The sequence below is a fragment of the Xyrauchen texanus genome, chromosome 43, assembly GCF_025860055.1.
Source record: "Xyrauchen texanus isolate HMW12.3.18 chromosome 43, RBS_HiC_50CHRs, whole genome shotgun sequence".
NCBI lineage: Eukaryota > Metazoa > Chordata > Actinopteri > Cypriniformes > Catostomidae > Xyrauchen > Xyrauchen texanus.
Window position 1 is genome coordinate 7,908,717 of NC_068318.1, and position 242,914 is coordinate 8,151,630.

General features: G+C 38.7%; 4 protein-coding genes and 2 pseudogenes across 10 annotated transcripts; 3 read left to right on the plus strand and 3 right to left on the minus strand.

Annotated features, from left to right (window-relative positions):
* The first annotated feature begins 359 nt into the window (after window positions 1-359).
* On the plus strand, window positions 360-65,393 carry LOC127635535 (very low-density lipoprotein receptor-like). 2 transcript variants are annotated; one of them, XM_052115627.1, is made up of 18 exons: window positions 360-768; window positions 19,917-20,036; window positions 29,592-29,714; window positions 34,145-34,267; window positions 38,478-38,849; window positions 38,974-39,096; window positions 40,194-40,316; window positions 44,578-44,697; window positions 45,218-45,343; window positions 47,093-47,264; window positions 47,455-47,679; window positions 48,341-48,459; window positions 54,207-54,346; window positions 54,551-54,692; window positions 56,362-56,511; window positions 60,552-60,632; window positions 61,389-61,558; window positions 63,554-65,393. In XM_052115627.1, the coding sequence occupies exons 1-18, from the start codon at window positions 681-683 to the stop codon at window positions 63,587-63,589; spliced, it is 2,553 nt and encodes an 850-aa protein (XP_051971587.1). In that variant the 5' UTR covers window positions 360-680; the 3' UTR covers window positions 63,590-65,393. The 2 variants fall into 2 exon arrangements, with proteins under 2 accessions (XP_051971587.1, XP_051971588.1); XM_052115628.1 differs by having other exon boundaries at window positions 360-664.
* Window positions 65,394-66,357: 964 nt separating this feature from the next.
* LOC127635502 (uncharacterized) lies at window positions 66,358-68,456 on the minus strand. The gene is made up of 3 exons (XM_052115591.1): window positions 68,138-68,456; window positions 67,496-68,001; window positions 66,358-66,915 (listed from the first exon to the last, which is right to left on the minus strand). The coding sequence occupies exons 1-3, from the start codon at window positions 68,454-68,456 to the stop codon at window positions 66,358-66,360; spliced, it is 1,383 nt and encodes a 460-aa protein (XP_051971551.1).
* A 21,228-nt stretch (window positions 68,457-89,684) lies between these two features.
* Window positions 89,685-171,766, plus strand: LOC127635515 (phosphatidylinositol 4-phosphate 5-kinase type-1 beta-like). 5 transcript variants are annotated; one of them, XM_052115605.1, is made up of 17 exons: window positions 89,685-89,828; window positions 89,906-90,040; window positions 115,911-115,995; window positions 150,865-150,935; window positions 151,812-151,880; window positions 159,324-159,454; window positions 159,605-159,722; window positions 164,436-164,588; window positions 164,996-165,292; window positions 166,001-166,197; window positions 166,831-166,911; window positions 167,002-167,050; window positions 167,891-167,975; window positions 168,124-168,264; window positions 169,211-169,346; window positions 170,009-170,114; window positions 170,375-171,764. In XM_052115605.1, the coding sequence occupies exons 4-17, from the start codon at window positions 150,912-150,914 to the stop codon at window positions 170,375-170,377; spliced, it is 1,590 nt and encodes a 529-aa protein (XP_051971565.1). In that variant the 5' UTR covers window positions 89,685-89,828; window positions 89,906-90,040; window positions 115,911-115,995; window positions 150,865-150,911; the 3' UTR covers window positions 170,378-171,764. The 5 variants fall into 5 exon arrangements, with proteins under 5 accessions (XP_051971565.1, XP_051971567.1, XP_051971563.1 ...); XM_052115607.1 differs by lacking the exon at window positions 115,911-115,995 and having other exon boundaries at window positions 169,307-169,346; window positions 170,375-171,766; XM_052115603.1 differs by lacking the exon at window positions 115,911-115,995.
* On the minus strand, window positions 146,477-149,892 carry LOC127635503 (NAD(P)H dehydrogenase [quinone] 1-like; annotated as a pseudogene).
* Window positions 171,767-171,870: 104 nt separating the features above from the next.
* Window positions 171,871-227,273, plus strand: LOC127635513 (tight junction protein ZO-2-like). 2 transcript variants are annotated; one of them, XM_052115597.1, is made up of 24 exons: window positions 171,871-172,199; window positions 194,601-194,730; window positions 205,653-205,706; window positions 207,539-207,663; window positions 207,786-207,888; window positions 208,364-209,066; window positions 209,175-209,278; window positions 209,735-209,888; window positions 213,343-213,454; window positions 213,764-213,882; window positions 214,041-214,143; window positions 214,326-214,476; window positions 215,160-215,268; window positions 215,387-215,606; window positions 215,697-215,881; window positions 216,344-216,439; window positions 216,532-216,611; window positions 216,695-216,905; window positions 217,851-217,951; window positions 218,356-218,577; window positions 221,140-221,241; window positions 225,579-225,851; window positions 226,134-226,216; window positions 226,315-227,273. In XM_052115597.1, the coding sequence occupies exons 3-24, from the start codon at window positions 205,662-205,664 to the stop codon at window positions 226,472-226,474; spliced, it is 3,561 nt and encodes a 1,186-aa protein (XP_051971557.1). In that variant the 5' UTR covers window positions 171,871-172,199; window positions 194,601-194,730; window positions 205,653-205,661; the 3' UTR covers window positions 226,475-227,273. The 2 variants fall into 2 exon arrangements, with proteins under 2 accessions (XP_051971557.1, XP_051971559.1); XM_052115599.1 differs by lacking the exon at window positions 194,601-194,730.
* A 1,246-nt stretch (window positions 227,274-228,519) lies between these two features.
* LOC127635504 (amyloid-beta A4 precursor protein-binding family A member 1-like) lies at window positions 228,520-233,221 on the minus strand (annotated as a pseudogene).
* Between the last annotated feature and the right edge of the window lie 9,693 nt (window positions 233,222-242,914).

The window sequence follows — 242,914 nt, forward strand, 5'->3', positions numbered from 1 at the left end:
GAGACATCACCATCCTCTTGCATTTTAAGGACCTACTGAGCTAAGACATTTTACTATTTTTCTTCAAATGTGTTCTGGTGAAATAAGAAAGTCATACTGTACCTGGGATATCATGAGGGTGAGTAAATAATGAGAGAATACAATTTTTTGGGTGAACTATACCTTAAGCTTTGATTTAAATTAACTTAATATTGTGTTTATGTTAAAACAATAAACATAATTAAAAGAAAATTATCAGGTTACGATTAATGATTTCTGTAGCCTATAAGCAAAGAGAGTGCGCCAATGAGATAGCTTTAGTGGTGGCTGTGGTAAAGAAAGGGTTAACAATGTGTAAATGACATGTTGAAGAAGAAAAGAAAACGCCTGTGTTCGGTAGTTGCGCGGTTATTTGCTGCAGGTTCACGTTATCGTTAAACTAGAACATGGATTGCGCTTCTGCGATCGGTTTGCTTGCGTGGAGAGACTGACCGGGGGAACTGCCTAAATGAGATAAATCCAGTTGATCACGCCGCTTTCTGTTTGTCCCACGAAGACATATCGGCTGTGCTACAATATCAGGGACGAGGCCACAGACACGTACAGCTCTAGCGCGAAATGGTCACGTCTATGCTGGGACTTCTCATTCTGCCAGTATGTCTTCAGTTGTGTGGATTTTCCCGCGGTGAGTGTTTAGAAGGATGGTGGTTGCCATGGGAAGATCCTATGGAACAATGCCGCGTTCGTACAGCGTTTGTGGTTACAATGTTGCAATCTTATTCCCAGAAGGTATTTAAATTCTTTGCAATAAATTGAGCTGCTTAGTTCATTAAATAATTTTTGCTTGGACCAAATATTAATTTAAATGTGGGCTACATTTGTGTACATTTTCTTTAAGTAGAAATAGGATTTGATTGGATGGCTCACTGGTCGCTCATTTAAAATGCGTCTAAATGTATATAGGCCTGTGCAAATTGAATTGCAATACACTCTACATCAAAATGTAAGTATTTTTTCTGACCGGTTGAAAAAAAAAGAAAGTATGATTTCTGCTTATTTTTAGCCTACCTATTATCAAATGCGTTTTAAAAACGTATATGAACATATGCACGATCTATTCATATAGGCCGAATAACTTAAGACATGGCCTTGCCGTTATTCTTTCGGAATGCTTAGGTCCTAATGTCTCAATCAGTGGAATACACGCTGCTTCACTTCGATACGAAACCAGGCGTGTTTGGTTGCGTTGCAGTAACTGACAATAAACAGGTGAATCCGGTTAAAGCGCGTTTGAAACTCTTGTTTAAGCTTCTATACTGATGCTTTGGGCCAATTGTTAGCTCAACTTTATACGCTTAGAGGTAGATCCTGCTTTTTATAAGTTGCTTTTATCATTAGGTTTTATTTTCTGAGGCGAACAACACTGTAACGTACAAATAATGCATTTTAGAACGCGTTACAACGCGCAGAAACAGCTGGACGGAGCTTAACGGAACAGAATGTTTCAGCCTCGAAACAACTTTTTGAGGTTGACCTGAAAACCCGGCACAACACGCGTTTTGCGTCCGTCTGCGCTGTTTTTCAGTTGGTTTCCTTTATAAACGCGCAATACTTTGTATGTGTGTTTTATATATAGGCTAATAAGGGCTCCAGACTAAAAACATGACTTTGGAGCCGGCTCCTAAACTGAAACATTAAAGAGCCAAATGGCAGTTTTATTCGCCAAATCACAGAATTGCTCGATTTAGATAGAAAGTCGAAGAAAAGGAAGGGCTGATGATAACCTATTAATTTGAGGATTAACAAACAGAATATATTGTTGAGAAGATACATTTGCTTTCCCTTTTGCCTGAAATGTTCAAACCCCTTTCATAATTTGTACAAATATTAGAGTTAAAATATTTTTTTTATTTAGTAGCCTACTGCCCGTCAGAATCTACATTACAGATATTTACATGTAGTATGCATATAGTAATGTGTTGACTTCTTGAGCATCCATGAATGTTTGTATTTTGTGTAATAGTTGTGTACAAGTCCCTCAATTGTCCCAAGTGTCAAAAGCTTGATCTGAGATATATATATATATATATATATATATATATATATATATATATATATATATATATATATATATTGCCTTGCCCTTTCTTTAAGGATACCAGATGGCCCAGTCACAGAGACTACAAGAGTGCAAATTGAAAGAAATTCCAGATGAAGTTTATTGTGCTACTCCAATCCCAATCAATAATTACCAGAAGGAAAAAAAAAGTGGTACACAATACGAGACTTTTAATTATAAAGATGGGAATGCACTTGGGACTCTTATTTTGAAATGTCTACACTCCCAGATGTGAATCTGACTCAAATTGATAATCTGAGCTCCTGAGATCAAACCCTCAGCTCTTTTTGGGGGATTCATGAGAAAGACCCAGTACAAAAGAGTCATTTGTTCACAATACACTCGCGCTGGGTTTGTTGTTACATGCAGTGTAACGACTAGTGAGCTCATCACAACAGAACAGGTGATAAGCGGTGCGAGACACACTGGTGGTGCACGCTCTAAAGATGTATTGAATAACTCACAAGATAATATCTGAATAAACCACATATGAACGCATACAACCCGACTGTCGCCAATAGTGACTAGATGTTAAACTATTGTCACAATAAATTTTGGACCATTTTAGTCACAGTCTGAAGCCATGCTAATATAGGCTCTGTGTGTGTGTGTGTGTGTGTATACCGATCAGCCACAACATTAAAACCACCTGCCTAATATTGTGTAGGTCCCCCTTGTGCCACCAAAACAGTGCCAATCTCAGAATAGCATTCTGTGATGCTATTCTTCTCACCACAATTGTATAGAGCAGTTATCCGAGTTATTGTAGACTTTGTTAGTTCAAACCAGTCTGGTTATTCTCTGTTGACCTCTCTCATCAACAAGGTATTTCTGTCCACAAAACTGCCACTCACTGGATGTTTTTATATTTTATATCCAGAATATGCTACATGAGCATATTCTGGAGACCATTGTGTGTGAAAATCCCAGGAGATCAGCAATTACTGAAATACTCAAACCAGCCCATCTGGCACCAACAATAATGTGACAGTCCAAATAACTGAGATCACAGTTTTTTCCCCATTCTGATGGTTGATGTGAACATTAACGCAAGCTCCTGACCCATATATGCATGATTGTATGCACTACACTGCTGCCACATGATTGGCTGATTAGACAATCGCATAGTTTGTTGGTGCCAGATAGCCTGGTTGGTGTATAAACACCATGGGACCATGCAGCTATCATACCGCTCAGGAAGGAGACACATTTTGTATGTTTGGAGGAAAAAGGGTGATACTTGCAAGCTGAAGAACACCATCCCAACTGTGAATCATGGGGTTGGCAGCATCATGTTGTAGGAGTGCTTTGCTGCTGGAGGGACTGGTGCACTTGAGGATGAAAAATTGTGTGAATATATTGAAGCAACATCTCAAGACGTCAGCCAGGATGTTAAAGCTCGGACACAAATGGGTCTTCCAAATGCACAATGACATCAAACATACCTCCTAAGTTGTGGCAAAATGGCTTTAGGACAATAAAGTCAAAGTATTGGAGTGGCCATCACAAAGCCCTGACTTCAATCTGAATCGTGGGCAGAACAGAAAAAGCACGTGCGAGCAAGGAGGCCTAACAAACCAAATGCTATCGGTGTATGTAAACTTCTGACCCATTGGGGATGTGATGACCCTCAGCTTCTTTAGCAAGGTGTGTTTGGGGTCATTAACATGCTGGAATACTGCCCTGTGGCCCTGTCTCCGAAGGGAGGGGATCATGCTCCGCTTCAGTATGTCACAGTAAATGTTGGCATTCATGATTCCCTCAATGAACTGTAGATCCCCAGTGCCAGCAGCACTCATGTAGCCCCAGACCATGCCACTCCCACCACCATGCTTGACTGTAGGCAAGACATACTTGTCTTTGTACTCCTCACCTGGTTGCTGCCACACACGCTTGACACCATCTGAACCAAATAAGTTTATCTTGGTCTCATGAGACCACATGGTTCCAGTAATCCATGTCCTTAGACTGCTTGCCTTCAGCAAACTGTTTGCGGGCTTTCTTGTGCATCATCTTTAGAAGAGCCTTCCTTCTGGGATGACAGCCATGCAGACCAATTTGATGCAGTGTGCAGCATATGGTCTGAGCATACACCACCACCACTGTGTAGTGGTCTAAGCACATAACTGGTAATCAGAAGGACGCTGGTTCGAGCCCCACGGCCACCACCATTGTGTCCTTGAGCAAGGCACTTAACTCCAGGTTGCTCCAGGGGGATTGCCTCTGTAATAAGGGCTCTGTAAGTCGCTTTGGAGAAAAGCGTCTGCCAAATGCATAAATGTAAATGTAAATACACTGACAGGCTGACCTCCCCCAACCCTTCAACCTCTGCAGCAATGCTGGCAGCACTCATACATCTATTTCCCAGAGACAACCTTTGGATATGACGCTGAGCACGTGCACTCAACTTCTTTGGTCGACCATGGTGAGGCCTGTTCTGAGTGGAACCTGTCCCGTTAAACCGCTGTATGTTCTTGGCCACCGTGCTGCAGCTCAGTGTCAGGGTCTTGGCAATCTTCTTATAGCCTAGGCCATCTTTATGTAGAGCAACAATTCTTTTTTCAGATCCTCAGAGTTCTTTGCCATGAGGTGCCATGTTGAACTTCCAGTGACCAGTATGAGGGAGTGTGAGAGTGATGAAACCAAATTTAACACACCTGCTCCCCATTCACACCTGTGACCTTGTAACACTAACGAGTCACATGACACCGGGGAGGGAAAATGGCTAACTGGGCCCAATTTAGACATTTTCACTTGGGAGTGTACTCACTTTTGTTGCCAGCGGTTTAGACATTAAGGGCTGTGTGTGTTGCGTTATTTTGAGGGTATAGCAAATTTACACTTATACAAGCTGTACACTCACTACTTTACATTGTAGCAAAGTGTCATTTCTTCAGTGTTGTCACATGAAAAGATATAATCAAATATTTACAAAAATGTGAGGGGTGTACTCACTTTTGTGAGATACTGTGTGTGTGTGTGTGTGTGTGTATACAGGTGCTGGTCATATAATTAGAATATCATCAAAAAGTTGATTTATTTCAGTAATTCCATTCAAAAAGTGAAACTTGGATATTATATTCATTTATTACACACAGACTGATATATTTCAAATGTTTATTTCATTTAATTGTGATGATTAAAACAGACAACTAATGAAAATCCCAAATTCAGTATCTCTAAAAATTTGAATATTACTTAAGAACAATACAAAAAAAGGATTTTTAGAAATGTTGTCCAACTGAAAAGTATGAACATGAAAAGTATGAGCATGTACAGCACTCAGTACTTAGTTGGGGCTCCTTTTGCCTGAATTACTGCAGCAATGCGGCATGGCATGAGTCGATCAGTCTGTGGCACTGCATTGTTGGGTCTGGCGTATCGCATCTTCCTCTTCACAATACCCCCATAGATTTTCTATAGGGTTAAGGTCAGGCGAGTTTGCTGGCCAATTAAGAACAGGGATACCATGGTCCTTAAACCAGGTACTGGTAGCTTTGGCACTGTGTGCAGGTGCCAAGTCCTGTTGGAAAATGAAATTTCCATCTCCATAAAGTTGGTCAGCAGCAGGAAGCATGAAGTGCTCTAAAACTTCCTGGTTGACGGCTGCGTTGACCTTGGACCTCAGAAAACACAGTGGACCAACACCAGCAGATTACATGGCACCCCAAACCATCACTGACTGTGGAAACTTTACACTGGACTTCAAGCGACGTGGATTCTGTGCCTCTCCTCTCTTCCTCCAGACTCTGGGACCTTGAATTCCAAAGGAAATGCAAAATTTACTTTCATCAGAGAACATAACTTTGGACCACTCAGCAGCAGTCCAGTCCTTTTTGTCTTTAGCCCAGGCGAGACGCTTCTGACGCTGTGTCTTGTTCAAGAGTGGCTTGACACAAGGAATAAGACAGCTGAAGCCCATGTCTTGCATACGTCTGAGCGTGGTGGTTCTTGAAGCACTGACTCCAGCTGCAGTCCACTCTTTGTGACTCTCCCCCACATTTTTGAATGGGTTTTGTTTCACAATCCTCTCCAGGGTGCAGTTATCCCTATTGCTTGTACACTTTTTTTTTTTTTTTCTACCACATCTTTTCCTTCCCTTCGTCTCTCTATTAATGTGCTTGGACACAGAGCTCTGTGAACAGCCAGCCTCTTTAGCAATGACCTTTTGTGTCTTGCCCTCCTTGTGCAAGGTGTCAGTGGTCTTCCCCATGATTGTGTAGCCTACAGAACTAGACTGAGAGACCATTTAAAGGCCTTTGCAGGTGTTTTGAGTTAATTAGCTGATTACAGTGTGGCACCCAGTGTCTTCAATATTGAACCTTTTCACAATATTCAAATTTTCTGAGATACTGATTTTGGGGTTTTTCATTAGTTGTCAGTTATAATCATCAAAATTAAAAGGAATGAACACTTGAAATATATCAGTCTGTGTGGAATGAATGTATACATTATCCAAGTTTCACTTTTTGAATGGAATTACTGAAATAAATCAACCTTTTGATGATATTCGAATTATATGACCAGCACCTTTGTTTGTGTGTGTGTGTGTGTGTGTGTGTGTGTGTGTGTGTGTATTTTTATATATATATATATAAAACCTTGTTTATATGAGGACTGTTTTTGTGATCTGGGACTTAGCCAGCTACCAGGTTGAGCTATTTGGAGAGGGGGTAAAATCTTTCCGTGGCAGGGAGATATCCCACTCGACCTGTCACCGCTACAGGCAGCCCTCGCTTGACCTGCCACCAGCTATCACTCATGCGGTCACAGTCATAAGCGTCTCTTAAATGATCCGTCACCATTAATATATTTTCACCTAAACATTTAGATATGCACTGATCAGCTACAAAATTAAAACCACTGACATGTGAAGTGAATAACAATGATATATATATATATATATATATATATATATAAGATGTGGGTATCACTTTCCCCTATGTCTAGCTCACTGTAAAATGCCCCTAATTGTAAATGTTCTGTATTTATTGATTATATACAGTATATTGTTTTTCTGTGAAGAGTTCTATTGTTATTTGTACTAATACATGGGTCTACTGGTCATGTGTGTTATCTGTGCCAAGTGTTGTCATGTGTTTGAACTTTTGGTTCTGGAGACATTTTACATTTACATTTATGCATTTGGCTGACACTTTTATCCAAAGCGACTTACAGTGCACTTATTACAGGGACAATCCCCCCGGAGCAACCTGGAGTAAAGTGCCTTGCTCAAGGACACAATGGTGGTGGCAGTGGGGATCGAACCAGCGACCTTCTGATTACAAGATTACTGGTTATGTGCTTTAGACCACTACACCACCACCACTGTGTAGCATTTCATCCATTGTCATACAGGAGAGAAATAACCAGTCCCTTTTGCGGTCACAAGAATTCTTGCAAACTCAACCAGTCTCCGCATTAATAGCGGTAGCTTTTAATTTTTTATAATTTCTGAAAATTTTCAGCAAAATTTGTTTTTATCTGAGGCAATCCCATCTCTTTTCTTCATGTTTGACAGTGGCAAAGCAAATGCTTGAAATGCCTGAAGCAGTCGCAATATCTAAATGCACAAGCTGCCATTTTTATCATCTCCATAGTGACAGTGTTAACATCTCCACCTCGTATCTACATTTTGCATGCACTAAAAAAATCCTTGTCTAAACTTTTGTGGGACCGCAGACAGCACACATAGCTAGCGTTTAATCTTTACCACGAGTGCTGTGAATAAGACACAAACCCTGCGTTTATACACAAACTCAAAAATGTTCTTAAAATCCCCACTAAGTTGTGTAGTAAAATTGTATTAGAATTTGAAGTGCTTCATACAGTAGTCTATGAATTTGAAAATCGCAATATATGCTGTACACATACATGATGAATACAAATTTTGATTAATGATTTTTACTGATACAAAAAGTTCACATATTGGAATAATGTACAGATTTTGCTCTTATGGAAAGAAATTGGTACTTTTATTCACCAAAGTGGCATTCAACTGATCACAATGTATAGTTAGGTCATTAATAACATGAAAAATTACTATTACAACTTGAATTTTTGAATTTGCCCACTCTAACATTTTCTATTTCATATCCATTTCAAAAGTGAATTTCTTTGCAATTCTTCCCATAAGGCCTGCACCCCTGAGTCTTCTCTTTACTGTTGCACATGAAACTGGTGTTTTGTGGATATAGTTAAATGAAAATGTCAGCTGAGGACACGTGAGGTGTCTTTCTCAAACTAGAGACTCTGATATACTTATCCTCTTGTTTAGTTGTACATCTGGCCATCCACATCTCTTTCTGTTCTTGTTAGAGCCAGTTGTCCTTTGTTTATGAAGATTGTAGTGTACACTTTTGTATGAAATCTTAATTATTTATTTTGTGGTAATTTCAAGCATTGAATGAACCAAATAGATTTCAACTGTGTTTGATATAATGGCAAGTGATTTTCTAGTACCAAATTATCAATCTACCATTATTACTCAAGGATAAGGTGTTGGAGTGATGGCTGCTGTAAATGGGGCCAGGCGCGCTGGAAGCTGTTTCATGCGAGGGGGGGCTGAGGGCTGGTTTGGAAAATATGTGACGTCATCATGGGCGGCGCTAAGGAGGGGGCGGGGCTAGCAGGTGCTTCAGCACCCCCAATAAAGACCAAAGCACCCCGATAGCACCCCCCATAATCATTTCTGGAAGCAACTTATCTCGTTATTTCGACATATCTCGTTATTTCGACATATGATGGGACATTCTAATCTGTATTAAACCAAGTGTTCTTATAATGGTTTTCTATGGGAGGCAAATGCTTAATGTGTAGGCTAATTAAACGTGTTGCGTTTATATTCTGGGCTCATCTGATTTTTTGTAGTATAACCTACTTTATGATTTTAGTATCATAATGATTAATAAATGCACGCACAATTATTCGTGAACTTGATACATTTTTCAAACGAAAAGAAATAGGCTACTCTCTGATTATGTTGCACACACACATGTCGAAATAACGAGATATTATGTTGAAATAACATAAATAATAGGCCTACATCTTTAAATATATTTCATTGAATGTTGTACTTATTCAATTTAGTAAAATTAAAAATTTAGTTGTGATAATTAAAATGATTGAATATTAAATATTGTAGTTTTGCTCATTTTATAATAGTATTTATATGCGCAGCTCCCTGTCAATGATCTAGCACCCCCTCAGCACCTGCGTTAAAAATTATCTGGCGCCGCCCCTGGACGTCATTATGTTGTGGCTGACTGACGACAAGACTTAAATTTCTCTGTACAGTATACTTGTTGTTGTAGCCATTAAAGTAAACATATTTATGTTTAAATGTTATAAGCGAATGTTATTTTTTAATTTAATCAATGTTGATTATGAAAATGAACATGCAGCATGAGAAAGATATGATACATCATGAGATGCGCAATATGTCTGGACTGGAGACATGATTTTGACCAATTCATTGAGTTTTGTTATGTAGAAAGACTCTTTTTAAAAGATTTTCGTTTTATATAAATTGTATCTTAATTTTGATCAATGTTTTATCAACCAATTGAATTGCCTGTATTTAATAAATAAGCAGCAAATATAGCAGACAATGTAATAAGGCGCCGGCACAATCACTTGCATCGCACGTGAACTTGGAGGCGCCGAAACTCAGCTTGTGCCTAACGCTGTCCATTGATACCCACTTCATCAATCACGTAAAATGAGAGGCCAAGTCACAAGTCAAATAAAATGTTTTATTAACAATAGTGATTGTCGGACGAGATAGGGGATGCCTGGCTTCCCTTGGCTTCCGGTAGAAAACGCTGAGAACTGGGATGATAATTTCTGAAAAATAAAAAATAAACTAATGTCATATTTAATCACTATAATACATGCATATTATTTAGTAGTGATGTGCTGCCCAATGCTAGCTTAGGCTTCTTCAGCCACAGGATACAGAAATAAATAACGCTAAAATGCTTGGCGGCAGTATAAGGGATTTAAAACAATTTCTTACCTCGATTTAAAGTGCACCAAACATGGCCTTGCGTTCAGGTGTGTTGCTGATAAATCTCCGAACAAGAGATAGTATATCCAGCCTGTCCAGAATGTCACTATGTATGTGCATTAACGCCAGATGTGTCAACCTCTTCTGGCTTGTGGTACTTTGGGTCCAGGTTTTCAGTCGTCTGAGTGCTGAGAATGATCTTTCTGATGGAGCAGCTGACACAGGTAGACATAAACAAAGCTCAACGAATGCCTCAACTTCTTTAAATAGCTCTCTAGTTTGGGGATGCAATGATGAAATGAATTCAGCTATCTCTTTCACTGCAGTGAATCGTCTCTCCTTAGTTAGGCCACCCAGTAGAGTTAGTTGCATTTGTAGGCGTGATCGATCAAACCGTTCCGGGAGTTGCATTTCTTCATTTAGTCCAGACAGGTTTTGGTTTGCAGCTTCGATAAGAGTCGTTTCTCTTTGTGCAGCCACTTTCATTCCATTTTGATCAAATCTTCTTTTAAGCTCAGTTTGGATTAAGTCTACTGCTTCAAAGAACTGACGTCGCCACTGTGCTTCTCCAGATTTGCACGCCAGAGCCTCTGGTTCTGAAGTGTTGCGGATGCGAGCTGGGGTTTTGATCAATCTGGAGAGATTTGGCATTTTCAAATTGTTGCATCTTGCAGCGGTGTTAACCTTCTCCATCAGCTCTTTGAAAGAGTCATCCCCCCGAAGTCTCTGCATTTGTTGCTGGAGGACTGTGACACACTCGAGGGCTGCGCGTGCAGTTCATTTTTCACTCTGCAGACTTCGGGCCACTGCCTCAGAAGGCTCAAAAATTGCCTGGCTGCACACTAATCCAAAATATGTCCTTGTTTGTTTAGCTTGAGTGCACAATCTGGATATCTTAGACCGAATCTCAGCCCTAACTTACTTGTCTTGCTCCAGAGTCTTTAGGGTCTCCAGTAGTGTAGCATATGCAGAGGTGACTCTTGAAATCGCAGTGCTGCGGATGCACAATCGAGTTGGGCAAAGCCCCAGAAGATTGCACACCACATCTTCACAGCCAAAAAGAGACCTGAACAACTGCTTACGTTTGGCTGATTCTGAAATGACCACAGACACTCCCTGAACAAAATTCAACGTGTCTGCAATGAGTCTCACTTCCCTTGCTACCTCTTGCAGAACGAGGTCCAAAGCATGGTTACTGCAATGCACATATAGGGAGCCTGGACACTCTGCTTTTAGCTTTGCCTGAACACCATTTATACGGCCAGACATGTTGGACGCACCATCAAAACAATATCCTGCCAAACGTTCCAGAGGTACGTTTAAACGGATAAATATGTCTTTGATGCATGAAAACAATGTTTCTGCCGATGAGTCACTAGCGTTATAAAATCCAAGAAAGACGTTTTGTGCCCTTAAATCATCTGAATCCACAAACCGCAAACAACATGAAAATTGCTTGCTCGCGCTGATATCGGTTGTTCCGTCTGCTGTGAGTCCAAAGAAAGAACAATGGCTAGTTTGAGACATGATTTCACGTTGTATGTCATGAGCAAACATCCCGAGAATTTCGTTTTGAATTGTATCGGACATACAATTGTCTCTCCGTAACATTCATTCTCTTTCTTTCGGGAGAGCGTGTGTCCTCTCCAGCATTAACTGCCAGAGTACTCCATCTCGGTGAGCGTGCCCTCTGAGTGGCAACCCTTCGCGGCCCAGGAGCTTGATTGAGCGGAAAAAAAGCTCCAGCACAGCCCTACCCGTAGCCTGGTCTCGAGCGGCAATATCCGAGATCACAGCGTTGATTGGTGTTAATTTTAAGGATTCCAAAGCACGCACTGAATCCGAGTGCAATTCGGATAACTCATGTTGAGCAAATTTATCACGAGCTTTCTTCCAGTTACTATATCCAACACCAGCCTTTACAAAGGAGCTTTGATTGTCGTTGTGGAGGCGCAGTAATCCTTTATCCATGGCTTTAGCACATATAAAACAAATCACAGAGTCAGATTCTCTAATGTAATGCAGCCATCTCCATTTGTCAAACCATCCACATTGAAATGAACGCTCGAACGTTTCCCCACCAAATCTCCTGCCTGGAAATTTCATCCTGGGTTGGTAGGGCTTGTCATCTTCCCTGGCAGCCATCCGATCATGTGTCCCGACCTCAGCAGAGTCCATAACGTCCAGCTCACAAACCTCGCTGCTCGCGGATGCTGATATAGGCCTAACGAGGCTTTGAACCGAGTTCGTGTCAGTGTCAGCCTTTGGCGCGGGTTCAGTCGTCGTTTCATCGTCGTTGTTGTTGACATCCTTTGTTTGAGAATTTTTCCCATGACTACTATTTATTTTACTTTCTTAACCGTGGTGTTACTCGAAAAAAAAGTCAGAAATACGTTTCTGCTGCTTATTGCTAGCCATGACCAAATTAGTATGACGTGACGGAAGCACTTGCTGTCTGAGGAGTAGGCGTATATCAACGATTCACGAAATATTAAAATAATAAATCATTAGTTTATATGTTACTGCCCATAATTTTTATCCCATACACAGTATGTTATGTATATTTTAAATTTTTTCCTCACGTTTTTAAGTTTAATATTATAGTCCACCGCAGCCCCCCACCAGGGGGGGCTGATGCTATGACAAGGGGGGCTGCAGCTACTGAATGGGGCCTGTCTAGATTTTATGAAAAATTACTTTTGAAATGGTAATGGTGCTATTATTTGCATCAGTAATGTCCTGACTATACTTTGTGATCAGTTGAATCAACTTTGGTGATTTAAGTACCAATTTCAAGTAGCAAAATCTGTACATTTATTCCAAACCTTTTGCCGCTAGAGTACATACAGTATATGCAACATTTCAAAATATGCCAAAAATTGCCACTTTCATATATGTAAAAAAAAAAATTTAAACACTTGTGGAATTTCAATTGGTACAAGTGTGAACTCTAATTGTATTTGTTTGTATATGGCCATATATCAGATTTCAATTTCAGACAATGTAATAATTGCAACAGGGCTATTGAATCCTCATTTGTGTTTTTTGTTTACAGATTTATTGCATCTATTTTAAACTTTGAGAAGTTGCATTGTCTGAGGCAGAAAAGTTTAATACAAAAATAATTAAGGGTCTTCAAATACCCACAAGTTTCACCTAAATGTTTTGTAGCCTATTTTTGTAATATCTTTTTTTCTTGCCAACTGCATATTCAGTTATTGTGCAATAAAATATGTATATGTAATTGCATTTACAATGAAAATTCTACTTCTAATAATTGATACTTTAATTCACCAAAGTGACATTCAACTGATCACAAAGTAGATTCAGGACATTACTGATATAAAAAACAGCACCATCACTATTTGAAAAAAGTCATTTTTTATCAAATCTAGACAGGCCCCATTTCCAGCAGCTATAACTCCAACACCTTCTCCTTGAGTAATCATGCAAATGGCTAATTTGGTACTAGAAACTCACTTGTCATTATATCAAAGACTTTTTAAAGCTATTTGGTTCATTAAGTGAAGCTTAACCTTGTTTGTGTTGTTGAGTTGCCACAGTGTAATAGACTGGCATTTGTTAAGATCAGTATTCGGTCAAAAATGGCAAAAAAGAAACTGCTTTCTCTAGAAACTCAGTCAATCATTGTTTTGAGGAATGAAGGCTTGAATTTGGCAAAAAAAGAAATTTATACAATGATGTACATTACAGTCTTCAAAGACAAAGGACAACTTTCTCTAACAAGGACTGAAAGAGATGTGGATGACCAGATGTACTACTAAACAAGAGGATATGTACATCAGAGTCTCTAGTTTGAGAAATGGATGCCTCACATGTCCTCAGCTGACAGCTTCATTGAATTCTACCTGCTCAACACCAGTTTCATGTACAGCAGTAAAGAGAAGACTCAGGGGTGCAGGCCTTATAGGAAGAAGTGAAAAGAAAAAGCCACTTTTGAAACAAAATCAAAAAGAACATATTAGAGTGGGCACATAGGCGGAAATCGCTGGGGGGGTCGGGGGGTCAGGACCCCCCCATCTGAGGGTTGTCCCCCCCTAAAATATCATTAAAATAAGTGTATTGTAAATAATATAATGATATATTCTTAAAAATAAAATATATTCTTACTCCGCCAAACTCGACTGTCCTTTGTGTTATTATTGTCATCAGCAGCCATATCACCCTGTAGCTCAAGACCGGTTTCCCACTGAAGCTAAGCAGGGTTAAGCAGGGTTGAGACTGGGTTGAGTTGAGTTGGGAGACTTCCTGAGGAAAAGTAAGGTTGCTGCTGGAAGAGGTATTAGGGAGGCCAGCAGGGGGTGCTCACACTGCAGTCTGTGTAGGTGCTAATGCCCTAATTTAGTGATGGGGACACTGCTGTAAAAAAAGCATGTCCTTTAAATGAAATGTTAAACCTTGGTCCTGACTCTCTGTGGTCATTATAAATCCCAGGGCACTTCTTGAAAAGAGTAGGGGTGTAACCCTGGTGTCCTGTCCAAATTCCCTCCCATTGGTCCTTCTCAATCATGGCCTCCTTATAATCCCCATCCACTATTTGGCTCTATAATTCTCCTCTCCACCAATAGCTGTGTGTGGTGAGCATATTGGTGCACTATGGCTGCCGTCGCATCATCCGGGTAGATTCTGCACAATGGTGGTGATTGTGGAGAGTCCCCGGTTCACTGTGTAAAGCACTTTGAGTGTGGTAAGAAAAAGTGCTATATAAATGTAACATTCATTCATGCATTCATATTGTTTACTCCCATAACATTTATCCTTTTCAGGTAATGGTGTTAGGCAAGATATTCAAAAAGTACTTTTATAAAATTGTAATTGGATTATTTTACTTTTACAGAAGAGTTTCTCTCTTTCTGTATTTCCTTGTCATACACTCAGCACCACATGTTTTTCCCCTTACAATGACTGAGGAGCCTTATGCCCTTCAGCACTTGCAGAAACATAAAGTGTTAATTTCAACAATTCATGTTTTAAATTCTACAAAAATACTCATTTAAAAATGTTTCATTCTGTGTATTTTTGCAACTTCCGGCAAGATCATCCCCAGGTCTCCCAGTTCCATTTGTAAACTATCTGTCATTTTGGCAAATGATGTGAGTACTCTCACTAAGCCTTGAAATGAGAATATCATCTGAGATCGATGCCAGACTGTTTTGCCACAGCATGTCCTTCTCAAACATCGTCATCACTGATTCGATCATTCGCAACTGACTGTTCCATCTGGTTGCTTATGCTGTTGTGGGATGAACACCTAATTTGTCGATTTCCTCGATGTTCTGTGTGCTTTTTCTGACTGTTTTGACTAGCTTTCCAACCTTGTTGATTATTGAATTGACTGCACTGTTTCACGCTCGCATCTTTAATAGACAGTTGGAGTAAGTGGATCGGACATCTCAGGTGAAGATTTGATTCTGTGACGTAGTGCTCTACATCATGTTTAACTGGATGGCCAGCTGGTCTGCATGGAGCTGCAGGAGTGTAGCAGTATCTGGAGCATCACCCTCAACATCTGTCTCCCCGATATCTTGATCCAGCTGATCCTCAAATTCGCTGAAACCAGGCAGATTGAATGCTTTCACCATATTGCTGGCGCTATCAGTAACCACTCTGATCACACCATGCTGGACATTATAGCGTCTCGGGACCTCCTCATGTTTTCATAAATGTGATTTGCTGTGGGGTGTCCCTGGATGTGTTCCCAGCTCAGCAGGACTGTGTGGCCTTGAAAGTTACATCAATAAAACTGCCCATGATACCCAGAAAACTGTGACCCTGTCGGCTTGTCCAAATATCATTGGCCAATGAGAGTCCATTACAGTGCTGTAGCAGAATGTGCAGCTTATTCTCCAACTCTAGTAAAGCATGTGGCATGAGTGTACTGTAGCAAGGTGGAATGTAGCCAGGCTGTGCAATATTGCCAAAATAACACATCCCTTCTCTTTCTCCTTTGGTGAGTGCCTCATAATCGATGTAGACAATTTTAAAGAAGTCCAAGTTCATTCTTCCTGTCCTGCGATATATTTATTTTTGTCATTCTTTGTCGAAAGCAGCTTTTAAATCTACTGCTGTCTGCCTCTTCACATGTTTGCTGTGCTTCTTCCTCTGCAAATAAATGTAAATTGCACATATTATGACGCTAAAATGAATTTTAAACAGTAATCAGTAAAAGCCATGACTTATTAACAAATTGATTCTTTCTGTTGGTGTTGGTGGTTTAGGTCATTCAAGTTTAATTACATTTTATTCGGGACATTATACAGTTGAGATGGCGATTAGATTAGAATGTTGCAATTTCTACCTATAATAGAGAGACAAAAAGTGGTGTATTACCGACCTTTTAGATTTTATTTCCAAGTGTGAGTAGAACACTGTGTTTCCTTGACACATGCCTTTTTAAGATTCCACAATGAACCTTTTGTCATTGTAATCACCTCCCAGCACTCATGTTCTTTGTTGTCATTACCTTTTAAAATACACTTGTATTTTTGTTCACCACCTTTAAAGGTAGTATTTCAGAAAATCCATCAATACTGACAAGCATTATAAATTAGATAAATGACAGATAACTAGATTACTTGTCTGAATAAAATTCTCCACCACTAAAATCGTAATACAATGTCTTGTATCCGCTTACAATTTCTACTGCCTTAAGAACCATTTAACCTTATTTGAGTCTACATCGGATTACCCAAAGTATTTAACTAATACACCAGCACTTTGAGCACAATACTGGAGATGTACTTGCATGTCGTGGCGTTTCCTTGTGTTCTTTGTGTTGCTTGGTTCTTGGCTCTTGGTTGAAAGTTGTTTTGGACCTCTGTAAGATCAGATAGTTATTGTCTGTATGAATGATGAGGTTGGCTTTGAAGCGAGGCCTTCTCATGGAGGCTGAGAGGCTTCCTCGGGACTTCGAGTCCTGAGCTTCCTTGGACTTCACATGGCATAGATCTGGTTCCGAATAGATCCAGATAAGTCCACGAAGGAAGAGTCAGAGTAAAATCTGCAGAAGGGAAGAGACGACGAGAGAGACAGAAGAGAGTGTGTTCTTCCTGTTTGGCATCCCCAAAGGTGTCCTGAGCCAATCAGAAGTGACTTTTCAGATTCACATGGTCAACTTTGCTGTCCTTTCCGACTCTTGATTTTATGGTCCTTTGTTTCGGAGTCTTACAAATTTCCCACTCAAAAATAGTGCATATTTAATCATGAACTTTTATATCTTGAGGATGGTACAAGAGACATGATATTCGTTGTCATCAGTTTTCCCTATGTAACCAAGCAAACCGTTGCATACCAAGCATGACATTCTTTCATGGATTTTATATGTGTAGGTAACAAAACATGAAAATCCCTGGTTACAAATCATACTGGTTAATTAATTGGTTATACAACATGGATAAAACATTACACACATTTTAAAGATGTACATCAGACTATAATCATTAATTTGTCAGTTATACATGTTACCACAGTTCAAAGCAATTTTCAGAATTACCTAGCCAAACTAGGTATTTTATAAATCATGGATTTAAATGCATTCTGTACATTTTAGAAGGTTAAATCGGTAAAGTACTGTGACTTTGTATAAAATGTTCCTGGATTAAGATGAAATGCGTTAGTATAAGAATCGTGCAAATCTGATGGTCTTTTGGAAACCTTTCAAGGAAAAGTCTGCTTTAACTCTGTGTGGAAGTTCAGAAGGTCATGCTGAGAGGCCTTTCTCACCAATGACCCTTTTTGCTTTAAATTAGGTTGTTTAGAGTGTCTTGACCATTTTATTGTCTAAAGACAGGCCTTCAGTAGGAAGTTGATGCTTGGTTCATTCATTTATGATGTTGAGGAATTCCAGGATTTAAAAGGTTGGGTTTTTCCTAGATATAAATCATGTTGTTTCAGTTCTTCTGCATGTATAATACTACAGTAGATTACAGTTACAAATTAAACTTTTTAATCAGATTACACCCAACACTGGTTATAACAAGTGTAATTTGTCAACATTTAAGAGATGCAGCTTCAATTATAAGTAACTGCAAATTCCTAGTTGAAAATTCAATATATGCCCATCTAAGTTTTGGAAAAACATGTTTCTGTCAGTATGACAGCATAAATGATCTGTAGCTAGTGAGTTTGTCTAACTTTAAAATTGTTTTTATTTTCTTAGTTCCATTCTGTCAGTCACTGTATGATTGGTATTTTGTCAGTTCCAAAGTACCAAAGAGAACGTTATTTCTTTGTAAATGGTGCTTTGATTAATCTCTGATAGAGATTATGTACTTTCTAGCTGGATTTTTTTAAAATCCAGAGGAAAAAGGCTGGTAAAATCACTCTGGACCCCACTCACCCAGCCCACTACCTTTTTGAACTGTTGCCTTCTGGCCGGCGCTTCAGAGCTCTGAACACCAGAACCGTCAGACACAGGAACAGTTTTTTCCCTCAGGCCATCCATCTAATGAACAATTAAATTGCCCCATTGAGCAATAATTATGTGCAATACACAGTTTAATTTTAATTTTAATTTATATTATCCAACATATCCACTTCTGCCATTACTTACATTGCTCTGTACATAATATACAGGTTTTTGTTCTTTATATAACAGATTGTATTAGATTTGCACTACGGTGTGTATGTGGGTATGTATGAAGGTGAGTGTATGTACGTATATGTATAATTATTTATTTTGTGTTCTTTTTGTTTTTAATTACCTATGTCTCATGCTGCTGTTTTTGGTATTGTTTGTATTGTTGTTGACTGGTAGCTCCTGTCACCTAGACAAATTCCTTGTATGTGTAAGCATACTTGGCAATAAAGCTGATTCTGATTCTGATTATTTACTCACACTCATGCCATCCCAGATGTGTATGACATTCTTCTGCAGAACACAGATTTTTTGAAGAATATCTCAGCTCTGTTAGTCCATACAATGCAAGTAAATAGGTGCCAAATATTTGAAGCTCCAAAAAGCACATAAAAGCAGCATAAAAATAATCCATAGGACTCCAGTAGTTAAATCCATATCTTCAGAAGCGAAATTGATAGGTGTGGGTTAGAAACAGTTAAATATTGAAGTAATTTTTTTACTGTCACTCACCACATTTCCTTGTATATTCTTCTTTTGTTTTTGGTGATTTGCATTCTATTTGCAAATAGCCACCTACTGGGCAGGGAGAAGAATATATGGAAAATATGGTTTCTCACCCACACCTGTCAGATCACTTTAGAAGATATGGATTTAACCACTAGAGTCTTATGGATTACTTTTATGCTGTATTTGTGCGTTTTGGACCATGACAAATTATTATAAAATCTTCATTTGTGATCTGTAGAAAAAAGTCATACACATCTGGGATGGCATGAGGAGGGGAGTAAATGATGAGAATTTTCATTTTTGGGTGAACTATTCCTTTAAGCATATTACCAGAGACCTTGAAATATTGTATCGGAGGGCTGATACAATATTTAAAAGTGTCTAATTTCTGTGCCACTAATAACACCAAATAGAATAATGACCATTTTTAAACAACAACAAAATACCTTTTTTTTTTTTTTTTATAAACCCAGAACACTCCTATCAGCCATTATTTGATGCTGTGTCAAGCTGTTCAAGATTTTCCAACAAACAGTGGTTTGAATCTGGGGTTGAACCATCTCTTTGGACAACTAATGGAGACAAGTGGATTTGAAATTCGAAAACCTAAAAAAAAAAAAAATTCCACTATTAAAGGACCAAAAATAAATATTGTGACACTGAATGATTGGGAGACTGATTGTTACTCTATTTGTACCTCACAGGTGCCTGGATAGAATGTGAGGTGTCTCAGTTCCAGTGTGGGAACGGTCGATGTATTCCATCTGTGTGGCAGTGTGACGGAGACCAGGACTGCTCGGACGGGAGCGATGAAACTTCCTGCGGTGAGATTGCTTTCAGGAATTTTGTGTGCAATGGTGTGTATGGGCTCAATCTGGTAGTTTAAAGACAGTTCACCCCAAAATGAAAATGAATTGTCCTTCCGTGTCCTTTTAGAACCCATTTTTTTTTCCAGTAAAACATAATTTTCCAAAATATTCTGGATGTGCTTTGTCATAAAATAGTGAATAGCGACCGGGTGTATGAAGCTCAACATGACAAAAACAAAAAGCACACTAAATGTAGTTCAAACAACTTGTGTGCTATATCCAAAGCCTTCTGAAGATATAATATAGATTTGAACAGGCACATTAAACATATTCACTGAGTGTATTTACATTTACACCAAAAATGCTGATATCTATTAGAAAACCAAGTTCAAATAACATCATTGAACTTTTTAATCAGAGCAAGTAACCAAGGTGGATTTGGAGCGTGTCTAGAAGTTGGAGGAGAAATTCTTAGATGGGCTCTTTAGAGTCTGCTCGATATAGCAGGCCATAAGCTGGAAATCGAGCGAGCTCACAGGGTTCTGGCTCGAAGATCTGCAGAGACAGTCAGTCAATTCTGGACAAATTTCTGAGATCATCTGATAAAGATCTTGCGTTACGAGAGGCGAGGAGTAAAGGAGGGCTTTCTTTGAAGAATAACAGCATTTTCTTTTTCCCAGACTTCGCAAACTCGACATGAGAGAAATGTGATCAATTTAAGAATTGCAAGAAACTTTTACATCAATGGAAGATCGCTTTTGCTCTGATATTCCCGGCCAAATTGAGAATAGACACTAGGGATGGCCATAAATCATTCACATGCCCACAGCAAGTGATGTCCTTCTTAAGTCAATGCAGTGAGTGAGTCACCTTGTGGTACTCATATTGCAGCCAAGTGGATAGGCTCACTGAACATTCACTTGACTGTTTGAAGATTCTGCACGCTCTCTTTGTGCTGGTTCTGCCTAGCGGCTGGAATTTATTTTGTAAAGCAACACAGATTCAGGACAGTTTCATGGATGAAGCTATATGCTCTTTGTGTTTGTTCTGCCAATTGGCTGTTTTTTGTTTTATAGATTATCTTTTACAGTGTAATTTTGTGTCATATAATTTGTATAGAAACATCAGACTTGAGCAGTCCGATGGCAAGGCTGTTGTGGTGGTTCTCGTAGGCGTGCATGGACCGTTTGAGTTTGGAGGGATGGATGCCAGTTCATGCTGTCGTGTGTGGGGTTAAATGCGCACATTTTTGTTTTTTTCTGTTTCCGTTTTTGGGGATGTTAAGGGTTTGACTGTTGCATTAATGTTGAAATGTGGTCATTATAATCCTGTTTTTGATACATTTTTCATACAATACATACATTTGATACAATACATTTTTCTTACATGTCTAAATGTTAATGAGTGGATTGTCTCTCCACTTGGAATGTGAATGGGTTGGGGCACCCCATAAAAAGGAAGGTAATTTCTCTTAAGTGTAAGAAATATGATATAGTGTTTGTTCAAAAAACGCACCTTTCCCCGCAGGAAGCTGAAAAATATGGGTGGGCATTTTTTTATAGTGCTGGCTTGAGTAAGAGAAGTGGAGTCATTACACTGATAAGTAAACATCTATAATTCAAATGTCTCAAACAGAGTAAAGATAAATTAGGAAGCGTAATTATTGTTTTAGCTCAAATTCATGGACAAAGTCTTATTTTGGTGAATATTTATGCACCTAACCTTGATGATCAGGGCTTTTTTATAGATCTCGAAAGGATGTTGAAAGCTGCAACCCTTATGATATAATACTGGGAAGAGACTTTAATCTTTTGATGGACTCCTTTATCATAGTGAAGCAAAAGTGTGCAAGCCCCCTAGTGCAACATTGATGCTTCATAGGATGTATACAAATCTAGGTCTTCGAGATATTGAGACCTTTGAACCCATCTTGGTAGAGACTATACATTTTTTTTCATCAGTCCACTAGATTCACCTATGGCCTCCGAGAATTGACCTGATTGAAATGCAGATAAAATACTATTTAGTACCGGAAGGTGGAGTTTTGGCTATTCAGGGAAGGACAGTCATACTTTGAGTCGAGGGACAAAGCGAGGAAGCTTCTGGCTAGATATAAAACAGAGTGAGTCTTTTTCTAATATTCCCTCAGTGAAATCTACTATTGGTGAAATATTTATCTTGGCCACTGATAGAATTCTTTTAACCCTTGTATTGTCTTCACTTTTGGGACCCTCTGGTATCCCTCGGGTCAAATTGACCCAGAACATATTTTAGGTTTGAAAAACAATTCTGAAATAAAAATGTACTTCATAAACCATTAACATATATTGTCTTTATCTCAATTTCAAACAATTGAGATAACATACAGTATATGTTTAAGGATTGCAATCAGTCTATACTAGAACACAATTAATAATGGAAGTGTGATTCATTTTTTTGTCATAAGGTTATAATTGATCATAAATCATGCTTATCTTGGAAAAACTGAAGTGAGACAATGTTTTCATTAACATTTCTTATTTTTAATGCAAACTTTCAATACATCAACTGGAACTTCAACAATCAATCACTTTTATCTTATGTAATGCAGATGAACAACTGAGGCATAGTCCTTGCAACAGGGGTGGTGCTTGGGAAAAAAGACAGGCATGCCTGTTTACAAAACACATGCATCACAAAATTGAGGCCTTGTGACATATCTAGCACCATTCGTGTCCCCTGGTTTCTTTCAGCAGCTGCTCCTCCTGGCTTCCCTGTATAAATTTGCATGTTCCATGCATAAGATGAAACAGCATCACAGGCAGCCCGGATTTTGATGCCATACCTTGCTGGTTTTTAGGGCATATACTGCCTGAAAGGGCAACGGCCTCTAAACCCCACAAGCCATTCATCCACAGTTACATTGGGCCTAGGGTTGTAAAGATGGGGAAGCCGGTTCACCCACACAGTACGGATTGCTTCCAACTTGTCCCCCCGCTGTCTAACAGGTCTTGATTCCCGGTCATCAAATCTGATGATCCTTGAGAATACATGGAAGCTCTTCAGAGACATTGTGGCTCTAAGAATTGCTCTCACTGTCTCAGCATCCCACAGACTTTCAGTCGACTCCCCTCTTGACCTGTAGACACCAGCAAGAATGAGGATGCCAAAGTAGGCATGCAGATGCATGATGTCCATCTCTTTCCACTGGTTACCGAAAACATGTCTCCCCTCAAGATTGGTCAGATCCAGAATAATTTTCTGAAATGAGTCAGGAATCAGCAGCTCATGGATGACTTGAGTCACTGCAAATCGTGCGGCCCTGGTACCATCCGTATTATGCTAGCAGCTGAGCGGGGGGGGGCTCTCTCACTGGGGATGAAGACCATTCAATCTGTACATTCTTAGACAAATATTGCCACGGTTTTTAAATCCTATGTCTCTTCCTTGTCTCGTGCTTTGTTTATTACTTGTGTGTGTGCGTGGATGTGTGGGCGTGACGACTCGTTACCGTGATCAGCGCTCAGCCGCAATCACTCCTCTTCACCAGCTGTTACTCATTTCAATTCCCTTTAAATACTCACCACTTTCTCATCTCCTTGTCAGATCGTTTGTTTGTGATGTCCGGTTGTGTTGATCCCTCTGAGTTCCAGTCCAGTTCCCTCGTTGTCCCTGTTTCGTGTTCAGTTGGCTGTTACCCGGATTCGTCGTGTTTGTTCAGCACTCCTCATCACTCTTCTCACCCCATTCATCTGACCATTGGAGCCCCTGCGTTACTAAACCTTCACCCCGGACTTTTCCCCAATCTTCACATTTTGACTGTCAATAAACTTATTGTCACTTGCAACTTGCTTCCTAGATTCATTCGTGACAAATATGGCTGTGGGGCTCTTCCAGTGGCTGGCTGGTTGTGGTGCATATTTCGAGTGAAGGCTATCTTGAAATTCACTTTCAGAATCAGAATACTCTGAATTTGTATCTAAATCATATTTGGAGACATCTTCCACATTGCTGAGTGCCTGAATCGCTTCAAAAATGAGCTCTAAAGCCCTCTAACAGCTACATTTTCTGGTCATACTGACGGTGGAAGATTCTGTACTGTGATGTAGAGGTATTTATCCCTTTTGTCCCACCCCCTTGATGTGCAGGTTTGAGGCGCATAGTGAAAGAAAATGGGGTTTGCTGGTGGACACATGAAAGAGGGTAAAGAGTGAGAGCAAACAGCTTATCTGTGCTTGGATTATAATAATATATGTGTGTCTGTGTTTGTGTATGTGTGTGGGCATGTTTCTGTGTGTCTGTGTATGCAGGTCAAACCCGAAGACTATATGAATGATGTAAATGTGTGGGGTATAGTATCATGTGTGCTCAATTTATTTAATTTTTTTTTGTACATGTTTATGTTTAAAAAATAAGCTAAGGCCATTTGAGTTTCAGGTAGAAAAAAGTTATACTTGTACCATTTTTCATCTTGTAAAAATTTGAAACGGGTCAATTTGACCCGAATGCCATACAAGGGTTAAAGCATTATTAATCAGTTTATCTTGAACTATATAGTTCCACATCTTCATCTACTGAAGAGGATATTTGAAACTTTGTGGAACCATTATAACTTACTAAACTGTCGGCTGAGCAAAACAATTCTCTTGATTCTGAGATAATCTTGGAGGAGCTTGGCAAGGTAATTAAGGCCTTGCCAATTGGCAAGGCTTCAGGGCCAGATGGCTTTGCTGCTGAATGTTTTAAATCTTATGCTACAGAACTGGCTACACTTTTACTAGATATTTATACAGAATCATTAAAGAATGGAAAGATTCTGCCAACCATGACATAAGCCAGATTAGTACAATACTTAAAAAGGACAAAGATCCAAGTGAGTGTAAGAGTTACCATCCAATTTCCCTGATCCAGCTAGACGTTAAAATATTGTCAAATTTTGGCTTACCGATATAAGTTATGACATCTCTTTTACATATAGATCTGGTTGGGTTCATTCTGGGCTGTAGCTCTTTTGATAACATTAGGCCTTCCTCAATATCATGTGGTCAGTGGCGAATGATCAGTCACTGCCATCTCACTTGATGCCGAAAAGGCATTTGATGTAGTAGAATGGGATTACTTTAAGATTTTGTAAATGTTTGGGTTCGGGAATACTTTTATTGGATGAATTAGATTACTTTATAGGCACCCGGTAGAGGCAGTTCAAACGAATGGATTAATTTCAGATTATTTTACTCTGGATAGGGGCACCCGGCTGGGTTGCCCTCTTTCCCCATTATTGTTCTGTCTTGCCCTGGAACCATTAGCCGCCATGATAAGAAAGGAGGATGATTTTCCAGGGGTGAATGCAGGAGGTGTGGTGCATAAGCTTTTGCTTTACACAGATGATATTTTATTATTTGTCTCCGACCCTACTAGATCTATGCCTTGCCTCTGCAGAGTTATTAATTCCTTTAAATTCTCAGGTAAATTTGTCTAAATCCGAAGCTCTGGCAATGACAGCGCCCTTTTCAGCCAGGCACCTTCCAGTGGCCAGGTATTTGGGTATTTTATTCCCAGCAAATTTGCGTTATTTAGTTGGTTTATTTTGACCCTCCTAATACATTTACATTTATGCATTTGGCAGACACTTTTATCCAAAGCCTAATCAAAATAACCGGAGAAGTTATGTTACACCCCGTTATCTCGCATTTGCTTGCGGTATGGACAAAAGTGTCCAGAATGTTTAATTCAGACATTTATTTTATGTTGCCTCGAGCATTGGTTGAACCCAAAACTGTGCATTAAAGCTCATCTACCATTGACTTGACTTGCCCAAGTCTTGAATGCGGAGTTCAAGTCTCGGTATGTCAAACTTTCTTCCAATTTCCTACACCTGTTCTCCACTTCTGTCTGAGAAAAACTGTCGCTCAACCTTCTTAGCACAGTCTTCTAGTCCTGTTTCCAGTGTTGTGATTTGCTCTGTTATCTGCTCCACAAACTCCATAACAGAAGAATATGGGTTGAGTTCTGGTCTTTCATCAGGTTCAGGTGGTGGTGGAAAAGTAATTGTAATAACAATTTTCAGCCTAACCTTCAGTCGCCTCAACTCTTTCAATTTCCTCTTCAAAATCAATATACAGTGCATCCGGAAAGTATTCACAGCGCTTCACTTTTTCCACATTTTGTTATGTTACAGCCTTATTCCAAAATGGATTAAAAAAAAAGACGTTGAGTGAAAAGAAGTTTGTTTGAAATCTTTGCAAATGTATTAATAATAAAAAACAAAACAAAATCACATGTACATAAGTATTCACAGCCTTTGATCAATACTTTGTTGAAGCACCTTTGGCACCAATTACAGCCTCAACTCTTTTTGTGTATGATGCTACAAAGAGATCAATCTTTGTTTCATCAGACCAGAGAATTTTGTTTCTCATTGTCTGAGAGTCCTTCAGGTGCCTTTTAGCAAACTCCAGAAGGGCTGTCATGTGCCTTTTACTGAGGAGTGCCTTCCGTCTGGCCACTCTACCATACAGGCCTGATTGGTAGAGTGCTGCAGAGATAGTTCTCCTCTCTCCACAGAGAAACACAGAGAAAACGCTGGAGCTCTGTCAGAGTGAACATCAGATTCTTGGTCACTGAGCGATCGGTCTCCCCGATCGCTCAGTTTGGGCAGGCGGCCAGCTCTAGGGAGAGTCCTGGTGGTTCCAAACTTCTTCCATTTACGGATGATGGAGGCCTCCAAGTGAACAAGTGAAGCACTGTGAATACTTTCCGGAGGCACTGTATAGTTTGCTTAATGTGTTGAGTTCTCAAATGGTTTCTTTTTTCTGGTTGCAAAAGGTTCAATGGTAAAGTCAAGAATGGGTTTGCACTGTTTGGGCTTCAATATAAAACTGTCTCAGGTCTTTTTAAACTCAAAATCAGCTATATGATAAAGAAGTGAGGATCTAAAACATTTAATGTTGCATAATAAAAAGTGCAGGGTATTACATACTATATATAATTTAGAGATGTGGACGGGGTAAGTTAAAATGCCCGCATTCTCACACCATAATATGTAGGGTAAATTGCTCGTTTCTACACCATTATATGTAGGGTATTACATATAATTTTAGAGATGTGGACGGGATCAGTTATGTAGGGTATTTTGCAGGCATTCTACCACCATTATATTTAGGGTAATTTGCACGCATTCTACCACCATTATATGTAATGATATTTGGTATGTTAATTTAGAAGGGAATTTAGGGTCTTGGAATATGTGATCTATGAACTAAATTAAACTGTCCTTATTGTACATTATTAGGTAATGAAATGTATAACGGAATTAGTCGCGTTCGACAATCATTATAAATAAGATAAATGACAAATAACTAGATTATTTGTCTTAATAGATTCTCCACCATTGAAAATTGTAATACAATGTTTCATTGTATCAGCTCACAATTTCTACTGTAAGGAAGTAGCTTTAATAAGTGAATTATGATTCAGTTATTGGAGTGATATTGTTCTCATGGTTTATTGAAAATAATATAAAGTATATTTGGGTACAGCTTTGAAGCTAAATCTTTTAGAAACAGGGATGAGATTATTTATCAAAATATACCAGTCACATCGTCTTTGAACACAGACAAACTTTATTACTATTCTAACATAAATCTAATCTAACACATATATACATAAGACAGGTTGGTGAAAAGAGTGATCAGTACAGTGAAAATGAACTTTATGGAGTCTGTTGACAATACTTTAACCATTTATCCTCCTTTGAGTCTACATCGATTTGCTATCGGATAACCCAAATTATTTAATTAATACACCAGCACTTTGAGCACAATATTGGAGATGTACTTGCTTGTCTTTGTGTTGCTTGGTTCTTGGCACTTTGTCGAAAGTCTGTTCCATTGATGTTTTTAACTTCTGTATGATTGAAATTATTGTCTGTATGAATGATGATTTCAGCTTCTAAGCGAGGCCTTCTCACTACTTCTCGGGACATCAACACACAAAACAAACATTTCTTGAACAATGAAAGATAAAACAATTCCTTACTTTCAGTTGAGCTTAAAACAGGGGTTTCTCAACAAGGACACAGGATTGTATGAACACAGCTAGCAAGCCATGCTTCCATAGCCACATGCTGTACTACCTTCTTCTTCTTACTGTTTTATGGTGGTTTGCAAACCCATTGGTGCATTACTACCACCTATCTCCCATTTGGACTAAATAAAATACCTACACCACCCTATCTACCTTAACATCTAATTTCCTAACCCCGTCGGGGGTTCAGCTCCTCTAGCTTCCACATGCAGCCCCTTAAAAAATAAATCTTTCACCTTATTTTCGATTAACTTGCCCAGAACTTTCCAGATATTTCATCACTATAGATCTTTGGCTGTGTCTCATTTCGAAGTCTGCATACTAGGTAGGATGTGTCCTTTGAAGGCTGCAGTATACAGAGCATCCTTCTTTAAACAAGTCTAGTTTAAACGAGATGGTCTTTGTAAGACAAACGGAAATGGAACAGAACATGGTTGCTATGACAGCACACCACTCTTTAACAAGCGCTTCGAGTGAGAAGGGAACAAAGTCCCTTTAGAAGGGAATGTATGAGGTAAATTGAGTTATAATGATGTAAAGAGAAAAGAAAATAGATTTCACAGGTGTAATTTAAGTCCAATAGTTTATTTTAATTATATATTAATATAATTATACATATTATATACTCTGCACCGTCTACTGAGGTACTTCAGCTTGGGAATTACCATTACCTGTGTTTGAACAAACTTCTTTGGGAAAATTGCCGTTATTTTTTTTTTTGACATTTCCGTTGAAGCAAAGAATTGTGGGTCGTGAGTGCCCATGAAGGATATACCAAACATACTAAACGTTGAAGAAAATGTTGAAGCAATGGGAGTTTTCACGATTAGATAATCATTGCTGTCATAATTGAAATCTTTATTATTTATTAGTTTTAATTGTGCAGCCTTACTGTATTCTCTTTTTGACTCTGCTTACCTCTTTTACTGTATCCCAGCAGTGCTTGTAAACAATTTTGAGAATGCAGACTGTGCTACTCTGTCTCTGATTGCCATTCGACCATGATCTGTCCAAGCCCCTGTTTCTGCCATAAAATATCGAAGCTTGAGAAATGGAGTTTGAGCTTTCTAATGATAATGTAAAGATTGAATAAGAATTTGAAATATGATAAAAGTACATCCCTTGTTTTTGCTTGACCATTTCACTTTGCTGGCACATTTTCTCCTTTTTTCAAGTCTGATGTGCGCATCTCATTTTATATTTTGCCTGTAGTCCTGACCTGTCTCTAATTGAGAATATTTGGCGCATTATGATGTGCAAATGCAAAATATGGCAAAGAAGGCCCGTACCATTGCATAGTTGCAGACCTGCATAATGGATGAATGGGGGAAAATCTGCTTGATAAACTCAACAAACTTGTGTCTTCAATGCCCAAACGCTTACATTTTATTAGAAGAAATGATGTTACACAGTTATAAACAAATAACAGTGTTTTGATTTCCTGGGGTCTGTAAGATCTATTTGAAGGTCAGCTGACTCTCTGGTTATGCTATGGTTATGTTTCAGTGAGGAAGACCTGTGCAGAAGTGGATTTTGTCTGTCGCAGTGGCCAGTGCATCCCCAAAAGATGGCAATGCGATGGGGAACCAGACTGTGAGGATGGCTCAGATGAAAGCATCGAAATGTGCCGTAAGTCATATTAATATAGTGATATGAATTCTCAAGTAGTAATATTTATTCAGCCATACCTTTTTTTTTTTTTTTATGCCATTTTGGCTTTGTGTATGGGCTGTGGACTTTGGCTATTCAGTCAAACTGGATCATAAATCTCTAGTTATAGTCAAGGCTAGTACAAAATTCTGTTTATTTTAAACTTGAGTGCTAGAAGCATTAGTTAATGTAGAGTCTTTATATTCCCTGTGTGTTATACGTATTTAGGTACTTGGATATCTTTCATTCTTTGCATTAAAACCACCTGCCTAATATTGTGTAGGTCCTCCTCATGCCACCAAAACAGCACATACACGCATCTCAAAATAGCATTCTGGGATGCTATAATTCTCATCACAATTGGACAGAGTGATTATCTGATTTATCGTTGACTTTGTCAGTTCAAACCCATCTGGCCACTCTCTGTTGACCTCTATCTCTACCTTTAAGGCATTTCCATCCACAGAACTGCTGCTCACTGGATGTTTTTTTGTTTTTGGCACCATTCGGAGTAAATTCTAGAGAAATTCTGTTATGTGTGAAATTCTGTTGTGTGTGAAAATCCCAGGAGATCTACAGTTACAGAAATACTCAAACTAGCCCATATGGCACCAAAAAGCATGCCACGGTCCAAATCATTGAGATCAATTTCTTTCCCATTCTGATGGTTGATGTGAACTTTAACTGAAGCTCCTAACCTGTATCTGCTTGATTTTATGCAGATAATCACATGTATGATTGTTGGTCCCTGACGGGCTGGTTTGACTATAACTCCGCTACTAAACGACTCAGGGCCGGCGCTACCTATAGGTGAACTAGGCAGTTGCCTAGGGCCTCGGCCTTGGAGGCAGGGCCTCCAAAACATACACATGCTTATCCACCAATCAAGAGCAGCAAAATACTATGCTGTTTGTCCATTGGATATAACAATTGTCATTCACCTGTAGTTAAACCAATTAATATCACCGTTTACATGCGAGTCACTCCCAACCTCTGAATTTATGAATGAAGAGATTGTAGATGAATAAAATCCAACTTTTCTGCACATTTATCTGATGGCACCGAGGCGAACTCATCCTTCAGGGGCTGCTAAGCGTAAGGCTAAGCAGGCATGCAAAGAAAGTGCAGCTCGTGATTCAGGTATCTTCTATTTTTGAGTGATTGTAATGTATTGTAAAAAATAAACTGATTCTAACGATCAGCGTCATTTTGAGATAGATCATTTGACGGTTATTTCCAGTTCAAAAGAGCGCGAGCACCGATGATGGACTGAATTCGCTTCTGACACTTTGAATCTGAGCGTATGTAGCTACAATCGATTTCCAGCCCTAGTCAGTAGCTGACTCGCAAAATACTACAGAAAAAGTAAAGTTTGTCAGTCAAAGAGCAAACGCACTATACTAAAGCATTGTTTATTATGTTTTAAAACAGTCTGTATATCTTCTAAAACGCAGATGTTTAGCCTACATTAACTGCTCTAGTCTATCATAATAGACTATAGACCTTAATAGACTTCATTTTTTTCATTTTCCAATCATAAATACTGTTGCAACATTTATTGAAAATAAGTATGCAATCTTAAGCATATGAATAAGCACACAATTACAGTTGACGAAATTAACTTGTCTTTTCACTTCCACTAGAAGCTGATTTGTGTATCATAAGGTATTTCTCTACAATACATACCTAATATGACTATATTTAGTCTATCAAAAACAAAACTGTTCATTATCCCAAATAGTGGGTTAGTGTGTTACCATAAATAAATTACTGAACAAATTACTGCAAAAAACTTCCTGACTGCTAAAAAAAAAAAAAAAGATGACTTTTCAGATGATTTTTTTTTGTTTACCTTAATTAAAGTTACATTAATATGCACATTTAAGTAAAAATATAAAAATACTGTTAACAGGTTTTGTATAAATAAAATGGTTAGGAATCATATTTGTTTTCAAGTCTTTTTTATTAAATGATGTTTTATTAACAAAGTTTGGGAGGAGCACATTCAGATAATCAACGAGATAAGAGGTATATATACTGCAGACTTACCTCTGTTCATTGACAGTTTATCAGCATCCCTCCACCACCCCCATCTCCTCACTTTGATTTTTAATAATCTCTTATTGGATGTAAACATCACAATCCAAAATACAATGCAATCCAATATTATACTGTGTAAATCTGGCCAAAATTCAGAGCCTGGAGCCCTCCCCTGGACAGCATGCCAAATACGCATAATCTTTACTCTATTTAATTTGATGTAAGTGTGAACTTGTGAATTCTGAAAGGTGGAGGGGAGGAGGGCATGGCGGGGGGCCTCTAACATACATTTTGCCTAGGGCCTCCAAATGTCTAGAACCGGCCCTGAAATGACTGTAACTCAAATAACCGCTCTGTACAATTTTGGTGTGAAGAACAGCATCTCAGAATGCTACACTGAGATGCAGGTGGTTTTAATGTTGTGGCTGATTAGTTTATATAAATTACAGTAGCTGCACATTCTAAACAGTTCAGTGCAGAAGAGTTGGTGCAGGTGTAAGTGCAGTTATGCATGGCAAGACTCCATATCAAGTCTTGTTTGAGCAGCTGTTGGAAAGTTAGTTGGCAGAAAATGGAAACGGACCAACATTGTGTTTTTGTGAGCGTATGCATATGATTGGCTTTATAGGTGTTTGTGATCTTTCAAGGTCCATAATTACATATATGTTCAGTATTTTTGTCTAGGCATTAATTGAGATGGTAATATGAACAACTATATTTTATTTTTTGGCCTGTGAAACTTAAGGCTCAGTGCAAAATATCAAGGTTTCATGGATTACACATTAGAACTACAGCACCATTCCTCCTTTGACATTAAGTTTCCCTGTTGCGTTTATGTGCTGTCAATGGCATCTAGTCATTGCAGGTCTTGGAGCATTGCCAACAGGATAAAGGTTTTAGCTTTATTGTTCTCTTGAGTCTAAAGGTTGTTTCGTTTCGACATAGTGGTTTTACACCCATGATACATGCTGCAGAACAGTGTTTGTCTAACACTAAGACTAGCAAGTACTTAGAATGGATTAGCTGGCATTACTTGAATGATTCCTCACTGTTTTGCAAAATATTGAGTGTGAATACTTATTCTGTGGAATCCAATTACGTGCTGATGCTGAGCTAGTTAATGTTTGTTACAATTAAGACTTAAATTCAACATCTCAGTATGATTGGCCAAAGCAATGCCTTAGTCTCAGACGGAGCACTAACGGACTGCCCTACCATCTAGTGCATATTGCACACAATATTGGATAACACTTGTGGAAATCACAAGCCCAAATTAATGTAACTTTCAGTAGTCTAATTTGACTTTACAAGGTACTGTAAGTGCTTTGAAGTAGGAATAAATCACTGGGTTTACCAAAGTTCTCCAGGTTAGTGGCATCAAATCTTTGAAAGTTACTGCATTCAGAGTTTTATTTGAGGTACCTAGTTGCAAGTAATGATAGGTGTGGGTGAGAAATAGATCAATATTTATGCCCTTTTTTAACATTAATCTCCACTTTCACTTACTTCTACTGTTTTTTGGCAATTTGCATTCTTCGTGCATATCACCACCTACTCTTTGGGGCTGGTCAAAGGTGGAGATTAAAAGGGGAAATAAGGACTTAAATATTAATGTTTCTTACCCAAACATATTAGAGTGCTTTAAAAGCATTTAAGTCTTTATTCCAAAATAAGTTTAAATGCTCCATAGAGTGTACTTGTAAATATTTCTGTACATGTGTTTATGGAGGAACTAAATTCTGCATCTAATTTGATGTCCTCTACATTGTTAAAATATGTGCACACAAAATCAGCCTTGTGTATCTTAAGACTTTCCGATAGACTTACGGAACTTTCACCCATTGGTTTATTGATATATGCTTGTACTGTTGTCTACTCTCTATAGAATGCATTCTTGACATTTTCACAATTGCTTGACATTTCTTGCCTCAAGAATACATTGTTCTACATGCACACTGCACAGATATAAATGAATGTTCTGTTTCAGTGAATATTAATTTCAGATATACGTGGGTCAGATGTCCTGATATCTGATTTAGAATAAAATTTTAGACATTACTCAAATCCAAAATACCAAATCTTGTAAGTGTTTTTGCGGTTTACATTCATTTAGCAAGATCCAATCTGTGTAGATATTAGTGAAAAAACTGGAATTGTTTGACTGTGTAAATGCAGACTAAATGAACTGTCTGTTGGCTTTACATGTTCTTCAGAAGGCCCTCTACCTTGTCCAGAATAAGCTGCAAAGTGGTTCAGACTTTGTGCAGATACACTCTTCAATACATATTTTTGTTAATTTTTTATAAAATGTGTCTAGAGTTTTTAAGTTAAACAGTTGAGTCACATGATCCTGACTGCTTTTTCCCTAGATACGAGAACCTGTCGAGTAAATGAATTCAGTTGTGGCGTTGGCTCCACTCAGTGCATTCCGGTCTTCTGGAAGTGTGATGGGGAGAATGACTGCGACAATGGCGAGGACGAAATTAATTGTGGTGAGTCACCAGATATACAGTTGTAGTCAGAAGTTTACATACACCAAATACATTTAAACAAATTTTTTCACAATTCCTGACATTTAATCGTAGAAAAAATTCCCTGTCTTAGGATCACTACTTTCATTTAAAATGTGAAATGTCAGAATCATAGTAGAGAGAATGATTCATTTAATCTTTTATTTCTTTCATCACATTCCCAGTGCATCAGAAGTTTACATAAACTTTGTTAGTATTTGTTAGCACTGCCTTTAATTTGTTTAACATTCCTCAAGACAGAAGTGGTGTAACTGAGTCAAGTTTGTAGGCCTCCTTGCTTACACATGCTTTTTTCAGTTCTGCCCACAAATGTTCTATCAGATTGAGGTCAGGGCTTTGTGATGGCCACTCCAGTACGTTGACTTTGTTGTCCTTATTATTATTTATTTAATTTTTTTTCTCCCCAATTTGGCATGCCCAGTTCCCACTGCTTATTAGGTCCTTATGGTGGCGCGGTTACTCACCTCAATCCGGATGGTGGAGGTCAAGTCTCAGTTGCCTCCACTTCTGAGATAGTCAGCCCACGCATCTTGTCATGTGGCTCACTGTGCATGACAATGCGGAGACTCATAGCATGTGGAGAATCATGCTAATTTCTGCGATCCATGCACAAATTACCATGCACCCCATTGAGTGGTCACTAATCGCGACCACAAATAGGTTACCCCGTGTGACTCTACCTTCTCTAGCTAGTTTGCACACCCTGGATTCAAACTCACGATTCCAGGGGTGGTAGTCAGCGTCATACTCGCTGAGCTACCCAGGCCCCGGGTTGACTTTGTTGTCCTTAATTCATTTTGCAACAACTTCTGAGGTATGCTTGGGGTCATTGTCCATTTGGAAGACCGATTTGCGATGATGTCTTGAGATGTTTCTTCAATATATCCACATAATTGTCCTTCCTTGTGATGCCATCTATTTTGTGAAGTGCACCAGTCCCTCGTGCAGTAAAGCACCCCCACAACATGATGCTGCCACCCCTATGCTTTATGGTTGGGATGCTTTATGATTTCAGCTTTCAAGCCTCACCCTTTTTTCCTTAAAACATAGCCATGGTCATTATGGACAAACATTTCAAATGTTGTTTCATTAGACCAGAGGAAATTTCTACAGAAAGTAAGATCTTTGTCCCCATGTTCAATTGCAAACTGTAGTCTGGCTTTTTTATTGCAGATTTGGAGCAGTGGCTTCTTCCTTGCTGAGCAGCCTTTCAGGTTATGTCAATATAGGACTCGTTTTACTGTGGGTATAGATACTTGTCCACCTGTTTCCTCCAGCATCTTCACAAGGTCCTTTGCTGTTGTTCTGGGATTGATTCACACATTCCGCACCAAATTACGTTCATCTCTAGGAGACAGAATGCGTCTCCTTTCTGAGCGATATGATGGCTGCATGGTCCCACGGTGTTTATACTTGCATGCTATTGTTTGTATAGATGAACATTGTACCTTCAGGCATTTGTAAGTTATTCCCAAGGATGAACTAGACTTGTTAAGGTCCACAATTTTTTTTTTCTGTGGTCTTAGCTGATTTCTTTTGATTCTCCCATGATGTTAAGCATTTGAAAATATGCCTTAAAATACATCCACTGGTGCACTTCCAATTTAGTACACCTCCTATCAGAAGCTAATTGTCTAAAGGCTTGACATAATTTTCTGGAATTTTCCAAGAGCACAGTTAAATTAGTATATGTAAACCTCTGACCCACTGGAATTGTGATCTAGTCAATTATAAGTGAAACAATCTGTCTGTATATTATTTTTGGGGAAAATTAGATGGAAAAAGTAGATGTCCTAAACGTCTTGCCAAAACTGTGGAGTGGTTAAAAAAATTGTTTTAATGACTTTAACCTTAGTGTATCTAAACTTCTAACTTCAACTGTAACACCATTATACCAATTCCAGTTAAAATGTTGCATGCCTCACCATCTGCTTCTTGCATGTGAGGCAATAATTAGAAATGAGTCATCCAGAGTCAAAGCGCAACTAACCATTCATAGGTTGATTCCCTTGAAAAGTGAGAATTTTTGTTAAATCTTTGGCACTTTCAAAACATTGCACTGTTAGTTTGATCATCTGACCCACTTGAGCAACATTGACTCAGCCAATACTGTGAGTTTGCTGGATCAATGAAAGGGGTGTGTTAAGGAAACACTAGGGGTGTATTATGGAAAGCTGTTTGAGAACAGTCATTCAGCGTGATTATATGCACCATCTTATACACCGATTATGCTCAAGCTGACAATGTGTAAGATCATGTAAACACCTTAAACATTTATGACCTTTTCCCAATAAAAACACAGATTAAGAAAAAACTATGCTGATTACCTTGATTTTAAGTTGCATGTAAATAGCTTCACTGGCGTTCTTACCGGCTTATCCTGTGTGTGCGCAATGCTTTGTGCATAGCTGTTTGCGTTTTCACTTCAATAGCAGAGACTAATAAGATTTCTAGACTTGTGGCTTGTTTTTTCTTTGTAAAACCTGATTTTTGATAGTGAGGAGCATATTGCTGAATGTGAATGTAAACACTTAATGTTTCTGTTTCATTTAGTGTCACTAGTTTGCAGAAATTACACACTTCACCTATAATCTGTAATAAACATATAATCACAAATGTTTCTGTTACACAGCAATTCATTTATAAATGTAGATCAATTGGGCACTTTTGCATAGCTTTCCTGTTAAGCTTATCTTTTGAGCAAAAGATCACAGTAGTCTCTTGTGTAAGCACTAGAGTTTCTGAAGAGATCTGATCTGAAATCTCTGATCTGTCCGCATGTTATTTTAACAGTCATTGTAAATAATTGGTGTAAAGGTATTCAATGGAAAGGAGGAGGCGAGAACCGGCTTTTCAATATAAATAATAGTTTTAATGATAAACTTAAAAGAAGACATAAACACACACATGACGGACATGTCCGCTAACTATCTCTCTCTCCCGCACGATACTCTGCAGTCGACCTTTAAACCTCAGCGGCTTGATTAGCCCAATACGGGACCGGATGTGTATGATCACGACCCGGCCCTGCCCTCCGCCCTGCCACAATTGGTTTTGAGAAAAATATCAGTGTGTCGAGGAGTAGGGAGTGGCTGGGTTGTGAGGAGGCAAGTCCAGAGCTGAGTTGTCCAATCAGTGGGAGAGAGATAAGGGAGGAGTTGGGGACACCAGAGAGAGAGAGAGAGAGAGAGAGAGAGATGCACGTGGCTGCTGTGTGTGTGCGCGCATCAGTGTTTATCTTGAATTGAAAGTCTTTGTGTTGAATTCATGTCTGAAATTAATTATTGTCTTCATGAATGTTATTCCGGTCCCGCCTCCCATTTCCCTTGAGTAAGAGATGTTGTCTGCTACACTGGTGCTGAAACCCGGTACTGGAGGAGAACCACGCTGTCCTGGAGACCTTGCTGCTGGATCAGGAACGTGATGCCGAGGATACATGATCAGGTGGTACTGGAGCGGTTCATCAGCGGGCTAATGATGTGTTCTGCCAGGAGGCAGAGGAGCCGCTGCTGTCCTCTAGGATGAGGCAGTAACCGGCTGAGCAGTCATCGTAAATTTAATGATACAAAGGAACTTAAACATAACATAAAACACAAAGACACGCACACATACAGCAGCCACGTGCGTCTCTCTCTCTCTCTCTCGCTGGCGTCCCGGTCCTCCCTTATCTCTCTTGCCACGACTCAGTGCCGGGCGTGCCTCTTTACTACCCAACAACGTATACCTGGAATATACTGTAAGGCACGTCTTTGTTGGGTGAGATTGCTCAGAGACCCGCCAAACTATTAGTCGGTAGAACCAGTTTTAAGAACATATTAGATAGAAAAGTGTGAACAATTAAAAAAATTATTAATGTGTATATCCAATATGTATACTTAAGTTTAACATAACATAATCTCCAAGTCTCTTGAACTGTAAGAAAGGGCAAGCAATAAAAAGTGTTCCTCTCAAAACCTACAGTTTTTGGAACAGTATGGAAAGTAGGCATTTAAAGTAACACAAAGTCACTCTAGTTCTTGAAAGCAATTTTTTCTTGGAGAAATTCAACTTATGGAGTGTGAGGAGATCTCAGTTAAATCAATTACTTGCCTATATCCACAATACCATATAGGAAGGTTTTTTAACCCATTTCTCCAGTCTCATTACACATGCTCCCATGGTATTTCATTAGGAAACATTACATGTGCCCCTCTGGAGTTCACCTGTGCCAGTGACCGCTGTGTGTCTCGTAATTTTGTCTGCAATGGAGAGGATGACTGCGGGGATGGCAGTGACGAGCAGAACTGCACCCCATCCTCCTGCGGTCCAAGTGAAGTCCCGTGTGGGAATGTTACATGCATTCCTAGAAGCTGGTTATGTGATGACGATGTGGACTGCCAGGACCAATCAGACGAGTCACCAGAGCGGTGTGGCCGCAACCCGACACCACCGGCAAAGTGTTCGTCCAGTGAGATGCAGTGTGGATCTGGAGAATGCATCCACAGGAAGTGGCGCTGTGACGGGGACCAAGACTGCAAGGATGGTAGCGATGAGAAAAACTGCTGTGAGTAATCCCTGTTTTTTTATTTGTTAGCCAGTTGTGTCAACTGGTAGAAATTTTGCTATTTATTTTAAAAAGTTTTGGTCTCTAGTTTTACCAAAGGTCTGTTTGTTCATGCCACATCCAGCTGTCCGTACCTGCAGGCCTGACCAGTTTAAGTGTGATGATGGCAGCTGTATCCATGGCAGCCGGCAGTGCAATGGCTTCCGAGATTGTGAGGACGGCACGGATGAATTAAACTGCAAAAACAGTGAGTCCGTTGAACCGGAAACCAAATTTCTTATAATGTTCAACCTGGAGGTTTTATAACAGTTTGTTTTGGAAGTCTGGTTCATGTTTGACCTCATTGGAGAAGTTGTAGCAAAGAATCAGGCCAAATACAGACCCACTGCACATTTGTCAATGTAAGTTATTGCAGAAATAACTTGTATAAACTCAAAGAAAATCAGGTTTTATTGATCTGAGGATAATTTGTTACTTACTTCTGCAGTGCTACCAACTGCTTTTGGTTCAGAACTCATCAAGTGGCGACAAAGCACGGTGCCACAACTGTTTGTTGTACAAAAGTAACCAAAATTGCTCTTAAATTCAAACAGTTATTAAAGGGATAGTTCACCCAAAAATTTTAATTCTTTCTTCATTTGCTTATGCCATCTCAGATGTGTATGACTTTATTTCTTCACCCCATTTGAAGAAAAATAGAAAAATATCTCCGCTCAGTAGGACCTTAAAATGCAAGTGGACAGTGATCAGAAGTTTGAAGCTCAAAAAAGAACCGACAATCAGCATAAATGTCATCCATACGACTCCAGCGGTTAAATTAATGTCTTCTAAAGTGACACGATCACTTTTGGTGCAAAAAATATCAATATTTTAGTATTTTTTAACTATGAAGCATCGCTTCCGGTATGCGTGTGTGATGTAATTGCGTTGGCATGTTCATGGTAGAACTGACGCATGTGAAACACATTGAAGAGTAGCGTTGTTTACAACTGAGTAGGAGGAACGCTGCACAGAAGCTTCTTTGATTTTGGTTTAGATCTGTCTTCGTATCTGTTTCTTTACCCGCAATGTTGCATTTGTGTGCTTCTCCTGGATGTCTCAACATAGAGAAGAATGTGAGATTACATCCATAACATGCCAACATAAATTCATCACACGAGAGTTAAATAGTAATTAAATATTGACCTTTCTCACACCAAAAGTGATCGTATCACTTTAGAAGAGTGGGTCCCAGCCCACTGTTTGAGAACCCCCTTCTCTACAGTGTCATTGTTTCTATACTTCATTTTTGCACGTTTGATCTAATTCATGTAAATGAACAGTTGTCATCGTCTCTTTCCACAGTGACTCTGTGTAACAGTCCTGACATGTTCAAGTGTCGCAGTGGCGAGTGTATTGAGATACATAAAGTGTGTAATACGGTGGGTGACTGTCCTGATTGGAGCGATGAACCCATTAAAGAGTGCAGTGAGTAGAATGTTCTACTACCGTTATGAGGTTTCTGAAATTGTTTTTATTCACGAGATGCCAAACGATGATACTGTGTCAACACTATATGGCCAAAAATATGTGGACACCCCCTTCTAATTAAAGAGTTTGGTTACTTTGTTAGTATTGGTGAAAATAAATCATCATTCTACTCCAAACAAGGGCATTCGGGGCGTCCAACTTTATGGCAACAGTTTGGGGAAAGCCCTTTTCTATTTCAGCATGAAAATGCCCCTATGCACAAAGCAAAGTCCATAAAGAAATGGTTTACTGTGTCTGATGTGGCAGAAGTTGACTGGCCTGCACAAAGCCCAGAACTGAACACCTTTGGGGTGAATTGGAATGCCAACTGAAAGCCAGGCCCCATCGCCCAGCATCAGTGCTGGACCTCAGTGATGCTCTTGCGTCTGAATGGGAGCAAATCCCTGCAGCCATGTCACTATATACAGTATAGTGGAAAACCTTCCCAGAAGAGTGGAAGTTGTTATTGCACCAAAGGGCAAAATTGATGCCTATGGCTTTGAAATTGAAGTTCCATCAAGCACATATGGTGTCCACAAACTTTTGCCATATAGTGATTGGTTGAAAATTCTTAAAATACAAAGTGTTTGTATTTTTGTATTCAACAAATTAATGTTGGTAAATTAAATAGAAGTATACAGAGTTTCTTTTATATACTATTTGCTAAAATTTTCAATGCCGTTCATATATTTTGGAACCAATACACTTCTGTAAATCTGCTTTGTGTGTGCAGTCATTGCTGATCCCAGTAATCACAAAATTGCCAATTATTGGTTGATTAATTGACCTGGCTGATTATATCAAACTGTCTTTAGTGCACAAAACTTCAATACGTCTTGTATGTGTTTTTGGGGTAATTTTGTGGTTTATTTTAGAAGGTGAACTGGGTAATTCTGAACACTCCCATCATCTGGCATTGGTCGAATAGATACTCACACCCCAAACTCACACCAATTGTTGAGTCCAAGGACTTAAAAATAAAATGATTATCATTGCGGATGTTCTGAACAGAAATTAAATGTTTTCATTCTGGGTCCGGCATTCTGCAGCCTTCTTACCAAATGGTAACCGGTTAGAAAGAAATAAAAGAATGTTTAATAACATGTATAATATAGTGAGATTAAGGGCGGGTGATATATCAGTTACATTGCTGCCAGAGTTTGCAAGAGAAACAAGTGTCCTGGTTTGGAAAAACAAGCCAAAAAATAAGGGACTTTCTTCACCTAATATAAGCAAGTTATTGATTAAATTTTTCCACATGTGTGGGAAATAACAGCATAGAAATCATAACAAGCATAGTATACAGTAGTGTATATAAAATAACATCTTTTCAAAAAATGTATTCTTAAAGGGGTCATGACATGCCTTTTTATTAGTTTAATATGTTCCTTGAGGTTTACTAAAATTCACAAAAAATATTATTAGTAATTTATTTGTAAAACATGATAATTTTTCACCCTCAATTTGCACCTCTGTCAGTAATGCTCGGTTATGGTGCTGCTTCTCCTTTAAGACTTGACAGTAAACGCCCACTTTTGTGATTGTCTCTCTGCTCTTGACTGACCTGCTTTCTCATTGCAATCTCATTGGTCACCGCTACTGAGCGGGTTACGGGGGTGATAAGGTAAAGTAGGTGTTGATGTGTTGTTGAGACACTCCGATGCAAATGTCTACCACAGTGTGACAAGTAGAGAATGAGTCGTTTTGTCAGCTTGGTTTCAACAAATGCTCTTTTTGCAGTGAGGAGGAAGTTTTATAGTACAATGACCTCTAATGTTAAAAGATCAAGGATACTTTGATTCCTCATAACATGACCCCTTTAATATAAAATACATCCCCAAAAATATTTTTTTATATTTTAATTATACATGACACGGCCACCTAAAATCAATTAATTGCCTAAACCACTCTCTCTCTCCTGCATGCGCACAGACGCTGCACCTTATGTGGGCCAAATTATTATTATATTTAAACCTTGGTGTACCCAGAGAGAGTGCATGCATAAACTTCAAAACAGATGAAAAATGTACTTTTACCTCAAATAAATGATTTTATTTAACCATGTATGTGTAAATAGAAATTATAGTTGTTAAAGTCTTCAGCATGTCATGGAAGGCTACATCCACAACGTGCAATAAGAAATGTGCAATTTTTTTAGGGGAATCTAAAATGGGGTAGGAGAAAGTATTTAAGTAAAAAAAAATCTGTCACTTTGAAGTATAAAATGTATAAAAAACACAAATATAAAATTAAGGCTGAAAACAAATTTAGAATGGAGTTGTCAAACAGTTCCAGCTGAAGTAAAAAAAAAAAAAAACAATATATAAGATCAATGCAATGCTACAACTAGGGCTGGGGCGGTTACCGCATTACACGCAATACAGCGGTCGCGTGACTCCAACCGCGGGTCTGAGCTTGTCACCGTCGTCACCGCAAAAAAACAAAAACAAAAAAACATTGGCCTGCACATGTGTGCATGCGTTGTGTCTAATGACATGGATTCATTGATTCTAATGATATGGATTATGTCTAATGATATTAGCCTACATGGATTCAAGGTTTTCTAAACAAAACTTATCAAAATATGGAGCAAATCCGACCTTTCAGCGAGTTGGGGGCGCTAATGTTCCATGACACATAATAACATTCCATTTGTATTAGAGATCTTGCGGATGGGCTATTATTATTTAATCCATAACCGCATCACAAAACTCATCTGTCCGCACCAGCGTTTTTGATAAATTTTCAAAACCGCATCCATGCGCTGACTGTTTTAAGGTCTGAAGCGATGCAAGGCTGCTGCGCTGAGGCTAGAAAGCTCTTGGCTGTTCTAGAAAGGAGACTGATCCAATGCAGCAAAGATATTTTAAAGGCTAAAGTCCTAGTAGGCTATAGCCTATTGGCTATGTTGTATCCCCAGAATATCAGCAGTGAAGTCCGTTTCGATTGGCACAGGGATAAAAATAAATAAATAAATAATAGCTTACATCGGCAAACCTGACTACTAGGCTACTGTAGCCTAAAATTTTATCATTTTGTTTTGAATTTTGTTTAAAATGCATTTTAAGATTTCTATTTATTTCTCATGTCTGTGAGGCAGTAGGCCTAGCCGCTGAGTTTCGGTTCATTTATGAGAGAGCTCACAGCGCAAGAGATCGCATCGGCGCTTCCACGTCCTGCTGCTGATTATATGTCTGCTATATTTGCTTCTTATTTATTAATTCCAGGCAATTAGTTAATGAAACAGTGATTAAAATTAAGATACAATTTATACAAAACGAAATTTTAAGTTAAAGAAAGGCTTTCTACAAAACAAAACTTAATAAAGTGGTCAAAATCATGTCTGACCCATCTTCAATCGCGAATGTATCTGAGAATAATCTTAAATAAGGAAATCTATACAGTGATTAGTTCATGCCAAATTACTGCTTGATGAAAATTTGACTATTTAAAATTGTGCTCGTTTTTTTTCTTCGGATGTAGGTGACAATATTTAAAGTCTGTCTATCAAAAGCGACTTCTGATGTATGCGCCAAAGTCTGTCGGGGGACTTCTCTGATCCAATGTAATGTATTTAATGCGGTTTACCGCTATACCGCGGGAATATCTTGCTTTTCAACCGCGGTTAGAAAAAATCCATACCGCCCCAGCCCTAGCTACAACTTGGATAAGTACACAAGCATCTTTTCTGGACTAACAGATCCTGGTGTGGAAATGGATAGTGCAGGTTTGAGCCTTTAAGCAGTAGTGTGCTGAGGATTAAGCTGGTGTGGTTAACTGCAGTCTCAGCCATCATAGGTTGCATCTGTACAGTTTACAGAGCAATGGTCTTTAGAGTTGTTGAGCGGTCTGACATTTTGCATGAATTATTGTTTTCAAGCTGGCACAGTACAAGTAGCTGGTTCTTGACCAGAATAAGCTGCAGAGTAAGAGGCATGTAAAGAGTCAAATTTGATTCTCAACTTTTTTTGCCCCTATTTATCTAGTCTTCTATAAGGCCACACAAGCTATATAGAGTGATACAATGTTATGTATTACGTATTTTCCCAGCATGAAATCAAAACAGAGTTACATGTGTAACATGTTTTTAAATTTGCTTTATTTTTGCGTTGTAGAAGCTCTGGAATATTGATCACTGTAAATCACAGCATGCCATATCCTGCGAGTGTGCTGCATTGGTATTCCAATTGTGTAATGCAGCTGTCTATTTGTTTTATAGACCTGAATGAATGCCTGCTCAACAACGGAGGCTGCTCGCACATCTGCAATGACCTTACGATCGGCCATGAGTGCGCCTGCACGCCAGGACTCCAGCTCATCGATCGCAAGACCTGCGGTGGTATGAGTAGTTACACATGCTTTTCAAATGCATTTATTTTCAGTGGATGCTGAAAATAAATCTTTATAGTGCTATTCGGTCATGACGTCAGTTTCTAGGCCAACCCAGAAGGCCATTTCACCATGGGTTTCCTCTTGAATTTCCATTGGGTTTTCAGAATAGTTGTATTTGATGTTTTAAGTAAAATGTTATCTGTGGTTAATATTACTTGAGATGTAAATGCACATCCTTGTGGTAGTTGTGATACTTATGTAGCAACTTGCATTTCAAAAAATCACATTTGGGTATGACTGTAATTTATGTTGTAGAAAATCAACACAGACAATATTTCACATAATTCGAAAACCCCATTAGAAATTCTATGCTAAATGCTAATTCTCTCCTAGGTTTTAGGACTTCAAACTGAACAGCTCTATTGTGCTTTATTTTAAAAATGTACAAATGGTATTCTTTAAAGAAAATGAAAGAATACATTTAAGTGCAATACAATGTGATTTGTGATGAAATGTTCTCCTCACAGACATCAATGAATGCCTCAACCCTGGTATCTGTAGTCAAATCTGTATCAATCTTAAAGGAGGCTACAAGTGTGAATGTCACAATGGCTATCAGATGGACCCCACCACTGGAGTGTGCAAGGCTGTTGGTAAGTGAACATGATGCTCCAAATTTATAGGAATTTTAACTTTAATTCCAAATTTGAGTTCTGAAACTTAACTCATGAGATGACACATTTGGAAGTAAACATTAGGTTTTCTGTCTAAAAAGTAAGGAATAATTGACAACAGACTGTTGAATTGTTAATTGAATACATAGCCAGGATGGTAAAGCAATTTATTTTCAATAATTCACAGTCCAAAGTCAATTATTCTCACGTATAAAACGATTTCATTATGCCACAGATTAAGTATCATGTCTAGAAACCGCCCAAGCCACCATTTCTTGTTTGAAAGTGTGTGTAACTAGACCGAAATAATGTGTGGAAATGAGTTACTGTAATGCGGTCGACAAATCTGGAGTTACTTAATCACTAACCATCAGAATCAAGAAGTAAAGAATGTTGTTGTTCAAGGCTTTTTATTTGGTAGCACTGGGGTTTTCTGTAGTAGTTGATGCTGAAAGCATAGGCGTCATGTACGGGTGGGACACGTTCCTACCATTTCTTTCCTTTGCCAATTTTGTCCCGACCACTTTTAAAAATGGCTTTCATGGAGAAGAAACATCTCCAGTTCTTGAGCAGGAGTTTTCATGTTGATCTTGTGTTATAATAAGCGGCGATCCAGCAACAAAGTTTGTTATTTATAATGTTATAATGAGTGCTTGTTGTACACAAATGCTTGCTCTACTGTTGTGCAACTCGTGCTCCTTTCCAGTTAAATTGCAAAGCAAAATGAAAACCGAAGTGTCCTCACTCATGATATACATCCTCTGACGTGCAGATGGACTCTTCGTTTATTAAATAAAAGGTAACCGTACTTTTACAGCATTAATTAATCTTGGATAATGTTAATTTCAACATATACAAATTTATTTGATTGAAATTAAATGTTAAATTAAAAATTACAATTAAAATGATTTCATGCACTAAGAACTAACTTGAACTTACATTGGAAAATTGCATTTTTAGTAACTAACATCAACAATGATTAATAAATGCTGTAAAATATATATATATATATATATATATTGTTAATTGTTAGTGCATGCATGATACCTAATGCATTAACTAATGATAACATGTCTAACCTTATTGTAAAGTGTTACCAAATAAAAAGTTATATTAGGGCAGTTTAGAACCCAAAACTCCTTGTACTGGAGGTGAAAAATGTGCCATGAGACCATGCAGTCATTCTGGACTAAAATTTCACTGATCTTTGTTTTGACTCAATACTGACATTGTTAGATATTCGAGTAAAGTTATAAAATTAACTATGTGAACTATTTATTGGAGCACTGAAATTGGTCCTCAAGAATGAATCTTTATCAAAACAATAAAAGATTATTTGATATTATCTGCACATAACCTAATTAATATTTATGACTTCAGCCACAAACGTGATGTCAACCTCACCCAAACTGTCCCTGCCACTTTTTAAAACAAAGTGAAAGAGTTTGATTAACAGGAATTAAGGGGGCCATTCACACAGTAAGCGTTCTTGATTTCATCTGCGTTGTTAATTGTATGTGAACAAAACAATGTCTTTGGCGATTGTGTTGGGTCTTGCTGCGATTAGAAGACATGAATTTCAAAACGGTTAAACTTTTAAAAAACACCTCATGAGACACCTGCATTTTGTTTGATTCTGTTGCTTTCTGGATGGCTTGTTTTGTGAAATCTAGCATGCATCCTTGGCCTTTTATCAGCCTTTATGGTTCCCTCTTTTTGCTTTCCCAGGTAAAGAGCCCTGTCTTATCTTTACAAATCGTAGAGACATCCGTAAACTAGGGCTGGAGCGGCGTGAATATACTCAGATTGTGGAGCAGCTGCGAAACACTGTGGCTCTGGATGCTGACTTCACTCAACAGAGGATATTCTGGGCTGACCTGGGACAGAAGGCCATTTTCAGGTAACCACCAACACACAACTGCCTCTGCTTTCGTTTTAAGTGATGCAATGCATTCAGACAAAGTTGTGTGGGAAGAAATGTAAATGCATACAGTATATGCAGAAATGTCAGCAATGTCCTATTCTTTCCCAACCATTTGGATAACCTACAAACCCATATTTGCCTGGTGACTTGCTGTCTTTATCCACAGCACAGTACTAGATAAGCAGGAAGATGTGGTGAGTCATACCAGGGTGATTGACAATGTTCAGATGCCTGTTGGGATTGCAGTGGACTGGATTTACAAAAACATCTACTGGTCGGACCTGGGCAGTAAGAGTATAGCGGTGGCCAACTTCAATGGGACCAAGAGGAAGGTGCTTTTTGATAATGGTCTGAAGGAACCAGCCTCCATTGCTGTAGATCCTCTCTCAGGGTAATTTGATTAAAATGCAATATTTTGTCCCCCCATGAAATCCTGTCGCCCTTGAACTCAGAAACGATCACATAAGCTGAAAGAAGTTTTGGGGGTATTTTTTTCAGTGCCTGATAGGAAATCCTACAATAACGCTTGAAGACCTTAATCATAAAAATACATGAATTAATGTTGTGTAAGCTGCCATATGACATATCACATGATATACCAAAGCAACAAATGGTCAGATTAAAAAAAAAAAAATTTCAGTTGGCATGCTAACCAGTTAGCTTGGAAAGCTAATATCCATCCATCATGCAAACCCTATAGCTAACAAGCTAATAAATGATCATACTAGCTAATATATTCAGTGCAAAATACTTCAAGTAATTATATCAAAACATTGAATTTTGTGCAATACGGTAAATCGATATGGTCATACTGTATTATACTGACTGTATTTACCTGATCAGCGGAAATTAGTAACTAACATTTTTGATCAGGTATTACAGACAACAACCCAAGGAGGATAGGATTTTATTTGGGGACAGAATATTGAATAACACCTGCCCTATTTACAACTTTTTAGATTTGATCAGTTTTGGTCATTTTAAATATTCTGGAGATTTGATATTCTGGGTAATAGTTTTAGCAAATGGCATTCTCGTCCTTTCCATGATAGGTTCCTGTATTGGTCAGACTGGGGTGAACCAGCTAAAATCGAGAAGTCTGGGATGAACGGGGTTGACAGACAGGTCCTGGTTGAGACGGACATTCAGTGGCCCAATGGAATCACTCTTGGTGTGTAAAGCTTTAACAACCAAAACACTTGATCACTTTAAAAATTGCTTGTCAGACTGTACAATATGAAACCATTGATATCGACATGGCACACTGTGTATCATTATGTCAGACTGTACAATACACATCGTAGCTGACTGTGGTCCCTATTGTCTCAATCAGTGAATGTGACTCAGTGAACGTGACTCACATTACTGGAGCGTTGTGGAATAGAAGGGAAACTGCGAGATTTGCCTGTCCCGGAGGAGCTTCTTTAGTTTTTTTTTCTCTCTCTGAAAGTCAGGACATCAGCATTTCCATTGCTCCAATACCACTCCATCAAGAGCATAGGCTAACATATAAAAAGAAAGATGGATTTTGTCAAATAGGTCTTTAATAAGACAGCCCGATCACAAAAAACAAAAAATTAAAGGTGAAGAGAATGAACACGAGTGCTGGAGGAAAACAAAAAAGGTGGGTTATAGTACGTCATTCTCCTCTTAGTAACTTAATGTTTACAATTCATAGACTGATAATATATCGCGCTTGCAAATTCCCTATGGAAAATGCACAAACATGACATAGATTTCTATAATTGTATTCATCTTTATCTGCTAATTTGGATTAAAACATCCAATAAAATGTGAAAGTGGTGTAAATCTAAACTAAAGAAGTTTACAGACTTTTAATGTAAATGTATTAAAAGTAAAATAGTAATTAAAACAAAGTTGTAAAGAAATACATAATAAATGTAAAGAAAAAAACATGTTAAGAAAATGCAATCATATATTTATTTTCATTTTGTAAGCTCTGTATTTATTTAATGCTTTCATATTGCTGAAATGTAACACTTTACCCCAAGCATTTTCTGCTTATTTATTAAAACTTATTATATAAAATGAAAAAAAAAAAAAACATTGAAAGAGCATGAGTAGAGTAATAACAAATGTTGCTGTGGTGGTCAAACGTGAGCAGGTTTCTTTTCAAGTGAATTGGGGTGTGAGAGAGGAGTGGAATATCTTGTTTGGCTGCTGTAATAGCAGTCACACTATATGGCTGCGATGCTAAATTTCGGACACTGCCAGAACTTTTTCGGAGGCTAAAGATCATTGCAAAGTCTATTAATCAGCTGTCGGTGATCATGTCACACTGAACATTGTAAGATTGCAGATTTTGCCTTACGATGACAGAAATCCTTTAGGATTACTGAAACCCCGGGCAGCAGCTTTTTTTTTTTGTATGCCTGTATGCTTCCAAATTAATTGTTTTCTTCATACATATATATTTATATATATATATACAGTGAGGAAAATAAGTATTTGAACACCCTGCTATTTTGCAAGTTCTCCCACTTGGAAATCATGGAGGGGTCTGAAATTGTCATCGTAGGTGCATGTCCACTGTGAGAGACATAATCTAAAAAAAAAAATCCAGAAATCACAATGTATGATTTTTTTAACTATTTATTTGTATGATACAGCTGCAAATAAGTATTTGAACACCTGTATATCAGCTAGAATTCTGACCCTCAAAGACCTGTTAGTCTGCCTTTAAAATGTCCACCTCCACTCCATTATCCTAAATTAGATGCACCTGTTTGAGGTCGTTAGCTGCATAAAGACACCTGTCCACCCCATACAATCAGTAAGAATCCAACTACTAACATGGCCAAGACCAAAGAGCTGTCCAAAGACACTAGAGACAAAATTGTACACCTCCACAAGGCTGGAAAGGGCTACGGGAAATTGCCAAGCAGCTTGGTGAAAAAAGGTCCACTGTTGGAGCAATCATTAGAAAATGGAAGAAGCTAAACATGACTGTCAATCTCCCTCGGACTGGGGCTCCATGCAAGATCTCACCTCGTGGGGTCTCAATGATCCTAAGAAAGGTGAGAAATCAGCCCAGAACTACACGGGAGGAGCTGGTCAATGACCTGAAAAGAGCTGGGACCACCGCTTCCAAGGTTACTGTTGGTAATACACTAAGACGCCATGGTTTGAAATCATGCATGGCACGGAAGGTTCCCCTGCTTAAACCAGCACATGTCAAGGCCCGTCTTAAGTTTGCCAATGACCATTTGGATGATCCAGAGGAGTCATGGGAGAAAGTCATGTGGTCAGATGAGACCAAAATATAACTTTTTGGTCATAATTCCACTAACCGTGTTTGGAGGAAGAAGAATGATGAGTACCTTCCCAAGAACACCATCCCTACTGTGAAGCATGTGGGTGGTAGCATCATGCTTTGGGGGTGTTTTTCTGCACATGGGACAGGGCTGACTGCACTGTATTAAGGAGAGGATGACCGGGGCCATGTATTGCGAGATTTTGGGGAACAACCTCCTTCCCTCAGTTAGAGCATTGAAGATGGGTCGAGGCTGGGTCTTCTAACATGACAATGACCCGAAACACACAGCCAGGATAACCAAGGAGTGGCTCTGTAAGAAGCATATCAAGGTTCTGGCGTGGCCTAGCCAGTCTCCAGACCTAAACCCAATAGAGAATCTTTGGAGGGAGCTCAAATTCCGTGTTTCTCAGCGACAGCCCAGAAACCTGACTGATCTAGAGAAGATCTGTGTGGAGGAGTGGGCCAAAATCCCTCCTGCAGTGTGTGCAAACGTTTGACCTCTGTAATTGCAAACAAAGGCTACTGTACCAAATATTAACATTGATCTTCTCAGGTGTTCAAATACTTATTTGCAGCTGTATCATACAAATAAATAGTTAAAAAATCATACATTGTGATTTCTGGATTTTTTTTTTTAGATTATGTCTCTCACAGTGGACATGCACCTACGATGACAATTTCAGACCCCTCCATGATTTCGAAGTGGGAGAACTTGCAAAATAGCAGGGTGTTCAAATACTTATTTTCCTCACTGTATATATATGGAGTTCAGTTAATGTTCACATCAAACATCAGAATGGGAAACAAAAATGTGATCTCCGTGACTTCGACCATGGCATGATTCTTGGTGCCACATCGGGTTCCACTTCTGTCAGCCAAGAACAGAAAACTGAGGCTGCAGTGGGCCTACCATCTGTATACCTCCCTATTCATCACACCAGGCTGTTTTTCAAGTCTTTTAACTGTGCAGTACTGGTGAGCCTGTGCCCACTGCAGCCTCAGCTTTCTGTTCTTGGCTGACAGAAGTGGAACCCGACATGATCTTCTGTTGTTGTAGCCCCTCCGCCTCAATGTTTGACATGTTGTTCATTCTTAGATGCTATTCTGCTCACTACAATTGTACAGAGGGGTTATCTGAGTTACCGTATTCTTTCTGTCAACTCAAATCAGTCTGGCCATTCTCTGTTTACCTCTCTCATCAACAAGGATTTTCCGTCCGCAGAACTGATGCTCACTGGATGTTTTTGGCACCGTTCTGAGTAAACGCGAGTCTGTTGTGCATGAAAATCCCAGGAGATCAGCAGTTACAGAAATATTTAAACTAACCCGTCTGGCACCAAAAATCATGCCACTGAAAACACTGAGATCACATTTCTCCCCATTCTGATGGTTGATGTGAACATTAACTGAAGGTCCTGACTCATATCTGCATGATTTTATGCATTGCACTGCTGCCACATAATTGGCTGATTAGATAATTGCATGAATAAGTAGGTGTTCAGGTGTACTTAATAAAATGGTCACTGTGTGTCTGAATATATATATATATATATATATATATATATATATATATATATATACAGTGGGTACGGAAAATATTCAGACCCCCTTAAATTTTTCACTCTTTGTTATATTGCAGCCATTTGCTAAAATCATTTAAGTTCATTTTTTTCCCTCATTATTGTACACACAGCACCCCATATTGACAGAAAAACACAGACTTGTTGACATTTTTGCACATTTATTAAAAAAGAAAAACTGAAAAATCACATGGTCCTAAGTATTCAGACCCTTTGCTGTGACACTCATATATTTAACTCAGGTGCTGTCCATTTCTTCTGATCATCCTTGAGATGGTTCTACACCTTCAATTGAGTCCAGCTGTGTTTGATTATACTGATTGGACTTGATTAGGAAAGCCACACTCCTGTCTATATAAGACCTTACAGCTCACAGTGCATGTCAGAGCAAATGAGAATCATGAGGTCAAAGGAACTACCTGAAGAGCTCAGAGACAGAATTGTGGCAAGGCACAGATCTGGCCAAGGTTACAAAAAAATGCATGCTGCCCTTAAGGTTCATAAGAGCACAGTGGCCTCCATAATCCTTAAATGGAAGACGTTTGGGACGACCAGAACCCTTCCTAGAGCTGGCCGTCTGGCCAAACTGAGCTATCGGGGGAGAAGAGCCTTGGTGAGAGAGGTAAAGAAGAACCCAAAATCACTGTGGCTGAGCTCCAGAGATGCAGTCGGGAGATGGGAGAAAGTTGTAGTAAGTCAACCATCACTGCAGCCATCCACCAGTCGGGGCTTTATGGCAGAGTGGCCCGACGGAAGCCTCTCCTCAGTGCAAGACACATGAAAGCCTGCATGGAGTTTGCTAAAAAACACCTGAAGGACTTCAGGATGGTGATAAATAAGATTCTCTGGTCTGATGAGTCCAAGACAGAACTTTTTGGCCTTAATTCTAAGCGGTATGTGTGGAGAAAACCAGGCACTGCTCATCACCTGTCCAATACAGTCTCAACAGTGAAGCATGGTGGTGGCAGCATCATGCTGTGGGGGTGTTTTTCAGCTGCAGGGACCGGACGACTGGTTGCAATTGAGGGAAAGATGATTGCGGCCAAGTACAGGGATATCCTGGACGAAAACCTTCTCCAGAGTGCTCTGGGCCGAAGGTTCACCTTCCAACAAGACAATGACCCCAAGCACACCGCTAAAATAACGAAGGAGTGGCTTCACAACAACTCCGTGACTGTTCTTGAATGGCCCAGCCAGAGCCCTGACTTAAACCCAATTGAGCATCTCTGGAGAGACCTGAAAATGGCTGTCCACCAATGTTTACCATCCAACCTGACAGAACTGGAGAGGATCTGCAAGGAGGAATGGCAGAGGATACCCAAATCCAGATGTGAAAAACTTGTTGCATCTTTCCAAAAAGACTCATGGCTGTATTAGATCAAAAGGGTGCTTCTACTAAATACTGAACAAAGGGTCTGAATACTTAGGACCATGTGATATTTCAGTTTTTCTTTTTTAATAAATGTGCAAAAATGTCAACAATTCTGTGTTTTTCTGTCAATATGGGGTCCTGTGTGTACAATAATGAGGAAAAAAAATGAACTTAAATGATTTTAGCAAATGGCTGCAATATAACAAAGAGTGAAAGATTTAAGGGGGTCTGAATACTTTCCGTACCCACTGTATATATATATATATATATATATATATACAAGTATTGTGTGCCAAACACTATAGTTCCAATATATTGTACTTTGGCATTTCTAACCTTTTGCTTTTTTGACTTTTTTATTATTTTTGGAACTTTTAAGACTGGTCAGTCGTTCCTCTTTGCTTTGAGGCTCTTGAAATGTGAAATATATTGCTTATTCCTTGATTGCACTATATATTATTTGAGGCTCTAAAAAGGGTACCTAGAAGTTCTCCAGAGGGTTTCTAAGGTATGGCACCTTAGGAACCCTAATATTTTTAAATTTGTACTGTCTGGTTGACAGTAGTATTTGCATACATAGTTATTTTCTGACAAAATTTGAATCAAAATTCTTCTTGTCCTGCAAATTCAATTGTGAAAGCAAACAAACCCAATTTGACCTATTTTTACCCTAATCTTGACTCTTGTAGATCTGATCAAAGGGAGGCTCTACTGGGTGGACTCCAAGCTGCACATGCTCTGTAGTGTAGATCTGAATGGGGACAACCGCAGAAAAGTGTTGCAGTCTCCAGATTACCTGGCCCACCCTTTCGCCCTGACTGTTTTTGAGGTACACAAACCAAAAATAGATCAGTTACAGCTGATTCTGATTAACTAAAATGGATCGGTCACATCCTGACCATAATGTAGATTTATTTGATAAACCTTTATTTAATGTTCTAAGGTACCTCGAAGATATTGTTATCGTGTCTTCACCCACTTTCACCATTGCTTGTTCAATACTTCTCTAGTTCATAATATTTTTACCCCATAGGATCGAGTGTTCTGGACAGATGGTGAGAATGAGGCCATCTACGGTGCAAACAAGTTCACAGGATCTGATGTTACTATGCTGGCCAGCAACCTCAATGAACCCCAGGACATTATTGTCTACCATGAGCTCATTCAGCTGTCTGGTGTGTACCTGCATCTATACAGAACAACAACAAACTACACATAACCGAGACAGTGATTGTCAACTTTTCTTCATGGTTTCAGTGTTTAAATTAGTTTTGACATCATTAGCAACTCATTTATTGACCCAAATTACTCCCTTGTTTAAACTGATCAACCACCTTGAAGTCTGTCAGCTCTGCTTTGATGTTGAAGAGTTACAGTTGAAGTCAGAAGTTCACATACACATTAGCCAAATACATTTAAATTCAAGCCTGTCTTAGGTCAGTTAGGATCACTATTTTATTTTAAAATGTGAAAGAAGTTAACATATGCTTTGTTTGTGTTTGGTAGCATTGCCTTTAAATTGTTTAACTTGGGTCAAAGTTTCTATGTAGCCTTCCACAACAAGCTTCCCTCAATATGTGTCAGGATGGTAGGCCTCCTTGTTCGCACATGCTTTTTCACTTCTGCCGACAAATTTTCTATTGGATTGAGTTCAGGGCTTTGTGATGGCCACTCCAATACTTTGACCTTGTTGCCATTTTTCCACAACTTTGGAGGTATGCTTGGGGTCATTGCCCATTTGGAAGTCCCATTTGCGACCAAGCTTTAACTTCCTGACTGATGGTTTGAGACGTTGCTTCAGTATATCCTCATAATTTTCCTTCCTCACGATGCCATCTATTTTTTTTAAGTGCACCAGTCCCTCCTGCAGTAAAGGACCCCCACAACATGATGCTGCCACCCCCATGCTTCACAGTTGGGATGGTGTTCTTCAGCTTGTAAGCCTCACCCTTTTTCTTCCAAACATAACGATGGTCATTATGGCAATTTTGTTTCATCAGACCAGAGGACATTTCTCCAAAAATTAAGATCTTTGTCCCCATGTGCACTTGAAAACTGTAGTCTGGCTTTTTTATGGCAGATTGGAGCAGTGGCTTCATCCTTGCTGAGCAGCCTTTCAGGTTATGTCAATATAGGACTTATTTTACTGTGGATATAGATACTTATCTACCTGTTCACAAGGTACTTTACTGTTGTTATGGGATTGATTTGCACTTTTCGCACCAAACTACGTTCATCTCTAGTAGACTGAATGAGTCTCCTTCCTGAGCGGTATGATGGCTGTGTGGTCCCAAGGTGTTTATACTTGCATATTATTGTTTGTGCAGATGAAAGTGGTACCTTCAGGCATTTGGAAATTGCTCCCAAGAATGACTTTTTTTCTGATGTCTTGGTTGATTTCTTTTGATTTTCCCATGATGTCAAGCAGAAAGACATTGAGTTTGAAGGTAGGCCTTAAAATACTTCCACAGGTACACCTCCAATTCAGCACATCTCCTATCACAAGATATATGGCTAATTGTCTAAAGGCTTGACATCATTTTCTGGAATGCTCCAAACTGCTTAAAGGCACTATTAACTTAGTGTATTTAAACTTCTGGCCCACTGGAATTGTGATATAGTCAATTAATAGTGAAGCAATCTGTCTGTAAACAATTGTGTGAAAAATTACTTGTGTCATACACAAAGTAGATGTCCTAAACGACTTGTCAAAACTGTAGTTTGCTAATATTAAATCTGTGGGGTGGTAAAAAAATTTGTCTTAATGTGTATGTAAACTTGGGACTTCAACTGTACATAGGGAAGTTGGCAGTAACCAAAGTGTTTGTTGCATTCTCAATGCAGGGACAAATTGGTGTGATGAGAAGTCAGAAAATGGAGGCTGCTCCTTCATGTGTCTGCCAGCTCCACAAATCAACAAACACTCCACCAAATACACTTGCATTTGTCCACAAGGCAAAACACTTGCCTCGGATGGCTTGTGCTGTAGACCAGGCAAGTAACTGGCACTGCTTAACACAAACAACTGATGTATTGTTGTCCCAAGCTTTTTTTTTTCTTCCAAAATGCACATTTTATTTCCATTCAGTTACTCTTTTTTTCTTGTGATTACTGGCTTCACCTTAAATTTTTTTGTTAGTCTGAAATCTCAGATTTCATAGAAGAGGAGGGAGATTTCTACTTTTTCTTTAGAAGTTGACCACAGGTTGAAACACCAAGTAAAATCAAATAAAGTTTGCTTCAACGTAGCGTATCAAATAACAATTTTAATGAAAACTTTGACAGTACTCTGCTCAACTTATATTAAATACTGAACGTTTAAAAAAATCTCACACTTCTAGAATGTAAAGCACTGAAAATTATAGTTATTTAAGACCTGCTACAATTATAAATGAATGAAGATTTACAACTTTTATAATGTGAGAACGAGGATCCTCTGTGTCAGTTCCATTCTGTAAACACCTCAAAACTGCAAGCAAAACACTTGGTGGTTTCGAAATATTTGATAAAATAAAAAAATAACTTTTTAGATCGCTAATAAAAGGTAGATTAAGAGGAATAAAATCACATCATGTCAGGGCGATAATTCGACAGTTGTTTTTTTTTTTTTAATTCAGTGAAACAGAACAAGACTTCACCAACCTCATCCAAATACCCTTTTTGCTATGGGGGTTTTTGTCCCCCACCTTTTTGAAATTGGAAACAGTATCTCCTTTATGATGCATACTTCAAAATTATCCATGGATTGGAGTAGATCCCTGTTGATGCTATTTAGCATTTTACTCTGATTAAGTAGAAATCAGCAAATATATTTGATCAAAGTGGTCATTATAACAGCGTATTCAACTGTAATAATTGGCATCTCACAATCCCAACATGGACGACTTGTTGTTCTGCTGTTTTTTTGGTACCGTTCTGACAGCAGCCATTAGAAATGCTAGACAAAAATGATTTCTAGTGAATAGCATGTGCCATACAGTAGTCCAAAGCTTTAAGAAAAGAATTTCTGGAAATGGGACAATTTTGTTCTCTTTTATGACAGAAGCACCTATTGCTACCCCTCAAGATGGAGGGAGGGTGACCCTTCACCCCAGTTACCCTTAAGGTAAAGCAGTCACTAGGATGCTAAGTGCATGTGCATTGAGATCCATGCATTTGATTTGCTTACTGCCACAATGATAGTTTGCTTCATAATTGAAGTTTGTTGAAATGGCATGTTTACAAATTCAGCATTAGACGTAGGCTTTTGGGTGTGTGATAACTAATTTAACATGACTACTGTCAAATTGGGGAAGTTTGCCTTCCTAATATTCTGCCAGCTAGTCTATGGGCACTAATTATGGCATATATGATTTTATGTAGTGGCTTGATAACTAGGGGTCGCACTTGGGAGCCCCAAAACACCTCAGATCTTTGAGAAAAGGCCAAAGAGAATTGCCGATTGGAATTTGCATGCCACTCCCCAGGACATACGGGTATAAAAGGAGCTGGAATGCCTCCATTCATTCAGATTTGTTCTTTAGAGATGAGCGGTTGTGTGTCAGCGAGCTGAATACCACTGCCGGTCCATTCACCTCTTTAGAAGCGTATGCTGTTGGATATACAGCACATTCCATCGGCTTTCTCTCCATCTCCATGTCTAGCATGGTGAATTGGGGGCTCCAATGAGTTCAGATACACCGTAAAGTAGAGCTTTCCAACCTGTCGCGCTGGTTGGCCAGGACCATCCGACTTGGCTACATCATTTAGTTCAGCAGGCGACCAGACCCTTCCTACGATTTGCTTTCGACGGCCGGGCATATCAGTACAAGGTCCCTGTCCTCTCGCGTCTTCACGAAGGTCACAGAGGCAGCTCTTACCCTGTTAAGGGAAGTGGGCGTCCGCATACTCAAATACATCGATGACTGGCTGATTCTAGCGGACTCTCGAGAGTTGGTTGTGGAACAATCTACATGGTCTACAAATTGGTGTTCTTCCCAAAGCGACGACCCTCAGAGATGCACAGTCGGATCAGTGCTTTCTTTCCTGCAGGAAAAGTTGGAGGGGTGGCTATCCCTCTCCACCTTGAAGGTGTATGTTGCCACTATATCGGCACACCACGATGCAGTAGATGGTAAGTATTTTTAGATGGAAAGCACGACTTGATCCTCAGGTTCCTGAGAGGCGCAAGGAGGTTGAATCATCCTCTGAATCCAACTCTTTCCCTCATGGGACCTCTCCGTGGTCCTTCGGGGCCTACAGAGAGCTCCATTTGAGCCACTAGAGTCAGTCGAATTGAAGGCCGCCCTTCTGACCGCACTCACTTCCATCAAGAGGGTCAGGGACCTGCAAGTGTTCTCTGATAGCGAAACATGCCTGGAGTTCGGTCTGGAGGACTCTCACGTGACCCTCCGCGCAAGCTTGGAGGAGGAAGATACATCGCATTGGCATACAAGGTCCAGGCCGTGCCCACCCCTTTGGGAATACAAGCACACTCTACAAGAATTGTGGGCACGGGCCAATGGCACCTTTCTAGCAGACTGTGGCAGGGCTTCGTCATGCCGGGGGCTCCCCTTCCTGAGAGAACGAGGAAGGAATGTGGCTGGGCTGGGTCGTGATTATACACACCCTGTCCCTTATCAGGCTAATCAAGCCTCCGAGAGGGATAAAGGTCGACTGCGGAGGATTGTGCGAGAGAGAGAGAGAGATAGTTTACGGATGTGTTTGTGTCTAAGTTTTATATTAAAATATTATTTATGTTGAAAAGCCGGTTCTCGCCTCCTCCTTTCCATTGATCGCTTTACACCGACATCATTAGCAACACCTAATACCTTCACAAGATTTTACAATCTCCGGGTTGAGCCGGTCTCGTCCCAGGTTTTGTATGCTCTCATACTAGATACGTCTTCCCCCAGGGATGTGGGAAACTATACAATGTTTTTTGGGGCGTTGGGGAAGGCTACATGCAGTCCGAGTGCATCTGCTTTTACGCACGCAGTAGCCTGCTTGTACCTGCATCGGCAGTTCAAGTTGCACAGTTCAGCTGTTGTGGCGTTTTGTATAAGGATTCCTAGTGTCACCCTGTTGTAACCTCCGTTCCCTGATGGAGGGAACGAGATGTTGTGTCCCTCTTGCAACAATGCTGTACTACCCGCTGAAATGTCCTGGACCTTGGCCTCTGCAAAAAACCTGAATGAATGGATGCATTACAGCTCCTTTTAAACCCGTATGTCCGGGGGAGTGGCATGCAAATTCCACTCGCCAATTCTCATTGGCCTTTTCTCAAAGATCTGAGATGTTCTGGGGCTTCCAAGATCGACCCCTAGTGTCACTACATCGACACAATATCTCGTTCCCTCCATCAGGGAACGGTGGTTACGATAGTAAACTAGACGTTTAAACTTAAAAAAGCAGCAGACCATAATTACGTTCAGAATTATTTCTAGACATTTTGCTAAATTGTATGAAAGTTTCTGTCAACTGGAGTTTGTTTGTTTGCATTTTGATCATTTATAGTTATGGGGAAAATTAAAATGGGAAATGGAAAAGGAACCTTTATGCTATGTTATTTATACTAAGAATAATTTAGTTTGAAAGTGTCTGGGGCAGCGAAGGTTGCCTCTGTACCGGTTCATTCTGGTAAGGCCAGTTGCTGCCTCCTGCTAACCAGGTAACATCGATAATTTAACATGGGAGTAAAATTTCTACTGTAGTCTTTACCTCTGCATTGAGAACATTATTCTGAACTAACAAGAATCCTAAACAGCATCGACAGTATTGCTAATGGCTATGTCAGAACCAAGAATGTGATTTGTTTCCATTTGATCGTTTTGATGCTTTTGTCTGCTCCGATATTCATAAGATTGTACAATTTATTTACCATTATAGTCACCATTTACAGCAACCTTTTGATGGCAAGTGTCTCAGAGCTATTTAGTATCATAGAAATATTCTTCTGCTTAGTTGATTTTCTTTGACATAATACTTTAGTTCATGTTTGGAGTGGTTGCATTAGGTACAGTAACTGTACTGTATTTGTTTTTAAAAACCCGTAGAAGGAAACATCAGTACCTCCATACATGAAGTGAATTCATCAGCCAAAGGATCAGCAGCGGCCTGGGCAACTTTACCTATGTGTAAGTATATAATTTCTTCTACTGATATTGAAAGACTGATGTACTACCCCTCATATATTGATAGGCTATGACTAGGGGCAGATCTTCCCTTTTCAGAGAGAAAAAAAACTTGCTTGCCAGTTCCCAGTTACACTGTCGCCTGGTCCTCGATCAATCCTCCACCCTCTGGCGGATGACGGCCACTCCTGCCAGGGCAGACCGGAGACAGTCCTCTGACCCCTGGTGGATGGAACGCCCCTCCACATTTTGGCGGCCGGTAGGGAACTCCTCTACCCCTGGCAGCGGCTCCACCACTCCAGGCGGCCAGCAGCGAGCCCCTCCTCCCCTCGCGGATGGCGGCTGTTCCTCTGCATCAAGGCGGCCGGCAGCAACTCCTCCGTCCCCTGGCAGATGGCTGCGGCTGCTCCTTTGGATGGATGGCAGTGGCGAGGACTCCGTGACAGTGCATCCCTCCTCCTTCCCGGCTTCAACACCAATGTAACAGGGTTTAAATGAGAAAGGAGGAGGCAGGAATCGGCTGAACAATCAAAATAATATTATAATAGGAACTTAAACAAAAAGACACAAAAATATAAATTCACACATGGTAGCTGCATGTGGCTCTCTCTCTCTCCTGAACTGCTGCATTCTGCTGCACTTATCCCTCTCTTCGGCTGATCAGCCTGATTGGGGGCCGGGCATGCGTAGTCACAGCCCAGCCCCTCTCTCCTCCTCGTCACATAGAGTTACTGAAATGATCCCTTTATTTACTTGCAGTGTTGTTGGCCATGGCTGCTGCAGGTGGTTATTTGATGTGGCGGAACTGGCAAATCAAAAACAAGAAGAGCATGAACTTTGATAATCCAGTGTACCTGAAGACCAGTGAGGATGACCTCAATATCGATATCAGTAGACATTCTGCCTCTGTTGGCCACACGTACCCTGCTGTGAGTAATGCAGAATCACTATCTGTGGTTAATAACTATATAGGCTGTCATCTACCTCATTGCAACAAAATATTTGCAATATCTACTTATTTTGAGCTGTCCCCTCTGAATCAATGCAGGATGGGAAAGAGTGGCAATGACTTATTCCAGAAATTATTGTCTGGCTGTGGAAAATGGCTCTTTAAACTACACTATATCATTCAAAAAAATTAAAAATCAAAAAGACATTGTTTTTGAAAGAAGCTGACTGTTTTGGAATAGTAGGCTATGTCTTTTCTACACCGCAGATAATCAAAAATCTCATAGACTTACATTGACAGAATGTTCAAATGGGCCTACTCAAATGAGAAATGCTCGCCATTTAAAAAAATAACTGTAAAAATTCAAATGTAAACAAACACACAAAAGGCCTTTAATCTGCTTTAATTTACTCTCAATCAATCCCTTTACAATGCATTTTATCAGTTATTTAAGTAATGAGTGCATTTGCTTTCCTACAGTTCAATTGTAATTTAAAAAAAGGCCAATAATAAACTTTTCTCTAGAAACAAGTCTGACCATTTAACACGTTAATTATGTGTGATTAATTATATTCAAAATAAAGCCTTAAAAAACGAACACAATAAATCATGCCCCTCGTATGTAACTTCCGTAATAAAAGTACGGACAAGCGTGGCGTTCTGCTCCTATTGAAATTAATTGAATATGGCCACACAGCTTTGCTCACCACGTGCCAGTGGATACATCCAGAAATGGAGGATGCACAACAGGTGGGTGAAGCTCAACAGAAAACGGGACACTTGAGATGTGGTTTTCAAAGTTTCCTCTACTTTCAAAGTGACACAGTGTCCTTACAATGCAGCGTTTATGATATTGAATACTAGTGAGATGCTCCAAACTGTCCGTCTGGGGCACGCATATGTACATAGAGCAACAATTAAAAATAGTGCAGACAGAACGCAAGAATGTGTATTGTGAGGACTGGACACATAGTTGAATTCAATGCAAAACAAATTGCTGTCACCTCTAAGCTTGTTCAATGATATGAGAATAAAACACTATATTGAATTCTTAAAGTCACTTTTTTTATAAAGTTGTTTTCATCTGTCACAGTAATGCAATTTATTTCAAACTGAATTTCAAAACGTATTATAGGTCCTACATATTATATTTATAAAGATTTTAATTATTATGCATTATCATTTTATGGATTATATTTATTTGGGGGCCTTTCTCAGCAAATAAATATGCATGTGATTATTTGCGATTAATTTCAATTAATTAATCTGCATTCTATGTCATTAATTTTATAAAAAAATTTAATCAATTGATAGCCCTACTAGAAACCCATCAGTATATTCATCTTTTGAGAGTTGAAGGTTATTTGATGCATGAAAGTACACTACTTTGATGAACAAAGACTGCAAATTGAATCTGCAGGACAGACAGAGAAGTGGATGCACAAAATATGCACAAAAATAAGAGGACAAAAGTCTCTAGTTTGAGAGGGACTCCACATCATTGAACAGTAGGCCTACATGCCAACACCAGTTTCACCTGCAGCAGTAGAGAGAAGACTGGAATGCTGTTCTTTCTGGCAAAAAGAAAAAGGAGATTTACACTCTCATAAATGAAAAGGGTAGAGTTTAAAGTTTGGACAGTAAATGGTTCGATAAGAGTTTTGTGGATGGATAAAAGTAAAATTGTAATGTTGAGCCGTTGTGAGAACAGTTGATCTTAAGGTCTGTAAGAACTACAAGCCAGTCACATCTATAGGAGGTGCTACAGAAAACATGATGAAAGTTCAGCTGAATACCTTAATAGTTAAACTGTTATATTGCAACTTTATACATTTCTTTACTATAGTTCTCAATACCTTTAATGCATCCTTGGTGAATAAATTATTGCATGAATGTCACTTTTTAAATGTAGGACTTTTAACAGGCTATGGAAACTACCATCCCTTAATGTTGCTGTCCTTTTCTTTTCTTGCAGATTTCAGTGGTAAACACAGAAGATGACTTCTCATAACCAGAGCCCTTTTCAGTGCTCCAGTATATATACCAGACACTTGGTAACACAATGGCAACTGCTGCCTTTTCTCACAACCAGATGCCTTCTGAAGTGCATTTCTAAGTTGTTGGGGTTTTCTTTTTTCTCATAAAGAGGATCTCATTCGTGGTACGAGAAGGGTGTTGCATCCTGCTCGAACTTGAGTGTGCATAGAGCGTCAAATAATTCTGAGGGCATGGTTTTTACCTCCACTTACACATAATGGTCCCAAAATGATTCAGCAGCCTTACTTCCTACTTACCAGGATGTTAATGGCAAAACTGGAAACCCACAATCCAGATATAAAGGTAACTTGTGTGTGTGGATGTCTGAAATAATTAAATTAAATTCATATTTTAGGCCGTCACATCTGTAAAATGCAAGTTTTTGTTTTGTTTTCCTTATGAACATTATTTCCCAGAAACTCCTTATGATGGCATATTGTGTCTTTCTGGGTTAAAAGGCTCTGTTACAAAATTAGTATAACACTGTATATACAGTATCTCACAAAAGTGAGTGCACCCCTCACATTGTTGTAAATATTTGATTATATCTTTTCATGTGACAACACTGAAGAAAAGACACTTTGCTACAATGTAAATAGTGAGTGTACATCTTGTATAACAGTGTAAATTTGCCGTCCCCTCAAAATAACTCAACACACAGCCCTTAATGTCTAAACCACTGGCAACAAAAGTGAGTACACCCCTAAGTGAAAATGTCCAGATTGGGCCCAATTAGCCATTTTCCCTACCCGGTGTCATGTGACTCGTTAGTGTTACAAGGTCTCAGGTGTGAATGGGGAGCAGGTGTGTTAAATTTGGTGTCATCACCCTCACACTCCCTCATACTGGTCACTGGAAGTTCAACATGGCACCTCATGGCAAAGAACTCTGAGGATCTGAAAAAAAGATTTGTTGCTCTACATAAAGATGGCCTAGGCTATAAGAAGATTGCCAAGAGTCCCTGACACTGAGCTGCAGCACGGTGGCCAAGACCATAAAGCGGTTTAACAGGACAGGTTTCACTCAGAACATGCCTCGCCTTGGTCGACCAAAGAAGTTGAGTGCACGTGCTCAGCGTCATATCCAGAGGTTGTCTTTGGGAAATAGACGTATGAGTGCTGCCAGCATTGCTGCAGAGGTTGAATGGGTGGGGGGTCAGCCTGTCAGTGCTCAGACCATACGCCGCACACTGCATCAAATTGGTCTGCATGGCTGTCGTCCCAGAAGGAAGCCTCTTCTAAAGATGATGCACAAGAAAGCCTGCAAACAAAGGACATGGATTACTGGAACCCAGTGGCGGATCTAGAGATTTTTTCCTGGGGTGGCAAAGGGGTGGCATGAGGTTTCAGGAGGGGGGCCATGGAAATTATTCATAATTTAAAATGCTACGGTTTTCATTGAATGTGTTTTGTTCTCTACACTACATTACACAGAGTGGGAGTCAAATCAGAGATGTAGATGGGTTTTTGGATGGTGTGGGTCTTAATTTGTGAATTGTGGACCCTTTCTCTGTGTAATCACTATCAACAGTCTGTGTAGTCTATACTTAAATTGTACTTTGTGAAAAAGCAATTATTGGGGGGTTTGGGGGTATGCTCCCCAGGAGATCAAAAATATGTCTTCTAGTGAGTTTTGAGGGAATATGGACAGATTTAATCATTCACCATAAGCCATCAATAGATTTAGGTTATCTGGATTGAAACAAGATTATAATGCAGGATTGTTGCATTGATAACCATGACTGTCAAAACATTTCCCTCTGATTCAATAAAGACTCAGTGAAGTACCTTTTAGTCAAAATTATTTTTGGATTTATTACAATATAACATACAACAATTGACATTCTTATGTACATTTAATTAATCTCTCTCTCACACACACACACACACACACACACACACATCTCTCTCTCTCTCTCTTTCTCTGCTAAACTGCTAATCACTTGAGGGCAAACATCAAAAACACAATTTCCTGAGGCAAGACCTCAAAATCCAGAGGAACTATGGAATTCATATTAACTAGGCCTATAGTTTAGGCATTTCATCTCAAGATAAACATTTATAGATTCCAGGCATTTGTGAGGCTCCATACTGTATGCAGCAAACATACGAAAAAGAACATCTTGAAATGAAAAACACTAACTTGATAAAATTATAACCTAATGCAATTTTCTTATTTGCAAGATGCTGTTATTTTATTGCACATGACTATTAAACTGTACAGGTTAAATCAATTGCAGACGGCGGTTTCCATGAATGCTAGAAAAGCGTTGAACAAACTCGTTTAAGTCCACTGCTTTTGCACGGTCACTCTCAATGCTGAGCACAGCTAAATGGGACAATCTCTCAGTTAGCATAGTTGAGCGCAGGTGATTTTTTACGAGTTTTAGAGTGGAAAAACTGCGCTCACATCCAGCTGTGGTAACTGGTAAAACAGCTGCAATCTTGCATAAACGATGCATCTCATAAAACACCTCTTTAAAAGGGTCCAAATAACCTAGCAGTTCAATCAAAGATGAAGGGCAATTTTTTCCATCTCTTTTACTCCTTGCAAAAAGCCTCTCAACCTGAGCGACTTCATTTTTCAGATCCTCAATATTTGAGCCATATGCTTCAGCAAGCAGCAAGACAATATCCTCTTTTAAGAAGTGATTGCTAACTGGGTTTAGCCCCTGTAAGCCTTTCATTATATTGCAACTGGGCGCTGAAAAACGCTTCTGCATTTCCCCAATAATGGAGTCCATTATGGGCAGGAATATGTTTGTTCTAAAGGCATCCTTGCCATTAACTTGGCTTCTGTGACCAAGTGTGGATGTGACATACAGTAACTGTCATTTAGTGCTCTGGGTGTCTGTTTGGCTCTTTTTAGCCTAACAGTGATGGGGATGTTGCAGGTTTCACATGTGTGGATTACTGTGTTCCACAGCTCATTAAAGTACTCATCCTCATTGCGATGCTCTTCAAAGGTCTCCCTGAGGGTCTCAATTAAGTCTACAGCTCTGAGGAGATCCAAGTTTGGGGACTGTAGCAGCTCAGACAAAAACTTTGCATCACCCAGCACCTGTCTAAATATGGCAAGTAGCCCAATGAAGTTCAGGTCAATTTGAGACATTAACCCTCGGGCCTTCGTAGATCTTTCAGGATCAACCTCATATGATATGTCATCCAACACTTTGAGTACTGCAGGCAATCTATCAAAAAGGTTCCTACAGGCAATGCCGCGACAGGCCCATCTGGTGTCGCTGAGGCTTTGAAGTTCTCTAGGGGGGCCACTAAACATCTCCGCTTGTACTTCCATCCACTTTTGATGGAAAGAAGAGCCGGAAAGAAACACATACAATTGCTGGAGCAAAGTAAAAAAACTCCCCAGCCTCAGGGACCTTCTTGACGCAATCGACAATGACCAAATTTAAGCAATGAGCATTGCAGTGGACATAAAAAGCATATTTGGCTACTTGTCTAACTCTTGTCTGCACCCCTGAGCACCGGCCACTCATAACTGCAGCGCCGTCGTACCCTTGGCCCACTAAATTCTCCTTGTATTCAAGGCCATACTGCTCCAAAGAAGAGATGATTTTGGTAGCTAAGGAGCTGGCATCCAAATGTTCGGCTTCCCAAAAGCCTAAGAAGCCCTCCCGTACAGCTCCCTCATAATAGTACCTTAAGACTATGGACAACTGCTCCCTTTTGCTGAGATCTTTTGTTTCAGTCAGATGTAACAGAGAAGTACTGACTCGATTTGACTTCTTTTAGTATGTCCTCCTGGACCATCCCTGCCAGGATTTGTAATATTTCGTTTTGGATATTTTTGGAAGTATACATCGCATTAGTGGGGCCTTCTGATAGTCTTTTTGAATAAAAGAATCATGATCTCCTACTACGTGCAAAATCTCAAGGAAATTGCCTCTGTTCCTAGACTCATCATTTTCATTATGTCCACGCTGAGCTATATTCTGTATTGCAGTAAGACGCAATACCTGACCTATAGTCTTTATGTATTGTTGATTCTCTTTTATCTGTTTGCGATTCTCATCATTCATCATGCCTAATACTGATATGTTGCGTTTCATCATCTTTTGATGATCTCGCCATGTGGTCATTGCATTCAAATGCGCCTCAGATTTGGAATGTACACTAAAGCCACCATCTTTGAAAGTGGCCTTGCGCCAGTTTTTGTATCCCGCAGAAGAGGTATAAACAGTTTTGCTAGACGAAAAATGCCGGCATGCAAAGCAATACGCAGCGTCCATGGCCACTGAATATTCCAACCAAGGATATTCCTCATACCACTGTCCATGGAAGCTCCTCCTTGCCCCTCCCTGCATGGTTTTGGGAAATACCTTTAACACAGGTTGTGTCGGATCATCTGCCTTCAGCTTTGATATATCTGAGAAGAGAAAACAAAACAAAATCACAGTACTGACAACATATTAAAATTTTTGTTGCATTTATCTAAACAAGATCAGTTTTAATTTTGCGCCTAGAGTTGGACATGTCTTTATTACAGCAGTGATTCAACATACCATGAGGGCCAGCTTGACATTCGCTGCTCCTAGCCATCTCTCCAGTTTCACTTTCACACTCTTCACTGATTTGCCCTCTCTCTCGTCCTACATTTCCCTCTTCTTCAGTGGGCTGCTCCAGCCCCGCATGCTGCTCATGACCCTCATATTGACCCTGCCCCTCGTCCTGCTCATGACCCTCGGTCTGCTCTAGTCTCTCATGCTGCTCCTGCCCCTCACACTGCTTCTGGCCCTCAGTCCGCCTTAGTGTCTCCTGCTGCTCCTGAACCTTGGTCTGCTTCTGGCCCCTCGGTCTGCTCCAGTCTCTTGTGCTGCTCATCTTTGTCTAACTTCTCTCCAGTCTCCCTTCTTCTCTCCCTGTCTTCTCCACCTGTGTCTAGTTCCCCCTTTTTTTCTTGGGTTGAAAGAACTTGGCTATGCCAAACCTTTTCATTTTGCATCCTAATCTGACCTGCAGTTTGTCAAACGTAAAAATAGCATGTTGGTTAAAACCATGTTGTACAATTCCAATTCATCTATCCATGTTAATTGAATCTTAATCCTTAGTAAAATGTAAATACTTTAACTAGATTCATACTATTGTGTATTCCCATCATGAGAAGTTTTTAACTAACAATGCTGCAGAGCCATGAACAGCTGTTAACAATGTTACGGTTTATTTCCTCTAGTTGATCATGATTTTTGCAAGTTTGGTCATGGCACTGATACATTGTATGAAATACCAGTATCATGTGGAATGTAGTGGAATTTTTGTTTTTAATAAAAATGCACTCACTTCAGTAAGTTGAAGTAATTGTACAGAAATACATTTCAAATTGCATAAGCTACTAAGACAAATGTGGTTAATCATGCATCAGATGCTGTGCTGGCCTCAGCTTTATGTTGGTTCATCTACCAGCAAACCCAATGAAATATTTAACTGGAATCTAAGCAATTACATCTCATGCACTAAGCATGTGATGTGCTGACATCAGCTTCAAATGTCTAGACTAGTAGCCTACTCTTGAGTACGTGAGTCACACGTGCAGTGCTTGTGCATCACCAGCTTATGACACCGCTTAGATATCTCAGTTTAATTTGGCATTTTGACCATTTTTCAAAATTGGATAGTCATAGATGCTGGGAAAGTGGATGCATGACAGCAGTAACATTAGTTTAAACACACACAAAGAGCTAGACTAACGCTAGACCCTTATTCTGACTGACGATCATGGACAAATTCGATGAGACAACAAAGTATTGCGGATGTAAATAACGTAACAATGTGGTTGTTGCAGGGTTAACTGTCTGCTATGGACTTTTTCGACTTTGTGTCAAAAACTTACCTCAAAACTCACTGCTGCTTATCAGCCTCTCTTCTCCGACTCCGATGCACTATCCAAGCTGCTCTGCTGGCGTGACTGACTGGTGAAATTTGCAGGGGTCGCTGCCGTGCTGGTGATGGGTGAAACCATTGTGAGGGGAGGGATTCTAAATCGGCGATTTCTGTTTGAGAGGAGTTTGGTGCGGGTCTCATTGGCCTTCAACGTGTAGGCTATGAACATAAAATATACTTAAAAAAATATTATCTGATTTATAAATGGGGTGGCAACAGGGGTGGCAAGACTGTATCCCAGGGGTGGCAGCTGCCACCCTTTGCCACCCCGTAGATCCGCCCCTGCTGGAACCATGAAATAACATACAATTATTTGGTTCAGATGGTGTCAAGCGTGTGTGGCGGCAACCAGGTGAGCAGTACAAGTGTGTCTTACCTACAGTCAAGCATGGTGGTGGGAGTGTCATGGTCTGGGGCTACATGAGTGCTGCCGGCACTGGGGAGCTACAGTTCATTGAGGGAACCATGAATGCCAACATGTACTGTGACATACTGAAGTAGAGCATGATCCCCTCCCTTCAGAGACTGGGCCGCAGGGCAGTATTCCAGCATGATAACGACCCCAAACACACCTCCGCTGCCGACCACTGCCTTGCTAAATAAGTTGAGGGTGAAGGTGATGGACTGGCCGAGCATGTCTCCAGACCTAAACCCTATTGAGCATCTGTGGGGTATCCTCAATTGGAAGGTGGAGGAGCACATGGTCTCTAACATCCACCAGCTCTGTGATGTCATCATGGAGGAGTAGAAGAGGACTCCAGTGGCAACCTGTGAAGCTCGGGTGAACTCCATGCCCAAGAGGGTTAAAGCAGTGCTGGAAAATAATGGTGGCCACACAAAATATTGACACTTTAGGCCCAATTTGGACATTTTCACTTAGGGGTGTACTCACTTTTGTTGCCAGTGGTTTAGACATTAATGGCTGTGTGTTGAGTTATTTTGAGGGGACAGCAAATTTACACTGTTATACAAGCTGTACACTCTCTACTTTACATTGTAGCAAAGTGTCATTTCTTCAGTGTTGTCACATGAAAAGATATAATCAAATATTTACAAAAATGTGAGGGGTGTACTCACTTTTGTGAGATACTGTATCCCTCATGAAAACATAATCAGGACTCTTCAAGCACTTTGATAATGTTGCTCTGTAAATAAGATTGTATACATTTGACTGAGACAATTTTGCTATTGTTGGGCACTGTACCAGGGTAGAAGAAAATGTATTTAAAAAAAAATAAGTTAAAACTATTTTGTATGTTTGTGTGTTGTTCCCGTGACCTTTTATAGCAGTGTACAGGCAAACAAAATGCTCTGTATTGTGAAATGGAAACATTTGCAATCAAGTCAAATAAAATGAAAGTTTAAATTAAGTTTCTTTATTCCTCGATGAAATGAAGCATTGAACCACAAGTTCATTTGAATGTCATTAGCATCGTCATTAGCTCTAGTGCAAAAAAAAATATCTTCCTTTCTTTGAAGGAAAGTGATAAAAAAAAACAATCTATAATTTGGTTTATTTATAAAATGTTATTCCAACCAAAATTATTTCCCACCATCACATGGTAATTATGATTTCCAAATTCTTTAGTAGTTATTTCCCAGGAGGATTTCCAAGGCAGGATGTGCTACAGCCAATGAAGCATGCAATTAAAGATTTTACATAGATTCTATTGGACCGCTTCTAGGTTGTATAGGATTGTCTTAAAGACACACAAACCTGCTGGTGATGCCAATCAGAAGATGGAGACACAACCCATGTTTTTTGGGGGTGTGCAAACATCCATGAATTTTGGTTGAAGGTTCAGAGTTTTATATGTGACGTTTTGGGCACTCAAATTTCATTCTGCCCCAGACTCTGTATTTTGGGCAATGGGGCGGTTATACATTTGGGGGATAAACACATAAAAAATAGGGTTCTGACAAGCATTATGATTGGCAGGCTAATTATTTTAAGGGGATGGAAGGCAGATGGAGCACCTTCAATTCCGGAGTGTTATGCGGAGATAGGGAGGGTGGCTGCTTTCTAGGAGATGTCAAGTAGAAGGCTGGGGATTTGGAATTTGTTTGATAGGAAGTGGAGCAATTACTTAGTGTTTTTGGGGGAGTCTCAGGATAGAGATGTTTAGTTTTAATTATATATGATTATTATATTTCTTTTTCTTTACTTTTTTGTGTATTCTATTTGGTAGCACAGGGGTGTTTGTTGGGGGTCAGGGTGGGATTGGTGATTGGGGAGGGGGAAATGTTGATTCTATGTATGTGTTTTGTTTTTTAATTTGCTATATGTTTATGAATAAATACAAAATGTATTACTCTAAGGGTACACACAAAATTCTTATGAATATTTTTAGCCCAAAACTGTGAGCTCTGTACTTGCCCTCTCTCTCTGCCTCCATCTTGGCATCTTGTTCAATCAGCCATTTCAACACCAGATGCCCAGCAGGGTGTTCTGCCATATGCAGCTATGATACAGAAAACATAATCAAACAATTAAAAATCTCCTAACAAATTCTGAAATGTTTTAAAAGGCGAGATTTTAAAGGTAACGTGTATAATGTTTTCAATGTTAAAATACTACCTTGAGCATTCATAACAAATACTATTTGCCACTATCTTTCCTTGTTATGATCATGCCATCCCGATGTGTATGTATTTCATTTGCAGAACACAAACAAAAAATGTTTTGAAGAATATCTCAGCTCTGTAGATCCATGCAATGCAAGTCAATGGTGACCAGAACTTGGTTCTCCAAAAAGCACAAAGGCAGCATGAAAGTAATCCATACGACTCTAGTGGTTTAATCCATGTCTTCTGAAGAAATGTGATAGGTGTGGGTGTTAAGTCCTTTTTACATTAAATCTACACTTTCATTTCTACATTCTTCTTTTGTTTTTTGCCGATTCACATTCTTTGTGCATATCGCCACCTACTGGTCAAAGGCGAAGATACTTAGTAATAACTTATCAGTGTTACAAATGACTTGCTCTTATCATCTGATCGCAGCTGCATTTCTCTTCTAGTGCTTTTAGATCTTAGTGCTATATATATATATATATATATATATATATATATATATATATATATAAAATAGGCAATTAAGTGTTTTACTGTGCAGTAAAATTAGAATTAATAAAAAAATTAACCATAATTCAATGATCATGATACAGATAATCTTTTCACAACTGTTCATTTGTTATGCGTATTACATTAATAATAGTGAAAATACTTACATTTGTCATGTTTATATTTTATTTTTCATAAAAAGATAATATAATGGTTTGCTCTATATGTCATTAAAGATAAAAAATAGAATGAAAACGCTACTATATATATTATTATTATTATTATTATTATTATTATTATTATGAAAACAAATTGTAGAAAAGTAACCTACCAACAAAAACTAACAAAAGTGCACAAGCACAATTTTTTGCGGGGTTCTTCTTATCGGTGCCCTCCACCCGAGTACGGAGGCTAACTTGACGCAAAATGTACTCTGTCTTGTTGGTTTTGTTTCTGGTGAATTACATTTTCTTGAGAAGAAAAAATCATATTATACAAAGATCAACAACTTTGAGGCGTGCGTTGTTGGCTCGTCGACGCCACCCATCGGTTAGAAGTTATTAAGACAATATTAATTTAGCTGTTACCTAAATAAATGAAAAATAGATCCATTGAACTCCTGGAAAATGTATTACAGGATATTTAAAAATGTAGCCTTCAGTTTTTAGTTTACAGTTTAATTTATTTTGTCTACATAAGGTAAACTAATAAAATATAGTTTTCAAAGTTGATGTTAAAAATACACTGATGGCAGTAGATCATTTGTGTATCTTGTGTTTATATATAAAAAAATAATGTCCAGAAGAATGGTTTACACATTTATGACATTTTACCATCACACACAATATATATATATATATATATATATTTAAGCAATATCACACGAGCAAGAGTGCGATATGGCCCTACATCAGCACTGCTGTGATTCGGCAGCAGGTACAAGGCCGCATCTCATTGAGCACGTCTGGTCTTGTTGGATCAGAGGGTGAGGGCTAGGGCCATTCCCCTAGAAATGTCTGGAAACTTGCAAGTGCCTTGGTGGAAGAGTGGGGTAACATCTCACAGCAAGAACTGGCAAATCTGGTGCACTCCATGGAGGCTGGGTGGCGTCCTTGGCTCCTAAACATGATTAAGAAGAGAATGATATATCTTACAGAGATACATGACATTTTCATATAAAAAGGCTCTGACAGCATAAAGTCATTCAGTATGGTTTTAAAGGAATAGCTCATCCAATAATTATAATTTACTCCTTTTTTTACTATAAATCTTGACATAAGCAGTCTCCAAGCCCTAGATTTCAGGTTTGATTACACTTCCTGGCACCATCTAGCATTCTGGCATGCATTAAGCACTATGAAGTGTAATTGAGCTTGAAATCATGATTGGCTAGGAGACTAATGATGTCAAGATAGATAGCGAAAAAGGAGTTACAGTTTGGTCTATTCTCACACAAAACTGATTGGATCGCTTCAGAAGACTTAATGCCTTAATGTTGCCTTTATGTCCTTTTTGGAGCTAAAAGATTTGGTCACCATTCACTTGCATTGTGTGAACAAACAGACATCATATTTCCATTAAAATATCCTTGTTTTAATTCTGTGGGAGAAAGTCATAGGCGTTTGAGAGGAAGGGTGAGGAAATTATGAGAGAATTACTGAAGATTAGAATTTTTCAGTGAACTATTTCTGAACATCAGTGCATGATAGTGAGAATACTAATATATTCTAAAATGTATATTTCCATTTAAAACTCAAAGCAGAATAAAATAACTTGTCTTAAGGCAAATGTTTTAGTGAAGCACCTAATGTGCCTAAGACTTTTGAACAGCATTGAATAAAAATACTGTATAGCTGTGCCCTTGTATGTTTTTCTTTAAATTTGCAAAAACTAAAATGTTTTTTGCACTCTGCCGCCTCCTTGTTGGATTATAGGAAATAGGGGTCGGAGAGAGTACATCGTATGTACCCTCGAAATCAGACTGCATTGTGGGTAAGAATGAGTGAGCAAATGTAGGGAATGAGATGTAGGGAATTAATCCAGACACCACTACAAAATGGCCGACACCAGAAATAGTGCACTATTTAGTGGATGGGGGTGGTTTCGGACACAGCTACATTTTAGAGAATTTTCTAATACAAATGATCTGTCACTCTGATGGATATGAGTTTTAAAGTTTCCATCATGGTTATTTTTATTCGTCATCGTTGCTTTTGCATTATTTCTCCATTAAAACGTTCCTGGTCACATACAAACTGCAGAGTAAAGCCATGTAAAAATATTTTTTATTTGTCAAAAAATTGATAACGCCATCCTGCCCATGTTCTGCCACTATCCAAATGAGAAAAACAATCGTACTAAATTATAAAGCAGCTCCAATTTTAAATGTGTATATATGTAAATATCTAATACAGTTGCCAAAAGGCTATATCCACGTGTTGATGATGAATTACAGAGAAGTGCTGATCTACAGATGTCTTCTCCAAAGTTACCTCAGTTATTTTCATGGTTTTTATAGGGATATTGTTTGGTTTCTTGGTCCGTTGGGTTGGTTTGCATTCTCACCACAAGCGAACCGCTCCAGAGTTCATTTGCAATCAGTCCGAGACCACCTCGTTTATGTTTACAATATACAAGCATGCGTTGAATGTCCCTTTCAGGATGCGTCTTTTTAAGGATGCTGTCGATATCTCTCCAAGACCGACGGTCACATACGGTCACATACACTGCCTCATGTGCCTGGGCAGCGATCACACTGAGGTGGCGTTTGTGGATGGTTCATGTACTCATTGCAAGAACATGATCATGGCAGTGTTGCGGTCGCGGCTCTCCTTTCTTAAGGTAAACGCTACTTCAGCCGCCCCCCGTGTTGCTCCTTATTCCCACGGTATTGAGGACGACCCGGCTGGCGATGAAGGCGACTTGGGGATGACAACCGGCTCGGTTTCGCCGGGTATGCTCGCTTGCTTCCGTCCGGGCTAAGGATGAGTGCGGCTCACCACAAGGCCAGCCGGCATTCTCCCATGAGCCCCCGGAATTGGATGAGGTCATTGCCGCTGCATCGGAGAGCTTCCAGGCGTCTGACGCATAGGACTCCTCCACGTGTAAAAGAGCAATTTCCTCACTCCCTGGGTCATCCAGATGGTGCGTGCTATTCTCACGGCACCCCGGCTCCAAAATCCTTCAGTCCCGGTTCCCTGGACACCCCCGGCAGGCCAGCACTGACGAGTTCCGAAGATGCCTTTCCAGGACCTCTTCTTCAGCCTCTAACCCACCCCCTGCCAGGTGCACGGAGCAAGGTAAGTGCTTTCAGTCTTTTCTCAGCACCCAAGCCTCGGGACAGGATTTTGCCTCACTAAGATGCTATTACCTGCTCCCCCTGCTGCAAAGCCCCACCCGGTACGTCGAAAACGATCGTCCCTCTAGTGCCCCTCGCGCAGAGTCTGGACACATGGCTTTCGCTGTCCAACCCGTCGTGTTGGTTGACCAGGACCATCCGACTCGGCTACGTGATTCAATTCGCCCGGCTCCCGCCTCATTTCAGCGGTATTCGCTCCACCTCCGTATGCGAACGTTACTCTAAAGGGTCTACACACTTGTGCATCACTTTGATCGAGGACCGGATCCATTAAAAGAGTCTCCACCCAAAACCATATTATGGAGGATCCCAACTACTTGTAACTTTCTCTCAAGATCTGTAAAAAGGTCTGATCATCATCATTGGGATCATCATAAGATTTTGACCCATATTTCAGCCAAAACAACAATGACTCTTCCTAAATTATATTTAATCTGTTTGAGACAGTTAAATTGTAAATGCTTACTTATCAATGTGATGACTCCCCTGCTCTTACTCGAAATAGCACTGCAAATTACTTGCCTACCCCATGGTCGGACGAACAGCTACCGACCACGAAGGGTCGTCAGGACCGCATGGTGCAGTCAGGGCTGCTGCTAGGGGCAGGGGAGACCCCTTCTGTTTACCAAGAACGTGGCAGTTCCTTATTAAAATATTATTTATATTGTCAAGCCGGTTCTTGTCTCCTTCCTTTCCATTAATACATTTACATCAGGTGTTTCTTTTTTCTTGTTTTTTTTATGTAAACTATGCCATTAAATAACACAATGTATTCAATAAAATAGGCCCCAGTAAATAATAACATCTAACCCACAAAATGAACAAATTAATTCAACAATAGGGCAATTAAGGAAGAGAAAAAAATTTGAGTCAGTGGGCAACCAATAGAATAACAAACCCTCTCAGACTGCATCAGCAAAATGTACGATGTGTATTCTATATTACTGATTAAGTGCAGGCAAATTTACCCACTCACACCATTGATTTCATGAAAGCCATAGCTTGTCGTGGGCATGTAAAAGTCTTGCATCCATCCTTGGCATCAATTTTTAGCTTTGCAGGATAAAGCAACACAAAGCTTACCGTCTGTTCATGCAGAAATTTCGTACACTCTTTGAATCTGTCCCGCTTCGCTTGCATAGCTTTGGCAAAGTCCGGAAAAATCATAATTCTGTAATCCTCCCTGAACAACTTGCCTTTATTCCTCACCGCTCGTAGTTCCTCAAAACGTCTCTGTCTCCCGACCGCAAGAATCTTGCCAGGATGGATCAGGGTCCGTCACCTGTTTTGGGAAGCTGACCGAGACTGTGTCGATCAAATTCGGTATGAGCCCCTCCAAAAACTTTACCATATCTTGACCTTCCTTTCCCTTGGAGTTACAACTAAACAAACATTATTACGTCTGCTCTGATTTTCCATATCTTTTAGTTTTTCCCACACCCATTCCATGTCAGCCTTGGCAGCAGGCAGGTTAGCTTGTAGCTCTCTTTTGGTTGCTTCAGAAACTTGACTCGCTTTTCAATATCGTCTCTTCTTGTAATCAGCGTGGAAAGATTTGCCTCCACAGATGTGGTTGATCAATGTATTTCTGCAAGGCCCTCAATGTTGGTCGAAATTTTCGTTAGTGCTTCATAAATGTTCACAATATCTTGACCTATGTCATGAAGCTCGCTGGCATTAGGGATGTGCATCTCCATAACTAAGGCCGATGCGATACGTATCTCGACGCATAACCAACGATACAATACATTAAAGATACATATGAAGCAGCTAGCGATGCGATACGTTTCACCACTATTATGATGCAGTACGATCCGATTTCGATTCGATTCAACACAATGCGATTCAATGCAATACGATGCTATGGGAAAAAATATGATGCTATGCAATTCAATAAGGTACGCTACAGATAGTTCGCTTTTATTTCTTTGGTTCAGATAGACAGCAAATCATAAATTAACTTAAGTGCATTCTGACTTCTAACGCATGGACCTTTCACAAAAAAGACCTTTGTTGTGCAAAAAAAAAAAGATTAAATACAACCAGATGTTCTTTTCCTCCAGTTACACTTTTAACAGTTAAAAAATTTAAGGATGCTCAGGGATAAACAATGAAGAAATGTTCCGTAACTTGCCAGCAGACGAATGTGCTTTCATGTCGGCGCTTCAAGTGTCTTGTTAAATTAGTCGTACTACCTGTATATTTTATAGCGGCATGACATATTTTACAAACTGCATGGTTTATCAAAATCTCCAACTCTCTTATAAAACCCAAAGTGTTTCCAAACATTGGATTTGTAATTATTTGATGGAAGATGCAGCTCTGCCTCTGCCATGTTAATCTATATTCTATGTCAGGGGTTTTTTGTGTGATGATCTACTTTTAAATGACCAACTCAATAAGATCTACCAACTAAAAAAAACACAGTTTCATTAAAAAAATAAAAAATACTTGTTGGGACTACTGTATGTATCCCTACATGGAATTCATCTTTTAATTAGTTAAAAAAATATAATAATGTTCAATGTTGATATCATTCAGTTTTAACACTAAACCAAAAACACCTACAGCACAATAGATTACAATAGCCATGGCATTTAACTTATTCTGATGACTTGCACTGAATGGAATCAGACAGTTTTGCATAATCGTCGCAGATGCTGGTAGCTAGTCTCAAACACTGCTAGTTTCGCGAATCGGTGAATCTTACCATCCCTAGCTGTCATCAACTGGACCCCTGCCATCTTGATCCTGTTGTAATAGAAGTGCTTTTTAATGTCCCCACCAGCCGATAATTTAACATTTCGACATCCTACACTCTCAGCACAGTTTAACAATAGAAACTATTTCAGTTCTCACTGGTTAATATTAATTAAAAGGATAATTGTAGCAAAGTGAAGCAGAGCTCGCCATTAAGCAGTCAACAATTGCGTACAATTGTGGCGCACGTGACTCCTCTGTAACTTACAGATGTAAAACTGAAAGTTAAAGTGGGGATTTAGGGTAAAAAGGACTTGGAGTCTTATGGATTAACTTTTTGTTTCTTTTGTGATTTTTAGAGCTACAAAGGTCTGATCACCATTCACTTGCATTGTAAGGACCTACAGAGCTGAGATATTCTTCTTAATCTTAATTTTTGTTCTGCAGAAGATAGTCATATGCTCCTGGGATGGCATGAGTGTGAGTAAACAATGAGAGAATTAACATTTTTGGGTGAACTATCCTTTAATTATGTGTACTTAGAATACATAAATAATAGCTATGAAATTTGCCTTAGCAAGACAAAAGAGTCTTCCATTTTATTCCAAATCTATGATTAAAATATAATTTCTACAACAGAATGAATGACAAATGAAATATGGTGGAAATGGTATTTGTTCATGATGTTTCAGGGGGAAAATTACAAAACCATTACAGAATTCTTCTGTAATGCACCTTTTGCGCTGAGGTTTGAAAGGTCATTTGCTGGATGGTTTTCCTCCAGTTTTGCCTGATGAAGGTAATTAGAGTTCTGTTTCATTCCTACTGACCGCCAGAGGCAGTGTAAACACTAAGAGATTATCGTGGCGCCAGCCAGATAGGTCGAGAGAATATACCAACAAAGTCACGTAGTGACATATGCTGAGCCCTGGGGGTTATAAACCACAGTCGCTCAGCATACTGCCTCTTTCGCTTTCTCGCCTGGTTGAGATAGGTTGTTTTGGTTAAGTGATATATTGTGCTGTCAAGTGCTGCTTACAGGAGCAGCGAGATATCATCCTTACAAGCTATGTCAATGCACATCTACACCACTTCAACGGAATGTTTTGAAGTGTTTTAGCCGCGTTTTGGTGAGTTTCATTCCTTTTCGTCTGTAACACTCTGTGCCACTCGGTGCCATCCGGTGGCTGGTGTTTTCCGCGCTATAAGTTAACGGTCTCCCGTTGACATTATCATCATCCATTCAGTTGTTCTGAACTTTTTTCCTCGAACTTATGTGATACTCTGCGCCCCTCGGTTCAATCATTCGGCCATTTTAGATATTTATTATTTTCCTTGTCTGTCTTGTGCTTCATTACCATCATTCTGCTTGACTTAAACCTTACGGTTCTATCCGAAGGTGTTATTAGCGAGTAACTATGGCTCACATCTCGATTGCCACTGGTTTCCCACTGACTTGTAAGCTGTGCCCTAATAATCTCCTCCCGTACGACGGTCATGACATCTGCCCATCGTTTTTAGGTGTTCAACCTCTGAGAGAGGCTCTCACGGACCCGTCTTTTTGTCTACGCAGTCTTTTACCTATGTCGGAATGGCGGCTCCGTCTTTTTGAGTTAGACCCTTAGCCCCTTCTTGCTCATCTAGGACTTGATGAGTGTAAAGGGATCAATTGAAAGGAGGAGGCGAGAACCGGCTTGACAATATAAATAACAGTTTAATATAAAACTTAAACAAAAGACAAACACACACATATGACGGACATGTCTGTAAACGATCTCTCGACCTTTATCCCTCACGGAGGCTTGACTTGATTAGCCTAATACGGGACCGGGTGTGTAGGATCACGCCCCGGACCTGCCCTCTGCCCTGCCACAATGAGTCACATGTCCAATCTGCCCAAACCAATGTCTTTTTCAGGCAGGCCACAGCTGTGACTTCTTTTGCCATGCCACCATGTAAAGATTTTGTGGCTGAATTTTCAATTGCCCTCACAGGTTCTGGTCCGCCTAATCAGCGCTCAAAGATTGCTCGGACGTTAGCATCTATGGCTGAAGCAGATTCCATTGGGGTGAGTTGTGCTCCAGAAATAGGCTCTACGAGGGAATATGCATTGCCCAGTGTGCAATGTGGTCGCACAGATTCGTTACTAAAAAAGGCATACGAGTCTGTTGCCTACATAACTCGTGCAGAAAACATAATCTGTCAGTTACTTCTTGCTGCTACCAGTACGCTAGAACCAGCAAATGTTGATCCCTCAATTTCACAGTTTCTGCAAACGACTCTTTTGGCAATGGGCCATGTAACCCACGAGCTGGGCAGTGTTACAGCCACGCTTCTGGTAGCCTGCCGCCAAGCACGGCTACCTGAGGACTGTAAGAAAACCTTGAGAGATCTTACATTCATTCACAGACATCTTTTTGGTCCTAATGTTCCGGAACTGTTGGAAAAGAGGGTAAAGCTGTCTGAGGCCACTCGTCTGACGCAGGTACAGCACAACCGTACCGCCAGCAATATTTCCTCCAGCATGCTACACCTCAGTCACAGCCCCCTCAAAGGCCTTGTGTTACTGAGAATGCGGCCACCTCATTGACATTTGCCAGGAGGACCCCGTCAGCGACCACTAAAAGTTGCACACATAAAGCCTGAGACACTCATGTCGGCGGTCGATCATTTTGGGTTTTGACAACTCTGAGCAGGGGATATACTCTACAGTTTCGACACTGGCCTCCCAGATTTTCAAGAATCGTTCCTCCAATATGTGGCAGCACAGATAGAGTCACATTCTCATTCTCTAAAGTGTTATAACAAACTCTATGACAAACAGTTTAATTTGCATTTTTTTGTCTGTCTAAGCTGCCCTGTGGATATCTATTTCTAAATGTTTTTGTATAAATAGCAATGTAAAGAAGATCATTTTAGAATGATACTATGAATCATTCTAAAAGAATTGTAAGTAAATCCCTCAGAGCGTGTCTGGAAGTGCTGGATCTCCTTAAAGTTCTTGTTATTAAGTTTATCTAGCTGCTCTGGTGTTGCCAACAATCTTCTAGATTTTACTTCTTTTTTTGTGTGCAAGTAGCTCAGCTTTATAGTGAGTGTTCAGCAGGTTCCAGACTGACCACACTGTGAATTCAGTGACAGGAGGTAGACAGTTCTGCTCCTTGAATCAGTTTGTGCTTACCTCATGCGGTTCTTTCAGCGCCTTGGCTTGGTGGACTTGCAGGAGAGCCATCACGTGCAGGGCGGAGGCGGCTTGTCCGGCGGCGCCACAGGCTCTAGCTGTCAGGGAAGACATGAGCCTCCAGGCCTTGGACGGGAGCTTTGTGCACCCATGCCAGGTGGCGGCGCTTGGCAGGCACAGGTGCACCACGAGCGCCTTATCCACTGGGGACATCGCCATCGAGGGTAGTGGGTACAACTTTGTTCAACTGTGGAATAGGGTGTGCTTTCTGTGCATTTGGTTTTGTCTCTAAGGGGAAAATACTCTTATGAAGATGTTGATGTAATGAAGTTTTAAAATAAGTTTTAAATAGAACTGTTAAGAATGCAGATGCTTGGTCCATACTCCATAAAGTATACCAACTTAAGTATGCAATATATACATTCATCTTTATAGTACACCGTGTTTGCAGCTAGTATAGAGGTTTTTCTGAAGATGTAAAACTTAATTTTGTCTGATATTAATTGGGTAATTTTCCTGTGTAAACACACAAAAGACTCAAAACTTGATGAGACACAGCTAGAGTTACTTTTTAAGTTATCAACCTCAAAAAGAGTATTAATTTCCTATAGTGTACATGCCAGCTCTATCACAGTTCTTTATCTGCGCTTTCTTACTAGGGCAACTCCCCCACAATCCCAGAGTTTATGAGTGGACTTTGTTTCAGGGGAATTAAATTGTCACCATTTTTGCATTTGGTTGTTTGAAAACAAAGTGTTTTTAAATATTGTGTTTTATATAAGAATAGAGATCATATATTTGCCAAACAGTGCCTTTTCAACTAAATAACATCTGTAAAATGGCTTGGCAGATGAAATGGCTTCAAATTTTGTCAAGAGTAGCTTTTTTTCACCTGAGGTATATTGCTAAAATAAAAACATTTCTTTCCCATGAAGACACTAACTTATTACATCAAGGTTAGACTATTGTAACTATTGTACATTGGTCTGCCCCAAACGGCATTATCCCGCCTACAGCAAGTTAAAAATGCAGCAGCTTGGCTTTTAACAGGGTCAAGAAAGAGGGATAACATATCCCAGGTTTTAGCATCTCTACACTGGCTTCCTGAGAATTTCAGGGTCGATTTTAAAATTCCGATTTTTGTCTACAAGGCACTATCTGGTCTCGCACCCCAATATATCAGTGACCTTCTCCCTTACTCCCCCACCAGTGCGTTCAGGTCTTCTGATCAACTTTTATTGAGGGCTCCTCATTGCCGCTATATATCTATAAATATATGCAATAATTTTAGCATTGAACTCAAGCCATATAGAGACCTAAATATCATAAAGACTTGGGGTGGGCACTTTTGACTACCATCCCATCAGACATTTTTGTATAAACTTAAATGTGAACACATTTCCCTCTACTCCTACTGATAGCTCATAGTGAGAGCAACCTCCATAACACAGTTAGGTTTAGGGTTAGAGTTTGGGTTAAGAGTCAGAGTTAATGAAATATGCATTCCTGTTGACTTACATAATATACACCTAAAACAAAACATGCTTTGTAACCTGCTTTTGGTGCCACTCTGTGGACATTTCATGCGGAAACTGAAAACTCATATGTGCCCATGCATTCAACAACACTTCCAGCCTCAGCCACTGGGGGCAGTGATTCATATTTCAGTTAGCAATGACAATTTTGTGTGATTTCAGCAGCAAAACATTGGACCTGGTGCCAAATTTAAAGTGTAAATATTTGCAATCACATAATAATTCTTCTAAATGAAGAGGTAGACAGATAATGATGCTAGAAGGAGCTTGAACACTGGAGAAGAGGAAGCTTAAGTGTTCAAGACATTTGAAAAATTTAAGGTCCCTGAAGGTAAATGCAAAGTATGAAAAGTAAAAAGTTACCTCAGCAAATGTTAAATATAGCCTGCTGTGTAAATTGGAGTTGTGTTCTTGCATACTTACCCGGTAAGCACAAACTACAGTAGATGCAAATTATCTGAAGAAAAATCACAGGTCTCTTACATTCTATCTATGTTTGTCTCAGTCCAAGTTAATTGAAAATATCCCTTGCAGTTGTTGTTTTCCCCATTTCAACATATATAGGCAAAGAATACAAAACATGAAAAAAAGTTTTATTAATGTTAATAAAAAGAGAATGTAAATTTTATTGACACACAATTGGACTATTTGTGTATGTTTTAATAAAGCCACCATCCAGCACAATGGTGATTGTTCATGGATAATTTCTTACAAGGTTTCAAACTGCAAATTTGTGTTACCAATCCAGCAGCCCAGAAAATCCCAGGCCACAGATGTATCACAATTCAGTGAGCCAGAACCTGTGCACCAACTTCCAGGCCACTGCCATAACACCAATTTCAATCTTTAACCACTAAGCTACACCTTAAGTTCCTTAAATTCTTCATTTAGCCTTATTAATCCGTCCACAGACTGCCATGAATTGTTCCTAGGATCCCTACCCTCTCATAATATGTCTAGCAACAGATCTGGGTTGGTAACCCAAAAGATCTCATGTTTAAAATCTGCAAATGACAATCCATGAACATTCTTCAAGTATAGTGTCTTATTCGCTATGTGCACAAGTGACGCGACGAACGTTCGAAATCTGCGTGGTGGGCGGGGGGACTTCCGGTTTAGGTTACTACCGGTATTTCCGATGTAGATGTTGTGGAAGAGTGAGTGGCAAGCTATCAGTGAGTACCGTATGTAAAATGTTAACAGTAAATAAGAAACGTCTTACATATCAGTATCAAATTGGCAACTCTAAATTACATTGTAGTGTTCCTCGATGTATAATTCTGAAGTTTTCATCGTTTTCCGCATCAGCCTGAGATACGAGCTCAGTGGCTAGTCAAGATAAGACGCGAGAACTTCACTCCTACCGATAACACCCGGGTATGCAGTCGACATTTTAAGCTAGAAGATTTCATCATAACCACAGGACGCCGAAAACTTGTTCAAGGAGCTGTGCCATGTCTTTTGAGTGGAACAATTTTTGTTTACCAGCCAAGGACTGTATTTTTCTCTATGAGCTTCCATATACTGCTTATATATTTTGTAATTTACTATGCTGTTTGTTTTTTTGTATCTTGTGATATACCTTTCAGAAAATTGTCTGAAATATTGACAATGTTTACATGTCATTTATTGTCTTTACACTGCCAGGAGGAACACAAATACATGAGTTAATTCAGACATTTATTATACAAAGACACAAGCTGTCATACTACACTCAACAATAACATGGCTCCTATAATTGTAACATTGTGATGCAACGTTTGACATTTTGTATGAGTTATGAGTTTGTAGATAACTAGTCCACATAACTGCACATAATACAGTACTCAACAGTACTTTAATGCTTCTTTGCACTTCTGGTTGGATGTCAACTGCATTTCATTGGCTCTGTACCTGTACTCTGCTAAATGACAATACAATTTAATGTAATCTAATAACTACTAACACTGAATTCATAATAACAAAAGGTACCTTGTATAGGTTTGTTGTTTATGTACATACATGTGCATTTCTTAAAGAGAACTATTTACATTGATTTTCACACAAACACATGTTTTGTACAGTCTGATACAGTAATGCAACATTATGATTAAGGCTCTGCCAGCCACACAGGAGCACTCAACCTCATAGAGCTGAAAAGGAGTGGAGTCTTCTAGGACAATCTTTTAAAAAACAAAAAAGTGTGTTATAATCAGCAGAGATCACAAACTGATCAGATATCTCAAAGTCAAAAGTGCATTTTGCATTATTTTTCATGTTAGCTACTATGAGTTAGAGAATGAGGTTACTTTAGGGTTAGTAAGTAAGTTAAACACAACACAATATAAACAGCAAAGCAACGCAAAGCAACTGGTCTCAACAACCAGCTTCTGGGGTTTCATATAGGAATGGTAGGTCTACTAGAACACTAATAGGGCAGGCAAGTGTCATCATAGTGTTACCTACTTCAAACGTTTGGCTAGCTAGATAGTTGTCTAAGATGTTCAACTTGTTTAGGTAATTATACATTTGTTTGCCAGTTTAACCCATCATTGCCAAATTGAAGCCGCAGAACAGAACTGGTTGGATCAGACGAACAACTGAACTGTCTTTCATCCTACTCTGATGGTGTGAGGTTTCTCATGATTCCTCAAAGATCTATGACAGGTAGCACGGATGCTGACTCTCCCTGTCTGTCTTTACTTGATACTGGGGATAACCAAATACTGTCAATACATGTAACTGAACAACACAAGTCATTAGTATATGGGTGATTCTTAGACTATGGGCACTTTTATGTTCTTTGTAACCAAAAATGTCATTTTTAAAAATATGACCAAAGTACAATTGATATGGATTGCAAGAGTAGATTTGTGTAATACTTTTATATTATAATATTATAATACATTACAATACTTTTTATATTTAGATTATAATATTATTTTTATTTCTAAATTATACTTTTATATTAATTGATTTCATTTAGATGAATGCAAATTCAATTTTGTTGCATCATTTATTGCTTATATTTTTGCCTTGCCATAAGTTGTGTCAGTTATTTACACGCACTGTAACCGTTCACCTGTGAGACAAATCAGTTGTATACATCAAACTCAGCACTACACTAAAAACAGTTGTGGTTATGTTTAATGGCTTTGTGAATTGAGTTTACTGAGTGTGATGAGTTTAATTGTTTTTCTAATAAACATCTCCACTGTTTCTCTACATTCACGTTAATTCATTGTAATTTCCATCACCACCCACATTTTTCAAAAATATTTAAAAAGTTCTCATCACACATTAAAAGTGATCATCAATTTACGAGATCATGCTCTACTTAATATAAAAATGCAAGTCATTTATTTTCTAATAAGCTCTTGCCCAAACCAGTATTACATTTCAGAGTGTGACAGGTGTACTGTTCACCGTTTGGTCCTTAGGGCAGTTAATTTATCTCATTGACAAATGTATAATTATTGTACATTGTGGAAAAACTGATAAAACTAGTTACAAAAATGATCCTAGACAATTCTTGACTGACATAAGTAATTCTTTTTTTAAATAACAGCATTGAGATGTGGTGGAAATGACTGATTTCACTGCTGTTATCTAAAAACAGAATAACTCATAACTTCTTAGTTATGAGACTAACACAGTCTCATAACTTCTCTTGAAATCTAAGTTTGTCCTCTTACAGACCTTAAAACTAGACAAATAATTTAAACTTATGAGACGGTGTTACGTGACTTTTGAACAAGTTTTTTTATTCAACTTCACAAGCCTAAAAGTGCCCCTTGTTGAAGAAACGCCCATACATTTATTCAATGTCAGATAGTAAAATGAACATATAATAAACCACATGTGACCAACAACTAAAATGAATCGTTTAATAAGTATTTTGTAAAGGTTACTTTCTAGCCTAACGTCACCTAGCATCATCGCTAACGTTAGGGCTACAGCTAGCTAAAGACATAGCATAACTTACCTTCATAATTGTCAATGAATGAAGAGACGTATATCTTGAAACCCTTTTCCCTCTTGCTCTTGGGAGCCGATGATGACGCTTGAATTATTCGGTGTACGTCATTTATCGTTATCCTTGGTAGATGTTGAAGGGATCTGGTGTAGAAAGCCATGTTTATCTGGTCCTAGTCTTACCTGACAGTTACCGGCGTCGTCGATGAACCTAACGTAGCGTTAGACCGGAAATACCATCGCCCACCAGTGACGTCTGACAATCATGGAACGTTCGTAAAATCAACTAGCCAATTAGAGTTGGTTTGTTTTTATTCATATACTAACATTCTACTTCTTAAAACCAATCAGATCAAAGTCTCTTCAAGTTTATGCTTTTTTATTTTTTTATTTTACATTGCATAAAAAATAATAACTACAATAAAACTGTAACAAGAATGTTTAGTGTATCTTTTTTTGCTACTAATGATTGTTTGGCTATAATTCTTATTAGTGGCCTTCTTTTTGTACCAGGAGGCAACAAATAATTGAATGCAATAGCTTCAAATTAGTTGATTTTAAGCTCTGTCAAATAGCTCTTAATCACACATTAAAATAATTGAGGAAAACCGATACGCCCCCTCCAACGTCACAATTTGGCAACTCAGGTACCTAGTTTCCTACTGGTAAATACTAGGGCTGTATCGCTTGTGCATAGCGCCTTTCCCCTCCAAGGTAGGTGAAGCCATGCGCTCTTTCTCCCATGCGTGTTCCCGACTTGTGAACCCTGGATGCTCTTCCTCCTAGCCCTCTGACTCACAAATTCAGTGGAGGAATACGTAGTCAGACCCAGTATGTGTGCTAACAGGCCCTGTACTAGGGTAAATGCTCCACAGGTCTCGGTGACCCTAGTGGCCTCCTGTGTGTATTTTCCATGATACGGTCTCCCTTCCCTGTTTCGGTAGACCCGCGTCTCCCTTTGCAGAGTCTCCTCTGCCTGGCTGCTGTGCTTGTAGAGAACTCCTCCCCCACGAAGGATTGGACCTACCACCGCACCTCTCCCATGTGTGGCCCAGTGGGCCCATATGACATATCTGCCATTTTCATACCCTTCCCCCCAAAGAAGGGCAGGTTGTGGCTTCCGCAGGGTCTTTTCCCCCTGAAAGAATAGAAACGGAATAGAACGGTGCATTTTATGAGCATTTAGGGCCCCAGCCGATTCTAATATCTAAGTGGAGAGAAAGACTTAGAGAGAAAAGGCTGCTGCTGGCACGGCCTGCTTCCATACTGGACACGTCTCCTTCCCCCACCTTAGGGCTATGGGGAAGCACCCAACATTTTGGGGTGTCTGGGGAGGCTCCGTGCAGCCCTAATGCATCTGTTCTTATGCTCGTAGTAGCTTGCCTACACCTGCATCAGCAGTTCATGTGACCGTTCAGCCTTTGTGGCGTTTCATATAGTGACCCCTAGTGTCACTATTCGACACAACATCAAAGTGAGTGACAGAAGGGGAACATCTCAGTTACTGTCGTAACCTCCGTTCCCTGATGGAGGGAACGAGACATTGTGTCCCTCTTGCCCCAGGCTGAACTGCACCGCTGTAATGTCAGGGACCTTGTCTCAGCTCTTCAGTGCAAACCTGACTGAATCCGCATTCCAATCTCCCTTTTATACCCGTATGTCGGGGGGAGTGGCATGCAAATTCAACTCACCAATTTATCATTGGCCTTTTCTCAAAGATCTGAAGGTAGATCAGGCTCCCAAGAGCGACCCCTAGTGTCACTATTCGACACAACGTCTCGTTCCCTCCATCAGGAAATGGAGGTTACGACAGTAACGGAGATGTTTTTGAGCCAGAATATTTCTAACTATAGTAAGGGTACGAAACTATTTAAAAGCAGATAGAAGAAAGGGCCAATAAGAGTCATTTGTTTTTTTGGCAACAGAATTACCTATTTTGCTATTCTTATCTTTATGGAACTTAATGTGTTTTAAATGTCACAAAATGATGTTATATAGTTTACTATAAACATGTGTGATGGTACATATCATATCATGGCCTCTGTGTTGTGCTGCATATCATATTGTTGTCAGTGATAGCCAGCTCTAGTAAATACAACTTAGCTGGGTAATTTATGTGCTTGTAACTCGTAATTACGATATATGCGACTTCACTTGAAGGCCAGGTTACTCCCCAACACTGCAGCATAGATATATCTGAGTATGACTGAGTAATCAGCTAATCACAGCATTGTAGTTACCAGTTACCCCCTCTAGACCGAACACACTGTGAATTCAAACCATTGCCCTCAGTGGCTAAAGCACACTTTTCTGTGTTTATCAGTATTCACCTGATATAAAAGTTAATATGTAACTGCGGTACAAAGGTGTTGCTGTGTTGGAATCAGTGCACACCACGCCTTATCTGTTTAACTAGTTTTCAATGGATCATTTCCCTGTCTAAGGTTTTGCAGTAGAAGTGGGGCAAACAATTAGAGAACATACATACATATTATGCCTCCTGTTCAGATGTAGCTTTTTCTCAGGTAAGAAACAAATATCTTTTCATGTTCTCTACAAATAGGTTTTTGAGTTATACATTTATTTTCATGATTTTCAACAGAAAGCAAGTAAAGAGAACAGAGAGCAAGAGAGTGAAAGATGGCGAGCAGAAAGAAACATTTACAAAACCCCAGATCACAGGAGAAGAATAAACTTACACTGAGCAGACATGAAAGCATTGTTAAAAGACTAAATTGTGAGTATAATAATTATTATTTATACTGTGCTGTTTATGATGTGATTTGTGACAAGGAACGTTTTTTTTTTTTTCAGTGACCAGTATGTACTGTATGTCACATGGTAGTTAAAACTGATGTGTGTAATTTTTTATGATTTAAATTACTTTTTTATTCCATTTAAATATGCAGAAAAAACTTTTAAGTAAACCCTTTGTATAGGCTGATTTCCGCCTGACACAGAAACATTGACTTAACCAATGCAGTGAATTTTGTATGAAATAGTTATTTGTTTAACCAATCAAAGACATTCACTACGTGTAGCTTGTGGCGCAAAAATGATGCACTTTGGGTCCTTTATCAAGACTACCTCTACAGCGCGGTGCTATGCAAAATGTGCCCAAGTCAGTGGGCATGACCTTGAAGTTTTGTAATTTTCATGCAAGAATGCACCAAGTCTTGGAATAAGTGGGTTAGCAAAATTGTGTGTGTAAAGCAAATCAAGCAATATGAATCAAGACAGCTGTACCAACCATACAGTAAGACGTTGGTAGCTAGTGAAGGTTAGAAATATAGAACAATTGTGGCTTGCGTTATTTTGCATAGTAACTGGGTCCTTCTTGAATGTCAGTTATACCATATGTGTGGGAAAGGTGGTGTTTATCAGGATTAATTGAATTGAATTATAGAGAAGTATAATTATTCATATTGATCTACTGACTTACAACACAATGGCTAGTATTAACTGTAGTTGTCAGGGACTGTAATTCTAGAGTTTGAACATTCACTTTGATAGCACCGTCAACTGCAAATACACAGACTGAGTTTAGACTTTGTGCTGAGAATAGACGTGGTTCTCAGATGTGTAATGTGTAAAGTGTAATTAATGTACGGTGACTCAAGGGTGTACAACACAACAAAATTCAGAGTTTGTTTTAATTGAAACAAACCTGCCAAGTGTGAATACACCCTAAAAGGCACCACATGTGACTGACGTAAAAGTGAAAGTTGAGATTTAGAGTAAAAAAGGACCTACATTTTTATGTTTCTCACCCACACCTATTACATTGCTTTTGAAGATATGGATTAAAACACTGGAGTCTTATGAATTCTATATTTTTCTTCTGGTGATTTTCGGAGCTACAAAGGTCTGATCACCATTTACTTGCATTGCATGGGCTGAAATATTCTTCTAAAAATCGTTGTTTGTGTTCTGCTGAAGAAAGAAAGTCAAACACATCTGGGATGGCAAGAGGGCGAGTAAATGATTTCGAGAATTCAAATGTTTTGGTGAACTATCCCTTTAAATTTTACAGTCTGGTTTTAGGGTTTGTTGACATTACATTGTCATGGCAATGAAGTTGTAAAACTGTCTATAGCTTTACACAGAAAAGGTTAAATTTTTTTGGTTTACTTTTCTGCTGTGGCTTTTTGGTTATGTTGTGGCTTTTCTTTTGTGTTAGGGCTTTATATCATTGTGTTGTGATTTATTTGAGTGTTTTTAGCTTTTATTTGCTTTGTTATTTTGTTGTGCTGTGCACCCCTGGGCCACTAGCATTAACTTTATCTCACAAAAATAGCAAATCAGAATTTGTGCCGCTTCTTTTACATAGACCTCCCGTAAATACACCCACAGTTTGTAAGGCCTGTTGATCCAGTGGAACTGTTTTGATTAGTGATCAAGAGGAACCGAGTTCAAATCCTGAAACTCAAAAAAAAAACTTTTTTATAGTTCTAAATTTAAAACCAAGCAAAGTTGCCTGCACCTCTGAGATCAAATATATTGAATTTGAACAAAAACAAGCAGTAAATATTATAAACTTTAATAAAATATTTCAGTATTCCTTTTTTTATATTTTCTCTCTTTTATTAGGAAAACACTTCTTACCTTGCTTATATAGTCAACACATCCATGCTATATTTACAACATAGCACAGCCTTGAGTACCTTATTGCCTTAAGAAAATTACAACATAAAACAAACTGTACATTGTATACACTCGTGTCATCTTGGACTTACAGTGACACCTAGAGGTGTGGATGCAGCATCATTCAAAATCAATAGTTTTCAGTTACAGATTGTAGTCATTGTAGAAATTCACTATTCACAATCAGCCATGATTAATTTAATCCAAGAGTGAAAGTGTCCAATAACAAGACGTTTACTGAGATTATGCGAGTAGTATTCAGCTGGTCATGTGATTCTAAAATGGCAGCCCTCATGAGGGTGTCCCTGCCCCATGTAGAATAAAACAGCTTTTATAAGGTTTCTGATATGACTAGAGTCCTCCTCATCTCATGTGAGTGGTCATGATTTTATATACATGTTTTAAAATGAATATTCATTTCTTTAGGAATTAAATTGTTTTAATGGGGACAAAATGTAGTGCACTTTTAAGTGCTGTCCTTCTGTGGGAAGATATAATCCCTGACAAACACAACATTGCCATGCAAACAAATGTAATAATTATCTATGAGTGCTGTTCAGTGATATGGTGAACAGTTGAGAAAGTTACACCTTAGCATTCCCATTCATCTCAAAATGACAGTTATTAAGTGGCACCCCGGAAGTACACCTTTCAATGAATATTCCAGGTTCAGTACCAGTTAAGACCAATCGACAGCTTTTGTGGTATAATATTGATTACAACAAAAATTTATTTTAAATTGTCCCTCGATCTCTTTAAATAAGAACACAAATCTGGATTATGGTGGGGAACTTACAATGTGGCCAATTTTGGAGGGTTTAAAAGGAGAAATGGTAAATTAAGCCATATTAACATATTGTTTTTACATCTCGTTATACTTTTGAAACACTGAGTATTTTAATATTTACGGATAGGATGCATTACTTCCATTAATGTGTGCCTCACTGAATGTAACCAAAGTTTGTGCTATTTTTTTAATGAAAAATATGGACAAATTGTAATAGATCTTGTAATAGAAACATTAAGACACAAAATTCCTCCTTTGGATGAAGAAGAAAATGTCCTCCAAAGAAAATGTATGTGTTCTTTCCATTTCGTCGAAAATAAAACTACAAAACTGTACTCTGATCTGGAGGCTGGATAAAGATTACCCTTAGACCAAGCAGTAAAAGCAAAACATGTATTGTGTATGCAGGTGTTCACTTGGAATCTAAAACACTTAGCAGTCATATATTAACTTATTTAACAGCAGGAATTGTTCACCTGGAGTGAAAACACTTTGTGAACTAAAATGCAAAGGAATGGAAGCTTTGATACGTTTAAAGGTGCTGTCAGCGATTGTTTTCATGAAAGGGTATGTAAAAAATTGTCCTACTCCCTGAAAGATATTAGCAAAATAAGTGTTGTAAAATGTCTCACCGATCTCTTTGACAGCTCTAGACTCTTTAAACAACAAACAAAAATGTGTACGTGGGCTGCGTTCACTCATGCTTTCTGCCAGTCAATCATTTTCTCGTTCATTTAGTATTGTAGTTACACCAAATTATTGAGGCTTTATGCCATTTTTATGTCATGTTGTTCATAACAGTTGTCAGCTGAGGGCGGTATTTTGCTGCTGTTGTTTTTAACAACTGTTTTGGCTCTCAGTAAAGCTCATTTTGGTATCTTTGGGGTGCAGGACTTTGAAAGAGGGAGTGCCGCTATTTTAATAGCTCAGTCTCGTGGAAGTAGAATGCCTAAAATCGCTTACAGCAACTTTAATGTTTATTCATCTTTAAAGACACATTTAAACATTCTATTCAAGCATTGTTGAGTGATACCAGAGACAATTTAGCAGAGATGGGCCACTTCTATTTAAATTAATGGGAGAAATTGGAACACCCAACCAAGAACCTCTTAATAGAGCCAATCAACTTTTAGATACAGACATCGCCTGCCAATCTTCTCACTAATACTCATGCACATTAGCTGTACAAGCTGATTTTAAATATGTTCTTTGATCGTGATCTTGACCAACCGTTTTTGAGATTTCGGTGTTTACCCATTCAAGTAGATAGGAGCTACACTGGCATGACTGGAAATAGTCTACCGAGAGCATTCCAAAGATGGCTGACAGTGGACTGACTTGCTATAAAGTCTCTGGTGATGCAAATAGTGAAACGTTCCATTTGATAATATACAAAACATCAACACATTTGGAACGCCACTTGCCCAGTCAAATTAGTGGACAGTTGTGTAAATGAAAATAATGATATGTAAATTTTTTAATTTCAGTCTTGTATGATCATGGCAAACCAGTAAAGTGTCATTCTGGGATACCTAAGGCAGTCCAAGATGAGGTGAGAAATCGAGTTCTGGTTCTTTATTCTTGTTCAAAGAATAAACGTGTGAAGCTAAAATAAAGATACCGCTGAAATATGGATAAGGATTATCGTGTGATAATCCTGATGTTTTTATGTAGATCTATGTCTTTTTATATCTTTGTCTTTATTTTTCTATATGTTTCTGTTGAGTTGTGCATTTTATTAATGAATTAATACAGTACACAACTCAAAATATTTTTGGCTGGAACCGATATACTGATCACATCATATTAATAATACAATTTGTAGTATTCAACATTATTTGTTTATGAATGTTTATATTTATCAGACTCTGTATTCTCCATAGAAAACTCCAGCACATTAAAGAACCAGAATGTAACACCATGACTCCACCTCAAAGTGGATGAATGTAGAACTGCATGTTCTTGCTGGTGCTGGTTTCTTGTTAGTGCTTATGAAATCTCAGTATAAAGCTGAGAGGATGATGGTGCCCTTTGACTGCAGTCGATGAAGCTGCGAAGACAACACAGCTAGAGACAGGCCGTTTTATTATTCCCAGTCCTTTCCTATTAACCGTTATGCTTATGTATGTGTCAGTTGTAAGACTGGTTTAACTACTGGAAATAAAAACAGTATTTTTGTTATAATTTAAGTGAACATATGCTGATTTTGGTCTCATAAGGGCCTGGAATTCATTCATTTATTAATGAATTCCCCACTTGAATTCTGCATATGGAATTATTTTGAATGTATTAAGACTACATTGTGCAAACGTTATATATTTTTTCCCAGTGAGGTGTGATGCACACATGTGCTGACTTGCATTATTATTGTTGTATAGATTATTAGTCCATCAATATGGGTTATTCAGTAGCTGATTCAGTAGCTGATCAAATGTGCATCATAGATGTGGAGACGTTAGGAACCTTACAGGTGTTATATGAATGATGAAGGTGCATTGAAGCCGCACCCTGCAGCTGAGCAGCTCTAATGGCATTTTCACTGCTGTTGCCTTAATTGTCAATGGGACTGTAAAGTCTGTGGAAATTTTACTAAATGTATTTTAACAGTTAGACATTATTTTAACAATTAAACACTGGTTGTATGGCACTATTTTCTGTAAAGCTGCTCTTGAAGAGTGTTCATTTTGAAATGCTCTATACAAATAAATCTGAATGGAAAATATTTCTTGAATATTCTAATACAGGTTTTTTTTTTAATTATTATTATTTTAAACTGTATGAGGTCTGGAGATGTCCAAGGGGATGCTAGAGGACCCAAGAAAAATTTGAGAGAGAAAAACAAAGATTTTACTAAATGTATTTTTAGGGCTGCTTGTCAAAGATACTGTATTAATTAAATATCTGTTTAATTCTGATTTTAACATTTTAATTTTATTCACAGCCCCAGAATTTAACAGTAAGAAATAAAGACCACATCTGCATTTTTGTGCTTGTCTCTCCTTCCTTGTGACATACATTATGCACAGCAAAGAACTGCATATGCAATATATCTGTTACAGTATATCTCCATGTCTATTTTCTATTCTCTGTAAAACTGCTTTAGAATATGATTTATTTTGAAAAGCATATCTTCTGGTTTACACATCTAACTACTTTAATAGTGGGAGAGAAAAAAACATGCTGCCAACTTAATACACAGTATAATTTTCTATTATATTTTGATAATTGTTTTGGCTTTATTGTACAATGACAACATAAAAGCAAATTATTTAATTTGTGAAACAACATGTCTTTGCACTCTTAATATTTTATAAATGTATCAAATATTATACATAGCTGCCTTTACATTTTTAAAATGGAATGGAATGGGCCTAGCCAATGCCATTCTTTCTAACAGGGTTCTAAAATAGGATAAAATGTGACTTACATTATAGTTGAGTCCGGGGCAAGTTGTCACACAGGGAAGTTGGCACGAGCTATATAATGCAGCTCGTAGTTTTGAGTCAAATGTCCAATTAAACTATTGCAGGTTTCTCTAGCAGTGATTATGTATGTTGGTTTCAAAGAAATATTTCAAATCTGTCTTAAATTATGATAACTTCCAATATCAAAATCCAATATCATCATATTTCTGTTGGGTAAACAAGTAAACACAATAAATCTACACTGCCATATATTCAGCCAAAGGTCAACAACAAAATGAAAGTAGATTTAAACTGAAAGTTTGTGTTCTCAGAATGTCAGGTTGTGGCAAGTTGTCACATTTTTATTGGGTCAGGTAGGTCACATACATTGTATACGTTTGTATAATTTATTCATTGCTATATTTTTTTTTAATATATAATAAAACAAGTTTAATATTACCTTTCACAAGTTTCATAATCTTTTTACTCTTTAAAATGTGCTGGAAAGCCTACAATAGGCTGTTTAATGGCAATTTTGATTGTGACAACTTACCCCATATATTGTGACATTAAACAGGGTCAGCATATGTTCAGTGAACTGTATCTCTTTTTTGCCCCATACATTAATGATGGGAATGTTCAATAACTTTGTCATCAAAACATTATGCTATGTGCTTTCCTGCTGCTCCGTAACTGACTTCAGAAAAGAAACCTTTACTGAGAAATATTCAATGGAATAAATGTGTGAAAACAATCCCCACCTACATACAAAAATCGTACATAATTTAGATACAAATATAGAATATAATAATAATAAAGTAAACATAAAAACTTTTAAGCTTTTCTTTCTGTACACTTTCTGCCATTTAGTCATGCACTGGCAACTCATTTGTTCCTTCTTTTTTCATGTCTTTATTCTGATGAATAATCTGTCACTCTTTTTTACTTTTAAAGTTTTACTTTTAGTTTAGTAACCTTTATTTAGCCAGGATAACGCATTAAGATAAAATCTCTTTTTCAAGACTGACCTGTCCTAGAAGGCAGCAAAAAACACAATGACAATCTGATAAAACCTCAGTGGAAAGCCCAAGACTGCAGTCTGGAGAAATGTGTCGCTCCCTCTTCATCCTCCACTCCAAACTGCTCTATCTTCCTGAGTCTTCACTAATTGATGCCAGTTCTTGATTATTTGTGCCCCAGTAGTCTGGTGGAAAAAAAAAAATTGATGACAAACTGCAGTTTAAGTGTCACTGCAGTGGCATGGAGCATAATACCATGTGTATCTGACTTTTTGTGCTGGTGACCCAGGTTCGATTCCACCTTTGTCCCACTCTTTTTCCCATTCTGCTTCTTGTCTACACTCCTAATATTTCCTTTAATGCTACTAAAGTAACAATGTAGTAATCATGTTTTTGGCGGAAACTCATGCATGGGTTTTTAAAAACATGATTAGGTATGACTAACTAATAACTATATATTAATTACTTTTTCTAACTATTTCAACCACTAGATGGTGGCAAGATCTTAGATCAAATCTCGTTCAGTTTCAGCAAACCTATTTCTATAAACTTGTTTTGGTTCATTAGTATGCTGGAATATTGAGGACCAAATTACTCAAAATTAAATCATTAAATAAATATATAAATAATTAAATAATTAATTAAATACACAGTGAATTAATTAAATGCATCATTAAATAAAATAAATAAAATATTTTTCTAATTTAATAAATGATGTTATAAATATAATGAATACATATTTTAATATGGGGGACCAAATTAATAAAAATTAAATTATTATTTAAATATTTAATAAATCATTAAAAATGTAGTAAATGAATTAAATGCATCATACATAAATCTATACATAAACTCTCCCATTTATTTCATTTCAGCTCTAGCTTTTTGTTTTTTTTTTCAATAAAAAAAACAAACAAATTATTTAAACAATAGCTCTATTTTCATTTAAGAGCTTGCTTTGGGATCTTTTTCATTGAAGCAAAATAATTACCAGCACGCCAATCAAAGCAGGTGGGTGTCATCTCTACTTTGAGATTTTCCCATTGGCTGAGAACATAGACTGTAAAAAAAGATGGACGACGCACCTTCGCTCTTTTCCATTGGTGAGTGTCCCGATATGGCGCTGACATCTTGGGACTTGAGTCTGCGCAGTTGCGAATTCGGGACCAGACCTGCGCAGTAGTGAGCAGGAAGTAAAGCCGCGAAATCAAGGCCCCGCCCTCACTCAAGCTGAATCAATCGCAAGCACACGCCCCCGCACTTTTGACTTTTGACTTATGACGGTGTGAAATAATGAATTATAGAAATTTAGGTATTACATTTAAAGCTCTAATCTCCTCAGTAATCCGAAGATCCCGAAAAAAAAGTCTGTTGGTGCTTCAGTGACTACTTCGCTCAGAGAACCTGTCAATCACAGCTATCAAAACACTTGAAATTACATCAACGTGATAGAAACTACAGTAAATGACAGAAACTATCTTTGGAAAAAAGATATGTGAAGTGTAATTTAACTGTTTAGTTGGTCTCACGTCCCGTTGAATAACATGGGGAGGCGGGGTTTATGACCTAAACTAGCACCAGTCACCGTGGGCCGATCGAGACGTTTTGGCCTCACTTTTGAGGGCTTGTGTGGCACATTTGGCTGAGAATGTCAGCAGTCCAGAGTGCGAAATGTGCAAAGTTTGGTAAGAGTGAAAAAGAAACCACAGAGACAGAAGCTGTCATATTACATTTTGGTTAGCGATAGAGTCAACAATAAATCTCGGATTTGACCAAGCCCAGCCATATAGTTGCGTTGTGAGAGAAATCGATTTTACTGATCCAAAGAAATCGATTTTAAAGGTTTTTAAAACCCACCGTAGTTGAGTCATGTGCCGATAGCCACAACCCTGAAAATGAAAAGCCACGAAGCTCATGTGTAAATGTAAAATTACCTAAAAAAAATTAAAAAGCATGCAAAATAGTGTTAAAATTATATACAAAAGTCAATTTATTTAATTATTTAAAAAGTTATTCATTAATTGAATAATTAATAATAATAATAATAATTGTTTATATATATATATATAACATTCTAATATGTATTTAATCATATTTAAATGATCATTAATGTCGCATGAAATTAATTCATATTATATGTTTAATGGTTTATTTAATTATTTAAATATATAATTATATATTTAATGAATTCACTAATTGTTTAATGATTTGTTTAAATGTTACTTAATGAATTAATTTTGCGCTCTATGCTGGAAAGATTCCAATGCAGGAACGTTTAATGAACAAACTTTTAAAGATCCAATCAGACTGTCTTTTGCTTCAATCCAAAAAGAGAGAGAGAAATCAAAACCTATGGCTACAACAGTCTTGTATTGGTTTTATCAATGTTCATTTGACTTATTATCCTCACTGGAAAATGTTAGAGTTAGGCTATAGAGTTTTCTCAGACAACTGCTACAGCACAGTAAATAATGAGAATGCAAGTGGTGCTTCATAACGTCCTCAACTCTTTCTATGCTGCCACCCAGTGGATGAATTTGGTATTACATGTAAAGTTCATGAACTTCCTGTTTACTTATGATAAACATGCTATGTTCAGACTCAGGGGTGTCACCAGACCCCTTTTAAATAAATCTGCTGTGCCCCAGTGCCCCAGTCAGCGGCGTGCGCCTGTGCGCTTGCTATAACCAAAGCCACTGCAGCGCGCACAGCCACACACACAAGTCCAGGGGCGGGATGCACCAGCTATACGTCATTTAAAATAAATTAATATAAAATATAAAATTTTATTAAAATAATTTTAGATACAGTTCCTATATATTGTTATTTACACAGGGCAAACATACTATTTATTAAATCTACTTTTATTACGTATCATAATTTAATGGGGATATAATTTATTACAGCTGACAGTTACAAGGTTTGAACATTAACTGTAGCGAGATAAAATTCAAAGCTTTTTAACAGTTCTGTGTACAAATTTGAAGGCCGTTTATTGGATCAATACAGGTAAACGTCATATTATGCGACTACGCATTACTTTATGGAGAGTTTACGACCCACTAGTTAAGTCTTGACATGAGAACAGGTGGTGCAACCAAATTAAGCACCGACTTATTTACAAACTAACTAGTAAGCCCTTAGTGTGAACTTTACCTCCTAACTTATCTGAGAACAGCTGTTGCAACCCTACCCAGCTGTCAGCACGCAAGTTGAGGTAGGCTATGAAAACATGATGGAACTAAAGTAAGTTTCTAAATAATACAGATGATCTTATTTTGACTCAAACATTATTGGCTCCTATAGATGGACATCAGAAAATTCTTTGGACAAAGCAGGGACAGGAAAGCAGAAAGGAGAGATGAGTTTGAGGGAGGTGAGACTTGATAAAAAAAACTACATCGTCAGCAGTCAGAGTCAGGTTTCAGACATCAGATGAAAAAGCATCAAGTCTCAAGAAACCTCTGTCAAGTCCATGGAATTGTAGAGAAAATAAACACATGTTTGCACATCAATAAACACATCAATCATTTGGATATGAAATGAATAATTTAATTAGCTAGCGCTAGTTTAGGACACTACATAAACAGCTGGCAGTAACTATGGTGGCTGTGTGCTATAGTTTGGCTTGTTTTGAGTTGTTGCAAGTAAATTTATTGAGTTTCAAACGTCAGTTTAAACTTACACCAATTATGTTTGCTAGCTAGTTATTAATTTATAGAAACGACACTTCTGCATTTATAAAGTTAGAGATTTGTCTTTCAAGCTAGCAATTAGCAGTTTAGCAACCAACTCTGCCTAGCGACCAACTCTCTGCTCATTCTGAGAACATTTTGTCTAAGGCAGTTTCATCTGATGTTGGATAATGAAATTACATAGATTTACTTGACAGAGGTTTTCCTGATGTGTAATGTGTAATATATAATAATGCAAAGCACAGGCATAACCACTTGACAATGCTTTCAAAACAGATGGGAGAAAAATATAGGTGCATCATCTCACTCTCCAAACGAGCGCCCTGTCCAGCCGCGGTGCAGATCTCCTCCATCGCACAAGAAAAACTCAGCTACAGAGGAGACTGATAAATATTTTGATATTACATGCTGCAATCACCGATTTGTGACATCATCGTTGTGTGTTGCGTTAAGAGTGACGCAAAAGACCATTTGAAATCTGATTTGAGCAGCCAGAGCGTCTGGACTGAGACGCATCTGAAAAAAATCAGATTTCGATCGCATTTGAAGCCACCTCCCAATCATATGTCATGTGGTTTATTGCTGTCCAAACTATCAAAAACTCATCTCGATACAATCTGGATATGCAAAAAAATTTATTTTTAGTGGCTGCGTCAGAAACCAAATCTAGCTGTCTTGTTGCCTCGCAGCCCTATTAGTCAATGACACATCAGACAGCGTTCGTGTACCAAATTACCTCCAGAAACTGGTTTTAGACCCGTTTTCTAGTCTGCCCATATGCAACTTTATATTTTAATTAACAAAGATTGCACATTTGTTTGCATTTTTCTATGGGATTCAACTGGAAAATAGCACAAACTGTGTAACTCGCAGCAACTAAGAGCACTCTCTGCCCATTCTCAATTACTCAAGTACATCACTGTGGCACATATGTTGCTATCTCCTTAATACTGTATATTAGCACTTGTGGTGGTTAAAATTAAAAGCAGTTCATGAGCAAGTCTTTGTTATTCTGCTAAACATCTTGAACTGATTTTTGATAAACATAGTTAACTGATGAACGTAGTTACACATACTTAGACTATACATAGCAAACTGCGCATGTGTGAGAAGTTGATGTAAGGCTGATCAAGAGGTTGTAAAATTCAAAGAACTCTGCGAGAACCAACGTCATAAAACTCTCACACAGATGAACATCTCCACCCAAGATAACACTCCTTACTTGCTAAGGACCATACAACGCAAATCCCATTTTGACCTCTATCTCACCTAAGGGCAATTTAGAAGGACATCCTTTTCTGTAATAAGAGGTTTTCTGTTCATACATGTTTGATATCATTCAAGAGGTCGCAGTGCGACTGGTAAGGTAGTCTCATTCCCTTTTCAGAAAAACCAAATCTCCATTAAGATTTGAGAACTTAACAATATCCTGCACTCTATTTGAGACATGTCCCTCCCAATTCTCCCACAGGGTCCACATGCTGTATGCAGATTAGGTATATTCTTTGTAAACATCAAAGGACCTAATCAGTCACAAGTTTCAAAGGTCTTTGCCAAATGCTGTATAATTCTGTAGGTCTGTCCCATCCCTGCCTGTATGTTAATGAGGTATGTCCCCAGGACTACCAAACCTAACCACTCCCCAAATTCCCTTGTTCATGGTTTGGGTATTTAAGAAGATGTGACACATTACTCAGGGCTCTCTGTAATCAGACGATCCCAAACAGTTTACTGTTTGTAATTTATATCAAGTGATTGCAATTCGAATTTCTTATGTTTTGATAAAATGTCTAACTTTGACTTATCAATGTCTAATTGGAATTGATTAATTGATTATGTTACCTGGTCAATAAATTGTCAACATTTGATTTTATTCTGACTGACTCTGACATTGTGTTTCCCAAACAGATTAAACTATTCGTATGTGACGACTAATATTTGGCATCGATTCAAGTGTACTTGGTTTGCAAAGACAAAAAGGGAATTTCCGTTTAGAACAGCAAACGCTGCTTGACCAATCTAAATTTGGGTGTCGTACCTCTGTTTTAATTTGATGTTTCTCCAGATAAGTGTACGTGGGAAACCACGCATGGCCAATCCAAAGCTATTAAAGCTATTACAAGAGAAGTTATGTTGGTCAACTTAGATCTGTAATAGTGGCCGTGACCTCTACTGAAGAAAACGGTAAATTACATTCAAGTGTGTGCAATTCCATGGGGCTATACTGAAGTATCTTTGATTGTGTGAACTTGAACGTGACCGATCTCAGGTAGGCTCTCTATATAGCAATTACCTCTGTTTGATGATCCAATACTGGCCGCTTGTGATCGTGAGACCCGCGGTGTAGAGAAAACATGCGAGGACCTCAAAGCGACATAGTTTCTTAATCTAAACAGGTAAAATATAATTAAAGGAGTTAAAAGAATAATCAAGCATTCGCTCACTTTTAATGATACTCAGATATCATTAAAAACCTTTTTCATTTATGGAGTCAGATGAATAAACGAGGTAATACATAAGAGAAAATGTATTTCATTTAATATTGTTGTGTTGCGTACAAGAAAGACAGTAAACCGCAGAGACCTTCACCCGTATTATTGGAGACCGTCATTGGACCGATAAACGGGCTTACATTGACAAAAAGAGGGATCCCTTCTAGACACGACCTTGTGGAACGGTGCACACAGGATCATGGGATTTGAAAGGCAGTGAAGGATACATCAGATTAAGGTGTCTCAGTAGACAGGATGCGACATGAACATTGGATTCGTGCCTTGGTCCCTTCCTACCTCCATATACATCCTCTGGAGGCACATTTTCCTGGTTTCAGCCAAAATAAAGCCACTTTCATCATATATTTGTTATAGCACTTGGATAAACAATCAAACGCTAACATTATTAAACCCCACTAGCATGCATTCAGACCACTATATTTTGAAGGCAGATTTTAATCGTAAGGTTTCAATATGTTCTTCGGACAAAAGTACTTTCTTGAAAATCAGGTCATGACATGTCGTAAAATCTTTATCAGGGCAGGTTTTCACATGTTCTAAACACTTAAAATGTATAGGCTATTTATTCAATTACAATATTTGTTCATCAAAAAAATGTTTAGATATACTTTTAATTTGCATGTAGGCCTACTCTTAAGTTAAAACAAGCTATAGATATGTGTATATGTGCATGACGAGAGGGGAAGATGTCTGTTTTTTTATATGGTTTGTACTGTTGCTGCAGTGTCCCCTTTCAGGTTCCTGTAGCAGTCCTTATTTTACAGTTGAACTTACTAACATTGTTATTATAATTTCATATTTGCTTCATATTTTCAGTGCTTTAAGCCATGTATTTCTTTGCTTTTGTTGTTTTTGTTACATCAACTTCATTCTGTGTGTGCCCATGTAAATACTTTTTCTTATTGTAAGACTGTACTGTATATTGATTGAGCATTGGGAGGTGTATTAGTGCACATAATGGATTTAAATTGGCATATTACGAAACAGACAATTGGTACAATGGATACACCCTGTTTTCCAAGCCAGTAGAAGTAACAAGTTCAAGCACGATTGGAAACATCTCTGTTTTAGTCCAAAACATGGTTTTAGATCTGTATAATGGCCCTGGTCACTTCTATACATATTAGTTATTAAGTTAGAAGTTATTCTTCTAAATAAGTTCATCAGTTCACTGAAAATATACTTGGAGGATAAATGCACAGTGTGTTCTTTAATTCTTTTCTAAAGACTTGTAAAGATATAATCAAATTATCCAGATCCAAAAATATGCAAAGGGAAGGAATGATGAATCCACACTCAAAAATGGGCTAAATCTCACATCAATTTATTTATACAGGGTCGATATTGAGAGCCCCGATCACCTTGGACCTTCTGAGAAAAGGCCAATGAAAATTGGCGAGTGGAATTTGCATGCCACTCCCCCTGACATACAGGTATAAAAGGGAGCTAAAATGCAGGATTCATTCAGGTTTTGTGTTGAGGAGCCGAGATACAGTTCCAGCTATTTCAGCTGCTAGTACAGCATTGTGGCAAGAGGGGCACAATGTCTCGTTCCATCCGTCAGGGAACGGAGGTTACGACAGTAACCGAGGCGTTCCCCTTTTTTGCAAGGGGGGCGGGCAAGGACTGGGTCTGGTAGGCCAATGCAATGGCGTCCATGATCCAGTGGGAAAGCCTCTGTTTGGAGACGGCGTTCCCTTTCTGCTGTCCACCAAAGCAGACAAAGAGCTGCTCAGAGCATCTAAAGCTCTGCATGTGATCCAAGAAGGTGCGCAAAGAACGCATCAGACTCAGCAACAACAGACCAAACTCCTGGCAAGTGTCGCTGAAAGAGAATGCTTGCAGGGCCCCCATCCTCTTGATGGAGGTGAGCGCAATCAGGAGGGCCGTCTTTAACTCTTTCCCCGCCACCGTTTTTAAAAAAAGTTGCCAGCCACCGCCAGGGTTTTTGACGATTTTCGCTAAACTTTAATGACCCGCAGAATATTTTCTTCCATGAATATATGAAGATGCTATATATCAAAATAAAGATCTGAGCCTCTGCTTTTAGGCAAAGAAACCGATTTTATTTTATCTTCATTTGTTCTTTTTTTATTGCCACTTGAACAGAGGTAGGTTTTGACAAAAACAACATTTCGGACAAAAAGCTGAGAAAAAGGCATTTTTATCAAACAAGTGCTTTAGTATTAGTATGGTGTTCCACTTCACGTTTGAGACGATCGCAGTCTGTTTCTTTGATCAAAGAGTTGCGTACTCTTTCAAAACATGCGTGCGGGTCTTCCTTACCGTATACCACCTAAAACACGGATACCCGGAAAATTCCGTGTTTGGCGGGGAAGCGTTTTTTTCATAAAACCCGGAAAATTCCGTGTTTGGCGGGGAAAGAGTTAAGGAGAGGGCTTTCAGGTCGACTGACTCTAGTGGCTCAGATGGGGCTCTACAAAGGCCCAGGTGGACCACGGAGATATCCCATGAGGGGAAGAGGGATGGCCAGGGAGGATTCAGCCTTCGGGTGCCTCTGAGGAACCTGATAATCAGGTTGTGCTTCTCTAGGGAGTTACCGTCCACTGCGTTGTGGCGGGCGGCTATAGCGACTACGTATACCTTCAAGGTGGAGGGGGACAGCCACCCTTCCAACCTCTCCTGCAGGAAGGAAAGCACTGACCCGACTGTGGAAGGGTGCCAAGGCAGAGCCGTCTGGGATTTTGCCACCGCAGGGGGATGCCCTCTGCGATCAGACTGGGTGCAGGATCTTGAGCCGTGCCGGGGCAAGATGTGCTGGATGGCCTCTGTCTGCTTTTTCACTGCCGAGAACCGCTGGGCGAAGCTTCCTGCTGGGGGCTCTACGTTGGAGCCGAGAACTGGGCTTGGGCTGAGGCGGAGCCGCCTGGGCTTTCGCCACTGCAGGGGGATGCCCTCGGCGAGCAGATTGGGTACAGGATCTTGAGCCGTGCCAGGGCAAGATGTGCTGGATGGCCTCCGTCTGCTTTATCACTGCCGAGAACTGCTGGGCGAAGTCCTCAACGGTGTCACCGAAAAGTCCAATCTGGGAAATGGGTGTGTTGAGAAAGCGTGCTTTGTCTGCATCCCTCATCTCGACCAGATTCAGCCACAGGTGGCACTCCTGGACCACCAATGTGGACATTGCCTGCCCGAGTGCACGTGCCGAGACCTTCGACGCCCGGAGGGCGAGGTTGGTCGCCGAGCGCAGCTCCTGCAGCACATCAGGATCAGGACTACCCATGTTCAATTCTTTTAGTTCCTTGGCCTGGTGTACCTGCAGGTGGGCCATGACATTCAGGGTGGAGGCAGCCTGTCCAGCAGCACTGTAGGCTTTGGTCGCCAGAGACGACATAGTCCTACAGGCCCTGGAAGGGAGCGCAAGACGATCCCACCAGGTGGCAGCGTTCTGCGGGCACAGGTGCATCACAACTGCCTTATCCGCCTGAGAGACCTTCTTGTACCCTCGGTTCATAATGCACCACTGGGAAGAAAGGAACCTGGGGGGTGCATGGCCGTGAGTGGCGCCCCAAACCCAGGCATCAATCATCGAACCGCAAGAGCGGAGAGATAATGATCGCACCCAAGAATCAAACAAGGACGGAAAGGTCCTAACACAAGGACGCGTCTTTAGAATAATGTTTAATGTCAATGTGTGTTCTCTTTTAAGATATATATACTTTTAGCAGAAAATATACTCTTTAGTAGCACTGTCGAATAGCCAAGGGGTGAATCTGCAGTTGGCGTGCAGAAGGAGAGAAAGCCGCTGGAATATGCCATATATCCAACAGCATACGCTTCTGTAGAGGTGAATGGAACTGCAGTAGTATTCAGCTCGCTAATAGTACAACCGCTCGGCTCCGAAAAAAAAATCTGAATGAATCCTGCATTCCAGCTTTTATACCCGTATGTCCAGGGGAGTGGCATACAAATTCCACTCGAAAATTTTCATCACCTAAGATTCGAGGTGATCGAGGCTCTCAACATCGACCCCTAGTGTCACTACATCGACACAACATCGAGTGATTGACAGAAGGGGAACAGTATATACCCCCATAAATGTAAAAGAGCATCTGAAAATCAGATCCACATGGGGTAAATATTGCACCTTAATAAAATAGTAAACTTCTGACACTGCTTTATTATTCCTTGTGGTACTATGAAGAATAAAAAATAACCTCAAAAGCATTTTCTGCTCTTTTCAAAATGATAATAATAATAATCAACTGACCCATGCATAGTATAGATTAATTAATAGTTTAATTAATACACTTTCAGAAAAAATATTGAAAATGCCTGAATGTAAACTATAAAAAAGTAAAAGACTACAATGAAAAAGTGGTAATCTGCAATTGTTACCTCAAGGATCCAGTTCTACTTGATTGAACCCATAAAAATTACTTTTATTGGTGTAACTTAATTTGCCAAGTAAATTTAGTGAAGTTAACACATTTTTAAATGTAATAAAAATCTGTTAATTTAGTTGTTACCTCATGAAGCACATTATTATGTTATTTCACAAATGTTTTTATAGTGTATTTTAAAATTCAGTTAAGTACAGGTTAGTGTTTTGTAGTCCAATAATTTTATTTTTTTCATTAAGTTGATAGCTATATAAATCATACAAATAAAAGTCCAAGTCAAGTAACATGTAAACTGTTTATTTTCAAATGGTTCTCAAGTCTTAAAAATGTGACCAAATCAAGGAACCTGAACTCAAGTACAGCTCACAGGAAATTCTTTCTAGACACTTAATCTGCGTCTGGGAAACCAGTCCAGGTTCATTTAAGGTCTAGGCATTTGAGGACATTCTGTTAGGGAAAAGCACACACCCAGAAAATATTTGATTCTTATGCAATATTTACAGGTTGTGCAGAAGGGATTTTCATTGATGTTTGAAGGCTCTAGGATGTGGCTTTAACTCTTTGACAACAGAATTGTCATGGGGGCCACACTCCTGTTCCTGCTGAACTGAGCCAGTAATGTACTAAAACTGATGTCAGCTCAGAAGGCACTGGAGGTCAGGTCCTGATGATGAACTTGAGTAGCATGTAACATTTAAAACAATAATGATAACCATATAGGTGGGTGAAAAAACAGTATAGGCTCTGTACATTAAGGTGGGATAGAAGAAAGTATTTAACATTGAAAATATGACATGCATCAGCTTTAATATTCTTCTGCATTGAATTAAACAATTTCACACAGAAATGAGCTTCATGGCTTGAGCCAACAGACACACATGGGAGCAGTGTTCTAGCTAGAAATTGCAACAGTTCTCTGTTTAAGCAAGACTTATAATTTTAATTATGGTGGTTGAACATCTATCATCTTCAATTTATGTATGTTTGATTCTCATAAGGGGTAGATATTATCCACCATATATACACGTGTTTGGCTGATGTTGATCCCTTTCTTGGTAACAGTTTCTATTTTGGCCAGAGTGGAAAAAAGTAATGTCTGATTTTAATGAGCGTTTCAACATTGTCAACATCTGATAGTTCACCAAGAATGACATACTCATCCTCATGTCATTCCATCCCCAAATGTCTTTCCTATCTTCTGTGTAACAAAATTAGATATTAAACAGAATGTCCACACTGCTCATATCAATACAATGCAAGCTTACAGTGACCAGCAGTGGCTGTAAAGGGGAAAAAAGGACATAAACATTTATATATGAGTAGTCCATACGAGTATGCTATATTCACACATTGTGTGTGTGTGTGTGTGTGTGTGTGTGTGTGTGTGTGTGTGTGAGAGAGAGAGTGTTTTTATCACTTTGTGGGGACCAAATGTCCCCATAAGGATAGTAAAACCCGAAATGTTTGATGTTGTGGGGACATTTTGTCGGTCCCCATGAGGAAAACGTATAAATCATACTAAATTATGTTTTTGGAAAAGGTAAAAATGCAGAAAGTTTTCTGTGCGGGTTAGGTTTAGGGTTAGGGGATGGAATATATAGTTTGTACATTCTAAAAACCATTATGTCTATGGAAAGTCCCCATAAAACATGGAAACTCAACGTGTGTGTGTGCGTGCGTGCGTGTATGTTGTTGTTTTGTTTTGTTTTTTTGTCACTGTTTACTTTTGTTGTATGGAAAAGAGCAGCTTGGACATTCTGCTTAATATTTCCTTTTGTGGTTTGAAGGGGAAAAAAGGTAATATGGGTTTGTAAGCACCATTATGGTAATTTAATGAAGACAACTGACATTTTTTGGGCAATCAACAAAATTAGGACACTAAACACAGATACTATGCAGTAATTAACTCTGCAGGTTTAGAACCAGCACAAAGCATGGCCTCTCCATCAGGAAAACAACAAACTGCATACACTTATCTAAGTTTCCATCCAAGTGAAGAACTTAGCCACTGTGAACAACAAAACAAACAGTACATGTTCACCAATCAGCTAAGCTCTGCACCCGCTCAGAAATACATCACAAATGCAGTTGTTTGTATTGTTCGCATTTACACCCTTATGGAGATCCCTCTTTGAAATTCTGCCATGTTAGGTGTTTTACTCCATTTCCTAATGAGCTGCTGGAAAGGCCATGGCAGTGTGGTAATCCCTGGCAATGTGATTTTTCACTACAGTCACAAATCAGCATGCCAGGAACCCTCACAGCCACAACAAGCCTGTAACCCCCCACCATCCCACCTCAACTCCCATGCTTGGCTAAACTGTAGGTATTTCACTAATTATCCTGTACACCAGATAAGGAACTTGCTTGAATTTTCTCTCTTTAAAATCTAGAGAGATAAGGCTTTGAACTTATCAGTTAAAATTACTTATTTACTCCAATAAGAGTATAATTTACTATATGAGGTAGATGCAGAATGGGTAAGGAAAAGATGTTCATTAAAGATAAAAGCTTTTTTTAATGCAAAAAAAGTTAAGTAGAAGCTGTTGTGGTAGTTATAGCAAATTTGATTAACTCTCTTAATACATTGGAGGTAAAGATTCATATTGTTGTTGACTGGAAGCTCCTGTCACCTAGACAAATTCCTTGTATGTGTAAGCATACTTGGCAATAAAGCTGATTCTGATTCTGATTCTGATTCTGATATTTGAAGTGGTTTGCCACTGTGAATTATAAAGGTACTGTGGTAATGTGAAGTTGGTAGGTTTAGTCTTGGAAGATGAACTGCTGCTACACAATTAGACATACACAAGGCAAGCTTCATCAAGCATGTAGGAAATGCAGCTGCTGCACAATTCGACGCAAACAATCCCTTGAAACAGATCAAGACAAGCGGTGCCGGGGAGGAGGAGATTCTCAGAGAGAAAACTCTCATAGAGTGCTGCAGTGAAACCGGCTTACCTGCAAACAAACTAAGCAATTTAGATGTTAGACAAAGAGGGAGTTTGCAAGTTGATTGGCTTACAGATTACACATAAAAGAACCTATGAACTATCAGCCTATCAAGAACCTTAGCAATAATACCAATGTACCATGTCCATATACCTTGGTACTATGTAGTATGTGGTTTGAATTACAGACATGTGCGCAGGTATAGTGCATTATTACTACTCCCTTTATTTATTTATTTGTACCCAAGTTTTTGAGAAAACATGGGAAGTATTTTAAGAAATTGCTCTGGACTTATATAGCCATGTGCATTTCATAAAGTGCTTTTTATGAGAATAATTTGTCAATTAAGCCACCACTTAACATTTCGATATCTCTAAATTAAATGTTTTGATTTTAATGTGTGGGGAAGGAAGTGTGAACTATGTAGATGCCACATTAAGTACAGAATGATCAAACAAACTTGTAAAACACAGTGCAGTCTGGTGTTATGTGGAATCCATAAGCCTCTTAGATGCTCACATACTACAAAGGAGGACTGTAATTCTCTGTTGCTCTTCAGACATATCTAGTGATCCTTGCCAGGAGGATGGTCATGGAGTCTAGTGCAGTTATTAAGAAACAAAGCAAAGAAATATAAATTGTTGAACTATTTATATTTTTATTTGTATTTTGTATTAATACAAAATACCAATATTACATTTTGGTGACAGGCTTGCAAAAATGTCAAACCTCGATATAATCTCAAATGTAAAATAAAACAGCACAGATTTATTTTAACTTCCTGGTGAGATTAAGCACCCTTATTCAAAGTGTGTGGCAATAGCCTGATATCATTCCCGTTCCAGCCCAAATTATTTATTTTGCGTCTTTTAAAAAGAAATTGGTGGAGTATGCCTCTTCTATGTTGCTCTGAATACAGTCCAGAGTGTTTTCTTTAAGGACATGAACTCAGGCTTTGTTTGATAAGACTCTGTAATGCTTTAATAATGTAATTATTCTGTCTGGAGCAGACCCTGATTAAGGAGGCTAATCAAACACTGCTTCCGTGCCCCTCTGTAGTGTAATGTGGGTGTGGAGGGGTGCAGGAGCAGAAATGGCCTTCTGTCTTCAACAAAATGGGTGAATATTACATTACATGATGCATTGTGCATGTACGTAATGCAGCTGTATCCTGCTGTTCAGTATCGCTAGTAATGTTATTGCTGATTTTATATTGCCTTCTGTATAGCCTGAATATAACTTGATACACTATTAGACAATATTTGGAGTTGATTTCATAGACATTACTTTTAGTTACAGATTTTAAATTAGATTTTTACATTTACTGAGTGCCGCTTGCCCATGCAAAACAGCAGTAATGGTAGGATGTTGTGGGTGATTACTATGAAATTTGATGAAGTTTTTCATGAAATAATGGTTTCTAGATATGCAAGTCTATGTTTTCTTTTCACCTGTTTTAACATCAACCAGACAAAACATAAGTCCAATTGCTTTGAAAAGTAATAGCAAGCACCACTAATAAATAGGCTTGTAATTGCAAATCTTTGCACTTTGTCCCCAGTCCCAGCTGAGTTGTAAATTCTTTAAACATTGCCTAAAATATGAGGTAGAGTCTAACTGATGCAATATGATGCAAGTCCAGACACAGTTGCTTTAATGTGAAATGAATTATGAGCAATTGCATTACAGCTAATTTTTACTAAAGATTTATGAAAGTCAAAAGACAAACTTTCAAGCTGGCTGGCAGTGTTACATTTGCACTCTTTTCTTCAAATTTCAACAGTATTGTTGAGGTGTGAACTAAAACTAGATCCTTACGTTTTCTGAAGTGAGAGTGAGTGGTGCTAAGCTCTCTGCCAGGGTGCTAGAATGTTGTGAATGATTGCAGGGTGTGCTAAAGTGTTCTGAGCGGTTTGTTGCATGTTGTTATGTGGTTGCTAAGGTGTTCTGGCTGGATGCTAGGGGGTTTCTTACAGACCTGATTAAAAAGACAACATGATCATGGGAAATCAGCATGTTGTTTCAAAGAGTAACAGTACCCTAGGATCGGGCACATTATAATGACTCACTGACAAGTGCCATCTCCCATCAGACATATTTGCTGTGGTTCAAGGGTTCAAGCATTTCTGTACTTCACTGCTGGTTAGGTTTAGGTTTTGGGTTGGAGGCTTCAGTTTATAAAATATGAATTCCTCTTCAATAAACTACACCCTATACAGCTGAAAGTTTCTTGCTTTTGTTGCCTCTCCATGGACATTTGACCTGGAATATGGAGCTTACACATGCCCATTCACCCAACAACACTAACCACTTTGGCCACTGGGGGCAGTTTATCGCATTTTGGTAAGCACAGACCGATTTTAGCTAAAGAAAATTCAATCTACTGTTTCTGACTCCACAGTGAGATCAGTCAGAAAAAAGCCACCCCCAGGTCTTTATGAGATTCTGGTCACTAGATAAGGTTTGGGTCCCTCTTTTAATGTAAATCTATTGTATTTGTTTGCCAAAAACACTTAGCCCATATAGCACACCTCTCTTCAATTAGCTGCACAGTTTTAAGTATAACATGTACGTACCACAAATGTTGTAGGATGAGTTATGCATCTAAGTTTAATACTCATGTGTGTCACCCTTCTGGAGAGAGAGAGAGCGGTAAGGCTTGTCACCATGCACACACCTCACCCTCAATAGTTTATTTTATTCCAATGTCCCGCCTTGCACCAAGCATTGGTGGATCGAGGTTTGAGAACAACCTGTATCCAACAAAGCTTGATGTGTATCCCCTTTACCCTTACCGGTATACAATACATCCCTGCCTGATCGGGGTCAGCCTGATCCGAACCAGTGTCCCCACCACCTTCACTGGACATCGCTCCTGGCTGCTGCGCAAAAGCGTAAGGGCGGCCGTCCTTCCCAAAGCTCAATGAGTGGAAGAGCTGCCGACTCTGCTCCGGGGTCCGACCGACCCATTGCTGGATGGCCTTCTTTAGGTTGTTGTAATCCAGAGGCTGGCGGTGGGGAGTTGTTGTGCCACCAGCTGCGCCTCCCCGGAGAGCAGGGGCAATAGGCGGGCCGCACACTGATCGGGAGGCCACCTCCAAACCTCCACGGTTTTCTCAAAAAGGTTGAGAAAGTCCTCTGGATCATCGCTTGGCCCCATTATCGTGTGGGTCACCAGTGGGACAGGCTCCGATTGGGTCGCATCGCCAGCCCCCCTCCCTGGCGATCAGGCTCCGGAGCACCTGCCGGTCCTCCGCTGGTGCCTGGACCAGGACTTGAAAGCGTTTTTCCTGCTCCAGACGTACCTCCATGTGGGCATGGTGTTGTGACTGCTGGATGCTGGTGAGGGTGTTGAAGACTTCGGCCAGTGGTGAGGCCTTCATAGCAGCGTTCTCTTCCAAAGCCAGGTTCTCGGCACCACTGTAGAAAAGCTCTTTGTTCGGGGCAATGGAGGAGTCAGGAGACAGCGAAGCAGGGTCAAGGTCAGTTCTTTAATTTGAATAATTTGTTACACACACACACAACGATAACCATCGTTGTGAACATAAAATAATAATGTCAGACTGTTCTGTCTGTTTGTATCTCTCTGGATATTCTCTCCCCCCGTTCTTTGGACACTCTGGCAGGCCTTTTATGTCTCCCTCCGCATCACTGTAATGAGAGACAGGTGTTAGGGGTAATTATGAACCAGGTGACAAGCCTTACCGCTCTCTCTCTCTCCATGACCACATCCCCGTGCCACATCAGGGTTAGGGGTTTCTAACAAGGCTTCCAATTTAAAATCATAGCACAATGACTGCAGTCCAAGCTAACAATGTCAACAACATCAAAGTCATGGGTCCGATTCCCAGGGAATTCACATGCTGATTAAAAGAATAAGCTTTAAATGAAAGAGTTTAAAAAATTACAAAATATGGCCGATATGTTGATAGGTCAATAATTATGAGTAATTGTATCATAGATGGTGTTTGTAGTTGTCAGTCACCGCAGATTTATAAAACTCCAAAATCATATTTGTCGAAGCTGCCTGCCAACGTTTTTGAACCCATTCAACAGAATAGTTGAGGAGTGAACCAAAATGACACATTGCAATGTTTTAATCCAACCTAACTTGTGTATGCAAGTGAATGCATGTCTTTTATGTTGAACAGAAATCACTCAACAGTACCACAACATAGCTCCATCCAGAGAGACACCGGTCCCCACAACATACCCTTCATGATCTTCACACGTGATTTTTTTGTTTCACAGCTGTTTTTCTGCCTTGTAGCCACCATTCTTCCCCTCTCTCACTCTCAACCCTTGTTTAAGTTTTCTAATGGTCTGTCCTGAGAATTAATGGCTGCTAATGAATGAGTGAAAGTCTAAAGCAAAGTGGTAGGAAATTATCTGAGAAATTACAGGGTCTGCATCTCGATACCTTCATTAAAATCATGAATGTTCACTCATAGTGGTGTTTTATTCATGAATAATTCTGTGCTTTTGAATTCATATTTTAAGTTAGTGAATCATTCTTGCTCACGTTAATGCACTTCCGAAGAGATGCTTTGGTGGGTTTTTCCTGCCTTTAAAAAATTACTTTAGCATAAACAATTTGCATTCAAATGCAGTCCATGAAGGGGCATATCATTGGTTTGACCTACTGGATGAATACTCCCTTCACTGAACAAAACTAATCAACACAGATTTGAATTCGGTATACAATCCAATCTCGATCAGCAAGGAGAGAAAGATGGCAGAGAAATTATCCCAGCATTATTGAAACTAATGATCCATTTATTTAGATTATGGTTGTCTCTATCTATAGATTGATAAAATTCAAGCCCAGCAGTTCACAATAAAGAGGAAAGAAATTATCGATCTGCTTGGTTGTCATTTGTGAGGAAAATGTTTATAGTGCTGAAACACTGTTTCTCAAGTCTCTTAGTAGATCTGTCAACAAGCTAATTTTAATAAAGGAAAATAAGACTTGTTTCAGTCATAAATTACATGAATGCTTTTAAAGTAATCTGTTGAGTGAATGATTCACTGACACACTCATAACACACAAAATAGCACTCAAGTACTCACCTACTGGTATAATCATCTAACCTACAGAAAGAGTCACTTAACAAATGAATCTAAATGAAACAATTTGGTGAATGGATTTAAAAGATTTGAGTCACTAAGATCAAAAAGATAAAAAATCCCCACCACTAACCCCTACCAACACTCTCTTTCCTTCTACAGAGAAACAACACTGACCCCCACCTCCGTCAAGATCACTCATACTGAACACATAAAAGCCCAGACGACCCCAGCTTGACCTTATCATGTGAGAGAGCTGAGACTGGTGAACTTGGCCCCTCGGACCCCTCCATTCTTTCAAAAACAACAGCTTATTTGGCTACGAGTCAAGGGTGCTTGTTTAAATTAGAGAGCATCCTTTCACACTTGATTTTCACTGCAGTTGGTTAACTTTATTTCCACCTCATCCTTCCGCCTGCAATTCTGCATCCCCTGAGTCTTATTAACACACAAATACTGTTTAGTTTGGACATGATTAGTCATGAAACTGTTTAAGTCTGCAAAGAGGTTGGGAACAAAATCATAGTCATTGGAATGAGTTAAACAGTTGGCAGTTTGCCAATCATGCAAAATCAAGGCTATGACTTCAAGGGTGCAGTTGGACCAGGCCTGGTTACCATCTGTGCTGATATTTACCATAAATACCAGACATTAAAATAACATGTTCTCCAGAGTTGTTCTAGAGCTGAGATTTGTTAAAAAAAAAAAAAATTATTTTGAGCTGTTAATGTTCTTTTGAAATCAACCCTCCAACTCACTTTTGGTGCCACTGTGTGGACATTTCACCTCAATAACGCTTCCAGCTTCAGCCACAGGGGCCCTAGTTACATTTTGGTAACCAATTTCAGCAGCAGAAATTTCGACCTCCTGGCACCAAATTCAGTGTGATCAGTTTGAGCATCACCAGATGGAAAAAATAACCTTGTGCGACCCACATCCACATGTATGGACGTTGTATTTTGACTTCGCTTTACACAACGCATAATTTAAATGAATCAAAACCAGCTGAATACTTTTAGCAAGACAATAAACATAATTTAAGGGTTAAACTTCTGCTGCATCATATCACATGACTCAACAGCAAGATGTTGATATACAGGAAGTGCTGCTTGAAGTGCTTTAAGTTCCCCGTCTGTCGCTCACTTTGACGTTGTGTCATAGAAACGACACTAGGGGTCTCTCTTGAGCGCCGAATATACCTCTGATCTATGAAAAAAGGCCAATGAGAAGTTGGCAGACAGAATTGTATTTTTCTGTCATACGGCATACAGGTATAAAGGCGGGGAAATACGTCTGTTTCATTCAGAAATTTTCTTTGGAGTCGATGGTCGTGTATGCAGCCATTTGCAAGTCACACACACCTATTCCTCTTACCTCTGGTGATCTGATGTTGGATCTAAGTCACACTTCAGCGGCTTTCTCCTTCTCTGCACGGCAGCGGGCTCGGTTTCGTCGGGTACACGGAAGTCACTCCACCCGCCCCCCGGCATGCTCGTTGACTTCCGTCCGGGCTCGAGGCAACAGCAGCTCGCCTCACAGCCAGTCTGCCTATCCTCTGGAGCTCCCCGAGCTGGATGAGCTTGCCGCTGCATCTGACGTGGATGACTCGTCTGGGCTGCTGCCTTCAGGCCAGGCATTCCGGTCCCTTTAACATTTTTCCAGAGGCTCCTGGGACATATGGCGTCCTCCGCGGCGGTCGCGCCGCTGGGGTTGATTCATATGAGACCGCTTCAGCAATGACTCCAGACTCGAGTCCCGAGACGAGCATGGCCCCGCGGCACGCACCGTGCGATGGTCACCCCCGCCTGCTGCCAAACTATCAAACCCTGTCCGTCCGGGCTCGAGCCAACAGTGGCTCGCCTCACAGCCAGTCTGCCTATCCTCTGGAGCCCCCTGAGCTGGATGAGCTTGCCGCTGCACCTGACGCGGATGACTCGTCTGGGCTGCTGCCTTCAGGCCAGCAGGCTGAGGCTGACACCTAGATGTCCGACATGCTTGCCCGGGCCGCCGCCAGCGTGGGGCTCAACTGGAACCCTCCGTCCTCTCCACAGCCGTCATGGCTGAATGATTGCTTCCTTGGGTCTGCGTGCCACTCACAGCCATGCCCCCGCCGGTCCCTTTCTTCCCGGAGGTACATGATGAGCTGACGACTGCATGGAGACTCAGTGTCAATGTCAGCACGCCTCACCAACGAGCGCGCGCAGTCAGTTCTGGAATGCCTCGCCACATTCAGGCCAGGCACTGCGGTCCCTTTAAAACTTTTCCAGAGGCTCCTGGGGCACATGGCGTCCTCCACGGCGCCGCTGGGGTTGTGCATATGAGACCACTTCAGCAATGACTCCAGACTCGAGTCCCGAAACGAGCATGGTCCCGTGGCACGCACCGTGTGATGGTCACCCTGGACAGACCTCTGCTTTCTGCGGGCAGGAGTCCCCTTGCAGCAGGTGTCCTGATGCGTCCTGGTCACGCCGCCGCTGCGCTGGCACATCAACTGCCTAGAGTTGTTTCTCCCGCTGGTTCAGGGCAAACACGTCTTGATCGGATCAGCAACCTCAATGTGGTGGTGGACGCGCTATCACGACAACGCTTGCCCAGTGGAGAGTGGAGGCTTCACCCCCAGTCAGTCCAGCTGATTTGTGTACGTTCGGCAAGGCTCAGGTAGACCTATTCGCCTCACAAGAGACCTCCCACTGCCCGCTCTGGTATGTCCGAATAGAGGCTCCCCTCGGGGGAGGCTGTCCCCCTCCACCTTGAAGGTGTATATAGCTGCTATCGCAGCCCACCACAACGCAGTAGACGGCAAGTCTTTGGGTAAGCACGACTTGATTATCAGGTTCCTAAGATGCGCCCAGAGGTTAAATCCCTCCCGGCCAAGCCTGTTCCCCTCCTGGGATCTCTCAGTGGTCCTCTCTGGCCTTCAGAGACCCAATCTTCGAGCCGCTAGAATCAGTTGGACTCAGGACAATCTCACTAAAGATGGCCCTGCTGATCGCACTCGCCTCCATCAAGAGGGTCGGGGACCTGCAAGCTTTCTCTGTCAGCGACACTTGCCTGGAGTTCGGTCCGGCAGACAAACATGTGATCCTAAGACCGCAGCCGGGCTACGTGCCTAATGTTCCTACCACGCCCTTCAGAGATCAGGTAGTGAACCTGCAAGTGCTGCCCCAGGAGGATGCAGACCCAGCCCCTTCAGTGCTGTGTTCGGTACGTGCTTTGCGTACCTACTTGGACCGCACGCAGAGCTTTAGATGTTCTGAGCAGCTCTTTGTCTGCTTTGGTGGACAGCGGAAAGGGAAAGCTGTCTCACTAAATGGTGATGGACGCTATTTCATTGGCCTATCGCACACAGGCCGTGAACACGCTGATGGACTAACCGGGTGGATCGCTTGTACATAGCACCCTTTCCCTCGGTTGAGGTAAAACCGTGTGCTTTTTCTCCCAGGTGATCCCACTCACTCGGCTCCCTAGATGACTCCTCCCTATTCCTCTGGGTTCCGCAATTCAGCGCAGGAATTCGCCGACCCAATCCACTGCAGGTACTCAAATCTACCCTGTACTGGAATAGGTGCTCCACAGGTCAGGGCTCCTACGTGGACTCCCTCCTGTGTGTATTTTCCGCGGTACGGTCCCCTTGCGAGCGGACCCGCGTCTCCCTTGGGCAGTTCCCACTGCCCCCCGGTTGCTGTGTCTGTAGCAACTTCTCCCTCCGAAGAGGCGGGATCTACCACCGCTCCACTTCCCACATGTGACCTAAAAGCCCATGTGGTGTATGTCACCACTCTTACCTCCCCCTCTCTGGGCAGTTGTGGTCTCCGCAGGGTCTTTTCCCCCTGAAAGAATAGGAAACTGGGTAAGACCTCCTTCCCTGATGCGTGTAAGGCCCCTAGCTGTTGACTCTATGCGAGAAACATAGACAGAAAAGAGGCCCGGCTAGGCTCGGCCCATTCCCAGGTTGGCAAGCGTCACCTTGTTCCCCTGTCTAGGGTAACTATAAGGATTCCGACAACTTTATGGTGCATTGGGTACGTGCAGTCTGATACAGCTGGTCATTTTGGCATGTCAAGGACCTGCCCGCTCTTGTGTCAGCAGTACACGTACACGGCTCAGCGCATGGCGTGATTTAAATTGGACCCCTAGTGTCGCTTCTTCGACACAACGTCGAAGCGACAGACGGGGAACGTCTAGGTTACAGATGTAACCTCCGTTCCCTGATGGAGGGAACGAGACGTTGTGTCCTCCTGGTCACGTCGCTGAGCCTGACCATTTCCGGCTCCTCTGAAAAATCCTGAATGAAACAGATGAATTTCCCCACCTTTTTACCCGTATGTCCAGGGGTGCAACATGCAAATTCTCACAGAGATTCTTCACGGAGTGGTGGTGGTGTAGTGTTGTGGTCTAAGCACATAACTGGTAATCAGAAGGATGCTGGTTCGAGCCCCACAGCCCCACAGCCACCACCATTGTGTCCTTGAGCAAGGCACTTAACTCCAGGTTGCTGCAGGGGGATTGTCCCTGTAATAAGGGCTCTGTAAGTCGCTTTGGATAAAAGCGTCTGCCAAATGCATAAATGTAAATGTAAAGGTCAATTCTGTCTACCAACTTCTCATTCGCCTTTTTTTCATAGATCAGAGGGATATTCGATGCTCAAGAGTGCCTAGTGTCGCTTCTTCGACACAACGTCTCGTTCCCTCCATCAGGGAATGGAGGTTACATCTGTAACCTAGACGTTTTTTGAATGAAACATGTTTGGTTGTAAAGAGTAGTGTCTCTAGTTTCGTTTGATCCATTCATTTTTTGCGCATGATGTCCACATATGTTGAAATTAGGACCGTGTTCCAACAAAAGTTGAAAATACAGTGCATGTTAGTTATTTTGAATATTTTTCTACATTAACCCATCTGTGGGTCAATTCGTTTCATATTAATATACGTTTTGTTTTTGTTTTATTTTGTTATCACTCTATAATATGGCTCTATTCATTAACATTAGTAAATGTATATGAAAATAGTACATTTTCACATTGAAAATAAATTATTAAGCTAAAATAATTTTTATGGAGGCTTTATATGGCGTTAGGATGAAAATAAGCTGCTTTTCTTACTGTTTTGAGACCAGTGCAGACAGACAGCACATTGGAGGTTAAGTCATTCACTAAATTGGGAGCCAGGGTACATCTGTGCAGCTAAGTGCAGTCACTCAAAAAATCTGACCAAAGGTTTTCACTTTCAGGCCGCAGATGATGTTTGGACCACTCAAAATTTTTGGCAGACATGAGAAAATGATAATCATTAACATCTCAAAAATATGAACAACCAATACTAATGGACACATAAACTATCTGATTAAAAAAATCTGACTTTCTATAGCTTGGTATTACTTAAAATTTTACAACTTAGTTCAGCTGTCCATATATGTGGACATACATATTTATGAAAACTATTTGCTATGGAAATGTTTTTTTGCTTGTTTGTTAGGTCCTACTAGTTCCAAATCAAAAAGGGAAATGGAAAATGCACACAGAAGTCTCAAACAGGATTCTTGAACACTAATATTTGTCATTGAATTTATAATTGTCTCTGCATATTAAGCTGAAATAGAAGAATTTTTTTTTTAATTTTCATTATTATTACAAACTTCACCTTTAAAGTAAGCTAAATATTTAACAATTGTTAAATAACAGTGGTGCATATAAAGACAATGGCTGATCACCTTTCGCCACTTGTTAAAGATTTGACAAGGTTAAGTAACTTTAGCAGTAATTGTTTGCAAATAGCCCTGATGATACTTAAATGCTGTAAGACAATGTTCTATAATAAGATATAGAATTACATACACAATGCACAAAATACCAGAAAATGTCTATTGTAAGTAGGTACGTTAATACATAACAAAGTGCAGTATATTCCCCGAGAAAAACGTATGTTATGTTTCTATTAAGTATCAATCAGATGTTTCTCCTGAAATGCCTGAAGAAAAATAAAAATGGACACAAATGAGACACAAATTTTTACAATAAGAGTAGAGAGCTACATTTTTTGTTGATAGTGTAGGTCAAATCATTTGGACTCAGAGGAATTTGATGAGAAATGTTTGAGTTCATCAAACGTCTAATTGCAGGCTTTGACATCTTAGTAAATCTGAGCACAGTTTGAGAAGATGTTCTGAAACTATATAGGAGATTACCGGAATTAGGAGAAAATTCTAAGCACAAAACTTCCGTAAAAGTCTCTGTTTGCTCTCCATTTAATTCCATTTCTGTCTAGGAGAAACAACTGCGATAATAAGGAGATCCCATTTGTCATTCTCCTTTCCAACAGGGGTGTAAGCTTAAATCTATTTTGACTAACCATCAGCTTAGGTCTACACTGTAAAACCCTAAATAATACAAACAAAAACCTTACCTTTACATTCCCTCTTTTAGCTTCTCCAAGATCAAAGCGAAACCGACTGCCTAACAGAGACAAATGTGGATCAGAGAATACTGAGGAAACTCCCTCTCTGGCTCGGCCAGTCTTCACATCATCTCATACTGCCCATTATAGCTTCCTCAGCTCAGGTTTCATACAGACAGTACAGCATCCAACACTGAATGAGTGTGTGTGTGTGTGTGTGTGTGTGTGTGTGTGTGTGTGACGGTAATCCTGTGAAAAGTTCTCCATCTCCGAGCCTTACTGTAATCAAATGCGCTCGTTAGATGAGGGGCTCATAAAGGAGAACATGAGCTTTACTCATCACCACTTTGCCTGCCAGTCCCACCCTTTTGTCTGTTGGATGCCAAGCATTGCTTTCTTCATCTTTCTCTCTCTCTTTTTACTCTGTGGTTCTCCCTCTGAAAGTTATTAGTGGTGTTTGCTAAGGCAAGCATCCCTATTGCATGTTCTTAGGGTTAGAGATTTCAACAAACACCTCACTCAAAGAATCTGGGGTATGACTTGTCCCAGGCAAGTGATCAGATTTGACTATTTTGTCTGACAGATGTTAAAACAGAAAAAATTCCCAAACACTTATGTTGAATGAGATATCCGAGCCATTCTAGCTGAATGAACCACCTTAAACCAGCCAAAGTTGGTTAGCTTGTCCCCCAGCCTGTTCAATATGTCTCTTTATCTATAGTTGCAATTCAGAGAAAATAAGTTGCAATTGCACAACTTAAACTCACAATTGTGAAACGTAAAATCACAAATGAGAGATTTAAAGTAGCAGCTATGCAAAATAAAGTAACAATTGCGAGATATAAACTCACAATTTAGATATATGAAGTCACAACAGTGGGATACAAAGTCGCAATTGCAAGTTATAAAGTCGCAATTCTGAGAATTAAAGTCACAATTGCAAGATTTAAGCTCTCATTTGTGAGATATAAAGTCAAAATTCAGAGAAATTAAGTCACAATTGAGAGATTGATATAAAGTGCCAATTAAAAGATTTAAACTAACAATTGTGAAATCTAAAGTCAAAATTGTGAGACAAAAAGGCACAATTCTGAGAATAAAGTCACAATTGCAAGATTCAGAGGCGGATTTAAGCTTTGGTGACAAGGGCATCTTGCGGGGGGTGGCACGGTGTCACAATCACAATTCCGTTAAAATTCACAATTGTGAGATTTAAGCTCACAATTGCCAGATATAAAGTAACAATTGCAAGATACAGTGTAATGTATTGCAAGATGTAAATTCTATGAGAAATACATAGATCTGAAGTCATATAATAAGATATAAAGCAATTCCAAGAAATAAAATCGCAATTGTACGTTTAAATCTCATAATTGCGACTTTATATCTTCTTATATGACTTAATATGCCTATATTTCTTGATCTTAGAATATCTTGGAAGAAATAAAGTAAGAATTGTGATATAAAGGCAGAATTAATAAAAAAAATTAAAATATTCCATGGCGGGATCAAAAAACCATACCATAGCAACAACATAGTAATGCCTTGGCAACCACCCACAACACCTTAGCATAGTCATAATGGCAGCAAGTTCTGCATAAGTAAGCACCACTTACATTTAGTGAAGCAAATCTAAAAATCAAGTTGTTGTAAAATCAAGTTGTTGTATAAGAGAACTCTGAAGTGTGACATGGGACTTGCTTAACACACAAGACTAAAGCCATGTGTGTAATGTGTAATCTGAACTCTCCTCTAATCCATGCTTTCATGTAGTCATTGTGTGGATCTTAATCCCATGGACAGCATGTAATAAGACCTTAATACACACAGTAACAGCATATCCTGTTTTCAGTTATTGTACTGGGAGAATACACTAACAACAGTTCTCCTTCTGTCACTCCCTCGACATTGTGTCGATGTAGTGATACTAGGGGTCGCTCTTGTGAGCCCCGAACACATCGATTATTTTGAGAACAGACTGATTTCACATTTACATTTCAGGTGAAAAACTTTCAACCTAGTGTCCCTAGTTATGGCTTGGATTCCTTTTTCAATGTAAGTCTATACGATTTTTTGCCCATATTAAAATAATAAGTTTCATCGCTCTGAAAAGTAATAGCACACCTAAGTATGAGCACAAATAATAGTGAAGCTTGCTTTAGCAAATAATATGTGTATCATTCAGAATAGAACATTTGAATTGTGTAAACTGTATTCATTCAGTATTAGTACACATTATATCAAACAAGTAGAACTTACCATACTTGTAACAAAGCACATTTAAAAACTTAATTAAACAAAAAGAAATCCATGATGAAGAAGGTAAATCTTGTCCTTATGACTTGCTCAGATCTGAGACTGGGGTGTAAGGCGCCTGACTCCTCCGTGTCATCCTCTAAATTGGACTTTATGAGTTTGCATTGTGCTGTTTTTCCATTAATCTTACCCCACAACAATTCAATGAGCGGTTTGTTGCCGTGTCCTATGTGACACAATGTGTCTCATTCACTAACCGCACTCTGTGTGGGAAGTTCTGTACACTTTCTCTCACATTTTCTCTCAGACTGTCATGAGCTACTCAAGGCAAATACTTTATTTAATTCTTTATACCAGCTGCATCAAACATTCTTTGTTATTGCGTTTATATTTGTGTACAGGATGTTTATCAAACATGCAAAGGTTGTAATTAACATTGTTTAGAGTGTCTATGTCAAAGTCCGATACAAAAACTACAATGTAGCATCATGACATCCTGCAAATCATTCATTATAAAGTAAAGTCATATAACAGTTGTTTATTTGTCATTGCAATAAATCTTTTAGCAATAGACTGAAATGATCAAATTCATATCGCCAAAGGACAATGAAAACATCTTAGCAGATCGTAACACACCTTTAAATAATAGTATATCCAAAAACAAAATTTCAACTTTTATTTGCACACTTTCATTTCATTCCAAACCAATATGCTGTTATTTTTCCTGTGAAACCAATTGGAGAATTGTAATGCAGCTCTTTTCCTTAAAATGATCTGACAAGTTCCAAAAAGTAAAAAAAAAACACCATAAAAAAAACACTTAAGGTGGTCCATATGAATTATAGGCCTACGCTATGATCAACATATTCTGAAGCCATATAACAGCTTTGTGTGACAAACACAGAAATTTAAGTCATTATTTACCAGTGTTGGATGTAATCTGATTGTATAATCAGTTTAATCAAATAACTTTGTCAAAGTCAAAATGTAATGCATTTTTAATTTAAATTCTTGTTATCAGATTAGTTACTGACTTTCAATTAAGGTAATTACTTTAAAGTACATTAATTGTTTGTTTTTCTTCTTCTTTTTACTCATAATTACATCTATTTCTAAAGTAATATTATTTATTTAGAATACATTTAAATATTAATTTATATGTGCGTATGTATATTTGTTTGATTTTCTTTGACAGCAGAAGGCTGTGCGTCAATATGAAAGGTTAGTTAGGTTTAGGATTGGGGTTTGGGCTAGGGGGTAGAGTTAAAATAAATATGCATTCTTGTTGACTCTATTATATCATATACTCCTAAAGAAAACACATTTTTGGTGCCACTCTGTGGTCATTTCACATCAACAACACCTCTGGCTTCCGCATACTGGGAGCAGTGTTTAAATGTTTTTTTAAGTACAGATCGATTTTAACAGCACAACTATCGATTTCTTGTTGCTGAATTTACAGTGTGATCAATCTGGTGGTCATTATGAACTGTTGTTGCATGGGAAATAGATACATGAAGATTCTTCAAAATGTTCCTTTTGTTTCTACAGAACAAATAACAGCAAACAAGTTTGAAACCGCAAGAGGGTGAAAAAAATAATGTCAGAATTTTCATCTTTGTGTGAAATATTTCTTTAAATTGATGACTTCAAACATCTGTTATTCCTATTCTGCCACTGTTAAGACAAGAGGAGACAAGTGCCCAACATCAGACCACGTGTGGCTAGCCAATGTACCCCAAAAATAAATATCAAAGAAACTGGGAGAGGGTGGAAGAAATAAATGTAGAAGGAGAGAAAGCAAGAGAGAGAGATGTATCCCCAGTCTCGCAGATGGTTTTAACTTATAAGGAACGCCGCCACACAGCCATAGATGCAATCCACATGTGCTTCACGCTGTAATCAGGATGATCACAGATTTTGACTGTCTGCAGTTAATGGGAATGGCCCAGTACTTCCAATCTGTTCCTCTGCTTTGATAGGCCATGTGGGCCGACCTCTCCAATGTAGTTTGCATGAACTTCCTGTAATTTCAACACTTGGCACATTAAAATAACAAAGTCCAGATGTCCGATTAACGGGCACCCAAGTGCCCCCACCCCTCAACACTGGAAAGGTTTTGTGGAAAATTGTGTGGTGCATTTAAAGAATGATGTTGTCATGGAAGTGACCATAAAGAGGCTGAATTTATTCTGCATATCATTTTCAGAATTAGGAGAAAGAGGATTTAGAGAAAGAGGATTTTAGGGTGAGCATCCATAATTACACAGGATAAAAAAGATACAGTTCATGTAACCCAAAAGAGGGGCATGCTGTCACAGATTATGAGGCACGTTTTAACAATGGGAACTTGTCATTAAACAGCCTTTTCAGCAAAATGTAAACATGTTAACGGATGTCATGAAACCCCTCTAATTCAGCACCAGTTGTACACACCTATAGAAACAAAATTCAGTTCAGTAAAGCACTTATTTGAAGTAAATGGGCAAATTGGCCATTGTTTTTACTTAAAACTCATGTATATGTTTATTTGTATGCCTTGAGTAAACAGATGGTTCAATCAATAATATGTATTTCAAATATTCATTAAATATATTTAAATGAATGTTGATAAACCTAGCATTTGGAGGCAGTTATGTACAGTGCAGCTGGGATCTTCCTGTAAAAACACAGGAAGTCTCATCTGCAATGTTTGTAATGGCAACCAAATACATGGTCTGTGGACACTCATTTATTACATGAATTAGACATTATTATGACTGAAAACTCATTTATATTTGTTAATTTGTATGCCCTGTGTGCTGAACAGGTGGTTTAATCAATATTATTCATAACAAATTTAAATTAAATACATTTAAATGAATGTTCATACACCTAGTATTTGGAGGCCATTATATAGACTGCAGCTGGGATCTGTTTGTAATGGCCACCAAATACATGGTCTGTGGACACTCGTCTTTATGCAAATTATACATATTAATGAGTTGTAAGTTATATAAATGGGTTCTACTGAGATTACCCTTAACCCTCTGGGGTCGACTGACGCACCGGCGCGTCCTGCTGGATATTTTCGTCATTACAGCAGAAACAACTTAAAATTTTCCGTCATTTTTGGGTATACAGATAAGTGTAAGACATCTTTAGAGACTATAAAGGGTCTACTTTTATTTGTGTACACTCACAATAACAACAAAATCTTGTGCTTTTGTAAAATAAAGAAAATAAAAAAGGGTGAGCTTTCAGCAGTCTCTGTGTTCACGAGCATATTTCAGAAACACGTCACAAAAATGAACTGAAACTCCGCGAATACTCATCACACAAACATGAAACATATGTCTAAAGAAAGCTTAAAATGTCTACTTTTAAATAAAACAATTCAAATTTAAAACAAATATTCTCCTGCAATGCAATCTGTTTGAAACAAAGCGATGTACAGTTTTTACTAGGCTATCTAATTATCTGTAATGTGATAATGTGCTGAGACGATCAATGCAAATGTACACGCCCCCGACTGTGAGGTTTAATATAAACACAACACAACTCAACTTTTCTGCGTGTTTGTAACGATACACAGGTGACTGTGAGGTTTGATTTAAACATATTTCATTCATTTTTCTGCGCGTTTGCAACAAGAAAGCTCCAGGATAGTATGGAAGAGTTAATATTTTCCTCAGAAGAAGAGCGGGACTCCGATGAACATTTGTATTTTGAAGAGAGACTTGATCCAGCTGAGGATACAGTTTCAGACGAGTAAGTCATTGAGTTTTCATTAGTTGACATGCTATTTTATATAAACATGTACATATTTTACTAGTGGGACTGTTTCCAGACTTGCCAGCCAGGATTCAGAGTATTGAAATTTGAAATATGACTCCTAATAAGCAAGTTTTAGTGACATTTAAATGTTGTTTCAGCTAAAGCAGGTATTTAAATTATATGCTGTATAATATAAATATGATATGAAATATGATATAAAATAATATGAATGTTTAGATTATATTTTAAATAGCGTTTACGCTGCCTCATTATCATCAACAAAGCTTGTGCTTGCAAATATCTGTTCAGGTGTAAATGAGTAAAATGCACTTTAAATATGCCCATATTAGAAAATCCTCATATTATAATGCTTTCTGAAGGATCGTGTGACACTGAAGACTGCAGTAATGATGCTGAAAATTCAGCTATGATCACAAATTGCATTTTACAATATATTCAAATAGAAAACTGTTCTTTTAAATTGTAAAAAGAGTTCAGAATATCAATGTTGTTTCTGTATTTTGGATCAAATAAATCCAGTCTTGGTGAGCAGAAGAGACTTCTTTTAACGGTAGTGTAGGTCTAAAATTAAGTAAAGGCTTTATGTAAAGAAAATATATAGTCAAATTACTTCTTTTAACTTAAAACTTGATTTGGATCATTAAGTCTCCTCACATTCATTCTCTATCCCTCATTGTTAGGCCCAGGGGAGGGTCTTTGTCTCTCATGTGTGAATTACAATGACTATTCATGATCATTCACGCCTCCTTGCATATTACCTTTCAAAACTAAAATTGTCTTACAAAAGTTATATTATTATATTATTTTGTATGAATGAGTGATCAGGGTGGTTTTCACATCATTTTGTAGCAAAAACTCTAGGCTACAAGATCCAGTTCTCAAAAGTCTTGTGGACAAATATTTAGTATCTCTTTCTTATATTACCTTATTTCAGTGACTTAAAATTTTGTTTTTTCCAAAAACCATGCATAAATGTTATTTTCTCAAATATACAAACCTGTACATACATGTTGCTCACATATTATTTTTTCTCAGTTTGTGCTGAATACAGTGTAATTAGACTTTAGCCATTAATATGTTTTTAAGCAACTGAAAAAAGCACAAATGTCAAGGCATGTCAAAATTATCCAGGGCCCAAAATACCCTCAGACCCCAGAGGGTTAAAGTGGTTACATTCTAAAAGATCATTATATGTGTAATATTATGTATAATATTATATATATCATATAGGAAAAAGCTCTAAGTCATTCAGGGAGATCCCAGCTGCAATGTATGTAATGTCCCCCAAATAAATGGTCATTTATTTATTACATTAATCCTTTCCATTCTGTGCCAGAATATGGGATTCATATTATATTCATATTCATATAACACCACACACCTTAACTCTATCATTTTGAAGAGAAGAACTAGGGCTTTCAAATTATATAAATATATGTATGATTATTAGGGATGCACCGAAATACAATTTCTGGGGCGAAACCAAAACTCCAGGATGCACTTGGCTGAAAACCGAAACCGAAATTTACTTTTTTTTTGTGTATAATTGTATTAATATTGTACTTTTTCATGAATTTCATGCCAATAAAATAATCACACTTTTATTGAAAGTAACACACCAAAATTGGACAGAAAATATATTAAATCAATATTAAATATTATTCTTCATTCAGTTCTTTAACAATCAAATTTTACAGATTTTATTAACAATTATCCAAATAATGTAAAGTTTTAGAAGACTATTATATGCAAAACAACAGTCAAGTAATGAACTTAGCTAGCATCTTTCAAAAGGCTATCATCTTTCAAAAGGATAGCATCTTTCAAAAAGTTTAAATATGCAAGTCTTTTTAATTAAAACAACAGGCAAAACATAGAATGGCAGAGGGCCTCTATTCTGTTTATGTAAACGTATGTCTACTTTAAGTGAAAATTATTGTGCAAAACAACAGTGCATGACAGCAGTAACAGAACTAAATGCAACCTCAAACTGTAAATAGATGAAGCCTCAAGTGAAGAACAAGTGTTGCAGGGCTACACAAATTTTTATGTAATTGCTATACACATCATTTAAATACTTATACTTATATATACGTATATTTACACGCAGCTGATGGTCTTGGCTGGGGATCAGGTTCCATCTCATCCTCCATCTCCTCTTGGTCCAGGTGTTCATGCAGTAGTTCATGGTCCAGCAGATCTTCCTTATGTGTGTTCATGCCCTCAAAAGCCTGGAGCCATAGTCTCTATCCATCTCTACAACAGAAAAAAGTACACAATTGGTAGCCAGCAGTGTGTCCTTCACAAATCCGTACACTGAATAGTTTAACCAGGATGTCCAACTGCAAACAGCCCTCTCACACTTTCCTTGTGTACAGAAAACTACACACAATCTAAAATCGTATCATGTCTGTGTGATGGATGGGTAAGGCTATTTGCTAATTTATAGAAAGACATCTAAAAAAAATTATTACATGGTAAAATCAACAAGCTAGATAACTTATCTCACTAGCAGGACAGTTTCTAGGCAGGTCTGAACAGCTTAAAAAGACAATAAAATCTGCTCTCTGCCTCACATTACTTTAGGCAGATTTTTAAGCAACATAATTGGCAAAAACGTTATTGATATTTAGTTAAAAATGTACATAGTATTGCTAGCAAATGTTTATTTAGGTAGTTTCACAGAAACTGCCAAAAAAGTTTATATAAAAAGAAGAGGCTCGCCGATGACGGTCAATTTTTTTTCCAGGAAAAAAATAGTTAGCAGCGGTACTACAAATAAATGCTTCGTAACTAAAAAGGTTTGACTATTTTCCACAAGCAACAAAATTGGCCAAAACAGTTATTGATATTTATCTAAAAATGTACATAGTATTGCTAGCCTTTTTTTAAATCAAGTTTCACAGAAATTGGCTTAAAAATAGAGGCTAGCTGCTTGTCCGTTGAATGCAGACGGTAATTTTTTCAAGAGAAAAACTAGCATTTCTCCTAAAAATATAAAATAAAACACAGGAAGTCCCAGCTGCAATGTATGTAATGGCCACCAAATACATGCTTTATGGACATTATTTTTTTTTAAGCAAATTATAAAACAATATGAAATACTGGTTAGATGGTTTGCTCTATGTAGCACACTGAGTGCCATACACATGGTTTAATCAATCAAATTTAATGCCAAGACAAATAAAATGTGTATAAGTAAAATATCCACCATCCATGTATTTTTGATGATGTATTTACATTGAAAAAAATACAATACAATTTTTACAAGGTCCATACTCACTCTGAACAACATGCACCCTTAAATCCTCAAAAATAAACTCTTCACCAACCATGTATATTTTTGTATTGTATACATTGCAGGCGGGATCTCCATTTCTCAGAAAGGGGACCACATAGAGAGATGAAACATGCACTCATGTGATTGTCTTGACCGCCCCTGTTCATGTTTTGAATATCATGAAGATTTGAGAAAGTCAAACATTTTGTCCAATAAAATTCAAAGGGAGTTTTTATTTTTAATTCTGACTTTCTCTGACGACAATCTTTTTGCTCTATATACCACCACAATGGATTTGTAATGAAACGAACAAGATGTGCTTTAACTGCAGACTTTCAGCTTTATTTTGAGGGTATTCATCTATATGAATACATCTATATCAGGTGAACGGTGTAGGAATTACAACAGTTTGTATATGTGTTTCCCACTTTTTAAGGGACCAAAAGTGGGACAATTGGCTGCTCAGCTGTTCCATGGCCAGGTGTGTTATTCCCTCATTATCCCATTTACAAGGAGCAGATAAAAGTTCCAGAATTCATTTCAAGTGTGCTATTTGCATTTGGAATCTGTTGCTGTCAACTCTCAATATGAGATCCAAAGAGCTGTCACTATCAGTGAAGCAATCCATCATTAGGCTGAAAAATCAAAACAAACCCATCAGAGAGATCGCAAAAACATTAGGTGTGGCCAAATCAACTGTTTGGAACATTCTTAAAAAGAAAGAACGCACCGGTGAGCTCAACAACACCAAAAGACCCAGAAGACCACGGAAAACAACTGTGGTGGATGACCGAAGAATTCTTTCCCTGGTGAAGAAAACACCCTTCACAACAGTTGGCCAGATCAAGAACACTCTCCAGGAGGTAGGTGTATGTGTGTCAAAGTCAACAATCAAGAGAAGACTTCACCAGAGTGAGTAAAGAGGGTTCACCACAAGATGTAAACCATTGGTGAGCCTCAAAAACAGGAAGGTCAGATTAGAGTTTGCCAAACAACATCTAAAAAAGCCTTCACAGTTCTGGAACAACATCCTATGGACAGATGAGACAAAGATCAACTTGTACCAGAGTGATGGGAAGAGAAGAGTATGGAGAAGGAAAGGAACTGCTCATGATCCAAAGCATACCACCTCATCAGTGAAGCATGGTGGTGGTAGTGTCATGGCGTGGGCATGTATGGCTGCCAATGGAACTGGTTCTCTTGTATTTATTGATGATGTGACTGCTGAAAAAAGCAGCAGGATGAATTCTGAAGTGTTTCGGGCAGTATTATCTGCTCATATTCAGCCAAATTCTTAAGAACTCATTAGGGGTGACCCCGAATAGTCGAAGATTCGATGCATCGATATGCGGAGCCTGATTCGACCACCGATCTCACAGTCGAATCTTCGTTCGCGGGTTTTATGAAACGTGGATCATACCATTTTGGCAATATGGGGGTGCTCAATGTCTAATTTCACACAGAACTACTGATTTTGTACGGTTATAGTAAGTTATATACAGCCTTTAATTATGATAATGCTGTAAAAAAAACGTGAAAAGAAAGAAGCGTTCAATAAATATTTTTAACGTTTGTGTGTGTGAATAAATCCAACCACCGCTGTGACAGATTTAAGTTTCACTTTCCCTGATCCGTGACAGACGAGGAGCATCTTGACGGCAGGGATTACTTAATGTCTGGAACAAAAAAATCTAAAGTGTGGATGCACTTTGAAATGGTAAAAGATGATCCAAAAAAAGTAAAATGCAAGTTGTGCCAACAACTCATGTCCTACCACTCATCAACAACAAATATGGCTTTCCACTTAAAACGGGTAAGTTTCTTAGCTTCCAATAAGGATGGTTCACTCTTTAATTTAACTGGCGCATTTAATTTACGAATAGCAATATCATATGTTGGGACTTAAAATATGTTCGTCTTTTTTCTAGATCCACCCACAGTATCAGACTAACGACGGCAGTTCATCTAGTAGTAGTACCGGAGCTGCGGCAAAACTAACTCAAACAAAGCTAGATTTGAGACCGCCATTGTCAGAGAAAAGGAAAAGAGAAATCACGGGCAAAATTGCAGAGTTTATTGCGCTCGACATGAGGCCAGTGAATGTTGTGGATGGTGAAGGTTTTAAAGAATTAATGCGCACACTTGAGCCAGGATACACAGTTCCTAAAAGAGAGATGGTTATGCATGCGGTGGATGTGAAATACGCGTCCATACGCGCGGAGGTTTACATGTTAATAAACAATTGCAAAGCAGTCAGCCTCACCACAGAAATTTGGACCTCGCTGCAAATGGAGGCATATCTTACAGTTACAGCCCACTTTATTACTGAAGCCTGGCGACTGGAAAATTTTGTGTTAGCAACAAAAAAAATGGAGGAAAGTCATACAGCAGAACATATTTCACAAACACTGAAAGAAGTCATTTCTGATTGGGACATTCCAGGCACTAAGATCGTTTCTGTTGTCCATGACAATGCAACGAATATGGTTGCATGCACCAATCAACTGGCCCAAGACCCATCGTGGGGAACTGTACAGGGAGTCCGTTGTGCGGGGCATACACTGCTGCAAGGCGCCTTGTTTCACACTTCAAAAAAAGCGCCAAAGCCACCACAGCACTTGCAGAAAAACAACGAGAACTGAATGTTGCAGAGCATAAACTTGTACAAGATGTTGCCACTAGATGGAATTCTGTCTATCTTATGCTCGATCGCCTGTTAGAACAAAGGGGTGCAGTTTCAGCTGTGCTGACGGATTCAAGTGTCAGCAAACGGTCCGACCGTGATCTAGAGCTCACAACATCCCAGTGGAGAATGGCAGAGGACATAGTCAATGTTCTCAAGCCAATGATCAAACTGACAGAGCTTTTGTCACAAGATATGAACGCATCTCTGTCTGCCACTGTTCCGATGCTTATGAACATTAAGAAATGACACTTGGTGGTACATGAAGACGACAGCGCTGTTACTAAGACCCTCAAGATTACCCTGACCGAGGAGATTGACAGACGATGGGAGCTTAAAGGCCGTCTTTTGGAGAGCAGTATTTATACCAAGGCTGCAATTCTTGACCCACGTTTTAAGAAGCTTTCCTTTTTCACTGATGATGAGCAAAGGAATGAGGCATATGCTGTGGTGGAAAATCTGGCTGAGAGTTTAGCTGCCAGGCCTGTACAGGAGGTAGATGATGACAGTGAATTGGTGGAGGAGCGTGATACTGCAGGCCCTTCAAGACAAGAAAAAGAGAAAGACCTAGTGATGTCGATGCTGTTGTCCAGCGATGAAGAGGAGCAACAGCCAGGGGACAGTGAAATGAGGGCTTATTTAAAGGACACTACAAGAAGCAGTACAGGACCAATGGAATGGTGGCAAAAGAATGAGGAGAGATACCCAAAGCTGTCCAGGGCCGCAAAGAGATTCCACAGCATCCCATCTACTTCCACACCATCAGAAAGAATTTTCTCCAAGGCTGGATTTATTATCAGTAAAACCAGGAGCGCACTGATGCCGGCCAACATCAACAAGTTGGTTTTCCTCGCACACAACTTAAAAAGACTCAAACGCACACAAGCAGAGTGAAAGACTGGATTTTTTTCGATCGGGTAGGGTACAAGTGTCTTCAAACATTTCAGCCGTTTCTAATTTTAATTTGCTGTGAACATGTTTAGCTAAAAAAACTGCCAGTTTAGCGTTTATTGTTGTTTTGGCAGTTAAAAGGAGAAAGTTCACAATTCTGGCTAAACTTTCGTTGTTTTAATAATTTATTTATTTTAATTTTATTTATTGATCACTCAGGGTTACTTAATTTAACTTGTATTTTTTTTAAATATATGTTCCCCTGCACTTTGGCATTTTGCACACATTTATTATGCTCCCTGTGACTTGATTCTGACTATTTCGTTTTTATTTATTTTTTATTATAAGAAATGTATATTCTGTTCTAATTTAATTCTGTAAATTAATGCTTTTTTTTTGCTTTTCGTTGTGTCGATGTTGCGCTGCACTGAAAGCATTCTAGCACAGGCAATTTTGCCAATTTAATTTAATTTTGCAAAATGTGAAATGCAAATCCTGTCTGCAGTCAGTGTGTTCTTTTCCGCTCTAGGCAGGTATTTTTTTTAGGTTTATTTATCAAAATGTTCTTTTAGATATTTGTGTGATGTTCTGTATTTCGATCGCGGCTTTAAAATGTTATGAGAGAACGTTTTACGAATGTTTATCCACCACATTACCTTTTATTAAACGTAAATAAGAAAGCCATTGTCAGTTGGCAGGCAGTTTTGGTCGCTTTATTAAAAGTTGTTGCTGTGTGCAGTGTGTAAAATAAAATAAAAATAGTTTTACCCTCCTGCTGACTACCTAGTGTCGTGCCCCTCCCAACACATTCACAAACACATAGATGATTTGACTATCAGTCGACTATAGAAAGATTCGAATATTCTGATTCGAATGTGTAAATCCTTAGTCGGGGACACCCCTAGAACTCATTGGACGGCGCTTCACAGTACAGATGGACAATGACCCGAAGCATACTGCAAAAGCAACCAAAGAGTTTTTTAAGGGAAAGAAGTGGAATGTTATGCAATGGCCAAGTCAATCACCTGACCTGAATCCGATTGAGCATGCATTTCATTTGCTGAAGACAAAACTGAAGGGAAAATGCCCCAAGAACAAGCAGGAACTGAAGGCAGTTGCAGTAGAGGCCTGGCAGAGCATCACCAGGGATGAAACCCAGCGTCTGGTGATGTCTATGCGTTCCAGACTTCAGGCTGTAATTGACTGCAAAGGATTTGCAACCAAGTATTAAAAAGTGAAAGTTTGATTTATGATTGTTAATCTGTCCCATTACTTTTGGTCCCTTAAAAAGTGGGAGGCACATATACAAACTGTTGTAATTCCTACACCTTTCACTTGATTTGGATGTAAATACCCTCAAATTAAAGCTGAAAGTCTGCAGTTAAAGCACATCTTGTTTGTTTCATTTCAAATCCATTGTGGTGGTGTATTGAGCCAAAAAGATTAGAATTGTGTTGATGTCCCAATATTTATGGACCTGACTATATGCAATAAATATGCGGAAAGCCATTCTCTGACCTTGGAGGTAGAACGTGTGATATCCGGCCAGACCATTCCCTAGGCATGCCAGGTTGCTAGCAAGGTAGATATGACTATCCCCCCACGAACAGCAGGTGTTCCCATCCACCTGGTGATATCTAAAGGACAGAAGATTCCTGGCCCACAGGTGTTCTTCCAAACCTTGCCCTGCTTCAGGGAACTCAATCTGACCATCTGCGGCACGCCCCTGCTAGAGTTGAGCCACCGCTAAACCTAATTGTTGGTTCAGAAACTGAGGCACGTCCCGATTCAGGTGACGCCATGGCAACCTTTAGGGATGTTGGTTAATAACTTGTTTCATGATTTCGAACTGACACTGCCAGCGATAGGAGAATTACCTTTCACTAGCCAGGGACGACAACCTGGATGGTATCCTGTCCACTTTCCAAACCAAAATGATCACGGTGGCCCACCATTAAGCACTACAAGGCAAACCAATCTGTAGCACTACCCTGGGCATCAGAGGTGACATGGCCGTATACTCTCTTGTGACTCAACCTGGAGACACAACCCCTGGTGATGACAGAATCTGTTCCTCACCAGAGGAATCCTATGTTGGCTTTGAGGCCAAAGTCAATGAGCAGCTTGCCAAAGCAAATGCTTTAATGACAGAGGATCAGAGAAATGCCTTTTTGAAAATCTTTCATGATTTCCAGTCGATCTTCTCGAGAGATTCCCATGACTGTGGGCTCACTGACCTCCATACTATTCGCATTCCCACTGATCCAAATGCACATCCACATTTGTACAGCAGTCCAAAATCCTCCTGGCTGCCAAAGTAGTTGATCCAAGGGATCCTCAAAAAGCTTTTGCAAAAGCAAATAATTTGGGAATGCAACTCAAACTTCAACTCGCCTATCTGGCCAGTGTTAAAGCCGACCGGCAATTGGCGTGTCTCCATTGACTATCGCCCTCTGAATAAGCAGGTACCACTTTTCCTCTGGCCAAGGATCCATCTGGACCAAGAACTGGCCAAGGTCAAAGGGGCCCACTTCTTCTCTACTGTGGACATGGCCATCGGCTTCTGGACAATGAGAGTCAACCCAGTTGACCAGTACAAACTGGCTTTCTCTTTTGGTGACTGCCAGTACACCTGGAACCGTTGTCTATTTGGATATTCAAACTCCCCAGTTCAATATCTTCCTCCATAAGGTCATGAGTGATGCCGCTGCCCGCCTTAACCTCATCTAAATCCTCATGAGGAACCAGACCTTTGAGGAACACTTGACAGAGTAACAACATGTACTTAACCAACTCTCCACCGCTTGAGCCAAGCATTTACTAGCCAAGGGCTAATGGTGCATGGGTCTAAAAGTGAGTGTAGATGGCATTGAAACCCAAGCTGGGAGAGTTCGGGCCATTCGTGACATAACAACTCTGGCAGGTTTGTCGGAACTCAGAAGCTTCCTAGGTGTCTGCAACTACTCCCGACAGTTCATCGAGGACTATGCAGAGATAGTTAGACCCCTCATGGAACTACTCCGTAAAAGACAAAACATTCATACAGTCTTTCTGCCATATGACAGACAAGCTCAGCTCTACGCCCTGTCTGGCCTACCCAGACAAGGATAAAGATTTCCACCTCAAGGCAAGCTTCTCATCCCACTGTCTCAGTGCCGCCCTGACACAGAAACAAGACACAGACAAACGTGTCATTGCTTATGCGAGCTGACCTCTTAGTGTTGTTGAGATTATGTTCTCTGACTGTGAGAAGGCCATCCTGGCCATTGTATGTATGTGTAACATTTCCATAGCTATACTGGGGGTCAGAAAACAGTCAATAGGGTAGTCTTGATCCCAGTGTGCTACAAGATCTGCGCTCTGCTACTGACCTCACCCTCCGAGTGACTAAGCCGTGTGCACTCGGGCAGACGATGTCCACGCTTGTTGTCCAGGAGTGCCACCTGTGGCTAAACCTTGTCGTGATGAGGGATGCGGACAAGGTATGCTTCCTGAACGCCCCCATTTCCCGGCCTCTATGGCGACACAGTTGAGGACTTTGCCCAGCAGTTCTCGGTGGTGAAACAGCAGACAGAGGTGATCCAGCATGTCTTGCCCCGGTGCGGCTCAAGATTGCGGACCCCGTCTGTTCGTCGAGAGCATCCCCCTGCGTCCCACCAAAGCAGCCCATTCCGAGCCCAGCTCTCAGCCCCGGTGTAGAGCCCCCTGCAGGAGAGGGACGCCCCCCGCTTCTCGGCCGGCTACGAAGTTCTTTCAGGTACGAGTAGGTAAGTTTCATTACACAGACAGCTGGACGGATGTATCGCTTGTACATAGTGCATTTCCCCTCCAAGGTTGGTGAAGGTGTGTGCTCTTTCTCCCATGCATGTTCCCGACTTGTGAACCCTGGATGCTCTTCCTCCTAGCCCTCTGATTCATGAATTCAGCAGAGGAATGCGTAGTCAGACCCAGTATGTGTGCTAACAGGCCCTGTACTGGGTTAAGTCCTACACAGGTCTCGGCTACCCTAGTGGCCTCCTTTGTGTATTTTCCTTGATAAGGTCTCCCTTCTCTTTTTTGGTAGACCCGCGTCTTCCTTGGCAGAGTCTCCTCTGCCCAGCTGCTGTGCATGTAGAAAACTCCTCCCCGATGATGTGTCAGACCTACCACCACACTTCTCCCATGTGTGGCCCGGTGGTGTATCCGCCACTTTCATTCCCACCCCCCCAAGAAGTGCAGAGCGTGGCCTCCGCAGGGTCTTTTCCCCCTGAAAGAATAGGAATGGAAAAGAATGCCTTCCCTGGTGCATTTTATGAGCGTTTAGGGCCCCAGCCGATTCTAATTTTTAACTGGAGAGAAAGACTTCGAGGGAAAAGGCTGTGGCTTCCCCTTCCTCAAAATTATGTTCCCCTTTCTTGGGGTGTCTAGGGAGGCTCCGTGCAGCCCAAATGCATCTGTTCTTATGCTCGTAGTAGCTTGCTTACACTTGCATCGGCAGTTCACGTGACCAGTTCAGCCTTTGTGGCGTTACATATTGGACCAGAAGGGGAATGTTTAGGTTACTATCGTAACCATCATTCCATGATGGAGGGATCTAGACGCTGTATCCCTTTTGCCACAGGCTGAACTGCACTGCTGTAATGTCCGGGACCTTGTCTCAGCTCCTCAGTGCAAAACCTGAAAGAATCTGCATACCGGTCTCCCTTTTATACCTGTATGTCGGGGGGAGTGGCATGCAAATTCGACTCACCATTTTCTCAATTTTCTCAAAGATCTGAAGGTGAATCTGGCTCCCAAGAGCGACCTCTTGTGTCACTACATCGGCACAATGTCTCGTTCCCTCCATCGGGGAACGGAGGTTGAGACGTTTAGCATGCTTCCTTACTATTACTAATTCTATACTGCAGAAATAGTAAGACTAGTACAGTAGTATGGTATTCTGAAATTAGCTACACACTTACTAAAGGTCATCTTGTCATTCTTTGTCAGATGAAAAATCACAACTGTCTTTGTCAGATTATTTCTGTCTTAATTTTCTGCAGGTGCAGGGATTGTCTGTTTTTTGTGTGAGTATATCTTTCAGGAAGACATGCCTCATTTGTGCTGGTTTATTTAAGGGCTGTCTCACCCATAATCTCAGGGCTTTTAAATACACTTGTTTACCCCTATAACAAATTTATTATATTACACAACCTATTCCACATGATTTCACAGTAAGGCTAAGGGAAAATGGAGCCAGATCAGGCAGGCTGTTGTTGAACTGTATTTCGTGAGTTCTGACTCACTGAACGTGAATAGAGATGGCATCCCCTCCACGCATTGACTGGCATGGGCATATGTGAGTGCCTGAAATAAAAACAGGACTCATGCTGCTATCTAGTGTTTAATACTGGAATTACTTGTGAAACAAATTGTGTGAAGCAATATAAACATTCTAGAGTAGTATGCTATATAGCTATTTTGTAACCACATTATTTTGCATATTAATTTCAGTGAGTTGTGTTCAGTTATTATCTATCAAATAAATATGTCTCTGGATGATCTGTGAATCATTGGATGAACATGGGACACTATGCATACGTTGTATTGTTAATAAATGAATAAATGAAAATGTAAATTCTCTAATCATTTACTCACCCTCAAGTCATCCCAGATGTGTATGACTTTCATTCATCTGCAGAACAAAAATTAAGATTTTTAGAAGAATATCTCAGCTTAGTTGGTCCATACAATGCAAGGGAATGATGACCAGAAGACAAAAAGGAAATAACGGCAGCATTAAAGTAATCCAGTGTCTAAATCCATGTCTTCAGAAGAGACATGATAGTGTGAGTGAGAAACAGATCAATATTTAAGTATTTTTTCACAATAAAACCAGTAGGTGGCTGAATGTGAAAGTCACTTCCACACCAGAATGTGGACATAAAAATGAAAGTGTAGATTTACAGTAAAACAGGACTTAAATATTGATCTGTCTCTCACTCACACATATCATATCACTACAGAAGACATGGATTAAACTACTTGAATCATATTAATTACTTTTATTCCGTCTTTATGTGCTTATGTGCACAGATACACTAAGATGTTGAGCAAATTTTAGGGACTGTCAGTGTAACAATCCCCTCTTTGGATTGTAGTTTTGTTTTGTTGTTTTCCCTTGTTTTGTTTTGCTGATTGGTAGTCTCCCTTATTGTCACGTCTTACGAGCCTGCCATGGCATCAACCTCAGTCATATCATTTAACTTTTTATTTGTAATCTATTTATCGTCTCCTTTAACAGTGATAATGTTACATCTATTTATTTATATATATTTTTTTAAATATGGAGTTTACATTTTTAACAACATACTATGGTATAGACAATTATAATCTATAAAGTAAACACAATAATCAATCAATAGTCCAATCAATTGTGAGAGAAAAAAAACTGCAGATGCTGGCTTTTTCAGACGCGTTAGTGAGTATGGCTAATAAATCCACCGCTTTAACTGATCTCTAACTTCTTTATCTGATGCAAACACTGTTAAAACACATTTAATGCTAATTAAATAAAAGGAAACAATCAACTTTACATACCTGAGATCCACCTGCATGCCTCTGCTCGGCCATGATGTTTGATCCATGTCTCAAGCTAATGAGGTTACTTCCAGGGAGGCATCACTGAGCCCGTTGTACACGCCCCAATCCCCTGACTCCACCCCCACGTCAAAACAGTGCCATAAAGTCAAACGCACAGAAAAGTGAAGCGCAAAGGCAAAACGGTATCATGAGCTCACACGTGATGGAAATGCAGATTAAAAGGAGCATTGCAAAATAATTAGTAGGCATTGCAAAGAAAAAGATGTGTGGCAAAATCATTGCTGCCTAAAAATCTGTTGCAGAGATAAAAATGGATAAAAGTTCTTTAGTTTCTTTTACAACTGTCACAGTTCCTCCTGACACTCCCAGAAATTACACTCCACGATCACTCTCTCCCGAACACTAATCACCTGCACCTGAAGCTCGTTCCCACATTCATCAACCTCACAGTATTTATGCTCCACTCCCCCGTCACTCTGGGTCTGGTCTCACAACTACAATCACAGGCTCACTTACCTGCTTCCTCCTGGAGACTCTACGTTCCATCCCTAACTCGCCTCTCCAACGAAGTCCAGTTCCAAGCTCTACTGCTCCTTCGTCCAGTTCCGGTTTACTCTCTCCAACGAAGTCCAGTTCCAAGCTCTACTGCTCCTTTGTCCAGTTCAGGTTTCCTCGCTATTCAGCGAACTGCAGTCATCACCCAGGTTTACTCGCAATACAGCGAACTGCATCCATCACCCCGGTTTCCTCGCTATTCAGCGAACTGTATCCATCACCCCAGTTTCCTCGCTATTCAGCGGACTGCACACATCACCCCGGTTTCCTCGCTATTCAACGAACTGCAGTCATCACCCAGGTTTGCTCGCTATTCAGCGAACTGCATTCATCAATCAGGTCTCCTCGCTATTCCGCGAACTGCAGTCATCACCCAGGTCTCCTCGCTATTCCGCGAACTGCAGTCATCACCCAGGTCTCCTCGCTATTCAGCGAACTGCATCCATCACCCAGGTTTCCTCGCTATTCAGCGAACTGCATTCATCACCCAGGTTTACTCGCTATCCAGCGAACTGCATTCATCACCCAGGTTTACTCGCTATCCAGCGAACTGCAGTCATCACCCAGGTTTCCTCGCTATTCAGCGAACTGCAGTCATCACCCAGGTCTCCTCGCTATTCCGCGAACTGCAGTCATCACCCAGGTCTCCTCGCTATTCAGCGAACTGCAGTCATCACCCAGGTCTCCTCGCTATTCCGCGAACTGCAGTCATCACCCAGGTCTCCTCGCTATTCAGCGAACTGCATCCATCACCCAGGTTTCCTCGCTATTCAGCGAACTGCATTCATCACCCAGGTTTCCTCGCTATTCAGCGAACTGCATCCATCACCCAGGTTTCCTCGCTATTCAGCGAACTGCATTCATCACCCAGGTTTACTCGCTATCCAGCGAACTGCAGTCATCACCCAGGTTTACTCGCTATCTAGCGAACCACAGTCATCACCCTGGTTTACCCATTCCCCTATATCCCTCAATAAACTACACCTCCGCGTTTAACACTACCATCGAGTCTGAGTATCTGTTACAACAACAGTCATTGATTTATTAATTATATCTTGGTTTTTGCTATATTTTATTTATATTTTGCAATTCTTTATTTTTGTTTGCAAAACTTAAATTTTTTCTCTCGATACTTTATTTTACTTTTGTGATACTTAATTTTTGTTTAAAAAAAAAAACTTTTTTTCTTTTGCAAAACTTTATTTTATTTTGCAATACTTCATATTTTTGCAAATATATGTGGCATGGAATTGATTCCATACAGTCACCATTTACTTTCTTTTCATATTTTTTTCATACAAAAAAAACATGAATGGGTTTATAACAACATGAGGGTAAATAAAAGCTGAAAGTGTTTTCTTTTTTTGGTGAACTGACTCATTAATTGTTCAAAGTAGTGCCATTTTCAAAAGTTCAGTTCAGTGGTTTCTCACATCAGACAGTTTGTGTTGTGGTGTCAAACCTTAGATACCCCCACCTCTACAAACATGTACCACCATCTCTAAAATGACATCACTTTCTGGACATTTGGATTGGCTTTTATTCACAATTTTTTTAAATACAATTGTGATACAAGATTCTTAATTACCCAATCTACTGTAATGTTTACATTTGTATTTCTTAAAATTAAAGTTTGTGATTTTTGTGCCACTGCATCATCAAATGGAATTGCAAAAATAATGATTCGTTTCAAATAGGTGACAGGCACATTAAGATGCACGTCAAACGCCACTGGTTCTGGCATGTTTCGTGAATGAATGCAATGCACCAACTTTGAATCTGAGGAGGTGTGAATGAGATTTAAAAAATATAAGGAGCCTTTTTATATTTTGCTATAAATTATTTTATTTTATTTCTAACAGTTCTTAATCCCTGACTGTGGAATTAAATATATCAAAGCTGTAATACAGCTGACAATCATCTAATCAGCGTAAATGATGAGAACAGATGGTAACCCTAAAGTCCTCGCGATCGCGTGCGTGTGGGCGGAGAGTTTTGACAAACTGCAGCTCAAGCGCAGCACGCTCTCAAATGTCACTAAGACACAACTCAGACTGTGACTTTTTGAGGTGTATTTATTACTTCCACATTTTTTGACGAAAAGCACTGACGGTAAGTTCTATATCTCTCTTTAAATATTTATTCAAGCTTTGTAACTGTTTTATATACATAGTCATAGATGTTTAATGATCATTGAAAATAAACACTTCATTGTTCATTGCGTTTAACAGATAAAATGGACGCAACATGCAATTAACTTAAATAATATGTTATTTTATAGGCACAGGATTTCAAAATGTTTTCGAATGCACTTTTACACTCTTTTCATATAGCCTTATAATATTAACAACTGTTAAAAACCTAATGACTAAACTGGGCTGCACTTTGTTCCCAGGAAAGTTTTAAAGTAGACGAACATTTCCTTCCACAAACTGCTCTTGAACACTTTGCTGCACAGGAACCTCAGATAATTAGCATGTTATGCATATAAAATAATAAAGTGGCACGAATATAGCATCGAAGGTAGACTTTGGAAATTAGACCTACAGGTTTGTGTTTGTTTGTTTGTTTGTTTGTTTGTTTGTAATGCCGGTATACACTCTTAAAAATCCAGGTTCCAAAAAGGGCGTATCGCAGCGATGCCATACAAGAACCAATGGTTCCACAAAGAACCTTTCAGTGAAAGGTTCTTATAAGAACCATTTTGAAGAACATTTGCAATGAGAAGGTTCCATAGATGTTAAAGTTTCTTAATGGAACCATACATGCTGATAAATTACCTTTATTTTTAAGAGTGCAGGTATATAATAGGCTATAATAGCTGTTGTAGTATAATATAATATAATATACAGTAACAGCAAATTAGAAATACACAAATATGCTGAAATTAATAGGCTATGTATTACTTATTCAAACAATATTTGTGTATAGGCTATTTTTCATTGTGAAGACTGTTGGTACTGTATATTTTAAAACTGACAGGGAGGGAAATTAACACTTATGATTATCATCAGGCACTGTTATCAGGCAATACCTGCATAATCTCGAAAGGCCCAAATAGCAGCTAAATAACTGGGCTGAAAGATATTAGTCAACAGTGACAAGTTACAGGGTCTGAGATTTACACTGATTCATATACACTTCGGTATACATTCATATGCAATTTAACCTGAAGTCATGATAAAAAGCTCATGGGCATGGTATGCGTCAACTATATAGGCTACTTTTACCAATATTAAATATGAAGGCAAAGAATTCACATACATTTGTACAGTTGTGAAGTACATAAAGAATTTCACTTCATTTAATGTGCAAAAAAAAAAAAAGGGCAGTTCAGAAAGAGTTACTTGATCACATTAAGCAAATTTACTGTGTGGTGTGGTTATTGTGCATTAAATTTGCATATTGAAATAAATGGCATCACAGAGGCCATAGCAACCCTTTAAACAGAAGCCTTTAGTTGTGTTTCTGCTTTCATTCATTGCTGTATCCTGTTTACTCTATTGCTTATTATCTTAGTATTATCTGCAGTGGTTACTGCACATCATTTAATTCTAAGCCAAATTTCCTATTTTGTAGGTTCCCCATTTTTACAGATGTGATCTGAGTGCGGTCATATAATTCGTTTTTACATTATGTGTCATTTGTGTTGCCCTCACTCCACACGAAATGCAAACAGTTCTTACACTTGAATCCACACCTCTCTTCGCTGATAAAGACCTATTGTTTCAGTCCTGGCTGGGTGTGAGATGTGTAATGTGATGTGATTAGGTTACTGTGTATTTTGTAGGAAATTTCATCCCTGCTGATGCTGCCATCCTGTGATTTGGCTTGCCAATATCCTTATTTTTGGCAAAATCGTTGATCTCTGTATGAACAGGATTATACCCTTAAATCTTACTCACCAGAAGGAACATCCGGTTTTTACTTTAGTTATTAAGGTTTTTCATCAATGCACTGCAAAATGGAAAATATGCAGTTGTTATGTTAAAGAGCTTCTACCTGATGTTGCAACATTCTCACCCCGACTCGTCACATACGGACGCTTCGGGTGGTTTCGTCGCATATTATGGCCCTTCCAATTACTTTTTTTGTGTGTTATTATATATAAAGTTGATTCAGTCACAGTTATTAATATTTTTGACTTTATTAAAGCCACTTAATTTAATGTTTTGACAGTGTGGATATTTTTACAGAGCACATTTCCAAATATTTTTTATGTTAATGGTCAACACAATGCATGCTATTTGTCATCAAGAAATATGCCCAGACAAAGGTAAAAAAAAAAAAAATAATACCTTGAATATTTATTCCAGGAGGCTAGTATGGCCCTTTAAATCCTGTTGATGCTAATGACCCCAGCTTTCATATGGTTGTGGGGTGACAGAAGTTTCTCCATGTGGCAACCCACAGTGAGACCAAATGGAGAATCAGCCTGCTTTTTCTTGACTTCAGGCTTCAAATGAAAGCCTTCCCAGTGTCAAAGCTATCTGTAGGCAGGAAGGCAGGGGAAGTCTCGCTCAGCAGACCCTAAAGACGACTACGCTAGCTTTCCAACTAGGTTCTCATGACCCTCAGAAAGAGGTGCATAGGTGCCCAAAAGATCTGTGGTGTTAGGACCTGGAAACAGCAGTAGTAGAGGACACCATTCTGAATTGGCCACAGTGAAAAAGTCATGTCTCTATTGATTAGGGCTGAACATGGACTCATGAGAAACCGTGGTGAAGGACAACATGGCCTTCTTATCCTTGAAGATGCCTTGACTGTAGAGCTTTTCTGGAGTGTAGGCAAAACAAAGTGTAAGAACCCAATCCATCCAGCACTTCATGATGGCAGGAATGGAGAACCAGTACATGGAAAACTGAAAAATAAAAAGATCAGCTTCTATGAGTTTCTTATGTTCCTCAACAATATCAGAAGCTAGTCGACCCTCCTGCCAGGCCAACATGGTCATCCCTCCATAACGGAAATGTTCAGGATTCTTCACAGATCCAGTGATATCCTTCTCAGAGGCCTTGAATTACATTGTGTACAGATCAGAAAGTAGCACTTTGCAGCCCTGTTTCTTTAGGGCCGTCTTTGGTAGCTGCATTGAAAGATCCGGTGCTCTAGTGAGCGTAAATAATAAGCACGGTCTATGCAGCCATGCTGTCTATTTCACAGGTCTCAGAGCAAATGATGTATCATTTTTCAGCATTATTAACAATTTTGGATAATGCATACTGTATAGAGTATATTTAATAAATATGTTGTGAGTTTATGAACCTTTAAGAAACTTTCAAGCTGTCAAACCATACCAAATAATGTGTTAGCTTGTGTTTATAGTTATGCCATTCTAGATCAGTTAAGTAATCACTGGGTCATGGGAGATGGAATTAAGGGTCGGGAAAGCTAAACTGGGAAAGCCTTGGACCACGTTGCATTGACGAAAGTACCTATAATCATATTATTACAGTAAACATTTTGGGAACAGTTAAAGGGTTTATATCATGAGAAAATCTTTTCAGAGAAAAGAGTTTGATGCACTATGAAAGCATACTGAAACTTTTAGAAATCAAAACTTGCTACCCAGTCCAAAAAGTGCATTAACTGAAATTAAGCTGCAAATATGACTTGTTCTGAACATATAACCTGTTTATTTATAAAGGTACACTGAAAAACAGTCATATAATGAAAAACAGTCATAAAACTGTTGTTTGCACTTTACCCCTGTAACTTTATAAGTGGAGCAGAGATAAATAAATGTTTTACTGTAAATATAAGCCTATCATAGCTGTTACATTTAGATTTTAGTGTCAGATCTTACATGTCGACATAAGCGCCCCTTTTGGTTTTCTGTTGTGTAAAGCAACATTTCCTTATATAGTCTAATCCTCAACTGGTTTCAACTAATTATGAAACAACAGGTTGATGACCTTACAGCACCCTTAAGAGCTTGTGACACTTTAACTGAAGAATATCACTTTACACAACAAGCTGTGAGAAAGTTTATGCAAAACCAAAGGGATATTAGAATTGTGTACTTGGGTCTGTGCAAAACTCACTGCCACAATGTTAGTGTGTTAAATTGTACAGTATTTTGGTGAAAATTCATCTGTCACTTGGTAAAAGCTCATCAAATTAGGCAGATGCCAAAATTATGCAAGGGACAATAAAATAAGACCCAGACTACATTAAAAATGTGTTCACTTACAACAGGGATAAACATGGTTTGTGTCAACCTCGATGTGTTTTATGCACTGAATTCTCATCGCAAGACTCATCGCAACCTGAACATTATTCGTATGAAGTTGTGTGCTGCCATGGCATCTAAGATATGAGAATATTTATGATGTTCGCCATACTAGAAACTGCTTTCTTCTTAAAAGAATTTTCCAGGTTTAAGACAATTTAAGCTCTATTAAATCAACAGCTTTCATTAGTTTAGTCTTATTTGATTTGCTCTGTTTTGTTTGCAAAATCATGTAAAACAATTGTATTTACCATGTAAGTCTTTGTAAGCAGAAATTTGAAACCTGTATTGTGGTTAAAGCTCATGAATTCTGCCAAATGTGTGTTTTTGAACTGTAGTTATAAAGGGTTTCTGGTTGTAGTTAGATGTTTGTTTAGGTGTTCTGGATTGTTGCTAGGGCATTTCTATGGGATTGCTAAGGTGCTATGGATGGTTGCTAGGGTGTTTCTAGGTGGTTATCATGGTGTTGTGTATGGTTGCTAGGGTGTTCTGGGAGATTGCTAGGCCGAGGGGTTGCTAGGAGTGTTCTAGGGTGTTCTGGTTGGTTGCTAGGGCGTTGCTACTGTAGGTGGTTGCTAAGGTGTCACTTAATGGCCCAATTCATTAGAGCCCATGTTCAAGTCTCTATGATATTCTGGTTCCTTTATGTGGATCAGAGTGAGATAAGGCTTCTGTAGTGTAAGTCTATGGGGTTTATTTTATTTTATTTTTGGCCTGTTTTTTATCTGCCAGTCACAAATTCCAATTCCTGTTCCAAGTATTAATAGCACACCTCTTCTCAACAAGCCGTACGATTTGAGGGTTCAGTCAAGTCTATAGCACAAATGGTTCAGGATCAGGTACACACCAAATTTTTATATTTAGAGTTAAATGATTGTTCAAATCTCTAATCCTAAGTATGAGAAATAGTAATAGTGATGGCAAACACCAGAAATGATGTTGATGTATAACATTACATTATATTTTTATGGCTAAAATAATTCTATTTACAACTTTGTATGTGTCAGATATTCACTTTACAGCCTAAATTTTGATAAGAAAAAAAAACATATATTTTAAAGTGTTTCCTAAATCCACATTGGAGCTTTTGTATTTTAGAATCCTGATTTCAATCCCAAACCAAGTAGATTGTGCTTTAAAGGTGGTCATAAAACATTTAACTGTTTTTATAACTTTCAGAACTTTGTGCCCTTCATATCCAATCACCCACATTGCTAGCACAGACCTTTATACCCAAATGAGCAAATCCGTGAATACAATAGCGCCTTAAGCAATATCCTTCTTACCTTCGTGGCTATGCCTCAAGACTCAAGACTCTTACGTACTTCACTGCAAATGTTTGTTTATTTTGTGGGCAGGGACATTAAGGAACAGGTCGTCTTAGGAAAGATTTCATGATTAATTGTTGCAAATCCGCCTTCTTTGGTATTAGAAGTTACTGTAAGGAGCCAGTTTGTACAGTACATGAAGAACTTTAAGGCATTTTCTGACTTGTAGCTGAGGTATGTACAACCCATTTTTCATTTCTGTTAGCTATAAAGTAGACTACCAAATATGGGCTCCTGAGTTTCACTGATGTTAACAGAGAAGCTTTAAACATCAGTTAACATTAGGATAGAGAGTGAAAATTGTGTACCAGTGATAGATAAAAGATACTGTAAGAGAAAACAAGTTCCATATCTTTAGTTGTTGACATCAAAGCCTCTACGTCCAATTTAACCAATTGTACTGTATTTTGGTGCAAATTCATTTCACTTGGTTGAAGCTATAGAAATTAAGACTAAATCTGAGATATGGTTTTGTTTTGCTTTGTTTTGTTTGCAAAATCGCAGATACAGTTTTGCATTTACCATAAGACTTTCAAGTTAGGAAAATAGAGCTTTACAAGCATTAATTTGCAGCCTGTAAAGCACATGAATTCTTCTAAATGTGTTTTTTTTTTTTTTTTGTTTTTTAGATATAAAGTTGTCTAAATCAAAAAAGTTAATTGAAAGTGAACATTCTTAGGTGGATAAAACTTATAGTTACTTTGATGGTGGAAGACAATAGAGCCTAATTTGTATATTACTTGGTACATTCCCTTAAAGCAGAAAGAGAAATGAGATGTATGTCAGAAACACATTTGTTTAGTTGTCCTGTCATTCGTTTATTCAAGGGAATTTGGCTGCGTACATCGGCCATTAAATTTTAATATCTTGCAGAGTCTGTTTTATAATGTTCATTGACGTGTGGGCATGTGTTTGGGAATTTCTAGAATAACTGAGCCACATTTCCTTGCTATGAGCATCAGAACAAAACCTAACATGTGTTAATGTGTATATGAACAGACTATAGGTATCTCTAGCACCTTTCTTCAACCTGATAAACATATATCTTTGTTTACTTTCAGTATTTCCTTTGCCTGTGCACATGCAAGAGTGTTTCACTTTCAGTATCTATCAGTGACAGTTCTTGGATTCCTACTCATGTTCTATTTATTCTTCCTGTAGACGCCTGGAGTCAGTTTAAACTGGATATGAAGTGGATTTAACGTCTAATGAACAGCAGAGCAGTTTACAAGGTAAGGAATATGCTACAAAGGTTTTGAAGGGACACAAAAGTCTCTTACAATGGTACTGTATATACAGTCAAACATATGGTGGCTCTCAGAAAAACTGTCAAGAACATGTCTGGGTCATATTTCACCACAAAATCAAAAGAAAGAACTAACACATAATTTGTATATAGAATATTCAACATATTTTAGGACCACTTTTTGCTGATACAATGCATATAAAATACATAAGAAATACTGCATTGCAGTAATGAGAATGTAATGAGTTTCATTATTGAATACTTATTTAATTATTGAATAAATGATTTCATATAAAACTTAAAAGTAAAACATCCTGGAATTTATTTCATGAGATTCACCAATAAAAAAAACAAATAGCTTTTATTGGGCCCTGAAGCTATTGACAGTTTTGTTTGGTTTGAAGCACTGCGGTATGAAGAGGAAAAGCGGTTTAGGTTTTAAAGGTTTTCCTTTCTTTCTTTGTTACCAACTTCCTGTGAAAAAGCAGAACTTCAACTTCTCTAAATTTTAAGAGATTATTCTGTATATGCTGTATTTTAATGGAAAACGTGTAAAAAATCTTGTTGAAAAAAGAAACATTTCCATTTCTGATTAGCTGAATTACAATTGCATCTCTTGCATCAGCAGCATCGAACTTTACTGAGAACAGGAAGATCATACTTCCTCATTTCCTGTTTGACGCATAGTGCGCTCTTCAACAAATGAAGCCACATGCCTTTAAACGTAATATTATTTTAATAGTTCTGTAAAATGTAAGTTATTCTAGTCATTTTGTGGCTTAGAGAAACTAAATTTAGATTGTTTATTATGACTTTAAATGTTGCAATGTTTGCGTATTTTTTGCATGTTTACTTTAAATAGATGACTTCAACGTCGGACGAGACCAGAGGTGGAAGACCTCAAAAAACTGCCAGCAAAGATCACAAAAAGGTGTGTGAATTGCAGTATACAATGATATTTTCATTTATCTGTCACTTTTCATTTGTTACTTTACTACTGTGCATGAGTATATGTATCTTGACCCCCACTGTCTCATGTGTTTATTGCTTATTTATTGTGATTTTCTTTTTAGTGTTTTCTGTGTAGAATGGAGCAATTGCATTTCCCTAATGGGAGTTTAAAACTGTTTATTGTCATGTCTGTAAGTAGCATGTCAGACGCGGTATTTTGTTCTACTTTAAAATGTATATGGGTAGTACGACAGTGAGCTAAATTTATCTAAATAAGGTTTCTAAATGTAAATATATAAATTTCACAGCTAAGTTTTCTTTTCTGTAACACAAGTTACGACCAATGGTCAACCAATATTGGGTTTTAATGGCGGATATCTAGAGAGCAGGGTGGCCAATGGCATATATCAGAGGTTTTTAATCTATCAGATAAGGACCAATGAATATGATGATATCTTTGCGAGTGACCCCCCTTTCTTAAAATTATATTTTCATGTGCAAAGACAAATTTTTACTATGTGAGAAAAGTAGTAAGCATGATATTATGAAAAAACAAGGAAGCAAAATTGGTATCACTTTACGATAAGATTCCATTTGTTAACAGTAGTTAATTAAAATTAATAATACTTTTACAGCAATTATTAATCTTAGTTAATGTCTATTTCAACATAAACAAATGCTTTTTTTAAATCTAAAAGTTATTTGTAATTAGTAAATGTAAACATTATTTAGGGCACTATGAATATCAACTAACAATGAATAGTATTATTTGTATTAACTAACATTAACAAAGATTAATAATGTGTAAAAAAAAATATTTTGTTATTTGTTTGTTCATGATACCTAATGCATTAACTAATGTTTGGAACCTCATTGTAAAGTGTTACAGCAAAATTAATTTACTTTTATGTTGTCATTACACTGAAACCAAATATAACCATATATATATATATATATATATATTGTTTACTGTGCATCTTTTCATGTCATCTTACTTTCATTATTGCTAAATTCATATTTGCTAATTTTCAATTAAATTTCACTGTATTTGTGTAAAAAAAAAAAGAAAAAGCTTTACAGAAAGTATCGCTGTACAACCCTATTGTGAGCAAGCTTAAGGCTCTAAAAATAATCTTTAATCACAAAAATATATGCAGGTTTTTTTTTTTACTGTTTAAAAATATGGCCATCAATAGAATATTGATCGTGATTAATCATGATTTTTGTCCAGCCTTTAGAAAGCCAAATGAAACACAAATAACTTCAAATTCGGTAATATACATTTTAAAAAATATATATTTTTACATTCATTTTTACATTCATGCGTACATTTGTTTTTCAACAGGCCTCTAACCACCCCCTTCTGCAAGAAATTTGACCCTGGACCTCAGTTTAAAAACCTCATTTTGACATGTAGTCAAAATTTTGAAACTATTCTATTAATTGGCCTATTGGCACAATTCCTGATCAATGATCTCAAAATAGCCAAATATCTGCCATTTAATCAGCCTGGGCCTCATTTCCCAAATGCATCGTAGGCCTAAGTAGATCGGAGAATATATACATCTTACAATCTTAGTATTGCAGCCTGTTTCTCAAAGCTATCGTTACTGAAGTAATACTTGAAATTACTTATAGATTTATAAGTAAACGTACAGCGCTAAGAGCGTCGTAAGGACATGCAGACACCTTCAAGAACATTGTAAAATTACACGGAATACAATTCAAATTCCTATAGCTGTGCTGAGACTTTACTCTCAGGATATGTTTTATTTATTAATAATAATAATAAGCCACATCATTGTCTCCTCTTCCTCTCCGACACCCAAGGGCAGCACTCTCACTTGCACCACACATTGTGTAGCACAGCACATGTTGTGTAGTATTGTTGGTACCTTAATCACTTTTGGGAGTAAAGAGAAGAACTCCCTTTGATTGCCGAAAGTCTCTAAAGAACATCTTCCACATGGCTCCTTATTTTGCAATCCTCAAAATCATGTTGATCCTCATAATATTCAATCAGTGCTTGTGATTAGCATTACCATACACAGGGCCTCCACTGTCTTCGTTGACCATGGAAGCTTTCATCATGGCCCAAAGAGCAATTTTTAAAAACAAATTTTTACAAATGCGGACCTGATGAACGAAGCAGTGATTGTGTGAAAGACATTTGAGTGCAAAATTATTGCAGAAGAATTTGTAATTATGTAGTTAATTTGGTTGAATATTTAAGAAAATTTCCTTAAACATTTCCAGCGAGACCTCAGTGACTTCAATGAAGTTACCATGAAGAACAGCAAGATACGGTCACTTTTCAGCACTTCACACGTGGACAGGGACTATTTTAAGTAGCAGTTAAATTGAGTCATTGCGTGTTCATGCTACTGTAAGTACAGTTTTGAGAAACACACATTAAAAATAACAGATGTTCGTAAAATCACTTGTAGAAAATTTTCTTAACTGTGAAGATCAAGCGTTATTAAATGAGGGCCTGGCCAATACATCGGTATATCACTTGTTAGAACTCTTTACATATACTTTTAATTGCTCTTTCAAATGTCTGCATTTAATCTCAGTGCTGTCTGAGATATGACAAAGATCTCATTTGTGATTTTTCTGTCTTATGCTTTAGCCTGTCCTATGGTTCTATGATTCAACACTCACTGTTTCTAGACATCTGCTGTAGATTATTTCTGCTGAACCCAACATGTTTTCTGAGCCACAATGCCGTGGCTGCTTTTGGGATTAAGTCGGATTTGATTTCTGCATATTCCGCTCTGATTTGTCATTCTTACAGTTTGAAATGCTGTTTTCATAAAGGTTGTTATATAATGGTGATCACAGTGTAGCCATGGGCCATGTGATTTGTACTGTGGACAGGAGGCCATAATCATATTAGCGGATCATTGTGGATGTTTGCCCACAGAAATAGATTAGGTTTAGCGCGATTTTTGTCATTTGTAGGATATAAACAACAGCGGTAAAAGAGAGCAGAAATAATATGACAACAGGAATAAAAGAAAAAAGACAAAAGTGTATACTGTATGAAATAATATAAAAAAATGTTGGCAAAATCTCACCAAGCTTGTCAAGAACATGTCCATGTCACCCAAACGTTTTAGACCATTAAGATTTTGTGCATTGTCACATTATATTTATGGCAATTAAGCACATTTATCCTCAAATTCTCTTTACTGTAGTGCCAAAAAACAACAACAACAACAAAAAACTACAAAAAATATTTTTTATTGTTATGCTGTAATTTGAAACAATAAATATTATATGAAATAAAGTATTTTGTGTATTTGGTTGAATTAGCCCATCTCTAATTCCCTATGACATTCTGATCTCTAAATATTACAAGAGTCCCTCCTTCAATGTTAGTCCATGGAATTTTTCTGCCCATTTTATTTCACAAATGGCATAAATCGTAAGGCTGATCACTTAGAAAAGGAATAAGCCACACAATTTGAGGTGTCATTCATTTCCATAGCTCAATAGGTCCAAAGTTTAATACTTAGGATTAGTATTGTAGTATTGTTATGTTCCCTGTTGTCTTTTGTTTTTGTACTGTCATCGTGAAGTTTAGTTTAATTCCTGTTTTGGTTTTGTAGTCTTTTTGTAGTTTCTTTTATTCTGTCATGTTCACTGTTGTCTTGTGTTCTATGTTTCTCTATTCACATTCTTGTCATGTTTCCTTGTCTGCTCCGTGTTTTCCTTTTCACCCGTCACCGTTCACGCTCCATGTCACGTTTTCTTTGTTGTCCGCCCCGTGTTTCACTGTCCTTGTCTAAAACTACATTTCCCACAATTCCCGGCCTCCCTCACTGCCTGCACTCATCATTGTTTCCACCTGTGTCTCGTTCTGTCTCCACTTTGTCTGTGTATTTAAACCCTGGTTCTTAGTTTAGTCTCTGTTGATTGTCGTTCGTTTCTTGTATGTTGCCAAGCCTGGTCCGTGGTCCCTACCCGAGTTCTTAGTTTTCTTTGTGTTTTGTTTCATCGTGTTTAATCTGTTTCATTGTGTTTTAAGTTTCCAGTTTTCCCATCGTGAACTTTCCTTTGTGTTTACCTTTTATTTCTTATGTGTTGAAGTCAATAAAAAACGCGTTTGGATCCGCACCTCTTGTCCGTCTTGTCCTGCTTCCGCACCCCTCATAACAAGTATGAACAATAGTAAAACTTGCCTAACCAGTAATCTACAACCCCGTTTCTGAAAAGGTTGGGACAGTATGAAAAATGCTAATAAATACAAAAAGGAGTGATTTGTAAATTATATTCACCCTTTGGTATATTGAAATCACTACAACTACACATTATATGATGTTTAACCTAGATGATTTAAAAAAAAACAAAAACTGTAATTTCAAATTAGATGATTGCAATGTGCTCCAAAAAATTTAGACAGTTGAGTGTTTACCACTGTGAAACATTCATATAATAACACTTATTAAGCATTTTGGCAGTTTTTTTAAGTATAGAAAGTGGAATTTCCCCCCATTCATCCATTATGCATGTTTACAGGTTCTTCAACTGCACAATTGTCAGGGTCTTCGTTGCCATCTAATATGCTTCATAATGTGCCACATATTCTCAATTGGAAACCGGTCTGGACACAGCCATGCACATGTAATCCGGGCAGTATGTGGTTTACAGTTGTCCTGTTGGAATATGCAGGGATGGCAGTATATGTTGCTCCAAAATGTATAAATATCTGTCCTCATTCATAGTGTTCTCACAGATGTGTGAGTTACCCATGCCGTGGGCACTGACACACCCCTGGCCCATACAGATACTGGATTTTGGACCTGACGCTGATAACAGCTTGGATGGTCCATTTCCTCTTTGGCCCGAATAACACAATGGCTGTGTTTTCCAAAAATCTTTTGAAATGTGGACTCTTCAGACCAAAAAAAAACACAGTTCCACTGTTTTACTTTCCATCTAAGATGAGACAGAGCCCAGGGAAGTTGGCAGTGCTTCTGGACAGTGTTGATGTAGGGCTTCTGCTTTACATAGTAAAGTCTTAACTTGCATCTTGATGCAGCAGCAAATGGTGTGGTTTACTTTATCAAAGGTTTACTAAAGTAATCCAAAACCCATGTTCATGATATCTTTAACAGACTATTGATGCTTTTTCAGCCAGTGATGTTTGAAGGATCAGAGATCACACACATTCAGACGTGCTTTTCGTCTTGCCCTTTACACACCGAGATTTGACCAGATTCCTTAAACCTTATAAATATATTGTGCAAAGTAGAGGGTGAAATGCCCAAAATCCTTCCAATTTGTCTTTGGGTAACATTGTTCTCATTGTTCTGGATTATTTGCTGATGCATCTGTTCACAAGTCTTGAATGATCCTTGTCCTTGAAGGACTAGGCTGTTTTTGGAGGCTCCTTATACAGTATACAGTACTCTGACATAATTGCCTCACCTGTTTAGCATCTCCTGTTTCACATTGCCGTATTATTTCAACTCGTCAAATTGTTATTAGTCTTAAATTGTCCCTCTTTGTTGTCTCAACTTTTTTGGAGCGTGTTGCCATCATCTGATTTTAAATTACTGTACATTTTTAAAAAAAAATACAGATCAAAAGGTTAAACATTATATTATGTGTAGTTGTAGAGCTTTCAATATAGCAAAGGGTGAATATAATTTACAAATCACTCCTTTTTGTTTTTATTAGCATTTTTCATACTGTCCCAACTTTTTCAGAATTGGGGTTATACATTCAGTTAATAACGTCCACAAGGAGAACATAACATTTTTTGTTAGTTTTTTAACGTTTATCAGCTCGCAACGTGACACATTGCAGTTAAGTAAGGGCTTCTTGTAAATGTGTGACCAAGCCGATTGTACACTGTGACTTCCCTGTCCTCAACTTCCTCCCATGAGTGTTTGTAGTACTGATAATAGTGACCATTATCTCTGCATGATGACAGATCCTCTTCCTGTACATGTCAGTATATGAGTGTTTCTTCAACTATAAACAGCAGTTGATTTTAAACTACAAATTTCAATTCTGTCCTGTTGTGAGATCACAAAAAGTCACATTTAAAATTTCAAACTTTGAAACATGTGAAATTTTTTTTTATTTTTTGTATTATTATTGCTATATTTAGCCTAAGCCTATATTAAATCTATTTATATAATTTTTTGGATTTTATTGTTTTGTCCATTGAAAGTCCCAGAAAAAATATGAATTATTACATATTAAAAACTATGATAATCAAAACAAACAAAAAATATATGTTTTTTATGTGTGAAATAGAAAAACACTGCTCATTGTCATTTAGCTTGCAAATCTTTATTAATCAACATTTTGAGACCTTCATTAGGAATATGACTGACAGAGGTCCGAATTGTTAGAATCTCACAGCTGTTAAATTTTTATTTCCATCACACCAAACCAATTTCCCCCATAATGTACTTTTGAAAAATCTTGATAAATGAATAAAATTGGGCATCATTTCCAATTCAGCTGCACTTTTTTGTCAAATTATGCAAAAAGTATGAAAATTGTTATATAAATTGTGTTAATTTAGGATTTATAAAATGCTAGCTATGAAATTAGCCATAGCAAGACAAATGAATTTGCTAATTTATTCCAAAAATTCAGTTCCATCAACTTAATTTCTAGAATTCTCAACAATACTGAATTTGAGATGTGGTGGAAATGACACTGTGGTGGAAATGTTCATGACATACAGAAAAAATAAATTTACAAAAATTGCATAATGCTTCTGTGATGCATGTAATTACACTGTTGAACATTGTTAGTAGACAAATTAAATAAACGAATGAGAGTTTGAAATGTGTATTTTCAAAAATCCACAGTGGCAAAAGTGCCCATTGTTGAAGAAACCAGACTGATCTCACAATGAATTCAGAAACAGTAGATTGACTTTTCTTGAGCTAAACTCGTCTGTGCTTACCAAAATTAAAACACTGCCCCTAGTGGCCCCTAGAAGCGGGAAGTGTTGTTAAATGAGTTTCAAGCTGTAAATTATGTAAAACAGTGAAGAGGAATGCATATTTTATTACCCACAAACCACAACCCCATACCTCACCGTTAGTGGAGTAAAATGTAATCATTGGACATGATAAAAACCAACCTCTAAATCATGCTTGTAACTTATTAAGTGAAAGCGATTATGTCCTGGTTGACGCAACGCACTTCCAGTCATGCCACAGAAGAAGGTGAATGTACAGTATAAGCTATTGCAAAAACGTTTGATGGGAGATGGTGCTTGCCAGTGAATTGGCATAATGGGGATGATGTCAGAGTACTGGAGCATTCGAAAGCAGCATGCTGACTTACCGTGTGACAATGATGGAAGAAACACCCATTCATCTGTTTTTTTTCTGGCCATGATCTGAGGCCTCTTTTACATCAGTTTCATGTGTGTGTTTGTCTGTAGCCCACAGCAGAAGCTTTGAGGGGAGCCATCCAGCTCGGCATTGGCTACACTGTTGGCAATCTGACCTCCAAACCAGACAGAGATGTTCTCATGCAAGACTTCTACGTTGTTGAGAGTGCCTTCCTCCCCAGGTATTTATGGTTCATGTACTGTGTTGTGTTTTGGCATACTTGAAAGTTGTCTTATTTAAATGTATGGTAATGTACAGTTGCTCATTCAAACATTGTGATACAATCAATAAACATTACCGGTTTTGAATATTTGTATCTTTTGTCTTTCAGCGAAGGCAGTAATCTGACTCCAGCTCACCGCTACCCTGACTTTCGCTTTAAAACGTATGCCCCTCTGGCCTTCCGTTACTTTAGAGAGCTCTTCGGGATTAAACCAGACGACTACCTGGTAAGACTGGGAAATCTTTTCAAACTGGCCTGAAATGCAAGATGACAAAATTATTTACTGTCAAGAAACGAGAAATGTTAGATAGTAAGCAGATAATAAGCCTTTTTTAGGAAGCGGATATATAAATACAATTTAATTGGAAATATTCAGATTAGTGATCAACATATATGGGTTTTTCAATCCGATTCTTAGGGAGTTTTTACATTTGGTCTGTTTCAGGGGTCTGAGCGCAGTTCGTGGGATTTTTGGTCCATATGTGAACACTCCAAACAATCTCAGACCCCTTAAAAGCGAACCTAGCCAAGACAATCCAAGACAAAAAGGAGGTGTTCTGAGTACGGTTCGCTTGCAGCATTTGGTTCGGTTCGCTAATAACGTGCATTGTGAACAAAAAGCGGCCCGGGCTCACTTGATTTTGCCATTCGCGTAATGGCAAACATGTTTGGACCTAACAGGTTCCCGTACTCAGGAAATGATGATGCGAACACAGGAGAGAAGCGACGGGATTCACACGAAACTAACTCAAATGTCTTTCGTTGTGTTCTGTGCGAATTAAGATTTAAGGGTTTAACCAAACACATTGAAAGCCGCATGAAAGTTAAGAAATTACAATGGGAACATTTATGTGTTCTATGAATGAAAGTAAACCGAGGCTGTCAGTAGATTAAGTATAAATTATGAGTAATCTTATTGTTTGTCGTTAATAAAACTAATCTATCATGATTGAATTTTTATATAAAAATGCAATTTATTCAGTTCAGTTGCATTATAACAGTTATTTATCATTACTAAAGCTGTCAATCGATTATGAAAGAATTGTCAGAAAATTCAAATTTTTTTTTACATTACACTGTTTTTAGTACCATTAGTTTTGCAGGCTTTAAAGGTCATTATACTCCTGAGGTCCAACCATTCATTTTTGTATAGGACATGTGTTACTTATGTTTTTCCATAAACGCTACAGTGGTAAATCTTGGAGTATTATTAGAGCACTCCTTGGGCTTTTCAGATACCAAATCTTTGAGAGTTTGGCCATAACAACTTTCTCTACTTGGTCTATAAATATGGATTGAAATTTATAACAGTTCAGTTCAGCACAATAAAACATGAATAATATATATATATATATATATATATATATATATATATATATATATATATATATATATACACTCACCCAAATGATTATTAGGAACACCATACTAATACTGTGTTTTACCCCTTTCAGCCTTCAGAACTGCCTTAATTCTACGTGGCATTGATTCAACAAGGTGCTGAAAGCATTCTTTAGAAATGTTGGCCCATATTGATAGGATAGCATCTTGCAGTTGATGGAGATTTGTGGGATGCACATCCAGGGCACGAAGCTCCCGTTCCACCACATCCCAAAGATGCTCTATTGGGTTGAGATCTGGTGACTGTGGGAGCCATTTTAGTACAGTGAAAATTTCATGTACATTGTCATGTTCAAGAAACCAATTTGAAATGATTCGAGCTTTGTGACATGGTGCATTATCCTGCTGGAAGTAGCCATCAGAGGATGGGTACATGGTGGCCATAAAGGGATGGACATGGTCAGAAACAATGCTCAGGTAGGCCGTGGCATTTAAACGATGCCCAATTGGCACTAAGGGGCCTAAAGTGTGCCAAGAAAACATCCCCCACACCATTAAACCACCACCACCAGCCTGCACAGTGGTAACAAGGCATGATGGATCCATGTTCTCATTCTGTTTACGACAAATTCTGACTCTACCATCTAAATGTCTCAACAGAAATCGAGACTCATCAGACCAGGCAACATTTTTCCAGTCTTCAACTGTCCAATTTTGGTGATCTCTTGCAAATTGTAGCCTCTTTTTCCTATTTGTAGTGGAGATGAGTGGTACCCGGTGGGGTCTTCTGCTGTTGTAGCCCATCCGCCTCAAGGTTGCGCGTGTTGTGGTATGCACAAATGCATACCTCGGTTGTAACGAGTGGTTATTTCAGGCAAAGTTGCTCTTCTATCAGCTTGAATCAGTCGGCCCATTCTCCTCTGACCTCTAGCATCAACAAGGCATTTTCGCCCACAGGACTGCCGCATACTGGATGTTTTTCCCTTTTCACACCATTCTTTGTAAACCCTAGAAATGGTTGTGCGTGAAAATCCCAGTAACTGAGCAGATTGTGAAATACTCAGACCGGCCCATCTGGCACCAACAACCATGCCACACTCAAAATTGCTTAAATCATCTTTCTTTCCCATTCTGACATTCAGTTTGGAGTTCAGGAGATTGTCTTGACCAGGACCACACCCCTAAATGCATTGAACAAACTGCCATGTGATTGGTTGATTAGATAAATGCATTAATGAGAAATTGAACAGGTGTTCCTAATAATCCTTTAGGTGAGTGTGTATATATATATATATATATATATATATATATATATATATATATATATATATATATATATATATATATATTCAATAAAAAATTTTTATCATATGTATTTTATGCACCAAACACTATATTGACATTTAAAAAATATTAATTATAACACTGGTAAGATGATGACATCATAGCTTGTAATGTAAAATAATGAGATCTTTATAATGACTGAGCAGGCTTCATATATAAAAATACACAGAACTTTTAGTTCACTCTTTGAATATATCTCGTAAAAAATATGTCAGAAATTTCAAAGCTCTGTGATTTTAATTCTTTTTTTTTATATATAGTGGGTATGAATGTAATGTAATGGTGATTGAGAGATATACCTCAAAAGCCTATTGTATCATATTTTATATTTGTAATTTCAACATGCTTTTCAATCAAATAAATTACAAATATTTAACCAAGCATAAGTTGCTTATATTCAGAATATACTCATTCTAAGGTATCATTAACAATACAATAATTACTGTCACTTTTATTTTATTAAAATAAGCTGTAATTTATCCCAACAGTCGTTTTTGTAGAGGACCGCCGTCATTTTAAATAGGTCTAAATAATCATTAAAACCACTTTTCCACGAATAACCACTAGATGGTGCCATAAACATTAGAGTTATAGGATTAAACGCAGTTTGAAACTTTGAAATACCTGTCTTGAGGTCCCAGCATTCTGTTGTGCTCGGTCCAGATGCTTCTCGCCGGCAAGGCTTGTTGCCTATAGAGCACAGCTGTATGTTTCTGGAAGTAAAAATCCATAAATGTATCCATTAAAGGCAGACCTACCGTGAGCTACAACATTGTTCATCTAAGGTATATGCTTCCATTGAAGCCATCGGTCCGCATTATTTTAACCTCATTGTATAAACAACTCCAATACCCATGGTACAGCAGAGAAAGACCCACCAATCAGAGAACCGCGGCCAACAAAACCCGCGAAACTTGCCTCAATGCGACCGTCTACTCCTGTGACACACTCTGAATGATGTAATCGCGTCGGTGTCTCTTCACCCTTAAACAACGTATCTATTTAAACATATCCGAATATTTTGCAATAAACATAAAATATATTGTTTCTATACATATAACAACAAATTAAAATCAATAGTTTATATATTTCTATTGTTTTCTATTCAATGGCATCATTCGCATTGCTTCATGGGATTGTAGTTCTTGCCCTCATGAAAGACAGTAAGTACACAGCCTTGTTCCATTTTATTTTTTGTCTGATTTTCAAATAATTGTTTGCCTCAAAACTAATTTTGTGGGATGTTGTTATTCACCTCAGAGCTGTTTGGTTTGGTTCATTGGATTTTATGAAAACTCTATGGAAGAAATTAATTGGGAAAATACTTCCGGAACCCAGGCACTGAATTAGTGGGAGTGGCACTGTTGCGCTCTATAAAGCTGGAGTGCTGACTGCCGCCATTTCAGGTGGCACATCAAGGTGGCACATCAAGCTTGAATTACTCCAATGGTGGGGACATTCCTTATTACAGAATTTACGTACAGGTCGGGGGCATGACTAATTGCATTCATTTGTTAAACCTTTATTTTTCATGTAATTAATTGCACTAAATTAACACGTTTAATCGACAGCCCTAACCATTACCCAAAAACACTACATTATTTAAACCTCTCATTATTTCAAAGAGAAGTGAGTACATTCTGGTAGTATTACTGAGATTTGGTTTGACACTGGTGTAATAAATCACATATTATAAATACAAAACACTATTAAACCATGACATTTCTCATTCAAAACATACCTTGTGCCAACCCTGTTACATTTAAAATGTTATAGGGTTGAATGTTATTGAGTTGAAGATGCAAGAGTAGTTTATAATGGCCTTTACATGCAGATATCATAACACATTACATTATTTACAGTCTATAATAATATTTAATAAGTCAGCGGTACATTGTAGAATTTTTGTTTATTATTATTATTTCAATAAGCAAAATTAAGGTAGAATTACTGTAACATTTAATGGTGATGAACAAGTCATGCAAACTGGCTCATAACAGTGTCAAATCAAATCTATCAAATAATGTGACATCGTAACAGTATCCTGTTGAAAGCAAGGAATCATACCCACGATCTTGGTGTTAAAAGCACCATGCTAGTTGAGCTACAGAAACTGCCAGTAGTAAGATAGGGGAACACAAATGGCACCGTTACCTTGGAATGACCTTAGAATAAAGTGCACCTGTGTTTGTGGGTTGTGTCAAGTATTGTGTTGAATCTGTGACAAAAATGTTTTTTTTTTTTGTATCTCCAGTACTCTATTTGCAAGGAACCTCTGATTGAGCTGTCCAACCCTGGAGCGAGTAGTTCATGGTTTTATTTAACCAGTGATGATGAGTTCATTATAAAGACTGTACAGCACAAAGAAGCTGAATTTCTACAAAAGTTACTGCCAGGTTACTACATGGTGAGAGACACAATCCACAATATCACAGGAAGAATTTGTACAACATTATACTGTGTATAAATATGTGAGTCATTCTTTTGTGACCTGCTCTGTCATTTTGAGTCACTTTGAGCCAGACATACATTTTTAAATGAATGAAAGTAAATAGGTCTCAGCTTTCTAATTAAATAATTATGTTTCTATTCCAAAACAATGCAGAGATTTCTGGGTTAAAGTGCCTCAAAATAATGGAACAGTACCTTACTGGCAACCATTGTTGCAGCATATTTACTGTACAACTCTACATTTAATACAGTGTACATATTATATAATGTATAAGATATTATGTGAATATACTGTATATAATAAGTTCTTATCACAGTCTTTTCTAGTTTGAAAAAACGATCTGTCCGGCCTTCTAATTGCAGAATCTGAATCAGAACCCAAGGACACTCCTGCCAAAATTTTACGGGCTCTATTGTGTCCAGTGTGCCAATGTTAACATCCGATTGGTGGTGATGAACAATGTTCTGCCCCGATCTTTGAAAATGCACTACAAATATGACTTAAAAGGCTCCACGTACAAACGCAGAGCCTCACGAAAGGAGCGCACCAAAGCATCCCCGACATTTAAAGATCTGGACTTCCAGGAGATGCATGAAGGGCTTTACTTTGATGCCGACACATACAACGCCCTGATGAAGACTCTCCAGAGAGATTGTCGGGTCAGTCAATGTTGTTGATGAAAAGCATTTGTTGAACACTGCAGAAACACTCCATTATAGTACTGACTATAGTAGATTTGTGATAAGATGAAATATGGAGGGCATGTACAGTAATCTTTCTAGAAGGGTGAATCTCACGAAAACATGTCCTGGTCACATTTTACACCAAAGATATTAGGTATATTGCATAAAGAAAATGAACTCTTTTTTTAGGACCATTAAGAGTTTTTGCATTGGTAAAGATGATTTTGATGACAATTAAGCACATTTTATCCAAATTATTTTTAACTGTAATGTGTCTGGATGTTTTTCTTTTGAGTTTTTGATCATTCACATTATTCTGAGTAGTGATTCTCATGAGATTCTCATTACTGTAATATTTTTCACTGTATTTTATTTTTGCCACAATAGAAACAAATTTTTATTGGCTTATAAATAGATTTAATTTTCTGTAAGCAAAATATAATTTTGTATTTTTTTGGGTGGGGTGGGGGGAGAAATCTTATATCTACATGCAAGATAAGACATGTTCTTTACAGGTTTTGTGAGATTAACACATAATATTTATTTTTGGTTTGTTTATTTATCATATTAATATAGGCCAACATCCTGTATTTGTTGTACTTGGATGCTTGTGGTTAAACCAAAGCCAATTTAGTATTATATGAGTGTTTTATGGTCATGATTTCCATTTATGATGTTCCACAGGTGCTGGAGAGCTTTAAGATCATGGATTACAGTTTGCTGCTGGGCATCCATGTTCTGGATAAGAAGATGAGGGGGAGAGGAGGCAGAGGGGACAGTAAGCGTCAGGGTGGACAGAAGGTCCTGTACTCCACAGCCCTGGAATCAATTCAAGGAGATGGCAAAGCTGCCGAGCCCCTCCCAGACGCCAATGATGACACGTGAGTGGAGCTTCTTGCTGAGAACATGATTTTCTACAGTACAGGTCAAACTCCTCTGGAGGAGTCAACTACCGCAAAAATGTATTAATGTTTACCCTATATTAAGGGTTTATTAGGGGGTTCATTAAAGGCTAATGAGTAATTTACAAATGCATTATAAATCATTCATATTATCATCATAACAACATGAATAAAAAGGCCAACTTTCATGCAATTCTTGCCAAATAGTAAGTATTATAACTGTACATTATAAATTGTGAATTTTGGATAAAATGTTTTATTCCAAAATCATTCATAAAAAATTAAATGAAAGACAAAAATGCTGAAAATCTCAAAATGGCCAAATATTGGTAAAGTAACTGGTTGAACTGATATATCAATTTATCACTAGTTTCTGAAGTATCTCAGGCTTTTATTTAAGCATGATATTAAAAATGTGTATCATTACCATAAATCTATAAAGCACTTCCTCATACATAAACCACAAGCAGAAAGAAATTCTGTGCAAATTGTTCAGATTATAAAAATGTAAAAAATTTTGTAAAGTGCCGTTCAAATTAATTGAATGTGAGAAAAGACTATGGTTTATGACTATGTCTGGATTAGTTTTAAATAACCGTTTTTTGTTTCTAGAATGGGTGGCATCCCTGCTAAACACAAAGACGAGAAGTTGCTTATCTTTTTGGGCATCATTGATATTCTGCAGTCCTACAGGTGTGAATTGCATGACTATCAAACATTAATTACTGACATTTTGTATTTATTAAAACGGCTATTTATTGAATACTTCTTTCTCTGTTACAGATTTATAAAGAAAGTTGAGCACTCATGGAAGGCTCTTGTGCATGACGGCGTATGTATTTTTTTAATTTTCTTTACTAAAACATAGGAACGTGCAAAGACATTTTGAGGGGCAGGGGCTCAAGTGGAAAAAAAGGGCACTTCTCATAATTATTTATTTAAAAAAAAAAATGTTTTAAACAAAATGTTAAATATATTAACACAACTCTGACTTCCTTGCCAATTTATTTGAATTCCCTCACACCCATGCAATTGTTTCATACTCAACAGATTTCTACAAAATAATGTATGCAATGTATGCAAATTAGCGCATTTTAATTAGTTAACGCCTAATTTGCATGTCAATGTGGCGATTGTGATGACATTATTAGACCAAAAATTTGACTGTATTCACCTGTAGTGTCTCCATTAAATACAGTACGTATGGCCATGATATATTGCCTTTGCTAAACTTTAGCTAACTTATTACATTAGCTAGTAGCTCATAAGTCATGCATGTTAGCAAGACACAAGTTAACTATATTTGGCTTTTGGCTAATTAGCTGTAAAGTTGAGGCACTGGTAGCTTAGTCTTTTGTTCATCACCACTCACCTCCACACAAGGCAAGAAAAACACAACTGGGATAGGAGCTGGGAGGGGATGCTGCCTGCCTGTCTTTGTGTCTGATGTGCCGATTTGTGCTGCACTGCTGCGCGAAGATGTGGAGGGAGAGAGAGAGGGAGAGAGAGGTGTTTATTTAAAAAAAAAAAAAAGGCACTTTCTCTCAAGGAAGAAAAAGAGCAGGTGCTCAAGCCCCTTTGATGTCTATGTGTGCACGTGCCTGCTAAAACATACCGTTTTTTTAGATGTCTGTTTTAATATCATAATAATTTGCAACTCTTTACATAATAGGACACAGTATCCGTGCATAGACCAAATTTCTACTCTGACAGATTCCTGAAGTTCATGGGCAGCACAGTATTTAAAAAGATTCACCGTAAGTTTTGGTGCTTCCTTATTATTTACTATTCCTTATTATTTTATTAATGGATTTTTTATGTATAATGTGTAATGCCTTAGCTCATCTCTCAATTTGTCTCCTTTTTTTTTTTTCCTTTTCTCATATTTTCTTTTCTTGGGTTTAGCTCTCCGTGGTGCCTCCTCTAGAAGAAAGAAAAACTCTATCTATTCATGTAAATCGGCTTCACAGGAATTTTTACCGAGTCTAAAAGAAGAGAGTAAACAAGAGAGGAAGGCGCAAAGCCTCGAGAACCTTGATGACAGTGGTACTCATTTTACAATATAACTTACCACCTTAAAATCTTACATGGTACTTTAATGAATATTATTGTATTTTCTTTTACTTTGTCTTTATTAATGCACTGTTATGTTGTTTCAAACCTGTATCCTGTTTTATTTTTGGGGTTTTTTTTGGAACACAGGAGAGTTTTGAAAGATCTTCATGTAGCTCTTTTCCATGTGACAGTTTATAGTGATCTCGGCTCTCAAGGTCCAATTAAAGCTAAAAAAGCATCAAAAATCCTCGATAAACGTAGTTCATAGGCTATTTATGCTGTTATTCACTGAACATTTTCACTGCATCAGTATAACTGTCATTCTACATTATGTAGATTTAAACTAGCTTGTCACGTTTGGTTATAACACATGCAAGAAGCAATGCTGTTTGCCATCTGTGATGCCAAATCTGGTGCTTGGCACATGATAATTAATTCTGAAAGTGGAGGTAAATTAGATTTCAGAGCTTCAGAGATTTTAAGTGAATAACAATTTAAATTTCAGTCTGTTCCTCACCCAAAGCTAATGTATGACTTCAGGAGACTAGGAATACAGCACACAAGTTGTATTGACTACTTTTATATTGTTACTTTTTCTTTTCTTTTTTTTGTCTGTTTTGGAGGGCTGTCAATGTAGATGTTTGGAAAAGAGCTGCTTGCAGAATTTTCTACATTTTTCCTTTTGTGTGCCTCGGTAAAATTACAGTATAAGGGTTTGGGACTAAATTAATTTGAGTAAATAAAGATATATATTTATATATTTTTTTCATTTGTGGAAGAACTATTCTTTTTAAAATTAATTAATTGAAGTAATATTACTTAACACTAATGAATTACTTCACTGTACTATATTTACAGTTATGTTTTTGTTTACTTATAACACATTCAATATTCATCATTTATTTTTGAGTGATACAGTACTACTTTTCTATGACAGATACAAACACTCCACAGAAACCTGATGTTATTCCAAGCTCGGCAAGCGTGAATCCAGCCATTTCAGTAAAAAACATTTATTCTGCTTCCTCTGTAGATGATGTTAAAGTTGAACTGGAAACAGATTCAGACAGCAGGTATTTGTCTAAAATGCTTTCATGCATTTTGATGCCAAGGACCAAAATATTATGATTCCCTTGCAAGGAATCCCCCTCCTAAAATATAAAGGCAGCTATATATTTTCATGTGTACAGACCCATTTATACTTTGTGAGAAAAATGTGATTTGTAATATTATAAATTCATGTTGATTTCAAAATTAAGTAATTGGCTTTTTATTGTCCTAATCCAAAACAAATCATTAAAATGTTGTCTGCAAAATATTTAATGGCATTAAGTGCATCTTCTACCCAATATTAGAGTAATGTTAAATATATAAAGCTGATAAGTAGCCTTTTCAATTCAATTAAAATTTGTTTTGTGCTTTTCACAATAACTATTGTTCCAAATCAGCTTTACAGAGAGTATTGCCTTACAACCAATGAGCAAGCGACAGAGGTGACACAAATAAAAACATTTTTTTGAAAGTGTGCACATTGCAAATGTAAATACACAATGCAAATCTTGTATAAAAAAAAAAAAAACATGAAATGTTAGTAAATGTTAACTTCTATAAATATTTTTTTTTCCTTTCTTTTTTTTTTCTACTAAGCTTCCTGTTTGCAACATCTGATAAATCAATAAACTTGACTGGCTTATGCTTTGTTTGTTTGACTGATGTCATTGTGTTTTTTCCTCAGACATGATCATAGGACGTCCAGTTCAACTCTTGCTTTGGAAGACAGTACTTTACCAATCTTAAACTCACAGGCGAGCACACCTGAGTCTGATCTTGATGTCTATTTGGTCAGTATTTGTCACGTCAAGTCAAATGTATTCCCGTTTATTCTCATTATGTAAAAAAATAATTAAGTACTGTATAGTTCCCATAAAACACAAATGACTCAAAGAAGGATGTTAAACCTAGTGTGCAGTACCTTTTAAGTAACAGCAAATTAGGTAGGGAATATAAGACGTAGTGGTAACTGATTTTAGGCTTTTTAAGTGAAGCTTGCTTACTTGATCCAGATCATTATCTGTGGCTTATATTTCTTTGTCATTTGCAGTGATACGTGAAGTCTCCTGAAGCAGACCAGATCACCAAACATCTACAAAACTGAGAGGCAGAGGACATATTTCACACATGTTGTTATATTATTATCAAAGTCAATTCACTTGGTAATGGCAAACCTTGTCAAATGCAAGAAATGCCTCATCAGTCACTTGCACAGTGGATTTCTCTAGCTGCTATTACATGAGACATGAGAGAGACCTAGCGGAGTGATTGCCACACTATAGTACTGCAATGCCTTGCGCTGTCTGTGCACCCACTTTCAAGCACAAGTTTGTCTTAAAATATTAGTTACAATCCCATAGACCCATGTACTGTGTAATCACATGTGTGCATTGGTTGGTATGCATTGTAAAAGGTGTGATAACTGATTAAGGCGTGTGCCCAGCACAGAATATCGAATTGATTATGTAATAATCATCTTGTGAGTACTCGGTGATATTGGCAAGAATTAATACAAATTAAGTGATCGTGTTTTGGTCATGTGATTTTGGTGCACAATCAACACAATGGAATAATGTAATCATAATGGTCAATGTTACTTTGTGTAAAGATTTATAGGGGTTTGATAGTGTACGACCTAAAATCTGTAAAAACTTTTATAAAAACATAATATATTTAATTAAATGCACATAAAATAATTTAAATGTACTATGGACAATGTTCTGCGGTTGCTATTGTGGTATTAAAGGCTGCATCTTTACACTATTTCTTACTCGTTTTTCAGTTGTGAGTTTGTATTTAACAAAATCTAAAATTGCAATTATAATGTGTCCAAAATGCTATTCACCAGAAATCTACTATAGCTACTGTGTTTGTTTTTACTTGGAGCCACTCAGTGTAATCCTCTAGGGGGCTTAATATTGCCCAGTAAGTTTTTTTGGTGGTGTTTTTGCTGATGTCCCATTTATAATATTTGATTATCTGATTTCTGAACATGTAATAATGGGCTATAAAAATGATCATCAAATCAATATAGCCTATTATGACTTTGTATAGTTAAGCCATTTATATTTGCTTTAAAACATTATATAACACACAATATAACACCACAGCACTTTTTTTATGCGTGTATAGGTATATATTGTTGTTGTTGGGTGTGTGTGTGTCTGTCGTGCAGAAAAGTATCAGTCAATGGTTGAATGATTCAATGATTGAATGTCTCGCTGATAACATATTTGTCGTCACTAGTGGAGTAAATATGAAGAATCTTCAGAAATTAAGTTACATTTTGATTTTAGTTTGGTGTTAAAATTATGAACATTTGAATAAGATGTTTAAAAACCTCGTAAAAATATGAAAATACAACCAGACTACAATTACAACTTAGACAAAAGCTAACAAACCTAAATACCAAATCTCTACCAAAACATATATATATTTTTTAGCATATCTGTCAAAACATTTTATGTAGTTTTGAAAAAAGACAAATAACTTTGTAAACGTTGTAAAAAATAAATAAATAAATAAATAAACCTTGTGTTTGCTTAGTTTAAGCCATTTTATATTGTCGAAAGTTATATTTTAAATAAAATACAAATGATGGCTAAGATTTATAATTTATGAGATTAAATTGTCTCAAATACATGTAAAGGTATGAACCAGATCACCTCTTTGTTGGCCACGTGGTTTGAGAATGCTCTGCTCGACTCACCTGCACTCATGGACACGTCCATACGTGAAAGATTCGGGAAATCTGGGATTGCACTCTAAGTGGTCTTCAAACTCTACGGTTTAAATGTTCAGCCAATTTATACGTCACATTAAATCCTGTGTGTTTCTTGTAGAGTTTATGGAGCTTCAGCATTGGGCATAGTAAGGTACTGTACTTTCACATTGACCCGCTGACTTTGATGTGTCTGTGTCGCTCTGTCGTCTTTTTCCGTTACGGGTTTCGGTTGTCCATTGTTCAGAAAGGGCGGTGGTTGTAAACATACGCTATTGTCTGATGATATTTTAAAACAGCTGCTTTTAGACTGTTTTAGTTAAAAAATTTTATGGGACTTTATTTACTTTGCTTTCTTTGAATGTAGTTCGCCTGCGTTTTACAACATAACAGGCCAGTAGTTAACATAACAGTTAACTACAGCAAGTCAAGTGTGTTTCAGTAATTTTGCCTATTAAAATGTAGTTATTTAAACGTTCAAAACTGGTGACCTGCAGCTACATTTGAGTTTCTTTTTTTTTTCTAATTGAAAGCTGAATATCTTCTCTAATTGTGTTGTAAGGGGTATTCTTGAAAAGTCTCTGGACTCTTGCACAAGCAGATGTGAGTGAATAGATGTAGTATAAGAGTGAAGTAATCAAAATGATCAAATAACACAAGTGTAAGTCTGGAAATTGTGTAGTGACATGTATATGATTGTAACTAGCTTATATTTGAGCTTTTTCAAAGTATTGTGCATTCTAAAATAGCTAATAAATGTTATGATCATGGGTAACACAAATTCAAGTCGTGTTTCCAAACCTTTGACTGGTAGTTTTGACCCGAACATAAAAGTATTTTTATTTTTTAACTAACTACTATTATTAAAATGTTGTAATCTGCTGATTATTTGTTTTGAAAGCTTTTTATACTTATTATTTATTAGACTGTATATACACACACGTGTGTGTGTGTGTGTGTGTGTGTGTGTGTGTGTGCATCTATATATATATTTTACAAATGGGTATACAAATTTTAAAACATTGCAATATATGAGCATGGATATAACTAACTGCATTGCATGATATACACTGTAGTTGTGCATTTGCTGAGCACATGGAAGAAGACTCAGGCTTACAGCAACAGGGACGACTTACGTAAAGGCATTAAAAGACTTGGATAATAGTTGAAATGCATGTCAACACAAAATCCTTTACCTGCCAATTCCTAGAGACAAACACAAAGCTGATGACACGATGTTGTCTGTTGACATTTAATATGAGCTTTGGAGAATTAGTTGACTGAAAATACTAATCTGAAATCATTTTTGATTGTTACATCTGATGTTCAAATGCTTTGGTTTGTGTTTGTTATAATTTTGAGCTGACTTATTCCCTTTTGGGATGTTCGGAACTGTATGGTGTAAAATTATACATCAATAATGCATTATTATTATTTCAGTAATAATTTTGTTAATTATTATATTTACTGATTATTTCATTAATTTGTTTCATCAGGACACCAGAGAAATCAGGATGTGTCCTTTTGTCAAGCCTCAAAAATGTTGCATAGATTCTAATAATGGATGACCGATGGCCGATATAATTGCAGATATGAAATGCACACTTATTTAATATTTGTTTTTAAATTTAATAAAATGTTTACTTAAACAATAACTTGAAAACAGAAATTGTTTACAGTACTATCCATTGATGATTCTAATGGTAGTCGATAGATTTTGGAATTGACACAATGGAAAGTTAATACTTTTGTTAAATGGCCAAGCGAACACGGTTATCGTCCAATAACAGTAAATCGCAAAATGAACAGTATTTGCATGATGTTTCAGAAAGCCACTATCTGCAAAACTACAGAATAAGCTATTTTCTTAAGTGCATGTAAACGTGTTCAAAGTGTTGACAGAATGAAAAATATATATGAAATGAAAGATATAGAAATTTATGTGAAGTCAAATGATGTCCACATAGCAAACTAACAAGAAACTAATATGGAGAGCTGTAGTTCCAACCTCTCAACTTTGCAATGCTGTTTGCAAATGTTTGTTGGAACCACGGTTTCAGGAAACACCAAATCATTTAACTACATTGGTAACGACTGAAGTTGCGACCAGAGAGCGCTAACAATGCTTTTGGAAAACCCCTTTTGGCATCCTGGCCAATATACTGGTATAACGCAGTTCAATGGAAAGGAACTACCGCGGTCGGGCTACTCCATCCCCTGGCGAATGGCAGCGGCGCTCCCCCGTGTGGATGGCAGTGTCGAGGACTCCGCGACGGGCATCCCTCCTCCTTCCCAGATTTCGGCACCAGTGTAACGCAGTTCAATGGAAAGGAGGTGGCGAGAACCGGCTTGGCAATATAAATAATATTTTAATGATAAACTTAAACAAAGACAAAGACAAAGACAAAGACAAACACACACACACACACACACACACACACACACACACACACACACACACACACACACACCTGACAGACATGCCCGTAAACAATCTCTCTCTCTGTCTTCCACACCATCTTCCGCAGTTGGCCTTTATCCCACTCGGAGGCTTGATTAGCCTGATAAGGGACCGGGTGTGTATAATTACGACCCGGCCCCGCCCTCCGCCCTGCCACAACTGGTCTATCTATCAATTGTATAATAGTGGTACACAATACCGGTCAAATCGAAATACTAGTAGAAGTGTGTCAACTGGCAAAAAAGTTTGAGTATCGTATCTTTCACAGTTATGTTAAATGGAAACACACATTCCAATGAAAGGATGTGCTACAAATAATCATTATATTATTTTTAATTTGTAATGAGTTATTTTTGCATTAATTGACAAGGGTGCTTTCATTATACTTTCAATGATTTACTTTTAAATAAAGTAAAAATGCTGTATAATTCTGGAGGTCTGTCCCCATCCCTGCCTCAATGTCAATGAGGTATGTCCCCAGGACTTCCAAACCTAACCACTCTCAAAATTACCAGGTAATTGCAATTCAAATTTCTTATGTTTGGTAAATGTTTGAATGGAATGCAACTTTAATTATATTATTCATTGATGATTTTGAGTTTGATTTATTATTTTAATTAGATTGTTTGTATATATTACTATTACCTGGTAAAATTAATTGTTACCTTTTTAATTCATCCTGAATGTTTTTAGTATATTTCTTATTACTACAAATCTTTGGTCAGAGTTGGCTTAAATAAGCTACTTCGGAAGAACCCAATTAGTTAAGTAAAAGGCTAAATGGCAAACCGAGAACCTATAATAGGACTTAGCCAAGTAGAATTAAACAGGAATACTAAGAGTGGGACTGAGAATCTGTATAACAGAACTTCATTGACTGGGAATAAACGATGAGTCAAGAATCTATGATAGAAGTTAGCCAAATAAGACTAAACTGGTAAAAACGAGAACCTAAGTCTAAAACGTACTAATTTCTGAAACTGATGAGTTTGTAGTTAAAGGACCTGCGTCCAGCTGGCACAGGACCCAAATAACATTGAAATAATAAATACAGTCTAGATCATAGAATTACTAAAAATAATAAGTTACAAAACTTAAATTCAGAACATGGATACAGCAACAAGGTTTTTTCATTAATGGAGTCCGTCCTTGGGCCTATAGGTGCACAACCCCCTTACAATAAGTAATATAAACGTTTTACACATTGTTACACAATTAGAGGTCGACCGATCAACCCATCTATGGATTTTTTGGAGAAAGAATTACCAGGGGCTAGTACGTTTTAGTTTTTACTAGAGATGCATTTTTTTTTTTTTTTTTTTTACAAGTGTGACCTGCCGATAACGATTTTTTCAGATTTTCTTACTAAGAACTATTATTGACCGCATATACAAACAAAATCTACCTTTCCCCTTCTGTCGCTCTCTCCACGTTGTGTCGGAGAAGCGACACTAGGGGTCTCTCTTGAGCCACCGAATATACCTCTGATCTATGAAAAAAAGCCAATAAGAAGTTGGCAGTCAGTATTTGCATACCCCGCCCCCGGACATACGGGTATAAAGGCGAGGCAAATACTAGAGTTCATTCAGAAATTTTCTTCGGAGCCGATGGTCTTGTATGCTGTCTGCTACGAGTTACACACACCCGTGTATTCCTCTGACGATCTGCATGCTGTTGGATTTGATGGCGCATAACAGCGGCTTTCTCCTATCCTGTGCACGGCTGTGCATTGTTGCCCTATGCGCTCGACAGCGCAGATAAAAACTTCGAAAGAGTTTCTTAAAAGAGTGATTTTATTTAAAAGAGTAATTTCCTCTAAAAGAGCAAACACAGCGAGCGTTGAACGTCCTTTTCAGGACGCGTCTTTATAAAGATGCCATTCCGCCGCTGTGTAGTTCCTGGATGCGGTAGAGTGCTCTCCGTTTCAGATGGCCACAGGCGTTGTCTCATGTGTCTGGGTAGCGATCACACCGAGGCTGCGTTTGTGGATGGTTCATGTTCTCACTGCGGATGACTCCCTTGCTCAGATGTCCGACATGCTTTCCCGGGCCGCCGCCAGCGTGGACTTGGACTGGAACCCTCCGTCCTCCCCACAGCCATCGCGGTTGGATGACTGGTTCCTGGGGTCTGGGCGCCGCCCACGGCCACGCCCCCCTCCAGTCCCGTTTTTCCCAGAAGTGCATGATGAGCTGACGTCGCTGTGGAGAGCGCCTTTCACCTCTTGCAAAGCCACTCGCTCAACCGCTCTCGCTACACTCGACGGCGGAGCGGTCCACGGATACACAACGATTCCCCAGTGGATAGGGCTGTTGCGCTTCACCTATGCCCCGGAAACCCTACCACCTGGCGGGGTCGCCCTGTACTCCCCTCCAAGGCCTGTAGGACAACATCCTCGCTGACAGCAAAGGCCTACAGCGCCGCTGGACAGGCCGCTTCCGCCCTGCACGCCTTGGCCCTCCTGCAAGTCCACCAGGCCAAGGCGCTCAAAGAATTGCATGTGGGTAGCCCTGATCCTGATGTGCTGCAGTCACTCGGGCAGGCAATGGCCACCCTTGTGGTCCAGGAACGACACCTGTGGCTGAACTTCGAGACGCGTGAGACCGACAAGACACGCTTTCTCGACGCCCCAGTCTCCCAGTTCGGCCTCTTCAGCGACACCGTCGAGGATGTTACCCAGCAGTTCTCAGCGGTGAAGAAAAAGACGGAGGCGATCTCCAAGACCCTGCCCCGCCGCAACTCTGCCGCCTCGGGCCATGCCCCATCTGCTCGCCGAGGGCATCCCCCTGCGAAGAAACAACAAGCTGCTCCGCCTCAACCTGGGCCCAGCTCTCTCCCCCCCCGTCTCACGGACCCCCTCGAGGACCCGGAAGGCTCCCAGGCGCTCCTGAGACGGACGACCCAGAGCCCAAGACGTTAGCTCCGGAGATGGTAAGACCGATCCGTCCCCCGGTGGAGGGCCGGGAGGAGAATTTTGTTTTGAATGCATTTCATTTGCCGCTCCCCTTTCCGGGGCAGCGGTACCCAAATTCTCAATAAAAGAGCTATTTCCTTTGCCTCTGGGTCATCTGGCCCGCAAATGCCATTCTCACGGCACTCTGCCCCCAGATCTCAACAGTCCCGGCATGCTGGACGTGGCAACAGGTCCGCCTTCAGCCCCACGACTGACCCCCAGCCGGCCAGTTCTGACGAGTCCAGAGGACACCACCATAAGACCTCCTCCTCAGTCACTAACCCACCACCTGCCGGGTGCGTGGAGCAAGGTAACCGACGGCATATTACATGCTCCGCCCCGCTGCGAAGCCTCGCCGGGTACGTCGAAAATACTCGTCCCCTTGGTGCCCCTAGCACGGAGATTGGATGTGTGGCTTTCACTTCCCAACCCATCACGCTGGCTGGCCCGGGCCATCTGACTCGGTTACGCAATTCAGTTTGCCAGGCCCCCGCCCCCCTTCGCGGGCGTCCGCTTTACCGCAGTGCAGGGGGAACATGCCCAATCCCTGCGCACGGAGATCACTACTCTTCTACTCAAAGACGCGCTAGAGCCTGTCCCTCCAACCGAAATGAAGAAGGGTTTCTCCAGCCCTTACTTCGTTGTACCCAAGAAAGGCGGCGGCTTACGACCAATCTTGGACCTGCAAGTTTTAAACCGAGCGCTGCTCAAACTCCCGTTCAAAATGCTCACGCTAAAGTGTATCTTAACAGGCGTCCGGCACCTAGATTGGTTCACAGCGGTAGACCTGAAGGACACGTACTTCCACGTCTCAATTCTGCCGCGACACCGACCCTTCCTATGGTTCGCGTTCGGCGGCCAGGCGTTCCAGTACAAAGTCCTCCCCTTCGGCATGTCTCTGTCCCCTCGTGTCTTCACGAAAGTCGTAGAGGCAGCTCTTGCCCCGCTCCGAGAAGCCGGCATCCGCATACTCAACTACCTCGACAACTGGCTCATACTGCTCAAACACCTCAGCCGCTTGGGGCTTCAGGTCAACCGAGAAAAGAGCAAGCTCACTCCGGTTCAGAGCATCTCCTTTCTCGGCATGGAGTTAGACTCAGTCTCAATGTCCGCACGTCTCACCAACGAGCGTGCACAGTCGGTGCTGAAATGCTTCGCAAAGTTCAAGCCAGGCACAACGGTCCCTCTAAAACTCTTCCTGGGGCATATAGCATACTCCGCCGCAGTCACGCCGCGGGGGTTGATGCATATGAGACCGCTTCAGCACTGGCTTCAGACTCGAGTCCCGAGACGAGCATGGCGCCACGGCACGCACCGTGTGATAATCACCCCCGCATGACGCCAAACACTCAAACCCTGGACAGACCTCTTCTTTCTACGGGCAGGAGTGCCCCTGCAGCAGGTGTCCCGACGCGTCCTGGTCACTACCGACGCATCCAAATCGGGTTGGGGCGCCGTTTGCAACGGGCACGCAGCTGCGGGCCTTTGGAGAGGGGCCCCGCTGCGCTGGCATATCAATTGCCTAGAGTTGTTGACTGTTTTCTTTGCCCTGCGACAGTTCCTCCCGTTAATTCGAGACAAACATGTCCTAATCAGGTCAGACAGCACCACTGTGGTAGCGTACATAAATCGCCAAGGCGGCGTACGCTCCCGCCACATGTCACGACTCGCCCGTCGTCGACTCAGGTCGCTGCGTGCCACTCACATCCCCGGCAAATTCAATGTGGTATCGGACACGCTGTCACGACACCGCTTGCCCGGTGGAGAGTGGAGGCTTCACCCCAGTCGGTTCAGCTGATTTGGGAACGATTCGGCAAGGCCCAGGTAGACCTGCTTGCCTCCCGAGAGACCTCCCACTGCCCGCTCTGGTATGGCCGAACAGAGGCTTCCCTCGGGGCAGACACGCTGGCACACAGCTGGCCCATGGGGCTGCGCAAGTACGCATTTCCCCAGTGAGCCTTCTTGCATAGGTGCTGTGCAAGGTCAGGGAGGACGAGGAGCAAGTCACACTAGTGGCTCCATACTGGCCCACCTGGGCCTGGTTCTCGTACCTCGTAGTCCTCGCTACAGCCCCTCCCTGGTGAATTCCCCTGAGGAAGGACCTTCTTTCGCAGGGGCAGGGCACGCTCTGGCATCCGCATCCAGACCTCTGGAAACTCCACGTCTGGTCCCTGGACGGGACGCGGAAGATCTAGCTGGCCTACCACCTACTGTCGTAGACATGATCAACCAAGCCAGAGCCCCTTCCACCATGCAGCTCTACGCCCTGAAGTGGCGCTTGTTCACAAATTGGTGTTCTTCCTGGGCTGAAGACCCACAGAGGTGTGCAGTTAGGTCAGTGCTCCTATTCCTGCAGCAGAGGTTGGAGGGGAGGCTGTCCCCGTCCACCTTGAAGGTGTATGTTGCTGCTATCGCGGCCCACCACGACGCAGTAGATGGCAAGTCCCTTGGTAAGCATGACTTAATCATCAGGTTCCTAAGAGGCGCCCGGAGGTTAAATCCCTCCCGGCCAAGCCTGTTCCCCTCCTGGGACCTCTTGGTTGTCCTCGCGGGCCTCCAGAGACCTCCCTTTGAGCCGCTAGAATCAGTTGGACTCAGGGCCCTCTCTCTAAAGACTGCCCTGCTGATCGCGCTCGCCTCCATCAAGGGGGTCGGGGACCTGCAAGCGTTCTCTGTCAGCGACACTTGCCTGGAGTTGTGATCTTAAGACCGCGACCGGGCTACGTGCCCAAGGTTCCTACCACGCCTTTCAGAGACCAGGTAGTGAACCTGCAAGCGCTGCCCCGGGAGGAGGCAGACCCAGCCCCGTCGTTGCTGTGTCCGGTACGTGCTTTGCGTACCTATCTGGACCGCACGCAGAGCTTTAGACACTCTGAGCAGCTCTTTGTATGCTTTGGGGGACAGCGGAAAGGAAACGCTGTCTCCAAACAGAGGCTTTCCCACTGGGTAGTAGATGCCATTTCACTGGCTTATCACACTCAGGCGAGGCCCCCCCCCCTTTGCAGGTCCGAGCTCACTCGACAAGGAGTGTTGTGCCCTCGTGGGCACTGGCCAGGGGTACCTCCCTGGCAGACATTTGTAGAGTAGCTGGTTGGGTGACACCCAACACCTTTACGAGATACTATAATCTCAGGGTTGAGTCAGTTTCATCCCGTGTTTTCTCAGGTCCGAGCCAGTAGAACTCGGTAAGACGTTGATGGGCTGGCCGGGTGAATCGCTTGCATATAGCGCCCTTTCCCTCGCTTGAGGTAAAACTGTGCGTCTTTTTTCCCAGGAGATTCTACTAAACCCGAATCCCTGGTCGATTCCTCCCTAGCCCTCATGGGTCCGCAGTTTGGCGGAGGAACTTGCCGACCCAATCCACTGCGGTTACTCAAATCTACCCTGTACTGGAATAGGTGCTCCACAGGGTGAGGACTCCTATGCGGACTCCCCCTGTGTGTATTTTCCGCGATACGGTCCCCTTACGAGCAGACCTGCATTTTCCTTGGGTAAGTTTCCCTTCGGTCGCCGTGTGTAGCAACTCCCCCTCAGGATCTACCACCGCGCCACTTCCACGTGTCTACCCAGCTGGGTAGAGGTGGTCTCCGCAGGGTCTTTTCCCCCTGAAAGAATAGGAAATTGGGTAAGACCCCCTTCCCTCAGTGCGTGTAAGGGCCTCGGCTGTCTATTGCTCTATGCGAGAAATCCAAAAGGATTCCGAAGACTTTTGTGGGGCATTGGGGAAGGGTACGTGTAGTCTGATAAAGCTGGTCATCTGGCACGTAAAAAACACCTGCCCGCTCCTGTGTCAGACCACGTACACGGCTCCGCGCATGCCGTAATTTAAATTGGACCCCTAGTGTCGCTTCTCCGACACAACGTGGAGAGAGCGACAGAAGGGGAACGTCTAGGTTAAATTGGACCCCTAGTGTCGCTTCTCCGACACAACGTGGAGAGAGCGACAGAAGGGGAACATCTAGGTTACGAATGTAACCTCCGTTCCCCGATGGAGGGCACGAGACGCTGTGTCCTTCCCGGCCACGTTGCTGAGCCGAGCCGCTGTAGTGGCCAGACCATTTCCGGCTCCTCAGAAAAATCCTGAATGAACTCTAGTATTTGCCTCGCCTTTATACCCGTATGTCCGGGGGCGGGGTATGCAAATACTGACTGCCAACTTCTCACTGGCTTTTTTTCATAGATCAGAGGTATATTCGGTGGCTCAAGAGAGACCCCTAGTGTCGCTTCTCCGACACAACGTCTCGTTCCCTCCATCGGGGAATGGAGGTTACTTTCGGAACCTAGACGTTCTTCAATGCAAAATTTTATTTTCATAATAAAATAAATTATTGAACATTACAATTTCCCCCAAACTGCACTGTTTACAGGATCTTCTCTCATTTAAACAACTCTCAAAATAAAGTGCTCTGTGACTGGAAAGAGGTAGAAATAACAATTAACTGCAAATTAGTTACTTTATAACAAAACAGATGTCATTTTCCACTATTTTTATAAATGGACCCTTTTCTCTTTATTATTCGTCTAACAAAACAATTCCAAAGATTACAAGCCTATGAACAAAACTGACGTGTCAATACGCTCAACATTGACATTACTCTTACGTTAGATGTCCAAATATCAGTTGTAAAACTGATTGCTGCTTCGGGATCGGCTTGTAACCATACCCGTCAACACTCCCGGTTATCCCAGGAGTCTCTCGTATTTCACACCCATCTCCCGCCCCCTCCCGTTTTTTATTTCTCCCGGGAAACTCCCGTAATTTGTATGGCCCAAACCACGTTATATGAATAATCACATCAATATATTATTCCAAGGTTGTCCAGTTGCCAGATATTATATGAAACGCATTCTACTCACACAATCGACACATCATACAAATTTCTAATAATTTGTGACCTCAACCTGGCAACCAAAACCCAGCTGCTCTGTTGATATCTGCGCAGGCAGTAGACGCTGGAAGTTGAATGGGAGGAGAAGACTCAGGTGGTGCTCCAGTGAAATTTTTTTATAAAAAAATAATAATGATCTATATATATACATACACTCACCTAAAGGATTATTAGGAACACCTGTTCAATTTCTCATTAATGCAATTATCTAATCAACCAATCACATGGCAGTTGCTTCAATGCATTTAGGGGTGTGGTCCTGGTCAAGACAATCTCCTGAACTCCAAACTGAATGTCAGAATGGGAAAGAAAGGTTATTTAAGCAATTTTGAGTGGTGTGAAAAGGGAAAAACATCCAGTATGCGGCAGTCCTGTGGGCGAAAATGCCTTGTTGATGCTAGAGGTCAGAGGAGAATGGGCCGACTGATTCAAGCTGATAGAAGAGCAACTTTGCCTGAAATAACCACTCCTTACAACCGAGGTATGCAGCAAAGCATTTGTGAAGCCACAACACGCACAACCTTGTGGCGGATGGGCTACAACAGCAGAAGACCCCACCGGGTACCACTCATCTCCACTACAAATAGGAAAAAGAGGCTACAATTTGCAAGAGCTCACCAAAATTGGACAGTTGAAGACTGGAAAAATGGTGCCTGGTCTGATGAGTCTCGATTTCTGTTGAGGCATTCAGATGGTAGAGTCAGAATTTGGCGTAAACAGAATGAGAACATGGATCCATCATGCCTTGTTACCACTGTGCAGGCTGGTGGTGGTGGTGTAATGGTGTGGGGATGTTTTCTTGGCACACTTTAGGCCCCTTAGTGCCAATTGGGCATCGTTTAAATGCCACGGCCTACCTGAGCATTGTTTCTGACCATGTCCATCCCTTTATGGCCACCATGTACCCATCGTCTGATGGCTACTTCCAGCAGGATAATGCACCATGTCACAAAGTTCGAATCATTTCAAATTGGTTTCTTGAACATGACAATGAGTTCACTGTACTAAAATGGCCCCCACAGTCACCAGATCTCAACCCAATAGAGCATCTTTGGGATGTGGTGGAATGGGAGCTTCGTGCCCTGGATGTGCATCCCAAAAATCTCCATCAACTGCAAGATGCTATCCTATCAATATGGGCCAACATTTCTAAAGAATGCTTTCAGCACCTTGTTGAATCAATGCCACGTAGAATTAAGGCAGTTCTGAAGGCGAAAGGGGGTCAAACACAGTATTAGTATGGTGTTCCTAATAATCCTTTAGGTGAGTGTATATTAATATTATAATTATAATAATAATATTATAAACTCTGCACCCCGTCTACTGAGGTACTTCAACTTGGGAATTAACATTCCTTGTGTTTGAACATCATATGTATGGGCAAATTGGTGTCATTTTATTTAGACATTTCTGTTGAAGCAAAGAATCCTCCAAATTCCCATGAAAGATGTTTGCATTCAAGGACTGCATTCGAAGAGTTCTTCTTACTTTTCTGAAATGAGTCAGTCTTGATGAAGTATGCTGTCCCCTCAAAATAACTCAACACACAGCCATTAATTGTCTAAACCGCTGGCAACAAAAGTGAGTACACCCCTAAGTGAAAATGTCTAAATTGGGCCCAATTAGCCATTTTCCCTCCCCGGTGTCATGTGACTCGTTAGTGTAACAAGGTCTCAGGTGTGAATGGGAGAAGGTGTGTTAAATTTGGTGTCATCGCTCTCACACTCCCTCATGAAAAGATATAATCAAATATTTACAAAAATGTGAGGAGTGTACTCACTTTTGTGAGATACTGTAGTTACCGCTGAGATTATCAAGTTGGCCTACACGAACCTTAACATTCCACAAACACAAGACGGTGACTCTCAAATCAACATGCACTCAGTCATTGTTTTCCTCAATACAAATGTTTACAGTAAATAACAGTAATTTTATATACATGTATAAAATAGATCACTCACATGAGATGAAGACTCCGTTTTAGTAACCTTAGAAAAGTTCTTATAAAATATTCTGTATGGATGGGGTCTGTCTGTCTTTTTTGGAGGTTTGGTACAGGGATTTACAGAGGAATTTAAAAATGTCAAAAATGTTGCAGACCCCTGCTGTACATCCTTGCTGAAAAGACCAGCTAAAACCAGCTTAAGCTGGTTGGAATGGCTGGTCACCCAGCCATGTCAGGCTGGTCAGTAGCTGGTTTCAGAAGGGGTTTTAACACTTTTTAGCTTGTCAGGCTGGGAGACTAGCTAAGACCATCCTGACCAGCAAAGACCACCCTGACCAGCTAAAAAAAGGGTTCAAAACCAGCCTGACTAGCTATGACCAGGCTGGGCGACCAGCTATAATCAGCCAAACAGCTTATGCTTGTTTTAGCTGGTCTTTTCAGCAGGGCATTATTTAATGATTATTTCAATAGCTTTGCAATGTAAACATCATGAAGTATACACACAATAATTTGGTAGCCTACCATCAACATTTTTGTAGGCATAAAATGCAACACTCAATTTTATACAATATGTAACGGGGGTTACCCTGCTCCATCTCTCTACCCACCAAGGGGTCTTTGGCCTGAAAATGATTGAAGCACCTTGGGCTATGGTATAAAATATAAAAAATAATATAAAAGAGAACACTGGCTCACAGTCTTTTCTTTATTTTTAGTATGTAGTACAATACTTTGTTAGCCTATATTATCCTTGCAATAAAAGTACCAGTGTGGTTCTGCTATTCTTTTTCCACAGTAAAACATTGCACGTAACAAGTCTTTTAAGAGATATTTTACTACATGCTTAGCGCAAATTAATTTCTGAACCTCGCTGCTAAATTTAATGCCATGAGAATATAACAGGCAAAGTGATATACCTGTAGATATTAAATAATGTACATTTAAGTTTTTACATTTGTTAAAAAATTTTTTATTTAATTTAATTTTTATTTTAAGAATGTGAAATGTCAGAATAATAGTAGAGAGAATGATTTATTTCAGTTTTCATTTCTTTCATCACATTAACAGTGGGTCAGAAGTTTACATACACTTTGTCAGTATTTGGTAGCATTGCCTTTAAATTGTTTAACTTGGGTCAAACATTCTGGGTAGCCTTCCACAATCTTCTCACAATAAGTTGATGGAATTTTAGCCCATTCTTCCAGACAGAACTGGTGTAACTGAGTCAGGATTGTTGGCCTCCTTGCTTGCACATGCTTTTTCAGTTCTGCCCACAAATCAGATTGAGGTCAAGGCTTTGTGATGGCCACTCAAATACCTTGACTTTGTTGTCTTTAAGCCATTTTACCACAACTTAGGAAGGATGTTTGGGGTCATTGTGCTTTTGGAAGAAACATTTGCGATGAGCTTTAACTTCATGGCTTAGGTCTTGAGATGTTGCTTCAATATATCCAATTAATTTTCCTTCCTCATGATGCCATCTATTTTGTAAAGTGTACCAGTCCCTCCGGCAGCAAAGCACCCCACATCATGATGCTGCCACCTCCATGCTTCATGGTTGGGATGGTGTTCTTTGGCTTGCAAGCCTCAACCTTTTTCCTCAAAGCATAAGAATGGTCATTATGGCCAAATAGTTAAATATTTGTTTCATCAGACCAGAGGAAATTTCTCCAAATAGATCTTTGTCACCATGTGCACTTGCAAACTGTAGTCTGGCTTTTTTTATGATGGTTTTGGAGCATTGGCATCTTCCTTGCCGAGCACCCTTTCAGGTTATGTCGATATAGGACTCGTGAATATAGATACCTGTCTACCTGTTTCCTCCAGCATCTTCACAAGGTCCTTTGCTATTGTTCTGGGATTGATTTGCACTTTTCGCACCAATCTACATTCATCTATAGGATACACAATGTGTCTCCTTCCTGAGTGGTATGATGGCTGTGTGGTCCCATGGTGTTAATACTTGCGTACTGTAGTTTGTTCAGATGAACGTGGCACCTTCAGGTGATTGGAAATTGCTCCCAAGGATGAACCCAATGATGGAAGAGTGCAGTTGATAATTACCAATGCCGAGACGGAGACAGGGAGGTAGAGGTAGGTTGGAAGTTTATTTTGTATAGCTTTACAGATAAAAATATGCCATCGCAGACAATAGCATTGGTATATTTTTTTATATAAAGCTAGGCTAGGTTAACTTCCAGCTTATATCTGTACCATTCTCTGTCTCAGCATTGGTAATTATCAAAAAGCTTGACATAATTTTCCAAGCTGCTGAAAGGCAACTTAGTGTAAACAGTTAGTGTAAAACGGCTTTTAAGGGTGTCAAGAAAGAGGGATAACATCCCAGGTTTTAGTGTCTCTACACTGGCTTCCTGTGAAATTCAGTGTCGAATTTAAAATTCAGATTTTTGTTTGCAAGGCACTATCTGGTCTCGCGCCCCAATATATCCGTGACCTTCTACACCCTTACTCCCGCACTGAGCGTTCAGGTCTTCTGATCAACTTTTATTGAGGGTTCCTCATTGCCTCTATAGATCTAAGAGTGACCATGCTTTTTCTATGATAGGTCCTAATCTATGGAATAGTGTCCCTCTCCATGTAAGGTCAGCTTCATCATTAGCCTTTTAAATATTCTTTAAAAAATATATATTCTGTAGCTTTTGAATAGCATTAAATAGTTTGAAATGGATCAATTCATGATGTTGTATTTTAAATGTTTGTATTTATTTTATTATATTTTGTATTTAACTTTAAATCAATCTGTTTTTATATTACTCTGTCATTTTGTTTGTTTGATCTGTAAAGCACTTTGGATCAACTTCTGTGGTTTTCAAATATGCTTTATAAATAAAGGTTGACTTGACTATGTAAATTTCTGACCCTCTGGAATTGTGATATAGATATTTAAAAGGGAAATGATCTGTCTGTAAACAATTGTTGGAAAAATTACTCATGTCATGCACAGAGTAGATGTCCTAAATGACTTGCCAAAACTATAGTTTGCTAATATAAAATCTGAGTGGTTAAAAAATTAGTTTTAATGAATTCAACCTAAGTGTTTGTAAACTTCTGACTTCAACTGTATATTTGTATATACCTGCATATTTTGCAATACATTTAAAATATTGTTTCTATACTTACAATCAACAAATTTAAATCAATAATTTTATATTTTGATTGTCATTTGCAATGCTTCATGAGAAACAGTTGCATTATATTATGTTATTTCACTGCTTGGTTGCCAACACAACAACACATGCTGCTGTCTCAGAATAATCCTGTTTTTAGTCTGAGATGTAAACTGATTAAAATGTGTTAGCTTTCGCATTTAAGGTTGAATCACTTTGACTTATACCAGAGCCACTCTGTCAAAACCCAGCTGGTCAGAACATGGCCTATGCCTGTTTGGACAGAACGTACATTTGTACTCAACCCTAAAACTAGATGGTTTCATTTGCAGGACTTTAGGTGATTTGGATGTGTAGAAGTGTGGTGGGGATTTGGCAGTGCAATCTTCTCCTCCATAATCCATATGTGCAAGCCATTGGATGATCATTTCATCCCTCCGATGTCACATTGGATGGAGGATAAGCATTGTTGCCTGGTTACTCAATGCCATGGAAACGCGGATCGGTGGATGGTGGAAAGCATGCGTAGGGTGGTGTTTTTGTGAATGAACATAATGTGTGTATATGCGTACGTGTATACGGGTGTTTGGCAGGTGATATTGGGTTGAGGCTAAACTACCAGTGGCAGAGGGATTACAGAGGAACGAGCCAGGCCGCGTCCATGATCTGTCACGGCTTAGTACCACAATTATCCCCCCTCATAGCGTTTTCATTAGACTAATGTTTGATCTCCAGAATTATGTAAGAGTGACGCTCTGCCCAACGTGGTTGTTGTGTTTTCTCGCTCTTTTACCCTCCTCTTGTCCTACGAGGAGAACCAAATGAGCATCTGTTGGATTCTAGAGACCAGGATGGATAGTGTGATGTTGAGCCTATTGACAGAATGACCATTTACCACTTTAAATGAGATTACGCTGAGCCACTAAAGCATTGTCAGTGATGTAGTGAAGTCTGTGTTGTTAAATACAGTGGTTAAATGTCGCTGAGATCCTTGTAATACAAAGGAAAACTTTAAAACTTTAAAAATGAAGTACAAGAAATTCATCACAATCATGCAGGCGGCAATTGGGGTTGCACCTCTCAACAAACGAGAGCTGTTACCACCTGGCAGAAGGTTGTGGAGACCCTCAGGGTGAGTTTTGTAGAAGATGGAATGGGAAAACAAGAATAATAGCATAAGATTCTTTGATGTTGTTCGTGATGTGCTTAGTTCTGGTTTATCTGTAAAACTTTGAGTCAGTTCGCTCATGTGTTTGAGTTTATATTATTGCTCTTTATATATAATCTCAGCAGTATTTTGTGTGGCATCTCTCCTCAAATGAACCTAAAGTGTATGTGTGTTGCATTTGGGTTTATAAAGTAGTTGAGCTTTTAATATTTTCAGTGTGAAATAAAACAGTAAGCCTCTTGATACTATATGTTATAGCGTTTTAACCAATTGTAAAGGGTGTTCTTATGCACGACATGAAGCAGAGTGCCTAAATCTCTTTATTTGTGGGAAACACTATAATGCACTGCACCTCATGGCTTATTTTGCTTTTAGAATTGAGATTTGTGACTGTTTGATAAAACTGAATATTTTGTAATTCAGGCGTCAGTTTTACACAATTTTGCACAAAACTATTAAACACTATTTTATCTATTAAATATCTACACTAACAGTAAGAAGTTTGATCTCACCTACTTATTCTTTATTATGATAATATATAATAATATCTATTATTCAAAATAGATAGAGTCATCAAAATTATAAACTAACACATGGATCTATGGAAATGTTGCTGTGACAAAATGTATATCTTATATGTGAATTAGTCAAAATAATTCAGGGTTGACTGCTTTTTCTTCTGCTCCAACTCATACATTACAAAAAACACTTCTTTTAAATTAACATGTTCATTTTATAAAGAAAAATAATCACATGCATAAAGTACTCCATACGCACAAAGTCAATGGCAATGGCCATGAAGTTTTGATATTTTTATGCAAACATGCGTTAAGTCTAGGCTCAAGCAGTATTGTGAAACCGTGGCCTGTGTCAAGTGCAATTTAATTCTGAGTTTCTTCTCCGGCTATTGCACCATTATCGTCCTATTTTATAGTCCATTCCCAGTCAAGGACCAGCGATATAAACAAAAACAGTTTATTCATAAGATGTTTGTACTGTAAATGGGATGAATTCACTGCTTTCCCGTATGTCTGTTTGTCGCCTGCACTGCTCCAGACTGCATTTATGTGTTGTTTGTTCTCTATCAGCCTCTCTGGAACTATTGGCTCTCGTCATGCTCACCCGTGTCTCACCTGCTTGAAATACTCTTTTCTTCTCTCCCATTGTTCATCGTTTTGTAATCTATATATGTTATGTTTCACTGTTTAATGTTAAATTTATGTACAGTGTCCTTGAGCTTTGAAAAGGCACTACACAAAATATACTTTTAAATTCTATTATTATTATTAATCATATTGATCATATTGACATTCAAATCATGGCTAGTATTAAAAGTGATTGATAGCTCTATGATATCATCTGCTCATGGAATCCCCAAACTGCCAATGCAGTTTGAGTGTAGACTTTGCACTGAGAATATGTGCTTTTCAGTCTTAGCACAATTACCTATTTTTCAGGAAAAAAGCAAATTGTGCTTTGCTCCACTTCATTAACATAAAACACTCCCACAGTTTGCATTCCTACACCCACAGATAGCACAAACACTCCCACCCACGCTTTGTAGTTGCATGAAAATTGCGCTTAGAATTAGTGATCTCACGACAATTGCTTGTAATGCTGTGCCTAGCACAGTCACGTAAATAGAGCCCTATATTTTAAAGAAACTATATCATATTGAAACAAATAGATTTAGAATTTTATGACAAAAAATTAATGGTAAAGAATGAAGAAAAATTCACTTAATATCAATTTTAAAAGCAAAATCAGAAAAGGGCCAATTTATACATATTCTGCAAAGATTCAGATCTATTTATTCCAGAATATTATAGATTGTCCTTAAATGAAGTGAGATGTCAGATATACACTTCAAAGCATTGTGTCATTGTAGCTGCTTTTGACTCAAGTCTTCCCATTGCATGTGACCAGCAGATGTCGAAACAGTGAATTGTTTTGCAAAGCTTCAAAATTCAAATTGATTCTATGTTTTGAAAAGCTTTGTTTTCCCATCACTACCTTGAACTAGATTTCTAACATTACTCAAAATGTAAAGCAATTATAAAGCAACAGTTAGAGCAAGTTTGATCGGTTATGCAGTGCAAGTAATATTGACTAGTGTCTAACCAAAGAGATCAAGTGTACAGCATTGAGAACATGTGCTTACTCTTTAGACGACATGTTTTTGTGGTAAGTGAATTCTGCTACCCTATAGCCTTGCATGTACCCATAACATCTATGAACCCATTTCCACCTGGTTTTATGTTGCGTTTTTGGTGATTGGTCACGTGGTATGGGCATAAATTGGGTCTAAAAAGTTCTGTGATCGGATCACAAAAATCACATATGTATGTGGTCAAAAACTAATCTGAGAGTAATAATAGAGTCATCAAAATTATAAACTAACACATGGAAGTATGGAAATTTTACTGTGACAAAATGTATATCTTATATGTGAATTAGTCAAAATAATTCAGGGTTGATTGCTTTTTCTTCCACTCCAACTCATACATTACAAAAAACATATCTTTTAAATAAAATTTTTCATTTTGTAAAGAACAATAATCACACACACATATGCTACACACTACATATGTGGTCAAAAACTCATTGGTTTTGTGCACATATAGTTTGATCTTTTTATCGCTTTTTTCATTGTTTTATTGCACATTGTTGCACAGGCAGAATGAATGAAATCTATCGCTGACAGTACAGTCCTCTGCGCCATCTGACATGCCTCCACAAACTTTACACAACCAGCAGAGAGGAGAAAGATGCCGGAAAAATGCTGCTTCATCTTTCTTTGCATTAAAACCGCATCTTGTTTCCTAATTGGCAAAATAATAAACACACAATTGTCAGAGAGCATTCTCTCTTTCTTAGGGGTGCATAGTAAACAGACACGCAGATCAAGCATTCAGCATGGCTTATAAAACATCGCCTTTAGAAATAAATAAATAAATAAATAAAGGCATCATCGGTGGTTATGCAGGTAAATATAAACGGAGGTTTACATGGAAACATGAAAGACTGCATCGTCATGTTCTCTGTAAAGAAAGAAGCAGATTTTATTACCATCTCTTCAGTACAACAACACAATTTAAAGTAAATTATTTAAACATTGGCACATAATTCTGCTGTACATCCTTTAGTTGTGTGACAGTTTAAAAGCACATATCACTAGATTCTGGTATGCCTTCTAGTTATTTACACTGCGGTCAATTCCAGCGGAACTTTGTCACATTCGCCAGTAATGCAGCTGCTGCTTACTTCTGCATTGCAAAATAAGGTGGATACACAAGCATGAAAACTTCACAGATCTTCTTCAGTGTACAGTGCATCCGGAAAGTATTCACAGCACTTCACTTTTTCCAAATTTTGTTATGTTACAGCCTTATTCCAAAATGTATTAAATTCATTATTTTCCTCAAAATTCTACAAACAACACCCCATAATGACAACATGAAAGAAGTTTGTTTGAATTCTTTGCAAATTTATTAAAAATGAAAAACGAAAAAAATCACATGTACAAAAGTATTCACAGCCTTTGCTCAATACTTTGTTGAAGCACCTTTGGCACCAATTACAGCCTCAAGTGTTTTTGAGTATGATGCTACAAGCTTGGCACACCTATTTTTGGACAGTTTCTCCTATTCTTCTTTGCAGGACCTCTCAAGCTCCATCAGGTTGGATGGGGGAGCGTCAGTGCAAGTCATTTTCAGATCTCTCTGGCTGGGCCACTCAAGGACATTCACAGAGTTGTCTCATAGCCACTACTTTGTTATCTTGGCTGTGAGCTTAGGGTCGTTGTCCTATTGGAAGTTGAACCTTCACCCCAGTCTGAGGTCCAGAGCGCTCAGGAGCAGGTTTTCAAGGATGTTTCTGTACATTGCTGCATTCATCTTTCCCTCGATACCTGACTAGTCTCCCAGTCCTGCCGCTGAAAAACATCCCCACAGCATGATGCTGCCACCATCATGATTCACTGTAGGGATGGTATTGGCCAGGTGATGAGCGGTGCCTACTTTCCTCCACACATGTGTTTGCCATTCAGGCCAAAGAGTTCAATATTTGTTTCATCAGACCAGAGAATTTTGTTTCTCATGGTCTGAGAGTCCTTCAGGTGTCTTTTGGCTAACTCCAGGCGAGCTGTCATGTGCCAATTACTGAGGAGTGGCTTCCATCTGGCCACTCTACCATACAGGCCTGATTGTTGGAGTGTTGCAGAGATGGTTGTTCTTCTGGAAGGTTCTCCTCTCTCCACAGAGAAATGCTGGAGCTCTGTCAGAGTGACCATCGGATTCTTAGTCACCTCCCTGACTAAGGCCCATCTCCCCCGTTCGCTCAGTTTGTTTGTAGAATTTTGAGGAAAATAATTAATTCAATCCATTTTGGAATAAGGCTGTAACATAACAAAATGTGGAAAAAGTGAAGCGCTGTGAATACTTTCCGGATGCACTGTATCTGAAATGAATAGTCAGTTAAGAGCGAATGATTAATCATTGCTATAATCGCCCGAATAGTCGATATAATTGTTAGATTAGTCGATTTTCTAAATAATTGTACATTTCAGCCCTAATGTGATATCAACATGCAGGGACACTTTTGAGAAACACGAACTTCTGCAGCTCAGGATAATACAACTAATCCACTAAAATAATGGACAATTCTGCTCAAAATGTTGATTTGTGCATAGATTAAATTTCAGCTGCATCTTTCACACGTTCTTTGTTTTTTCTGGCATTGTTGTGGTTTATTATCATGCAGGAACACACTGACATAGTGATTGATGTTTTCATGATGAAACAGAGTCCCTCCCCTCCAAAACCGATGACAAGTGGTCACAGAAGACGTATTTTAACGACCAGGTGTTAACAGTCATGTGTCTCAGCAGACCACAATCACCTCGAATCACCTGAAACACCAGGTGGAAACGGGGTCAAAGAGTTCACATTTTAAAATCTGGTATTCAAAATCTAATGTAAACTTGGAATAAAAACAAAGTTTTATGTTTTACTTATTAAAACTAATTTCCAAACAAAAGTGAGCAATTCAAGCCCTCCACCGAAGGGCCCTTCCATAAGGCCGTTAGTGAAAGGTACATGCGATGTTCACTTCGAGGAAGTACTTTACCATTTATGATCACGTGAACCTGGGTGGCGTATCCTCAGGATATATTTAAAGCATGGTTGTCAGTCAGAACATATTACATGTTCAAACGCTTGGGCAAGCTAGGGCAAGCACTAAAGCCCTTTTATACCAGATACTTCTCCTCCTCAGTTTACATTCGTCCTCGTACATAAGATAGTAGACAGCCGAGAGATACTCCAAAAACAGGGTACATTTTTTCCTGTAGACTAGGATATACCCTGTACCCTGAGGTTTATAATTTTTTTATTAAGACGTCTCGTGCACCAATCGACATTCTGGAAATGTTAATTAATGTATTTTATATACATTTATGTAGTACAGAGATATTACTATTATTATTATTAAAACAGAAACAGTAAGCAATTTACGACACACATTTCAATATTATAAAAAAAAATATTTAAATATAAAAGTATATTTATTTGTAACAAAAAATGAACAGCAAAGAGATTCCTGTTGTTTGAACAGCTGTGCTGCATCGTCATGGTAATGTTCAGGCAAAGATAAAGTGAAAGTGACAGATGTCTTTATTTACTCCCTTCATCAAGGGTGTTCCAAATGGCCATACATGAGACAGGAGTGCCCTGCTCTCTCCAGAGATCCCACTTCAAGGGCTCAGCCCTTTGGAGGGAGTAGGGCATAGTGATGCTCACTTCCATTTGGAATTTGCCTATGATCATCAGGTTTTGAGTGAATGCTGTCATTAAAGGGAAATTCCAAACAAAAATATTCTGAAAGTTAAAGTATTGTTTATACTCAGTTTTGCTGAGACACTGACTTACATCTATATAAATTTTCTGTTGACATAATTTATATACAGTATGTAATCATGATGAAAAATTATATTAATTGAAAGTATTCTCTTACAGTGACCAGTCCATTCAAATTGAATTATTCCGTGCAAGTTGCTCCAGTTATCAAAGATTTTCCGTGACCCACGAAGCTCAGTATTTGTATCTACAGCGCCTTTCTGCTCCAAGCTACCCAGCCATCCTACAGGTATTGTACTTGAAAACATTTTCTCATGAGGAACGATGCAATTATTCTTAATGAACCCCATGAAATGGCTTGATGCTACAGTTTTCTTTACTATGTTGGAATCATTTCTTATTGAAAGTCAAAGTTTGGGCAGGACATATTGAAGGTCTTTGTTATGTCTTCATGTAGACAAGAAAGACTAAAACTATATTCCTTCAGTAAACTTTAATCAAAAATGCTCAGAACCCACAGGACAACTAAACATGCACATGTGCAGCATTCTCACTCTTCTCTTCTCCTCCCTCATTACATAACTACCACCAGGAACTGATTGCCATCTAGTGGTGTATTAATGTAAGGACATCACAGTCTTGTTCCCTTTTTTAAATATTCAAGTTCTTAGTTTAGGTCACAGCCATGAAACATAATTTTCTACTTATTGTTGTCAGCCAAAATGGACATTCTCGTTCTAGAGAGCATTTTATTGGACAGAAAGTTGGATATGTCTGTGACTTTAAGATGCGTTAATATTTTTGTTCCATTTGGACTACAAGCCACAAAACTCTGTGAATGATCACTGTTATCGTTTTTAAATTCTCCATACCAGTTTTGTCACTAGTCAAGTCAAGTGGACTGTTTACAGTACACAGCAAAACGAGACAATGTTCCTCCAGGACCATAGTGCTACATAAAAACACATACGACAAACACAGTACCACATGAGAATACACAGACTAAATAACATTTCTACATAAAGTGCACATGCAAACGTGTGCAAAATCGAATTGAACCTATTTGTCTGTATTGTATATCAAGCAAATTTATTTCACACCTTACCCTTACATTGTACTGTGACACTGTCCTGCTGTGATGGTAGCAGATAATACCATGGTGTTTATAAAAATGTGTACCATGTTTCTGAATATTATAATCATTCATATTACCAATGTGTTTAATACCACCATGGTAATACCATGTTACAGGTCCAAAAAACAATGTATTGCCATGATACTATGTCCTAAAACACAGTGGTAGTAATTTGTGTGGGGAAAAGTATGGTTGAAGACTTGCTTTTAATCTGAACAATAAACAATAGCTGAATTAATTGTAGAAGACTGTGTTTGCTGTTACAGTGATGTAATGTGCATGTTAGAGGGCCTAAAATTGTTTTATAACTAAAACTCTCATGTGGTTATGTTTCCTAACTAAACACGTGTAAACAGAGAGACTTACGGTTGGAATTTCAAAGGTTTTAAACCCACTGGAGAGATTATCCCATTAAAAATGTACAAGTCCCACTTTGGCGAAGATTTGGCTCATGAATATTAACTCTGTGACGTGCATAGACGCTCTATAAGGTTACTGTCGGCTTTAGCACGACGTAATTAATATTCATGAGCAAATACTTCGACGAAACGCTACAGTCGACAGAGGAGGGATTTTGGAACCATCCATTTAACGAAAAGGGGGACACCGTGAGAGAAATGCAGAATTTCTCTCTTTTATTTCTTAACAAGGCATTGAACCGCGTATGAGGGAAAATAAATGAGAATTTAATGTGGAATATCGTGCTATTGATGTACTATATATTTGAAACAACATAGATTACTGTTGCCTTCAAAACCGGTTTCACCTTGTATTTTATTTATACGTTAGGGATTTACAGTACAATAGCGTTTGAATGTTTAGGCGCTTATGTGTTTTCGACAGTTTTTGGATTAATTTAAACACTAGGTTTTATTCACTTGCTAAAGAAATAGTTAACTTTTTCATTTAAACAATAATCTTTATTTGGTTTCTATCGATAAACCCCATAGTTTGTGAGATGCCCGTGATCGTTGAGAGACGCCTCTTTCTGAGTAGAAATGTTGAGGACTATTTTCATGTGAGTACTGTTAAAAATGGCTAAAAACTTGGCCTTTTTCTTCAATTCAGATACCATAAGTTTTAGTTGAACTTATTCTGTTGCTGCGGCAGGGATGCAACAAACACCTGCTGCCATGTGTAATCAAATAGCGATGCAACAATGCATCTTAATTTAATTTTAAGGTTATAAATAAGCCTGTAAAACGTGTATAAAACAAAATTATGAGGACACACATTTTCCATCGCAAAATATATTTTTAGTTTTTTTGCTAACGCTTTATATATTATACGTCATAGGTAAACACACTGTATTGTTATTCCATTATAAATATACTGGTATCTGAAAGTAGTTTAATTTCTCACTACACTCAAAAAATATGTTGCCATATTTTTTAGGATATACACATTTCATTTGCATAACATAAATTCCATCAAATTGAATTGAAAACACTAAAAATATATACTTTAATTTTATATGGTTAAAAAGTGACTCAATTAAATGTGATTGATTTTTGTTATGAAATTGAAATGTGTTACTCTTAAAATTATTTTTTTGTGTATTTCAATTTGCATTCTGTTAAGAATTATTTAATACAAATAATGTAGATCATTACCACTTTTTGTAATTTTTCAGCCTAAATTAAGTATGCTTATCCGGAAGACAAATATAATTTATATTTGTTTATTAACTTCAATAAATGCACAATCACCTTAAGGACTTGCCATTTAAGACCAGAAACTTTTAATAAATTAATTACATAGCGTTAAAGGAGAAAGAAGTGTAAAGATTTGACTACTACAACGTAAGCGGTTGGTAGAATTACCAGTAGAGGGTTCACTGCACCCAATAAAATTGAAAACTGAAAATTTTACCTAACCTGGATTGAATTTGTGCGTTTTACATAATATGTACAAGTCTGTTATTTAGCAACTGAAAGAACACCTTTCATGTGGTTGTGTGTGTATGGGTGTATTCAGTGCTGTGGAAAAGTATTCGCTCCCATCCTGATTTCTTCTGTTTTTATGTATATCTCATACTAAATTGTTTCAAAAATGCAAACAAAATCTTACATGAAACAAAGACACTCTGAGTAAACACAAAATACAGTTTTTAAATGATAATGTTATCTATTGAAGCTTAAAGTTATCCAATATCAACTTGGCCTGTGTGAAAATGTATTTGCCCCTTAGTTACTAAATCCCCACATCTATGAAACTGCATTCATAATGGGGTTAAGCTGGAGTAGACACACTCAGTCAGGCCTGATTACTGTCAGCCCTGTTCAATCAAATCAACACCTAAATCGAACTATTTCAGCAGCATGAATTTGGCTAAAAGGTCTCACCCATTAGCACACTATGCCATGGTTGAAAGAAATTCCAGAAATGATGAGGAAAAGGTGATTAAACTTCATCAGTCTGGGAAGGTTTACAAAGCTATTTCAAAGGCTCTGTGACTCCATACAACCACAGTGAGAGCCATTATCTCCAAATGGAGGAAACATGGCACCATAGTGAACCTTCCCAGAAATGGCAGACCATCCAATATTCCTCCAAGAGCACAGTGACGACTCATCAAGGAAGTCACAAAAAAGCAAAGGACAACATGCAAGGAACTGCTGACCTCTTAATAAATGTCACCATTCATGACTCCAGTATCAGAAAGAAACCTGGCCATAAATGCCATCCACGGAAGTGTGGCGAGGCAAAAAGCACTGCTAACCCAGAAGAACATTAAGGCTCGTCTGAATTTTGACAAAACACACCTTGACGTTGCCTCAAACCTCTGTTCTGCGTATTGATGAGTCAAAGTGGAACTGTTTGGAAGACAGGGGTCCCGTTACATCTGGCATAAATCAAACACAGAATTCAACAAAAAGAACATCATTCCTATGCTCAAGCATTGTGGTGGTAATGTTGTGGGTATGCTTTGCTGCTTCAGTGACGTCATGTTTAAGGAAACATGAATTCTGCTCCCTACCAGAAATACATAAAGGAGAACGTCCGGTCATCAGTCTGTGAGTTGAAGCTCAATCGCAGCTGGATTATGCAGCAAGACAATGATCCAAAGCATAGACAAGTCCACTTCTGAACGGCTCAAAAGAAGGTAAATTAATGTTTTGGAGTGACCTAGTTAAAGTCCTGACTTGAACCCATTTAGATGCTGTGGCAGGACCTTACCCTCCAATGTGGCTTAACTAAAGCAGTTCTGCAAAGAGGAGTGGGCCAAAATTCCACCAAAGCAATGTAAAAGACTGATTATCTCCAGTTATCGAAAGCGTTTGGTTGCATTTGATGCTACTAAAGGTGGCACAACCAGCTATTAAATTTAAGGGGGCAGTTTGTTTTTCACATGAGTGATATAGGTGTTGGTTAACATTTTTAGATCTTCAAACAAGATATAACATAAAACAAATTCAACCTGAGTATATTTATATATGTCTATATATATATATATATATATATATATATATATATATATATATATATATATATATATATATATATATATATATATATATATATATATATTATATATATATAAAACTTGAAATGTATGCGATTACACTCTGAATGAAAGCTTACCGTAGGTCAATGATTTCAGACTGTTTGAGTGGAGATAGACAGCTAAAGCTGCTTATCTACAATTTAGAGAGGGAATACTGTCTACTTGTGCTGTCTGTTTGTCTACTTGTGCTGTCTGGTTTGTGTGACATCAATGTGTGAATGCAGATATGATGACAACATTGCATTTAGATTACATTGATATCCGATCACAATGTGTCAGAACACATTCTGATCACAAACACGTTTATAGTTGTCTTTTCAATGTGGATGACATCCAGATTCAGGTTGCATTTTATGGCAAGTGTAAACTGGGCACACAATTACGTGGTCACTAACAATTGCATTTTTCATGTCATATTTGCTTTTTAAAATGCTATCGCTATAGGTTTATGTTTAGGGTAGGGAGATAGAGCATTAGCACTAAAAACCTCATCTGTTTGGGGTGAAAATAGTTACATTTCACCTCTAAACTGCCCGATACATGTAAGGAACCGCATAATATAATTTAGCAAAATAGTTTCTGCGGTCTTGTATTTAAAAGCCTGATATATTTTTAATTTTCCTCATGAAAATGACAAGTTTTAAATACACTATGTTTAATGGTATGACGAGTAATGTTTTCTTTCTTGAATTGATATATTTCCTCTTAAAACATGAAATTGGGATGAAACATATTGAAGGGCTCCTCTCTTTTGTTTTCATCAAAACCATGAACCATTATTTGCTACTTGATATTGCTTGACAGGCAATTTTGGGGGATGGGATTGTCATTCTATATAGCATCTTATTGGACAAAATGGGCATGCCCATGAGTACAGGATGAGTTATCAACTTTCTTTGGAGTACACTAGCAAATAGCTAGATGGTTTCAAAGCTTGTTGGCTTGGACTAAATGCTACAAAACTCAAATTTTTATTTCATGAATTATTTTAAGAGGAGTTAACATGTCTCATATTGAACTACATATTTTCTGTTCCTGCAATTTTATAATGATTTGTCCACATTTATGTAACTTGTATTCAGGTACAGTATGTGAGATCAATATAAAGTACTAGCTTATAATATGAATGCATCTTTTGAGAGGACAGAAGACCAAACTGAATCAGATTCACACCTCAGGTCTCTTACTAGGGCCTTAATCAGTAAAAAAAACTGTTGCTGTGGTGTGGGACTGAGCATGCTCTATCTGAGAGAGCTGCTATTGTAGAACACAGTGCTACACGTTCAGTTACAGTGAGAAATCAATTCTTTGACATCGTTCTTCAGTAATCCGTTCTGGTTACCACAGTAATGAGAAATGAGGGCAGCTCATACGCCACAAATTAATCCTTTCTTGGATAAGATTTGAGGCAGAGTTAGAAAGCCATTATAGATCAAACAACCATTATGACATTTAATTGTGCACAACATACTAATACTGTACTATTATAATACATTGTTCTATTCTGTACAACATTCCTCATAGCTAATAACAGTGCTTAGGTGGTCCGAACCCCATAATCCTTCTAAATTGTTATTGAAGTGATGAAATCACTGCTTATCTACCAGCCTTTCTTGTCATGTACGCCCAGAAAGAAACTCCTTATCTGAAAACATTGGTTTTGATATTCCAGCACTTTGGAGTTGCTACTTGCTTTATGTTATCCACGCAAAGCTTTTAATGTTAATCCAGATACAGCTGCATCAAATTGAATTTTAATTTAATACCTTTGCAGTAGTCAACTTCCCTGCCCTGTTTTTTTACGCTGTGGCTGGCGTGGTCTGCTGTGGACAGTGGGATTTATGCAGAATGTAGGCCAGCTGCATCAGTCTTACGTCAAAGACAGACAGATGCATTGTGCTGAGAGGTGATGTGCTTTGACCCAGAAACGTTGTGTTCACGGTAGAGGTGACAACATGAAGACGGTACTCTCGCTGCACAGGAAATGGGCGCACACCATCAAGGCCATTCGCATCCTCCAGGGCATCGTAAGAAATCTTTAAGTACTATCGCTGAGGGTCACAGCTCCACCTGTTAATGTCTTGTACAGTTTGTTTGAATAAGTTTAACTTTTTATATGAGTTAAGTTTTCATTTGTGTATCTGGGATTATTTAGCCAAATTATTCCATTTTTTTTTTTTTTATCTGTTGTACCTGGACAGGTTGATGTTTAGGGAAGGGAATCAGCAGGGACCTGGTGATCTGGGTCGTGATATGATAATATTGTGATTCTTTGTTTTAATCTATTACGATTGAAAGCTGTGATATTGCAATCTTTTATTCAGTTATTTGTCATCTTCAGCGTTAGTGTTAGTAAAAAATGCTATAAAGGAGTACTTTAAAGTACATATTTTTTTTACCTCCACCTCTATGATTTATTATTTGGTAGGAGTGTAAATACTGATTTGCAGTGCTGACTATATTTATACTTTTAAACGGATGTGATAAAGAGGCATTGAAACTCCACTCTCGTTAATATGCACGCAACTTTAACACTTCTGTTAGACGTTCAATGAACTGCCACGATTCATATAGAGACAGTAACATTTTGGCACTTGTACACATTAATGTAAATACTTGTAAAAAAAGGACAAATTGTACATATAAACAAGCATGTAACAATATTCCAGAAAGTTATTATGACAATTAGCTACAGAATTGGATGTGTACCTGTGGATGTATTTTAAGGCCTACTTTCAAACTCCGTGCCACTTTTCTTGACATCATGGGAAACTCAATCAGTCAAGACCTCAGAAAAAAACATTATGGACCTCCACAAGTCTGGTTCATCCTTGGGAGTAATTTCTAAATGTCTGATGGTACCACGTTCATCTGTACAAACAATAGTACTCAAGTATATACACCATGGGACCATGCAGCCATCATATCACTCAGGAAGGAGATGCATTCTGTCTCCTAGAGATGAATGCAGTTTGGTGTGAAAAGTGCAAATCAATCCCAGGACAACAGCAAAATACCTTGTGAAGATGCTGGAGGAAAAAGTTAGACAAGTATCTATATCCACAGTAAAAAAAGACTTGTATCAACATAACCTGAAAGGCTACTCCGCAAGGAAGAAGCCACTGCTCCAAAACCACCATAAGCAAATGCACATAGGGAAAAAGATCTTACTTTTTGGAGATATTTCCTCTGGTCTAATGAAACAAAATTTAACTGTTTGGCCATAATGTCCATTGTTATGTTTGGAGCAAAACTTGTGAGGCTTGCAAGCCAAAGAACACCATCCCAACCGTGAAGCATGGGAGTGGCAGCATCATGTTGTGGGGTGCTTTGCTGCAGGAGGTACTGGTGCACCTCCAAAATATGTAATAGTTGACATCACGCGGAAGTTAAAGTTTGGTCGGAAATGAGTCTTCCATATGGACAGTGACCTCAAGCATACCTCCTAAATTGTGGCAAAATGGCTTAAGGACAACAAAGTCAAGTTTTTGGAGTGGCCATCACAAAGCCCTGACCTCAGTCCGATAGAAATTTTGTGGTAGAACTGAAAAAGCGTGTGCGAGCAAGCAGGGTGGAGAGGGTTACTTTTGAAATGTATTCCACTACAGATTACATGCTGTAAATTTTAATTTGTAACGTATTCTGTTAGATTACTCAAAGTTAGTAATGTATTCTAAATACTTTGGATTACCTCTTTGACACTGGTAGATTTTTTTCACTTGTTTTGACTAAAAAATCTGCAAGTACAGTTAGACAAAATACACATTTTAAAAATGCATTCACAATACAAATGTATTTGGCTACTGTGTATGTAAACTTCTGACTGTTATATATATATATATATATATATATATATATATATATATATATATATATATATATATATATATATATATATACCCTGTGATTGGCGGCTGACCTGCTCTACCGCCTCAGCCGCCCCAGTTCTATATAAAAGTATTATCGAGTGTGCTTATTCAAATGCACTTCTTTTGTGTCTAATGGAATTTCTTGTCATTTGTCACTCTGAGATGTCACTACATGTAAAGTACCCCCATTTGGTGGGTGGGTCCTAATTTCATAACCTGCTATAAAAAAGCTTTGCTTCACTCACACACCAGCAAGTTGCTGTCGGGTCAAATTGAATTTGTGTTTCCCCATCCTTGTATACCAGTCTCTTTATAAAGCCTTCATTGCATTGTGACAGATTCATTCAACCATCTTCATCTAAATTTGCCATACAAACTGTTAATGAAACACTAACATGGAGAAAAAGCATGGTTTATGTAACACATTATCACAAGTCCAAATCCCCAAAAGGGAAGTAATCGCTCTCTTGGTCATTAGTGCATTTATGAAAAGCATTTCCCAGTGCTTCAATAATTTGTGTTGTGTGTCATAGCCATTACTGTCAAGCTCCATTATAACACCATTAGGCACCAATAAAGAAAGCCATATGACTCATGCATAATACTTAAAGTCTCTTGAAGCCATACAATAGTTTTGTGAATCGCAAAGGATGCAGTTAATAAGTAAAAATATAGTCTGTATTAGTGTTGCCACGGTGTTACCAGTTTTACTTGGTACAAGGGACAACACCAATGTGAAATTTTATACAGGGTAAAATGGGCAAACATTATGAATGAAACTTCCAATATCAATACAATAGCCGAATTAAAAGAATAGTTGCCTAATGAAGAGTTTGTGACCCATGATAAATTAACCTAAATAACACATTGAAAGCCAGATGTTCTTTACTAACGTATCAAATTACACAGGCAGCAAAGTACGCACACTGACACAAGACATTTAATTGCAGGGAGCAAATATATTGTGCATGGTGGATAACTGTAAGATGTCTCAGATTCGGAATGACACAAGAAATGCTGTTAGACACAGATACGTGTTTGAAGAAACACACTTTATTATATTTTAGCCGTCTATGCACATGTCTGACGCACTCTATGTTCGCAGGCAAAAACCCAGTCAAAATCAACAGCTTGTTGTGTTAACTCTTCTACTTTTACCAGCCCAGAGCATGGAAATTGAGCATAAGACTGGAGACAAGGTGACAAAAATGTGTTTATTGAATAATCTTAGTTTCGTCTTTCTCAATGCTCAGTCTGACTTCGTCTGCCCAACACAAACTTAACAATCGTTATTATATCAAGCAAAGACAATGGAAATGTTGTGCTTCACAACATCGTCCAGTGAGATTGAAGACCTTGAAATGGAGACAACTCTTTATCTCTAACTTGTGAAGACAGTACAGCAGGAGCAGGAAATAATATAAAAAGAAAAGTAATAATAAGTCAAATTGAATATATAAAATACAAATAAAAAATTAGTAAATGAACAAGTGATATGAAAGAATTAAAGAAACAAATGAAGCACAACACAGATGTATGTTTGCTCTCTTAAAGATTCACTAACTCAAGCCCAAAGTATACTTCACTTTTGACATGAATGGTAAGCACCGGTGTACAGTCGAATGCTAGCCTTTAAAAGGAAATATACTTAATTTACTGTGCATTTAATTTTACTGTGCATTTGTTCACAGGCATTTGGCGCATGCACACTACGACTGCTATGAGATTTTTGACTATTTCTCTTCAGAAGTTTAGACCCATAAATATGTCTACATATTCCTTCAGACTCAACGTAGCTATCTCCTGACTTCCTCACACACGCACTATTGGAGTGCACATCCACTCTTGTTGTGTCCACCTTTGTCTCCTTGTGTTTAGTGCCGATTTTCTTCTTCTAGCACTTTGTGACAGCATTGGCTCAATTGTGAGTGTTTCCACCTTGTGGACCCACTAATTTGTGCAAATAATTCCTGGTGCATTTGTATACTAAAATCGGGCCTCATGCTTTCAGTGCTGAGCACTTTGTTGATGACGAATTTATGAAGACACCTAGTGTTCCATCTGAAGTATACTTTGGGCTTCAGGTTGCCATTAAAACTTAAATAATATCATTAGATCCATCACCATATACGCAGAGCTATTTGTGCTACACACAGCCAAGAATAGAACAAGGTTTTGCACACTTCACTATATTTTACTCTTATCATTGGTTCTTATGTTTTTTCTTTCTCTGTATTTATTATCACATCATGATTGGGTGTAATTGTAGGCAGTCATGTATTAATGGATTCATCAAAATTGCATTAAAAAGTTGCAGAAGTACGGAATAAGAAATTTTTGCAGCTTAGTTTGAAGATATAGTCTTTTGGACTGAGAAGGATGTTTTGGGTCCTGAAATTTACATTATGTTTTCATTCTAAAATTAACTCTTATTTAAAAGGGATATTTGATTCCTCATGACTTAACAGCATTTTTTTTATTCCAGTTAATGTGATTATTTCTGGTTGAACATATGTGTTTTTTATTGAGTAATTAGATTAAATCTTGAGTTGAATGTTTGAGCTGAAGAGAAACTGTCATATACTTTTTCACTGCGGCAGAACCACACTGCAGATTTTGCCTGAAAGATCACTGATTTCTGCTGTAACTTGACTCTGTCCATCACTGTCCTACATAACAGCCTGTTCTAACTGTTTCAGAACCCAGTCATGGAGGAGACGGTGTGGGAGCAATACACTGTAACCCTACAGCGGGTTAGTTCTTCACTATGTCTTTCTGGAGTGCAAAATTGATACCCATTATAATGGAATTGGTTTGATTAATGCATCTGATTTAATTTTGCTCATCTTTTGAATTATATTATGATTTTCATCTGGTATATAGATTTTTGGTTTACTTTCTGGTGTCTTTAAACATTCTGTTTCTTAAAACGAAATTGCAAATCAAATTCTTAAATGGTATAGAGCTGCTGTTTATCAAATTCACCATAGTGAACATTCATTATTACAGTTGCTCAAAATTGAGGACCATTTTTCTAACAAACCCCAATTCCTGTGTATATAAGTTTGGTGTGTAACTCGTCTTGAGGAGATGTGTGCTATTTACTTTTGTAAGTGATCAGACTTTTATTTTTGTTTATTTTGGCCTGGCTTTTTTCTGCTCTCAGCTATCATTCTCCCCTTTCTGTTTTTGCGTTTTGTCTTTCTGTTTGCTCCGTTTGTCTACTTTTCTCTACCTCTCTCCCTCTTTCTCTAACTGTAGGCATGTGCTCGAGAGACCGTAATGCTGTACACACAGAGAGCTGAGCTGTGATTGTTTAGAGTAGAGGCAGGGTTGAATTCTCATCAGATCTATTCCGTAATCTGTTATTACTGTTATTATGAATTATTTAATGCATGTATTACTATTATTATTATTGCATGCAAAAACACAAAACTTTAATTCCATTATGATTTTTTTTGGCATCGTTATATCAACAAGGGTATAAGAGTGAATCTCATAAAGAAATGTCCAGGTCTTATTTCACCCAAAAATCAAAAGAAAAACATAAGAAGTTATTAGGGCTGTCAAACTAACGTGTAAATTCAGTGCGATTTAATTATATAAAAAATAACACATAAAAAAATTAACACAATTAATCATGCCCCTGGACCATAGTAATTCATTTTCCTACAGCAATTCAGGTTTGAAGTACCACCTTCATATATTTACTAATCTGAGTTGGCAGGGGGCAGTAAGCACAACTGTAGCTGTAGAGGTGACACACCACACATACTGGCATTACATTAACATATTAACAGACAGCACAAGATGAGGATGCACTCTTGCGTTCAAATGCAGCTGGACAGATCGCAATCCCAAATGCAGCTGTCTCGGAAAGAAATGTTTTTCTAAGTTTCAAACTACGCTTAACTTGACAAAATACTGTAAAAATGCTGTGTTCAGGATGTGACGCAACCAAAGTCAGGCGGTCCAAAATGTCCGTCTGACGATTACGTACATAGAGGGGACCTTTAAAAAAGCCTTTATAATAAGTCTACTTTGGACTGATTGACGAATTCAGTTGCAAAATGTGTGATGGCCAATGATATGTTCAGTGATATGAAAAATAAACAATATATAGCCTTCTAAAGCCACTTTTTGTAGTGCCTAATCAGTACTTTACTCGTCTGCCTCAATTTGATGTATTTTTAAAATTTCTAAATTATTATATTTATTATATTGATATATGCGATGAATTGTAATTCATTTGACTAATTAATAGCCATATCATGTAATTAATTTGGTTAAAAAAAAAATTTCGATTGACTGTCCTAGAAATTTGTTGTTGTTGCTTTTTTTGCATATAGAAACTAAAGCTAAAGATTTTTAAAACCAGTAAAAAAAAAATATTTTAGTTTTTGCATTTTTACATTATTTTCATGATAGTTAAATGTATTTCTCCCTCAAGTTCTCAGTGTCTTATTTTTCTTTAGATTTTTTTGGAATGAAATATTACCCAGACGTTTTCAAAGTTTTCATGATTTTTACTCGTAAAATGTGTAAACGCTTTGAATAAACAATGTGCAAATTTGCCTTTGTCTAGGACTCCAAAATGGGGTTTGGCATCGCAGTGTCTGGGGGACGAGACAACTCAAATGAAGAAAGTGGAGAAATGTCAATTGTCGTTTCCGATGTGCTGAAAGGGGGTCCTGCAGATGGCTTGTTGTTGTAAGCAATGCAATAATTAAGCATATCCACAACCTTGGAAATTAGTAGTTTAAAATTATTAGTTTCCAAAGGTTTAAATGGTTAACAAACACATTTGTCTAACTATGTTTTATGTTGTGCAGTGAAAATGACAGGGTAATCCAGGTGAATACTGTGCCAATGGATGGCATCCCACACTCCTTTGCAGTGCAGACTCTCCGCAAGTGTGGCAAAGTAGCCAAAATTGTAAGTGTAATGCTTTGAATTCTTCATCAATGAGATTAACATTTTATTACTTGTATTTTAGATGTTGTTACATTAATTTGAAATAAAACCAGTATTATTGTATTATATATTACTAAAAATCTGTGATTTTAAATGGTCTTAGTACACATTTTGACGCAAAATATATATATTTTTTTCATGAAAACATTATTTTATTACGTACCATTCCTCCAATAGAAGATATAGTCCCTGACATATAAAATAAGGTTTAGTTACATGTGTAGTAAACAGTTGGCCTCTATTAGGGCTGTGTGTTTTTTTTTCAAGTCATGACTATATTGTGTATTTTAGCATGGTTGGAACACTGTTTTGAACAATCAACATCCAGGATCAGAACTGTTTGTTTTATAAGTAGAACTTGATTTTAGGACAACATTTTCTAGATAACATTTAGGTTGTATTGGCAGTTGAAACAAAATTATGCCCCCTTCTCCAGACAGTAAAGAGAGCCAGAAAGATCCCTGTCAGCATGCTTAAACGAGTCCCATCTCCAGACGACCGTGTTTTCAGCGGTGACTACAATGATGACTATGACCAGGATCACCGCAGCGTTTACAGTGGGCGCAGCTACCCTGATCGCGATGCCAGTTTAGATCGAGAGCGAGGCGGCTACGCAGACGACTACGATCGCAATCGTGGAAGGAGCATGGAGCGAGGCATGAGTCCTGACAGACAATACAGACGAGATGGCAGCCGTGGACGAGTGCTGGACCGTGAACGTAGCCCTGATCAACGTTACCGAAGTGACCAAACACTGGATCGCGACAACAGTCCAGACCGACGTTACCGAAGCGATCGGACACTGGAACACAATAACAGCCCAGATCGGCGCTATCGTAGTGAACACAATCTGGGCAGAGAGCGGAGTCCAGACAGGCGATATCGAAGCGATCGAACATTGGACCGATCTCACAGTCCAGATACGGAGTACAGACCTGAACCAACTTGTAGATACAGCAGAGAGAATTTAGCCAGCGACCATAACCGCAGAAAGTATGATGCTTGCCAGGACGAATCAGTGAAGAGGAGTAACAGTCGGGACCGGTTGGACCGTTCACCCTCACCTCCCCCACCACAATGCCATGAACCTTTGGAAAAGCCCCTCAACGTTACTCTTCTGAAAAACCGACCCAATGATGGTAGATGCATACCTCAATAATTTGGATTCAAAAGCTCAACTAAAGTTAATGGTAGAGTGCCAACATCTAGCCCAGCATCTAAAATTCTGTTTTCTTATATTTATCCAGAGTATGGACTTCGTCTTGGAAGTCAGTTGTTCATCAAAGGGATGACGAGTACAGGCCTGGCATGCAAAGATGGCAAACTACAAGAAGGCGACATCATTCTAAAAGTACATCTCTGAAAGTGCTCAAATGTTTTAAAGTCAACATGAAATCAAATTGGACTTTTTTTGTATACTTTCTTAATGCACATTTCTGTTCTTGTTTTAAACTATTCATTGGTACATATTTTTCAAATTAAAAAAATATATTTTATCTGTTTTAATCTGTAATCTTTTATCAAAATGGCAGGACACCTTGCTCTGCCTATACTTTCCTCTTTCGATGACGATATGAATCCCTCTTAATTTGATATCCCCTACTCTCCAAAAATTTCATTTGGGGCCACTTTTCATTATCCAATCAATTCCTATTGGATAAAATCAAGTCCCGCCATACATTTTGTCTTACATAAGTAAAATGGCATTTTACGTTTATTTTCAAAGCTTTGATTATTATTGAGAATCTGAAGTCTTTCATCTGTTTTCTCAGATTAGTTACTCATTAATTTTCTCTATGTGTCTCAGATTAACGGTATGGTCACTGAGAATCTATCTCTGAGCTATGCAGGAAAGTTGATTGAGAAGTCTCGTGGAAAGCTGCAGCTGGTGGTACAGAGGGATCGCAGTCAGGTGCTTATCAGAATCCCACCAATGGCAGACAGTGACTCAGAAATGGACGGTGAGTGGATCTCCAGAACCTAACAAAATGTGTAGCCATCTGCATATAGACTGGTCCACTTTGCAGCTTATTCTGGCTAAGAACTGACCACTTAGGAAGAGATTGTGTGACCAGTGTTTAAAGTGACCAATCACTGTTTGTTTTGTTTTGTTTTGTTTTGTTTTAAAAGGGTCATGATGTTCTCAAATTCTTTTTTTGTATATATAATTTTGTTATCTTCCCTGTGGTCTACTTATGATGTCATTTGAAGTTTTTGGTGCTCCAAAACAGTCATAATTTAATAATAAATTATCATTTTACACCCTGTCTCTGGCCCTCTGTCTGAAACGCTTGGTTTTTAAGCTATCTGGCCTTTTAAGACTTCAGTGTATTCACCCACTGTTATGATTGGCTTACTTTGTGCAGCCTCTCAAATTCAGCCATATTTGAAACCCAATCGAAAGAAAATGAACAAGCTTCACATTATAATGTATAAAACTACATTTCAAGGTGAACACATAACGGACACTCAACACATTTCATCTGAATATACTGTATCAAAATGTTCACTACAGAACAGCAACTATCAAACAGCCATGACATTTGAAAAATGTGTGAATTAAAAATGTTTACTCATGTATATGGTAGTGTTTTAACTGCCCCATCTTTCAGTTCCTTTGCAAAGCATGAGTCATATTGTGACTGGTTCACAAGCAGTCCATGCTGATATCAGCCGAAAACACATACAATCCATGCTGAAATGTTCTGAATACGCAAACGTATACAATCCATGGTGGATGATTCAACAGGCCTAAGCAGAGACGTTGGTCTTCACATCTCACATCTTTCGAGTTTGGTTACACACAGAATAGCATGTGTTTCTCCCAGTCATTGGCAGCAGCAAAATTATATGCATTTTTAAAAGTTGTGCTTGTACCACTTATCAAAGGTAGTGATTAATGCTGGAAACGCATTAAATCAATCAAAAACGTACATCTAGTGGATGTTTACTTAAGACCAACAATTAAAAATGTACAAATGGATGCAAAAACAGTCCAGGACACCTTCAAAACATCACAACATGGTGCAGCTACTCTTCACCTGTGTGACTGAGCAGTGAGCTCAAGTGGGCGGGGCCAAGGGTGCAATGACAGAGTCTTGCTAAAGAGCTAGTTGTCATATGCAGATGTATTAGCTCCTTGTGAAGTTCCACAAATTTCTAACAAGCCGTTTCTACAGCCTGGTTTAAATAAATACTTAAAGTTTTCAGTTCAGAAACTTACAGTATGGCTTTATAGTACAATGAACTCTTATATGTCAAAAGATCAAGGACAATTTGATTCCTCATGTCATGACCCCTTTAACATGCCTTTTTGGGGCGGATAAATCTGAAATCGATGATACCAATTATAGACCAGTGTAAAAATAACTAATGTTGCTGCGACACACATAGTTTTCAGACTAACTACTGAAATTTGTTTAGTCTAAAAGACATTTTTATATATATATATATATATATATATATACACACACTCACCTAAAGGATTATTAGGAACACCATACTAATACTGTGTTTGACCCCCTTTCGCCTTCAGAACTGCCTTAATTCTACGTGGCATTGATTCAACAAGGTGCTGAAAGCATTCTTTAGAAATGTTGGCCCATATTGATAGGATAGCATCTTGCAGTTGATGGAGATTTGTGGGATGCACATCCAGGGCACGAAGCTCCCGTTCCACCACATCCCAAAGATGCTCTATTGGGTTGAGATCTGGTGACTGTGGGGGCCATTTTAGTACAGTGAACTCATTGTCATGTTCAAGAAACCAATTTGAAATGATTCGAGCTTTGTGACATGGTGCATTATCCTGCTGGAAGTAGCCATCGGAGGATGGGTACATGGTGGCCATAAAGGGTTGGACATGGTCAGAAACAATGCTCAGGTAGGCCGTGGCATTTAAACGATGCCCAATTGGCACTAAGGGGCCTAAAGTGTGCCAAGAAAACATCCCCACACAATTACACCACCACCACCAGCCTGCACAGTGGTAACAAGGCATGATGGATCCATGTTCTCATTCTGTTTATGCCAAATTCTGACTCTACCATCTGAATGTCTCAACAGAAATCGAGACTCATCAGACCAGGCAACATTTTTCCAGTCTTCAACTGTCCAATTTTGGTGACCTCTTGCAAATTGTAGCCTCTTTTTCCTATTTGTAGTGGAGATGAGTGGTACCCGGTGGGGTCTTCTGCTGTTGTAGCCCATCCGCCTCAAGGTTGTGCGTGTTGTGGCTTCACAAATGCTTTGCTGCATACCTCGGTTGTAACGAGTGGTTATTTCAGGCAAAGTTGCTCTTCTATCAGCTTGAATCAGTCGGCCCATTCTCCTCTGACCTCTAGCATCAACAAGGCATTTTCGCCCACAGGACTGCCGCCTACTGGATGTTTTTCCCTTTTCACACCATTCTTTGTAAACCCTAGAAATGGTTGTGCGTGAAAATCCCAGTAACTGAGCAGATTGTGAAATACTCAGACCGGCCCGTCTGGCACCAACAACCATGCCACGCTCAAAATTGCTTAAATCACCTTTCTTTCCCATTCTGACATTCAGTTTGGAGTTCAGGAGATTGTCTTGACCAGGACCACACCCCTAAATGCATTGAAGCAACTGCCATGTGATTGGTTGATTAGATAATTGCATTAATGAGAAATTGAACAGGCGTTCCAATAATCCTTTAGGTGAGTATATATATATAGCAATGTCCTAGCAACCACCCAGATGTCCTAGCATTGTAACGGTGAGTTTTGCATAGGCCGTTTTCTTTATACATTTATAGTTGTTGTATAAAGAAGGCTATATTTTAGTATGAAATCTCACATGCCTATTGTGCTTTTATCAGTCAATATATTATAACTGAATGTGTCATCATGAATAGGTGGGAGTATTTCATGGCTAAGGACATCAGTAAACTCATTCTAGGTTCATGGTTTGATCAACAAATGAGTATATAATATTGAATAATAAAAAGAAATTGTCAAACGAACTTGTGGTGTATCATTTGTAAACAAATCCATGTTCTATGAATGAAGTTTTTTTTGTGAATGAATTGTTCTCATTCACTTCAAATGTTTCAGTAGTGAATGATTCAAATAAGGCAATGACTCATTGACTCACTGGTAGCAAAAATACTCTGCCACCTACTTGCATAAAGATGTAATGCAGAAATGGTCACTAAACGAATCAGTGAATAAATCTGAACTAATCACTTTTGTGAATGGATTCAAAAAATTTGAGTCACTGGGATAAATCTACTATTTGTAAAACAGCAAGAACATACAAGTGGAGTATTCAGTTATTGAAGCATCCCAGTGCTGTTACACTAAATATCCGCACTCTTGGAATGCAACTTGTCCAATGAAATTCGAGGACCAGAGCTAACTTGTCCAATGACATCTATTGTGTGTGTTGCAGATATCTCAGAGATTGAGTCTTACCACTCGTATTCTCTTCAGGATGAGCAACGCAGTCATCATTCAGATCTCTCCTCACATTCCTCTAATGAGAGATTACAGGACAAAAGCAGGTAATACTCACACAGACATACTTTGAGAATTAAATGATTATGGTCAACGAATTATTGCTCACAAACATGAGTAGCCAACCAACAAACCAACCTTAAACTGAGTGTGTTTGGGCCAATGTCTATAGTGTGACAAAAACTACACTGCTAATTATTGGAAGAAGTATCTTTTTTTTATTATTATTATTTTGAAAACAGCTGAGCTATTGTGAAGCTACTGAAAAATGTTGTTAAGTTGGAAGTGTCGCTGCTGTTTATATCAACAAACAAACTGCGTTCAAGATGTAGACTAACTCAACATTTTGTTGGTAGAGATGAGCCTCCAAACAGACTAGCTAAAATGGGAGCGATGCCAACTCCATTCCATGCAGCTCCTGTGGAGCAGCCACCTCCACCCATAGAGGAGGAGGAACCTCGCAGTGAGTCGCCAGGTACCCATAATACCTTCACCCTGCACTGAATTCTGGGAAATAGAGTCTTTTAATGCAATTGTGATTCGCATGCCCAGCAGATTTTCTAATTGTGCACAATTTGTCTGAGAAATATTAGAACAGATTTAAAGGAAGTATACTTTGTGGTTTTCCATCAGTTTCAGTTGTAAATGTTGCTCCAAATGCAAGTGTTCCAGTCAAAGCCAAATCTCTGTCAAAGGTCCCTCTGTGGCCCTGTCAAGATGACCAGCAAATATATGGGTTTGTACTCAATTAACTTCTGAATTCTATATGACTATTTTATTTCAGAATAGAAGCTTTGTTCTCACTTAACCATCTGTTAAAATTAATTTTTGAATCTCCTGGCAGTAAGTTTGTAAAAGCTGTTTGTTGATTTTGGCAAAGAAACAAAAACTGATTGTATTGAAAAATGTCACCCATAGCCCAAACACTGTGATGGTGCGCTTTCAGAAGGGGGACAGCGTTGGTCTGCGTCTAGCTGGAGGAAATGATGTGGGCATTTTTATCGCAGGCATTCAGGAGGACAGCCCTGCAGAGATTGAGGGACTCCGCACTGGAGACCAGATCGTGAAGGTGCAGCATTGCTCTCAGTTACTCTATTCTTGAATATATGCTTTCTTTAATTTATTTCAGTGATTGTTTAAAGGGATAGTTCACCCAAAAATGAAAATTCTCCCATCACTACTCACCCTTATGTTATCCTAGATGTGTATGACCTAGATATGATCTACGCTCTGTCCATATAATGCAAGTGAATGGCGACCAGAACTTTTAATCTCCAAAAAGCACAGAAAAGTAATCCATACAACTCTATGGGTTAAATCTATGACTTCAGAAGTCTTTTTTTTTTTTTTTATTTATTTTTTTTTTTAATATAAATGTCCACTTTCACCAGACCTTCTAAATGCGTCCTTTTGTTTTTGGTCATTCGCATTCTTCCTGTATATCGCCACCTACTGTGCAGGGAGGAGAATTTCTAGTAAAACATTACTTAAATATGGATCTATATCTCACCCACAATCACTTCAAATGGCATGGATTAAACTACTGGAGTCATGTGTAATACTTTTATGGTGCATTTATGTACTTTTTGGAGCTTCAAAGTTCTGGCCACTATTCACTTGCATTGTATGGACCTACAGAGCAGAAATATTCTCCTAAAAATCTTAATTTGTGTTCCACAGAAGAAAGGAAGTCGTACATATCTGGGACAGCATGTAATCAATTGATAATGTGAAATGTTTTTTACTGTACAGGTGAATAATATGGATTTCAGAGGTATGGTCAGAGAAGATGCAGTTCTGTATTTACTGGAGATTCCCAAAGGAGAAGATGTGACTATTTTGGCTCAAAGCAAAACTGATGGTACATAAACACCTCTGTAGTCAAATCACTGAGTGTATTATTTGTAATCTACACATCTATACATTTTATATTAGTACATACAGTTAAGACACTATATGATGTAGATTTTTGGTTTAAGTTTATAAAGACATCTTGGCATCTGGGCGAGGAGATAACTTCTTCATCAGAACTCATTTTGAATATGAGAAGGAGCTTCCTCAGAGCCTGACCTTCTTCAGAGGAGAGATCTTTAAAGTGGTGGACACCCTGTATGACGGGAAGCTGGGTAACTGGCTCGCCATCCGCACAGACAGAGACAATCAGCTGCTGGAGAAGGGTGTCATACCCAGCAAGAGCAGGTGAGACTCCAGAGAGATTGAGTGCATGTGTGATTTACAATGCAATGTATTCATTTTTGGGGATGTTTCTATTTAATTGTGTACTATAAGGGCGGAGCAGATGGCAAATGTCCAGAATGCACAAAAAGGTGCTGGCAATGATAGAGGAGACTTCTGGAGGCTAAGAGGTCAAAGGGCAGCCAAGAAAAAAGATCTTCGTAAGAGCAGAGAGGATCTCAATGCCACGCCGGTCACTACACGCTTCCCTGCATATGAGAGAGTGGTGCTACGAGAAGGTACAGGCAATCACACATGAATGTTATAGACAGAAGCATCTGAATCCTGTTAATGGTTTTCATCCATACATTTGCTTGTGCATAAATTATTATAATTCTGTATTTAGGTATACATAATTTTTTGTTAGGGCTAGTTTACTGTTTGGAATAATTAGACAGTAGAAAGGTCTCTCTAGTGTCCTGTGTTTTTATAACTGTGACATTAATTGCCTACCGTCTGTAAGCTGTTAGTGTCTTAATGACCGTTCCACAGGTGCATGTTCATTAATTATTTTTGGTTCATTGCACAAGCATGGAAAACATTGTTTAAACTCTTTACAATAAAGATCTGTAAAGTTAGTTGGATTTTTACAAAATTATCTTAATGCAGTGTCCTGAAAAAGGGGTTCAAATATTTAAAATAGCCTTGAGTCACTAAAGTTTTATGTACAAAGTCTTTTAACGTTGTCTTTCCTTTACCAGCTGGGTTTAGACGACCCGTCGTATTATTTGGCCCAATTTCAGACGCAGCCAATGAAAAACTTGGCAACGATTTTCCAGATGAGTTCATCATTGCAAGTAAGCCATTAACAACTAATATGACATATCTCATTGTGTGTATTTATGTACATTTCATGTGACTTGATCTCTGAGTGTTTGTGTCATGACAGAGACTGAACCTAATGACGCAGGCACAGAAAAGTCATCTGGTGTGGTCAGACTGAACACTATTCGCCAGATCATTGAACAGGTGAACACCGCTCACATTTACTTCTGAAATTGTACATGCAACAAAAATGTACTATCTGAGAAACAACCTTTTCTTGTGTCCAGGATAAACACGCTCTGCTCGATGTCACACCCAAGGCTGTAGACACACTCAATTACACCCAGTGGTATCCGATCGTCATCTTCCTGAATCCAGACAGCAAGCAGGGTGTGAAGACCATGAGAAACCGCCTGGTTCCTGGATCCAACCGCAGTTCACGCAAGCTTTACGAGCAAGCAGTTAAACTACGGAAAAGCTGCACACACTTGTTCACTGGTTAGTCTGAAAAGCCATTAAATGTGTATATCTACTGTCCGATCAATGTGATCAGCACCAAGAATACAAGAAAAGTCATCTGAGATGATTTGGGGACAATAAATATCTGAACAGTTATTAGTGTTTTCTAAGACAAGCATTACTATTTCTATTGTTCATACCTAGGGTTTGGGAGTGGAAAAAACACTTAACATTAAGTATTACAATTTGGCACATAACTCAACCTGCACTATTTGTTCTACGGACATGCAATTACTTTTTTAAGCAATCAGACTTATGACTTTTACTTGCTGGACAATAAAGCTAATAAAAAATCCCACTGACTTGCATTAAAGGAGAGATCTGAGCCATTTCAAGAGACCAGAATACCTTAGAAACGGCATAGCATCATGCTAAAAGTCTTGAACATCTTAGCAACTACATAGTAACATGCTAAAAGACACTCAGACCACCTTAGAAACCACATAGCAAAATGCAAAAAAAACTCCTTAGCAACCACATAGCAACATGCTTAAAAACACCAAAAAAACCTAGCAACCACATAGCAACATGCTAAAAACACGCACCTTAGCAACTATATAGCAACATGCAAAAAGACTATCAGACCATCATAGCAACCATATTGCAGCATGCTAAAAAAAAAACACTGACACCCTAGCAACCACAAAGCAACATGCTAAAAGACACTCAGACCACCATAGCAACCATATTGCAATGTTCTTAAAAACACACACAAAAAAAACCCTAGCAACCACATAACAACATGCTAAAAATGCTATGAACACTTTAGCAACTACATAGCAATCTTGGCTGTGAGTTTTGCTCAGGCAAGCAACTATTCACATTTTCGTAAAAAAAAAAAACCTTCAGAAATGTTTTTAAATGTATTTATAAAATGCACTTTGTATATTCTGAATATGTTTATCTGAATTGTTCCTTGTGCAGCTACCATTGATCTGAACTCTGCTCATGATGCCTGGTTTGGAAGTTTGAAAGACGCCATACGAGAACAACAAGACAAAGCCGTCTGGGTCTGTGAAAGCAAAGTAAGTCTTTGTACGTCTAGGTTGAGCTGCACCAGCTATGTATAAGGTCTCATCTAAGTTGGGATGCAAAGTTGAAACTAAGGGCTTAGTAACCACTTGGTACAGAAGTCATTGCTTAATTTGGTTACACCACCAGTTCTTAAGGTTAAACGTAGCTAGTGGTTCTTAAGCTCTGCGTAAGGTAATGCAACCATTATGTAACCCGAGTGTAATGTTGCAATGCTCAGTATTTGGTAGTGCATAAATTTTAACTTAATGCCCAATTTATTCCATAACTACAGTACGCATAGCTGGTGCATCCAGACACTAAAACATAAGCAGAGTTTGAAATGTGTTATAGCATGTGAAATTACACTTTATCAAACCTTATTACGTTCAATTAAGTTCAATATCTGTTCTTTCAGCTTGATGGTTCAGAGGAGGATCTGGATCTCCATGACGACCGTATGTCATACCTGTCAGCCATGAGCACAGACTACCTGAGCATGGACAGCCGTCTGACCAGCGATTATGATGACACTGCTGATGAGGGCGGAGCTTACACTGATAACGAGCTGGACGAGTCCACAGACGAGCCACAGCCAATGTCAGCCATCAGTCGATCATCTGAGCCTGTTAGTGAGGAGGTGAGTGTATTTGTGCACACTTAATTTCTTGTCTCGTCCCTTACAGACACATCCTCAGTGTTATTTTTTACAATTGGGTGGAATGTATTTTATTTGCCCTACACCAGCTCTTCCTGGTAACATTTTAATTAGGGCTGGGTATCGAGTTTGATACATTTTAGGCACCGACCGAATTGCCTCTAAACTATCGAGTATCAAAAAATTTCTTGTCGTTCAGTACCAAATTTCGATACCTAATGGGTTAATCTTGTCAATGTCAGTGATAAGCATGTAGCATGCTAGATGTGCCCAAATCTAAAATTGCCGGTGATTGGCTGTATTTAGGCATCAAGGAAAAACACTAGTTTATGCCGGTAACGCCCAGAGATGCGCCTCACACGTGAGGCTGTAGTGTGTATGCGTCCCAAACCCTATAGATGGAAAAGATGTGGAAAAGATGAAAAGTGTGGCTACATTTCTCCTGGCTTGATGCCAACAGCACGCAATGCAATATTTGTGACAAGATAATTGCTGCCAAGACCGGCAACACAACAAATCTGATGAAGCACTTGACAGTGCACGGAATAAACTTAAGAGCAGAAAGTTGCTATGTCCTTGACTTCAAGACCACTGAGCAGGTGTCTCTCAGCGTCCTCCTGCCACAGAGCTTCCTTAAACATGCCCACCACACGAGTCCTCATCCAAAACTACTGATGAATGCAGCGGTGCTATGACAGGGACTCCGACAGGTAAGATTAACGTTTAGCAAACAAACCAACAAACAAAATCGGCTAACTTGTAATGGTACATTCTTGTGTACTTATTAACTTAATTAACATTTCTGTGCGTGGTGACATAGTCCCATAAACTGGAACCTACGTAACATTAGATATTGTTTGGATGTATGGCTATAGATAGCTAGCTAAATCGATGCTAAAAATGCTCTAAGGTTGACAGTAACTGATCAAGTTTAACTCACATTAAACTAGTTATCTTGTTAAACTGTACTTATCCTTAGGGTTGGCTGAATTAACAGTTTAACTTTCTTCTTCTTTTTTTTTTTCCTCTTCACATTAATGTTATAGCCTCTGCCCCTGCCGACCCTGGCATGAGGAGACCAGAAGGCTCAGGAGATGAGTCTGTAAAAAAATGAAAAAATAAAACCAAAGTTTTTTGAAGTAATGTTGTAATCTTATTAAAACGGATTCCATAAAATTGGTATCGAAAAGTCAAGATATCGATATTGGAAATTTTTTGAACGATACGCAGCCCTAATTTTAATAATGGAATTTTCAACTGTAACTAATTTGATTATCAAAATCTATAAAACGTTCTACTTATTCATGCTACTTTTAGTTTCAGATTGTCAGTGTTGCAATCAGTGAGTGTTCATTCAGTTTCCACTATAGTGACTGCAGTGTGAAATCAAGTTTACACACACTCTACCCCCAACAGGTCTCTTACGAAACTGCATTTTCAACACACATTCATGTTGAACAGGAATCTAGCACATTATTGTTAAAAAAGGTGTTTGACTTTGAAAAAACAAATCAATGCAGAGAATTTCTGGAGGACAAGTCTACCAATAGCAAATAAGGGTTTCCAAGATGACGAAAAGGAAACATTTTCAAAAAGAATGTATATATTTTTTTACAATGTTTATATTTACTCACATGTCAAATGGTGTAACCATATAATAAATGTGAGCTGTGAGTATAAACAACTTAATCGATGAATTCAAAAAATTAAATTCAAATGTTTTTCAAGGTAAAAACAATATTATTTGACAGATATAATGTTTTTAATAATTTATATAATTAAAGGCATATGCTAATATATGTGTGTAATTCACCTAAAAATTTAAGTTCTCATCATTTTCTCACCCTCGTGCCTCGTAGAAGGTATCTCTGTAGGTCCATTCAATGCAAGTTGAGCTTGCAAACTCCAAAAAGTACTTAAGTGGTTAAATCCATGTCTTCGAAAGTGATATAAGTGTAGGTGAGGAACAGATCAATATTTAAATCCTTTTTTACTATAAACCATTTTCACTTTCGTATTCTTCTTTTGTTTTTGACGATAATGGATATTGCCACATACTGTGCAGGGAGGAGAATTTAGATAAATAAATGGACTTAAATATGAATCTGTTTCTCACCCACACTTATCGCTTCTGAAGATATGGAGTAAATCTCTGCAGTTGTTTGGATTACTTTTATGATACCTTTATGTGCTTTTTGAAACTTTAAAGTTTTGGTCACCAAACTTTAAGTTTTCATGAGGTTGTACCATTTTACATCTGACAACACAAGCACTAATCTTACCAAGTCTTAAAAAAATTTAATAATCTGATATTTTTAAGAAGCTTGCAGACCCTGACACAGTCCTGTGGACCTTATAATATATAAGCAATGTATGGTAATATTAATGCTATTTTTAGACATTAAATAGCTTTTTATCTCTTTACAAAGTAACTCTGGATTTTTATTAATCAATAATAGATTTGAGCAACAAAGAAAAAAGAAATGAGCATTAGTCACTGACCCAGATGTCTTATACCATAATGCCATATTTTCACCCACCCAGAGAGCTATGCCGGTTCCTCATGCTCGCGTGAAGAAATCTAGAAGCAGAGAGGTGCTGCGGGGCCCGAGCCCACCTCCCTCATTTGTTCCAGAACCCCCTAAGGTGAACTCCTCTTTCTCTTTCCTGAAATATTCTTTGACCCCATACCAAGCACAAAACTACAGATGTACCCATAAAGGCCTTTGTACACCAATGGCAAATTTTCACCACAATTTCATGTTTTCCATATTGCTGCATTTTCTTTGCATTTGCGTTTAATCTAACACGAGTTCTCTTTTTTCTCTAATATAACATATATTGTATAATTTGTTTTACTTTTTAATAAACAACTTTACGGATCTTAAGTGTTTTTCTTTGCCAAATATTCAAAACAATGCCGTGACTTGCAGTGCACTGTTTGTATCAAAATGTTTTGTTTACCAAAAACGTGCTATTGTCTCCTCAAAATCTTTATTCCTGTGCTATTTTTAATAGTCATTAACTGTTGTTGGCAAGTATTAGTATCTAATAAGGGGTTTGACCGAAGATGGTTCGTTGGATGAGGTGTTGTATTTCTTGCATTATTTAGACTCTTTGAGTGTTTAAATGTTGTCAAGCTTAAATGTGCACTCAGCGATTCCTGAGAAACTCTGTTGATATTCAAACTCAACTGCCAAAGCAAACACACCCCTCCCTTCAGTGCTCCTTTGGAAGCTCCGCCCCCCCAAATTCATGCACGCAAGTTTTACACACTCCAGCTCTAGACACTCACAACTCACCTGCGACTAAATCTAACGTCACAACAATGGCTTATATGAGTTCTGTGAAACATAGCAAAATGTATGCTACCCAACTATCAAGAAGAAAAAGAGCAACTTCTGCATCCATCTTCAAGCCTTTTACCACTTGGAGGTCTCTCCACTCCTGAAAAGCCTCACCGATGTAGACAAAGCTCCTAGCCTTCCTAGCGTCACCTGTTGTAAAGGTGCGAATGTGCTAACGGCAGTCATTCACGTCGCTTTCTGTGTGCAAGGGCGTTTCGTTAGTAATTCGCGTCTCATAATCATGTAGCCTTTGGTGTGAAAAGGCCTTAAGGTTACATAGCCCTTGCTGAATCTATAAAATGTTTAGCATTAAAAAAAGAGAGATTATAAACAAATCATATTTAACAAATCATAAGAAGTTTTAATTACAGCATGGCATTTAGGTCTAGTCCCGTTGTCAAATTTGTATTATTTCTAAATGTGTGTACAGCATATTTTTATTTCGTCAACCCGCATCTCAGAACAGCAATCTGAGATTATATTCTTCTCACCACAATTGTACAGAGCAGTTATCTGAGTTACTGTAGACTTTGTATGTTCTAACCAGTCTGTCCATTCTCTGTTGACCTCTCTCATCAACAAGGCATTTCCATCCACAGAACTGCCACTCACTGGATGATTTTAGTTTTTGGCACCATTTTGTGTTGTGAGTTGAGACTGTTGTGTGTGAAAATCTCAGAAGATCAGCAATTACTGAAATACTCAAACCAGCTTCTGGCACCAACAATCATCCATGAGATTATCTAATCAGCCAATCGTGTGGCAGCAGTGCATAAAATCATACAGATACAGGTCAGGAGCTTCAGTTAATATTCACATCAACCATCAGAATGGGGGGAAAAAAATTATCTCAGGGCTCTACAGTGCGAGTATTTCACTCGCATTTGCCCCTTAAAATAGATATGTGCGAACTGGAAAAATGATTTACGAGCACAGTGTGCGATTAAAAATTACAAACGTAACCCCCCCTTTTTAAGGTATTTGTTTAAAAATTACAAGACCCACATTCCACAAGCGGCTTGTGCCAACCACAGTAGTTTTCTGTGATGACGCGGTCCAGTCAGAGAGAGAAAGGTGAACAATGGAAAAAAGAATCGTATAGGCGAGATCGCATTTTATTTTAAGCAAAAAAGAGATGAGGAGAAAGAGGGATTTGGCGAGGGGGATTCGCAAGGTTCAACTAACGAATTCTCTTCACAAGGTTTACCGGAGACGGCTAACGTTATGGATGCTGAGAGCAAAGCTGCCGTGACACCAGCTGTCACTTCAACGTCCACTGTAGCCGGTGGAGGGAGAACACATAGATTCAATGCAAATTGTCTCAAAATTTTCCCATAGCTAGAGTTTGAAAACAACATCATGTTCTGCAAATATTGTAGAGGGCAGAAACAGGTGGGCATCTCGTCCTTCGTGTCAGGAAACCCGCATCTGAAATAGTGGTCATTTGCAAACGAGCCTGCTCTTGTAGGTGAACGTTGGCAGCCGGCTCGCATATCAGAATCTATTTATACAAAACAAATTAAGATATGAATAATTAAAAGATTTAAAAATAACGAAAAAACTAATGAAATAATATAGGCCTCAATGCTCAAGCGCACACATTAGTTCTGACTGTCTGCTCTCACCTGTTGTTCCTGTCAATCAGACACACAGTGTCAACCAATGAACCAAAGATGCGTGAGGGAGGGCGGAGCCAACTTACGCTGTTCAGATTGTATTTGAATTGTTATATTTATATGCACATTGAAAAGTTATACTTTAAATGAAATAACATTCTTCTTTTTTACATTTATTTCAATTTGTGGGATGCTGCAGTTTTGTAAATGATTTATTTTTCTTTGATATGGTGCATTATTCTATTATCAGTACCGCCGCTGCCTACATGCATACTACGCAGTGTAGGACATCAACTCCCTAGGGGGGCACCATCTTACCCTAGGATGGCACCAGAAAGTCCACCGGCTGCCCTTACTCACTCGCTATACGTTATTCAAGGACCCGAATGCAGTTGCAGAACACTGACGATCGCTTCCCGCTCATATCACGCGTAGGGCATCAATTTGGCCAGCGGTGGCCCTGTCTATTATTCTGTTCAGACTGTATTCGTTTTGAATGGTTAGATTTATATGCACTTTGTTTATATACAATAAGTTATACTTTAAATGCAAATGTTTAATAGTATTATTTTTCTTAACAAATCAATGCATTTTTTTAAAAATTGTGGTTAAGGTATAGATGAAATTATAGAGTATAATTTCATTTAATAATTTAATTAGAATTGTTTTAACACCAATTATGAAAAGAGCCAGAATGCCCATCGCTAATCTGAAAAGAGATAGTGTAGCGAAACATAACATCTCATGGCGGCATATCAAGTGCTCTGGATGAGACAGGAGAAACCATCAAGCTCGGTGTCAGCAGCCTTGAGGAGGCAAGTGCTGCAGTCTGAGGAGGAGAAGGGGAAGCAGCTGAAAATAAAGATAAACAGCGCATACTTTATTGTGAAAGAAGAAGAACCTTTCATCAAATTTGGGCCGCTTATCAGACTCCACCACAAAAACGGAGTATACATTAATCCCACATACGACAATGTGCGGAGATGATCGGTCAACTTGCTGACATAATGAGACCGCTGGCTGACCTCTAAGTATGCCAGACTGTCAACATACAAAAGCAGCTGGACAACTGATATCTTTGATTCTAGTAGGCATGGGTCAATGTGTGATTTGGGAGGTATGTGCTGTTCCACAGATGTACCTTAGTACACGCACACACACTCATACACGCAGTATAATTATGTATGTAATAAACTGTTTGTTAATAAACTCTGTATTTAATTTTCACTGTGCTCCTAAATTTCTTTGTGTGCTCCTAAATTTTTTCATTTAGGAGCGCATGTACTCCTTGGGAAAAAAGTTAGCGTAGAGCCCTGGATCTCAGTGATTTGGACCGTGGCATGATTGTTGGTGCCAGATGTGCTGCTTTGAGTATTTCTGTAACTGCTGATGTTCTGGGACTTTCACGCACAACACTCTATAGAATTTACTCCGAATGGTGCCAAAAACAAAAAACATCCAGCGAGCGGCAGTTCTGCAGACAGAAACACTTCGTTAATGAGAGAGGTCAACAGAGAATGGCCTGACTAGTTCAAACTGACAAAGTCTACAGTAACTCAGATAACCACTCTGTACAATTGTGGTGAGAATATGATCTCAGAATGCTATTCTGAGATGCAGATTGGCTCTGTTTTGGCAGCATGAGGGGGACCTATATCATATTAGGCAGGTGGTTTTAATGCTGTGGCTGATATTTTTGTATATTCATTTATAAAAGGGACAATTACACTATTTACTGAATGTAAGTGCTGTCTTGATTTACTGCTTTACAAAACAGTAATAAGGTAATACAGGAACACAGCTCTCAGCTTGTTTTGGATGTGTACACTACATAAAGAATAGGGCATGCAATTGCCACTGAAAAGATAAAAAGGTATTTTAATATACATTGTTTCAACTGACAATAATTTTTGATTATTTTTATCTTAATCATGGAGCCCTTTTTTATGATCTCTTAAAAAATGACAAACAGGGGTTATGAAAATGTATGAGCAAGTTCAAACCCTTCCTGTTACTGCAGGTCAGATCAACATCACATGCCGCAGACTCCAGAAGCTTTGACTCGCGATCCAGCAGTACAGTGAGCAGTGACGTGCCCGTCAGTAATAAACCTGCTCCACCGCCGGTAGCTCAGAAGCCCAGTTTCAACACGCGGTCAGGCCCTGCCGATGACATGACCTCTGAAGACCCCGCCAACCGCTCATTCATGGGAAAGGTGAAGGCTTTTGAGAAAATGGACCACCTGGCCAGAGCCAAAAGGATGCTGGAGCTGCAGGAGGCCGAACAAGCACGGGTTTGTGTCTAATTAATTTGCGTATGCACATTTTCACATACTAATTCCCCAAAATATCTGATAGAGTGAGTATCATTTTATTTATTAAAAAAAAAAAAAGAATAAATTGGGGATATGACAGTGGACTAAACTTTTCACCTAATAATAACCTGATACTTTCTTATTGAGATTCACCCACTAATTAATTATTATTACAATTGTAAAACAAAACAGTTATTCTAGAACAGTAGAAAATCATTGAAACTTCTCATCAGACAAACATCTGGTCTTCTTGATTAACAGCTGGAAATATCTCAGAAACATCCAGACATTTATGCAGCTCCACACAAACCGAAGCAAAATCAGAACAGACCACAACCAATCGGGTGAGTTTGCTTTGAATCTCTCATTCCTGCATGTGTATAAATTCCCAATTGGATGCCAATGTGCAGTTTTCCCTCAGTAATGAGTCTCTTCCCTTTAGCTCCAGCTCAAACTCTGAATCGTTGAGCTCCTCCTCCAAACCACCCTACACTCACTACCATGCTGATGATGATGACGAGGAAGAATACAGACGCAACTTAGCCGATCAAACCCGCAGAGGCTACCACAATCCTCAGAAATACAACGACACTGAACTGTAGCGCCCAGTGTACCAGAAAACTTGTAAGCCAAACAGTGTGACAACATAACAGAGCTGAATATCTTGATCACATTTGATCTGTGTCAGAGTATTTCTTGTGCATGTCATTATTTAAAAAAAAAAGTAAAAGTGGTTAGTTATGTAATTTGGGGTGATCAAGTGTCACTTGAAACCATGGACAAATCAGATGCAAAACTGAACAGTATTTTTGTTTGACACATGCATTACATGCAGTATAAACATGCCATGTCAAGATGGTCTCTATTTTTTTTTTTATATCTGCCGTGTTTTAAATGAAATGTATATTTCATGTCTGTTTGTAGTTGTCCTGAGCAATTTGTATGTCTTTAGCTGGTTTTATTTTCCCACAATGTCATGTATCAGCCACTAGTGAAAGCTACTAGATGGAGTTGAAGTTACACATTCTTCACACTGCGATTTGACATAAACCAAAAGTGAAAGTGGTATAAATGTTATTTTCTAAAACATTTGCTGGAGTGCCTTAATACCATTGATCAAACGTGTAAGTTACTTTAAGCTGCTGTTTATATTACTAATATACTATGATTTTGATCCAGAAAACAGGCTTATGTTATAAAATGTGCAACATCTTTTAAATTGTTCAGAATTTGATCCATTCACAATATAATTCACATTATAATAGTACAGTGTGAAATGTTGATGCGTATCTATGAAATCTACGAAAACTATTCGTATCTATGATCAATACTTTGTGCTAACAATTAATACAACTCAGACTTGTGGGAAATTATGCTATTTTTAAATTTAGAAAATATAAATAAACCATACTTTTAAAATTTGTACTTCCTTGTCTTTCATTAGTGGTACTTGCTGAACTATTTCTATAGCTCATACATGGTATTATTAAACTTCAAAAGTTTTAACCCTTGTGTTCTGTTAATAGTGGTGTAACATTCAGTACTGTTTCCATGACAAAAATATCTGGAACAGCTGGTGTGTAACCTGTCTTTTCCAAAATACGAGATTAAACATTTATTGAAATTTGTTTTGTTACACCCCTAACTGCTTTCATAGTTATTAACACATTTTTTGCATTTTTAAGGGGGACTGTTTGGCTGAAGAACTCAATTAGCTCAGATTACACTATTACATATTTATGAGAAATAAGCAAATGTATGTAACCCACAAATAAGTCAAAAGCAAAGTTTAATAATTATGAAAAGGCTGCTTTGTGTCAAGTATTAGATGTGTCTGCAGCTATCTGCTGAAAAAAAAATTTAAATAAAATGTTACAATTTCATAATAATGTGAAGTATAGCTTATAATTGGCCTTAGTATTCTGCTTTTTGTTGAACGGTGTCTGTAACCCAGTGCTGTGACTTAACTTATAGATATTATCACAAGTTATACATTTGGATTAGGGCTGTCAATTAAAAATATTTAATCATATTAATTACAGTACATGACACGCAGATTAATTAATACAATTAATTGCATACATAATTACAGTATTTACTGAGAAAGGCCTCTAAATAAAGATAATTGAAAACTGTATTAAGAACTCAATATATTATTTGTTTTATTCTCCTATAATTGAACAAGCATACAGCAATCTTGCATTGAGTTCGACAATGTGTCCAGTCCAATATGTCCTGCACTATTTTTAAATTGTCGCTCTATGTACTTTTGCCTGCCTCAGATGGAGAGAACATAACATCATTAATAAAGATCACTGTACAATTGTGATGAGTGTATATTGAAACATTATTTCTGTACTCTGCCACTCATCTTTCTGTGATAGTTTAGGTCCAGTAGTGTGTTTGGCACTTAATCAATTACCATTCAGTTTTATTTGGTACTTGGATTAACTGATGCCAGTGGATTGATTATGGGCTTTCAGAAAGTTTAAGGGAGGTCAAATGCTAATGAAATGGTTTGGTTTATGCACTAATGGAATCATAAATACATCCAGTTAAATATGTAAACAGATATATTAATATTTAAATAAATAATACATCTGGACTATCATCATATATGAAGGTGATGTGGTAGCCCTGCAGGTTTTTAGATGTACACGGGTTGTTCCTGGGCGGTGAGCAGGCGGTACATGGTTGAAACATGGCTGCTGGCATAGTCTTCATATGGATCTGAGCAAATATTAATGCAGCGTCAGCTCTTATTGCAATATACATATGAGATATGAACAATCTTCTCATGAGGTGTGGCCACAACGCTCTGTGCGTTGATCTCGATGCAATGACCGACGCGGACTCCTCTCTCTGCAATCCCCCCTCACATCACACTACAGATCTGGAAACAACAACACAAAAAAACATAGTGACTACTAGCAGCACAAGATTTTATGTTAATGCCCACAAAATCTGTCAAATTAAAATGCAAATATTCTGCCAATTTAAACACGCATTCAGTAATTTTTTCCACATTAAACAAGAAATGAATTGCAACTTTGAAACATATATAAAATCACGATGAGATGAAGACTTCAGTCATATCAGTGATGTTATAAAAGCTGTTTTATTCTACATGGGGAAGGGGCGTCCTCATGGGGGCTGCCATTTTAGAATCACATGACCAGCTAAATCTCAGTAACTGTCTTGTTATTGGACACTTTCACTCTTGTATTCAATTAATCAAGGCTGATTGTGAATAGTGAATTCCTACAATGGCATCTGTCACTGAAAATTATTGATTTTGAATTATGCTGCATCCACACCTCTAGGTGTCACTGTAAGTCCAAGATGACAAGAGCAAAAAGTTACTGAGTGCAACTTTAAGGAAAAAAATGCACATTTGAATGTTAAAACTGTGCATTCGCATTCAAATGGCTTAAGACGATCATGTTCCTATGCAGAAAAACAAAATGCTTGATGCAGCGCAATGATTGCAGTTTAACACTACACAGGTGTATCAAGACGCGGTTTTAAAGGTTCAAGTTATTTTTAACTTCACATCTAAAAAATGTGGCAGTCCTGCGTGAGACGCTGAAAGAAATATTGAAACACAGCACAATGTTCAAAAACGTCCATCTGGTGCATGTTTACATAATAAAGAATTGTAAAACTGCGTTCGGTGTGAACATCCACTTGGGGGAACGTCTTTAGCCGTTGTGTCTTGCTCTCTATCGGCATCTCGCAGCATAGCATAATTCGGAAAAGTGCTTCTTGAAATTCCTGTGTTTGTATTTGATGCGCCCTCTTGTGGGTTTAGGAGAAAACGTCAATTTAAAAATCAGGAGGTCTTACAGGTTTTTTCCTCAACCTGAAATGATGTCCTGAAAATTCAATAAAATTAGCATTTTTGTCATGTTTAAGTGAAAAATTCACATTTATTTTCGCAGCCCCGTTGACAGCCATAATACCCACAATGCCATTCTGTACACTGAAGCCCAGTTGATATCGGAGTTCTGGTCTGCGGATGAGCGCCATAGTTACAGGAGGACACCTGACAATGTTACCCTTAATCCTGCATTGAAACTTAAGCCCCTGGACACAGGTCAAAAATACAACCAAATTATATCGTTCTGCTATAATACTGAGTTACATATTAGATCTGTTTAAAAACCTAGTGATCTCTAGACTTTAGTTTTAAGTTAGCACTGCCACATAAGGTGCAAATGTACAGAATATGCATTGTAAATTAAAAGTTGTCAGCATAAATAATCGTATAGTGTAGTAGCCTATAGTATAGTGTAGTGTAGTAGTGTGCATTATTTGTTTCGTTTCATGTTTATATGGACACCAGGATTATGTGTTTATTGAATTGCTTCAGTTGGTCCTCAATTTTTTCGAACATTTAAAATACATTTTAGTCCGAACTTATTGTTGATTCAGGATTTCAGTGTCAAAAACGTTCATATGCAGATTTCAAGCACAAATATGTGTATACGCATGGTTAGTGAATGTGGCCACCTATTTATTTGTCTGTTTGATCTGTTCAGTGGCATAGAAATTAACAATGTAGCTTCAGTTTTACCAACTCTTTACACTTAACAAAAAAAGTTGCCCTTTGCGCAAACTGGCGATGTTTTTGTGAACGAGTCTCGCGTGTGACTTGAAATTATGTTTTGCTGCGGCGGAACATGCAGGAGTGGGTTTAAACCTATCATCCCGGTGCACCATTTTGAATTTAGAAATTATTTTGCTTAAAAAATAACTACATTTATTTTCAATCATAATTTTATATCCATCCTATTAGACGTTGTAGCCAAGTACATTCCAAAAAATTCAGAAAGATAAATACCTAGTCAAAGTTAAATTAATTAATGCATGTTTTCCACAATAAAGTGAAAAATATATATATATATTATTTACCTACATATATTTTTACAAAACCCTGTTTTTATGAATAGGGTGTGTAAACACTATTACAGTTTTTATTTATTATTATTATTATTATAAGGCAACAATTATTTATTGCTGTCCAGTTTGTCTTTATAATTTTATACAGTATTATCATGATTACTTTGAGGATTTGTTGTATACAATAGTAATATATTTCTGTCTTATTTAATTTACTTCCACCAGGAGCTTGTAAACTTTAATGATGCGCTGACATGTTGAGAGAGGCAGTCCGACCAGACTGGTACCTTTAACAGTCATGATCTGATCACTGATGTTCAGACTTCCAGACTTCGCTGCATGTCCACTGTGCATTAGATTGGCGATGATGACAGTGGGGAGGATGGAGCCCCAGCCCGACTCACGAACACTACACCCAGAATCTCACCTTTCTGTTTATATATACCTGACACAAACACAAATCCCAAATACAGACGGATTGTTCGAAATTGAATATTAACATGATCTCATTTGTATTTGAAGGTTGAATATGTTGAAGAAGCTGTCTATACAATATTGTATTTTCCAAATGTAAAAAATGTACATGTGCAAGACTAAGCAACCCTTCATGTCATACATATGAATACTAACAAATACTAATGAGATCATCTTGGGAACTAACTTCTGCTAGGACACAAATCATTTTTTTGACTTGGGTCATCGTTGTACATGTCCTGAGTGTTAAGCAGGTCACTGTACTCTCTCTGGTTCATGTCTTCTGGGTCAATGCCACGGGCTCTCAAGAACTCCTGATATGCAAGCTGAAAGCCTGACCAATTGACTGAGCAATCAACTGAGCCTGATGCAGAGAAAGAAAATGCAAGAAACATCAAGAACAAGAATTATTTTCAATAAGAACATGACTAAATCATCCACGCACATCTTCTGATTCGAAAACATGGCAGATCATCTTATACTGGCGTTGGTCATCGCACGCTGGGTTTGTGTGTTGTGTGTCAGTGGTGTCTAAGTTGTCCCGTGCACTCTGAGAGCGAATCATCATCCTGCGAGCCATCAGCACAACATGTTCCCGATGTCAGTACGAGATGGTCCTCAGCGGATGGTCCATCATGGTGTCCTGCTAGAATGAAGATGCTAAAGGTCAATTTGTGTCAACACTGATGACTGACATGTTAAGTGACCAGTAAACAGTTCATTGTGTTTTTTTGCTGGACTTTAGGGAAGGGTTTATCTGAAACTTATGATGATACCAAAATAATAGAATGATTTGGGGGAAAAAATGTCTCAACAGTCTCAGTCCGTGTACCGATGACAGAAATTATCACAAAGTGTGTAGGCTTAAGTAAAAGTAATAAGTGCACATTTTTTAATGGACAGAAAGCAGAACTGTTTGTGCAGATCTCGTTAACTTGCTTTCTCAAACAAAACTCGTTGAAGATTTGATGCCACTCAAAACCTCACAGAACTTTGGCAAATCCAGTGATAACTTCTTTAAAAGTGCTTATCATAGGCAGCTTAGTACACAACTTTCTACTTTTTGTAAACAGGACCATATCCAGGCTGTCTGGTGCACTAGGGTTGGATATCTCTTCAGATTTCCAAATTCGGTTAGATTTCAAATCACAAGCTCTCGATTTTCAATTAGATTCAATTCAGATTAATGTGGGCATATTTCAGTTATAATGTCCATTTGCTAAAAAAAAATTATGAAGCTTCATATGTACATACATAAAGTGTGTATTAGGAATGTCAAAAATACTGATATATCGATTATTGATCGACACGTTATTTTCTCAATACGTTTTTGAGGCATAGATATAGACATTAGTTGATGGCTCCTTGGCACTGCAGAATTTTAAGCAGTTTTTAGAGTCGTTGCTGGGTGCCATCGACCATCTGACTAAAGCAAGAAATAGAAAGACAATTTTGAAATAATTCTTGTTGGCATAATGAAACATACTGTATATCCTTGGGATATGATTGGCAGGCCCATTTGAACAAGCTCCTCCTGAGCTGACGTTTGGAACTTGGAATTTTTTTTAAGATTGTCTTAATTTGTAGTTTCTCTCTCTACAATCTTTTCCTTTTGGGTTGTTAAAAAGATCAGCCAGTGAGTTTTGCAGCTGACAGGTCAGTTGCAATCAATGTAATGAGCACCACTGACATAGAGTAAAATATTGATATTGTGATTTTAAGAATTAATATTGGGATCGTTCAAATGAAGATCGCAATTAGTCAGACTCGGAATTGTTTTACCAAGCCCTATTGTGCACCCCAACTTCCAGAATTAGCATAAAACTTTCCAGACAGATCAGAGCTTGTGATTTTTGACTGTAGGTGTAGGTGTGACTTCATATGTTTTTGAATATGTTTTGGTGGTTCGAAACCGCTGGCAGCACGCACTTTCAGGAAAAATTCTTATCAGCTTCTAAACTTCTTACTGTCATTGGTCCATGTCATCAGTAGGTGTAACCTGGAGCTCCGACTACTTTGAGGCCAACAACTGATTCCTGTTCAGTCAGTTAAGATCAGTAATCATGAACACACCAGTGTGTAGAGTTATTAGCGAGCTAGTGTAAACGTACCTACTACATCTGTACAATGGTCGAGTAGAGAAATTTTTTTGCTTCTTTTTTTTGTTTGTTTAATAAGCCTACACAAGGAATAAAATCTACCCAAATACTTTTAAGTGCCCATTGACTCATTGCTTCACTCATGTGCCATCTGCAGACGAAAGTCATTCACAAATATACCCAAAGTAGTATTTGCCTATTATAATTTTTTTGTCTGTATTGTAGGCCTACCCATTAACACTATTTTATACACCAATCTTTACAGCAGTATCATTGTCATCATAAATTACAATAACAGAGTGTAACCAGTGCATATTATGGCTGTGTATAGCATGTTAGCACATTAGCGCCATGAATGCAGAATGTAAACATTACAAATTACACATTATCTACTGCATATATATTACATTAAACCATCTTTGAGTTAGTTAAAACAGCTTAATTTACTAATCATGTAAGAATTCCACTCAAAGAATAAGGCATGAAATCATTGATAACACATTTTAATGTCAAATTAGTTGATGTTTTACATTAAATCTTGAGCGTCCTCCTATTTTAATATTAACATAGAGGTATGCCTTAGAGGTGGTCAGCAATAAGATATGATTTTGGATATCAAATGATATGACAACAACAAAAAACAAAGAAATGCAGAAAAATACATGATACTGTGAATACAAATATTTGTCATAATAAAAGCAGCATGTATCTACAGGAACAGATACTGTACCGTATCTCTGATTTTGCCCTGTTTCTGGACTCTGCTAGGCAAGGAACAAATGAAAACAGAGACTGGTCAAAGAAAGCCTACAAACATAAATGGAAATGGTGGGGGTGTCAGACACGATGTGATTGGTATGGAGGGGATAGGAACACCAAATGAAATAAAATAGGCTAGTTTGGCTGAAGGGGAAAAGAGTGGGTGGGAAATCATGGTGAGGAGTCTCTTGTATTGTGATAGGTTGAATGTATGTTAGAATCGCAATGATAAGTTCAGCATTGATCAGAATGACATCTGAAGCCCCAGAGACAAAAACTGACTTTTGTAATCAACTAGCTGTCACTCAGGTCTATTTGTTAACACATAGACTGTCGATTTCCAGAGATCTTTGTGGCATGTTTTTCCTCCATAACCCTAGAAAACCTTATAAGAAACCAGCATCTCACCAAATTCATTTAATTGGTATTCGGTACATTTTGGTGCCCCATGACTTCTCGCAAAGTGATTTATCACACATTGTGCCACCTATTGTGTAGGACTTAAATAAAAAATTATAATAAATAAATATATCTATATTCCTGTTTGCACACAGCTTCCCTGTCAAACAATATTTATTGAATAAAAAATCTAAATATCAGGTCGGGAGATGAGACTTTGTTGAGTTCCGATGCCACCGCCCAAAAATGTCTGTCCACATCCCTGATGTATGATATAAACTACATAAATATATAAACTACATAAATGGTAAATGCTCTGCACTTATATAGCGCCTTTTTAACCTTAACGGTAGTCAAAGCGCTTTACTCTGTGAATCATTCACCCATTCACACACCAATGATGGCAGAGCACGGCTCTAACCTGCCATTTGGAGCAACTTGAGGTTAAGTGTCTTGCCCAAGGACACTTCGGTATGTGGAGTCAGGTTGGCCAGGAATCGAACCACCAACCCTACGATTAGTGGCCGACCCGCTCTACCACCTGAGCCACAGCCGCCCCTAAATAAATAATTACACAGGCGTTTATGCACATAAATGTTTACGCAGGCGTTTATGCACAATATTAATATATTTTATGGTCTGACAGGCAATGGCGAGGAAAGACAATTGTTTAAAAAAATTCTTATAATTTACTCACCCTCATGCTTTCCCAGATATGTTTGACTTTCTTTCTATTGCAGAACACAAATTAAGATTTTTAGAAGAATATTTCAGCTCTGTAGGTCCTCACAACGCAAGTCAATGGTGACCAGAACTCTATAGGTCCAAAACCACATAAAGGGAGCATAAATGTAATCCATAGGACTCCAGTGGTTTAATCCATGAATTCAGAGGCAACATCCTTATTTACCATAAATCTCCACCTTTTACCAGCCCCGACCAGAAGGTGGCAATATGCATTAAGAAAGTGAATCACCAAAAGAAGAAGCTTATAAGAATTATCTTATAATTAAAAACAAATATATATATATATATATATATATATATATATATATATATATATATATACATATATATATGTATATATTCAAGTTCATGATAGAAGACACCTTAATTGAAGAATACCTGGAGTGGCAGATCAAAAGAACACTTCATGTAAAAAGTATGTCTTAAAAACTAGATGCTACCATTTATGTTGGGTCTGTCTGTCTGTATGAGATGTTAGACATTATCCAGTAGAAATTTCTCTGTTTAATTCAGCTTTTGTGGTCTGTACAGTGCTGTTTAGCGCTTCACGTTATCCACTCAAGCCTGGTTTATAATGGATCCAGCACCGGAATGTGCACGAGTAGCACCACACAAATGGGAAGCACATTTAGCACTTAAAAAGTGCTTTTCGGATCAACCACTGAATGTCTTAAAGGTAAAGTATAAGTAAAATTCAAATTAATTTGGTTTGTTTGATGTGACATCAGTCTCTCGACATTTTGTTTTAAATTTCAGCGATGTTTTAACCTTTAATACGCATTTCTTTTTATCAAAATACATTTTCTGGGAACTCCAGATATTCCGAAAATAATTCATAAGGAGATAACATTGTGGCTGTTTGAGCCTTAATGGCACTTTTCCACTGCTCGTTACGGTTCGACTCGACTCACATCCAAGATGTATCTGAGTTTCTTTCTTCATCAAAACAGAATTTAAGATTTTTAGGATTTAATTTCAGGCCTTCTCCTTTAAACAATGCAAACAGTGAGTTGAGAAAATATGGCCATCTTCATTAGAATGAATCAGGCCACATCCACACTAATCCGTTTTCATTTGAAAACTTGTTTTCAGCTTCGTGACGTCATTTTCTGAAGTATGTGATAATCGAAAGCATTCCGCCATTTTAGTGGAAAAGAGAGGTATAAATGTAGTGAAATCAATGCATTTTCTCTGCTCGCATTACTTTTCTGAGCTTGCTTTTCCACTGCAGTTTAGTGCCGCCTCAACGTGGGTGGGATTATATGCTGATGGTGGCATAGTGGGCTAAAGCACAGAAATGGTAAGAAATGGTAAGCAGAAGGTTGTCAGCTTGATTCCCACAGCCACTACCATTGTGTCCTTGAGCAAGGCACTTAACTCCAAGTTGCTCCAGGGGAATTGTCCCTGTAATAAGTGCACTGTAATTCGCTTTGAATAAAAGCATCTGCCAAATGCGTAAATGTAAATGATTGTCATAGATGCGCTGCCTCTATTGCCGTGACATAATTTTAAACGTGACAAACATTACTGACCATAAAGTATAACACAACCGTTAGCTGTCTACTAGCTCATTGTGCTGCATAAAGCAGTTTTTGCATGGTGGTTTTACACAAGGGTTTTTAGAAGCAAGATTTCAGTAGCTGGTCAACTAAATAAAATGAAGCTTTAAAGCAGAATATAGATTTAAAGTAACAAAACGCACCATCCTCCATCGTGGACTCCAACAAAGCCGTGGCCGAGTTCAGGGCACACTCCCTCCCATTGCTCGCTGGTCTATTGCCATAGATAACGTCCATTTGGTCGAACCACTTCCACTTTCTTCTGTTCAAACCACTCCGGCTGTTGTGGTCCTTAATGGTTCTGTAGTCACTATTATGTTTTTTTTTTACTTTTTCCTACACTGTTGGTAGGTCCTGAGGTAGCTGTGTGCGGCCAACAGCTGAGACACTTACTGAAATACTTTTTTGGTACGTTCATCGCTAACGAGAGGAATGTCTGCACCTCATTTATTGACCATGGCGTGGTTTTGCGCACTGCCAATTAAAGTTATCGCTGTTGCTAACTTTAAAACTTGCAAGTTGAAGACGCAAGAAGGCCACACATAATGCAAATATGAGCAGTTAAGCTCATAAAGTTATTAAACTAACCTATCGGCAAAGATCTTACTCATGACCCAGATAGCAGCAGGGTTGGTTCACCCCTCCCTGCCCCCGGATGGATTTCTGTGCCACCACAGACTGATCATGGTACCCTGCCCTGCCCCCCCTGTAAAAAAAATCCTGGCACCACCTCTTGTTGGCACATGTACATATCGAGATATCCGTTTCAGATCTTTTCATCTGGAAAGCATTGCATTTTGATTAACATCTGCTAAACTTAATAAGATCAGACAAACATTCTAAATCATAAACATCTCAAAGACATCTACTGAATGTCTTATTAAAGGGTAACTAAACCCTAAACCAACTTTTTTTAGTTAATGATCTGTAAGAATGGGGCTTTATTAGTACTGGTCATTGATTCAAGTAATTTTTTTGACATTTGTGTATAAAGTGTTTTAATTCTACAATATATGGTGCAAAAACGTCTAAGTGCTGCCCTCTTCAGGTTGAACGGTGGCTACTGCAGTTGAATTTTCTTATTGGCTGTTTGCGGTACTTCGTGACGTAAGCGGTGACAGCTGAACTCACCACGCCCTTGGTACGAGCTACCACGCCCATGGCAGTATAAAAACCATCTCGTTTCGTCAAAACCACTGTAGCGAGTATTGAAAACGATCAGGATAGAGTATTTTAGCATCTATTTAGCATAGCATTTATATAGTTATTTAGATTATTTCGTGTAGCCTAGGGAGTTAATTAGCATATTTGCTAGTGTAGTATTGTTAGTAGCATAGTATTGCATCAGTTAGGATAGCTTCAAGTTAGCGTAGATTATCTGTATTTAGTACAGTGGTCAGGATGGTACCGTAGGTGTAGTGTTTCTGGTTGCAACAGCACTGCTGGACTGTATAGCTTTCCAGCAGACTTGGAAATTAGGCGCCAGTGGTTGCACGTCCTTGGTCTGAAAGACCGCGAGTTCCCGCCTAGAGCTGGAGGGGTGTGCAAACTGCATTTTACGCGGGATTGCTTCTCCAACGCAATGGAGGTGGAAATGGGCTTCTCCAAACAGCTCGCGCTGAAAAGCGACGCAGTGCCAAACGCTGCTCCTCCTGCATGGACTCTATGGCGTTATATATGTGCCTCATTCCTGAGCGAGTAATTGTAAGTTTTGAGCACAGAGAACTATATTTTGCAAGCACATTGCATTATATTTTGAACAGAAATGAACAATCGCAAATAAAAAATCGTTTGAGCAAAGAAAAAACGATTCCGTGCTCAATAAATGTATTTGCTATTATCCATATTAACGTGCAATAATAACCCTCTCACGCAGTTTACTAAGGTGCTCTCACAAATTTATTCTCTGCGCTCTGTCAAGTCCCTCTCTCTCTCTCTCTCTCTCTCTCTCGCTCAACCTCTTAATTCTGTGCGCGCTCAACTCTTGACACACGCACTCATCTCTTTACACACAGGCTCGCTCAACTTGCAACAGCGTTACAAGTGTGCCACAAAATCAACCAATCGGAAAAGTAAAGGTCAATTGTGATTGGCTGTTGGTCTCCAATCACCAGGCAGCACAAAGAAGACGAAAAATTTATTTTATGGATAGATGTCTTCTCTAGCCACCATCAAACATGACAGAGTCAAATGGTGAAAACTGCAACAATATGCCACAACGTCAGATGAGTTAGTAATTTCTAGTTTTATGATGTTATGGTTTTCTATGCCTTTGATGAAACCCTGCTATTATCTATGGAAGCGTATTGCATTCACTTGAGAAAAAAATAATCTACTCTGTTTTTCTGAATTAACGACTTAATTATCTCAGAATTACGAGATAATTTTTCATGGAAAAAAGTTTTTGCTCTGTTTTTCTGAATTAACGACTTAATTATCTCAGAATTACGAGATAATTTCTCATTAAAAAAAATATTTTGTTCTGTTTTTCTGAATTAATGAGATCCCTCAAAATCCTGCCAGGAGCTCTATTTTAGCTGGATGCGCATGAATTTATAGAGATATATTTTAAACTTGGCCTTCAATACAAAGACATTACTGTCTATGACATTTGTAATACTGTCATGGCTGAGACACGCTTTGATCTTCCAAAGGACACTAATTACACGAGAACTACCGAATTCTAGTAACTACTAGAATGGCCATAGTGGTCATTCTGACCGTTCATACTAGACTGTACCAAATGTCATGTCATATTTACATTCGAAACTTCTATTGAGGTTTTAGAATGAAGCTTCTAATGTCTGTCGTCATATTTTATGGCGTCATCACCCTAAAAATGTATTGAATAAAATACAATAATATGGATCAAATGGAGCGTAAGCGAGCATGAATAGTCCTACATATACGATCTTTTTTTGTAATATATATAGTGCTAGACTATATAAATACATAGGCCTATGTATATATTATATATTAGCTGCTAGACTGCCCGGAAGGTGCGTGCCTCAGCTTTGTGTCCAGCAAGTTTTTTCCACCACAGTGAAAATGTTTTCGAAAGTCTAAGCGCCAACAAACATGGATTGAGTAGGAATATTTAGTTAGATAAAAACATGTTGTGAATTTTGGAAATTATTACATCTATCCTTTTTCAAAACATGTTGACTTTTTGGACTTTACAACGATCAAATTTGTATCTGTAATTAGCTACAATAGCAAGTTCTGTGGTTGTCGATGAACTAATACATTTTCACATTCATTAGAATTAAAATTTCGTGTCCTGGTGTTTATTATTAATATAACAGATTCATTTATTCATGGATTTGATTCCAGTGGTGGATTGTTTCCAATTTCCAATAACTCCAGAGCGTTGTAAAGTCCAAAAGTCAACATGTTTTGAAAAAGGATAGATGTAATAATTTCCAAAATTCACAACATGTTTTTATCTAACGAAATATTCCGCCTCAATCCATGTTTGTTGGCGTTTAGACTTTCAAAAACATTTTCACTGTGGTGGAAAAAACTTGCTGTACACAAAGCGAGGCACGCACATTCCGGGGCAGTCTAGCAGCTAATATATAATATATAGGCCTATGTATTTATATAGTCTAGCACTATTATATATTACAAAAAAAGATCGTATTATGTAGGACTATCTGCGTTCGCGTGGCGCTCCATTTGATCCATATTATTGTATTTTATTCAATACATTTTTAGGGTGATGACGCCATAAAATATGACGACAGACATTAGAAGCTTCATTCTAAAACCTCAATAGAAGTTTCGAATGTAAATATGACATGACATTTGGTACAGTCTAGTATGAACGGTCAGAATGACCACTATGGCCATTCTAGTAGTTACAGAATTCCGGTAGTTCTCGTGTAATTAGTGTCCTTTGGAAGATCAAAGCGTGTCTCAGCCATGACAGTATTACAAATGTCATAGACAGTAATGTCTTTGTATTGAAGGCCAAGTTTAAAATATATCTCTATAAATTCATGCGCATCCAGCTAAAATAGAGCTCCTGGCAGGATTTTGAGGGATCTCATTAATTCAGAAAAACAGAACAAAATATTTTTTTAATGAAAAATTATCTCGTAATTCTGAGATAATTAAGTCGTTAATTCAGAAAAACAGAGCAAAAACTTTTTTCCATGAAAAATTAAGTCGTTAATTCAGAAAAACAGAGTAGATTTTTTTTTCTCTCAAGTGAATGCAATACGCTTCCGTAGATAATAGCAGGGTTTCATCAAAGGCATAGAAAACCATAACATCATAAAACTAGAAATTACTAACTCACCTGACGCTTGTGGCATATTGTTGCAGTTTTCACCATTTGACTCTGTCATGTTTGATGGTGGCTAGAGAACACATCTATCCATAAAATAAATTTTTCGTCTTCTTTGTGCTGCGTGGTGATTGGAGACCAACAGCCAATCACAATTGACCTTTACTTTTCCGATCGGTTGATTTTGTGGCACACTTGTAACGCTGTTGCAAGTTGAGCGCGCGTGTGTTTGAAGAGTTGAGCGCGCACAGAATTAAGAGGTTGAGCGAGAGAGAGAGAGAGAGGGACTTGACAGAGCCCAGAGAATAAATTTGTGAGAGCACCTGAGTAAACTGCGTGAGAGGGTTATTATTGCACGTTAATATGGATAATAGCAAATACATTTATTGAGCACGGAATCGTTTTTTCTTTGCTCAAACGATTTTTTTATTTGCGATTGTTCATTTCTGTTCAAAATATAATGCAATGTGCTTGCAAAATATAGTTCTCTGTGCTCAAAACGTACAATTACTCGCTCAGGAATGAGGCACATATATAACGCCATAGGACTCCACCACCGCAGCGGCGTCTTGAGGTGAGTGATCATATATATTTGAATCACAATTTATGGTTAGGCTAAAGTTAATCCTCTGGGGTCGACAAACGCGCGTTCGCGATGCGGGAGTGTTAAACGTATTGCACCCTTATATACATTGTATTACGGTATTGACTGTATAGTTTTATTTGGAGGTGTACGGTTTTGAACATGATGACGTTACGCTTTACGTCACATTCTTCTAAGTTGAGAGAACAGCTAACTGATGTTATGTTCAAGTGAAGCTTGCTAAATAAAAATCCTGCTAAAAGGATAAACATCACTGAACAGCGTTTCGTTTGTTTTTCCTGCACGCGAGTGAAGGTGAATGCGCACTCGGATGCTCTACAGGGAGTTAAAACCGCAGTTTGAGCCAGCGGCTCAAATTGATATGGCTCCGGCCCTGTGTCCACAGACAATTCACCCTCCTCCACTTCAGGTGAAGGTGGGGGAGAAAGGTCCTCGACTTCAAAAGACCGCCCCGTGGCAAAGCTACTTGCGTCACTCCAGTCACTCTCCATTTTAGAGTCTGACAGCAGCTGTCAATTAATCAATCTGTCACTACGGGTCTCAGGTGCACTCACATTGGTGTACCTACTTCACTTTTGCTTTTTTATTTTGTTGCACTAAATAATAATTTTCACAAATGTATCATATTTGACATGAAATTAAAAAAAATTGTCAACACTGTCCTGCAATAATTTAATCTAAAAGTATATTAAACAGCATGTTTCTAATTATTGTGTAATTATTATACATGCAGTTTCCATGATTTCATATTAAATGATACACTGTTGTGTGAGTGAAAATCATTTAATAATTTTCACTCAAATATGTTATTTATTTTTATTTTAATTGTTTAACTATTAAACTCCCACCTCATCTGCTATCTGTCTATCCAAGTAAATATTGTAAGTCCCCTCACCTGCAGGAAGGCACAAATTGGATGATGGATGGTATTAGAGCCATGCAGTACAGATCAAGTAAATTCAATTGCAAAATAAATATGAGTAATATGCAAATAGCCTAACGTGTTGCCCTGCCTAATACAGGCTACATGCAAATGTTTTTTTAGAAGGATTTACAGGATTTATTTATACTGTAAGTGCCTCACTGTATGACAGATTTATTTTTTAAGAAAAGGAGGAACAAGTCTAAATATATTTTTGTGGTAATCAACATTATGACAGAAATGCTCTCGACTGAGCTTAACTTGTACTGAACCAGGAATATTCATT

Excerpts from the sequence above, each read along its gene's own strand:
- LOC127635535 (XM_052115627.1), top strand. The coding sequence starts at position 681 with ATGGTGGTTGCCATGGGAAGATCCTATGGAACAATGCCGCGTTCGTAC. Across the intron at positions 769-19,916 it reads TGCAATCTTATTCCCAGAAG|GTGCCTGGATAGAATGTGAG; the intron begins GTATTTAAATTC and ends TGTACCTCACAG. Across the intron at positions 34,268-38,477 it reads CGAGGACGAAATTAATTGTG|GAAACATTACATGTGCCCCT; the intron begins GTGAGTCACCAG and ends GTATTTCATTAG.
- LOC127635502 (XM_052115591.1), bottom strand. The coding sequence starts at position 68,456 with ATGAGCAGCACAAGAGACTGGAGCAGACCGAGGGGCCAGAAGCAGACC. Across the intron at positions 68,002-68,137 it reads ATGTCAAGCTGGCCCTCATG|ATATATCAAAGCTGAAGGCA; the intron begins GTATGTTGAATC and ends TTCTCTTCTCAG. Across the intron at positions 66,916-67,495 it reads ATTTCCTTGAGATTTTGCAC|TGGATGGAAGTACAAGCGGA; the intron begins GTAGTAGGAGAT and ends TTCCATCAAAAG.
- LOC127635515 (XM_052115605.1), top strand. The coding sequence starts at position 150,912 with ATGAACAGCAGAGCAGTTTACAAG. Across the intron at positions 159,723-164,435 it reads TTAAACCAGACGACTACCTG|TACTCTATTTGCAAGGAACC; the intron begins GTAAGACTGGGA and ends TTGTATCTCCAG. Across the intron at positions 165,293-166,000 it reads CTCTCCAGAGAGATTGTCGG|GTGCTGGAGAGCTTTAAGAT; the intron begins GTCAGTCAATGT and ends GATGTTCCACAG.
- LOC127635513 (XM_052115597.1), top strand. The coding sequence starts at position 205,662 with ATGGAGGAGACGGTGTGGGAGCAATACACTGTAACCCTACAGCGG. Across the intron at positions 216,906-217,850 it reads CTGCACACACTTGTTCACTG|CTACCATTGATCTGAACTCT; the intron begins GTTAGTCTGAAA and ends TTCCTTGTGCAG. Across the intron at positions 221,242-225,578 it reads TTGTTCCAGAACCCCCTAAG|GTCAGATCAACATCACATGC; the intron begins GTGAACTCCTCT and ends CTGTTACTGCAG.